At 44.1% G+C, this 243,594-nt stretch overlaps 3 protein-coding genes and 1 long non-coding RNA gene across 9 annotated transcripts; 2 read left to right on the forward strand and 2 right to left on the reverse strand.

Moving 5' to 3' along the window:
• Positions 1-14,567: 14,567 nt before the first annotated feature.
• On the forward strand, positions 14,568-19,267 carry MNX1 (motor neuron and pancreas homeobox 1; the record flags this gene model as incomplete). Its single annotated transcript, XM_082662305.1, has 3 exons — positions 14,568-15,261; positions 18,159-18,319; positions 18,905-19,267. The coding sequence occupies 3 exons, from the start codon at positions 14,568-14,570 to the stop codon at positions 19,265-19,267; spliced, it is 1,218 nt and encodes a 405-aa protein (XP_082518431.1).
• A 17,034-nt stretch (positions 19,268-36,301) lies between these two features.
• On the reverse strand, positions 36,302-52,328 carry NOM1 (nucleolar protein with MIF4G domain 1). Of its 2 annotated transcripts, none has more exons than XM_082662448.1 (11): positions 51,332-52,328; positions 49,689-49,813; positions 48,816-49,011; positions 44,461-44,784; positions 42,737-42,847; positions 41,844-42,011; positions 41,131-41,252; positions 40,204-40,336; positions 39,605-39,736; positions 37,769-37,878; positions 36,302-37,454 (listed from the first exon to the last, which is right to left on the reverse strand). In XM_082662448.1, the coding sequence occupies exons 1-11, from the start codon at positions 52,271-52,273 to the stop codon at positions 37,280-37,282; spliced, it is 2,538 nt and encodes an 845-aa protein (XP_082518574.1). In that variant the 5' UTR covers positions 52,274-52,328; the 3' UTR covers positions 36,302-37,279. The 2 variants fall into 2 exon arrangements, with proteins under 2 accessions (XP_082518574.1, XP_082518573.1); XM_082662447.1 differs by having other exon boundaries at positions 49,689-49,816.
• Positions 52,329-61,272: 8,944 nt separating this feature from the next.
• LOC309827301 lies at positions 61,273-92,733 on the reverse strand. 2 transcript variants are annotated; one of them, XR_014297209.1, is made up of 5 exons: positions 92,482-92,733; positions 89,615-89,770; positions 78,067-78,200; positions 67,466-67,594; positions 61,273-61,818 (listed from the first exon to the last, which is right to left on the reverse strand). It is a non-coding gene; the product is annotated as an uncharacterized lncRNA (long non-coding RNA). The 2 variants fall into 2 exon arrangements; XR_014297208.1 differs by lacking the exon at positions 67,466-67,594 and having other exon boundaries at positions 61,273-61,832.
• Positions 92,734-92,930: 197 nt separating this feature from the next.
• LMBR1 (limb development membrane protein 1) lies at positions 92,931-234,350 on the forward strand. 4 transcript variants are annotated; one of them, XM_082662067.1, is made up of 17 exons: positions 92,938-93,147; positions 117,936-118,008; positions 120,291-120,330; positions 125,887-126,026; positions 143,820-143,923; positions 172,170-172,296; positions 172,769-172,837; positions 173,643-173,707; positions 176,717-176,789; positions 194,462-194,542; positions 195,758-195,834; positions 196,475-196,552; positions 199,561-199,634; positions 199,869-199,959; positions 201,192-201,258; positions 228,607-228,768; positions 231,950-234,350. In XM_082662067.1, the coding sequence occupies exons 1-17, from the start codon at positions 93,082-93,084 to the stop codon at positions 232,033-232,035; spliced, it is 1,473 nt and encodes a 490-aa protein (XP_082518193.1). In that variant the 5' UTR covers positions 92,938-93,081; the 3' UTR covers positions 232,036-234,350. The 4 variants fall into 4 exon arrangements, with proteins under 4 accessions (XP_082518196.1, XP_082518193.1, XP_082518194.1 ...); XM_082662068.1 differs by lacking the exon at positions 228,607-228,768; XM_082662070.1 differs by lacking the exons at positions 117,936-118,008; positions 228,607-228,768 and having other exon boundaries at positions 92,931-93,147.
• Positions 234,351-243,594: the final 9,244 nt, after the last annotated feature.

Below are 243,594 nucleotides of genomic sequence, written 5' to 3' on the forward strand. Positions count from 1 at the left end.
AACCTGGGTGTTGAGACAGGCCTGCTCCGGAGTATCTGCGCTGTTTGTGTGAGGTGTAGGTGCGGGCTGCCGTCGGGCGGACGGGGATCATCACTGTTTGTGCTCCGTGTAATCTGAGTTTGCATAATCTAATTGGGGAAAGGCTTCTAATTGGATTTTACTTGGAGCAATACGTGTTCAAATTGTTACATAGATCCAGCACTGTTTGGTTTCTTGTCAATGATTCACGGTATTTTAATGCCCCCCAGACAAACACTAAAGCTCGCCTCACGTGTCACCTCGCATCCAGCAGCATTCCACAATTACCTCGGCCTGAATCCCCCCCCAACCCCCCCAACCCCCGCTCCTTCCCAGCTGCTGGGCGCCTGTCCACCACTCAGATCTTACTAGCTCTTGCCGGAGTCCATTCCCGGGTCTTGCCCCTCTCGAGGGGCAACAACCTCTCCACAGCTTGTAGGGACCTGCCTCCTGGGAAGCTGCACCGATGGGGCGGGGGGCGGGGGCGGGGGGAGACGGGACAGGAAGCCACCTGCTGGCCCCCGCAGCCACCCCTCCCCTCCTCGAGGTCACTAAGAGACGTGGCCAGAGAAGGCAATTCCAAAGATCTTAAAGATGTCTTTCTTTCCCCTATTGGTTATGATTTTCATTTTGTTGGTCATATTTTTGTGGTTTTGATTTTGGCTTTTAAATTTATTTATTTATTTTGTGGTACGCGGGCCTCTCACTGCTGTGGCCTCTCCCGTTGCAGAGCACAGGCTCCGGACGTGCAGGCTCAGCAGCCATGGCTCACAGGCCCAGCCGCTCCGCGGCATGTGGGATCTTCCCGGACTGGGGCACGAACCCGTGTCCCCTGCATCGGCAGGCGGACTCTCAACCACTGCGCCACCAGGGAAGCCCTGGCTTTTAAATTTTTATCTTTGTCTTTCTGTTTAATATTTACCTACCAGTATTGGGAACCACTTCCTTATTTAATTTTGCTACATTTTAAAAATAACTTTATTTATTTTTAAATTTTTGGCTGCATTGGATCTTCGTTGCTGTGCACAGGCTTTCTCTAGTTGCGGTGAGCGGGGGCTACTCTTGGTTGCAGTGCGCAGGCTTCTCATTGCGGTGGCTTCTCTTGTTGCAGAGCACGGGCTCTAGGCATGCGGGCTTCAGTAGTTGTGGCTCGTGGGCTCTAGAGCGCAGGCTCAGTAGTTGTGGCGCACGGGCTTAGTTGCTCCGTGGCATGTGGGATCTTCCCATACCAGGGCTCAAACCCGTGTCCCCTGCATTGGCAGGTGGGTTCTTAACCACTGCGCCACCAGGGAAGCCCAATTTTGCTGCATTTAATATGTGAAATGGAGAACAGCCTGAAGTTTCTCCAGCTGCAGTCTCTCCCCTTCCTGCCTAACTTCTTCCCAGCACCGAGGCATAGCTTTGTAACCTGCTCATTTGCCTTGGGTGGCCCTGGCACCCGGCTGCTTGTCTCAGCAAGTTGTCACTGGTCTGCATCATTGGTCCTCTCTGTGCTCCGGGCCTGGCGGGGTGTTCCAGTGGGCTGGTGGTTGAAGTCCACCTCTCGAGTGGCTGACAGAGCAATGGTGCTTGGCTTTTCATCAGAAATACGACGCTTTATCCTGCTGAGTGTTCAAATTTTCCCTGTGCACAATGGCAAATTCTCCGCTACAAGGCACTAGGACAGGAGGCAGACATCTGTTGCAAAGACATTCCTACCAAGAGCTGTTACAGGAACAAGGGTAAGCACGGAGAATCTGTGCTTTGGGCCACACAGGTCTAGATTCAAATCCTGGCTCTGCCACTTGCTGGATGCATAATTTGGGGGCAAAGGAACAGAAGTACCCAGGCTCCATCTCCTCCCTGCAAAATGGGCATAACACCACATATGGCAGCTATGCTAGACTGTCCAGCAATTTAAATTACCCCTTCTCCACTGGACTTCCGCCATACTAAAAAACCACAAGCGTTAAAAAAAAATTCCCTTCTGTTTGATGATTTTATGACGCCCACCCATCCTCTGTGAGGATGGATGGCAAAATACATTTTTCATGGATCATGAAATTGAGATCCAAGGAAATTAGCAAATTGCCAAGGAAATAGTTAATAAAAGGAGAAACGAGAGCAGAACTAGTCACGCTTCTGTTGGGTGATGCAGAGAAAAAATAAGGTTCCGACAAGGTTTGCTACGCAGCCTGAGGTCTTTCCTTTGGAATGACCCTAGGAAAGACATTCTGTGATACATCCCATCATACAGGCTGTAGGGCTGCCTCCACCAAGTGCTGGTTCCCCCGAGTGCCCCCACTGTGCATGATTTGACGGTGTTTCAGGTTTTGGTTTTGGCCGCACCGTGCGGCACGTGGGATCTTAGTTCCCCTGCCAGGGATCGAACCCGAGCCCCCTGCATTGGAAGTGCAGAGCCTTAACCACTGGACCACCAGGGAAGTTCCTCGATGGTGTTTCTAATTGTTTCATCTCTGCACGCTTTTTCCTCCCCTAAGAAGCAATTAAGTTCCGTGAGCACAGAAAGGTATTTTAAGTTACTGCTTTATCCTTCAGTATCAAGGTGGTTGTGCAAAGTGGCTTAGTAAGTACTTGCTGACTTGGATCGTGTTAAGTAGCCAGTGTGGACTCCTCCCCCTGGCTGCAGCAGGGAATGTGTCCGGGGAGGGGGCAGGTATTCCAGAGTACAGTTTCAGTGAGTCCTCACGTACTTGTGTGGCAGAAAACTCACTTTGGGAGGTTACCTGTGCTCCCCGGGCCCCTGGCTGGCCTAACTCTGGCCACGCTCTGACCACGTTCAGACTAAGCAGCGGAGATGAAAATCAAGTCCATCCACTTTGCCCCAGGCGTGGCCGTGACCCCAGGGTGGATGAGGGGGCCAGGCAGATGTCTGCAGAGCTTGCCATCTACTGCTGTCTTACGTATGGCCGAGGACTGCTTTTCCCTCTGACTTGTCAGTAGACAGTCCCAGCTAATAACCAGAAAGACAAGGTGAGCCCACTTGCTTTGACCCAACAGAAGGATTCAGGGTGAATAGAAGGAGACGGCCCGCCCTTTACACCCCCTGGGAAAGGCTGATCTGCTGCTGTGGCGGAGATCTTCCAGCCTCATCCAGATCGCAGGGTCCCCCACACACACACATCTCAGCCAGAGCTGCGGAAGGAATGGGCCACCAGCTTCAACCGACCTAAAGTCCTCCTCTCTCCTCAAGAAATGCATTGCAGTAAAGCCCACACCGTGCCCGCTACTGTCTTTCCCTGGGAGCAGGTGTCACGCAGAGGGGTGACTTATGGAAGGAGCATGGCTGCGGGGATCAGAAGACAGGCCCCAGTGCCGCCACACGACCCTGGGCAAGACCCTAACTTCTCTAATCTGGCTTCCCATGGCCCCTAAGGCCCAGACACACGATGTTAAAATTCCCCCCCAAACCCCTCCCCTGCATTCAGTGAGCAGACCTAAAGGTCGGGACCCCTCTGTGCTTGGAGGAGAGGGGCTTGAGGTTTCTGTGGAAGGGGGTCCTCAACAGAGCCTGCGGCAGGAGGCTGCCCTGAGGGGCTGGGACAGTGTCATGGGCCCTCAGTGCACGCGGCATGTGGAATCTTAGCTGCCTAACCAGGGGTCAAGTCTGGGCCCCCAGCAGTGGAAGCACAGAGTCGCAACTGCTGGACCACCAGGGAAGCCCCTCATGTTGCCACTTTTAGGACACAGCCCTTGAGGAGAAACCTGAGGGATCTCTTTACTCTGGGGAAGAATCCCGGGGTGCCTAGGGGAGAACTTCCCAGTCTAGGAAGCTGTGGGGAGGGAAGGATCTGCAAAATAGGTTTGTAACTTCCTTCCCCTTGGAGGGCAGGGAGAAGAGGGGCTGAGGGGCTCCCGAGACTCTGGCTGGAGTCTTGGGAGCCCCTCCCAAGGAGCCTGGAAGGAACTGCCCTGCCCGCCCTCTGAGCCTTAAGACTGGGGAAGGCTTCTAGGAGCGGCCTGGTGAGCGGGAGGTGGCAGGTGGATCTCCGGAGGGCCACAGGCAGGGGTGAGGGCAGGGGAGTGGCAGGGGACAGTGGTGCACACTGGGGTGCAGCCACAGGGAGCTAACCATCGTCCCTTGGACCCCGGTTCTTACTGCCATCCAGGTCCCACCTTGCAGGGACACCATGGGGGCCAAGCCACTGACCCTCGGGGCAAACGCGTGCCCGAAGGAGCCGGGACTGGGGGAGGGGAGGAGCCCCCTCCTTCACCAGCGCCGGAAAGGGTGTGGGCTCTGCCCCCCAGCCCCTCTTCCCCGGTTGGGCGGGTGGGGGGTCCCCCACGTGTTACAGGCATTTGGGACATGGGTCCGGGGAGAGCTGGGGGGCTCGGGGGGCGCGCACAGGCCAGCGGGTCCCAAATCACCGCACAGGGGGAGGGGCGCCGGCACAAATCTTCCCGGGAGGAATTAGTTAATTCGTCAGTTAATTCAGGAAAGGTGGATCCCTCCTCGGCCAAGCTGAACTTTCGGGTTGTCGGATGGTGGTGTGCCCGCCTTCAGCGAGGGCCGTTTGCTCCCCTGAAGAGGCCGAGAGGGACTGGACAGAGAGAAGGGGCCAAGCCAGTTCTGAAAATGATTTTAAAGGCTTTCGAGGCTGCAAGGAGGGAGGCGGCAGTGGAACAGGAGACCGGAGGGATCGCCCCCAGAGCCAGCGGGGCTTCGCTGGGCGCCGCGGCCCCATGGGGGGCAAGGAGGGGCGCGGGGCTCCTCTGAAGGGTCCTCACCGCGGGGCCACCCGGCTGGGAGCAGATTTAAAATCCAGAGAATCTAGGTAAAGGCCCCGGGCTGCGGAGGTGTCTGCGGGAGCCCAGACTCGACCCCGAGCGGTGCCCGCCCACCCGGGGAGCCGCCAGGCGGCCAAGCAGCCCACTCCGGCCAGATGGTCAAGACAGATGAGGGACGAGTAGTTAAAACCCACATTATATAGTTCTGTCTGGTATAAAATCGCATGTGCTGACCCGTATCTTCTAACTGGAAACGGACTCGAGTCACTTAAAATATTGCAACGTCGATAGGACTAATTAATTGGAAATAAGAAACGAAAGAATACAATTAAACGAGAAGAGAATCATTTTCTAATTTAATAGAGGGACATTTATAAAGATCACAAGCTAAAAGGCATCGAAGGATTCTATCGACATTCTATTAAATCAGCCGCCACGCCCCGGGCGGGAGGAGGACCGAGGAGCGCGGCACCCGGGCTGGCTTCGGCGCGGCTGATTGGCGCCGCCGGGAGCCCCACGTTTGCGTCGGACCCGCCGGCCCTCCCCGCGGAATTCACTCCCCTCTGCCCGCGGCTCAGACCCAACCGCTCCCGCTCCGACAGCCCCAGGCCGGGAGAAGCCTGCCTCTCCGCCCGGGAGGCCCGGGTTCGCAGACAGATTACAACAAAATTACTAATTGGAAAATGAAATTGTCAAAAAAGCATCTCCCCACCCCCGCATATACAATATCCTTAAATATTAAGATATTTTATTAGACCCACTTCCTAACAATTTATTGCAATAAAACGGACACCGCAGGTCCCCCTAAATTGTCTTTTCATAATGAATAAATTTAAGCAGGCTAATTAATATATAAACTAGCCCGATTTGTCAAGTTGATTTGTATTTTAGTTAATTGTGAAAGTAATTACCACATGGTCAAATTAACAGCTTTCTGGAAATGACCGAGCCTGAGGTTTTATTTCCTTCCTGGGTGAAGAAAATTCATTTTCCCAAGCTCTTGATGTGATGAATAAAAGTCATAAATCTGGGTGATTGGTGCAGGCAGAGTCTAAATGGTTTCATATTTCATTTTAGGTTTAATAGAAATATTCATGCTCTGTTTTAATGAAATTAAATTGAGGGGGGATGGGGCTGGGAGGTGGCAGTGGCCGGGGGCTTAAAGGGACAGCGCACGTTTTTCTTCCCCCACCTGCGGGCCCGGGGCGCTGAGGTCACCTCCAGTGGGCAGCCCATCTGCCACTCCTTTCTGTGGGAGCCCAAGGCCTGGAGGTCCTCCTTTGCAGCTCACCTGGGGCGCAGGTGGAGGCAGCAACTCGAGAGCCCCGACCCAGGTGCACTCCCTGGCAGCTGGTGCCCTCTCCCGTGCGCTTGCTGAGCTCACTAAGCCAGGCCAGGGTCAGCCCTGGGTGCAGGTGCAATCCCGCCCAAAGAAAGCCTTTCGGCCTGTTTATGCTCAGGCCCGTGCTGACCCGGCGGAATCCGGGGTCCACTCTCTTCTCCCTTCTGTCCCCTGGTAGGAGGGCTGTGTGGCAGCGACCCCTCACTCATGCCCTCTAGCCCTCTACTCTGTGCCGCCTGCGACATTCCCTTCCCCTCCAAGGTGATCCTGCCGGAACCTGGACCACCAGCGCCCAGAAGAGTGAACCTAATGCACCGGGCTGCAGAGGCCTCTCCTCGGCCCTCAGAGGAAAAGGAAGGGAGTCTTCAGAGCCAGCAACTTTGCTACGCTCATTGGCGGTAGGGTGTTCCAAGTTTGGGGGAAGCCCGCGCTGACAGCCGCTCGGGGCGCCTGGGGTGGGGTGGGGTGGGTGTGAGGTCCGTCGGGGTGTCCCTCGGCCTCAGGACAGTCCTGGATCTGCAGCCCCTTAATGGAGCTGATCTGTGACTTGTTGATTTCCCCTGAGCAAATAAGGCTTTGATGCAGTCCCAGCAAGAGTGGTTAGCTGATGAATTGACAAAAACTAATCAGCTTTATTGGGAAACAGGTTAAGGGCACGGGCGTGTCAATAATTCTCAGCCTGACCCCCTCATCCATTAACTGAGGCAGGCTGATTAGAGTAAGAAGACCCTCTCGCATTTTGCACAGAAATTGCTTTCATAAACTCACCATTATTAGCAGTCGATGCGAGCAGCTAATTTAGAGAAGACATCCCAGGCACGTCACATCTATCATCCGGGTTTATGTATCATTATCTCATTTACAGAATGTCGCAGTATAATATGTGTTTTTGGCAACAGGCTTGGCAGCGCCCGGGCTGCGCCGCTCTTTTTAGCAGCACAGCGGAGACCTCCTCGCCTCCTTCCCCACCACCGGGCCCGGAAATGCCCCCATGAGGGCCGGAGCCGGAGGGCGCTTCCCGGGCGGGCAGCGAGAACTGGGGTCCTTCCCACACCCACGTGCGCCCCTCCCAACGCGCACCTCCAGACGCGTGCACCCCGCGCACGCCGCCCCAGCTGCGCCCGGCTCGCTGGCCCGCGGGGCCCTGGCGCGCGGCCCGACCGAAGAATTTGCTCCAGCCTGGGAGCCGCGGGGTGCGAGTTCGCCGTTGTGCCCGGCATCCCTTCCTCGGGGCTCGGGCGGCGGCGCAGGTGGCCCGGGGCGGCCGCTCCCCTGCGCCTGGGGGGCGCGGTCCCGGCATCCCTCTCAGGCCTCGGCCGGCTGGGTCGCAGAGGCCCCGGGCCTGTGCGACAGCCCGCCGGCCCGGAAGGCCCCTCTCCGCCCTCCCGGGCTCCCGGGGCGGCGGGTCTGACCTTTCCCTCCCCCGGCGGCGGCGGCGGCGGCGGCGGCGGCGGCACCGCGGCCCAGATGCGCCTGGCAGACCGGAGTGGGCCACCTGTTCCTCCGGCTAATTATTTTAATGTAGGGGGCCTAGCGTCACCGGGTGCGCGCCTCTTGCAGCGACAGACGGCGGCGGGGCCGAGGACCCAATCCAGCCTTTCAATGGAATTTCCCAGATGGGCCGAGGGGAGGCCAGGCGGGTCACCAGGGGCCCTTTAACGAGTTCATTAGCCAAATTATCTTGCCCGCAGCACAGGGCCCGGGAGACTGGGGGAAGGGAGCTAGCGCGGAGCGGTTCCGCGGGCCTCTCTCCCCCCTGGTCTCGGCGGAGGTGAGGGGGCGAGATGCTGAGTGCAGGGAAGGGGAGAAAAGCCCCAGCCCAGCGGGCATCGGCGAAAGGGAGGCGGACCCTCCTCTGTTGTTTAGCAGCAGACACGCCACCTCCCTGCCACTGTTAGGTTCCACAGGTGGGAGCCCGGCCGGGTCAAAGGCCAAGTGGGAAAAAGTGTTATTAGATGCATCCAATGAAGAGACTATAATGTAATAAGGAACGTGACTGACCGGGCTATGGTGTGAGGCCCGACTGCAGGACTTGAGGCCAGAGCCTGGCCTCTTTGCTGTGGGTTCTGGAGCAAAGTGCCTTGATTTCTCAGAGCCTTAGTTTGCCCGTCTATAAGATGGGGGCATGGGTGTGATTTCCACAGTTACCATGACTAGGAGGGGACTCTTAGAAGGTGCACTGAAACAATACCGTGAGCACTTGGACATCCCGGCAGGAGCGCGGCTCGAAAATCGGCCTCGCCACCCCCTGCCCCACCGCACTTCCAGCTCTTCCCAGGGCCCCAGGTTCCTCGTGGGCGAAACAGCCCCTGTTCACACGGTGCGGCAGGGCAGGGAGTCGCCTTCTGCCCGGCTGACCACATCCCACCCAACCCCACTTAGGAAACCTGGGTGTAGGTGTGATGGGGAGAGAGGCTGCCCTGGGAAAGGCGGAGGAAGCCCAGGGATGGCGTTTCTGGCAAACCAGCCGCCTCCTGTTTGCAAATACAAACACCCCCCCCCAAATCCACCCCAAGTCTGAGATCCGTCCTGGGGCCTTGAGTGTGCACCTGCGGGCAGGGGCTGGGGCCAGGCTGAAAGAGATGAACTTGACCCAGACACCATTTGCCCATCTTGAGGCATATCCCCCAGCTCTGGGAAGTCATGTCAGGTGGAGATCCAGTCTCTCTCTCTCTCTCTCTCTCTGTCTCTCTGTCTCTCTCTGTCTCTGTCTCCCCCCCCCCCCCCCCCGCAACCTCAGCTGCTGCCACCTCAGCAACTACTAAACACACCAATTAGCAACAACTTCCTGCCATTATCCACCATGGATTTGGACATTAGCGCGCTACTACCCAGCCATAATTTCGAGCCAGAGCGCACTAAAAAGTTCACACACTGAAGCATTAAAACGCCCCCAAGCAACGTCTTCCGTGTATTTGTGCTTCTCCCCTGTGCTGTCATCCTCACCCCACCCCCACCCCGCCTGCGGGTCAGCAGCCACCGTTCAGGCTGGAGTGGAGCCAGCCCGCGTAGGTCTGACCTCCTAGCGGCCAGAACTCCTGGCTCGGACTCTGCAACCCTCTCCTCCGGCCGTGGAGGGGGTGTCGAGGGTGGGGAGGTGTGGCCGAGCACCTGGGGCCACAGGGCTGCCCGAACACCTTAGAAGGTGGGTCCTCGATGACCAGACACATTCCCCTGGGAGATGGGAAAGCCGGGCTCTCCCAAAGCAGATAAACATCGTTCTCAGTCTTAAATTATCGAGGCGCAAGACTCACTCACAGAGAACTGTAGGTCCCCGTTAGCGATGGTTTGGAGAGGGGTCCTGTGGGCCTCTGCATTCTGAAAAAGCTGGCTTCGCAGGTGCACGCACTACATACCTTGTTTCCGATAACAGCTTGAAGTACAGGCCACTGTGTGAACCTGCAATTAAATTACTTAATTTAAATCCTCTGGCAAAAATATAGTCTTCTGGGGAAGTCTCTGTTGAGGGCTGTTTTCCCCAATGTGATTAAAGGGACTCCAATGAACTTCCCCCCACCCCACGTTCCCGAATTCTTGGGGAGAAATTTGTTTCCCTTTGTAACCCAGGAAGTTCGAATTTGTGCCGCAGAAAGGCTGGAAACGCCCTCCTTCCCTGGGTCAGAAGGAAACCTGCAGGGGAATGGGGACCGTCTCCTCCCGGGGGCCAAACGCTGAGCGGGGCACCGCCAGGCCTGTCCCTTGCCTTTGGTGTTCCGGGAAGCTGGGAAGCGGCCCAAGGTCCGAGGGTAACGCAGATATTTCTGTATTTGGAGGAAATTTCCAGAAATAGAAGGCCCGTAGCTTGCCGGATTGTTGGAATGTTACGAATTTAAATCCCGCAGCCTTCCCCGACCTCTTAGCAAGCCCTCGGCAATGAGCCCCTGATCTGAGGCTGGGTCAGGTGGAGAGGGCCAGACCCGCGACCCCGGGACGCCCGGAGGTGGGCCCGGTTCCGGTCCAGGCCCCGGGCGACACGAAGCCGGGTGCGCAGGGCGAGGCCGGGCAGCGGGGCCGCGGGATAAAGCGGCAGCCCGTCCTGCGGGTCCCACCTCGGGGTGGAGTGCGCCGTGGGCTCCCACGTTTTCCAGGCCCTTTAAAAGGCCGAGCGCCCCCGGGTCAGGGAGGAGGTCAGCAGATCAAAGGGCGGCGCTAACTACGAGGTTCCTTTGGCCCTCGGGGCTCTGCTGCTGGGGGGCGGGGGACACCTGCGCGGACCCGCCCCTCCCCCGCGCTCGCCTTCCGGTGACCCCAGCCCCCTCCCCCCGCGCCCGCGTCCCCAGGCCCGGCGCGGTCCCCGAGTGTCTCTCCCGCGGTTTCCTTCCTCGCTCTCCCTCCTCGCTACAGAGCTACTTCCCCAGCCGCAGACCCGAGGGTCCCTACACCAGCATCTTCGCAGAGTAATTCGAGTGTCCCGGTTCGAATCCCATCGCCACCGCAAGTTTGGGTCCTGCCCTCAGGCACGTTACCTAGCATACCACGCCTGTTTCCTGAAGGAAACCCCGAGAGGTTAAATTGAAGTTTAGCTGAGTTCATCCGGGGGTGGGGGGAAGGCATGGTTTCAGCAGGACGGGCTAAATCACCCGCACCGGCCCTGGTGTCAGTTCTGGAAACCTCAAGCTCTGGGAGGGTGGGGTGTACGAAGTGGTCACCAGGGAAAGTCCTCTTCCAGCCTGTGTTCCAGGGCCAGCGGTCCAGAGTCGCCTTCATGCTGGGTGCTCCGTTGTGCCTGCCCCACTTCATGAGAAAGGAAGCAATCCCTAAACGATGAAGAAAGATGCTGCCTCCCATCATCTGAATATGTGACTATATAGGGTTTATCCCAACTCCGTATACATAATTCCAGACATGGATGAAAACAGCTCTTTCTTTTGCAAATGTTTGTAAAAACCACCAGTTCTCCTTTCTAAGGAGTGGGAGAAAGGGTAGTGCAGGCAGTGTTCAGTATCTAAAGGAAGGCCCTATGGAAAGAGAAAGGGATGCATTGGCGGGAGGGAAGGGACCGGATGGGAGCCAGCTACATGAAAGGGGCACCAGGCCCTCAATGCTGCTTTGCTTGGGAGCTGGAGAGTTCTCCCCGGTGTCCTGGGGCTGGATGCTGTCCCCGGGCACCTGGAGACTGAGGCTGGGAGCAGCCCTCAGACCAGACCTTTGATCTCTCGCTGCGGCCCTTCCCAAGACCAAGCCCTGCTCCTGTCTGCCCAAAACCTGCTTCAAAGCCAGCTGGGCTGGATCAATACAGATGCTGGAGACAGGAAGAGCCCTGGTGTGCTCAGCTTCACACACCATAAACCACACAAAGACCCCAAGCTTCCGAGACCTCTTCCCCTCTCTCTCCCTCTCTCTTCCCCTCTCTCTCCCTCTCTCTTCCCGTACAACTTCACAGACACCTCCAATATGTCTTCCCTAATTCTTAACATAAACAGGGTATCTGATCATTTTGAAGTCATTCAGCACTGCAGGGTCCATTTTGTCTAACCCCGACTTTTCGAGACAAAGAAAGAGATCCATGAAGATAAAGAAGCTGCTGCCTCTGCAGCCACACTGCACTTAGAGGCGGCCAGGACCTGGACCAGGGCGGGCGGGCTGAGTCCACTTCGGATCCGGCACCTGGGCCCTCAGGTGCTGTGGACTGGGGGGTAATCAGATGACCCTGCCTGAGCTGGGGCCCACCTGTGGACAACGTCCACTCTGTGTGTACAGGAAGTGTTATTCTCAGCTGGCCCAGGCAGAGTAGAAGCATGGGGGAGGGGGAGATTCTGAGGAGTTGGGGAGCATACTTGCTGTAGAACAAAAACATGGTAAAGTGAGTTGCTCTGGGAGTTATAAAAAAAATAATTTTGTTGAGGAAGATGGGGTGACTTATGAAGTCTAGACTGCACACCCCCACCACCAACTAAACTAGCCCCGGCAGGGGTTATTTCAGGTAGGAGAGACAGGCGTCAGGCTCTCCAAGATCCACCTTGGGAAATTTACTTTGCACTCCTTCCCCTGCCCCAACCTCCTACATCATTGCCTTCAGAACCAGCAGACGGAGGAGGGGGAGGGGATGAGGCACGGGAGAGGCAGCCGGCCTCCGGCCTCCGAGCTCACCCCCATCAGAGGAGGGGGCCACGTTTGCTTGCTCTCTCGGAGAGGTAGAGTGGCAACAAAGACACTGTTACCCTTTCTCGAAGGGTGAAGGTCTCCTGTCCCAGAACAGGTGGCTAAGCTCAGGTATCTTTGTAAAACCCTCCTTCTGCAGAGGGAACAGACAGGATGGGGAACAGGGCTGGGGATACCGGGAACACTGAGGGCAGCAGGTGGGAACGGTGAGGCTCCTGCAGTCAGACCTGACCTCATTCCAAACTCTGAGGCTTAACAGTTTGCGGGCATGAGAGTCTCAACCTCTTTGAATCTGCACTCTGTGAAATAGAGATTTCATCTGGTATCATAGGGAGGATTAAGGAAGATAATTCTAGAAAGCTCATGGCACATAGTAGGTGTTCAAGAGATGTGAGTGTACCCCTCTCTCCACTCAGAGACAGAAGGACTGCATTTTTACCACCACAAAGACATAAGAAAGACAAGAGATATGAGAGACAAGACAAACACCATGTAAGTGCTGTTATTTCTATTTACAAGTTAATATTGGATTTTGCAAAGCTATATAACATTTATTCCATTTGCTGTCACTTCTCCACTGCTATCCTCCTAATCTTCCAAGTAGTCCTGTGAGTCCCGGAACTACACTGTTACAATGAAAAAGAAACACTGCTTACCCACAGAATCACTGCAATCCACTCTCACCTGGGTAAAAAAAGCCTTTTGAAGGGAAATGACTTGTTCCCTGTATTTACCTTTAAACATCCCTCTTGTGGCAACCTGACCTGCTAATTTTAAAGTTTACCTGGCCCTGTTTTTTTTTTTTTTTCCCTTGGTCCTCTGCCCCTCCCACAGCCCCCTTCCTGTCCTTTATTCACCTCTCACCTGCACGGGAAGCCAGGCTTCCAGAACCCGAGCTCCTTCTCGAATTCTCACATCTGTCTGGGGAAGATAACTAGGTCTAACGGAGGTATTGACAAAGACCGGTGTTGGTGGCCTCTGGGCTCCTTGACCTGCGCGTCCATTCTTTCTGCTTCAAAAAGCCTTTGGAAGTGCTTTTACTGTAAATATTTGAAGTGTGAGTATGGGGCGGAGGTGAAGTCTGGATTCTCATCCCACTCCCTTGCTCAGACAAGGGAAGCCCTTTCCTCCAATTTTCCAGGAGCTGCAGGCAGCAGAGAGCCTGCATTTTCCAGCCTGGGGCCTGGGGCTAGCAGGATCAGTGACCGGCCTCGGCTGACTCCCGCCCGGCTGGGCTTCCCAGGGCCCAGATGGGTGCAGTCTCCTGCCTGCCCACGGGCCGGTGTCCCTCGGCAGAGGAAGAGCTCTGTAATCGAGGTCCTGCTCCATGGCGGGCGGACGACGTCTCCAAGCCGACCTGGGTCCTGCAGGCCGCTCGCACCAAACTCTCACCTTGACCGGGAGGACTGAAGGCGCGGGCTTGTGGAAGGCAAGCTCGCGCTCGGGTACACGTATGCCTCACTCCCCCACAAACAACACCTGCAACGCACAGAACTTCCCCGGAAAGGTGAGGGGGCTGGCGACAGGGACACAAACCCCTCGGGCGCAGGGCTTGGGGACCAGAACGGTCTTCGCTGAGCTGCCTGCACTGAGCAGAGCGGCTCGACCTGGAAGCAGCGTGGGCTCTCCTTGCAGAAGTGGACACACTCAAGCGCCGGCGAGGAGGAGGGAGAGGACGCACGCTGCTGGCTCTAGGTGACACGAACTCAGACCCGGACAGCGTGTGTCGCGAGCTGGACTCCGGCCGGGGGGCCCACACGGACCCCGGGGGTTGCCAGCCCCCGCCGCCCGCTCAGCGGCCGCAGGAGGGCGAGCAGGCACCCCAGGTTGCGCCTCGGAGTCTTCCAACCCCTGTTTCGGTCCCCGCCCCGCCTTCGCGGTTCGGCACCCTGGGCTGTTTAGGACCCCGCGGCGCAGGGGCGGGGCGGCGGGCGACCGGGACGGTGACAGGTGCGCCACTCGGCCAATGGCGGGGCCTGAGCCCCTCCCCAAGCCCCCGCCGAGCGCGCCAATCGGCGGCCGCGCTGCGCTTCAAGTGCGCGGAGGGACGCGGGTCCCCAGCCCGGCGCCAGCGGCCTCGGCGCGGTCGCCTGCGGGCTGCAGCGCTGAGCCGGGCTCTCGGCCCCGGCGCGCCGAGCACTCGCGTGGGAGTTTGTGCGAGAGCGAGTGAACGCGGCCCGGGGCGGGGCCCGCACGGAGGAGGCGCCCGGACCATGGTCACCCTCGGCTGAGTTTCCGGCGGCGACTTTGATTACTGGCAAATAATCATAACAATACCGAGCCTCGGGGCTGGCCGCCGCCACGGAAAGACTCCGCGGGCCGGCACGCGGCCGCGCCACGCACCTCCCCGCGCTGATCGCCAACCCCTAACGAGCCGATGGAAAAATCCAAAAATTTCCGCATCGACGCGCTGCTGGCCGTGGACCCCCCGCGAGCGGCCTCCGCGCAGACCGCGCCGCTGGCCCTGGTCACGTCGCTCGCGGCCGCCGCAGCTGGCCCCGGGGGCGGCGGCGGCGGCGGGGCGAGCGGCGGCTGCAGCCCCGCGTCCTCGGAGCCGCCCGCGGCGCCCGCCGACCGCCTGCGCGCCGAGAGCCCGTCGCCACCGCGCCTGCTGGCCGCGCACTGCGCGCTGCTGCCCAAACCGGGCTTCCTGGGCGCCGGCGGCGCGGGCGGCGGGGCGGGCGGAGGCGGAGGCGGGCCCGGGGGGCCCCACCACCACGCGCACCCCGGCGCCGCCGCCGCCGCTGCCGCTGCAGCTGCCGCCGCCGCCGCCGCCGCCGCGGGGGGTCTGGCGCTGGGGCTGCACCCGGGGGGCGCGCAGGGCGGCGCGGGCCTCCCGGCGCAGGCGGCGCTCTACGGCCACCCGGTCTACGGCTACTCGGCGGCGGCGGCGGCGGCCGCGCTGGCCGGGCAGCACCCGGCGCTCTCCTACTCGTACCCGCAGGTGCAGGGCGCGCACCCCGCGCACCCCGCCGACCCCATCAAGCTGGGCGCCGGCACCTTTCAGTTGGACCAGTGGCTGCGGGCGTCCACCGCGGGCATGATCCTGCCCAAGATGCCGGACTTTAACTGTGAGTACTGCGCAGCCCCCGAGCCTGCGGAGGGAGGAGGAAACGGGGGAGGGGAGTGCTGGCAGAAGGTTCTCTCGTGCGTCCTCCTCCACCTGGCACCTCCTTCTGCTGGTTCTCTGCTCCGAGCGAGCTGTGGGAGCGCCGCGAGGCCGCCTCGGCTCTGCCCGGGGCCTCGGAGGACTCGCGCGGGCTGCGCGATGTGGGATTGTTAGCGAATGATTAAAATACCCACGCGCGGACCTTGCTTCGCTTCCTCTCTTAATGGGAAGGGGCAGCTGGAGGTGTGAGACTAAAACCTAATGATTAACCGCAGGCTAGAGGAGAAGGAAGTGGTGGGGGAAGGCGAGCCGAGGAGCGCCCTGGAGTCAGGTGTGCCTGGGAATCGGGGGCCACCGAAACCAGGGGTTTATCCTCAGGGAAACGGACGTGACTTCGGTCCCGCATTCTGGGTTCTGGAGAGAACCCCTGTCCCTCCCAGGAGAGGGAGCGCTCCCAGAGTTAGCGAAGGAGAAATGAGTTTCAAGAGGCTCAGGGACGTAAGGCAGGGGCCCCGGGCGACCTCCTGGCCCTTTGCGGGGCTCTGCCCGCCTCTGGAAGGGCGCTGGGTCCGGGGTGCGATGCCCAGGAGGCGGGTGGCCTGACTTGAACAGAGAGATGGCACGCTCCGGAAGGCCGAGAGATGCGCCCTCCTTCAGGGGCTCTAAGCTGCAGGTGCCCGCCTCCGAATTCAGGGCGCCCAGCACAGCGCGCACCCTCCCCAAGACCGCAGCGCGGGAGGGCTGGCCATCTCCAACCCGAGAGCCGCCCAGCTGTGGGCGGCGTGCTCGCCACCCAGGCGGGACACCTGGCCGAGGCCTGGGCCTCTCTCTCTCGGGCTTTCCTGGCGCGCGCGGGCGGGCGGGCGGGCGCGCGCGCGGGAGTGGAGCTCCAGAGATTCTGGATCTCAGGTCCGCTCGCTCCACCCGGGCACCACTCAGAGGAAGATGCTTGAGGCTTAACGATTTCAGCCGCCAAACACCCAAACAAAGAGACCCGATTGTTTCCGTCTGAATGGATTTGTTTAGACTGGGGAGACGCAGGCACGGGAAGGGAAAAAAAGCAAAAAAGAAAACAGAAATAAACACTTGCCAGAATTCAGATTCCTCTGCTAGAAGCTACGGTCGTGACTAAACAGAGAAAAGCCAGGATCCCAGGAGGCTGGAGAAGTCACAGCCGGGTGAGAAAATCCCAGCATGTGAGCTGTCTGCCCGTGGCCACCCCAGGCTGCTCCCAGCTCAGCTCCCAGAAGGCCCTAATGGCCACCCATCCCTTCCGTTGGAGTCACCCCTCCCGACCCCAGGCAAAGAAGAGGGCAAGCTTGCTCTCACTTCTGTGGCTTCAGGCATATCTGAGCTCCTGATCTGGGGTCAGCCAAACCCAAGGCACCCTTCCAGGCCTGGCCTCAGAGCCCAGCAAAGCCCTTCTGATGGAATGCCACCCCACGCATCTTTTATTGTGACCTGCATCTCCCAAAGCCTGGCAGACTTAGTCTCTCACCGATGGGGGGGGGGGGGGGGCAGGCAGCGGTGATCTCCACACAGGCTCTGGGTTCCCTGGCCACCCGGCTGTTTTCCCCGGCCTGCGTGGAGCCCAGGATTGCCCAGAAAACCGACTAAAGCCACATCCCTTTGCCAACACACTTAGTCCATCTCTTATTCCTAATCTCGACCCAGAGTGAGCTAATTAAAACCCAGCCAGCTTTAAGTTCAGAAAAAGAATCTGAACACCGAATCCTGAAGGGCAGTAACAGGTGACCATGCCAGAAGGGGCTCTGAGAGTCCCTCCTCTGGTCGCTGGAAACCTGTTTGGTTTCCTTTAATTGGTGTCTCAGCCATCAGATGGCATTTCCCAAATGGTCCCTTCAGAGCCAGTGTTTTAATTAAAGTTCTAATGTATTGTCAAGTTGGGAATTCGGGGCCTTGTTTAACTAAAGCGGGGGGCGTGGGCCTTCCCATAAAGCAAATTGCCCATCCCATGGGAGCCTGAGCTCGTCCTGCCGGGGGCTGGCCTCTTTTCTTTCCTTTCCTTTCTTTTATTGTCTAACACTTGTCAGGCTCCTGGGAAATCAAGGGAAGTCTCGCTTTGAGGTCATAAAATTCTCTGTGATGTAACCGTGTGAAATTATGTAAATAAAGCCCAGAGACCTCCTTGAACACGTAGAAAGCCGGATCCCCCTGTGCCTAGGCCTTTAATTTGCGTAATGAGAATTGTCCTGAAAGGCTTCCAATCTCCCAAGGCTCTGCCCCTCTGGACCCTGGGCAGGCGTTGTCAATAAAGCATTTTACATGCGGGAGAGCCTCTGATGAATACACATATTTAGGACCAGAATTTGGTCCTTTTCTTCCCTTCCTTCCTTCCTTCCTTCCTTCCTTCTTTCCTTCCTTCCTTCCTTCCTCAGCTTTTCCCCTTTTCTCCTATTCCTTTTGTACCTCAGGAGGTGGCAGTGGGAATCCTGCACCACTTCTTCGCTGGGCAGGAAGAAGTAGGAAGTGATTCCGGTGGCCTGTGTGGATTGGGCCTGAGTTGGGGAAGGTGCCGGGAGGAGTGGGGAGGAGGGGGTCCCTGGGCCTCTGCTACTTGCCTTTCTGTCCACCTGCTTTCTACCAACGCCCACCCAGGTGGAGAGGACGTGCCTGGGTGATAGGCTCTCTTTAATCAGGACACCCGGGCCCCGCCTGGGATGAAAAGACTTGGTCCCTCTAAACCCAAACCGTCTGGGCCCACCTGGCTGAGGGGTCCTGGGCTCCAGGGCTTCCTTGGGGAGGGGCGCTGACACTAAAGAAAGAGCAGCGACCCTGCAGGGCCGGCGAGCAGCGGGCCGTGGACTGACCCGGGCTCACGAGCCTCTCCCACCGCAGCCCAGGCGCAGTCCAGCCTCCTGGGGAAGTGCCGCCGGCCACGCACCGCCTTCACCAGCCAGCAGCTGCTCGAGCTGGAGCATCAGTTCAAGCTGAACAAGTACCTGTCGCGGCCCAAACGCTTCGAGGTGGCCACCTCCCTGATGCTCACCGAGACCCAGGTGCGCCGCCGCGCCGCCCTCTGCGCGGCCTGGCCTCCCAGGGCCACTGCCGCCTCTGCTCTCTTGACCCTCGGCCTTCCTGGGCACCTGGAGCTGTGCCCATTTGACTTTTAGGGTGTGGATTAACATCCCAGCCAGGGTTCCCATCTGCCCCCAGGGTTCCTATACTGGCACCCAGAGGTCTGATACAGCTGGTTCTGTTGGGCCCAGGAATTTGCACCCCCCCATTCTGAAGCAGGTGGTCCCCAGGCCACATGAGAGAGATTTCACTCCAGAAAGAGAGGAGGGAGCATCTTGAGATTTACGGACAGGTACCCCAGCAGCCCTGGCCCTTCGCACACCTCGGTGCTGGGGTGGGAGGTAGAGGTCTTCGTCTGAGCTTCATCAGAGCCCCCAGCCGGTCTTTGGGTTTTGCGGACGCGCAGGGTGGGGAGCGCCGTCCCCCTGGAGCTTCCGAGTCCTCCAATGGGAGCCCCACGCCCGGGCCTGGTGATGGAGGCGCGCGCACGGCGGGTGCGGGTGCAGGAGCCCGGGGACTCGGCGGGGACGGAGGTGGCAGGTTTCTTACGCCGCTTGTGCCCGCAGGTGAAGATCTGGTTCCAGAACCGGCGGATGAAGTGGAAGCGCAGCAAAAAGGCCAAAGAGCAGGCAGCGCAGGAGGCCGAGAAGCAGAAGGGCGGCGCGGGCGCGGGCAAAGGCGGCGGCGCCGGGGACCAAGGCGACGAGGAGCTGCTGGGGCCGCCGGCGCCCGGGGACAAGGGCAGCGGACGCCGCCTGCGGGACTTGAGGGACAGTGACCCCGAGGAGGAGGAGGACGACGACGACGAGGACCATTTCCCCTACAGCAACGGCGCTAGCACGCACGCCGCCTCCTCTGACTGCTCCTCCGGGGCCGACTCGCCTGCCCCGCGGTCCGGCGGGCCCGGCCACCAGCCCCCGCCCCAGTAGAAGCCCCGCGGCCGGCGGGTGGCGGTCCGGCCTGGATGCTGCGACCCCTCCCATGCCCCCCAGGGCCGCCCCCCAGGCCCGCGAGCGGAGGCGGCCCGGCCGTGGCGGCTGCTGCCCTTGTGGGCCCCAGCAGCCGTCTGCTCTTCAAGGGACGGAAAGAGGGAGGCCCAGCAGGTTCAAACTTGATCTCTGGTTCTTTTTCGTTTAATTTGGTTTGCGCTGGGGGGAGGTGTTTCCGAGAAGAACTGAGCGCTCATCGGGGGAGGCTCCCGGTTCCCCTCCTGCCGAGTGGAGAAGGCGGAAACCTACAGTGTTAAACCACCTCCGAGACTTGAAACCTCTGGACACGCCGTTCTTCTGAGTGCTCAGAAAAGAAAAAATGTTTTGTGCTTATGTATCTTGGGGGGAGGGGGAGGGATTTATGCCATGAGCGTCCAAACTGCTGGAAGTCCCAAAACTGTATTGTCTTTATTTTTGTATATTGTATTTATAAATATATATATAAAGAAATGTCTACTTACGCATGCTAAATTATCATTTAGCTTCTCCCATCGCCCACGATGGAATGTAAAATAAATTGGTTTTTTTTACTGGGTGAGAGCGCAAATCTTTTGAGGGGAGTTGGGAAAGCGGGGTTTACTATTTTTGTCGTTGAAATGATGGGCTGTATTCCTCAACTGACAGCAGAAGGTGAAAATCAGAATCGCGGGTGTCCGGACCGCCACCTCTCTGGGCCCCGAGGCCGGTGAGGAACTTGATTCCGGCTGCTGGGGAGTCGCAGGTACGAAGTGTCGGTAAAAATACCGAGGCCAGGTGTCAGCGCGCGTCCGCGTGCCGGCTCACATCTGTCCCGGATGCGAGGATCTCCAAGGAGTAACTTTGGACGCCATGTACTTATTTTCCTCTTTCTCTGAGGATCTTCTTGCATCGCCGGCGCTCCAGAAGCGGAAACACACTATTTGAATGTTTCAGAAAACAAGCTCCAAACCACCAGACTTCACTGGTCTCTGGGGTCCGTGCGGCCCGGGGCGCTGCTCGCGCGCCTTTTCCGCATTGCCTCGCGTAGCGCGGCGCTTCTCCTTCTCGTCGGCCCTGGCGTCTCTCCCGAAAAACCTTCTCGGGCCGGCCAGGACTGGTTTTCCTGGATCTGGGCAAACGTCCGCGAGGACAGCACTGGGCGACTGGAGCGCTCCAGCCGGGCCGCGATGGCTGTGGGTTAATAAGGTTCGGCAGCGCGCGCCATCCATCACCCGGGCCGAGCCGGGCCTTCACCCTGTGCTGCACGCATGCCGGGCTCGCCCTCCGCGCGGCTCCCCTTCCCCCACCGCTGACGCGCGGGCCTCTCCTGGGCCTGGAGGAAATAGGTGAGCCAGGGACACTGCTTCTTCCTCCTTCCCTCGTGGCTTCCTCCTTCCTTCTGTTTTTCACTCTTTCTCACCAGCAACTGGGCCGGGGTGCGCCCCTCCCCCTCCCCTCCCCTCCTCTCCCCCCTCCCCCCTGCTCTCGCCCCCTCGTCTCCCCCTCCTCCCAGCTGATAAATGAGTTCAGATGGGCCTGGAGTTAAATTTGGGTGATTACCGCGCAGGCGAGCGGGGCCACTCCTCGACTTCAGGGCCAGGGTGAGATTAATATCCTCTCTGGCAGCTCATTATCACCCCGGGCTCCTTCCATAAAGTCCAACCTCAGCCAAGCCCGGGGGCGCGGCGCTGCTGGGAGCCTGGGCAGGAGCTGCTGTCGGGCGCGGGCGGCAGGGCGCGGGCCTGGCCGCCTCCGGGTCCAAAGGTGCTTTGGGGGGACGCGGACCTGGTTTGCAACTGGTGGGAGAGCCCCAGAGCCCGAGGAAAGGGGTGGGAAAATTAGAGAGAGGGGATGGGGAGGGGGAGAGGAGAAAGACAGATGCCTTTGGGGGTTGAAAAAAATCTGCAATCCGTGTGTATCTCGTTTTAATTTCTACCACATTGGGGAAGTTCAGCCTGAAGCCATCTCTGCCCCGGCTGGCTCCACATCTGAGGGTTATTCCCCGCCGTCCCCCTGCTCGGCTGGCCCAGCGTCAGCGCCCCTACCTCAACACTGGGCCCCCCGGGGACCGGCGGCGGCCGGGGAGGGGGTGTAGCGTCCGACCTGGAAGCTGGGGCGCCGCCGGCCTCGGCGGAGGGTCCGTCCCTCCACCCCAAGGTGCAGACCCTCCTGAACCCGGGAATCGTTCGCTCCCTCGGCGACAAGGGGCAGAGGCGCACTAAAGGAAGATAGAATGATTGTGACCCCCGCCCCCGTCCTCCAGCAGAGCGAGCCCGGGTTTGGTGCGAGGACTTGGCGGCCGGGAAGGCGGGACCCGCCCGCGGCCCCAGCGTCTCCAGCCAGCGGCTTAAGCGCGACGGAATTTATCTCGCTAATAAATTTAATGATCAATTCGTTCTTGTCACAGTAGCTCTTCCCCAAATCAATTATAGCAAATTTAAATATAATCACCGGCTCATCCTCACCCACTCCGGGCACAGCGAACAATTCATTCCGCATAATGAGCGGCCGCCAGCCCCGCCCCGCCCGCCCACCCGCGGTCCCCGCGCGGCGGGGAGGGAGCTCTGCCGCCTCGAGGACCGGGTTCCCAGGACCCGGAGCCAGGCCCACGCAGCCCAGCCCTGAGGGGGACGAAGCACTGTTTCCAGACCAGCCCAGGCTTGGCCCTCGGGCAGCGGCGCGGGCCTCCGGCGGTGAAGCCCCAGTGCCCGGCGGTCTCCCCGCTCTCCACCCGGCGGGGTGTGCCCTGCCGACCCGGCGGCGCCGGGACACCCAGACCCCAAAGCGAGGGCCGCGCCCAAAGCGGACCCGGCCCTCTGGGAACCCCGCCCGGCCCCCTGCCCACCCCGGGAGCCACCCTCGGCGCGGGTTCTCTTCACCTCAATGGGGGAGTCCTCCGTTCTCAGAAAGGGTACCTCGTCGTGTGCCAGGGTCTCCAGCGTGTGCGAAGAAAATGTGGTTAAAGACCTTCCTGTGAGGAAGAGACCAATCTATCGGCGCCCTCCAGGCCACAGTCCAGGGATCACCTGTCCAGCCCTCGCAGAGCTCTGGCCCAGGGTCCGAGGGCCCTGACCAGACGCCTTAAGGCTTGGCGTCTGAAGAGTGCAGAAACGCCTAGAACGTAGACGAAATGGGCCTGTTCCTTTCGCGGTTGGCCTTCCTGCACTTTGTATCCAGGCGGAAGTCAGCCTGGAAAGATCCGCGGGAAAGACTCTCTATGACAGCAAAAGCAAAAACAGGCAAATGGGATTATGTCAACATTTAACACCCCTGCGCAGCAAAGGGAACAATCAACACGATGAAAGGCTACCTGGGAAGGGAGAAAGTATTTGCAACTCAAACATCTGATAAGGGATTAATATCCGAAATATATAAAGAACTACAATTCAACAACAACAAAAATCCATCCAGTTAAAAACAGGCAAAGGAATTGAATAGACATTTCTCTGGAGAAGACGTACAAATGGTCCACAAGCACATGAAAAGACCCTTAGCATCACTAACCATTAGGCAGATACAAATCACAACCACAATGAGCTAGCACCTCCCACCTATTAGGACAGCTGTTACGAAAACAAAAACAAAATAGAAGATAACAAGTGTGGGGACTGGAAAATAGTGCAGCCACTATGGAAAATAGTATGGAGGGTCCTCAAAACAAACAACAAAAACAATTACCATATGACCCAGCGACCCTACTTCCGGGTGTATATCCAAAAGAACTGAAAAGGAGCTGGAAGAGATATTTGCACAGCCATGCGCACTGCAGCATGCTTCACAATAAGCCAAAATGGGATACATACGTGCAAACAGTGGAATAGTATTCAGCCTTTAAAAAGAAGGAAATTCTGACACCTGCTACAACAGGGCTAAGCCTTGAGGACATAATGATCAGTGAAATAAGCAAGTCACAAAAAGACAAATGCTGCATAATTCTACTTACATGTGGCATCTAAAATAGTCAAATTCTTAGAGGCAGCACATAGAAGGGAGGTTGCCAGGGTCTGGGAGGAGGGGGAAAAGGGGAGATGTTTAATGGGGAGGGAGTTTCAGTTTTGCAAGGTGAAAAAATTCTAGAGAGCTGTTGCCCAACAATATGTATACAGTTAACGCTACTGTACTAGCCACTTAAAATGGCTAAGGTGATTAAAACGAGGACACACCTTCTTACCTTCCTCCCTCCATTCCTCCCTCCCTCCCCCTCCTCCGCTTCTTCCCTCTCCCCTTCCCTCCCCCCTCTCTCCCTCCCTCCTACTGAAAGGGCAGACTTGCTGTAGAACATCCAAATCCCGGGGAAGGCTTAGGAAGGGAGCATCTGGCCCCCAGGCCGCCGCGGGCCTGAGCGGGCGCGGAGTTTGCGGGTCAGACGCTGCCGCCCCTCGCGGTGTGGGGAGCCCGGCCCGCTCCGGGCTGGCTCGACGAGCACCTCCAGGTCTGCGGGTTAACTGACCCCTGCGGCCTCCCCTGCGCTCCCACGCCCCCGCCAGACCCCAGGCCGGGACCGCGCTCCGGGGGTGGCGGGCGCCGCGGGGAGGGGCCTGCGGGGGGGTTCCCGCAGGACGTGGGCGCCCCCCACCCCGTATCAAAGTCCTGCGGTGCCCTGTGTGTCCCTCAATAAAACTAATCCCTTTGGAGGAGTGACTCAACCGAGAACGCTGCAGTGTCCCAGACTACAAGGCAAATATGTTTTTCAGATTTGGTTTTTATGGTCGGATTAAAGTTTATTTTCCATAATAGAGCACCTAATAAAACTCATAAAGCCGGGTCGGGGCTCCAGCTGGTGGCCTCATTTAACACTTTCACTTCGTAAATCACTTTACGACGTGCCAGGTGTGTCCCAAACTGGACGCCAACGAGAACCAGACCCCCGCCGCCGTGCCCAGCACACACAGGCAGGCACACACACACACACACACACACACACACACGCACGCGCACGCAGGCACACATGCACACACGTCCCGCGGCTGGCCTCCGGGTCTGGGCCGGGGTCCGGCCGAGCGGGTCCCGGGCTGGCGGGTCACCCATCCAGGGTTCGCGGCCCGGCCCCCTCCCCTCCCGCACCCCGAGCCGGGGGGTGGGGGTGGGACCCTGGCGAGAAGGCGGGGTCCGGAGGCGGGCGGAGTGGGGTGTGGGGAGGGGTCTCCCGCGCTTCCCCCACCCGCCGGCCCCGCGCCGACCCTGCATTCCGCGGCCGCGCACCTGGCCGCCCCGAGTGTACACAAGGTGCCGGACAATGTGCGGCTCCCCGGGCCATTGTCCGCGGCGCTGGGCGGGACAAAGGTGCCCCCCGGCCAGCGGCCGCGGCGAGGGGCGGCGGCGCGGTTTACCCAGCTGGGGGAGGAACAAAGGGCCGCCGCCTTATCGCGGCCGGCGGGCGGGGCGGGGCGGGGGCGCGGGGTCAGGCCGGGGGCGCGGGGGAGGGCCGCCCGCCAGCCCGAGGGGTCGCCGCGGCCCGTCGCAGCGCCGCTGCCGCCCGGGGGCGTCCCTGCCTCTCGGCCCGGGCCTCGGGAAGGCGCGCCCGGAATGCCCCACGGGGATCCCGGGGGCAGGAGGTGAAGGCGGCTCGGTTCGCGGTGGTTTGTGCTCCGAGATGATCCGGTTCTGTTACAATGCGGGTGGTTTTCGTATGGGGTCACCTTTCCATTTACAGCCTTGCTTCCAAGCATGTTTTCTTCTGTGCTGAAACAGCATCTTGAAAAAGGATGAACAGGAAGAGTTAGAGTCGTCCTGGCTCAGGGGCTTGCGAGGAGAGAATGGCCCGCTTTCCCTTGTCCGTCCTGGGGGACAGGCCAGGTGTCCCTCTGGGGCCGGTCCTTCTAAGGAGACGCGCACACCTAAGGTTCTTAAAACAGAGACACCAACTCTGTGAAGCTTGCCGTTGATTTTTTAAATAGATAAATCTGTAAAGGGAATGTAAGTTGTGTCTGTTTCTTTCCCCCCGTGGGTCTGCAACCAGGCTTATTACCTTTCAGCACCCTGCTCCATCCATCCTGGTGATTATTTATTCCCAGGTGCGTGGGGGGGGTGTCATCAGATTCCCACCCACGTGCCCTTGGATCAGGCGCCTGTGTGACACTGCAGCCCTTTCACCCATGAAAGAGATAATAGCCAACTCAAAATCCATCCACCATGCATTCATTCAGCCAGCTGTTTTAGAATAGCTGCTCTCTGCTGGACACTGTTCTGAGCACCAGGGTGCATGCGTGAATAAAACAGACAAAAATCTCCATCCTCCTGGAGTTACATAGTAGTGGGAAGATGAAGACAAGACTAACAGACACTATATATGTGCCTTACCTAGTGTAAAACGTGCATGAATCCATGAGGTTAGGTGTCAGGTAAAGTAAGAGTGAAGGAGGAAAGAGGTCTACAGCCTGAACACAGTCCTCACTGGACGGCCTGTCATTCTCAGCATCACCTGGGATGCAGGACTTTGACCTTCTGGTGCATGATGGGAATGTGAGAAATCGGGTTGTAGCTGCCTGCCTTTAAAGGGGTTGGAGGATAAGAATTAGAGACCTCTAAGAACTGTAGAGGGGACTTCCCTTGTGGTCCAGGGGTTAAGAATCTGTCTGCCAATGCAGGGGACGTAGGTTCAATCCCCGGCCAGGGAATTAAGATCCCACATGCCACGGGCCAACTAAGCCCGAGAGCCACAACTAGAGAGCCCATGCACCACAACTAGAGAGATGCCCGTGCACCGCAACAAAAGATCCCACGTGTCGCAACTAAGACCCAATGAGGCCAAAAATAAAAATAAATAAATATTTTTTTAAAAACACAAAAACTGTAGAGTCCAAGTGATCAAATATTCACTTCCTGATTCACAGTGTTCCTAAACCTGTTGGTAGAATAAATATTCCAGAAAACAGATGCACGTGTGCATGGTGGAAGTGGGAATTTGGGGACAGAAATAGATTACATGTATGATTTTTTTCTTCCTTCCTTTCTTTCTTTCCACTGAGATATAATTGACAAAGCATTATGTCAGTACCTTATAATACATAATTGTATTAGTTTTAGGTGTACAGTAATTTCTTAATTTTCATAATTCAGGCATTTAAGACCACTCTGGAAAATAAAAGAGAAAACGGAAGCTTTCACATAAAAGGTTCACTGCCAGTGTTAGAGAATCCGACCCCGGGCACAGAAGCTCACGGAGCCATGAGGGCTGGGAGTGGGCCGCGCCGCCTTCCTGCACTTCAGGTGCCCTGTGCACCTGCCTGGGGCTTGGGTGCCTTCCCTTCACGCACAGGGCATCCCGTCTCCACGCACCTGCACAGGCCGTTCTTCCCACCGGACTCACGTCCCCCTCATTTCCTGAGTCCCGTCCCTTCTCCCAGGCCTGTCACCTCCCCCCCAATGTTCTGTGCCCAGAGCAGAGGGCTGTGGAGAAGGGCAGGGACCCCAGAGCGTGGGCTTGCATCCCGCCTCACCTAGTGTGTGCCCGTGTCCCCTTCTGTAGAAGGGGGACCGGGTCAGTCCCGGTCTCCCAGGGAGAGAGGAAGCTTGGGCAGCTGAGCGTGTGCCAGGCCCCACATACAGACTCAGGGAACAGTTCAGCAAACCAACATCCTCGCAGCTCTTGGTCTCCACACCCACAAGGCACAGGGGGCACCCTGGGTCCACGCGCTCCAGTGAGGGTCCTCGAAGTTGAAGTTCCAGGCTAATCTGGGAAAGAGATGTGGTGGGTAGGGGTGTGAGGGTGGGGAGGAAGGCTTTGTAAAGACTCCTTGGGACTCACAGGATCCCAGGAATAAGGGCCAGGGTGAGGGTGCGCGGGTGAGATCCTGGCACTTACGGACTGGGCGGCGTGGGGCAAGTGACTTGACCTCTCTGTGCCCCACGGTCCTCTGTCAAGCGGGGAACGGCAGCCCCTGTTTCGCAGGGCCGCTGTTGAGAAGCACACAGCACAGGAGGGAAGGGCCGAGGGCCGCCCCAGAGGAGGTTCCGCCACGTCAGCCCCTCCCACACAGGGCCCGTGGTGTCCCCACTCTCCACTCGCTGCCCTCCTGGACTTGCCTGCTGGAGGCTCATGGACCCAGGGCCACCCTGCGTCCACACCGGCATGATCACTTCTCTTGGGGACTCCTGCAGAACGGAGAGAGAGACAGAGACAGACACAGAAAAGGAGAGAGAGCGCGAGAGCCATCAGCTTCCCGTGAACCTGCCTCTCTGGCCAGCCTGGAGCCCTGGAGCCCAGCCTCCTTTTGAGCCATGAGGCGTTTGCAAGTGGGGTGCGCCTGGAGCCTTGAAAACGGCCTGTCTGCCTGCTGTGCTGGAGAGGCACGGGCGAGCTGGGTAGATGCGGGCGACACGCAGGTTGACCGCAGCCACGAGAGAGTCCCAGAGTCCCAGCGGAATCGCCAGCCCACAGAAAGATGAGCTGACGGCTGTTGTCGCAGGTCACTGCGTCTGGGGGGCTGCTTACACAGGAAAAGCCAGCTGATCCAGTACGTACTACGCGCGCAGCTCAACCTTCCAAACCACGGCCGCACAAAGAGCTCCGCGAGCTCCCGCCACTACCTGCTACCTGGACCCACAGCTGCCTGATCTAAGTGATACTTACTGAGTAAGGCTGCCGTGCCCGACACAGTACCAGGCTCTGGGCAGAAAGCAGAGAACGGCAGGGCCATGCTCCCCGTGCCATGGGCCTCAGGCTGCAGCCGGTTGGAGGCAAGATGCCCAGGAGGCAAGATGCCCAGGAGGGTACCCAGGAGTGAGCAGCACCCTGGAGATGTCCACAGACCGCCGCCTGTTGGTAACCGTGGGGTCTTAATTCTCACCGCCGTGGGCTGCGCCCGCTGGCCTGTTAGCTGCTTCAGTGCAAGGGCCGTGTAGGCTATTGTATCAGTCAGGACCCGGCCGGCCGCACGCGGCAGGAGAGCCAAAGGAACAGTGGCTTTCACGGACAGAAATTCATTTCATCTCCTGTAAACCCAGGCTGCCAGCGGCTGGTCTGGTGGGCCACGGCCCTTTATCTCGTGGCTTTTCCTCTGTGGTTCAAGGTGGGGCTTGGGCTCCACACCCCGACCAACACGACCAAGGGCAGGTGCGTGTGTGTCCTCCCCAGGGGTTCAGGGTGGCCCCTTTGCTCACATCCCACTGGCGAGAAGTCTCTCTCTCTCTCTTTTGTTAATCTGGCTGAGCTGTGTGGCTTGTGGGATCTCAGTTCCCCGACCAGGGGTGGAACCTGGGCCCTGGCAGTGAGAGTGTTGAGTCCTAGCCACTGGGCCACCAGGGAACTCCCGGGTGAGAAGTCGTAACACGGCCATGCTAAGCTTCGCCGGAGGTTGGAAAGTGAGTCTTTATTTCCATTTGTCCACAGGCCTCGCTAAAAATTGGGGTTCTATTCCGAGGGAGGATGGGGCATGACTGGAGGACAGCTAACTCTGCCCTGGGTATTTGTTTGGTTCTGTGTGTGTGTGTGTGTGTGTGTGTGTGTGTGTGTGTGTGTGTGTGTATGTGTGGCAAAAAAAACACATAATAGTTATCATTTTAACCATTCGTAAGTGTACAGTTCAGTCGCACCAAATGCATACAGTATTGTGTACCAACACCTGTATCTATTCCCCAAATGTCGCATCACCTCTGTCCCCATTAAGCACTAACCCCCTTCCCCCTCCCTTGGGGAACCTCTACTTTCCAGTTCTGTGAATTTGCCTGTTCTAAGTATGTTTTGGTCCTTTTGTGCACTTCCCACTGTATCCAGTATAGAGACGAGCACATCAAAGGGCTCCAGTAAATTAAGCTGGTTTTTCCCACTTCAGCAAAGGTACCGCTCTCCTCCCAGGCGTTTGAACCAAAGGCTCTGGGTCACACTCTGCTTCCTCTCGTCCTCCTGGCCCAGCTCCCCTGCGGCCAAGGCTGCCCGCGGGACACACACGCTCCAGGGACCTGCCCCAGCATGCCACCTTTGCCATCTCTCCCCGACGCCCCAGGCTGCCCGTCCCAGGCGCCAGCATCTCTAGATGTGACTCAAGTACATGCTGCTGACTAGGACACCCCTCCCCCCAGCGGGAGCCTGAGGGCGAGGGAGCCAGCAGAGCAGCGGGAGGAGTCAGAGGCCAAACAGCTCACTTTGAAAAGTAAAACCAGGGCCCCAAAAAATGTAAGTTCTCTACTGTACAGCACGAGGAACTATACTCAGCATTATGTAACAACCTCTAAGGGAAAAGAATCTGAACCTCTGTGTATGTATAACTGAATCGCTGTGCTGTACGCATAAAACTTACACGGTATTGTAAATCTACTCCAATCAAAAAATTTAAAAAAATTTCTCTGCTAAATTTAAAACCAGAAATTCAGAAATCCTTCCGGCTACCTTGACCTATTTCCTTTACCGATTTTCACAGGTAAAGGAAACACCTGAATCATCACACACTGCACTCTTGGTAGCTTTTCAAAATTGCTTGAGAAAACCAGGGGTGCTTGTGACCTTCCTGAGTCCCCGGCGGCGGCTCTGGGATCCTCCTGCCGACGGCCCCTCCTAAGGTGGGCTGGGGGTCTCCTCGGGGCCATGGACGCGCCCCAGTGCCCCCATAGCGTGAGGCCTTCTCTCTCCTATCTTCATAAAACAAAGTAATTCGCTTTTAATGACTGCCGGTGTTTTCTTTCCCAGTTCTGTTTGATCAGATAATGTGTCGGAGGCCGTCCCAGCAGGGTTAAACCACCGTGACCTTCATAATCAGAGAACAGAAATAAACGATGTTTACTCATAAATGTTACCGAGTCTCCGGTGCCCAGATGCCTCCTAATCACAGCGGGGGCGATAATATTTTCCTTTTATCAGGCCTCTCACTCACAGGTAACAAAGTGCTTTATTATCCCACCGTGCAGGTAGGGAGCCCCCGGTCGCACGGTTTCCCAACCCGGGACACGCTCGGGGTCTCCCTGCTGGTGGCCCCATTGGGCCGCCGGAAGAGTCGCTCCCCCGAGGGCCCCCCAGGCCTGGAGATCTGGGTGGCCGGAGGGTGGGCAGGGAGCAGAGACCCCGTGAGTCTCCTCTGGGATCTCGACAGGCCCACTTGGCCTCTGCTGTCAGGGTACAAGCCAGTGGCCCAGGCCCCTCCAGGCTGGGCTGACCTTGCGGGGGAAGTGGCCAGATCACTACTGACTCTCACGCGGGTTGTTTCCGCTGCCACTCGCTTCACAGGAGCCGGGCCAGGAGCTCAAGGGGGAGGCGGCTGGACCCCACTGGTGTCGGGGAGAAAGTGCAGGTCTGCACCAGCCTGAAACCCGGCTTCTTCCAGGCCCGAGTGGCCAAGCCTCCGTGCAGGGAGGACAAGGCCTAGAGGAGAGGTGACTGGACAGTGACACTCCACAAAGCACCTGTCCCCGCCCCGGTCCCCAGTGGCACAGCCAGGCCACCCACGAGTCCAGGGAGTGTGGGCCTCACTCCAGCTGCCCTGTACTGCGCTGCGTGGACAGACCAAGGGCACGTGGGACAAAACAGCAAGCCCAGCCCCAAAGTCCATCTTGTATTTTTGGCTTCTCTGTTTCACGGCTCTGGGGGGATGTTCGTGGTGGGGACGGCAGAGCCACTTTCCCAGGGCAGGCCCAGGGCAGGCCCGGGCCCTGCTGTCGGGCACCAGGCCAGGACGCCACGGCCTCTGCCGCTGATTTATCAGTTAGCCCCAGAGTAGCTAAAGTAGTAAAGCAGACGCTGGCTGCCCTATTAAATCTGATTTAGAAAACAGAGAGGTTTAAAAAATCTCATTGTCCATTTAAGTCAAAACGCATAAGGATGCTAACGACCACTCTGTGGGTCTGGCCGGCTAGCTTGGGACCAGATAGAAAAGTACTTCCTCCACCAGTCAGAAGTCTGAGGGCAAGGATAAAATAAATCTCAAATAATTACGTTGTATTTTCGATGAGTTAAGTAAGTGTGCTTTATGCCGTGGACATGTGAACTTGCTTCTCTGCACACAGTAAGCCCTGGATAAATACTTACTGGGAAATCTGTGTTTGTAATGCATTGTTTTTGCATCTCGTCTGGTAATTCTGCCCTTGGGCAATTCTGTTCAGAGTTGGCTCTTTGTAGGAAATCAGAGCTTTGGCCAAGCCTGGGCAAAATTAAGTAATGACAGTAATAGAAATAATCTTAGCCCTCAGTTTTAAGGTGTGTAGGTGCCGGGCACCCTGGTACAAGCACTGGACTCCTGGAGCTGGGCTGGCCTTCAGTGCCTTGGTTTCACCTTGTACTTTTTTGCAAGCTTTGTTCTACTCTCATTAAGGATAATTTCCCCAGAGACAGTAAAAATGTCCTGGATTACCCATCAGCGTTTAAGAATTATAAAGTAGATACTAATTCAGACCTTCAGAATGATATTCACGGGAAATCGTGGCTTGAGGAAGAAGAAGGCCTTCAGAGACCCCCTATTTGCACTTCAGGGGGAAGTAACCAGAGAGAGAGGTTCTGCTCTCAAACAATTAACAAGCACCTCCTTTGTCCAGACGGGAACCTACCCGGTGACTGACCCGGACACAGTGCCAGGTCCTCTGAAGGACACAAAGCTCATCATAGGTCGTAAAATCGCAGGTCCTAGAGTTAGAAGTGCCCTTACTCCTGCTGAGGTCAGGCTGTCAGCAAAGCTGCTAAGCACGCCTTCTTTGGCCAAGTTATTGATACAAACGTGGGGGAAGGGGGAATGCCGAGCGCAGACAGGGACCCGGAGCTGCTGCTGGGAACCTTCCTGGGCCCGCTGGACAGACGACGGGTCTGCTTCCCGGTACTGCTCACCCGCGCCCATCGCCCACTGACCTCTCGGCAGCTCTGCCCTTGCGGGGACAAACCAGAACAGCTGGCCACTCTGCCTACTCTTCTGAATGGACAGGATTAAGGACCCACGAGAAGAGAAATGAGAGCAGTACGGACTGAAGTAGTTGTTAGTGAACTCATCCTGAGTTTAGAGAAACTACCGCTGTCACTCCAGGCACTCACAGACCTACTCGAACAATTAGAGAGCCTCGATGGCAAATCCATTTTATAGGTAAGAGTACTTCAGAGATGCAGTGACTGCTGTGTGCTGGCAGCAGGCTGGCCTTGAGCTGGGCTGGTGCCAGCAGTGGCCGGGCCCGATGTGCTTGTCCCTTCTACACCTTGTGACTGACCAATGGGCAGGCCAACAAGAGCGTCCCCATCACCTAGTCGAAGCGGGACTGCTCAGGGACCCAGCAACAAAACTGCGCTACGAAACTCTACCCCACACCTGGATTTACAGACGCTCGGCCAGCGCAGCTGGGGCTCCCCTCCACCTGGCAGGGTCTCCTCCCGACAGGCAGGAGAATGGGTCGCCAACCTGGGAGCACGGGCCCCGCCCCAGCCCGAACCCTGCACAGGCTCTGCTGGGAACCAGTCTCGTGCACTTGCCCCAGCCAATGGTAGCGTCTCGCCATCTGCCGTTCAGAGACTCGCCTGTCATGGCTTCAGTCGTTTTGCGATGGGTAGTCTGATCTTCCCTGGGGAAAAGGGAGAGGGGTATAAGAAGACTCATTTAAAAAATTTATGTATTTTTATTTATCTATCTTTGGCTGCGGTGGGTCTTCATGGCTGCGCGCGGGCTTTCTCTAGCTGCGGCAAGGGGGGCTGCTCTTTGTTGCAGAGCGTGCACTTTGTTGCGGCGGCTTCTCTTGCTGCGGAGCACGGGCTCTAGGCGTGCGCGCTTCAGTAGTTGTGTCTCACGGGCTTAGTTGCTCCGGGGCATGTGGAATCTTCCCGGACCAGGGGGAACCCATGCCCCCTGCATTGGCAGGCGGATTCTTAACCACTGAGTCACCAGGGAAGCCTCAAGAAGACCCATTTTTAAAGAAGAATGCCAGTTAATAATGTAGGAGGGATGACAGGACTAGAAAATGACCATTTTGCAAGTAATAATTGATCCTGGCAAGGATCATTAACGCCTGCCTGACCCACTAGGCGAAATATTGGTGGGAACAGGAAACACACGTTTTGCCACATGTTTTTCCTTTGTAAGATGTCCTTAACTTTTGGTGACTAATTTCCCTTAATAATTACAAAGGTAAAAACGTACCTTTGCCATGGGGAGGTCTGCTGGCCTCGACTGTAATTAGCGTGGCCAGTTGTGAGCTTCATACTGTCTGTCCCGAGACGCCAGTGTCAACCGGGCTGTGATTTTCCCAACCATGTTTACGTGGAGCCCACCAGGATTTGTTGTGACAACGGCCAGGACTCTTCAAAGCCCAGTTTCGTGAGAAATTTTAGACGGGGGTGGGTGTTGTATACTAAAAGAGAAATAAAAGGAAATGTAATGTTTGAACCTTGATTGTATTTTGTCTAGGAAAAAAACAGCCATAGAAAATTCAGTTTCGAACAACTGGCAGTATGAAAACGGAATTGTCTGCTGGACTCTGTCACTAAATGCATGTTCATGTTCTCAGGTGCGGTAATGGCATCACCAGTAATGGAGAATGAGGGGTCGGGAGTCAAGTGTCATGATGTCTGTACTTCCAGTCGATGCCATCAAAACGTGTGTGTGCATAAATGGATGTGGATTAGATATAAAAAAGAGAAAAAGCAAATGTGCCAAGTGTTAACAATGGGCAAACCATAAAAATAAAAGCAGAAGAATTTGCCCTCTTTCTTTGGAAACACTTCTGACAAAGTAAAATGAAACAAATAGTCCATTTTAAACGATTTTCTATAGAAAATAATTTTTAAATGCTCTTCATCATTTTTACCTCGGCCTGAAGTGAATCCCGCCCGGGTGTCATATTTCACTGGGCCCTCAAGGGGCGTCCCCTGCCACCACTCTGGTCTGCAGCAGACCCAGGTGGGCGTGAAGCGCAGGAGAGGGAGGAAAGGGACCGCTGGCTGGGTCCCCAGGGCGGGAATAAAGGACACAGACCACGCTGGGGGCGGGAGTGGGGGTCAATCTCCTGCAGACTGGATATTTGAGAGTGGGAAAGTGCCGACGCGATAACCCCCAGAGGCCGTGGCCATGTGTCTTGCTTTGGACGTGCTCAAGGTCAAAACCACTCTGCTCCCGACTGGTGGACACACACAAGGCATTGTTTTCCAAACACACACAACCCTGGGTGTTCTGAAGTCACCTCTGCAGGCTTAGAACATTTTAAACTGGTCCCCATTTTCCCTTTCATCATCTTATCATGCAAACATCATTTTTCATCATTTATTCAGCGCCACTCAAGATAAATGTCATCTTGTGAACTTGACCCCTTTCCCGCCAGCTCTGTCAACGTAGAATATGATGTGATACGAAATGTAAGGGTGAGAAAGAGAGAACTCCCGATTCCCAGGCCAATATTACTTTCCCAAGAAAATCTAAGTTTTACTGACCTTTCGTTACACTCTCTGAACATGTGTGCATGGAGGTGTTCCCTACACACCTGCTCGTGCATCCGAAGTGCTTGGCACTCAGGGAAGACGTGAGGCCCCCGGAGGCTCCCAGCATCTTTGTTCACGTATGGCTGCTGCCTGGAGTTGCCTCCGCTGTTACAGAGCTACTACCCCCAGGATGGGTCTGAATTGCTGGCTGAGGATCCCCAGAGCCCAACTCCCAGGCCTGTTTCCAGGCCCTCCCTCGGTTTCTGCTCTCTGCACGGGGAGCGCCCAGCATCCTGGTCTTGGCTTTCTCCTCATAACTCAAGTCTCCTCGAGGGGTTCCAACTCCCTGCCCTCAGGCCCCCAGCTCCAGTGGTGTGTTCGCACCCTCAACCCCGACCCCGATGTCGACAAGCCACCGGGGGCGTCCCGAACTGCCCCCCACCCGCGCCCCTCCCCCCTTCACTGAAAGGCACCAACTTCCCGTGCGTGTCCATCGGAAACGTCTCCAGTCTCCCTTCGCACGGCTGCTCTCTTAGGCCGGAATCATCACTTCCGCCTGGAAGGTCACGAGGACCACCTACCTGGTCTCTGCCACCAGCCTGCCCACATGCTGACCCACCACCTTCCTTCGTCCAGCAATATTCTTGAAAACACACTTCGATGATCTGACTTCCTTGGCAATAATCCTTCGATGGTTTCCTATGGTTGAGCAGATAAATCCCCAACTCCTCAGCATGGAGAAAGTGGTCCTTCACAACCAGGCTGCAAGTGCCTGTCCTGCTGTCTGTCCTGGGTCCCAGGGCCCCACACGGCCAGGCTCCACACTCTCGACCCCCTGCTGGTGCCCTCGTGTCCTCCAAGTGCCCCCTCAGCCCCTCTTGGAAGAGCACGTCACATCCCAACGTCACGTCCTTTGAAAAGCTCTCCGTCCCTGAGCGCTGGGAACAGCTGGCTGTCCCCATCACTCTTCGACTACAGGACCTGTCCTGTTAAACGTAAATGATGGTTTTGAACCCCTCAAGCTGCCCCAGGTCTCAACTCCACGTGTGGCACCCAGGAGGCCCCCAGCAAACGTTGGCTGCGACCAAGTCCCAACTCTTACTCAGGTCCTCCTAAAGAGAGGCTTTGAGCTGACGTAATTCAGAGACACCACAGCCTGAGCACAAAAAACAGCCACACACACAACTGGAAAAGTTGAAACTGAATTACAGATGGGCTGAGAGTCAAGAGCAAATGTCGGGTGCTGAATCCGCCACACCAAGTAACACCTGAAGGGGACGCACAGCATCCTGCCGTGACATCTCGGCCGGGATGCTGTCTGTGCCCACAGGTCAGCAGCCTTGTGCCCAGAGCTCTCGGTGACTGATGCCACTGCCACCCAGGCCCAGGACGCAGGTTCTGGTCACGGTCAACAAGCAGGGCCTTCCCTCCATCCCTTCCGGCTCTTCCCGCTAACCCAGGGGCACCTCACCAGTGAAGTAAACCAACAGAAGCAGTGTCACTGCTTTACAGTAAGGCCTAATTATTATTATTATTTTTTACAAAAGGGGCAGAAGTGATTTGAATTAGGTTAATTATTTTCATGAAAAGACACTGGAACGTTTTAGACCTCTGAAGAATGTGTTCTGCATTATGAATGCTTTATGAAAATTGTTTATTTTGCAATAACTTAAAACTTAAGGAAAAACTATAAAAATATACTTCATGTGTATAAACTTCACCCAACAATGAACATTTTGCTTCATCTGCTTTCTCTCTGTCCATGAGCACAGGAAGGGAGGGAGAGAGCTGCTATATCTTAGGTGCATCCTGAAAATTCATCCCTCGCAGGCGCTTCTGTCCCGTGCGTGTTTATATCCTGAGAACACCACTCAGCAGGCGGCACCTGCTGTGTCCAGTGTCTGTCTGGTGACTTCAAAGTTGTTCGGGAAGGTGCATCACACCTGGACTCGATGGGTCTAAGTGACAGACACTCGCGGGGAAGGAAGATGTCCTTTCCCACGTCAGAACTTCAGGTGAGGAACCAGGATCGTCCCCCTGCTGTGCTGCACCCACACCTGCAAGGCTTGAGTCAACTGCTGACTCTTCCAGAACACGTGCCTTCCAAGTACTTGAAATAATCAATCAAACCTCAGGAATGTTTAACTGACGGTTTCTGAACTTTTAACCAATACATAAAAGATAAATAAAAACGCCATCCATTTCTTTGTAACTGCACCCTCTAGAGGCTAGGTCTGTTAGAAAATTAGGCACTGGCACACCCCCTGGGCAGCATCATCGCTGCCCGGGGCCCGCCCCTCCCTCCCTCTCCCCTGCCTCCTAGAGATATAAACATAGGTATTTGAAGACAGTTCAAAACACAAATACCGAAATAGAGTTGTTTTTTGGTTTGTTTTTGTTTTTTTTTGCGGTAGGTGGGCCTCTCACCATTGTGGCCTCTCCCATTGTGGAGCACAGGCTCCGGACGCGCAGGCCCAGAGGCCATGGCTCATGGGCCCAGCCGCTCCGCGGCATGTGGGATCTTCCCGGACTGCGGCACGAACCCATGTTCCCTGCATCGGCAGGCAGACTCTCAACCACTGCGCCACCAGGGTAGCCCCAAAATAAGAGTATTTTAAATACGACAGACTGTGCTGCGGTCCCACATCGCAGGCGACTGAGCACCCCTTGGCCCCTGGCCCCGGCTACGGCCTCAGGGACGCCCTCCCCTGCAGGGCCCCGGCGCAGAGCTCGGCTCTCTCCCGCAGTGCGCTGGCCTCCTTGGCGCCCCCGTGGGCCTGCCCGCCCTTCAGCAGGAAGTGGCTGATGAAGAGCTTCAGGCCCTCCCGCAGCAGGCCCAGCGCGGGGCTGTCGGACACCCTGAGGAGGAAGGGACACGCGTCAGTGACCAGCCGGCCCCCGTCTCAGCCCTAGGGACCCCGAAGCAGGGGACATACCTAGTTTCCATCTGGTCAGAATTCTCAAGTAAGAACTTAATATCCTATCTGTCAGAAATCATTTTCTGTTTGCTATTAGGCAAGTCTCATGTTCCCCAAATTAATGTTCAGGATATTATTAAAATTAAAACTGAAAAGCTACATGTAAGTACAACAAACTTGCTTTTATAGAACAACACAGGTGAAAACAATTTCTCTCCTCTTTCCCACGTTTTATCGAGAGAGCTGGGAACAAACCTTCCAAAAATTAAAACAAGGTCTTCAACTTCCGTTTCCATGAGCAGCGTATGTAACACTTTTCGTAAAAAGTGGACTCTGGGTTTGTCCAATTCACTGAATTCAACGACCTAACAGTCCGGATAAAAAATAATAAAGTTACACTGTGGAGCCAACTCTGCAGTGATTTCTGACTATAGTTTGAGTAAAAAACTATCGCTCCCCTTGCCCCTCAACTAAGGCTATTTCCAGTTTTATAAAATGAACAGCTGTCATTTGACGCGGGGCCCTGGGACCGTTGGTGCACTGCTGCAGGGTGTGCACACCACTGGTGAGAGCAACTCGGCAGTGCTGAGTCAGGTCCAGGGGGCTGATGGGTACCTAGTGAATCAGGAATCTCATTCCTGGAGTTGAAACGTAGCTTATCTCCATGCCTTAAAGAAACTATCCCCTAATTAAAACCATACACATACACACACACACACACACACACACACACACACAATTTAGACCCAGAAGAGACTAATTCCTATATATAACAATCATAGTATACTTATACAGTGGAATACTATACAGCAGTAATAAAATCTAAGGACAGAACTGCAGATATCAACATGGATAAATTTCAACCTTATGCCAAATTAAATAACTGTAAAAGGACATCAAAAGCCTGGTTAACCACATGCAGACACCTACAGCCAGAGTGCTGCCTACAGCCAGAGCCCCGTGAGGTACGGAGGGGCCAGGCTGCCTCAAGGAGTCTCCAGGACCTGCTGCATCTGAGGGACACGCCACATGCTGTTCCATTCTGAGCTCAAACTCAAGTGAACCGAAGGCAAGACTCCCCCCAGCAAGGAGAAGGCACTAGCTCTCCGTGTTGTAAGTTCTCCCCAGTTCTGGAATGTGGGACGAGGCTCTGGCCCTCATTTTCAGTACAGTAGCCAAAACCCAAGGGCACATCTCTAAGGAACATGCAGTTAACTCGACCGGCGCTCTGGTGAACAAATACATCAACACAGACAGGAAACCGCAGCCTAGCCTGTCCCAAGGATCAGGAAGCGGAAGGCAAGAGGCCGGGCCCCCAGCTATGCCTGCCCCTCAGCTTCTCCCACAGTCCACACCCTCAGGACCCCCAGACCCCCGAGGTCCTACTGCCCAGGCCACCGTGACCCGCCTCTCATGTCTAGGCTTCGCTGCCCACCCCGGACCACCTCCAGAGCATCTGTGTTTCATCGTCTCTGACGAGTCAACATGGGAATTCAACAGGGGCGAGGATGCCCCTGCTCTGAAAGATGTGCCACAGCCAAGGGAGGAGTGGCAGAAGCACAGCTTCTGTACAGCTCCCACATCCCCACTTCTTCCTGACGGAGCAGCGGCCACCGCGGGACTCATGATGGCCTGTACATGCACCGCAAGTCCCGAGACTGATTCGCGTAAAGGAGCAGACAACCGCGATGGCGCCGTGAGCTACTAGGCAAATTTACACCGCGCGCTCATCTGGCGATTTCCTATGATGGTCTGATAATGAGAGTGTTTTCCAGGTGAGTCAGGATCTAAGGAAACGCATATTCTTAAGGTACCAAACATACATAATTACACCTGGCCCCTGAACTCGGCTTTGGACTGTGCAGTCCACCTACATGAGGACATTTTTCACTAAATACGCACTGCAGGACCACACGCTCCAAAGTTGGTTGAATCATCCCGTGTGGAACCAGGATTCGGAGGCCAACTGTAAAGTTACACTCGGGCTACGACTGTGCAGGGGGTCGGTGCCCCTGCGCACCCCCGGGGCTCAAGGCTCAAGCGTACGCTATCACTTTCAGCGCTTCAAATCAGCTCGCACATTACACACACCTTTAGAATGGAAAGCGGCAGTGACTTGGTCTTCAACAAGTGGGCCACCAGGTGAACCAAATTAGAGAAGTTAGTGGCTGGCAGAGTTTCTAAGTCCCGAAATTTGTCCCATATGCTGAACTGGAATGTCATCTAATATAAAACAAAGAAAAACAACAACAAAAAAAGGTAAAATTCAACAAATTATTAGAATAAATCACTAAAAATATAATCCAAAGGTACTGTATTCAGTTACTTAAAATATCCTAAAAATCAAGACTTTTTAGAAGCAACTACACTCTCCTTTCCTATATACAGTAGTTTGAAATAGCTTCACAGTAATTTCTTTCTATTACAGTATTTTCCCTTAAATCAGCAGAAACATTAGAAAAAGATGGTGCAACATAAACCAGAGGCACTCGCCGATTAAGTGGGTCGTGACCCCTCATTTGTGACAGGGAAAGGTGACATGGGGACACGGCTCAGGTTGTGCGACCCTCTGCACACAGCTCTTGGCCGGGGTGGCCCCTGACTCAGGGCCCGCACCCCAGGTGGGCCGAGTCAGCCAGAGTGGTTGGACAGGAGAGTGGGGCACAGGCAGCCTGCCTCCCAGCTGTCACCTGAAAGCTCCTCGCGTAGTCACAGAACTTGCCCGCCAGGAAGGCGTAGAAAGGGTTGTACGCTCTCTCTTGCAGACAGCAGTCTATGAGGACGTGAACGATTTCTCTCTCCTGCTGATCCTTAAGCCCCAGCCTGTAAGACAGGAAGAGCGAGGGCTAAACCTTCAATTTGCCGAACTTCAACAGCCTGAAGGCAGAAATCTCTCAGAGGAACACATCCTGTCTGGCAGTTTGGTTAAGTGGGCCGAGTAGACAGGGCTGGAGCTCCAGGCCGTGCCCCAGCCTCTGGCCTCAGGGTTTCCAACAACGTGGCAGCATGAGGTGACCCCAGGCTCTACAAAGGCCTGTCACTGGTAACCGACCAACAAGAAACAGGGCCTCAGCTGTGGGTCCTTCTTGTTTTTTTTTTTTTCTAAAACATATGGTCTGGTTTGCACGCAGTAAAATCCATCCTTTTAGTGCACGGTGTTGACTGTGGACAAGGATTCGTAGTCCCACAGCATTTCCCCTGCACTTCCTTCTGAACTTGAAGCAAATAAAGGAAAATTAATTATTAGACTTCTTAGATGTACTTTGTACACAGATGCTTTTCAATCTCATTACAACTAATTATAGAAGTTGTAATATAATTACAACTAAATTAAACAGGAAGTTTAATTTAGACGTAATCAGAAAGACAACTTTAACAGGAAGGTTTCAAGCAACTCATGGCAAACAACAGCCACCGGGAACTGTCGGGTGGTTACCTGATGTTTTCCAATCAAAACAGATCATAAACTGTCCTAATCTGGAGCTACCAGCGGTCAGTTAGCAGGAGCTGGACTGCAGCCCGTGGCGTGGGGCAGCGGGTGGGAAGGGGCAGGGCCCCGGCCTCCACGACGTGGCACCCAACTCAACAACAGAGCAGAGGCTCGCACACAGGCTTACTTCAGGAGCTTCTCGAATGCATCCAGAAAGTCTTCACTAGTCATAACTGTACAAAATATGTTTCTCCTGATGTCGGTGTTCATTCTCTGCTTTCGGGCGAGCTCCAGTATCTTCGAGCTAACCTGAAAAGAGGGACGACCGGGCGTAGATCATACAGACGTTTGAGTGAAAGTTGTTCTTTGGTTTAGCGTAGTTACTAAGTTTCTAAAAAGTAACATGCGTAATTCTGTGGCTTGACCCAAGGCTAACTGTAAGGTGTGCGTAAACACACGTATGTAAACGCGGACCCTTTATTCTTGAGCAACCCCCCCGGCACCCCACAAAGGAAAACCAGCAAGAGGCAAAGCAAGCCCGCGAGGAGAAAACCGCTTGATCTGGGAGGCTTCGCGGGAGCAGTGGGTCTGCCAGTCCAAGTACCAGTGGAATGAAGGAGAGGTGAGAGGTAAGCGCTGCGGCCGGGGGGAGGGGGGCCAGGACGGCGGGGAGGGCGGGGAGGCCAGGAGGCCTGAGTGATCGTCCTGCGTTCCCCTCACTCCACTCAACGTTGAAGTCCCTTTCCTAACATTTTGAGACTTTAAAAGGAAATAACAGAAATGGAATTAAATGATGTCACAAAGCAGTAGCTACTTCTATGAGGTCTTCAAATAAACCCAGGGAAAGCCGCGTGGGGACACAGGTCACATGCTTGGTGGTGGCGAGCACGGGTCACGTACCGTCCCCGTGGGCTGCTTCCGCGGGGTCTTCTGCTGACCGCTGTCGATCATCGGGGCGCCACTCCAGGCGGACCCCACGATCCACCAGCGCCCGGTCCGCTCGGCGTTCAGGACGCTGTCCCAGGAGACGCGGAGCTGAGTCTCTGTCCCTGAGCCAGCGCCTCGCAGCTGGTTGAGAAAACAGCAGCCAGGGGAGGCCGCGGCAGCTCAGAGCCTGGGCAACGGCGACCCTGGCTCCTTCCAGCTCGGGTAACAGCGTTTCTGGTGCGTGAAAGCTGTGACGGGGCACCGACAGCTGGGACAGTTAACCAGCTAGGAATGATGCCGAAGTTCGAGGTAAACCCTCAGAGTGCGCTTGGGCTTTGCGGGTCTATCACCCTAAACACTTGTCTTAGAACAGCTGTCACGGGGTGGGGGTGGGGAGAGAGGCTCAGCCTCAGGCAGGAGGCGCGCCCCAAGGGCCGGCAGTGAGGACTCCACCAGCAGGTGCCTGGGACCTGCCGGAGGAGGCCACTCTGGGTCTGACTGGTGCCCGGGCCGAAGGGCTCGCCCGTGGGCCCCACGCTGAGAAGCTCTGGGGAGCTTAAACAGACGAGCCCCCCACTCCCCAGGCTGGCCTCCCTGGTCCTGGTGGGACCCCGGCCCGGGCCCTGTTCCAAAGTGATCAGAGGTCCTCCCGCAATTCTCCGGCGCGGCCAAGGGCGGAGGGCTCAGCGTGGGGCGCACGCAGCTCACAGGGAGGGTCGCCCCACAGAAACGTGCAGTTGCCTTTCACGTCTGGGAATCCCTGCTAACTGAGCGGGCACCTGACCTGTGGCTCCACCGCCCTCCAGAACTTCACGGGGGTTGGCGCAGACCCGGCAGCGCAGGCGGCCGGGAAGGAGGGTGCCTACCAGGGCTCTCTGCAGCTTCCGCAGCCTCTCCAGGGGCTCGGGGTCGTAGCCCGGGATCTTCCGCACGTCGTTGTTCTTCAGGGCCAGCAGCGTCTCCAGCATGAAGCGAACCTGGAGACAGACGCGAAAAGCCATTATCTCAAATGCCGGAAACCAAGGACGCTTCACCGTGGGGAGAAACACACCGCCTCTGCGCACATGGTCACCGCCGCCAAGGACGGGGCACGGGCGCCTCTGGGAGAGGCTGCACCAACCTCAGCAGCCGCCCAGGCCTCCCCGGCCGAGAACAGAAATCCCTCCCCCGCCCCGCGGGCCGAGAACACGCCCCGGCCGCGCGCCCTTCCACCCCCACCGGCCCCTGGTCTCAGTCGCCCTCCTTCCCCACCGCATCTGCAACCCCTTCCCACTCCTGGCCTTTTTGCTTTCCTAACTTTTAAACTGGAAATGACATTGTACTTAGAGAAGACTTTCAAGGACAGCACAAAGACTTCTCACAGATCCTGAGATTCCCCCCAACGTTCACTTCAGCTGAGACATAACTCACATGCCAAGCGTCCACTGAGCACACTCGGGGCTGTGCAGCCGTCACACGATCAGTTTTAGGATGCTTCTGTCAGCGCTCAAGGACTCCAAACCCACCCAGTCATCCCCCAGCCCAGCTCCTCCAGCTTCAGGCCAGCCCGAGCCAAATGCCTGTGTCTGCCGTGTCTGTTTTAAACGTGACCCCTGAGCATTCAACACAGGGACAGGGTCTTCGCTGGGACCCGCCCCCATGATCTTCCTCTCCCACCTGGAGCCGCACCCCACCCCATTACACAGCAACTCCACCACCACCTCCGCGGCCCCCAGGACACTCAGGGGGCTCGGCCTACACCTCCCTCCTCACAGCTAACCCGAGCCCTCACCTCAGCATTTCAAAAATGGGCCAGTCTTCCTGTCCAGTCTGCGTCTCCTGAACAAACTACTGTCCACCTGCAGGGCCAAGCTGGTACCTGGGGTGACCTCTGACCCCTCCCTCTCTCCCCTTCCCCCCACCAAGTCTGGCCACCGCTATGTCCTAAACCCACGTCCACTGCAACTCTGCTGATCACCGCCCCAACCCCCGAGGTGGCTTCTCTCTTTCCTAGTTGTAGCCAAAGTGACCTCAGCATGAAAACCTGCTCAGAGCCCTTCACGTGCCTCTGGGATAAAATCCCAGTTCCCTGCGAGGTTTACGAGGCCCCGAGGCCGGCCCCTGCCCTGCGCCCCTGATGTCTCCCCACAGGGACGCTTTCCTTTTTCCTCAAATGAGCCCTCGCCCCGCCCAGGGGTTCCCATGACTCTCCCGTGCCCCTCAAGTCTGCAGACCAGCAAACAAGGTAGCCACCATGAGCCCCACTTTCCAGACGGGGAAACCGAGGCCTGGAAGCCTCGGTCCCTTTGCTGCCGAGTGGAAGAGCTAGAAGGCCGAGTGGGCTAACCGCCCCACCCCCCGGCCCCTCGCCTTCCCAGTAAACCTCTTCTGAATGGCTGAATGTTAAATAGATCGATTCTTAAATTCACAAGAGTAAAGACGCAAGGTTTGCTCACACCTTGAAGATGAAGCCACAAAACCAGATGAGGCAGAAGATAACAGGGCTCATTACGAGATGAAATGCAATATTCACCCCAGATACTCATGTTTAAGTTCTGGTCAGTGTGAGCGTTTAGGCAGTTAGGAAGCCGGGCAGGTGACGCACTCATACCCTGGTCTGGTCCCGGAACTTTCCGCCTGCCCCGCTGGCTTTGGCCTGGGCCTCAGTGATCAGTTCCTTAAGCGACAAAGCATCATCTTTTCTCAAGGAAAAGCCCACAGTTTTCAGCATTAACAGGATCAGTTCGATATCTTTTTCTGTGAAAGTTCCAATAAGTTTTCTCAAAATGTCAAAGATGAGGAGAGACTGCACCACGTGGAAGTTATATAAATGGGCGATGATGGTGAACAGGTTGTCACACTCTTTCCCGTCACACCCGCTTTTATAGACGTCAGCAAACTTCCTCACCACAGCCTCCAAAAAGTGCGCACCGACCTGGATGAAGAACAGAAAAAACATTACTGCAAACGTGTAAGAATCAAGTTAGCAAGTCATTCTCAGGGGTCCTTCTTTTAACTTCAACGCATGTTGAAAGAATTAGTACTTTTAAAATGAACACATAAAACGTACATGTGGCAGAATACGAACTCCAGCAGGGCAAAACCTCTAAAAACACAAGTGTGAGTGCCCAGTGCTTTACAGAGGAAAACACCACACCACACATGACGCAGAGCAGGGTGCCCAGCGCACACCTTCCCTCGAAGTGCACCATCTTGTCCTTAAAATCAACGAGGTGCTGTTCCGACCAGCAGCCATTCTGGTCCCTTGGAAAAATGAAATCGTCAAGAATGTTAAGGACACATCTGTGTCTCTAAAAATGCACTACTATCCAACACGGCTCACTTCTCCAGCCTGGTTGGGCCTGGAGGGAGAAGGCGGGAGTGGGTGCCCGGCGGTGGCAGAGCGATGGCGACTCTCCAGCTGAGACACGGGGACACGGATCACCGCAGCCGTGCTGGACCCTTGAAGGCGGACCGGGCCCAAGAGTCACCCAGTGACAGAACTAGAGGGTGTGGCCACTCACTGGACGGGAAAGATCAACCTTCTGCGTAACAGCAGCTGACCGAGCTTCTGACGGGGACGGTTTATCCGTGAGCAGCAGCAGAAGTGCAGGCTGGGCGGAATCACTGTAACCTACGGGCTTCCCCGCCATCCAGCGGTTAGCGCTCCGCGCTTCCACTGCAGGGGCACAGGTTCAAGCCCTGGCCGGGGAACTGAGATCCCACAAGACACGAGGTTGGGAAAAAAAAAAAAAAAAAAAGCCTTATAAAGCCTGAACCGTAGGACACCTGGGCAGGGCTGGTCATAGAAGCAGGAGTGGTAGTTAAAATCCCGGGTGAGGATGAGATCAACCGGACAGTGTCGCAGGAAAACATACACATGTCACTGCCAAAACGCGACAACATAAATGCTAGAGGAGCCCAGAGAAAGGCACCAGATTGGCAGGAGGGAAGAGTGACTTCGCAGAGGCAGCTCTGACAGACTGGATGTGTTCTTTAGTTTCTGAAGACCTGAGAATAAACAACTTTAACCTATTAACTCCCAATTCAAGCCTCTTCTCTAAAGATAAACCTGAAGAATACACTCTCCTATCATGACCACTATATTACATTAAATACAACTTTAAAATAGAAATTAGAATTGTGCGGACATCAAGAAAAATTCAGGTATGAAATATACTCAGGTATGTTTTCAATCACACAAATGGAATTATTTAATCATATCAAAATCTGTCAAAATCACAGATTCCATTTAATGTCTTCAAAATAAGAGTATAGCATTAAAAAATAGGAATAACATTCACATTGCTCAAGTTATTTAAACAAATAAATTAATTCTGACACAGACCTGTGTTAGAATAAATCGGCACAGACCTGAGTTTTGATTTTTCAGCGACTCAGAAGCAACTCAGTAGCTGACACCACGGCTTCGTAACTCACGCTCCTCTTTGCATGGATTCCTGTGAGGATGCTTTTCTCATCACAGGCCTGAGAGAAGTTCAGTGGAACCAGAGTTGGGGCAGCTCAGCCTCCTCTGGCACCAGTTTTAGTGGCTGTCGCTAGCTGAAGTCCCCTCACGACTTGCCCTGGAATGATCACTTCAGCTGTCACTCACGCTGTTAGTGAAGGTTTAAATGAGAAGTGGGACCAAAAATCTCCCATTTTCAAATGCAGGGGATTCCTGATATTGTGTAGGTGGTCAGGGTCTACGGCCTTTTCTGTAACTCAATGAAACGCTGTATGTATTGAAACCGTTTTTTTTTTTTTTGCGGTACGCGGGCCTCTCACTGTTGTGGCCTCTCCCGTTGCGGAGCACAGGCTCCGGACGCGCAGGCTCAGCGGCCATGGCTCACGGGCCCAGCCGCTCCGCGGCATGTGGGATCTTCCCGGACCGGGGCACGAACCCGTGTTCCCTGCATCGGCAGGCGCTGAAACCGTTTTGATTGTCAAGTACTCCGGGATGGTCCAGGAGGACCGGGGGTGCACTAGGACAGCCTATAATGGCACTGAATGAATCGTGGCCATCACAGGGCACTAGGAAGGGATCCAGTGATTCCATTACGCTTTGTAATGAAGAGAAGGGACTCACAGCCCTTAGAAATCAAACAATTATGCAATTCCCTAAACAGCTGGTGCAGATTAGCTGAGGAGAGTTTGCTGTTCAGAGGTCTCGGGGCCCACGCCCCCTCCTCTGTCCTCGCCTCCCTGTGCCCAGGAGGTCCCAGAGTTGCCATCTTTCAAAGTTCTCACTGGGACTTCCCTGGTGGTCCAGTGGTTAAGAACCTGCCTTCCAATGGAGGAGATGTGCGTTCAATCCCTGGTCGGGGAACTAAGATCCTACGTGCCGTGGGGCAAGTAAGCCTGTGCTCCAGAGCTCCTGCGCCACAACTAGAGAGAAGCCCGCGCGCTGCAATGAAGATCCCACGTGCTGTGACTAAGACCCGGCCCAGCCAAATAAATAGATAAATAAAAATAAATTTCAATAAAATTTTGACAGCAAGTTCTTACAATATGACCTCGGCTAGAGGAGAAAAGCGTGGCCCAGAGGTTTCTCTCGGGAGGGTGAGGGAGCCTGCAGTGGGAGGAAGGGTGGAACTCCAACTACGCAGCGGCTCACAAGCACTACTTTAACGAGCACTTCCTCGGGCCAGGCTCCTGCATATGCTCCCAGCCTCCCAGCCTGAAGCCGCCAGACCAAGCCCCCAGGGGAGGGTGGGCAGGCAGGTCACCAGGTGGCTGGGCTCCCCGCCCAGCACTGCCCTCACTGCTGAGCCTCTAGCAGATGGAAGGAGAAGGCCTTCTGGAAAGTCTGTGCTCTTTAAAGTAAGCCCTAGACAGCCCCACCCTGTAAGACCCCAAATGGTTTTCAAGACCATAATTGTGAGCAAGTCCTAGAAAAGCGGGAGGGGTGTGAAGAGTGCGCGGCAGGGGGAGGCAAGGCCCTGGGAACCGTCCACAGCCTGGCCTTCAGGGGCTTTGCTGCGTTTGCAAAGCGGGGCTAAATAAACACCCGCCCCACTCATCCTGCTGGGAGTCCAGAGGACTTACACCAGGGGATCAGACCTGCAGTGACACTTTGCTGCCGAGGCCTGCTCCTGGGAGGAGGGCAATCAGAAGGCAGAGGGGCTCAACACCACCCACTAAAAGACACTGTCCCACATAAAGATCCTAAGGGATCATCGAGTTCTCTGGTAAATATAAAGCTCATCTGGAAAATTACACCTCGTCGGCCTACTCACTCACTCACGCGTCTGTCCACCTCAGTGTAAAGTCCTGTAACCAGACCGATTTCCCTCAACAACCTGTAAGCAGCCACACAGAGGGAGTGGATGCTGACCAGGAAGGTTACGATCTCACTGTGGGAGGTGACAAAAGAGGACCCGGGACGAGGTGGGCCTCCCTGAGGCCAACACAAGGGTCACTGACCAAGGACCAAGAACACGGGGCGGGCCGGATGGCACGGGGATGCTATTTCCTCAGCAGCACCTGCTGGGTACCAGGCACCGCACAGGAGATGCTTTAGACACGGTGTCCACTGAATCCCGACAAAGGCCCCACTTCACAGACACGGGCAGGTCTCTGGCCCACCCAGGGGCACCGAGGCTCCAAGCCCAGGCACTGTCACGTGTCCCCTCGCTTCGTGCCCAGTTTTACCTCACATTCCGGTGGCCTCTCGCTCAACACAAAGCCCTGTGCTCTGAACAGGTGAAACAGTCACTGTTTCCATGGGGAATACAGAGAAGACGTAGGCAAGTCCACGACGTCAGCCCAGAGCGACAGAACTAACAGACAATAAGGCCATGTCAGAAGGGACCAAGCGCAAAAGCAGAAGTTGGCCAACGTCACGTAGCTGCCGAGTGTGGTTTAGGATGATACAATACAGACAAGGTGGCCTTGAGCCGTGTCAGCTGATCACTGACACAAGCAGCACTTGGACAGCTAACGGGTGGAGAGAGGCAGCCCTACCTCGATGCCAACTGTGCAGTGAAGAATGCTGACCAGGAGGATATGCTCCATCACCAGCCTGGCGGGCATGGCCGTGTCCGGGGCGCACGCGCTCAGGAGGATGCCCGTCAGAGTGTCATTCATGTCCTTCCTGCTGTGGCCCATGTACAGCTCCTCCAGCTGGCCACTGATGGAGGCCAGGTTCGGCTCACTCAGCCTGCAGACAGTTGGAAAGACAGAGCGACAGTGCTGTTTCAAATCAAGAATTGTTTTTTTAGGTCAATTAAAAAAAAATTGAAAAAGTTATTAATACTTCCAATAGATCCTCTTTTGTGTATGTATTTGACCCACGAACAATTCTTATCCTGTCCCAATAATCCAGTATATATGTACATAACACAGAATCTTCTAGAATCTTCAATAACATTAACTGCTGTCCTTCCAGCTGAAATGTAGCCACAGTAAGGCACATGCAGGATTCCCTTCAAGACCACAGAGACTATGATGAGGATACTCCACTGATATCCTTACCCCATCTCCCCGGGCAGAGGGAGGGAACCATCGTTAGCACATCCATATGTACTGTTGGAAAAAATCCCAACTTTTCCATTTTCTGCTGGCACAAAAATCTTTTATTTCCTAACATGGAGATAAGGGCTACTGGGTAGGGATGGGAGGATGTATATGCACTGCAGCTGTGCTAACTCTGAACATCAAATGGCATGTTCAGTAAAATTCCAGGATGCACCAAGAAGAGTGTTTTAACTAAAAAGAAATTAAAAAAAAAAAAAAAAAAAGGCAACGCAGGCTTTGGTTTAATTCCCAGAACCATTCCTGTGTTTTCAGGAAAGACACAATCTCTCGAAGTTACACAATACACTGTCTTGAGGTTACCTGTTAATCAGACCTTTGACCTGTTTCTTGAGCCTCTCTAGTTCTTCCTTTTTCTGGGCATCCACTGTCTCCTCTTCTCGCCTCACGTGGGGTGGGATGTACTTTCCACCATTTTCACAAAGACTCTGCTTGAAAGGACAGAAATAAATTACAAAAAAATGTACACTGACTACAGCCCACCTTTCCCCTTGCTACACTCACACTTAGATATTAAATTCCCAAGAACTGGGAGACGCTGTCACTACTGACTACTGCTGCTTCATGAACATCAGCTACCTCCCGAGTGCCCACTCTAGTCCTGGACAAGCACGCCGTGGCCCGGACGATGGACATCATTATTTACATTAACATCAACACTACGTTTCATCACCCTACTTTTCCCTCTGTAACTCTTCAGACTTGGCTGCGCCCCCCGCCCCCCTTGTCTACCCGACAGAGCCCCGTATTCTACACTTCTGCCAGCCTCAGTTCACAGTGGGCACGGCAGCACACAAACACCTAAATTAAGTGTATCACCAGTTTTGGAGAAAAAGTGGTCCAAAGCAATTTCAAACCTGTCAGAACCAGTATCTAAATTTACATGATAAAATCAAAATCAACCCACTGCTCACTATTTCCTAGATTTTCAACTGAGAGGATTACAAGTCATTACCACCGAGCAACACTCCCTGACAAGCCTTTAGGAGACAGACATCTGTAAGGCGTGATCCTTGCTGTCAGGCTTTAAGCTCAGCTGGAGAAAGCACATTTTCATACACAGAAACTTAATCTTAAGACACCCGTTAGTATGTCAGTTACACCGCCACAGGCTGCGGAAGAGACTTGGGAAGAGTCAAACCTTAAAGTGCTAAGAGAGGAACTGGTAGCACTTGGGCACTGCTCAGAGTGCCAGGTGCTAAGGCACCAGGGACAGAAATGAAAGACACTTCACATCCTTCAGGAGGGGAAAAGATTCCCCAAGATGTCTGACCTTCACAGATAAACCCAAAAGTGAGAAATCGCGGAAAGGCCTCGCAGACAGAAGAAGTAACATACTCAGAGGCAGAAGGGTGAAATGGTGAGAAGTGGAGAAGGAAACACAAGCAATGCCATAAGGCCGCCTTCAAGGTGCGTGTGCAGGTGAAGATGTTTCAACAGGCAAGGGGCCAGCGCGTGAGGCCTTGTCTGCTCTGCTCTGGGTTCTAAACCTGGTCGTCAGTGTGAGACTTTATCCAAGGGAGTCTCGGAGATCAGCTCTGTGTTTTAGAAGGATCCACCCCAGGAGCAGCTGGACAGAAAAAAGACTAGGTGTGGGCAGAGGTGACTCAGGGGTGTTGCAGGAGTCCCCAGGGTACACGGAAGGTGGGAACAAAGCTTGGGGGAGGGGAGTCAAAGTCAGGTTTGGAGACTGAGGCAGTAAACCGAGTGAGGATGTGGCCTTAGGACAACGGTGGGAACGGCCGGTAAGTCCCTGGGATAGAAAGGTCTCTAGGGATGTTTTCTCCCTGTCTCTTTATTGTGGAAATTTAAATAACCCGACAGACCCATACTCAGCTCAAACAATTATCAATACATCAACTGTGTCACTTCTGTCCCGTGTTCTGCCCCCCACCCGTTATTTTGAAGGAAATTCCAAAGGGCTCAGATTGTTCACAATCTAATACCTTATCGTTTGCGTCAACATCCTCCGCGGAACTTTCACTCCTGTCTTCATCTTCGGCAAAACGGACTCTCTTCTTCCTCCCTCCCCCCTTCGCCCTCCGGTCCGCTCCTCCGGCTTCCAGCTGTCCCGCCCCCGCCACCTGCGGGTCCTCCCCCTCGCTCTGCGCTCCCGCGTCTGCTGCCCGCTCGCCTTCGTCTTCCGCATCCTGCTGCTCCCGTTCGTCCTCGCTGTCACCTTCGGGGAGTATCTGTCCCGCATGCTCCTCCTCCTCCTCCTCACTGCTGCTTTCATACCAGCCACTACTCTTCCCAGAGTCCAGGGCTCCCAGGATGTAGTCGAGCCCATCGCGGGCAAAGCTCAGAGGCACGGAGCTTCCGTCGCCCTTCTTTCTGCGCTTGTTCAAGCCGAGGCACCGCTCCAGCTTTCGGATCTCTCGGTCCTCCTCCTCGTTGGCCGCCAGAAGTGCCCGTTTCCGGGATGCGGCTGCGGGGGCCTTGGTCCTGCCGAGGGGACCCCTGGCCTGGGCCTGGCCGGCCTTGGCCGGAACCGGGGGAGGTCGCAGCTCCTCGGACGGCCGCGAGGCCCGCCGTGGGGACGGCTGGCCGTCCTCCTCCTGCGTCGCCTCCGCCCGGGGGCCGTTCGCTCCGCCGCCCCCGCCGCCGCCGCCCGGGCCCGGGCCCTGCGCGGGGCCGGCCGTCCTCTGGAGCCGGCGCGCCTTCCTCAGGTGCCGCTTCTCCTTCCTCAGCTCCCTGCGGCTTTTCCTCCCGCCCGGGCGCACGCGTCCCTGAGCCCGGGGCCCCTCGCGGCCGCCGGGCGTCTCGCCCTCCGAGGTCGCCTGCACGAACTCCTCCACTGCTAGCTTTAGCCGCTTCAGGGCCCCCTCCCCGCCGCCCCCAGGTCCGCGGCGCGGCCCGCGCCCGGCGCGGCGCTTCCCACGAGCCATGTGCCCCCGGCAGCCGCTCGGGAACTGGGCCGCAGCTCTCGTAGACGCCGCTACTTTCCAGGACGCGCCGACGCGCGACTTCCGGTCGGGGCCAGACTTCCGGGAGGAGAGCGGCGCGCTGCGCGGGGCGGCGCACCCTGCTGGCGGGAGGGCGGCAGCGCAGGGAGCCGCTCGGCTGCAAACGGTGCCTGCTCTTAAGGCTGTAAACTGTAACTTCCGAATGAGCACAAATACATTCTCGTTTAAAAACGAAAACTTTAGAGATTATGGTAAAGAAGGCTCCTAACGACGTTCCACAGCAGTAACCGCGCTTACGGGGTAGGGGTAGGGGTGGGGGTGGATCCTGGCGGACGAGTGTGCGGGTGGAGCGCGGCTGGAGCCATGGGAGCCACGCGGTGTGTTGCTGCGTGTTGCTCACGGGAAGCTTGGTCCTGAGCTCACTGCTCCTTTCACTCAACCTCAAGCCTCAGGTCCCACCGCGCTCCGCGTAATGACGCACCTATCCCGTATTAGGATTGCTGGGCTTCCCTGGGGTGATGTTCCCTGATTACCGCTCCATGGACAGCCGCCCCCCCAGAGTTCAAGTCCGCTGGAATTTGTGGACGTGACCTCGTGTGGAAATAGGGCCTTTGCAGATGCAAAGTTAGGAGGAGGCCTTGCTGCATTGGGCGAGCCCTACATCCAAAGACAGGTGTTCTTAAAAGGGAAATTGGGCCTCACAGCTCACACACAGGTAGAAGGCCATGCGATGTCCGAGGCAGCGATGGCGGAGATGCTCCTCGAGCCCAGGAACTCCAAGGATTGCGGCCACATCAGAAGCTGGAGGAGGCCTGGAGCAGGTCCTGTCCAGCAGCCCTGGGAGGGATGCACCCCGCCTACACCTTGATTTCCGACTTTCAGCCTCAGGACCGAGTCTCTGTATGTCTGTTTTAAGCTGCCTGGTTTGTGGTGCTTTGTCACTGGGAGATTTGTACTGGGAAACGAGTACAACACATGGGAAGGTGGGAGCTGGGGACCAACAGTACTCAGGGCTTAATGGTGACCAGCAAAGAAATCTTCCTGGAGGGACCAGAGTGACACCTGGATGGAAGTTCAAGCCAGGGCTCCGGGCTCGGTTCAGATCCTCACCTCACTGTTGTGTGACCTGCTCAACCCACTGAGACTCAGCATCCTCGTCTGCACAGTAGGGTGATCAGAGTGCCCATCCCACAGGGCTGTCATAAAATTAATCAGATTTTTTTTTTTAGGTAAGAAGTAGATTTATTTATAGAGAAACACACTCCTCAGAAGGTGAGAAAGGCGCCAGGGTATGGTGTTGTCAGTTTTTATGGGGGTGCGTCATTTCATAGGCTAATGAGTGGGAGGAATATTCGAGCTATTTTAGGAAGAGGCGGGGATTTCCAGGAATTGGGCCACCGCCCACTTTTTGATGCTTACGGTTGGCTTTGGAACTGTCGTGGTGCCTGTGGGTGTGTCATTTAGCTTGCTCCTGTGTTACAGTAAGCGTGTACTGAGGCTCAAGGTCTAGTGGAAGGCGACTTGTCCGCCATCTTGGACCCATTTGGTTCTAATCAGGCTATGTCATTCTTGTGCCCTGCCCCCTCCCCTCCTGCTTCATCCCCGCCCCACCCCCCAACCCCCGCAGAGATTTTACTCCCATATTCTTCTGGGAAGCAGAAGGGCAATGGTCCGTCTTCTGTTACTGCTTCAAGCCTGGGTAGGGGCGTTGACCCTGCCTGTCAGGGAGTAAAAATCTCTGGGTGCCTGATCTAGGGGCCCCAGGGGCAGGACAGCTCCTTGTTTTAAGTCAGTATGGGTTGTATTCCTTGCATAGCCATCATCTTGGTGTGAAACTGTTGTAACTGCTTCCATAGCCTTTCTATGAATCTCCTTGGTGATGAAGCACTTTTTGTAACAGCATCAGAGTACAAAAATATCTATAAATAACAAAAGACTTAAAGGGCATGGCTAAACATCTGATTACAGGGCTTCCCTGGTGGCACAGTGGTCAAGAATCCGCTTGCCAATGCAGGAGACACGGGTTTGAACCCTGGTCAGGGAAGATCCCACATGCCCTGGAGCAACTAAGCCCGTGTGCCACAACTACTGAGGCTGCGCTCTAGAGCCCACAAGCCACAACTACTGAAGCCCACGGGCCACAACTACTGAAGCACTCGCACCTAGAGCCGGTGCTCCACAGCAAGAGAAGCCACCGCAGTGAGAGGCCTGCGCACCACAACAAGGAGTAGCCCCCGCTGGTGGCAACTAGAGAAAGCCTGTGCACAGCAACCAAGACCCAACACAGCCAAAAATTAATTAATTAAAAAAACCCCAAACATCTGATTACAGTGTAATCGATGAAGAAGCATGGTTACAATAAGCAGAATTACGAATGATTACATTTAACTTAACGTACCAAATAATCTTAGTTAAATGTTTCTCTTTAAGATACCTCAGGGGCCCTCTGAAGTACCTCCAAGTTAGCTGGAATTCACAAATGACGTCACTAAAATTTGGTGTGTGGGAAGTTTGTCAGAAAGTTTTAAAACACTTGGTCAAATAAGGTCATAGGTCACTGTGAGACAATAGTTATTCCTTAACCAAAGTTACAAAAGATCTCAAAAGCCAATACAGATCACTTAAAGGCAAAGAAACTCATACTATCTGTTATTAAAAGCAGCATTTCAAGAAAACTTTGGAGGGAGAAACCAAATCGAGTCTTGTCCCAGCCCACTCCCAACAAAATCCACTTACCCAACTAAATTTAATCCAATCTTAAAAACTCCTGATCGTGCACAACTCTTTTCAGTATTTTTTTCTCATTCCTCCTACCTTCTTTTACTGAAAACATACATCTTACTTTCCTTAAACGTTTTCTTTTCCACACTGAGTTACTTTTCTTGTTGACAAATTTGTAACAGATAAAGGTTTTATTTGACCTCCAGTAAACCGAGGTACGACAGAAGTGTTATACTCAACATTGATGACTCTAAAGACATGTCTATGTTAATGAAACCAACAAGCTTAAGCCTCCTCCAATATCAGATGTCAGTTTAGTACTGAATATTTTCCAGATGACATGGACCTAGAATTCATTCTGGCCAGATTATTTTCTGAGTATATATAAGTGCTTAATTTTTTTAAAAAGCCAATTAAGTAGCGCTCCTTTATGAATTCATTTTTGGCAATACCACACACCTACAACACACATATAGATACGTATGAACACACAAACACACACAGAGGCCTCATACTTCCCATTCCACAATTTCAGTCCTGAGCCAGGTACAACATAAAACCCATCAGTTACAAGGGGTTGGATTCAAATCGGGCTTCTGGCAGACGGAACAAATCAAGGTCACCTATCTAGATGGCTAAACCCTTTTTACTAGTGTTTACAGAAAAGACAGTTAGGATTTCTATTTATCCTTGACAAGTCAAGTTCTAAATTACTCTATTAAAATTTGCATTTAAAAAGATGGCAGACCCCCACCCACCCCCATTTGCACTGAGAAAAGAAATTCCGGAGTTTTGTCTCCTAGAATAAAGATAGAGTCGAATAGAGAGAAAGGAGAGAGAGAGAGACCTACGTTATATATGTATATATCTCGAGGTGGGAGAGAGTGGGCAGGCGGGGAGCCAGAAGGAAGCAGGGCTGGGCGTCGGCGGCTTGGACCTTCACCCTGTCCCATGGGGGCTGCTGTGGTGAGGGTCCTGAGGCTGCCACCCACCCGCCCCTCCCACCATGCCCACCCACCCTCCGGTGCAGATGCCCACACCCACACTTGGCCTTTCAGCTCAACGGTCCACCTTGGGCACCTGGCCCAGCCAGCTCTGTGGGAGGGAGCTGGGGTTCCTGGTCCCAAGGGCCTCCCCGGTGACATTCCCTCAGGGCCCCGACGCACTCACCGAGCCCCCTCCCCCCCATCTCCCTCGGACTCTGGGGCGGGGGTCTGGCTGGAGTCCTTCCAGCCCAGCTGCCAGGCGACTTTGTCCCAGCTCCCTCTCCCCAAGCTGTGAGCGTGCGTGTGTTCTTGTTGAGGTTCTGTGTCATACTGCAAATATAAACAAATAAATGAAGACAGTTTAAAAAGATAAAAAAATAAAAAGAGGGCAGAGATAAGGGTTCCTGAGAAGACCAGATAGGACATTTGCATCTCAAAGGTACAGGCAAGTTCTTCCTAGGATGACTTTGTTTTCCCTTCGTTTAATACCTACAAGCCTCTTAAGAGAAACTGGAAAGGAACTTCCGTGGTGGCGCAGTGGTGAAGAATCCTCCTGTCAGTGCGAGGGGACACAGGTTCAAGCCCTGGTCCAGGAAGATCCCTCTGCTCGCTGCCCGTGTGCAGCGACGAAGACCCAACGTGGCCAAAAAAAAAAAAAAAAAAGATAAATAGGGGAGGTTTTGGGAGAGGTAAAATAAAACTAGTGAGATTTAAAAATTAACTTCTTTCTTTTGTTCCACATGGAACTGACAGCACCTCCCTGTTCTCCCTAAGCAGCGCTGCGGGGCTCTCGGTTTCTGGTCTGTCCCTCTTTGTCACCTGCACTGTGGGGCTGTGGTCTCCTCACGTGACTACCTGTGAGGGCCCGTTTGGAGTATTAACCGCTCTTTCGCAGGCTGAGTCGTGAGCCGTGTCTCATTCGCTCTGCATGGAGAGCTCCCCAGACCGCTGTGTCCTCAGTTCCTGGAGTGAAGTGACAGGGAGGAAGGGTCTCCCAGCTGGAGCCCCCAGGCCTGGGGCGAGAAGCAGGAGGGGGGTCCCGGGCACGGCCCCCGCCTTCCTGAGCACCTCCTTCTGGGCCCTGGCCGAGGATGTGGCTGATCCCTTCCGGGAGGGAGAGGGAAGGAGTGAGCAGTGTGGGCTACATGCCCCCCCAGGTCTCCCCAGGCTCTCGTTCCTGGTAAAGCCCTGCATCCCGTGCCTCTCTCTCACTCAGCATCTTCTCTGGTACTAATAGCAGCTACCCTGTTTTAACAGGAGCCAAATGAATTACATTCACTCATTCCTGCCGGGTGCTCTGAAAGAAGGGGTCTGGCCCCCAACAGCTGCGTGGAGGCAGCCAGCTTCCAGAATCCTCTGCACCTGCTCCAACCTGGGACCAAGCTTGCTCAGAAGTTTCTTTGCTCTGAAGCCACGACTTCGAAGACTTCGTGGCGGATTGATGTGGGCAAATCTCGGGGTTCTTTTTCAACCCCAAGATCCTAACGTGAAGGAGGCCTTTGCAGCGGTGCTGGCTGGCTGGCGCTTGGAGAAGCTGTGTCTGTCCGAGCCTGGAGGGGTCGGCAGGCGTGAGGGCACTGGATGGCTGGTACCTTTCCCTGGTCCTGGTGAAAGGGGCTGGCTGGTGGGGAACGGAGGCTTTAGCATCTGGTTGCAAACATGGAACAGTCCATGAATGACACAGGGGTGACGCACGTGCAACAGAGGGCCCACGGCAGGTAGTAGGGCAGAACGCTGGCATGTGTGTGCGTGTGTGTGTGGGTAAGAGGCGTTGGAGAAGTGGGCGAGGCCAGGCCTGGTGTTGATGCTGGGACCAGTGGGGAGCCGGTGTGGTGTTCTGGGTGGACACGTGGGTGGGGGTAAATGGAACGGGGCTGCGTTTTGAAGCAACGGCCCCGCAGCTGGCAGGGCTGACTGAGGTGGATCAGAATTGATGGGTAGACAGAGGCTGCTGCATCAGACACTTGTTCCCCAGCCTGGAAAAACTGCTGGTTGCTGACAGCTCTTTAAAATAATAGCACGGAAGATCTATTAAGAGTAATATGATATACAGTTGGAGTGTAACCTTTCACTCTGTGTCTTAGTCCGTTTGGGCTCCTATAACAGAACACCATGAACTGTGCGGCTGAAACTTCAGACATTCGTTCCCCATGGTTCTGGAGGCTGGAAGTCCAAGAACAGGGTGCCAGCAGATCCAGTGTCTGTGGCGACCCGCTTCCTGGTTCATCAACGGCCGTCTTCTCACTGCGTTCACCCCTGAGGGAGGGGGTGAGGGAGCTCCCTGGGGTCCCATTTATAAAGGCCCTAATCCCATCATCAGCGCTTCACCCCCATGACCTAATCACCTTGCAAAGACCCCCACCTCCTAACACCTTCACTTTGGGGGTTAGGATTAAAAATATGAATTTGGGGGGAAATAAACATTCAGTCCATAACGCTCAGGTTCACAGACTTTGTTTCAATGTGTCAATTTATTGACTGCTTATTTTAAGATATTGTTTTTTTCTGGTACAAACATAATTCATGCTCACCATAAAACCCAGAAATATCGTAGTTAAATGTGTAATGTAGAAAGGGGAAGCCCACCTCAAGCTCTTCCTCCCAGAAATACATTTCCTTCCAGATAGCCAAGGCATACATTAACTTGCATTACGATTATTCTTTACCAAAATAGGACGCATCGCTTTGCATTTTCCCTTTTGCTCTTGATGATACAGCTCAGGTTTTTTTCCCCACGTCAGAAATCTATGGCCCGACAGCAGCGTTGCCTGGAGGGCTGCGGGAAACGCAGCATCATGGGCCCTCCCCAGACCCACTGGGCCAGAATCTGCATGTATCAGCCTTCCAGGATCCCGGCAGCCTCTCCAGCACGTTAACATCTGAGAACCGCCGATTCTGGGTCCCTCAGTCTTTTCAACGGCTTTATGGGCATAATTTATGTAACCAGTGTGCTAATGGTGAATATTTGTTTCCTTTTAAAAACATATATGTGTATTTTGCACTATTAAAAAATGCCACAGCAAACATCCCTGTGTGTGTGTGTGTGTGTGTGTGTGCAGGACCGTGCAAGGGTTTCACAAGGTTATCATCCTAGAAATTGCTTAGGAAAAGTGTATAAACACATTTTTTTGAATTAACAGAGAATGCCAAATTGCCACCCCCAAAGCCGTGCCAACCCGTGCTAAAATTGAGAGTGTGAGCGCCTGTCCCCCACACCTCCCCTTCGGTGACCGGTCCCAGCTGCTCCTCTCTGCCCACCCGATAGGTGAGAGGTCAGCGACCCCCTTCTTCAGCATCCTCTCCACCCAGACTTCCTCCCCAGCAGCCCTCCCGCTGACCCGGATGAAGAACATTCAGTCAGACCCAGGCCTGCTGGCTCCTTCCTCTCCATCCTTACGGCCACTGCCCCAGTGCCGGGGCCCTACCTTGGTCCTCTGCAACCCACTGGCAGCCTGGGCACTCGCTTCAGCCCTTGTGGCCCAGCCCCCGCCCCCTCGTCCCCTCCCTGCCCCCTCCTCCAGGGCTGCTGGGTCTGGCCTCCCTGGAGTCCCACATGCCCTTGGCTGGAACGCCCGTCCTCTTCCGCTGCTCGGGGCACCTTTGCTGGAGCAGTTTCCCTGCTTACTGCTCTTACGTAACCCTCGTCTTAGAGGAATTCTGTGTCTCCTCTGTGTCTGCGTCTTGCAGCTCAGATTCTTCTTCAACTTCCTGCAGCGTGTTTCTATCCCCCAGGGGCTAGTTCACGCAGTAGGCAGTGAACAAATGAGTGAATGAATGAATGAACGAGTAAACGCCTTCAGATCCTACTGGGGCCAAAATGAACTTTCACAGCCGGCACATCCTCCGTCTTTTCCTTTTGCTACGTTAATTATCAGTGGTGCAGGCCAGCCAAGAGGGGCAGGGGCCAGGTAAGCAAGAGCAAGGGGGTCAGACTGGACTGGGAAGAAGGATGCCCCATGGGAGCGGCTCCAGTGAAACTGGGCCTCTGAGCCGAGCTTGTCCTCTGGACAGGAGTGTGTGGTTTATTCCGTTAGCTGCAGGGTAGGCTCACCATGTGACACCACTCACAGATGACTAAGGAGCTGTCCCTGGGTCACAGACCTGCACTGACATCTCTGCCCAGTAAAGGAAAGGGAAAAAAGTCATAGTTATATGTTGAGACTTTCAGTATTTTTAGTTTACAAGCCAACTATTCATCACATTAAGACACTGATCTATAAATAAATTTGAAGGCGGTGATACATCTGGGTCTTTGCAGGCCTGAAGTTAGGCAATGATCTGTAAATATATTTGTCTGTGTCATTGATCCCTTCTTTATTAATGTCGTGGCTTTCACTGTGGTTATCAATTTCATTCCCGATTACCAAAGTCCTTACAAAACCTTTGTTCCCTGGCGTGGCCTGCATCGGTCAGTGCTTATGCATTTGAGTAACATAAAGTTCCATCCACCTCTGGCTGTGGTTCAGATGCGTCGTTAATTTTCATTAGCTCTTCCTGTTCTGTCTATACACTTTCCCCATTTTCATTGGGTTTTTCTATTATCTGGAGATGCTTCTCCTATATGGAGTGCACATTACCTAAATGCTCTTGAACTGAAGGTAGGTACATTTCCGACATAGGGACACTTTACCTTCTCTGCAAAAGTTAAGCCTATTTCGTTAGTTACGTAAGATTTCTCGTTACTTTTTATTACTGTCTCTGTTGTTGTTGATTCTACAGCAGGCTTTATGGTCAGGCAGTCCTGTATCCATGCAGGGCAACCTTAGATGAGGTTTGTTTCCCACGAATATTCTCGCGTGAGGCCATCCAGCTAATGCATTGTGTGAACTGTGACTGACGAGATGGGACCGAGGATGTCTGCTGTTTTTACGTGTGCTTACAAATCTCTTTGTCTTTCTAGATGGCTACCATACTTACCTTGATTATACTATATTTTGCTTATATTAGAGCAAACTAGTAAAACTTGAATGCAAAAAAACCTCCCACACTTACAAAAAAGAAAAAAAAAAGAAAAAAAACACAAAAAAGAAAAAACAAAAACAAAAAACCTCGAATGCGGCTCTTGCAAACTGCAAAAATGCTACTTAGTATCACCACTGGCTACAGGCACGAGCCCTTTCATATCGCTCAGATCACAGACTAAATGCAGACACTGTCTTCTTTAGGAAACCCTGGGAATATAACAACAACCAGGCATATATTGTTTCTTAAGATTTTTTTTTTGATGTGGACAATTTTTAAAGTTTTTATTGAACTTGTTACAATATTGCTTCTGTATTATGTTTTGGTTTTTTGGCCGCCAGGCATGTGGGATCTTAGCTATACGACCAGGGATCGAACCCGCACCCCCTGCATTGGAAGGCAAAGTCTGCACCACCGGACCGCCAGGGAAGTCCCAACCAGGCATGTTTTATTTTTTCTAAATGAAAATAGTTTCCTTTTGACTATGAGAAGTTCAAAGTCACATTTCCAGATAATATCAAAAAGTTTGATAAAGAAGGTTGTAGAAGACACTTTTGTCAGTTCCTCCCCGTGTCCTCCACGCAGCAGGTACCTGGGGCGTCCTGGAGCAAGGGGCTTTCACTCCGGTCCTGCCAGGGGCGTGGAGGTGGGCTGAGGGCTGCAGGGTGGGTAGCCCCCGGGCATAGCCCTCCGGCCACCACGGCTTCTTCCGCGGCCCTGCGGCTCGGAGAGTGCAGCTGCGCACAGCCTCCTCCGGGCGCTCACATCCTGGGCCAGCTCCCCACATCCCCAGCGCACTTCCGGCGTTGGTCCTCAACCAGAGCTCACGCATTAAAATCCTCGTCTCAGGGTCTGCTTCTGGAAGATTCCAACTTAACAGAGTAGTCAAAAGAAACAAAACCTGCTGCTAATAATCAAACAACGATCCAGATGTAACCAAGGGAGGGTATTCTTCCTAATTTTTCTAAACCCGAACTTGGTTTCCTCCTCCCTCGGCCCCAAATTCTTTCTACACACACACACACACACACACACACACACACACACACACACACACACGCGCACTTTGGGAAAAGGAGGGTGGGGATCCTATTCCATTCCTTCTGTTTCCCGAAGCCCTCGTGTGCCCAGGAGAATGGACCACCGTGAGGATGACGACTGCATGAGGACCCCAGGAGACGCGCTCCAGAGTGGAGGATGGATTACTCCCTGGAGGCAGGGGCAGGGGTGGTGGGCAGACAGCACCGCCGTACATTTCAGGTGGCTCCTTCTCCCTCTGTCCCCGGAGCCACCAGAGCTACACCCCAGCTTCCTGTTCGTCCTTCCCTCTGCCTAGTGGGGCCGCCTTCCCCCGTGCTCGTGGCGACACTGCCTCACCCATTTAGTCCCAAGCAAATATGACCTCTGTTTTGAAATTGACCTTGAGTCTCTCCTTCCCTTTCGCCAGATGTCCCCCTCACTCAGAATTCCCCAGCCCTTGCTTGTCTTCCCCAAGGCCGGGGACCTGGGTCACACTTTTCTGTTTTCTCAGAGCCTGGCATAAAGGCCTTCAGAAAACGCCTGTTTCTTGGTTGATGCAAGTGGAGAGGTTTTTACTGTTCACAGCATCAGAGCTGGGAATCCCTGGCCGAGTCGCTTGGATCTCGAGGTTCACGTGGGAAATTGTGGGCTCATTTTGATTATTTCAGTTATCCACACTGCAACACTTTTAGTTCTTCAGGAGAATTTTAAGAGGTCCTTTAAAAAATCATCCAGTGGTCTTGCAGTAAACTCTTGTGCTAGTGATATTTAGCATGTAATGACATTTAATTTTTCCCATGTCAATCACAATAAGCATGGCTCACATTCAGGGCGTGTTTGCTATGAACCAGGCACTAGTCTAAGCTTTCAGAAACATATCAATTCGCTTCGTGTCCCCGAGATCCCAGGAGGCAGCAGGAACCGTGTGCAACAGACACAGAATTGCAGTCGCCCCTCACCTTGCTGGTGCGGGGGTGGCAGAGCTTGAGCGAGCCAGTGCGGAGAGTGCTGGCTGCATCTCCCTGGCAGGCTACCCATGACTCCAGCGAGGCATTTCCAAGTGCTCCCTGAAGGATAAAGAGCTGCACGAATGGTGTCGTACTGTTGAGAAACGGGCCCCTCTAAAAATACTTATCATTTGTATTCACCCAGCAAGACTGCTGCTACGAAGTATCTTTCTTATGTTGCTTCCGTAACATTTAAACGGCATTTGGAAAAAAAAAAAAAAAAAGACAAAGACATAGTAACTACCCAGAAGAAAACCAGTATCTATCACCCGGCAAGCAATTTTATTGGAGGTTGGCCCCGTGGCTTGGGAGATCTGGGACTATGTGTAGACAGACTAATTTTCCTATTAGCATAGAGTCAATCTTTAGCCCCAAACACTGCCTAAACACGAGCTTTTAAATGAGGCGTGTTTGAAATAGCATGGTTGAAAAAGACACAGCAGTAAATCAAAAGACCATCGTAAATCAAGGTCTCACATTACCGAACCTCGTGTCTCCTTTGTGAAATGTGTGATGAATCTTTCAGTTGCCTGGAAAGTGATCCTTCCTGTTGGAGAGATGGAGCGAAGGTCCCCTCACCTTGGCGACGCTTATTAGGCCTGAGTTTGATCCAGCCACCTGCCACCTTCCTGAAGACCACAGAAACCTGCCCATGTTCTGTCATTCAGAGCAGTTTATACAGGTTTTCAAAGAGTGGACATCTATACCAAGATGCATTTGCTTCTTTTGTCTTATTTCTGGCCAGTTGGGAATAGCTGGCTTTTGCCACGAGAAAGGCATTTCTCTGATTGCAAACTTTGTGCCACCACTAGAGTTTTTGTTTCTTTAATAAATTTATTTATTTATTTTTGGCTGCGTTGGGTCTTCGTTGCTTCGTGCAGGCTTCCTCTAGTTGCGGCGAGCAGGGGCTACTCTTTGTTGAGGTGTGTGGGCTTCTCATTGCGGTGGCTTCTCTTGTTGTGTGGCACGGGCTCTAAGTACGTGGCCTTCAGAAGTGTGGCTCATGGGCTCTAGAGCGCAGGCTCAGTAGTTGTGGCACTTGGGCTCAGTTGCTCCGCGGCATGTGGGATCTTCCCGGACCAGGGCTCGAACCCATGTCCCCTGCATCGGCAGGCAGATTCTTAACCACTGCGCCACCAGGAAAGTCCCACCATTAGAGTTTTACAATATCAGGTTCTCACCCTGATAGCCCAAGAATAGGAGTCGCCATCCAGCATCTACTGTGGGGTGGGAAAGGGCACCTATCTGGGGTTGGTGTCGGTCAGGGCTTATTTTCAGGATTTTACCCGGAAAAGGAGGCAAGTCTAACATTTCATTTCTCAGTTAATTTCCCCAAGAAAATAAATAGAAAACAAATTATTTGAGTGTATTGTAATTTAATACTCCCAGCTACTGTAATTTAACACGCCCAGCTAGCGAGCATTCACTTATACTTTATAGAGCAGTTGGTTGAAAATAGTGTAGAACTTTTCACAGCATTTATTGATCTATTTCTGGCATATGAATCCCCAGACAGGAACTGTCTATGGGCGAGATTTTACGACCTCAATATAGATCCAAAGCTTTTAATGCACCTTTTGCCTTTATCATAATGTCACTGAGGAAATCAGAGTGGGGAGGAATGGCCTCCTGACACCAAATTCCGTGTTTAATTATGTTAAGATGGCTCTGTTTGACACAGTCCTTACATCTAAAGATTTCAGAATAGTTCTTAGCTGATCTGGTCACGTGGTCTCTAAAATTAAACCAACAGGAAGTCCTCCTTCGTGCCGATGATGCAGAACTACTGCTGTGTTCCCAGGGCCCTCAGGACACAGCTAAACCTACCCATCAGGTACTGTCAAGAGAAACAGTAAAGTATCGTCACGCCAACACCAAAATAGGCGTTCTTGTCAGCCTACCTCTGGCATCTGATTCGATAATACTAAGCAACCTTATGTAACTGATGAACTTATTTTATTATTTGGTGAATCTGTTGGTATACATTTCCTGAAGCCTCGCTTAGTTCTTTTATTTTTCTTTTATTTTTTATTGAAGTATAGTTGATTGACAAAGTTGTGTTAGTTTCCGGTGCACAGCAGAGTGACTCTGTCATACATACATATTCTTTTTCAGATTCTTTTGCATTATAGTCTATTACAAGGTTTTGAATATAGTTCCCTGTGCTATACAGTAGGACCTTGTTGTTTCTCTATTTTACACATAGTAGTGTGTACCTGTTAATCCCAAGCTCCTAATTTATCCCTCCTCCCCCAGCTCAAACAGATTCTAAAAAAAAATCTACATTTTCTTACTCCCCTCGCCCACCTTTTATGATTTTGATGTCCTATTTTACATCTTCATGTTTATCCTTTTGCTGTTCATTGTGGTTATAATCACTTTCACAAACTTTTTTGACTGTTTTTTTTAAATCTATGTACTGGCTTATTTAAGTGATCTACAATTCTTTTATATATTTGCTTTTCCTATTGTGATTTTCCCTTTCTTATAGATTCTTGCTTCTTTTCTATTTAGAGAAGACATTTCAATATTTCTTTTAGGATAGGTTTAGTATTACTGTATTCTTTTAGTTTTTGCTTGTCTGAGAAATTCTTTCTCTCTGCTTCTATTCTAATAATCTTGCTGGGTAGAGTACCCTCTGTTGCAGGTTTTTCTCCTTCAGGACTTTGAATATAGCTTGCCACTCCCTCCTGGCCTGCAATGTTTCTCTAGAGAAATCAGCTGATAGATAGGTACCCTTATGTGGTTCCCTTGAAATGAACTCTTTGTTTTTCTCTTGCGGCCTTTAGACTCCTCTTTAACTTTTGCCATTTTAATTGTCATATGTCTTGATGCAGGTCTGTTTGGGTTCATCTTGTTTGGGGCCCTCTGTGCTTCCGGTACCTGATGCTTAGTTCTTTTATGATAGTAGAGGATGTCCTTAAAATATCCTTTAACAGAGCCCTAAATGGGACAAGAAATAGGGTTTAACCCTGGCCTTGTCCCTATTGCTCTTATTCTACGCAGAGGAACAGAATGATGGTGCTGTAACTGAGTATTTGTCGGAACTATGGAAAAGTAGTTTGCCTTTGGTGCCTCCATAATCCTATTCCGTGGAGGATACAGCTGTCCTTCATGAGGATAGCGAAATAAGCCAGGGTTTTAGACGTTTAGAATACGACCTCAGCCTTGCTGTGCAAATACCAACACTTGGTATGCTGATATCTAAAGCATAGGAATCTCTTTTCAAAAAATAACCTAGCGTAAGTGTATCACAGTAACCTGATCAATTTTATTTATGGCTTTATTGAGATACAACTGTTACATATAAAAATGCACATATTTGATGTATACACTTTGTTTAGTATGGACATGTGCTTTCACCTGTGATACCATCACCACAGTCAATAAACTTATCCATCACCTGCTAACTTCCTCATGCCCCTACCGTCTTTGTCATAAGAACACTTAACATGAGAGCTACACTCTTTTTTTTTTCTTTTTTGAGAGCTACACTCTTAAAACTAATTTTCAAGAAAAAAAAACCAGAATTGTTAACTGGAGGCACTAAGTTGTACAACAGATCTCTGGAAACTGTTTATCCTGCACAACGGAAACTTTATGCCTATTACCAACTCCACATGTCTCCCCTCCCCCAGCCCCTGGCAACAACCATGCTACCCTCTGCTTCTGTGAGTTTGATTACTTTAGATTCCTCAGATAAGTGGAATCATGCAGGATTTGTCCTTCTGGGACGGGCTTACTTCAGTGAGCGTGATGCCCTCCTGGTTCATCCATGTTGTAGCATAAAACAGAATATAACGTGTATTCTTTTTTAAGGCTGAATAATATTTGATTGTATGTATACATCACATTTTCTTTATCCATTCATCTTTCGATGGACACATAGGTTGTTCCCATATCTTGGCTATTGTAAGTGATGCTGCAACAAACTTAGGAGTGCAGATAGTTTTGAGCAATCTATCACATAAATACTGTCAAAAGCCTAACCTAATTAACTCAACATGGATCATAGACCTAAGTGTAAAAGGCAAACCCCCTAGCAGATAACATAGGAGAAAACCTAGATGATCTTGGGTACGGTGATGCTGTTTTAGATACAACACCAAAGACACGATCCATGAAAGAAATAATTGTTTAGCTGGATTTCATTAAAATTAAAAACTTCTGCTCTGCAAAAGGCAATATCAAGGGAATTAAAAGATAAGCCACATAGTGGAAGAAAATATTTGCAAAAGACACATTTGATAAAGGGTTATTATCCAAAATAGACAAAGAACTCTCAAAATTCAACTCAACTCAAAGAACTCTCGAAACTCAAGAAAACAACCCAACTAAAAAAACTGGCCAAAGACCTTAATAGATACCTCAGCAAAGAAGATATACAGATGGCAAGTAAGCATGTATGAAAGGATGCTCCACATCCTATGTCATCAGGGAAATGCAAATTAAAACAGCAATGAGACACCACTACACACCTCTGAGAATGGCCAAAATCCAGAGCACCGACAACACCAAATGCTGGCGAGGATGTGGGGCAGCCGGAACGCTCACCGCTGGTGGGGACGCACGTGGTGCAGCCACTTTGCAAGGCAGTTGGGCGGTGCCTTTCAAAATGAAACGTACTCTTACCATATAATCCAGCAAGCATGCTCCTTGGTACTTACCCAGAAGAGCTGAAAACATATCTCCACACAAAACCTGCACACAAATACTCAGAGCAGCTTCATTCATAATTGCCAAAAATTGGAGGCAACTCATACGTCCGTCAGTAGGTGAGAGGATAAATAACCTGTGGTGTATCCAGAGAGTGAAATATCATTCGGTGCTAAAGAGAGATGAGCTGTGAAGCCACGACAAGGCATGGAGGAACCATAAGGCACGTCACTAAGTGAAAGCCAGTCTGGAAAGGCGACACACTGCACGATTCTGACTCTATGACAATCTGGAAAGGGCACAACTATGGAGACGGTAAAGAGATCAGTGGTTTTGGAGGGGAGGGGTTGGGAAAAGCTGAATAGGTAGAGCACAGAGGATTTTTAGGGCAGTGAAAATACTCTTTATGATATGATGATGATGGCTATATGTCATTGCACATTTGTCCAAATCCACTGGGTGTACACCACCCAGAGTGAGCCCTGGGATAAACATGGACTTGGGTGATGCTGATGTGTCAATGGAGGTTCACCTTTGGTAAAACAAGTGAACCACTCTGGTGAGTGCTGTCAACAGAGGGGAGGCTGTGCCTGCATGTGGGCAGCGGGTGGCCAGCTGGCCGTATGGGAAATCTCTTTGTCTCTCAGTTTTATTGTCGGCCTAAACTGCTCTTAGAAAAGCAAAGTTATTAAAAAAAAAAACTTAGCCTAGGCAATGGATATTGGAGATGAAGATCTTAAAAGTTAATTTAATTTTTATATCCTTTAAGTTTCATTAACCCGTTTTCAGGAAATTGCGTACTTAGACTAACTTACTCTGTGCTCCCCCTATAGAAAACTCTTCAGAACCATAACTTAGCGTCCTGCCTGTAGATTTTGCAGGGGGCTGATAGAACCCCTGCAGCTCATCTCTGTGCTTTCCAGGGGTTTGCCATGGACTGTGCTGTGGGCCGACCAAGAGACGTGTGCACCAGATGCCCCTTCAGGGCCGGCCTCTGCTGCTGAGAGCCTCCCTGACCACAGGCACGCCCTTCCCTGGGTGGTCCACGTCTAGCGATGGGCTGGGGGAGGGGATTTGGGGGGCTCCTCTGATGGGCCATGGTGGCCCACTCTGCCCTGCAGGCTCCTGGCCTGAGCCACAGCTCCCCAACCCTGCTTCCTCCCCTTTCCTCTGTGCGGATGTCCAACACAAACTCCATCCCAGCTCCTGTTTCTGGAAAACCCAACCTTTGACATGGCCCCTCCTAGTCACCCTCTGTAAAGACACCTAAGGCACAGCATTCTCCTTCTGTGTCCTTTCACTAGGTAGCATCCAGACTTCTGTCACCCAGGGTTTCCCCTCATTAAGCTCCAGGGCTGCTTCCTGGAAGGGGAGGGGGCAAGGGGACGAGTGCCCCTCGGTTTGTCACTTTCCCTCCATTCTCTGATTCACATTCTTGAGTAACTTCCCAGAAGGGGAAGGAGAGAGCACGAAGTAAACTCTGTAAATGTCCTATCTGAAAATGATCGTATTCTACCTCACGCTTGATTGGTGGTTTGGTGGGCTGCAGAATTTTAGGTGAAACAGACTTTTTTCCCTAGGAACTTTGAAGATGTTGCTTCATTATTTTCTAGCATCTAGTGTTGTGTATGGAAAATCAGATGCCAATCTGATTCTTGTCTCTTTGTGTGTTCTGAAGTGATGTATTGAGATGTGGGTCTCTTTTTCATTTATTGTGCTGAGAACTCTCCATTTGAAGACTTTTTTTTTTTTTTTGAGGTATGGGAAAGTCCCATTTGAAGCCCCATTTGAAGACTTTTGATTCTGGTAATTTCTGATAATCTCTCTTTAACAACATTCACCCTCAGATTCTTTACACTCTCTTTCTGGGACTCTTATTGATTAGATGTTGAAATTTTTTGGATTGATGTTCTAAGTCTTTTATTGCTTCCCATATTTTCCATTTGCCTTTTTCCCCAGCTCCGTCTTACAACTTTTCTGTTAATGTTTTCAATTTCAGCATTCTTTTAAAAGTTACTTGTCCTCTATTCTTTCCTTTTTTTTTTTGTTTTTTTTTAAACATATTTATTTACTTATTTATTTATTTTTTTATCATCCTATTCTTGTTTTACGAATGCATTTGTTCCCTAGGATCTCTAAGATACTATTTGGAGTCTTTTTTGAAGTTCTGTTCTGTTTCTTGCAACATCTCAGATCACTCTAGGTTTTTTTTTTTTTTTTTTTTTTTTTTTTTTTTTTTGCGGTACGCGGGCCTCTCACTGTTGTGGCCTCTCCCGTTGCGGAGCACAGGCTCCGGACATGCAGGCTCAGCAGCCATGGCTCATTGGTCCAGCCGCTCTGCGGCATGTGGGATCCTCCCGGACCGGGGCACGAACCCGTGTCTCCTGCATCGGCAGGCGGACTCTCAACCACTGCGCCACCAGGGAAGCCCTACTCTAGGTTTTTAATATACTGTTTTAGTTTATTTGTATTTTGAAAAACATTTTTTGTGTAATTTCAGAAGCATTGTACACTTATGGAATTGGAAAATGAAAACTGAAAAACGCAACAGTTAAAAAAAAAAGTATGTCCCACCACCTAGAGATTAGCACTGCTCGAATCTGAGTACATATCTTTCCAGATACACATATATATGCACATGTATAAACACACATACGTTGGTGTACTTACAAACACACTGTGTATATATATATTTTTAATTGAAGTATAGTTGATTTACAATGTTGTGTTACTTTCTGGTGTACAGCAAAGTGATCCGGATATATATATATATATATTCTTTTTTTTTTTTTGACTGTGCCGAATGGCCTGCAGGATCCCAGTTCCGCGACCAGGTTTTGAACCCAGGGCCAAAGCAGTGAAAGTGCTGAGTCCTAACCACTGGATCGTCAGGGAACTCCCTACATACAATATATCTATTTTTTTCAGATTCTTTTCCATTATAAGTTATTATAAGATACTGAATACAGTTCCCTGTGCTAGGTCGTTGTTGTATATCTGTTTTATATACAGTAGGGTGTATCTGTTAATCCCAAACTCCTAATTTAGCCCTCTCTGCCACCCTTTCCCCTTTGGTAACCGTAAGTTTGTTTTTTATGTCTGTGAGTCTGTTTCTGTTTTATAAATAAATTCATTGTATGATTTTTTTTAGATTCTGCACACAAGTGATATCATGTGATATTTGTCTTTCTCTGACACACTGTGTATATTTTAAATCGATATGGGATCATAGGTGCATATGATTTCTTGGGTCCCTTTTTCTCGTTTCCCTTATTCTTTCTCCTTCGTATTTCTTTTTTTTTTTTTTTTGCGGCACGCGGGCCTCTCACTGCTGCGGCCTCTCCCGTTGCGGAGCACAGGCTCCGGACGCGCAGGCTCAGCGGCCATGGCTCACGGGCCCAGCCGCTCCGCGGCACGTGGGATCCTCCCGGACGGAGGCACGAACCCGCGTCCCCTGCATCGGCAGGCGGACCCCCAACCACTGCGCCACCAGGGAAGCCCTCTCCTTCGTATTTCTGGTTTCCCAGTTATGTCCGGTCGTTCTTTGTTGACCTTCAAGCTACAGCATAGGCAATGGCTCGTGTGTCCTGTGGAGGCTCATCAGAGCCAGGTTTCACTGCAGGGTGAGCAGGATGGGAGACCCCTGAGCTTATGATGTGAAGACTTGCACTGTGAGTCATTTGGAAACCGGGAAGCAGAGTCCACAGACACATGCTTTACTGTCTCATTACACATCTACAAGAGTCTATGATTTCCTTTTCGGTTCTTTCGGTTTGAAAGAGCCGAGATCTGGTGTCATTAGGAAAGCGTGCTGTGTGTTTCCAGGGAGCCTCGGTAGGTTTAGCCTTAGGGTGAGCAGGCCAGGAGCCAGCCGTTCCTCTGGCGACCCCTCAGTGCTAGAATGCTGAGCAACTAAGAGTTTAATCCATGTGGCATCTTCATTTTTTTTCACGTAACCATATATTTAGCACTCGTTCCATTTTGCAACTCGTTCCATTTAGCACTCGTTCCATTTTGCTCATTCTCTTAGAAGCTGCAGAACGTTCCACCGTAAGGTTTTACACGTGGTTGTGCCCCATCCCTCTTGAACAGCTCGCACGTGGGTTCCCTGAGGTCGGCTTCTTGGCTCCCTCTTTCTGCTTGTCGGCCAGCCGACTTCGACTGGCTATTAACTTTGGGCTTATCCCTGAGGTCAGTGTTTCCAATGGTTAACGTCTGCAAGCCCTGTGACATGACCCTGCCAGGAGGAGTCTTTAGCTGGTTTACTGCGAGGCCTTTTGGAGCCATAGGTTAATATATTAATGAAGACTGTGGCTGTTACCCCCCATTAAATAACGGCTGTGAGTGATGGGAAGAAAAACATCCCTAGGCTCTCCTGCCGAGCACGAGATTGATGAGAATGGATCCTCTGCCAGGAGAACTCAAAAATATTATAACCTTTTATTCCTCTGCAGATTGGATGAGTGTGTGTTCATTTCTATGTTGCTACAAAAAACCTCTTACGATGATTCTGAGCTAAAAACATATTAAATCATCGCGTTAATTATATCGAAACAGCACACTGAGATTCTGTCGCTAATCCAGTTTAAACTTGGCATCGCCAGCTCATCCAATATTTTATTTCGATTCAGGGTCATATTAGTCAGTTGGGGATGAGCAGATGTATTTATTAATCTTATTAGTTTATTTTGGTCAAGCAGTAAATTATGATAGAATGATAGTAATGCCTCCGTTCATATACATCTCACAATCACATACAAAGTAGACATTTAAAGACACTGTCTAAATACAATAGAAGTACTGACACTTCCATACTGTTTTTTCCACTTTTCCAGAAGAGTTTAAGTGGCTCAGAACATTCTGGATTCTATTGTTTTTTTCCCGAAAAGCTCCCATTTTAGTGTTTTATTTGTGGCGTTACCTCTAGGTGCAAGTAGAGACAAAAAGAGTCACATATAGCATGACAATGTGCTTTAAAGCAAAAACCAAAAAAACAAACCGCTACTGGTAGAGGGTTGGATGCACGGTGGGCCCTAGAACTTTATCTGTCGCTTGCAGATTTCACCCAGGACGGTCCAGGGAGGCAGCCGGGGGCCCAGGCTCCCTGAGAGCCCGGCTGGTTTTCAACATCTCCAGGACCATCCAGGGAGGCACATGAAACCCAACAGTGTCTTCCTCCAATTCCTTAAGCTCATTCCCTGGTAGCCTCCCCACATGAAGGGCCCACTCCTACAGGACCATCTCTTCCTGGGCAAGGCCTCCCAGGGCCACCTTCGTTAACACGGTAAATTGCTCACAGTTTAGGCTCTTGCCCTGAGAGCTTCACCGGCACAGAAACTCAACTGCAGCAGAAGTCCTAGAGCACGTGGGTGAGAGGGACCCAGGCGGCTGTCAGAGGGCATCTGTAGTGCTGCACTGTTCCTGCGGCTGCCTGATCCCAAGAAGGGGGCAAGGCCAGGCCTATCTCCCGCTCGGGAGGTGAGAGGGGCCGGCGCTCCCTCTTCCTGCCTGTGGCAGCCAGAGTGTGGACGTGAGCCGACGAGAGCCATTGGATGCGACCACCCAGGACGGTGAAACTTTCGAGAATGACTCAAGGCGTCCGTCCTTCTCTGGGTCAAGTTTCTCTCCTCCACACAGGGACACCAGGACCGCGGGTGGCAGTGACTCTCTGTGACTCAGCAGAGGCCAAGATTGCTGAGGGAGAGGCAGGATGTAGAAACAGGTGGCCCAGAGAGACCCCGGTAAAGGCCTGGGGGTGGGGGTCGGGGGCATGTGGGTCCTACAGGGGGGAAATAGCTCACGCTGCAGGGACCCCCTAAACTGTCACGTCAGGGGATACAGGGAAGCCCGGACTTTGGCAGAAGTGGGGTGACCAGAAATGGAGGGGTTGAGACCACGCCAGCCTCACCAGGATCCCCTCCTACGTTGCCTCTTCAAGGAAGAACACCCCTCAATGGCCAATCCGTAATCTGAGGAGGTGAGTAGGGAGGTCACATGCAGAGAGAGCACCCCAGTCCCCAGCTCCCAGGGGAGGGCAGGGGCTTGCCACCTCCCTGCCCCTGCTCCTCCCCAGGGTCTCAGGAGCCACAGGACCCTCATCTTCAGGGCTCCCCTTCTGGTCCCTGTTTTCTGTTAGCATCCCTCATCTCCTTTTCCGTTCTCTCGTTTGTTGCTATGTCTCTGCTTCTTGGTTGCCAGTTTAGCAGGGTGCATTCTCTTTTCAGATGGCAGCAATGCTACCGTTATTGGAATAAAGTGAATAATGGAGGCGATGCTCCACGTAAAGCAGAAAATCACAGACCACTTTCAATGCCAAATAAGACCTTCTGGGTGTGTGTGCTAGAGAACGATGGCTTTTTATGTAATAGTCTTAAAATCGCGACAGCAAACACGGGCAGCCGTCGTGATCCAAGGCTCTGTCTCTGTAATCAGATGAGGAAATTCGTGCATCAGCAGGTTTGACTAATGTTGAACCAGAGGAAGGATAAGCAAGAGGGATTTTTCTGCACTCACCTTTGAATACTCACATTTTAAGTATGGTTCAACTGAGCATCGAGTCTTAGTGATATAGTGGGAATAATGCAAATTTCAACATGTTTTCCCCAAATTTGGTAACAGCTTTTGCCATGTGATTGCTCCAGCTCAGCTTCTTCCGATGAGCACTCAGGGAGTGGCTGTGATGTCGTGGCCCATCTTCCCACCGGAGGTGAAGTGTGGAAACTGTACTTCCATTTAGGTTCCACTTTTAAACACCCTGGTCCTGGGTATTGAACAGTGTCACAATTTTTGTTGCAATCATCAAACATGACTCTGAAAACTCATGAGGAAAAGGAAGCCTGTTGCGTTGACCCCTATTTCTGCTCTTTCTGTCCTTCCTTCTTCCTTCCTGATGCTTCAAGATTCCTTCTTTTGTCATTACCTTAATGTTTGAAGAACTTCCTTTAGCCATGCTTGAAGGGTAGGTCTGTTAGTGACAAATTCTTTTAGTTTTTTTATTTCTGAGAATGTCTTTACTTTCCCTTTATTCCTGAAGGATACTTTCACTGAGGCTATAGAATTTGTGGCTCACAAGTCATTTTTTCAGCACTGGACAAATGTCATGCCTTTTCCTCTGGCCTCTGGGGTTTCCAATGACAAATCTGTTGTCATTCGAATTGGTGTTCATCTATCAGAAATTTGTCTTTCACGATTTTTTTTTCTTTGTCTTTGGTTTCCCGAAGTTTAATTATGATGTGTCTTGGATGGATTTCTTTGGGTTTATCCTGGTTAGGATAAGCTCAGTTTCTTGAATCCGTAGGTTTATGCCTTTTACCAAATTTCACAATTTTTCAGCTATTATTTTGTGGAATCGTCTTTCAGGTCTAGTATTTTTCTCTTCTTCTGGGACTCTGATGTTGTGAGTGTGGGATCTCTTGTTATTGTCCCACAGGTCCCTGAAGCTCTGTGCATTTTTTTTTTCAGTCTATTCTCTCTGTTATTGAGATTGTGTAGATTCTGCTGATCTGTCCTCAAGGTCACTGATCCTAGCCCTTGCCATCCCCGCTCCACTCCTGAGTATGTCCAGTGAGTTTTCTATTTTGGTTGTTGTAATTTTCAGTTCTATAATTTTTTTTAATAATGTCTATTTCTCTGCTGAGGTTTCTACTTTTTTGTTTTCAGAGAATTTGTAATTACTCACTGATGCATTTTTGTTCACAGCTACTTTAAAACCCTGTTTGATGATTCCAACATCTGATCTGGTCTTGGTGTTGATATTGGTTGATCGTCTTTTCCCACTCTGGTTGTGATACTCCTAGTTCTTGGAATGACATGCAATTTTCGATTGTATCCTGGACGTTGCAGCTATTATATCAGGAGACTCAGTGCAATTTGGATCTTTTATTTCAGCAGGTGGTCACCCCATTTAAGTTTAGCATACAGTTCTTGGCCTGCTTCCTTGGGCTGTGGTTCTAATGGCAGTTTTAGTGCTTGGAGTATTCAGTCTGCTTGTTATCTGGTGCTGGTGGGGCTCCCCCTGGTCCCTGCTGGTGCCACCTAAGTGGGTGGGGGCATCTTCCCCAGGCCAGACCACCTGATGCCTTCCAGCAGGGAGAGTTCCCAGCCCCAGAGCCTGGAGTGTTTCCTGGGCCAGATGGTGGGTTCCTCCCCTGGAGCCCCTGGTCGTCCAGTTTTTCTAGGTGAGGGAGGGCCACTTTTGGTCAGTCCTCTGCTGATGCTGCTGGGTCACCTGGTCTTGTCAGTGGGCAGAACTCCTACTGGACCTGGAGGAGGGATGAGCCTACCTGCCCCGCCTTCTTTTCAGGGCTGTGGGTCAGGAGATGCCCGGCCTGTTCCCCTGTGATGCTGGTCGGGGGTTGTGTGATGCCCCCTGCCCTGGTACCCCTCCAGCCTGGGCCCCTAACCGATCCACTTTTCTCTTCCCACCTTTCAGAGTTCTCCTTTGGGTCTTTCTAGACCTAATCTGCTCTTTATCTAAAAGATCATATTTTAATTCTCAATACAGGATTTATCAATCATTACCTGTTACTTAATTGATTAAGTTATTAATTATAATTATCAATTACATTTGTCTCTCTCCTAAATTATAAGCGTAGGACAGCTGAGGGCTGTAAGTACTGTTCTGTATTTATGTGAGTATGTACTTATCAACTTTATTTATGCAAATATTCTCAGTGCCTAGAATAGTGCTGAGCACAGAGAAAGTCAATACTGGTGAACTGAATGGATGAAACTAAAAAGAAAGAGAAGAGGGTGATTGTAGAAGTCTTCTTCACCCCCAAACAAGATATCAGGTCACCCTGCTTAGAACACAAAGGATGGACAACAATTTCCTAGTATAGATCAGGCACGTGCAAACGTGGCCCACAGTGCAAGCTTGATTCTCCTCCTTGGCAAGCATTCATGGATGGAAGAATGTCAGTGTGACTCTGTAAACACCCTGAGGGAAGGGCATGGTACGTATGTCTGGGGAAGCACTGAAGGGGGGTCTGGCTGGGCTGTTGCCATGTTCACACTGCCCGCTACGCTCACACTGACCACTGGCATCATCTCACTGGACCCTCATCACCCATCTCTGCAAAGCAGAAAGAAGCTCTTTGCCATGTCCCTGGGGCCCCCTAGAGAGAACCAGTTCCTGTCTCCGCCCCTCGGCTGTTACCTGTCTCCGCCCCTAGGCTGTTACCGACCAGCAGTGTAGCTGTGAGAGCTGCTAATCTAATCACATCCCACTCTCTTTGTAGGAAGAGGAAAACCATGTTGATACCCACTGCCAGCAAGAGTCCTCCCCTCGTTTGGCAGGTCCTGGAACAATACTGGGTTCCTGCGTTAGTCTGTCGGCCTAACACAAACCTATTTATTTTTGCTAATGAGACAGATGTAGAAGGTTGGGATTTTTACAGTGTTAGGCATTATGCTCTATTAGCCAACCAATCTTATTATTTACAGGGATCAAGGATATTCACCACCACCGCCCCAGTCTACTATTTATTATTGTAATATGTCTGAAAGGAGTTAACCATATTTGAATTTAATTAGAAGAGAACGTCCATGATTTCAGAATAAAGTTTATCCCTGCAAGTTTTGAAAATTAATCGATTTATTCCTACTTGGATTTCTAATGCTTCTGGAGCAATCTTTCACAAAAAGAATAATGGTTTCTTTTCAATGACCTAACTATAAGAAGGTGACTAAAAGTGTCTTTCAAAAATAATCCCTCAGTTAATGTTACACGTCTATTTGCATGCTTTTTCTTGTAATTGTTATTCAAATAACAGACTAAATTCCACTCCCAGACACTGGCCAGGAGCTAAGCCAAGACAGACATCGTTGTGAGAAGCGCTGAGCGGACAGCCTTGGAGGGGAAGTCAGAGCGTCCACCAGCTTCTACATTTGTGTGAATGAAGGCTGATGACTCAGGGGCGTAGATAGGAGAACTGGTCCCTGAGATACATTATAGAATCCCAGCCCCTGAGATCTTCAGGAACACACACACACAAACACACACACACAGCCCCCCCCACCACATGAAGACAGGAGGCTGGGTAAGCGTGAGTTCTCAGCCTTTCATTTTCAAAACCACCAAACAAACAAATCAAAACCCAGACTTTAATGATCAAGTCATAGGACAGAAAGTGAAGAGAAGAGCAACTATCCAGGGAATGCGGACAGTGTGACCGTGTATCATTCAGCCCAAACGCTAACTCCATCCTCAACTCAGACAAAATTATTTTTCTGCATTGCAACCATAGCCCTATAGTCTAAAACAATATAATGTAATAATATGATATGATATATAGTATGAGCAACATAATGCAACACAGCACAGCACAACTGTAATATAACACAGTGTAATATAAGGTAATGTAAAGTAACACAACATAGCATGATATACTATAGCATCTTTAACTGTATCTCTGCTACTTACGTGGGTCCTTTCCAAATCCCTCCTGGACAGACTGAGCCCAGGCAGCTGAGGCACACGGACGCTGAGGCCCCCAGCACACCTGCAGAGAAATCCAAACTCTGAGGTTCCAACTGATGCCTTTCACGAAGACTTTACTTTGGAAAAATCAAAACAACGAAAACAACATTAGACTGGGTAATAGAGCCATACAATTTTGATCATGTGAGTAATAAACATTAGAGGTAGGCCGAAAAAGGTTTACAAAAATATCTTTTCAAATCAGCAGTTTTTGCTGTGCCCACAATAAACATTTATCAAGATAGCCAATGAATATAAAAACACGTACATCTCTTTAGAATACCAAAACGTGTTTTGGGAGCATCTGCGTTCATAAATTGTGGGATGAACGGTTTCTGCATGGTGGCCTGACATAATTCACGCACGTTATTCCCTGCCCTGGGAGCGCTCTTCTGCACTGTGCATTATAGGAGTGTCAGGCTCGATTTACATGAAGGGGGATTTCTGCAGGGAGCATTATTGATGGCAAATGGAAAATTCACCAGAAACTGGAAATCAGAAGTACTCCTGAAAAACCCCCTTTTCACTTGAAAGGGCTATAAATCTAAAAATAATCTTGAATTCGCAAGTAATCCTTTTATGCAATAAGTTGATAGCAAATATATTACCGAAGAGACACATAATTACCTTAAAATCTACCACAGTTAGAAATGAATTGGAACTCTTAAAATATAATTTAATTTTATAATAGTAAAAATTACAACAAATATTTTTACTATTCATTTTTTCCTTTGAGTTTCACCTTTTATTTTTCAAATATATAAAGACAAAGTAGGACTATATATAAACTAACATCCCAGAATGTCCCAGGGAGCTCCAAAATTTCTAAATATATTAAAGGCTGATTTTTATTTATTTATTTATTTAGGCTGCGTTGGGTCTTCATTGCTGCGCATGGGCTTTCTCTAGTTGTGGTGAGTGGGAGCTACTCTTTGTTGTAGTACGCGGGCTTCTCATTGCGGTGGCTTCTCTTGTTGCAGAGCATGGGCTCTAGGCGCGCAGGCTTCAGTAGTTGAAGCCCGTGGGCTCAGTAGTTGTGGCGCCTGGGCTTAGTTGCTCCGCAGCATGTGGGATCTTCCCAGACCAGGGATCGAACCTGTGTACCCTGCATTGGCAGGTGGATTCTTAACCACTGCACCACCAGGGAAGTCCTAAAGGCTAATTCTGATGAACAAGAGAAAGGGAAATTTTATCATCCCTTTCAGTACACGGAACCAGCAGTCCCAGAACTCTTCAGCCTGGCAGACATCATTTCTACGGCATCATCTCCCTTAAACAAGATCTTCTGTGAACAGAAGGGAATGGCCGGGAGCTAGAGTATCTAGACCCAGGGTTTTCTAGCTGCATATTAGAATTTTAATTCGGCTAGCTCAAGGGGCATTTCATATCTCTATCTCCATCTCTATCCCCACCTGCATCTCCTTCTCCTTCTCCATCTCTATCTCCATCTCCATCCCCAACTCCAACCCCATCTGCATCTCCTTCTCCATCTCTGTCCCCATCCGCATCTCCATCCCCATCTCCTTCTCCATCCCCATCTCCATCTGCATCTCCTTCTCATTTCCATCTCCATCCCCATCTGCATCTCCTTCTCCATTTCCATTTCCATCTGCATCTCCATCCCCACCTGCATGTCCTTCTCCATCTCCATCTCTATGTCTCTCTATAACTATATATCTACCTCTACATCCATAACCACCACCACATCTATATTCACATCCATAGCAAAACTGTAACTACATCTCTACCCATATCTGTAGCTACGATTGTTCTACATCTGCATCTGTCCACACTGTAGCTGTATCTCTGTCCCTATCTATAACTCATCCCTTCTCCTGGGATGGCTCCGTAGAGCGAGAGAGAGAGCTTTGGACTTGGAACAGAGATCTGAAGGTTGGAATTGCCTCTGTGGTTTACTAACTGCAAGCCTGGGTATGTTATTTTACCTCATTATATTTCAGTTTCCTCATCTGTTAAAAAGGGATGACAACCCTAGTTTATCTTGTTGGGTTATTGTGAATTTAAATAATGGATAACATGTGCTTTGTGAGCTACAAAATACCCATAAAAGTAAAACATTATTAGTGATAAAATTTTTGGGTCCAGTTTGGGAAGTACTAATAAATTAGGATAGATTCTCATTTTAAGGCCCATTCTGCAGTGAACAACCGTAGTTTATTATGCTTTTCTCACATTGGGGGAATCTATGAGGTGTAAAGGAGGAACCAGGAGCCAGACCGTGGAGCATTCTCCTCTCTCAGCCTGTTTCTTCTTCTGTAACATTGTCAGTTGATTCCACTAAAAGATATTGCCCTAAGGTCCGGGCTAAGTCCATGGTAAAGGAAAAATTCAGTGTAAAGATAAGTAGGATAAATAGCATCACCTTTGGTGCAAAATATGCCAGTCCTGTGATTTGTGATGGGCTCCTATGCTCAACACCTGGGACCCTGGCATGGAGAGAGACTGGTGGCTCTGAGGGCCCAGCGGCAGGAAGAACCAATCAGAGGAGCCCCGTGGGGACCTGGGAGAGTGTGCAGCCACTGGCGCGCTTTCAGGTGTGTTTCACGTGCCACTGCTGCCCCCTAGCCCTGCCCGGCCTCCTCCTCAGAACTCCCCTTCCCGAGCAGGACAAACAGCGAGGGGGGTGGGGCGGGGTGGGGCTCAAGCCTCCAGCCAAGGCACCAGCCTTGGTCGGGGAGAGGGACCCCAACTGCTGCTAACGTTCTGTGACACTCAAGCCCAGGCACACATGGCTCCCATCAGACAAACATCAGGTTAATGAAGTGTTTTCCGAAGCAACGCTTTTCTTGACGCAGAGACAAACAGGCGCCTCTGCGAGCCTGTTCCCGGCTGTGACCTCCGGGTCATCGTCGACAGCAAGCCTTTCCAAAGAAGCTCTGTGAGAACAGTGTCAGGTGCGGGAGAGGGAAATTGCAGGCGTGGGCCCTGCCCTTAGAGAACTGACACTAAGGGAGACAAATACACAAAAAGACAACAATGACAGTGAGAAATTCTACTGCAACGCACGACACAATAAAACACGATGCAACACGAGGGTCTCAGGCTGTTTTTTAATTTTTTTTAATCTTTAAAAAAATTTTTTATTTTTTTAGTTTTTTGGCCACGGCATGCGGGATCTTAGTTCCCTGGCCAGGGATGGAACCCTTGTCCCCTGCATTGGAAGTGTGGAGTCTTAACCACTGGACCGCCGGGGAGGTCCCTTTCAGGCTGTTGTGTGTGTGTGTGTGTCTGTGTGTGTGTGTCTGTGCGTCAATGTTTTACAGTCATAGAAACCCCCCCAGAAGGTAAACACTTTGGAAATTAGCAAGTGCTGCTGACATTGGAGTAATTTTCCTGTCCTCCCAGATCAGTTTCTCACCACCTGACAGGCCCCACCTACAACCGGTGCGCTTTCAGTCTGCTCTCTCAAGTGGACCTTTACGGCCTAATGCTTTGCTAATAAACTCACACCTGAGCACAGAGTGGAGGCATGTCGGGGCGTCCCATTGGCATTTTACACCTTGCTTTTAAAGTTTATGTCCTGGAGATTATGGGGCTGACTTCCTGGATAGAGTGATTTTATGACACTCACTTGAAAATTGGTTTGAAAGTGCTGTAAAAGAGGAACATTAGTAGCAGGATGTTTAGCAATGCCGCTGCCTGGGAGCCCATAAAGGTGACCAAGATATTTCTGCCAAGCTTTACAAGCTACACAGATCAGCCCTTCCAGCTCCTTAAGTAACGGTTGGTAGAGGGACCGCCTGGTGCCGGTGAGGTTACAGCCAACCGCTTGGAGCTGGCTCTTCGAGGAGACATCTACCGTGACAGTGAACCTGGGCTAACTGTGTAGAAAGGTTGCCTCCTCGGGCGTGATCTGCCCTGGGGCAGACAAGCCTGGAGAGACGGAGGGGTCTTAGAGAAACTTCACATATTGCTGGCCCCTGTGTGTGGCTTGCCACCCCAGAGCCAAGAGCTGATAGAAAGATGTCAGTTCACTTAGATACAGACGAAGATATTCCTTGTTTTGGACAGGAAGACTCAAATGTTGTAAAAAATGTCCGTTCTCCCATAACTCAATTCCAACTGAAGACCAAGAGTATTTGGGGGGTTCGGAGGTAATAACAAATGATATCAAAGTTGATCTGGAAAAACAAACATTTGAGAGTAACCAGGAAAGCATAAAGTGGGGACAAGAGGACACTCTCAATGGACTCACCCCTGAACCCAGCCCTTTGCACCTGCACCTGCTCACTTCTGGGTCTGGGCTCTCAGGGGTTAAATCTCAGCGGTGAGGGGAGAGTCTAGCTCCCAGGCTGCTGTTGTCACTTGTCCTCAGGGGGCCTGTTCCAGGGCTCGGAGCCAGCGGCCCCTGGGGGGGCCTGGATGAGGTCTGCGTTCTCCTGGTGAATTCCCTGATGTGCTACAGGCACTGTCTCCCCACCCAGGCTTGGTGGCAAGTGGGGACTCAGGATGCAACCCACCCCCCTTCCAGGTAGCTCTGGCTCTGTCCCCGCCCGGTCCCCCTTAGAACCCTCTGCTGGGAGGGGGCCTGGGCATGAAGTAGCCTTTTCCAAAAGCATCTGGGCTGCTTTGACCTTCTGGAAACTCCCAAGTGGGAGGTGGGTGATCGCCTCCAAGATCTGTACACGTGTGCTAATACATATGTACAAGGATCTATGCACGACATCATTTACATAGGAATACAAAACAAAAAAACCTGTAAACAATCTGAATGTCTATCCACATGCAATTGGTTAAATACATGCAATAAGGACTAGTTAATCAATGGATGACTAAGTGGTGAGAAGAATGGAATAGATCTGTACATGTAAGATAGCCAAGATACACTGTTAAATAAAAACATCAAGTAGCAAAATAGATCTCAACTGTGTAATTAAAAGACACATTTATGAGCAGAAAAATCTGGAGGAATGGCTAGAAACCTTTACCCCACCGGGTGCACCCACAGAACGGGCCTGAGGGCCAGCGGAGAAGGACTACCTTCCCAAGTATGGCTTCCTCATGTTTCCATCTTTTTCCTCTTTAGAAAGTGCAATTTAAAAGCTAGCGTAGAAGGTGCTGAAAGTTCAGCATCCATTTCCCAAAGCTCTCAGTGCCCCCTCCTCGGGCAGTTTATGAACTGGTTGTCCAGTCGGAACATCCCCCAACCAGGCAGCTTCCTTGCCATGACCTGTGCCAAGGCCGGAGCACGACCTGCACAGCCAGAACCTCACGCGGGGGCCTGCTCCTGTCCTTGGTCGGCAGACGTTTACGGGGCTGGAGTTGCTCACGCCATTAGGCTTTCATAACAAGGCGGAGTCTGCGGTGCGCCAGAGGTCGCATCCTGTCCTCTCCTTGGGCCTCTGTGCGCCCGTCTCCCTCCTGGATCGCCTGCCACGTGCGCCCACGTGTTCTTCCTGCTTCACTTCCTGCCATTCAGCCGGGGTCCTGGGTGGGAAACGAGGCTTCCTCTCAGTCAGAGATAAGGTGTTTCTGTGTCTACACTGCCTGGGCGGGGGAAGGAACTTTAAAGATGTCTGTGCAAGTCTCTTATCTTGGAATTCCTGGGGTCCTGCTTTCCTGTGGCTGTCAGATGGTTATTGTGTACAGGGTAGGGGGCCCGAGGGTACACACTAAACTAAGCCAACAGCACACTGGGTGAAGAAGGCCAAATCCTGAATACACAGGAATTATTCATGCCTCTTCTCTCCTTTCTCCTACTAGCAGCCGCTTGATCATCTCTTTATTTATACTTCAAGGAGAGTTAGCCGGGGATGGTGAAATTCACACGATTACCCTAAGATGAAATCTTGTTAAAATGAGAAACTGACACCAAAGGCTGAAGAGGAAGTGGAGGAGGATGCTGCTGTTTTTAGCTGCGGATTTAAATTCCCATGTTTCCCTGTAATTTCCCCCCAGCTAATTACAGGTCCACATCCCTTCGTTTCCTCTGATTCGTCCTCAACTCTCAACTCCTATGGACACTACAGCCACACAATTTCTGGGCAAATTAAAGCTCTTTCATGCATTTAAAGCATCCTTTCAGTCTTTAATCTCCTGTGTAAAACTTACAAGTTTGCTATGCATTTCTTAGAAACTTGTATTTCATAAACATCGATATATAACCCAATGTGTAAATGTCACACAAGCCATGCTTAGATTCTGGCTTTTCAAATACTGGTGTGAGGATGATAGCTAACTTTTACTGTGTCCTTGCACTTTACGGATGTGTCATTTAATTAGAATAACCGTATCAGGCAGGCATCTTTATTTCCATTTACAGATGAGAGAAAAGGCACAGCAGGTAAGTGACCTGTCCATGGTCCTGAAACCTAGACGTGGTGGAGCTGACATTCTAACCCAGGACTCTGAGATTGGAGACCACATTCCTAACCACTCTCCCATCTAATTACCAAACTCTCAGTTCATCTGACGATGTTCACAAGAGGTCAGGCCAAGCATCCAAGGCACTGCGCTGCTGAGCTGGGCCAGGGATCACGGGGCAGCGTGGGTGGTCAGAAGCAGAGGCCTGGTGCCTGGGCTTTGACTGGAGCCTAGTGCTGCTTAGAGGTCACATGTGTTTCCCCCAGCCACTCCTGTACGACCCCACCTTTTCTCTCCCAGTACCTCAAACACTACTCCGCACTCTTCCCTCTGGTGGCTGACCTTGCCGTTTATTTCCCTGAGAGAAGAGTGGCAATTGGAATAGACTTTCACGTGCTCCCTGTACAGAGCTGTGTCCCCCTAACTTCACATGTTGAACTCCTAATCGCCAGTATTTCAGAATGTGACTGCATTTGGAGATGGGTTTTCAAAGAGGTGATTAAGTTAAATGAGGTCGTATGGATGGGCCTTGATCCAATGTGACCAGTGTCCTTATAAGAAGAGGAGATCGGGACACAGACACACATAGAGGGACGGCCGTATGAGGACACGGGGAGAAGACAGCCATCTACGTGTCAAGGAGACAGGCCTCAGGAGCAATGACCCTGTCCACACTTTGATCTCAGACTTCCAGCCTCCAGAATTGTGAGAAGATAAATTTCTGTTGCTTAAGCTGTCCAGTCTGGGGTACTCTGTTACGGTGGCCCCAGGAAATGAACAGACACAGACCAGCACCTCTATCCCCTCCCTGAACCTGGACCCATGCATGCTACCCCTCCTGCACTAGGGAATAATGGCTTTATTCTGCCCCTTTAAAACACCAACAAATATACGAACTGCCAGTGTTTCATCAGCGCGGAGTAATGGACGTTTCTAAACTTTGATTTACTTTCACAGATTTAGAATTGCTTTCTTGAGAAAAATCCTGTTTCCCCTTCAGGAGCCCCCTGGGTCCAGCTCTACAGACACTTGGGATGACCTCCAGCAGGCAAGAGTCTCGCTCAGTTTCCATGAAACGATGCCAACTCTGATCATCTGTTGTTTGACTTCAGCCCATAATAAGGAAAATCTTCATTTTAGGCTCTTTCTAAAATCTTTGCTGGCTCCGCTGGTATGCTGTATCTAATAACCAGCTCTACAAGGGGGAGGGAAAGGGCCCTGACTTGCAGCATTTGCTGATTTCCACGGTCGAAATGCTCCCAGCACGGCCAACCTCGGCTACCAATGTGAGGTCACTGAGCAAGGAGCAGCACGTCGTTGTAAAGGACACGTAAGCAGACTCAAGGAAAGTATAATAAAATAATTAGGACACGATGGATTTTCAGTACTTTTTACCTTTAAAAAATATAGTTTAATTAAGTGTAAGTTTATGTAATTTAGTTTCAAACAGTGTTGTGTTTAACGACTGGCTTTGCAAAATTCCTGAAAATTAACAACTTGCGTTCACAAGCCAGTGCCAGGGGTCTCCGGCACATCACTGGGTGGGCATCACTTACCAAAATTCTAAAGCCCATTTGTTTCTTTAGAGTGTAGATTTTATACTTGGATTATGCTGGGTCATTAGAGAACTTTGTATTTGGACCATATAATTCCTTTTGATTGAACAATACTCGAAGCCCCTTCCTACGTCAAGGGAATCCCCCATTCTATGAAGCAGGGAGTCTACGCCATGAAAGAAGTGGAAAATAGCACTCACTTCCTTTGCAGCTCAGGTGTGTGCTCATGACCCGGGCTCTGCCAATGGGCCACATCCAGGGTCCAGACAGGAGAAGTCTTAGAAGTGACCAGCGTCAGATAAGCCGTGGGTGGGCTGTGTGTCTACACTCAGAAATGGCGCACTGGTGTCTTCAAGGGACCAGCTCTTGACTGGGGCATCTTTCCTTAAAGTTTGGTTCTCTGGTCCTCCTGGAGATTTTGCAGAGTATCTGGTATTCTTTCTCTTCCTTTTTAAAGAATAAACTTTAGGGGCTTCCCTGGTGGCGCAGTGGTTAAGAATCCGCCTGCCAATGCAGGGGACACGGGTTCGTGCCCCGGTCCGGGAAGATCCCACATGCCACGGAGCAACTAAGCCCGTGTGCCACAACTTCTGAGCTCGTGTGCCGCAACTACTGAAGCCCGCACGCCTAGAGCCCGTGAGCTGCAACAAGAGAAGCCTCTGCAATAAGAAGCCCGTGCACTGCAACGAAGAGTAGCCCCTGCTCACCGCAACTAGAGAAAGCCCACGCACAGCAACAAAGACCCAACTCAGCCAAAAATAAATAAATAAATTTATTAAAAAAAAGACTAAACTTTAAATTTTTGATTTACAGAAAAGTTGCAAAGAGAATAAGAGTTCCTGTGTTCCCCGTACCCAGGCCCCCTCGCTGTCTTCCTCTTACTTACGGCACATTTATCACAACCAATGAACCAATGTTGATACATTATTATCCTTAGCCTCCTCTACGGCCCGAGATGATTTTCCTAACATCCCTTGTTTTTGGTGACCTTGACAAGTACTGGTCTGGTATTTTGTAGAACGCTGTTCAATGTGAGTTTGTCTGACATTTTCCTCATGGTTGGACTGAGGGTGTGCGTTTTGGGAAAAAGGCCTCATGGGTGAAGGGCCGTTCTCATCAGCCCACATCAAAGGTGCACGCTGCCAACGTGACTCGCCTCTGATGGCGCTCACACTGACCCCCAGGTTTCTCCACCGCAGTTACTTTACTTTTCCTTCTCTCGTCTGTTCTTTGGGTGCAGGTCACTAAGTCTAGCGACACTCAGGGGCGCGGAGGTAAGCTCCACTTTTTTGTGGGGGAGAATTTACCTAAATTAATATTTGTTTATATCAGTATTGACTCATGAATATTTACTTTATACTTTAATTCTAACCCAATACTTTGCTATTTATTTTGATGTTCGAATTATTTTTGCTTTGGCCATTGGGAACTCTTTCAGGTTGGCGCCTGTGTCCCTCTGTCATACCCCATACCTTCATCGTTTTGGTTTTTGATCACCTTTTTCTTTTTTTGCAGCACCGTGAGACTTGTGGGATGTTAGTTCCCTGACCAGGGATCAAACCCTGGGCCCTGGCAGTGAGAGCACTGAGTCCTAACCACTGGACCGCCAGGGAATTCCCTTGATCACTTTCCTATTTTCTGGCACTACGAGATGCTCCAGGCTCACCTTGTATATTTCTTGCCCCAGCCCTAGAAGCAGCCACCTCCCAAGGAACCTTGGCTCTTCATTAGAGAATGGAATTAGAAACCATATTGTGTCTGCCTGTCTGTCTATCTATCTATCTGTATATCTATCTTTCGTGTCTATCTCTCTGTATCCCCTATTGCTCTCTTCCTCTGGAGAGCACTGACTACTACACCACTCCTGCAGATCCAGGGGCAGAGGGAGCCTGTACTTACTGGTATGCTTGAGCACATACTCAGGCACACAAATGAGGGCAGAATAATTTCGGGGGAAGGGGAGGTGAGTGGTTAGGGCAGAACGTCCAACAGAGGGACCGGGAGTTTTCCTCCGTGTCACCCACGATGAAGCCAGGTTGTGGTTTTATTGCGTGGCGAGGGGCAATAGTTCTGTGGAAAGGACGGGAGTTAGTAAGTCAGGTGGATCTGGGTTTGAATGTGGACTATGTGAACCAGGTGAGGTCACTTACCCTCTCCTCAGTGTCATCAATGGTACAATGGAGCCGACAATACCCACTTCACAGAGTTATTGTGATGGTTAAATTACATAATGCATGAGACCCCTGGAATGTACTGGTTATTCTACAAAAGCTAGTTCCCACCCCCCCCCCCCATTCACACATTAAGTTCTTTATCTAAGAAAGATTTACTGAGCTCCTAATACTTGCCAGGCACTGTGCTTGGTGTTGAAAATAGTGAACCAGACAAATTAGACTGGACAGAAAACAAACCCATACAGAAATAATTTCAGTGGTCCTGTTTTGAGGAAAATGAAACAAGGTGAACTGAGCAAGCACCTGGGTTGGTCTCCAATGCCTCTCCGCGTTGATAACATTCATGCTGCGGTGGAAGTGACAAGGGGGCAGTTGTGACCCAGGGGAGGCGCATTCTGGGCTGAGCGGACAAAAGGGCACAGGCAGTGGGGCCGTGGTAGGAGGCTGAGGAGGTGGGCAGGGCAGGGTCCGGGGTCCCTGCAGGTTTCCATGGCAGGTTAGGGTTTGAGTCTACGAGAGATGGGAAGCTGGGCGGGGGGAGGGAGGGAGAAGTCTGACTTCCGTGCTTATCCCTTGGGCTGGACTGGTGGGGGGCAGACGAGGGGCTGGGAAGAGGGGATGTGGGGAGATGGCTCAGGCCACTTGAGGGTGGTTCTGGCCAGGAGGTAGCAGTAGGGCTGAGAGAAGTGGCTGACCTGAGATGTGCTTTGGTGGGAGAGGCGACAATTCTTGGTGATGGGTGTGCTTTGGGGCGTGAGGGGCGGCGTGCAATTCAGGATGACACTCGGGTTTGGAGCTAAGCAACCAACGCCCGTTCGCTTCTTCCTCTGACCCATGAAAACTCCAGCCGAAACACAGGGTTGTGTGGAAAGTTTCCAAATTAACTTTGAAAACCATAAACAGAGTTTTGAAAGGACCTTAGGCATCAGTAACTGAAGCGAGGCCCAAAAGGCCACACCTGGCAGAGCTGGAACCTGGTTTCCAGAATCCTTGCTTGGTGTTGACTCCACTCTAAGATGCTCCCTTTAGCAAGGGGTCAAGCTGAGGCAGAGAACCCACAGTTTAGGCTACCAGACAGTGGTGCCTCTTAAAACAATTCCTTTATTTAAATAGTGATAGACATAGTTTATGCAACATATACGATGCCTAAACAACAATGCAACAAGGCGCTGTGACCCCTGGCCCCACCCCGCACATGTAAGAAACGAGTGTTATCATTCCTCTTGCAGCCCTCTGAATGCCTCTGCCCAGTCTCTCCTCTGACCTTCCTTCTTAGAGGTTTATCACGGCTCTTCTTTTTAATTCTACCACACGTTTGAATCCCTAAGTAATATCCTGTTTAGTTCTGCATGGCTTTGAACTTTATGTAAGTGGAATCATGCTTGTATGTATCCTTCTGTGACTTTTTTTTTGCTCAGTGCTGTTGCACAGACTCACCCATATTGTTGCTTGCAGCTGTGGCTCGTGGATTTTTCATGCCAGGGTAGAACTCCAGTACGTGAACACATCACAATTTGTTTATGCTTTCCACTGTAGATGGACAGCTGGCTTGTTTCTAGACTTTTGCTTGTTTAACTCTCTTGCTGTGAGTATCTGGATAAAGGAAAAAAAGAAGCCCTTTAATAGAGGCTGGAAGGAATTCAGCTTACATCTGAACATTGCTTGGCTTCGTTTTGTATGGGGCATAAAGACAAGAAAAAAATTGGTCTCTATGTCCTTATGTCTCAAAACTTTGATCTCACTGTAATCAAGAGAATCAAAGCAAGGCCCAGTGGAATGAAGGGAACCATCCTGAATTTTGGCGGGTTCAAAGACACGTCGTGATAGTGAAACTGGAGCACTTAGTAACAAGCAGCGTTCTCATTTGTGGGCACATAAGTCGTAATGTTGCCCACACGGGCAATGCCCATGCAATTATCTACCTTGGTATAGAAATCTGAAGACTTACTGAAGTTTGAAGAAGTTTTTGGGGAATTTCTCAGGGCAACCAATCTATTGACCAATAAACACTCGTAAACTGTCCTTTGGGCAAAGCATTCTAATAGGTATTGCGGGAAATACATGGAGGTTTACATGATGCAGGAAGAGATACTCCAGACCTTAAAGAGCTTGTACTCTGACTGTGGATAGACACACACACATGAAACGCTGAGGTAAAACATAAGGTCGTGTGTGCCAGGTGTCAGGTGGATGGCTGTACGTTCTGTTTTCCTCCTGTAAGCACCCCCAGAGCGGGGACTGAAGCAGTATTCTTTCCATGGTGTGTTCATGGTTTTGAACGAATGAGTGAATGAAGAGACTGGAATTGCCAGGAAAGACTTTTTGGAGAAGGAATGTCTTGGTGTGGACAGTAAAGAGTGGTAGCACGGAATCTGAAGAGGAGGAAAGAGAGTATGGAATGGGGATTAGAGAGAGGAGGAAGCCAGCCTGCAGGAAAGGGTTCTTTAGAGAGAGAAGTGGGAACAGCTGGAAGGGCAGGGCGGGGCCCCAAAGTCAAGGTCTTGAATGCCAGTTCAGGAGTCTGATTTTTTCTACAGGTAATGAGAATACTGCATTACAGTGCTTTCAGCAGAGGGGAAGAACTGTGTTTTGGGGGAATTCACGTTTTAGGGGGATGCAGAAAAGAGGGTGTCAGCTGGGGTGACAGAGATTAACTGGGACACCCCTTACCAGCTTGGGTGGGACGATTTTACACAATGGCAGTTGGAGGGTGCCCAGGGGTCGTGAGAAGGGGCAAGCCCTCACACACAAGCACTTCTCAACAGCTTCGTATTTTCTAATGTCCCTTTGGCCAAAGCAAGTCACACGTCCAGGCCCAGATTCAAGGGTGGAAAATAGGCTCCACTCCTTGCTGGGAGGAGGGGCAAAGCCACAAGGCAAAGGGGTGAGTGTACAGGGAAGAGCTTGTGGGCATTTTTGAGGTCTACTACCCTGGGCTAAGTGTTGTACGTACCAAACACAGGGAAACAACTAAGATCAAAGGTGAGTGAACCTTTACAGACAGCTGCATAAAAGAAAATAAAAAGGTCTAGATGGCTGGAGCGTTGGGTTAGAAAGATCAGAAATGCCATATTTATTGACTTTCTGGAACATGTTTCTAAATGTCACATCTTAAAATCAGATCTCACTACCCTCTGATTTGGAGAGATTACCCCAGAAATTATCCAGGTCACTTCACACAGGCATTTAACCCAGCTCTCAGAAGCTGGGTGTTCAGAAAAACAGATACTTCTTTATCTTTCCCAGGTTCTTTAGGGTTCAGGGACTTCAAAAAAATAGAGATGAACACTGAGTGTAACCAGTTGAAAATTATTCCCGTATTCTTATCAGCCTATGGCAGCAGCAGTACTGGCTCAGAACAAGCCTCATGTTCTCCAAGTCCCCACCGCCATTTTCTGGCATAAGGCATTATAGGCACCGTATGTGGAGGCCTACAAGCTTCTCAGGGGCCATAAAAAAAAAAAGGTGGAGTCGTGAAAAAAGTTTTAATTCAAAATCACAAAAAGACACTTCAAAATCTAAAGTAACATATATCATAAAAATAATCTGAAAGCAATTTGTAGATTTTCTCCCTTCCTAAGAATTCTCAGAGATGCCAAACATCACAGCCAATAGCAATTTAAGTGACTTATATGCCCAAAATCCAAAAGTAAAATGATAAATATTCCTTCAGATTCATTTTTATTGCAAACAACAACAAAAAAGTACTTAATGCAGAATAGGGGTGAATTACAATAAGTCCCGTACATATGAACCTTCAAGTTGCAACTTTCAAAAATATGAACGTGTGTTGGAACGTCCAATCAGGTAAGGTAGTTCACGTGACTGGCGTACATTGTCACGTGCGTGCATCCTCTACAAGTGGCTGTGCTTTTGTGTACTCTACTGTACAGTACTGTATGGAGGACAGTACTACAGTGTCCGGAAGCAAGCCTAACAGCAGCGGTAAAGAGCCAATTGTGTTAGTTGCTACCTAGGCTAACTTCTTGGACTTAACGAACAAATTAGATTTGCTAACGCTCTCCAACGTAACTCATGTGTAGGTAGGGGACTTATGTACTGTATGTGGCACGTTTGGCCGTCCCCAAAGTAACGGACCATGGAGGCTCTCAGGAGGGTCATGTAAACTCCCCAGTACTGGGCCGCCCGCGGATCTGGCAAGGGCCTCACGTTCAGGGCTATCTACATTTTCCAGGTGGGGAAGCACAAGACCAGCGGCGGCCCAACCGCTTATCAGACCCAGAGAAGCCAGGTTTCCGCCCAAAGCGCGTCCAGAAACAACCAGTTTCCGACCTTTTACTTACTTTGGCGGAGTGACAGTTCCCGCGGGAGGCCTTCTGCTGGATGCCGCCGAGGGCTCTGCAGGCGGGGCTCGTGCTGGTGAAGGGCGCTGACTGCTGCGGCCATACAGGATAAACGCCTGCTAACCCGGCGCGCCGGCCCGCCCACCTCCGTTAGTTCACCCTCACCGGCGGGGGGAGTACGCGCCCGGAGACCCGACCCCAACCGCTAGCTCCTCACCGCGCTCCCTGCGGAATTTCGCCTGCGCCCGCCGGCCTCCGCTCCCCGGGGGCGTGGCCCCCAAGCCCCGCCCGGCAGGCTCCGCCCCTCAGCCTCAGGCCCCTCAGCGTCGCGGCGCGCTCCTCTGACGCGCGGCGCCTTCCTCTGACGTCAAGACCCGCCCCCTCCCCGCCCCGGCTCGCGCGGCGCCCGCCCTCAGCAGCCCGAGCGGCTTCTTCTGAGGCGGCGGTTGAGGCAGCGTCCGGTGTCTTGGTCGCGGTCTGTGCAGCGGCAGGCTGCTCCCGTCCCGGCCGGCGGGGCGGCCGTCCAGCCCCTCGGGCCGGCAGGCGATGGTGCGGTGGAGTGCGCGGACGCGGGCGGCGTGGCGGCGGGCATGAAGGAGGATGGAAGGGCAGGACGAGGTGTCGGCGCGGGAGCAGCACTTCCACAGCCAAGTGCGAGAGTCCACGGTGAGCGCCCTCCGCCCGCCCCCTCCCAGCCTGCCGCCCGCCTGTCCCTCCCATCCTCTTCGCTTCCCCCTCGCGGCCCTCGCGGTCTCCCCTGTACCGCTTCCCCGCCCCCGCCCTCGCCCCTCCGCCTCGCGCCGCGCCCCTCCCCCAGGCTCCGCCCCCCGCTCTGCGCCCACCTGCTCTCAGTCCTGGGCGCGGTCCCGTCGAGTCACCTGTCCGGCCCCCGGGAGTGCTTCGGGGCCGCCTGCGCCCTCCTCCCCCAGGGCTCTTCCCGGGCCGGGTTAGCGGCGTCGGCCCTCCAGGCGGTGGACGACAGTCCCGCGGCCCGCGCACCGTTGCCTGGCACGTCCCTGGCCTGGCACGGTAGACAGGTGTGCGGGCGGGTGTCTGGCGGGACCTGGGTGGCCCCGCGCAGGCGCCGGGGTGTGGCCGGGCTCGCTCTCCCAGCCCGACTAGTCACCTCGGCCGGGTTAGCGCCCACCTTTCCGCCTCTCACCCGTCGCCCTCCTCCCTTCTTGGGCTGAGCCCGAAACCTTGCGTTTGGGTGTGAAGGCCGGCGATGGGTGGGATTGAGCGCCTGGGCAGAAGTCCTCTGTGCCCTGGAAGCAGCTTCTGAAGGGAGTCATCCTTTCTTGGTCCCCCCTGTTTCTTCTGTGCTGCTGGCAGGGGTCGGGAAGCAGGCTCGGCCGTAGGAGTCTACGTTGATGTTTTTACCTTTTCCTGGCGCGCTAGAACACGTTGTGGTTGTGTTTGTTTATGTTTTCATAGCAATGTAAAATATATACATGTTGTGCATTTGTGTTTATTCCTCCCCTCTTCTAACTAACTTCTCTCAAATTCAGTCAGTCTCTTGGTTTTTGAGAATTGCCTGGTTTGTGTAGTTCTTGATCTAGAAAATTGAGAATCACTTTGCCAAGTCATATCTTGGAATAAAGAGGTATAAATTCTGAACTGGTGGATTCTGCTACGGCGTATTCGTTTAAAGTTTTAAATTGAAGCTAAAATAAACAGAGAAGTACATCATCATACATGTCCAGCTCGAAGCACTTTAAACACACCTGTGTAATTCTGAACACAGACTGTGAAACACAATTAGTATTAGCATCTCAGAGGCCCATCCCTTTTCCCCGTCCAGTTGCTCTCCTCTCCACCAAGAGTAAGCACTGTCCTGGCTTTAGTAGATTAGCTTAGTTTTGAACTTTTATGTAAGTGGAGCCTTACAGTATGCCCTCTTTTGTGTCCGATTTCCTTCACTCAACAGCGTTTGTGAAATTCCTCTCTGTTGTATGTAGTTGCAGTTCACCCCGAATGCTGTAGTTGTGTGACTATAGCACAATTTATGTTTATTTCACTGTTGGTGGGCACTTCAGTAATTTTCGGGTTGTGGTTACGAGTATTCTTGTACATGTCTTCTGGTGAACATGTGGACGCATTTGTTAGGTCCATACCTAAGGATGGAACCTCTAGGTTATAGGTTGTGGGTTTGTTCATCTTTAGTAGATACTTTTAAACAGTTTGCCAAAGTGGGTTGTACCAATTTACACTCCCACCAGCGCTGTAGGAGAGGCGTGATTTGCTTCCCATCTGTAGGACACTTAGTATTTTCTGGGTTTTTTTTTCTTTTTTTAAAAAATTTTAGCCATTCTGGTAAGTGTCATGTATTTGTTGCACAAAAGACTTTATTTGCATTTTCCTGATGATAATGAATTTCAGCACCTTTTCATATGTGTATTGGCCATTTGGAAATCTTTTGTGAAGAGTCTTCAGGTCTTTTTCCCACTTTTAAACTTATTTATTTATTTTTTAAAACTAAGTAACAGCCTTTCTTTTTTTTTTAATTGCTTATTTTAAAAACAAATTTATTTATTTAATTTATTTATTTTCCTTATTTTTTTTGGCTGCGTCGGGGTCGTAGTTGCCGCACGCGGGGTCTTTCGTTGCGGCGCGCGGGCTTCTCTCTAGTTGTGGCGCACGGGCTCGAGAGCGCATGGGCTCTGTAGTTTGCGCCACGCGAGCTCAGTAGTTGTGGCGCGCGGGCTTAGTTGCTCCGCGGCATGTGGGATCCTAGTTCCCCCACCAGGGATCGAATCCGCGTCTTCTACATTGGAAGGCAGATTCTTTACCACTGGACCGCCGGGGAAGTCCCTTGTTTATCTTTTTAATATTGATTTGCGAGAGTTGTTTTATGTTTTCTGGATATGATACTTTGGTCATGTATATGTATATATATGTGTATACATGTGCATATGTGTGTGTGTGTGTATATATAGTAAATCTTTTTTTCATTCTGGGGATGCTTTTTCACTTGCTTAATGATATCTTCTAATGAGCAGAAATTCTTAATTTTAATATAGTTTACTTTATTAGAATTTTTTTTTATGATTGGTATGTTTTATGTCCTGTTTAAGAAATTTTTGCTTACTCCAAGGTAAGGAAGATGTCCTCTTGTACTTTTCTCTAAATGGTTTATTGATTTACTCCTCTCATTTAAACCTGCAGTTCATCTGGAATTTATTTTTCGTGTACGTTGTAAAGTAGGATTCGTATATATTTTTTTCACATGGGTGTCCAGTTGCTTCAGCACCATTTATGACCTTAGTCACAAATTAGGTATAACTGTGTATTTGTGGGGTTTAATTTTGATTCTATGCTGTTTCATTGGTCTATTTGTTTTTGGCTTTATTTTAAATTAATCAGATGTTCTCTTATTTGGATTGAGAAAGGGACCCACGTTATAGTAGCCAGGAGCTTTATTTTTGTCTCCTACCCTAGAAACAACTCAGTTTTGGCACTGATTCTAGAATTCCTTAGTTCTGCTCCTCCTCACCCCTACTTCTCCTGCACCAGCACCCTTGGGTGGTGGGTATACGCTGCCCTCTGCAGAACCAGTGCAGACAGTGACCAAGCTTAGTGAATTTCCAGTCTTTGGCTTTCCTTCCTCAAAGTATTTATATTTAGAGTGAGTATAAATGCTTGATTTTTCTCTAGGACTTGTTGCCAATTCTTTTATTTATTAACTTTTTTAATTAAACAAATTCAAAAATTTTTTAAATTTTAAATTGTCATCGATTTACAATGTTTTGCTAGTTTCAGGTATACAGCAAAGTGACTCATTTATACATATACATATATCCATTCTTTTTCAGATGCTTTTCCCATATAGGTTATTACAGAATATTGAGTAGAGTTCCCTGTGCTGTACAGTAGGTCTTTGTTGATTATCTATTTTATATATACTTGTGTGTGTTTGTTAATCCCAAACTTCTAATTTATCCCTCCTGCGGCGGCCCCCCCCCTTTGGTAACGGTAAGTTTGTTTTTGAACTCTGTGAGTCTGTTTCTGTTTTGTAAATACGTTCATTTGTATCATTTTTTTTAAAGAGTCCACATATAAGTGATGTCATAAGATATTTGTCTTTTTCTCTGTCTGACTTCACTTAGTGTGATAATCTCTAGGTCCATCCATGTTGCTGCAAATGGCATTATTTCATTCCTTTTTTTATGGCTGAGAAAATATCCCATTGTATATATGTACCACATCTTATTTATCCATTTTTCTGTTGATGGACATCTAAGTTGCTTCCATGTCTTTGCTATTGTAAATAGTGCTGCAATGAATATTAGGGTTCATGTATCATTTTGAACTATGGTTTTCTCTGGATACATGCCCAGAAGTGGGATTGCTGGGTCCTATGGTAGTTATATTTTTAGTTTTTTAAGGAACCTCCATACTGTTCTCCATAGTGGTTGTACCAATTTACATTCCCACCAACAGGGCAAGAGAGTTCCCTTTTCTCCACATCCTCTCCAGCATTTGTCGTTCGTAGACTTTTTGATGATGGCCATTCTGACCAATGTGAGGTGATACCTCATTGTAGTTTTGATATGCATTTCTCTAATAATTAGTGATGTTGAGCATCTTTTCATGTGCTTTTTGGCCACCTGTATGTCTTCTTGGGAGAAATGTCTGTTGAGATCTTCTGTCCTTTTTTTTTTTTTGGCGGTACGCGGGCCTCTCACTGTTGTGGCCTCTCCCTCTCCCGTTGCGGAGCACAGGCTCCGGATGCGCAGGCTCAGCGGCCATGGCTCACGGGCCCAGCCGCTCCGCGGCATGTGGGATCTTCCCAGACTGGGGCACGAACCTGCGTCCCCTGCATCGGCAGGCGGACTCTCAACCACTGCGCCACCAGGGAAGCCCCTTCTGTCCATTTTTTTGATTGGGTTGTTTGTTTTTGTGGTATAGAGCTGCATAAGATGTTTGTATATTTTGGAGATTAATCTGTTGTCGGTTGCTTCATTTGCAAATATTTTCTCCCATTCTGTGGGTTCTCTTTTTGTTTTGTTTATGGTTTCCTTTGCTGTGCATAAGCTTTTAAGTTTAATTAGGTCTCATTTGTTTATTTTTGTTTTTATTTTCGTTACTCTAGGAGGTGGATCCAAAAAGATATGGCTGCAATTTATTATTATTATTTTTAAAAATGTTTATTTATTTGGTTGCGCTGGGTCTTAGTTGCGGCAGGTGGATTCCTTAGTTGCGGCTTGCTGGCTCCTTAGTTGCAGCACGTGGGCTCCTTAGTTGCGGCTCTCCGGCTCCCCAGTTGTGGCATGCGAACTCTTAGTTGTGGCATACATGTGGGATCTAGTTCCCGGACCAGAGATCGAACCCAGGCCCCCTGCATTGGGAGCGTGGAGTCTTATCCACTGCACCACCAGGGAAATCCCAGATAGTGCTGCAATTTATGTCAAAGAGTATTCTGCCTATGTTTTCTTCTAACAGTTTTATAGTATCTGGCCTTACATTTAGGTTTGTGTATGGTGTTAGAGAATATTCTAATTTCATTCTTTTACATGTAGCTGTCCAATTTTCCCAGCACCACTTATTGAAGAGGTTGTTTTTTCTCCACCGTATATTCTTGCCTCCTTTGTCGTAGATTAATTGACGATAGGTGCGTGGGTTTACTCCTGGGCTTTCAGTCCTGTTCCATTGATCTGTATTTCTGTTTTTCTGTGCCAGTACCATACTGTTGTGATTGCTGTAGCTTTGTAGTATAATCTGAAGTTAGGGGGCCTGATTCCTCCAACTCCATTTTTCTTTCTCAGGATTGCTTTGGCTATTTGGGGTCTTTTATGTTTCCATACAAATTAAAATTTTTTTTTGTTCCAGTTCTGTGAAAAATGCCATTGGTAATTTGATAGGGATTGCATTGAATCTATAGATTGCCTTGGGTAGAATAGTCATTTTGACAGTATTGATTCTTCCAATCCAAGGACACGATATGTCTGTCCATCTGTGTCATCTTCGATTTCTTTCATCAACATCTTATAGTTTTCAGAGTACAGGTCTTTTGCCTTCTTAGGTAGGTTTATTCCTAGGTATTTTATTCTTTTTGATGTGATGGTAAATGGGATTGTTTCCCTAATTTCTCTTCTGATCTTTTGTTTTTAGGAATGCAGGACATTTCTGTGTGTTAATTTTGTATCCTGCAACTTTAAATTCAGTGATGAGCTCTAGTAGTTTTCTGGCAGCATCTTTATGATTTTCTATGTGTAGTATCATGTCATCTGCAAACAGTGACAGTTTTACTTGTTTTCCAATTTGGATTCTTGTTATTTCTTTTTCTTTTCTGATTGCCATGGTCTCAGTTCTTTTAATTATTCAACTCTTTTTGGTTTTGCCTAAAAGATAAAATATATGTAACCTTCAATTTACCATTTGAAAGTGTTTATTCCAGTGACGTGAAGTACATTTGCATTGTTGTGCGACCATCACCACTATCCATCTCCAGAACTTTTTCGTCATTCCAAACTGAAACTGTCTCCTTTGGTCAGTAACTCCCCGTTCCTCTCTCCTTCTGGTAACCACCACTCTACTTTCTATCTCTCTGAATTTTATTGGCTTGGCCAAAAAGTTTGTTCGGTTTTTTTTTCTTTTTTTCCGTAAGAAGGCTCTACTAGTTCTTAGTTGTCTTTAACTTCATTCGAAACAACTTTGTTAGGTTGTATTGTGACAGCTGTCATATCAGCGTGCATTTAAAAAAAACATCAAAATTGGTGAATTTTTGTGTAGCCATTTTAATATTGAAGATGGAAGGAAAAAAGCAACATTTTTGTCATATTATGCTTTATTGTTTCAAGAAAGGTAAAAATGCACCTGAAACCCAAAAATAGATTTGTGTAGTGTATGGAGAAGGTGCTGTGACTGATCAAATATGCCAAAATTGGTTTGTGAAGTTTCGTGCTGGAGATTTCTCGCTGGACGATGCTCCACAGTCTGGTAGCCCAGTTGAAGTTGATAGTGATCAAATCGAGACATTAATTGAGAACAATTAACCTTTTACCCCGTGAGAGATAGCCGACGTACTCAAAATATCCAAATCAAGCACTGAAAATCATTTGTACCAGCTGGGTTATGTTGATCGCTTTGATGTTTGGGTTCCACATAAGTTAAGTGAAAAAAACCTTCTTGACTGTACTTCTGCATGCGATTCTCTACTTAAACATAATGAAAACGTTCCATTTTTAAAACAAATTGTGACTGTCAATGAAAAGTGGATACTGTGCAATAATCTGGAACAGAAGAGATGGTGGGGCAAGCAAAATGAACCACCACCAACCACACCAAAGGCTGGTCTTCATCCAAGGAAGGTGATGTTGTGTATATGGTGGGATTGGATGGGAGTCCTCTATTATGAGCTCCTCCTGGAAAACCAAATGATTAATTCCAACAAGTACTGCTCCCAGTTATACCAAGTGAAAGTAGCACTCGACGAAAATCATCCAGAATTAGTCAACAGAAAACACATAATTCCATCAGGATAGCGCAAGACTGCATGTTTCTTTGATGACCAGGCAAAAACTGTTAGCTTGGCTGGGAAGTTCTGATTCATCCTCCATATTCACCAGACATTGCACTTTCGGATTTCCATTTATTTTGGTCTTTACAAAATTCTCTTAATGGAAAAAATTTCAATTCCCTGGAAGACTGTAAAAGGCATCTGGAAAAGTTCTTTGCTCAAAAAGATAAAAAAGTTTTAAGAAGATGGAATTATGAAGTTGCCTGAAAAATGACAGAAGGTAGTGGAACAAAATGGTGAATATGTTGTTCAATAAAGTTCTTGGTGAAAATGAAAAATATGTCTTTTATTTTTACTTAAAAACCAAGGGAGCTTTTTGGTCCAGGTATTTCATGTAAGTAGAGTCATACAATATTTGTCCTTTTGTGTCTGGCTTATTTCACTTAGCATAATGCTGTCAAGTTTCATCCATGTTGAAGCATGTGTCAGAATTTCCTTCCTTTTTAAGGCTGGATAATATTCTGTTGTGTGTATATACCATGTTTTGCTTATCCATTCATCCGTCCGTGGACATTTGGGTTGTTTTCTGGCTACTGTGAATAATGCTGCTATGAACATGTTTGAATATTCAAATGAATGAATGAATGAATATTTGTTCCAGACCTTGCTTTCAATTCTTTTAGGTATAGACCCAGAATTGGAATTGTTGGATCACATGGTAATCCTATGTTTCATTTTTTGAGAAGCTGCCATGTTTTCCACAGTGGCTGGACCATTTTACATTCCCAACAGTCATGTGCCAGGGTTTCAGTTTCTCCATATCTTCACCAACACATGTTGTTTTCTGTTTTTTTAACAATAATAGTTACCCTAGTGGGTGTGCAGTGGTAGCTCATTATGGTTTTGATTTGTGTTTCCCTGATGATTAGTGACATTGAGCATTGTTTCATGTGATTTTGGACATTTGTATATTTTCTTTGAGGAAATGTCTATCTAAGTCCTTTGCCCATTTTTGAATTGGGTTGTTTTGTTGTTGAGTTTTAGGAGTTCTTTATATATTCTGGATGTTAATTCCTTTGTGATTTGAAAATATTTTCTCCCATTCTGTGGGTTGCCTTTTTTTAATCTATTTATAGTGTTCTTTGGTGGACTAAAACTTTGATTTAGTCCAATTTACGTATTTTTTGTCATTGTTGCTTGTGTTTTTGGTGTTATATCCAAGAAATCATTGCTAAATTCAATGTCATGAAGATTTTTCCTTATGTTTTCTTCTAAGAGTTGTGTAGTTTTAACTTACATTTATGAGGTCTTTGATCTGTTTTGAGTTAATTTTTGTATGTGGTACAGTGTTTAACTTTTAAATGCTCATGTAATAATTTTACTTCCTCTTTAATATTATGAATATCTCAGAGTTCTCTTGTCAGTTACTATAATGATTACATTTAGCTCCTACTATCAACTAAATTTAACGATCCATTTCCTTTTGCTGTCTTTTTTACTTTTCCTTTTGTACTTCAGGTGCACAAAATTGGATTATTTTTAATCCTTGGTTCAGACACAAACTTTTCATTTGTTTGTCTGTGACCTGCTTTTGATTAACCTGTTTTTAAACAATATACACACATGAACCATCACTCAGGATTCTAAAGCATTGACTAGCTTATTAATACCCATGAGGAGAGCTGAAACATTGACAGTAATTTATATGTACCTATTTCTTATGCTGCCATAGTTGCACAGCAACATTTGTCTTTCAGTACATCTGTTCTTTGGATACATTTATTTAGATATCTTCAAAGTGGTTATCTTACATTGATGCCACTTTCACCAGTATAGTTAAAATGATCACAGATTAATACACGACTGTACTAAAAAGTCTCCATAATCCCTTCACTAAATTAATAAGAAATAACACTTATCGAGTACTGACCAGGTTATCTTATTTGAAGATAACAACCCAGTGAAGTAGGTACTTCACAGCATCTGTCACAGCGTGCGATAGAGCCACAGTTTGAATCCAGGCAGGCTCATCCCACAGCCTGTACTCTGTTTACAGCCTATAAGGTTTAAACCTCCACCATGACAGGGTTCAGTGGCATCCAACTAGGTCAGTTACATAAAATGGAGAGTTGGCTTACTGTAAGGCTGATGAAAGGACCAAGGAGAGCCTATGAAGCTCGCTGGCTGGGAGCTTTGGGGTCTGACTGCATAATCTAAATTCTTCCTTATCCTAGTTGTGGACAAAACTCCCTCACTGGGCTGTAATGTGTTTGGGGACAATTCTAGGGTTGACTGGGACTATTACAACAGTAGAGGTTTTAGGACCCTGCCATTTTTTTGGCTCCCTTTTGGCTAAATAGGAGTGGGGAAAAATGGGGGTGCCAAGAATCATCCTCCACCTGCTGCTTCCTTAGGTGAGGTTACCTGCCTTTTCCTACCACGGTCTTGCCCTCACCTCCATGGTTTACTCCTTGTGCTAGAGCTTAAAACTTTAGTCCTTTTGTCTTGAGAATAGGGGTTGGGCAGAAGATTGAGCCAATCACCAATGTTGTACATAAATTTGGAATTCAGTTGTCTGGGGATCCATAGTCTTTCCTGACCTTTGTCATTGTTCTTCAGCCAAAGACCGCCAGGAACACACTTGTAGTTGGATAAGTCAGGTTTATTGCATGTTACAGTGAGGGAAAATGCATACCATGGGGAACTGTGAGGCATCTCAGTAAGAGAGTATTAGAAAACAACTTTTTAAAATAGGATTTGGGCTTGTGTTAGGTGGGAAGAGTTAATGGAAGTGAAGTGGGGCTTTGATCTGTATTGGATGCTGTTAGGAAGCAGAGATAATTCTATGACTGGATATCTTAATAGATCTTATCTTGAAGGAGAAAGATTTGAGTGAGGCTAAAACTGTAATTGGTAAAGATGTAAGTCATTCTTACTAGCCAGTGTGGGGAAATGTTTGGTCGTTTCTATGATTTGGACAGTGTCCATGTTTCTCATCTTTGTTGAGGCATGACTACAGAGTGGTCTTATTCTTTATCCATTATGGTCATAGAGTGGCCTTCTCTGATGTCAATGTTCTCTGAAGTTGTTTATTTTCGACGGGAGAATCATCAAGACCTAGCTGTGAGTACCTGGCTGTGAGTTGCTAGCCAGTTTGAAGGTTGCTTCAAGGCCTATTGATAGTAGCAGGCCAGCTCCCAGATGCAGGGGATGCTTTTCCCTTTTTCATTGTGGTCATAAAATCTTAGAGTGGATGGTGTAGTAGATATAAATCCAATAGCCAATATATATGGAGATGATTTTACAGTATTGGTGAACAAAGAAGAATGGGATAGAGGTATAGAGGATTCTTTGTATTTGAGTTTGCTGAACCTGGGTTAAATCAATTTCCCTTGGTAGGCGGTACAGTGGCCCATAACGATGTCCACGTGGTATTCTCTGGAGCCTGTGAATATGTTATCTTAGGTGGCAGAAGTGCTTTGCAGATGTAATTATGTTAAGGGGAAGATTATCCTGGATTATTTGGGTGAGTGCAATTACAAGGGTCCTTATAAGAGGGAGGCAGGAGGGTCAGAGTTTGAGAAGATGTGATGACAACCAGAGGTTGGAGTGATGCACTTTGCGGGTGGAGGAAGGAGCCACAAGTCAAGGAATGTGGGTGGCCTCCAGAGTCTGGGAAAGACAAGGACATGGATTTTCCCTTAGAGTCTCCAGAAGAAACTAGCCCTGCTGATACCTTGCTTTTAGCACAGTGAAACCCGTGTTGGATTTTTGACCTCCAGAACTATGAGGTAGTAAATTTGTGTTAAGTCACTAAGTTTGTGGTAATTGGTTGTAGCAGCTTTGGCCTGTGATGTGCTCCTTGTGGGTATACATCACCTGTTTCTAGTTTTGTACTTGAGGTTAAAGGGGACTGAGGCATTCCTCATTATATACTTGAGATGATTTTTCCTTTTTCCCTATTCTTTTCCTTCTTAAGTGGCAATTGGAAGTATATTTCCTGAGATATGTAGGCATCCAAAGAATGTCATATCCTTTCAGCATGATTTTTAGTGTTAGTCTTCCTTTTGTATCCAAGCCAAAATTATGCAGTAGGATAGAGTATAAATCCTTTGAGAGCCATATGTTTTTGTTTTATTCTCCACAGTGTCTGTAGTAGATATTTGTAGGTGTTCACTCATGATAATGTTAGGGCTTTGAAGATTATATGTAAATATAATATTACAGGTCAATTTCCTGAAAACCTTGGTAGTAAGATAATTCAGGGAACTTATGGCGTTATAGCAAAAAAGAGACATGAGGGAATAAAGTTCAGAATTTCTTTTTGAAATCCCTTATAAATGTTTTAACACTTAAAACAACTCAGAAAGGACACCAAATAAAGATAAAAAATTCTAATTTTACGCTGCTAATATCTGTCATCCTTTGTGCGTTAGAATCTTTCAGGATCCACTTCCCTAGAATATCAGTGGAATTCTTGTAAATGCATTTTGGATTATTTTGAATAGTGTGTATTCCGAGAAGTATTTCTTTATGGCTCTCACTCTGTCCAGATGTTTAGTGTCTTTCTGCTTTTTGACTTGGAGTTTTTAGCTCCTGAGACCCTGCTCCTCGCTGTCATTCCACTGGCACTGAAGAACTGTGTGCTGGAGGTGGGAGAGGCTTTGGGTGACCTTTTCCAGTCACTGGGCATAGAACCCTAGCTCTGCCCTTGAGGACTCCGTGTCAGAGCACTTGTTACCTTTTATGTGCTTGTCTTCCTACTGCCCTCAAAGACTGTGGTGGGGTGCCGTCCGAGGTGTCTTTGTAAAAACCATTCCTCTCTGTCTTCCTACTTGACCTGTTTTTCCATTGCTGACCCATCTCCACCAGGACTTTGGGGATGCCAGAATTTCTTGGCTTTTGAAAAGGTTTGTAGAAACAAATTTGTGTAAACTTGAAATTGCATGAGGGGAACTTAAAGTTGGAGAGGGAATACAATATATTTTTTCCTTTGTGGCTCTTTGCGGCAGGACTCATGATAAAACTCATAGTGCTTTAGCTGTGTGGGCCATAGACTCTCAAGATAGGAATTTTTAAAGTTATTCTGATGTTTAATTAAAAGTTTTTCTACATGTGTATCTTTTTGGGGGCTTGGGTTTCAGGAACATTCCACATATGCCTTAAAGTAGGAGTTTTTGACCTTAAGAAGTCATTTATCTAACATTATTTTAGTTCTTCTCAAATTTACTGTGTATCTTTCATAGAGCACCATAACTAAATAAGGAATTTTACAAAAAGCTGGGCATCTAGGACTGCAAACAGTGTTTGTTTCACCAGCATGGTAATTCATGAGATGGTGATTTTATGGGATTGATGTTGTACATTTTAATATCAGATGTATTATTGAGGCCTATAACTGTTGCTTTCCCTCGTCTAATACTCTTTCAGACCCCCAGTTTTAACCATTAGGCTCTATTGAGAGCCTGTGTTTCTCCCTACTGCACTGCAGTACTGGAAGCGGAACATGGAGGCAGATTTGTTGGCTCTGGATTGGGGCAGAGTAGGCTCCAGTCATATCTCGGCTGCCAACTAGCTGTGTGGTATTGGGGAAGTTGCTTAATCTCTTGGAATCTTACTTTCCTTGTCTACAAAACTGGGAATTACAATACCTACCTCAGTGAGAATTACATGAGACAGTGTTAGGAAGGTGCTTGGCACAGTGCTGAACACCTGATCATATGGAATTTGTTGTTTCTGTGGACTTTGGTTAAGCTTGTTCAAGAATAGATGATTTTTGAACTAGTTTCAGTGTTCTACTAGTTACCAAGAGCGCTTGATGTAGCTTTGTTAACTTAATGTCTAGTTGTTAAAAGAGCAAGGTGATGGGAACTTTTTTCTTCATATTCATATTCTGTACTTGCTCTCCAGGAAGTTCCGTGCAGTGGTTTTCAGATTTGTTCCAGGGCTAGCCTAGTGCAAAATTTTTTGGGGCCCAGTGCAAAATGAAAATATGGGTTCTTTGTTCGAAAAGCAGGAAGAAAATGCAATTAAAGGTACTAAAATATAAAGCATTTTCCTTTATTCAGTGGTTTTTTACCAACTTGTCATATTTTTTTACATGCTATTCAATGTTGTTTTAAGTAAAAAAATTAAATTAGCGTGAATTTTTTTTTGGAAATTTATTTTTTATTTATTTATTTTTGGCTGCGTTGGGTCTTCGTTGCTGCGCTCGGGCTTTCTGTAGTTGCGGCGAGTGGGCTTCTCACTGCGGTGGCTTCTCTCGTTGCGGAGCATGGGCTCTAGGTGCACGGGCTTCAGTAGTTGTGGCTCAAGGGCTCTAGAGCACAGGCTCAGTAATTGTGGCGCATGGGCTTGGGATCCGCAGCGTATGGGATCTTCCAGGACCAGGGGTTGAACCCGTGTGCCCTGCATTGGCAGGCGGATTCTTAACCACTACACCACCAAGGAAGTCCTATTACCATTAATTTGACCATTCATCTTGATATGGTGCAATACAAGTTTTAAATGCAAATGTTAAGAGCATTTGACTCATATGAAATCACTGAAATTGTACAATGTACATTTAGTAGTTCATGCATGTATGTGTATTTTGTTCTTGTCAGAACAATGGGAATGCTGCACAAAACCAACTCAACTGGTTTTTAAAGTTTTATTGAGATATAATTCACATATCATACAGTTCACCCATTTCGGTGATTTTTAGTATATACATGAATCGTGCAGCCATCACCACAATCTTATGATAGAACATTTTTATTATCTTAAAAAGAAATATTATACCCTTTAGCAGTTCATTCCCCATTTACCCCCGAATTCTTCTCCTTCCAGTTCTAGACAGCCACTAATCTACCTTTGCCTGCTCTGGATATTCCATATTAATTGAATCATGCAATATGTGGTTTTTTTTGGTGTCTAGCTTCTTTCAATTAGCATGATGTTTTCAAGGCTCATCATGTTGTAGCATGCATCAATAGTCCATTCTTTTTTATGGTCAAATAATATTCTGTCGTATGGATGTGCCATGTTTTAGTTATTCATTCTTTAGTTGATGGAGCTTCAGGTTGTTTCCACTTTTTGGCTCTTATGAAAAGTGTTGCTGTGAACATTTGTGTACAAGTTTTTGTGTGGACATATCTTTTTATTTCTCTTGGGTGGAATTGCTAGGTCATATGGTCATAACTCTGTGTTTAATATTTTGAGGAACTGATAAAGTATTTTCCAGAATCATGGCACCATTTCACATTTGTACCACCAACATTAGAGTTCCAGTTTCTCCATATTCTCTTCAACACTTGTCATTAATGGTCTTTTTGATTTTTAATTATAGCCATCCTGGTGAGTATTATGTATTATCTCATTGTGCTTTTTTTTTTTTTTTTTTTTTTGCGGTACGCGGGCCTCTCACTGCTGTGGCCTCTCCCGTTGCGGAGCACAGGCTCTGGACGTGCAGGTTCAGCGGCCATGGCTCACGGGCCCAGCCGCTCCGCGACATGTGGGATCTTCCCAGACCGGGGCATGAACCTGTGTCCCCTGCATCAGCAGGCGGACTCTCAACCACTGCGCCACCAGGGAAGCCCTCGTTGTGCTTTTGATTTGTATTTCCCTGATGACTAATGATGTTAGACATCTTTCTGTATCCTTATTGGCCATTTGTATATTTTCTTTGGGGGAATGTGCCTATTCAGATGCTTTATCCATTTTTATTTTATTTTATTTATTTTTAAAAATTTATTTATTTATTTGGCTGTGTTGGGTCTTTGTTGCTGTGCACGGGCTTTCTCTAGTTGCAGTGAGCGGGGGCTACTCTTCGTTGCAGTGCACAGGCTTCTCATTGTGGTGGCCTCTCTTGTTGCGGAGCATGGGCTCTAGGTGTGCGGGCTTCAGTAGCTTGGCACACGGGCTCAGTAGTTGTGGCTCGCAGGCTCTAGAACACAGGCTTAGTAGTTGTGGCACACGGGCTTAGTTGCTCCGTGGCATGTGGGATCTTCCCGGACCAGGGCTCGAACCCATGTCCTCTGAATTGGCAGGTGGATTCTTAACCACTGCACCACTTGGGAAGTCCCTGTCCATTTTTAAATTGAGCTCTTTTTTAAAATTAAAAAAAAATTTTTTTTGACCATTTTTTAAATTTAAGTATAGTTAGTTTATAATGTTGTATTAGTTTCAGGTGTACAGCTAAGTGGTTCAGTTATATCTATCTATCTATCTATCTATCCTTTTTCAGATTCTTTTCCATTACAGGTTATTCAAAGATATTGAATACAATTCCCTATGCTATGCAGTACAAACAAAAGTTAAGGGAAGTTGTTGCTAATAGACCTGCTTGACAAGAAATTTGAACAGAAGTTCTTCCGAGAGATGGACATTATTTAGGTGAGAAACTCAGATTTACATAAAGAAAGGAAGAGTATTAGAGAGGAATCAACTAAGGGTAAATAAAATCTTTTACTCTTGATCCAACAGGTAACAGTTTATTGAAAGTAATAGCGCCAGTGTTTCCAGTGATTAGCTTGTGGATAAGTGAAGTGAATGACAGTAATGTTATAGGGACAGGAGGAAGGAATTGGGAAAACTCTGCTGTAAGGTATCTGCACTACCTATGAAGCTGTATAGTATTGTTTGAAAGTAGATTTAGAGTAGTTGTAAATGTAAATTGTAAACTCTAGGGCAACCGATAAAAAATTTAAAAAGAAGTGTAGTTGATATGCTAAGAGAGGAGAGAACATAGAATTATATAAAATGCTCAGTTAAAACCAGAGATGGCAGAAAAGGACTGAAAGACAAAAATGGAAACAAAGAACAAGGTCAGTGAATAGAAAATAGTTAAAACTATGATAAATATTAAAACAACAGTATCAATGATCACTTTAAATGTGAATGGTCTAAATAAATCAATTAAAAGACAGATGGTCAGAGTGGATTAAAAACCCCAACTATATGTTGTCTATAAGAAATCCAATAAATGTAAAGATACAGATAGATTAAAAGTAAAGGAACACAGAAAGATATACCGTGCTAACACTAATCAAGAGAGAGCTGGAGTATCTGTGTTAATTTCAGACAAGGTGGGCTGCAGAGCAAGGAAGACTGTCAGGGCTAAAAGGAGCAATACATAATGATAAAGGGTCAGCTTTCTAAGAAGGCATAGCAATCCTTAATGTGTATGTACCTAACAACAGAGCATCAAAATACATCAGGCAAAAACTGAACTGCCAAAAGAAATGGATGAATCCACTGATATAGCTGGAGACTGCAACACACCCTCTATTGTTAATTGGCTATATATATATATATATATATATTTGAACTAAATAACACCATCATTCAACTGGATCTAATTGACATTTACAGACTCCTTCATCCAACAACAGCACAGTGTGCATTCTTCTCAAGCTTGCATGGAACATTCACCAAGATGGACCACCTTCTAGGCCATAAAACACTTAAACTTAAAAGGATAGAAATCATACAATGTCTGTTCTCATACCAGAGTTGAGTTAAATTACAGATTAGTAACAGAAATATAGCTGGGAAGCTCCAAAGTAATTGGAGATTAAATAGTACACTTCTAAATAACACATGGGTCAAAGAAAAAGTCTCAAGAGAAATTTAAAAATATTTTTAAATGAACATGAAAACACAGTTTATCAAAATTTGGTGGGATGTAGCAAAAGCAGTGCTTAGGGAGAAATTTGTAGCATTGAATGGATATATTAAAAAAGAAGACAGGTCTAAAATCAATAATCTAAGCTTCTACCTTCGAAAACTAGAAAAAGAAGAGCAAAGTAATTTAAAAGTAAGCAAAGGAGAAGTGATAATAAGAAATGGAGCAAAAAGCAATGAAACTGAAAGCAGGAAATAAATTTTAAAAGTCCGCAAAACCAAAAGCTTGTTCTTTGAGAATATCAGTAAGAATGATAAACCTCTTGCTAGGCTAAGAAAAACAGAGGGAAAACACATTACTAATACCAGAAATGAAGGAGAGGCCATTGCTACTGATTCCATGGGCATTAAAAAGTTACTAAAGGAATATTATGAACAATTCTGTGCCCACAAATTTGAAAACTTAGATGAAATTGAACAAATTCCTTCAAAGATACAATTTATCAAAGCTCACACAAGGAAAAGCAGATAATTTGAGGAGGTCTGTATCTACTAAAGAACTTGAATCAGCAGTTAACCTTCCAAAAACCAGTGCCAGATTGTTCGGCTGGTGAATTCTAACACATATTTAAGGAAGAAGTGATATCAATTATCTGCAGTCTCTTACAGACAATAGAAGAAGAGGGACTACTTCCTAACTTCTTCTATGAGGCTAGTATGACCCTACTACTAAACAGACAAAGACATTGCAATAAAAGAAAACTACAGACTGATATTGCTCATGGGCATAGATGCACAATTCTGCAAGAAAATATTAGCAAATTAATTCCAACAGTGTATAAAAAGAATCATACAAAAATCACTTAATGTAGTCCATCACATCAACAGACTAAAGAAGAAATATCATAAGATCCTATCAGTAGATGCAGAAAAAGCAGTTGGCAAAATTCAGCATCCATTCCTGATAAAAACTCTCAGTAAACTAGAAATAGATGGGAGCTTCCTCAACTTGGTAAAGGACATCCACAGAATATCTATAGCTAACATCATACTTAATGGGGAGAAACTAGAAGCTTTCCCACTAGGATCAGGAACAAGGCATGGATGTCCCCTCTTACCACTCCTTTTCAGCATCACTGGAAGTCCTAGCTGAGGCATTAACAAAAGAAAAGGAGATAATAGGTATATAGATTGGGAATAAAGAAAAAAAACTGGGGAATTTCCTGGTGGTCCAGTGGTTAGGACTTGGTGTTTTCACTGCCGGGACCCGGGTTCAGTCCCTGGTCGGGGAACTAGGATCCTGCAAGCTGCACAGCATGGCCAAAAACAAAAACAAAAAACAAAACTGTTTTTGTTTTCAGGTGACACGCCAGGGAGTCAGTAACAACAAAAACCTGCTGGGACTAATAAGAGATTACAGCAGGGTTTCAAGATACAAATTAATAAACAATAGTCAATTGCTTTCCTGTATATGAGCAATGAAAACTTGGAATTTGAAATTAAAAAAACAGCGCCATTTACATTAACACACCCCCACCCCCAAATGCTTAGGTGTAAATCTAACAAAATATGTTCAAATCTATATGAGGAAAACTACATACTCTGATTAAAAAAATCAGAGATCTAAATTAATGGCAAGATCTTCCATCTTCATGGAAGATCTTCCATCTTTAATATCATTAAGAGGTCAGTACTTAAGTGTTTATTGCGTGGGTAAACTTGATAGGAAATAGTTATAAAGCAGCTTAATTTTCTCCCACTGCTGCTTGCAAGGATGCTTTGTTGCATCTTTGTACCTTACCCCTCATGACAACTTGGGGCTCATCTTATAGCTTTATAGTCACTTTCACATGTTGAAAAATTGAGTCCAGTCTAATCTAAACTTCCACCTTTTATCCAGTTCTAAGTGTCTTCCCTTTGCCCTGATCATACCTGACTGAGGCTAAGGAACCAGCAGTGGGAAGGGTGTGTGATTTACTCAGTTTGTTTTAAAATTATTTATCTAGGCACTCAGCAGGATTCAAGAGATGTACAAGATCATTCCTATTTGTGTTAGTACCTCCGATATACCTAAAGTATATTGTATGTAATACATAGTTTAGGGGACAAGTTTTATTTACCTGAAACATTCAGTAGAAATCATTGCTGTGCTAAATTTGTGAAGTAGGAGTTTGTGGGGATTCAGAAGGAGGGAGGCTAAGTGGGTAGAATGGTTGTGATTGGGATGAAAGAGCCCGAAGGACAAAGGGTGAGTGACAACTGGCTCTGATGCCTGCTCCTCTCAAATAAAGCTGTTCTTCTTTTATGTTTTTCTGGAGTGGGTTTCAGAAGGAATTTAAAGAACTTTTTGCTGGTGACTTGCCTTGTAAAAAATTGCAAGTCATGGAGTCTGAAAAATCTCAAGAACAAGTAATATTGTAGGTGAAATTAATGAACTAGAAATTTGCTGTGTTAGTCTTGAAAGATGGACTATTTACCCCTTGTTAAAGGTCTCAGTGTTATTTTTTTGCAAGGAAATATTCTTTTTCCTTTATTGAAGCACAAGTGGAAAGACACGGGGCAATTTATTGTGATAGTGCTAGTAACTCTTAGAAGAGTGGATATCAGCATGTGTTTTGTATTCAAATTAATTGTGGAAATAGAGCACTGGTAATTTTGTCTTTTCTCTTTTGAAAGGTGGTATGTTGCAATTACAAACAGTAAAACAATGAACATCTTTATATGTGTCTGTGTGTATATATATATATATCCTTGTGTACATATGCAAGTATATCTGAAAGGAATGCTTATAGCTACTAGCAACAAGAATTCAGTGTGTTTTTAATCAAATTTTTATTTTTCTATAAAAAGTCTGGAGGAATGATGTTTTTATACATGCTGCAACATGGATGAACCTTGAAAACATGCTAAGTGAAAGAAGCCAGACACAAAATGTCAGATATTGTATGATTCCTTTATATGAAATATCCAGAATAGGCAAATCCCTAGAAACAGACGTCAGATTAGTGGTTGTGAGGGGCTGGGGCAGTGGGTGGCAGAATGTGGGGCACATAGGGGTATAGAGCATTCAGTATGGTAACATTTATTTATTAGAGCATTCCTAATCCTAATACTTAAGAAATTCACATTTATTATTATGTATTTGGTTTGGGTTTACTTTTTCATTCATGGTGAATTAAATTCTTTCAGCTAAAGTAGTGTTTTATTTTTCCTTGCATATTCAGTTTTAAAAAGCGTCATTTGGGTCTGTGTTTTTGGTGCATAAAGATTATTTCCTCATTGTGGATTATACCATTGTTCACAAAGGGCCCCAATTTGTCTTAGCACTTTTTGTCTTAAATTCAGCCTTGTCTGAGAGGAAAAAAAAAATGTGACAGCCTAACTTTCTTTGTTGTTAGCATCTGCTTGGTATGTCTTTATTTATCCTTTTGCTTTCAAACCGTCCCAAGCCACTTCATTTTAGCTATATCTTAGTCTGTGAGAGTTTTCTTTTGACAGTTTTATTTACAATTATGATTTTAATATGTTTCATCTTTAGTTTATTATCTTATTTTTGTAACTATTTGTGTTTTCTTTTTAAAATTTATTTATTTATTTATTTATTTATGGCTGTGTTGGGTCTTCGTTTCTGTGCGAGGGCTTTCTCTAGTTGTGGCAAGCAGGGGCCACTTCATCGTGGTGCGCGGGCCTCTCACTATCGCGGCCTCTCTTGTTGCGGAGCACAGGCTCCAGACGCGCAGGCTCAGTAATTGTGGCTCATGGGCCCAGTTGCTCCGCGGCATGTGGGATCTTCCCAGACCAGGGCTCGAACCCGTGTCCTGCGTTGGCAGGCAGATTCTCAACCACAGCGCCACCAGGGAAGCCCTATTTGTGTTTTCTTGTGTTTTACTACATAGTCTGGCTCTTAGGGTAATTTGAAATAATTATAATTTTAATTATTTTGTGGTTCACTTGTAACTTTAAAGGATACTCAACATCTCACATTTTTGATTTAGCAATTTTAAAATACAGCCAGGGTTATTGGCTCTGCTGTGGAGTGAGATTATTGGCTCAGTTATAGTTTACTGGTCCTCTCCCAGGATTTTGTTAGAAATGTGTCACTGGTAGCTTTCCTTAGGCCATTTGTACCCATCACTCTTATGATATTTACTCCCCGTGGTCATCTTAAACTAGCTGAAGCCCATCAGCCTTAAGTGAAAAGCTTACACTTATACAGTTTGATTATAAGGTACTAGTTTGAATTTAGGTTTAAATCTTATACCTGGGATTTAAGAATATTTGCTTTTAACAGCATATTTTAGATATATTATAGGTTTTTTCCGACCTCTGGAAGTAGAGTGTCCTAGGAAACCTTTCCTGAGCTGAAATGGCACAAAGTAGAGAAGCAGTTACTTTAGGACCCGTCTTGCTCACAAAATCAATTGAGATGAAGCACAGGTGCTCACCGATACGGTTCACAGCTGTAGCAGCTTGATGCTGAGATGCTGAGTGTGGTTCCGGGGAGGAGCTTGGCGGGCCGCTCTCACTGCTGGGGTGGGCGCTGCCTCTGTAACGCTTGCTGCAAAACACACTGAGCTGAATGAGATTTTCGCTTTTTGCCCTTTTTTGGTAAAAGTGAAAATCCTCTTTGGATTTTGTTTGGTTACCAAAAACAGGTACTGAAGTGGGTCTTTCTAAAAAGTGAAATGGTGTAAAGCAAACTTTAGAAATGCCTGTATTAGGTTACTTGTGACTGGGTAACTTAGCTCCCAAATGCCTGGCCATTCTTGATCAGCATCAGGACTAAAGCCGTGTGGCCCCCAGTGAGGGCTGAAGCACCTGCTTTGGGTCAGCTGGCACAGAGGACATGCACCCTGTGCTTCTGCTTATGGTCTCTGGTAACCTTGTTCTTCCCCTGACCAGGAGAGAAAAGCTCAGTCTTTTCAGAGAACCGTGAGAGCCCATCGTCTCCCTTTTTATCAGCTGTACCTCACCTTTAGTGGTGGCGAGCTGGAATGACTTCCTTCTTTTTTTCGTTAGGAATTTCCTTTTGCCTCCACTGAATGTAGGAGAATAGGAGGCATCATTATGCTTGTTTTCGTTTTACGTATCCCCATGGGTGTGTCTCTCTGATACCGACGTGCTCATGTAGAGAAGGAGCACACCTGCTCCTACCCCCCGTCTTTGGAACTAGAAAGATGGCCTAACTAGTTCTGTGATTTTTGTGTTGTTGTTCCAGTCTGGTTTAGTTGTATGTTTATTTTCATAGTGGGTAGCTCTTATTTCCAAATTAGTAATACTTACACTTGTTTTTATAATTGTTAGCCTTCTACTCTTAGATGGATTGCTTTCCGTTAGTCTTTTCCATCCCATGCCATGCATTTTGGTTCCTTGATTTCCGTTTGTCCGTTAACTTTCATGCCTTCTCAACTACCACTTCTGCACAAACTCCCTGGAACTCCTGAAACTACTCTTCTCCACTTCTAATTACTAATTTAAAAAATCCTAAAACATGCTTTAGTCACAACTTTGTATTCTTCCAGCTTCCTTGGTCAAGTACTTTTATTGCAGCTGCTTCTCTACCAGGAACCTCAGTTGATTGGCATGTCCACTCCTATCCATCACTTGGGTTCACTTTTCTCCCAATCCAGTTAGGTTTCATGGCCCATTATTTCACTCACTCTTGCTAATACCCTAAACCAGTGGTTCTCAAATGGTGGTCTGGGGATTTCTGGGGGTTGGTGGTTCAAACGCTGGGAGCAGATGAGGTTAACTATAAAGAGCTTGTGGAATGAGAATAGATTTCTGGCTCCGCTCAGAAATCATAGAGAAGAATAATGTTTAAAGGCTGGCAGGAAAAGGGAAGCTAGTGATGGAGTCTGGGAGAATAATCAGAGAAGGAGGAAGATTGCTGACGTGCAAGTTGCTGCTTAGAGGGCAAGTGAAATCATGAAAGTGTAATTTGGCTGTTGGGACATCACTGACCACTGCCAGAAGCACTTTGAGTGGGTCAGTGGGCGTGAAGTCAGATAAGTGGTTGGAAGAGTGAGTGAGTGAGTGGTGGTGAAAAGTGGAAGTCCGCAAGTGTAGGTTGTAAAGGGGAGGAGAGAGAATAGGTTATTTGTTAGAATCCTCAAGCCTGTGCTAGTTCTTGGGGACTCAGCCTACATCTGCCTCAGCATCTAAAAATCAAGCTCTTGTGTTGTGTTGTATAGCATCATCAGGCTTCCTGCATTGCTTAGAGTCTTGGCTTGAGCTTGCCTGAAACTTTAAAGGCCGTTTCATTTCCCGTTGCCCCTCACTTCTGTTGTGTTTCTCAAATCCATTTATTCTCCCATTCTCCTGCGTGACTTACATACTTCTCGCCCCACCCTCATGTGTAACTCATTGGATGAACTTGTCTTTCACTGAGAAAATAGAAGCCATCAAAAGATAATGTCTTTGTGCTTCTACCACCATCTACTTACCCACCTGCAGAGGGACTCAAATGTTCTCTCCGTCCCTGCTTCCCCCCCCTCCTCCCTTTTACTTTGGATAAATTTTTGTTTGTGGCCCCTCAACTTGAGCACATTTCTTCAGCGATTCTCCCTTTCTTTCTTGCATCAGAAGTAAGTACTGGGTTATTTCAACAACTGTATAACTTTTCTCATCTTAAAAAAACCCCTCTCAGCAGTCCCTTTTACATTTCCTTTGCTGCCCTTTATCATAAAACTCCTGGTAAGAACTGTCTACTTTCATTTTGCTCCAAGTTTTCTCCTTGCTTAATCCATTTCAGTCAGGTTTTTCCCTCCACCCTTCCAGAAAAACAGCTCTTGTCAAGGTCACCGATGACCTCCATGTTGCTAAATCCAGTTGCCCGTTCTCAGTGCTCATCTTACTTGGCCTTTCAGCAGCATTTGACGCGGTAGATAATTCCCTTTTCCTAGATAAACTTTCTTCACTTGGCTTTCAGTATGTCGGTCTCTTCTTTGCTGCTGCTTCTCAGTCAGCTTTTGCTGATTCCTTCTCTCGAGTTGGCTTCTAAATATTTGAGAGCCCAGAACTCTGTTCTCAGACTTCTCTTCTCTGGCTGTACTCACCACCTACAGTGGAAATCTCATCTAGTCTTATGGCTTTAAGTACCATCTATCTGCTGATGACTCTTCTTTTTTTCCCCCAGCCTGGTTCCTTCCCCTCAGCTGTACACATTTTTATATCCAACTGCCCATTCAACCTCTCCACCTGAGTGAATAATATATGTTTCAAATTCAGCAATGTAAACGCTATTCTTATTTCTACCCCAAAACTACTCCTCTTTTGACCTTCCCTGACTCAGGAAATGGCAACTCTGTCTTTCCAGTTTCTCAAGCCAAGAACCTTATGTTTATTCCTACAAGTCCTGTCAAGTCTGCTTTCAAAACATACCCAGAACTTGATAACTTCTTAACACCTCCACAGCACAGGTCTAAGTGACCTTTCCTCTATATTATTGCAGCGAGTCCTAACTGGTCTCCCTGCTTCCGTCATTTCCTTTTCCTAATTTATTTTCCACACTGTAACTAGAGTGAGCTTTTTGCAGTATGTCAGATCGTATCACTACTCTGCTCAGTGGATATTTACTGCCTTGTCCATGATCATTCTCAGTCATATGGCTGCCAACCCTTCTTCAGAAATCCATGCATAGGGGTGATCCCGAGGCTTTATCATCACCTGGAATGGTTTCATTTGAGAGTCTTCAAAGTATTTCTACCATGGTCCACAGCTCCATGAGGCCTTTATCTAAAGCACACTTGATCTTTGACTATACTGAGATCTCCCATTCCTTCACCCATCCTGTTTTGCCTCCGTCCCCTAGATCTGATAGAAATTAAAAGGAATTTAATATTAAAAAAGTATCTTGTTCAACTGCTGTTCGTTTTGACATGTGGTTTAATTATTGAATAATCGACCCCCACCCCCACCTTGATTTGTGAGGCCTTGTGTATGTACAACCACCTGACATGAATTTTTATATGATAGAATCTGTTTCATTGATCTGTCAGGTTTTGGTGTCAGCACACTCTTTAAATGTTATTGAAGCTTTATATTAATAGTATGTTTTAATATTTAGTAAGGTTAGTAGCCTCTCATTGACTTTATTTTTCAAAATTGTTGGTAATGGTCTGGTTCTTTGTAGTTCCACATGATTTTGAAAACAACTTGGTCAAGTTATGAAAAGCAAAATGTCCACTGGGCTTTTTTTTCTGGAATGGTTTTAAACTGGGCTGACTAGTTTGTATAAGTTAATATTTCATAACACTTTTTGTTAGCTAAAATTTTTACTTTGTAATAGATTAAATTCTTTTTCCCTATGAATGCCAAAGATGTATCTTCTGTTACTTAAAAAGATATGCAAAAATGTAAATGATTTGTTAAATTTGTTTTGTTTCAGATCTGTTTCCTTCTCTTTGCCGTTCTCTACATTGTCTCCTACTTCATCATCACAAGATACAAGAGAAAATCAGGTTAGTAGACACATTGTTATTAAAGCTTTGATTCTAATGCCAAGTGGTCTAGGCATGGTCCATGGCTATATGGTGCCCATCGGCATAGTTAGTATATTCAGTATGCCTGTGATGGAAGCAAGCAGTTGCCTGGTACTAAGAGCCCTAAAAATAACCTCCAGGGAATCTGGCTACTCGCAGGGTCATCTTCTTAGGCCCGAGCCCTTTTTTATCACCATTCTTATGTTCAACTAAGAATAGTCCAGGGCTCTTTACTTTCTGGGAAATTCCAGAGTTTATGAGGATATTTGGTTCCCTGTGACTGGCTCTGAATTTGAACATACCCCTCATCACCCCCACCCAGTTCTTTCTCTGACTATCAGAATATCTTTTCTTTTTCTGAAGCGGTATAGAATTTAGAGTCTCCGTAATACCATTTAGCATTCAATTATATATTATATTATCCTTTTATTATTTCATATGTATCCTTATCTCACCAGAGGGACCACTGTATCTTTTCTTTTTTTTAATGAATGTTGTGCTGATTAATTCACAGATTTTTATGCCAGAGTTTTATAAGTAACTAACCAGTTACTTTACTGACTTCTGTTAAATCTTAGCTATTTTCTAGAAATCACAAGATTTCCACCTGTGATGCTGGGCTAATAGTAGGTGCCATGTGAATAGTTAAGGATTCCATATATTAAAGCTTCCTTATGTTATTTTAAACTTGTCAGAATTTTGAAAGAAATCAGGAAATAGTGTTGCTCTAGTGCACTACTTGGCTCTGTGACTGCACTGAAATACTCCTTGGATTCTATAATCTCTCAGAAGTTTGAAGACCTGGGATCCAAGACAGTATCTTAGCTGTTTTAAAAGATGTTTTGGCACCAGGTTTCATAGATTATGGACACAGAAGGAGGGAGAGATAGAGAATGAATGAATAATGCATTGTTTTAGGGGAAATCAGGGGATGATGAGCAGGAAAATAGGGTATTTATTAGATGCTTTTTAGAGTAATCATGGGAGAGGGTAATGAGGACCCTGGACCTGGTTGGTAGAGGGTCGGCAATAGAATTGAAATGGATATGAAGCTATTAAAACAATCTTCAAGATATGGTGGTTGATTGGATGTGGGTACAACAGTATAAAAGTTAATTGTGACTATGTTATTTTGTGGTCTCTTTGGTCTTAAAACTATTTTGGGCAGTCAGTAATTAAGAATGGAGATTGGTCTAAGAGAATGGCCCAAATATGCCATTGTCACTGAAACAGGTGGGCGCTCAGAATTCCACAGACCTACGCAGAGAGCCTTTGAGGACAACCCCAGTTAGGCACTGAGGAGAAGGAGGGGCCGGGGTGTTGTGTAATATTTTTGTAATTGGATCATAGTTTCCTTAGCTGGTAAGATTACGTGGGAGGACAAAAAAGATGGCCAACAGCCATGAGAGAGGGAGAGGGTAGGGTGAGGAAGCACAGGAGCAAGGGCCATCTTGCTCCTACTTAGAAACGACACAGAACTTGATATATTTCTGTCTGTAACTTGAATGAAATGATGAAGTATCAAGGCAATGGTATCCAAGGTGGTTTAGGATGATCCAAGAAAGTCCTCATTATTACCATTACTAACAATAGACTCCAATTACAGAAAACTGTATGAGTTCTAAAATTCTGAATTTTAATTTTATAGTAAAAATTTTTTTTGGCTATCATCAACCAGAAAATTTCATTCATTAGCAATTTCACTGACATCGTATAACAATAAACTTGATAGTGGTTCTGGGGTTCTACTGAGTTTTATTTCCTTGAGCACTAAATATTTTGGAAAATCTTAATTTACATATGGGAGTTTTGTTAATCAGGATTTTTTTTTTTTTTTTTTGGCGGTACGCGGGCCTCTCACTGTTGTGGCCTCTCCCGTTGCGGAGCACAGGCTCCGGACGCGCAGGCTCAGCGGCCATGGCTCACGGGCCCAGCCGCTCCGCAGCATGTGGGATCCCCGGACCGGGGCACGGACCTGCGTCCCCTGCATCAGCAGGCGGACCCTCAACCACTGCACCACCAGGGAAGCCCCAGGATTTTTTGATCAATCAAAACACTCTGTTCTTTAACGTATTCTATCCTATCTGATTTAATGAGATTTAGATTGTGATCTGTGCTGAAATAAACACAGTGCTTTTTGAAAATAATTTCTATTCAATAATTGCTTCTTCAAGTTTATATTTTTGTTCATGCTTTTATTAAATTAATGAAACATTTTGTTGGAAGATAAAAGAATATTAATACCTTGAACATTTTTGCAGATGAGCAAGAAGATGAAGATGCCATAGTCAACAGGATTTCGTATGTATTTTAATGTTCGATTGTCTTGTTTCTCATTCTAAAGTCATACGTGTTCGAAACTTAATTTTGCCTTTTGGGCAGAAATATGGAAAAAATTCACTTAAAGTATTACAGCATCTTTATCAAATGTTAGTCCTATCCTTGGAAAGCACATATAAGCAAATACATGGATAATTGAGGATTGATTATCTCCGTTAAAATTTGCTTATTTAAGGAGCCAACAGATTTAATCTTCAGAGGATTTAACCAGGAAATGGGCTTAAGATTGGGAAAATTGCTGGGCCAAAGAAAGAAAGAAAGAAACAAAGCTCTTGGCTGTTTGAATGGCCTTGGGACAGGGAGCAGACATCTCTTCTGGTTAATTGAACATTTACCTACTGTGAGCAGGGAGATGGGCCCAGACGGTCCTCTTAGGTTCCTTATAGCTCTGTTTCTGCTTGTGTATGCTGATGATAGAGCCCAGCTAAAGGGCAGACATGAATTCTTTCCCAGTCCTCCAGGTGTGAAGTACTTGTGAGATGTGCACCCCTCTCGGTTTAGTCTGCATTCCACTTTTGGTGGTAAATCTACTTAAATGCGTTTGTAGATCAATAATTTGTAAAAAGACAAGAACACATCCCATTGGATTTTACACTTGCATTGTGTTTTATGAAAATATGGCTGTTTCCTTGTGGTGGTGCCGGGGAGCGGCCTCACCTGCTTTACATGGCAGCTGGCATGGCCTGTCTGAGGGGTTTGGGTTTCTCCCAGCAGGTGGTTTTTGCATCACGGTGATGCGCACAGATGTCCCCTTCCTGAAGGCAGATGTGTGTGCCCTTATAAATTCAGGAAGGGGAAGTGTGGAGGAGAAGATCACCTGGGAGGGCGGCTCTGACCTAGCCTGTCCCCCTAGCTGCCCCACCCACTGGTCTGTTTGTCTCCCACTGCCTTTCTTCCCTTCTGTGGTGGAGTGAGTGAGAACCGGGGAGTCAGGCAGAGCTGGGTTCACATTCTGAACTCAAGATTAACTTGAGTTCAGAAGAGATTGAGAAAGATTCCTTTCCTCCATATGTGAGCTCGAGCTACCATCTGCTTTGTAGCATGTTGTGTGGATTAAATAACATACACACAAAAAAAGTCGGGGGGTGCTCGGTGCGCGACAGGTGTGAGCTCAGGGTTGTTGTACTTCTCCCCCAGCCCTCTTTCCTTGCCCACCCTCCTCCCACTGAAGAGGAAGGAGCAGAATGAGATGCTGTGCTTAAAGGAGGAGAAACAGTGGTCCAGGGTTCTGAGAGTTCAGCCAAGTCCCCAAGGGTAGGTGATGGCCAGCACCATCTGGCCACCTGAGGGAGGGAGGGTTCCCCGCGGCCTACTGCAGCCCCGCGTCAGGCTGAGGAGTCTTTCCCTGGCCTCTCTCACCTCCCTTTAAAGCCACCTTCGCTTTCTCTTTTGCTCCTTAAAGGCCTTCGTTCTGTCCTCTGTTTGTATCCACTCATGCCCCCAAATTCCCTCTCTCTGTTCTTTTCAACCCTAGATTACATTTTCTCTCAGCTGGTTGTTTGATTTGATTTGGATCAAAGCGCCTAACTGGTGAAACTGCTTTTAAGGATGGCTTGTCCAGGCAGGAGGGAGGCTTGGTGCGGAGGTCAGAGCACGAGGGGGTGACCTGGTGTTGACTTCCAGGATTTGAGAGGAGAGAGGAATCCAGGCACGATGTTGTCCCAAGGGGGTGAAGAGGGGCACCCACTGCGTTGGGGAGTGCTCTGTCATGGGGACTCAGAGCCCATGTAGGGTGGGAAGGGTGTCCCTGGTGGATGGCCTGGCCTGGCTGTCAGTGCTCAGGTGGGGAGGGTGTTCACAGGGCAGGGCAGTCCAAAATGGGGCTCACCTGAGCACATGGTGCCTCTAGGCTGAGGGGGTCAGTGAGGCAGGAGGCTGTTAAAGACAGTGGGGACCACTTACAGTTAGTGAGAGCGGGAAAGCAACAGGGAACACTAGGTTGTTGTGGTGCAGTTGGAGGCATCTGTATGGACCCACGTTTTTCAGTATAGTTACTGAACCCAATCTAGATGTGAAGTGTGGATGCATGTATGTGTTTCTAGGTACATGTATACCTAGTGCATACTTACGCCCCCTAGAGCTGCCTGTCCGTGCTCACCTGGGAGCATGACACCCCAAGAGCAAGGAGTATATTTAGCACCTAGATTTTTGTTTCCACTAAAAGGAATCAGTGCTCCTTGGGGGGAAGGCTGATTGCAGGACTGGGGTAGGGAAAGTTCCAGGCTCCTTTCATCCATCTTGTAGTGCCACAGTGCAGGGAAGTACTCAAGAGTGATGGCAGCACATCAGGAAGACAGGGAATCCTTCAGGGGCTTTCACACTTCCTCAGGGACAATCTGAGCGTCACAATCAGGATTGTCATGGATCTAACACAGAACAGAGCAGAGCAATCTTGAGTCCATACAGATAGAAACCAACAGGTGAATAACTTATTTGACAAGGAACAGGATATCTTCCTAGTTCCAAACTTAACTCCCCACAAAGGGAAGAGGAACTTCAGAGTGGAGAGCCTTGGCAGACGGCACCTTGGCCAGTGAGCAGAGACTGCGACCAGTAATGGGGCAGACAGACATCCTAGGCCACCTGGTAGCCTGTAGAGAGGAGCGTGAAGCATGGCGTCTGTGACTTTCCTGCCTTGTGGACATGTCAGACTCCACAGAGCCAAAGCTGGCTCCCTCATCTCCCTTGCCAGCCCGCTCAGCTGCAGCCGTCCCCGTCACAGCTGATGTCACAGCGGATGGCCGCTCCACCACTGCCACTCTCACGAGGTGGTCTTGGTCATCCCTGAGCCCTCTCTCATCCCGCACTGGGCAGCCCTGTTGGCTCTCTCAGAATCTGCTCCCTTTCAGAAGGGGAGATTTCTGAGGTTGCCTTCAATTCCGAGGCGCACTGTTTCATAGTTGTGTAAGCAGTGACGGCTGCCATTTTCTGACTTGACCCAGGATCTTACCTTGAGGACCCCTTGCCAGCATTTAACTCTGTCCCATCAGCCTTTTATGGATAGTTCTCCTCACAGCTACTCAAGGGCAACAGGGAGCCTGGTATTACCTTTTTTTGTATGTCTAGGGCCAATCACAGTACCTAAAGTGCAGTAGATTCTAGAGGGTTTTTAAAAAAAAATTAATTTATTTTTGGCTGTGTTGGGTCTTTGTTGCTGCACGCGGGCTTTCTCTAGTTGCGGAGAGCGGGGGCTACTCTTCATTGCGGTGCATGGGCTTCTCATTGCAGTGGCTTCTCGTTACGGAGCATGGACTCTAGGCGCGTGGGCTTCGGTAGTTGCAGCGCACGGGCTCAGTAGTTGTGGCTCGCAGGCTCTAGAGCACAGGCTCAGTAGCTGTGGTGCACAGGCTTAGTTGATCCATGGCGTGTGGGATCTTCCTGGACCAGGGCTCGAACCTGTGTCCCCCGCATTGGCAGGCGGATTCTTAACCACTGCACCACGAGGGAAGTCCCTAGAAGGTTTTTGACGTAAGATCCAGTATTATATTTACAGTGACCATATATATTTAGGATTGTCTGGGTCACTTTTGATTTCAAAACTTCATCTGTTTGCCCTCATAAGCTTACTCCTTGGTCAGATTACATCTCCCAGCTTTAGACCTGGAAGCCATGGTTAGCCTTCACTGCTGCGTGCGAGTCAGTGTCATGAGCACCAAGAGAGGAGGGACTGACTTTACCGAGAGGAGCGAGAAGGGAGCCACTGAGGAGTGCTTCACGGGGCAGATGACGCAGAGGGGACCCGAGGGAGAGGGCCGACTGTGCCCAGGACACGGAGCCAGAAAACCCATTCATGTTGGGGGTACAAGGAGGTTAGATAAGCCTGCCTGTATGTGGGAATCTGTCGTGGCCAGAGGAGCCTGGAAGGGCAAATTGGGAGAGCTGTGCGGGACCTGGAATGGGGAGATCGTGGATGTGGTCTTAATTTTCATGTTTGAAGAAGGAAGGAATGGTAGCGACAGACTTACGAGGACAGAAACGAAGGTTGCTTGAGGCACTGGTGGGTAAGTGCTGGAGATGGCAGTGGGCCTGGGGCGAGGGTGTGTCTCTGCTTTTCCCAGGAAACGTGTTGTCCCGTTCAGCAAAACCCGTTTGTAAGACTTTTTCTGTGTCTGAACTGAATTGTATTTTTGGTGTGTATCATATGGTCTACATTAAAAAATTTACTAGTGATTTACTGACCACGGGAGGTTTCATGGTTATTTTCAGCTTTTAAGTAGGAAAACGCTTCTGTTGGTTGCCACAAGATGGCATTGGCCTCAAAGTTACTCTATTAGATGTGTATTTTGAGTGTTTAGTATCATTTTTCTTATATCTTCTTACATGTATTTTCACGTTCTTTCTACATTAAATTTAATGGAATGAATATTAAATTAAGGTTTCATCTCTAATGTCAGTGAGGTTTCCTTTTCCTTTGCCATTTTAGTCTTTTAAAATAATCTTTAAAAAATTAGGTATAAAACTTTAGACATTTCAGACGTGTAACTGAGAAAGAGAAAGCACCCTGTAGTCCCACTCTCCTAGGAATTGTTATATATTATGCTAGATTTTTATTTTTTTTTTTGCGGTATGCGGGCCTCTCACTGTTGTGGCCTCTCCTGTTGTGGAGCACAGGCTCTGGATGTGCAGGCCCAGCGGCCATGGCGCACGGGCCCAGCCGCTCCACGGCATGTGGGATCTTCCCAGACCGGCGCACGAACCCGTGTCCCCTGCATCGGCAGGTGAACTCTCAACGACTGCGCCACCAGGGAAGCCCTATGCTAGATTTTTAAATGTACCTCTATTTTCCTGTGTGTAATTATGCACTTTGTGGGGGGGGCGGGGGGAGAGCATGTTTTATATTTATTGTCCATGCTTTTCTTCGTGTTTTTATTTTTAATTTATTTTAGACATCTTTCCATATTAGTACATATTAGAGATATCTCATTTCAAAAAATGACAAAATTGTGTTTTAAATATTGTTTAATGTATAATTCTAATAGTTGCCTACAGTTTACTATATAGTTTATTTAACCTTTACCCATTTTAAGAGATGGTAGACCAATAGGTTTGTAAGTTTCTTCTTCCTGAAATAACCATTTTCACATAAGTCTTTTTTCATTCTGTGTTCACAAGCATTTTTTCAACTGAGCCGGTTTTTGTGTTGCTGTTAGCATATATTGCCATAGTTGTTAATTAAATGTAATTGTGAAATAAATACTTAAATTTAAAATAGGAATGAGACTACAATTTATTCTTCGTAAAATGTGCAAAGTATTCTGTCTCTAGTTTATGTCTGCTTTAGGCCGACTCTTTAGACTTAAGGGTTTTTTCACAGAGTAAGTTTTAGAGTTGGTCTAGTTTAACTTCCAGGACCATACGTATATCACTTGTCTTCCAACTACATATACTCAATGAAATGCATATGTAATTCTTTTTGGATTTAAAAAATTTAAGAGTTTTGATTCTATTCTTTTTTAATTACTCCCATATTCTTTGCGTTTTCCAACCACTGGTGACAATGATGCTCTTCTCTTCCAGGTTGTTTCTGAGCACGTTCACTCTAGCAGTTTCAGCTGGGGCAGTTTTGCTTTTACCCTTCTCAATAATCAGCAATGAAATCCTGCTTTCTTTTCCTCAAAACTACTATATTCAGTGGCTAAATGGCTCCCTGATTCATGGTTAGTATATATTGCTTAATATAATCACAATTAATGTTTTAATTTTCTACTGTACTATATTTAAATTTTTTCCTTTTCTTAGTTTCTTTAATAATTGGCATCTTCCTTCAGTAAACCATTTGAGTCTTTAATAAAATCAGAAAACCAGATTTTACTTACTATTCCTATTCGTAGTTAGTTGTGAAATGCTTTTCTATAAGAAGCAGTTTTTATACTGACTGTGATTTTGATAAATACGGTTTCATTTAAATATTTAGCAAGAGAATTTTAGTTTATCTGGATATGTCAGAAGAACTCAACCTCCATTTAGGATCTAAAAAAAAAACCCACCATAGTTTCTATTTTATTTATTTGCTGTTAGTCATTTCATTTATTTATTTCTTTAGTCATTTCAAAATGCATGATAGAAGGGGGAAAACTCTTTTGTCATGGACAAACTTTAAAATTAATGTGGTTTAAAAAAGTAATGACTTATTTTGGCAACATGGTATATTGCCTTGAAGCAAAACAGACCTGAATTCCAATCTTGGCTCTGTCATTTTCTGGACATTTTTAGTGAGGTAGGACATTTTAATTTTAATTTATAAAATAAATTAAAAAATCGAGTACACATATCTTTTTTATATGTTTCATTGTCTTTTGCCCACTTTTTTCATATTGAATTATGTTATCTCTTTATATGTGAAATACATCAGCTATTTATCAGATTTTTGTAAATATGTTTTTCTAGTTGTTAGTTTACTTTTTAATTTTGTTTTTTTTTGGTTACAGAATTTTTGCATTTTTATGTTGTCCAGTCTTTTTCTTCCTTTGATTTCTCTCTTTTGTGTTTAGGAGATCCTTTCCCTTCCTGAGATGTGACAAATACTCCTTTTTTTTTCTTGTTCTTTTAAAAATGGTTTTGTTTACACTTAACTGTTTAATCCATCTGGAGTTTATACAGATAACTACCTTTTTTCTTACCCATTTGTGTGTGTTTAAAGAAATACATGTTTGCTATAGAAAATTTGGAAAACAAAATTTACAGTGAAGAAAATTACTATTACTCACAATCCTACAACCCAGAGAACTACTGTGGATACTGTGACGTAAACCCTTCAATGTTGTGTGAGTGCACATGTGAACACATAACCAAATAAATAATGAAATGGAACCCTACTGTACTCACTGTCGATTTGTCTTTGCACCCATCATCATATAGTGGGGAGGTTTCCATGCCTGAAGTACTTTTCTGTGCTATTTACAATATTGCCTAGAGCCATTATAATCATGAATTGTTTCCAATCTTTTAGTTTAAAAAGCTACATTGTACATCTTTACAAATAAATGTTTGTCTTTAGGACAAATTTCTGCAGTTTACTTTCCCAGTAAGCATACTTTAAAGGTTTTTGAAAAGATATTTCCCAATTATTCCTCAGAAAAACTGTCTGATTTTTGCTAGCAGTTCCACTTTCATGTAGTGTGTGAGCGTCTGTATTCCCAAAATGTATCTTCACCAATTTTGGGCGTTAGTTAAAAAAACCCTACCAATTCAATAGATGAGAAATTTCCGTTTTTAAATTTACATTTCTTTAATTACTAGTGAGGGTGGACATTTACAAAGCACATTTATAGGTCATTTGTATTTATTTTTTAGTAAATTGCCTCCCTGTATTTCTTTGCCCATTTTTGCGGTGTTTTTAAGTATTAGCTATCTATCAGGTTAATTGCAAACATTTCCTTCCCAATTGTCCTTTAATGCTGCTTATCCTGTTTCTTGACAAGAAGAATTTTAACATATTAGTCTATCACATACTTTACACTGGGCTTGTGGTTTCTTTCAGGCTTCAGAGTCATTGATGCTCTGAAGACCCAATGAATTCAGTAAAACTTAGGACTAATTATTAAGTGAATAAAGAGAAATTACTGCATTTTTGTTGCTTAGCAATTGAAAAACTCAAGCAAATTAAGGTTTTTACTGAAATTGACGCAGAAAGTAAGCCATCTGCTGAAAAGTCGCTATGAAAGGCAGGAAACAACCTGGAAAGTAATGGTGAGTTGAAAATATATTTATCAGGATTTTTCTGGTGAATTATTTTTAGGTGACAGTGCTGTGTGTTATTAACCTATACATAGATAATGTATGATTAACAAATGTTTTTTGCATATGTTGTCTGAAACGTTTGTCGAAGACTATTCCCTCTGGCCCTAGCTTTCTGAAAGGCTCTGGGTTCTGTGGGCATACGTTTTTGAGGGTTGAGCTCCAGGTGTTTTCACTAGCAGTGCAGGCGGTCTCAGGCCAGGCTAACTAGTATTATGAGTGACCTGGCCTTTGTTTCCAGTTTTACTAAAAAGAAATTGTATGATATACTTAATGACCTTCAAATACTCTAAATCAGAGCCATTTCTTTTATTCTGTTTATGGACTGAAAGTGAGAGCTACCAGTATATGACATGCTATCTATTTAATGCTGGCGGCATTAACCTTGGAAGTAAATGTATTTGTTTGTGTTGGTTGTCTTTCTCATTATAATGTTAAGGGGTGTAAGCTCACGCATTGTACCTTGTTTATAAATCAGGGCTTGGAACAGTGCTTCCCACATAGTGGTAGCCCAGTAAACATCTGTTGAGTGAGTAGATAAACTATAAACAATAACTTTAACCTCCAGGGAACCACATCAGCTGAAAGTTGGGGAGCTAGAGGAAGAGCCCTCTTAGTTATATCATTGCTTCTAGATGTATTCTCAGAAATCGGTCTTGGGAAGCCTAAGCCGTCAGCTCTGGACATTGTTCTTGAGGGTTTTATGACCCCTGACTTTGTTTCTGCTTCTAATTTTTTGGTAGATCTGTATCCTTTACTGCAGGTAGTGAATTTCGTAAAGCCTCCTATTTATCTTTCTCTTCTGAATTCATAGTTTTTTTTTAACCTTGTGGATGTCATCCAAGGGTGTGTTTATTTCCTCAGGTTGTCTTGGGGTTGAAGACTTGTCAACCTCAGATATGCTTGCTTCTTTGCTTTTAAAAAATTATAACAATTAATGGGGCCAAACTGTCATAATGGAGACCTAGGAGAGCCCATGGGATATAGTTCTAGTATGAGTTTGAAGGCCTCAGTGGTGACAGTAGCCAGGTCAGCTTTGGAGAGTGTAAGTCTATGTCGCTGAGCCTATGCATAACCTCCATCCCTGCCACCATGGCCACTTTTTTTATGAGCTCATTGGGTGATTACAGGGGTGGCTTGGAAAAGAGGTTGACTGGTATCTGTAGAACTAGGATAAGCTAACTCTATCCACTTTAATATTAAAATCCTCTGCTGAGGTCCCCCTTTAATGAGCAGTCACATGGGATACAAATATCTTCACCTTTTTCTTTTTTCCCATTTTGAGTGGTCTATCTGCATACCTCTTCTCCAAATTTCCTTGTTACTACTTTTCCAATCATGTTCCTTCCAAGTCCCCAGCCATCCAGCCAAGCCATTGGCAAATATGAATATATAATTGCATGTCTGGCCATTTTTCCAAGCAAGGTCCTGTCCACCGGGAGGATTCCCGTTCACCACTGTGCTTTGGAGATGTCCCAAGGAGGGCTGTAGTGCTGCAGCTGTCCACTTGGGGGCGGTGTCTGCATATTGTGCAGAACCGTCTGTGAGTCAGGCCCAGACTTCCCTTCCTCTGCCAGCTGATCCGGAGGAATCCCCACAAGGCCAGGGGAGATAAAGCAGAGCAGCAGGAGTGGGGACCGTGGGCATCTGGGCCACTTCTTTTTTTTTTTAAGTCTTTATTGAATTTGTTACCATGTTGCTTCTGTTTTATATTTTGTTTTTTTGTCCGTGAGGCATGTGGGATCTTAGCTCCCCGACCAGGGATCGGACCCACATCCCTTGCATTGGAAGGTGAAGTTTTAACCACTGGACCGCCAGGGAAGTCCCAGGGCCACTTCTTCATGTGACTTACTTGTGCCTGCGGGCCCGCTTGGGTGTGATCATGTATACACCACCTCCATCTGACTTTGGGATGTTGCTGTGCACGCCCACATTATGGCTTGGTGGGCCGGATAAAGATAACACGATCTCATGATGGGCAGCTCAGGTCGCATGGTAGCTTGGTGGCCCATGGTCAAGCCTCTGCTAAAGCCCAACAGCAAACCAATAGCTGTTTCTCAGAAGGAAGGTAGTTAACTGCAGGGGATGACAGGGCTTTGCTCCGAAATCCTAAGAGCCTTTGCTGTGATTCACCTCTAGGGGCTGCCAAAGGCTCCGAACTGCATACTCTCTGCTGCCGATGCTTCCGGCACCATTGGATCTGCGGGATCATAAGGCCAAGGGCGGAGCAGCTTGCATAGCTGCCTGGAGCTGCAGAGCTGCAAAGCCTTCTCTTGTTCTGGGCCCCACTCAAAACCAGCAGCTTTTTGGGTCACTCAGTAAATGGGCTAGAATAACACAACCAAGTGAGGAATATGTTGCCTCCCAAATTCAAAGAAGCCCACTGAGCATTGTGCCTCTGTTTTGGTTGTAGGAGAGGCCAGATGCAGCAGTCCTTAGAAGGAATATCTTGACATGGCCCACACCACTGGATCCCTAGAAAATTCACTGAAATAGAAGGCTCCTGAATTTTTGTTAGATTTATTTCCCACCCTCTGATATGAAAATGTCTTACCGATTAGAGTGGTGGCTACTTCTCACTCACTCGGTCTCATTAGCATACTGTCATCAGTGTAGTGGAGCGACGTGCAATCTTCTGGAAAGGAATGGTGATCAAGATCCCTGCAAACTAAATTGTGACATAGGTCCAGAGGGGTGGTATATCCCTGAGTTAGGACAGTGAAGGTGTATTGCTTGCCTTGCCAGCTGGAAGCAAAATGCTTCTGGTGGGCCTTATGGACAGGGATGGAGAAAAAAAAGCATTTGTCACATCAGTAGCCGCATACCAGGTACCAGGAGATGTGTTCATTTACCCTAGCAACGAAACCAAGTCTGCTGCGGCAGCTACAATTAGAGTCACCACCTGGTTAAGCTTACGAGAATCCAGTGTCATTCTTCAGGATCCGTCTTTCTTGGGGATGTGGGAATCACTACCCCTCATCTTTCAAGTCCTTGATGGCTGCACTAATCCCTGCATTACCTTCAGGAATGTGGGATTTCTTTTGGGTTACTATTTTCCTAGTTAGAGGCAGTTCTAGTGGCCTCTGTTTGGCCTTTCTTACTATAATAGCCCTTTCTCCACAGGTCAGGGAACCATTGTGGAGATTCTGCCTGCTTTTGAGCGTATCCATTCCAATTGTGCATTCCAGAGCTGGGGAAAGAACCCAGAACAGGTTCAGGGACCCACTGTGAGACGTGTGAGACCTGAGCTGAAACTCTCCTGACCACCTGACCTCCACAAGCCCCTGCTCTGACTGGGGTGATGTTTTGGGTCCCCTGGAGATAGTGTCAGTTCAGAGCCAGATATGTTTTGTGAATTTGTGCTAAAGTCTTTGAGGACTGGGAACATGTCTTAAATTCTCTTAATCTCCCATGAGGCACCTGTCCCAGTTCTTGCACACTGAAAATGTTCAATAACGATTCATTGATTGGATGAGTAATAGTTATTAATTGTATCATTAGGAATACTTTGGTAAAAGTAGACTTACTTTGAAAAGCAATTTAATGGCTTATTCTAAAAATTATCAATATGGAACGATTGTGCCGTTAATGTGTGACTCACATGAGGATTAGATGCTAAAATATGTGTCAATAATGCTTTGATATGTGTAAATATATTCAGTTTGGCTTAAGTACAGTGTTTGGATCTTGGACATGTGTTTGAAATGTTATGTGTTAACTATATTACCTTGGAATGCCACTTCACTTCTCGGGGCTAGAATTAATAAATTACATTAATAAATAATAATATAGTTTATTATAGGATGATACAGAAGGGGCAGATATGGCAAATTAAAATGATGGCTAAAATTTGTATTGTTATTATTATAATTTATTATTATAATTAAAATAGGAAAAGCATAAAAAATTGACAGAAAAAAGAAAGTATCTCTTTGTATTCACTTTCTGTATCTTGACTACTGTTAAAAACATATGGAACTCTTTAGTTCCATAAATTAAAAAATCATGATTCACCTGCTTAATGGGTTTTCCTTTTTGAGTGATGAGAATGTTTTGGAACTAGATAAAGGTAGTGGTTGCACAACGTTGCGAATGCACTAATGCCACGGAATTATTCATTTTAAAATGGTAATTTTATGTATGTGAGTTTAAAATTAATATAAAAAGGAAACCGATACATCTTGGGGTATAATTAAGTTGTAGCCTTAAATAGAATAAGGAAATAATTCTTCAGTTTTTGAGGTATTTTCTCTGAGTGGGGCCCAGTTTTTGCTAAGCTGTCCATACTCACTTGTGACCAGACAGAGACACACACTTAGAACATGATTGCCCGTTTTAAGATTCAGCCTGTTAAAAGATAACCACAGGGAATCGACTTGACTTTGCAAGGTGTGTGTGCTTTACTTTGATGCGTCAACATGAATAGCCAATATGCTGTTTTGGACATGATGAAGGAACAGTACAAAATCCATCTTTGTTTTATACATTTTCAAGTCCCACAGAAGGTCAGAAAATTCAAACTTTTAGACTATAAGCAATTAAACTTAAAAAAATGAAAAATAAGTATTATGTTTACTTACGTATAAATATTAAATCAAAAGTCAGTTCTTATGATATTTTAAGGAACCATTGTTAATTAAATGTTACTAACAATTTCTAGTTAATTGGTCTCAATAGTTCAGTGATTTGTTATAATGTGCATCACTATAGTTACTGCATATTTATTGTTTATAATAGTAAAAATAAAAAACAGTCTACGTAGGAAATTTGCTTAATTAAATTTTGGTAGATCCAAACAGTGGAATGCTCTTTTGACCACTATAGATGATGATGATGATGTAGATGAGTGTTTGTTGATATAGAAAAATGTCGGAAAAAATGTTTTTCTCTGGGTGGTGGGATTATATGATATAAAAAATTTATATTAACGAAGTTTGTTTTGGCGCTTGCCTTGTATAATATTTCTATAGTAGATGTGTACTGCTTTTTTGTTATAAGAAAAAACTTTAAAAATTTAATAGCTTATTGCTAAAATCGTTCTTTTTGGTTTTTTTCCTTTCTAAGTGCATAACCAAAAGCTATTTTAATTCTGAAGTTCTCACAATACTCACTATTCAAAAGCAAACTTGCAGTCTTTCCTTTAAAGCTTATGCTTTCTTCATAGCATTTTAAAAATTATATGTCACTTTTTGACAATTGGATTAGATCCTTAATTCCAGTGAAATATTGGTTTTAACTTAGTTTTGTTATTTTGGAAATTATTGAATATGGCTGAACTTGGATTAATTTTCTTATTTAAGTTCATGAAGTTTTTTGTCTGTGTGGTTAAAAAGTGATAGATTATTTGCTTCCTAGTGTTGTATATTGTATTGAAATACTTTGTGATTCCAGCAGATGGAGCTAGAAGGTAATGCATCCATTGGTGATCTGGCAATTCAGTTGGGTTTGCTTGGGTTTTAGACGAATCATTCTGGGATTATTAAATAACTTTTAAGTTTACATACCTCTTTTGGGGATAGACATTGAATATCTTTCAAAAAGATTGTCATTGAAGCTGATTTAGATAAACTACAAGGTTTCTGAATTTTTAGGGTTCTACTACCATGTCGGAGAGCACATAATTTTAGCTTTCTGAAGTAGAGAAATTTAGCTAACATTTCTTTTTATTTTACAAATTAATAATATATAATATAATAAAAGTGGTGGTAGTATGTATTTATGTGTATTACCTCTAATTTTTAATTTTGGAATGTTTTATCAAAATTGTAGAATATTCTTAAGGGATATTTATGTGTGTATGTCTGATGTATGTTTGCAAAATGCTGGAAACTTACTAAGTTGTACACAGTTTCCAAGAATAAAATGGCAACTTAGGAGTGTACAGTAGCTTTATTATTTTTCTATATATTAAATGTTCTTCTCATAGTAACTTTAACCTTCTTATATGTTGCAAACTTGATAATTAAATTAGCATAAGCTGAGTCTGAAGCTTTCACACATATTCTGGCTAATAAAACTTAATTTTTTGCATTGAATTATTTAGACTGAAAAAAAGCTGGTTATTTACATAGATGATTATACTGTTACGTAGTATGTTAACTCTCAGATTCTTTGTGTTAAGTGAATTTTTCTTGCAAAAGTAAATATGGTGGAGGTTACATCTCTTTTTGCAATTGTGGTTGATAAGACCATCAGCAGTAATGTTGAATCTCCTGGAAAAAGGGAAGTGGGGAAAATCAAAAAAAAATTTAAATTGTATGTATTATATATAAAGTTCAGTATATAAAAGAAGGTATCTAATTTCATTGCAAACTTAAATGAGTCGTTATTCAGAATCTTTGTGATCATCCTGATCATTTTCTTCACTTGTTCAGCAGATTGCTGCTTGATAATATCTGTTGATAAAGATTTCTTTATATAAATTTTCATAACTATCTTCATTTTAAGTAGGTTGGTTAGTCAGAATAGATACGTTTACTGATTTGTGATCTTTTGCCTAAGGCAGACTTTTGTTTTTTAACTTTTTATTTCCAGAGAAGAATTTGAATTTGTATTTTTCACTACATGAAAGGGACACATATGATTAGAAAGATAAATTCTGGAAGTATGTATATTTAGAGCTCAATAACAATAATAAAGCCTGTTTTTTACCATGGATGATAATTGATTGTTTCAAATTTCAAAACCTAAGTAAATTTTTTTCCTCCAATTATAAAATTATAATGAAGCATTCAGGGGGTTGTATTCATGGTTGCAACTATTTAAGAGCAATGTTTGAAGCCCCCTGCCACGCGATAGCGTTAATTTGTGATTTTGCAGAGGCTAGAATATGAATTGTGCTTAGTGCGGCTAGAAAATAAATAAGCTGAGATCTGTGGCCGATGAGGGGCCCAGCTAGCATCTCCACCTCAATTAAGCTTTGCTGTTCTCTGCCTTTTCTTAGGCATTTTGTGGGGAAGTTATATGACATAGTGAGGTGAAGGATTTTGAGTTTCACAAAGGAGTTTAAATTTGTGTCTTTATGTGCTCCTTATAGAAAACTTAGAATATGTAGGCCAGTGGGAAGAAAAAATCATCCGTAATTCCACTACATTCACACTGTTAGTAATTTGGTATATTTCTTTGCAATTTATTTTCTGTGCCTATTTTTTGTCATTGTTCTCATATATTTTTCATGTCATATAAGTATACAGATTGTTGTTATGTAAGTTTTTTTTGGTGTAATTAATGAGAATCATTCTTTAAGGAAAGGGCTGAAACCTAATTTTAGCTGTAACTCATATCACTTTTTTGTCTATCTGGTCTGATTGCCGATGTGCATTGGAGTTTTACAGGGTTTTGGACCATTTGCATGATGTTGAGACAGGGCGGGGAGAGGCACTGACATTAATTTAACATTTTTGTATGTTATTTCTCTTCTGCTGTTCACACGTGATCTATGAGTTATGTTATAGCCCATTTTATACATGAGGAAACAGGACGACAGAGTTGAAGTCCCTTTTTCAGGTCACGTATAGCTGATAGTTGCAAACCCAGGCTGATCAGACATAAAGTGCCCCTCACTTAGACATCTGCTGCCACATCTTCACAGTGTGAATCCCTTGTTGTGCACTAAGTACACAGGATACATTTAATATTTTATTGAAGTTGGATTTGTTAAAACCTTTCTGTATTTGAAAGATGTTTTGGTATCGTAAGGCTTGGGTGTACATGTACACAAAAATATAAACAAATGTAGAAGTGTTAGTTCTGTTTAGTTAGTTAGTTAGTTCTGACAAACTGGTCAGAAGCTCAACTAAGCATTTTGTTTTACACAGATGGGTAGAATTAATGGGCTGTCATATTCTCAGTTTAAAACATTTCCCTTAGTAAAATCTTATGAAACTGATGTTCTCTTTTTGGCAAACAAACAAAAGGCCCTCAGCTTAGGGTCTCATGGGCTGAAATTAAGGTTTTCACAGATTTGTTTTCTTCATTGGAGGCTCTGGGGAAGAATTTGCTTCGAAGTTCATTCAGGTTGTTGGCTGAATTTGGTTCTTTGTGGTTGTAAGACAGGCCCCCATTTCCTTGCTAGCTGTTAGTCAGGTGCCAATCTTTGCCCTATAGGCTGTCTGCCTCTTTTCTCAGGTTTTCCATGTGATGCCCCCTCCAGCAAAGTTGTGTCCAGTTCCTCCCTGTCTTACCCTTCTGCTGCATCTCTGACTCCTCTTAGAGAAAGTTCTCTGCTTTTAAGGGCTCCTTTCGTTAGGTTGTACCCACCTGGCTAATCCAAGATGGTTTCCCCCTCTCTCTTTATTAAGGTCCATAGCCTTAATTATATCTGCAACATCCTTTTTTGCCATGTATGTTGGGTTGAAAAGTGTTTTCCCCAAATTCGTGTCCATTTAGAACCTCAGAACGTAACCTTATTGGGAAATAATATCTTTGCTGATATAATTAGTAAAATAAGGTCATAATGGATTAGGGTGGGCCCTAGTCCAATAACTAGTATCCTTATAAGAAGATAAAACAGAGACATACACAGGGGAGGAATGTGAAGACAAAGGCAGAGATTGGAGTGATGAATCTACAAGCCCAGGAATGCCACATGTTACAGGCAGCCACCTCTAAGGAAGGATTCATCCCTAGAACCTCCAGAAGGAGTATGGTCCTGCTGGCACCTTGATTTTGGACTTCTAGCCTCCACAACTGTGAGAGAATAAATTTCTGTTGTTTGAAGGCACCCAGTTTGCGGTACTTTGTTACAGAAGCCCCAGAAAACTAATATACCTTGTAACATATTCACTAATATACTGTATAACAATTCCAGGGATTAAGGCATGGATATCTTTGGGGGTTCACTCTGCCTACCATGAGACCAGCTGAGTACAAAGCAGGAAAATACAGCCCATAATGAAGAGAACAATCAGTCAAAACTTACAGTTGCCGCAGATTCAGAATCAGTAGACAAGAGCATTGAAACATTTCTTGTAAGTATTTCATATGTTCCAGAAGCTGGAGGAAAGACTGAACATAACTGAACATATTGAGACATAAAAGATGTAAAAAAAGAACCAAATAAACTTCTAGAGATGAAACCTGTAATACCTGACATGAAAATATATTGGATGGGATAAAAGCAAATTAGATATTTTTGCAGAAGAGATTAGTGAACTCTGAGACATAGCAATAGAAAACAGTCTAAAAAAGAAACAAAAAAATGACTGAAAAACTGACCAGGGCATCAATGATATAATTGATGTTCCTAAAAGACAAAGCGTTAAGAAAAATACTTGAAAAACGGATGGCAGAAATATTTCAAGATTAGGTGAAAACTGTAAACCCTCTTATCCAAGAAGCTCAACTAACCCTAGTGACAGGAGACCTGCCAAGATACATCATCAGATTGGTCAAAACCAGTGATACGGCGAAATCTTAAAAGCATTCAGAGAAAAAGACATAAAGTACAGAAGAGCAATGATGCGAATTCCAGCATATTTCTTGTGGGAAAAAAATGCAAGCCAGATGGCAGGGTAGCAACATCTTTAAAGTACCGAAAAAAGAAAGCCCCACCAACCTAGTTCTATATCCAGTGAAAATATTTTTCCAAAACAAAGTCAAAATAAAGACAGTGTCAGATATACAAAAGGTGAAAGTTCATCACCACAGACCTATACTACCAAAAATAAGGGACATCCTTTAGGCAGAGGCAAATTGGTAGAAGATAGAAATCTGGATCTGTGAAACAGAACAAAGATCACTAGAAGTGGCGAATTTGAGGGTAAATATAAAAGAGTATTTCTATATCATATAAATCTTATTAAAAGAGAATTGGCTCTTTAAATAAAAAATAGTAACAGTAAATTGTGAGTTTTATAATGTGCAAATAAAAGCACATGACAACAATAATGCAAGGGCAGGAGGAAAGAAATGGCAATAGACTGTTGTAAGGTTCTTAGGCTGTACATGAAGTGTTGTAGTACCTCTTTTTTTTTTTTTTTTTGCGGTACGCGGGCCTCTCACTGCTGTGGCCTCTCCCGTTGCGGAGCACAGGCTCCAGATGCGCAGGCTCAGCGGCCATGGCTCACGGGCCCAGCCGCTCCGCGACATGTGGGATCTTCCCAGACCGGGGCACGAACCCGTGTCCCCTGCATCGGCAGGCGGACTCTCAACCACTGTGCCACCAGGGAAGCCCAGAAACTCACTTTAAATGTAAACACACACATAGGTTAACAGCAATAGGAGCAAAAAGATTTACTATAATAATTCTAATGAAAAGGAAGATGGTATAGGTATATTATTATCAGAAAAGGGTAAGGAATGTTATCAGGCATAAAGAAGATCATTTCATAATGATGCAGGGGTTCACTCATCAAAAGAACATAGTAATAGACGTTACCTATTATCTACCTAAAAAATACCATTTATTAAATACCTATTAAATACATGAAGCAAAAACTTACAGAAATGAAAGGATTAATAGTCAAAATCACAATTCAGACATATCACTATCCCCTTTTCAGTAATTGATAGAACAAGTAGCCAGGAAAAAATTAAGGATTTTTAACACTTAACTAACTTGGCCTAATTTGTATTTATGGAACACTCAGCCCAACAATAGTGAAATACACATTCTTTTCAAGTACTCTGGGAACATTTACCAAGAAAACCATATTCTGTGCCATGAAACTAGTGTCAGTATTTTAAGTCATATAAGATATGCTCTCTAACAACAGTGAAGTTAAATGGGAAATCAGTGACAGCAGCATATCTAGAAAATCCCTCAAGTGTTTGGTATCTAAATAACATACTTCACAATAACTCTTAGGTCAGAGAAGAAATCAAAAGGGAAATTTGAAAGTACTTTGAACTCAATGAAAATGAAAATAAAACATTCCAAAATTTATAGCACAAAGATACCTATTTTAGAAAAGATAAAAAGATCTTAAATTAATTCCTACATCTTCCACCATAAGAAACTAGAAAAAGGAGAGCAAATGAATCCCAAAGTAAGAGGATGGGAAATAAAAAAAGATGAGAGGAGAAAGGAACAAAATAAAAAACAGAAAATGTAGAGAAAATCAATGAGAGGATCAATAATATTGATAAGACTTTAGCCAGATTGATCAGAAAAAAAAAGATACCAGTTATCAATATCAGGAATGAGAGATGTGATATCACTACAGATTCTACAGCTGTTAAAAGCATATAGTGCATATTATGAACACCTTTATGCCAATAAATTCAGGAACTTAGAGAAATGGAAAAATTCTTTGAAAGGCAAAAACTACTGAAACCCTCTCAGACATTGTGGAAATGTTGCAAACATTCTCACAAAACTCTAGGCTAAGAAGACTTCATTTTCAGTCCTCCCAAATATTTAAGGAAGAAATAATGCCAATTCTACACAGCCTTTTTAAGAAAATTGAAAATGAGGGAATACTTCCTAAGTCTGAGGCCAGCATTACCCTGATACCAAAACCAGACAGACATACATGAAAACTATTGAAGAATATCCCTCATGAATATAGATGCATAAATTTTAAACAAAATTTTAGCAAATCAAATATAACAATAAATAAAAAGGGTAATACATCATGACTTTTGACAAAATCAATGAATTTAATTTACCATATGCACATACTAAAAAAGAAAATTCATATGGTCATCATAATATACACAGAAAAAGCATATGACAAAATTCAATGTCCATTCCTGATAAAATCTCTCAGCAAATTAGGCATGAAAGGGAGTTCCCTCATCCTAATAAAGAGCATCTATGAAAACCCTACAGGTAACATCATACTTAATAGTGAAAAGCTGAATGCTTTTTTCCCTGAGATACCCTCTTACCACTTGTATTCAACATGGTTCTGGGGATTTTTAAAGAATAAAGGACATTGAGATTGGAAAGGAAAAAGTAAAACTCTCTGTTAACAGATTATATGACTATATAGAAATTCTGATGGAATCTATTATAGGAAAGCTATTAGAACTAATAAGTGAATTTTGCAAGGTTGCAAAGATACAAGATCAATATATAAAACTCCATTGCATTTCTGTATGCTAGCAATGGATAACTGGAAATTGATATAAAAACCAGTGCCGTTTATATACAGTAGAATCAAAAATATGAAATGCTTAGGGATGTGCGAGACCTGTATACTGTAAACTAGGAAACGCTGCTGAGGAAAATTAAAGCATACTGTGATAAATGGAGAGAAGTGCCGTGTTCATAGATTAGAAGACAGTCCTGTAGAGATGTTAGTTCTCCCCAAATTGATCTATAGATTCAACACAATCTTAGTCAAAATACCAGGATGAGTTTTTTGTAGAAATTGAAAAGCTGATCTAAGATTTTAGATGGGAATTCAAACGACTTATATTAGCCAAAACAACTTTGAAAGAGAACAAAATTGGAGGACTGACTACCCAACTCAAAGATTATTTTAAGGCCATAGTAATCGATACTGTGCTGTATGCATTAGCAGGAAGATAGAGAAACTCAACAGAATAGAGAGTCCAGGAATATATCCAAACATATTGTAAATTTATTTTTAACAAAGGTGCAAAGGCTATTTGGCGGAAAAGGCTATTTTCAACAAATGGTACTGGAGCAATTGGATAATCGTAGGTAAAAAATGAACTTAAATCCATATCTGGCTCCATATACAGAAAGTAATTTGAAAGAATCGTAGATCTAAATGTAAATCCTAAAATTGTAACACTTGTAAAAAGGAAATGTAGGAGAAAGTCTTTGACACTGGCCTAGACCATAATTTCTTGGGTAAAATAGCTAAAGCATGATCCGTAAAGAAAACATTGATAACTTGGACTTCGTCAACATTAAGAGATTTTGTTCTTTGAAAGATACTGTTAAGAGGATGAGAAAACAATTCACAAAGTAGGAGAAAATATCTGTAAATCATATGCCTGATAAAAGACTTGTATTTAGAGTATATAAAGTATACTCAGTAAGTAAACAGACAACCCAGTGAAACAATGGGCAACAGAGTTGAAGAGACATTTTAGCAAAGAAGGTGTAAATGGATGGCACATAAGTTCATGAGAAGATGTTCACGTCATTATTCGTTGGGGAAGTGCAAATTAAAGCAGTAATGAAATACCACTGTACACCTATTAGAATGGCTGAAACTGAAAAGACTGCCTATACCATTTTTTGTCAAAATGTGGCTGAGATTTGAATTCTGCTGGTAGGAATGTGAAATTATACACCCACTTTGGAAAACATTTTGGCAGTTTCTTAAAATGTTAAACGTACACCTACTATATGACCCAGACATTGCATGCCCACATATTTACCCCAATGACACGAAAGCCTGTGTCCATACGAAGACTCATGTGAGTGTTTGTAACAGCTTTAGTTGTGAGAGCCACAACCCAGATAGCAGTTTGCCTATGGATGGATGCAGTGCAGTAACTGGATTCAATCTGATACAAAGGGATAGACTACTGATACTGCCACAGTGTTGAAAAATCTCAGAAGAATTGTGCTAGGTGACAGAAGCCAGACAAAAACAGGAGTACATACTACACTTACCATTTATAGAAAATTTTAGAAAATACAGTCTTTTATAAAGTGTAGAATCTGGCTGATGGAGAGTGGGGTGGGATAGGGAGTGGCAGGAGACACTGGTTATAGAATGGTGTGAGGAAACTTGGGGGTGATGGATATATTATGTTGGTTATGGTGACATAACTGCCACATTTTATGAAATTGTACAATTTGTAGTTTATATCAATTATATAACTCAACAAATTTTTTAGAAACTAATATTTTTACTTTTTATATATGTCGCGATTTTCTGCAAAGTGAACATGGATTCTCAGAAAGTATGGTACTTTGGTACAGGGGCTAATTAGCACTGTGTGTTGGTAGCCTCTGGAGGTGTTACTGTTATTAAAAACAAAAAGTCATTAAGTGCTTATTTTGTGACAGGCGTGATGATGGTTGTTCAAGTATTATTTCACTGAATTCTCAGCACCACCTACAGACATGATCCTCAGCCTCATTGTATAGATGAAGAACCTGTGGCTTAGAAGTGTTGTCACATGGAAGTGCAGACAGGGCTCGAACCCAGGTCTGTGTGAAAGTCCCGTGTGTGCATTTGGCCACCATCCTGTGTGTTCTTCCTGGTTATTAACACGATACAACAATTGGCTGTAATTATAACCCCTTTGAATGAAGAAAAGGGTTAAGATGTTTAGCATCTTTTTTTTAGAGACTGAAAAGTATTTTAGAACATTTTCTATTTTTATTTATTTATTTATTTTTGCGGTACGCGGGCCTCTCACTGTTGTGGCCTCTCCCGTGGCGGAGCACAGGCTCCGGACGCGCAGGCTCAATGGCCATGGCTCACGGGCCTAGCCGCTCCGCGGCATGTGGGATCCTCCCGGACAGGGGCATGAACCTGTGTCCCTTGCATCAGCAGGCGGACTCTCAACCACGGCGCCACCAGGGAAGCCCTGCATTCATTCTTTTTGTTTGTATTCCATGCTGTTCCAAAAAGGATTTAGGGTAGTTATGAAACATATGTTAATTTGTAACTAAGGCAGTTGAGAACTAGTTCCTTGGTTCCCTGAGAGCTCAGTGTGTAGTCTCCATGTGTCTGGAAAGGAAGCTCTGTGAGGGCAGAGGTTTGTGCTCTGTTGTTACTACATCTCCAGTGCATGGAACAGTGCCTTGTAAATAAGGGTGTTGAAAGAACGTGAGTTGCCTGTTTTCAGAAGCATTGGATCATAATTGTATGTAGTACATTGAATTTGTATTTAGCATAATTTTTATCTTTGATTCTTGATTTTGTAAATTTTAATGAAGATTGTAGCCATCAGTTTTAAAGTTAAGTGTTTTACCTATAAAAAGTGAGATGTTGGTCCAAATATTATCCCAGTGACATACCTAAAGTTCTGTACTTTTAAAAATCTAGTCTTATTATCATCTAAGTTGCTTTTTATTGTGATTTTATCAGTGCAGAATGTGCCAGAAAGGAAAAAGGTGATGTGAGCTTGCTTGCCCCTCTTACATTTTCTTTACCGCTTGCAGTTGCTTACTAAAACTTCTACGATGTAGTGGTTTTTAAAAATCCCAGGAATTAGTGCACCTACTTGCAGGCTCTGCAGCCGTGGCAGGTTTTGTATAAGCAGCCTCTGTCATTTTGGGGGATTGCTATGAAGAGTAAATGAGTTTGTATAATATCTGTAAATCACTTAGAATAGTGCTTGGCACATAAGGGCTCAATAAATGCTAATTATTACTTTTCAGGTTTTTATGAGGCTTAAATTAAACAAGATTATTCATGTAAAATGTTTAGTAGAGTATCTGGCATTCATTAAGTGCTCGATAAATGCTACTGGCTCTAATTTAAATATTCAGGTGCCGATATGTCTGAAGAGGCTGTGTCTTTGGATCTCTGCATATGTCATATGTTTAGTGAATTTATTTTAAAGCATGAGGAAAAATTATTGGTTTCTGTATTGGCTTTTCCCAATAGTTACAAGTTACAAAGTTATAAAAATTTTATAGAAATATGTAATTATTTATCTGATTTCTAAGTTTAGGTCATTTGTTAGGCCTCTCTATTCAAGTTTATGTTTATTTTTACTATTAAAAAGTACAGAGCTTTGACTGATATTACAATTTAGCACAGTAATTGTCTTTGACAAGATTGTCAGTATCTAAACTCATCTTTCTTGTCTTGTTACCCTTCTTGCAGGTTTGTGGAACCTTGCTTCTCTCTTTTCCAACCTTTGTCTATTTGTGTTGATGCCCTTTGCCTTTTTCTTTCTGGAATCAGAAGGTTTTGCTGGCCTGAAAAGGGTAAGTGAATCATGTTTTAGAATTAAATTTCTTAAATGAAGAAATAAATATCATTCACATTGAACTAGAAAAAAGTAGGCTTAAACAACCATTTGACTGGAATGTAAGAAGTTTAATTAATAATAATGTCTTGTTAATATTAATAATGTTTTTACAATAGTGGTAACAATGTTACATATTGAATTATTTTACATGTCTGCAGGGAGGAAGTCATCTTTTGACCTTTGAATGATTTTATACTATGTGCAAAGTTGGTGGAGTGTTCTTTTGTAGAATGAATAAACCTGATACAATAGCTATTATTCCTTTCTTATTCCAGGATCCTGTGACTTACTGATATTAGGTGAATGTGGGAGCGTGAGAAGTGGGCAAAACAGGACAGTCTGCAAGAGCATCTTAAACAGTTAATCCAGACCTTGTCAATGGTAGTAACTCCCTCTGTCCTTGAATAGAGCATTTTAAAGTGAAGGGAACAGCATTTCCATTTATAGCTTGTGGAGCTGTTTGCTATAAAAGTTTGGAATATAATGTGAAGATTTCAGTAGTTAGTACTTTTGGGGTGACTTTTAAACCTGACAAAATAAGTTCTAGTGTTACAGTTTATAGACACATTGTACCTTTCTAATTTTTAGTTATGGTTATTCATATTCATATTGTGATAGATGGTTGGTTTCATATTTAGTGAATGTACTGAGATCAGAATGGATGGTTGGGTATGGCGGTCAAACGTACATTGAGAAAACTGGCTTTTTTTTAGAAGATGTTGGGGGTAGGAGTTAATTTATTTTTGCTGTGTTGGGTCTTCGTTTCTGTGCGAGGGCTTTCTCTAGTTGTGGCAAGCGGGGTCCACTCTTCATCGCGGTACGCGGGCCTCTCACTATCGCGGCCTCTCTTGTTGCGGAGCACAGGCTTCAGACGCGCAGGCTTAGTAGTTGTGGCTCACGGGCCTAGTTGCGCCGCAGCATGTGGGATCCTCCCAGACCAGGGCTCAAACCTGTGTCCCCTGCATTAGCAGGCAGATTCTCAACCACTGTGCCACCAGGGAATCCCCGAGAAAACTGGCTTTTATATATTAGGTTTGTTTTTTATAATGACGTATGTAAATTATTTAAGTCATCCATATAATGGGAAAGACTTGCATAGTTTCAGTTTAAAAAACTCTTTGTTGATAATTTCTTGAAGAATGATAGGAAGTTTTGCTGCTGAAAGGGATTTAGTTCAAACCCTCCTTTTATAAGGAGGAAATGGAGATCCAAAGATAATGTTATTAAATTGTCTAAGAACCACATATGTACCATTGCAAAACTAGGACTAAAACCCAGGGCTTGCTTCTAACCTCCCCAGAGTGTGCACGTTCTTTACCGATCAGCACTGTGGAGAGGCAGTTAAAGCCAGCCAGGTAGGTGACAGGCCAGGCACCGACGAGGAGGGAGGAGAAAGGACCACAGCGCGCGGGCAGAGGAAGGGGCAGGGTAGGGCTTTGCGTGGGGACGCCAGCTAGTAGGAGAACAAGGAGGGTGTGACCTGGGCACCCAGACAGAGCTCAGGAGAGTGAAATGTAAAACATGACATCAGAACGGGGTCGAAAAGGAAGAGCATGGAGAAGAAGCAAGGTCATCAGAGACGCTTGAGAAAGCAATTTCTGTGGAATTTTGGAGACTTTTGATGGATAGTCACACATTTGACAGAGTTTTACTAGGCACTTACTAAGTGGTAATTACTATGCTGTTAAAGGAGCTTGCTGGGTACAGAAGTGAAAAGACAGGTTCTTGCCTTCAAGGGATTAAGAGAGGATGACCTCAGAGACGAAAACAAGTAGCATGTGGTGGATGAACTTTTATACAACGAGTGGCTGTGAGGGGAGGTCTTGATTTGCCTGGAGAACTGGGGAAGCTTCAGGGAGGGGTTAGCCTGCACTTGAGCTGAGACTTGCAGGTGAGCATTCGAGGCTTGAGCAAAGGCCTGGATTCTGCCTGAATTGAGGGAGTGGCTGGCTGATGCTCAGCTGTAGAATGGAGAATGGCGAGAGACCCCTTGTCAGGATCAGATCCCGGAGGCCTGAGTCCTCTGCCACATTGTTTGGGTTTTATGCTGTAGACAACAGGGAGTTGGCAGAGGATTTTTGAAAAGAATTTTTGCAGCTACTGTTTTATTTAAGCATATTTAGAGATAAATACACGTCAGAATTTCAACATATGTCAGTAGGGAAAGGAGTACATGCACCACACAATGCGAGACACTGTTTGGTAGAGATGTCACCATACTGAATCAGTCATGCACCTGGCTCTGTTAAACAGAGCGTTTCAACATATGTCACTAAAGTTGCCATGTTGATGTTTGCTTTAAACATGCACGGTGCTGCCCTCTCCCTAGCTCTGTCTCATGTGTAATCTTATCAGGTACAAAAGCAACTGGTAAAGCTCAGTGTTAAATATATTTTCATGTTTGGTATTAAAGGTGTGCTACCTAGTTTATGCTTTTCATAAAAATCTAGTTATTAGTTAAATAAATTATTTTAAAAAGCAGTGTGCAATATGGACAAACCCCTTTGTCTCCAAATTATTTCCCTCCCTTCCTGTGAACTAACCAACTAGAAAAGGGACTTGGCTGAATCTGTTGGAGCAGAGTTAGCACCATCTCTAGAATTAAAAACAACGGACACAAGAACCCAGTGATTTACTGTTCTCCTGTTCCCCCTTGTAGACTAAGGTCAAAGGGGAGAATCAGCTTGAGGAGGGGTATAAGAAGGTAAGTAAAAATATTTTGCACCTACAGTTGTACAGCAGTTCTTCCCTCTAAACTGTTTACTTCTAGTCTCTTTATACATGATTAGAAGAATGCCTTTTCTAAGCACATCTCTGACTGTGTCAGCCTCCTCAGAATTCCTCAAGGTCACCAGCTACATTTCATGGTCTCAGAGGGGACTGATGTGTTGAGTGATTGTAGGGTGCAGTTGACATGACCAATCCAGTTAATTCCCAAACACGGCGAAGGATTTTTAAAAAATATATTTATTTGGCTGTGCCGGGTCTTAGTTGCGGCATGCGGGATCTAGTTCCCTGACCAGGGATCGAACGCGGGCCCCCTGCCCATTGGGAGTGCAGAGTCTTAACCACTGGACCGCCAGGGAAGTCCCCACAGTGAAGGATTTAAAAAGAGGGGGAGAAGGCAGAGCTCAGGATGGTTACCGTTTCTTAGAATCTGGTAGCTTGGGGATGAATGGGAGTTGCAGAAACCAAATTAAAGTGTTTTGTCTTCAATGCTGTTAAAGGAAGGAGGGAGATGGGGTTGTGGCTTGGAGGAGAAGAGGTAGAATAATTCTCCTATTAGTATGCTGAGGGAGGGGCCAATGGAAGAGAGACTGCAGGTACTAAGGTGAGAAAATTTGTCTTTAGTGTCAGACTGCCTGGGCTGGTTACATCATCTAAACCTCAGGTTTTCTTTCTGTAAAATGGGTATAGTAATGATAGTTACCTTACTGTTTCATTTGGAGGATTAAATGAGAGGTGATTATTCGTGTAAAGCATTTAGCCCAGGATTTAGCTCAGTAAATGTTAGGTATTATTGTCACTGTCCTCGAGCTTCATGCATTTGACTGATAAGTATTCTAGGAAACATCAGTGTTATATGGATAGATCATTACAAAGCAACTAAATAGCGTCAACTCTTAATTATTCATGTATTATTATCTTAGGCGGTCTTAAGATTCCAAATTATTTTTCCCATTTTGAGATGGCATGTACTGAAGCAGAATCAAAACTGCCTAAAGAGAAGGTGCATCTACAGGGAACTATATTCAATATCCTGGGATAAACCATGATGGAAAATAATATGAAAAAGAATATGTATGTATAACTGAGTCACTTTGCTGTACAGCAGAAATGAACACAACATTGTAAATCAAGTATACTTCAATAAAATTAAAAAAAAGAGAAAGAGAAGGTACATGTAGACCCTATTAGAAATGTTTAGAGAGCTTTAAAATCAGGGTAATCATGGCATGTTATTTTACAATATTAAGCTTTTTCAGTTACATAGAATTTGCAAGGGTTATTATTAGCATTGTATATTTAAGTCTAAATGTGTTAGATATATGTTTGAGCCTTGCAGTATTATGCCTTTCCGTTATATAAGATCTTCTGGTATTTACTTGCACAGGTTCTGAACAGTGTTTGGTGAGATCTGTAGCGCTTTCCACAGAGCTATAGGTTGTATCGCAGTCAGGAACTCTGCTGCTCTGATGAAGGGGGTTGGTCGCTGACATCTTTGACACAGCTGGCTGGCAAGCATGTATATATTTGTGTGTATCCCTTTAAAACCCTTTGCTCATTGGTTACATTTGACATATCTACTTCCAAGGCAACATTGAGGAGAGCTTAGAAAACACTTCTAATTGGTAGATTTCAGCACAATAACTTGAGTAAGGACAAACTTGTAATATGGTTAAGTTAAATTTCCTTTTTTTTCCTTTGGCCACTTCCTGGTGTTGTTTTACTATGCTGAAGTCTGGTGGAGCCCCTAAATGGCATATGGTCCCACCAAACTCCCATTGATTCCCCTGGGCAATCGATTTTAAAGCAGCCCCTTGCATATTGTGCCGAGATGCGGAAATTGGCCACTGGCCATGGCGGATGCAGAGCTTGAATTGAAAATCAAATTAAGCAGAATTCTCTACTTAGTTTTTAATTAAACCACTATGTTAATTCAAACAGGACATTTTAGGCCTGGGGGGGTTGACCATGTCCGTTTAAGGGCCTTGAATTGCCTTTCTTCTCTCTCCTTACAATGGCGTATGTTTCTTTCTTATTGGGACCATCTCCTAGCTATTCCCATTCTTTACAGATCTCGAGGGTAGGAGAATGTAAGTGGTCTTGATAAAGCAAGGTTTTTTCTTTCTTTCTTTCTTTTTTTTTTTTTGTTAAGAAGGTACCTTTTATCTTGGAATTCTGTTAGCAGTTAAATTTTTATTTAATCTAGATTATTTATATTATAGGCTGTCACCCGTATATATTGTAGCAAGCATTACATATGTTCATGTGTGTTTGAAGCTGACCCCAAGCTTACACCTTATGTTTCAACTCTGGTGAAGAGGTTGCGTCTGGTGGGTTTGGTTTTTGTTTTGTGGTAGACATGTTTTCTCCACAGTTTTTATCTCGGTTGCTTAGTCATACACCAGAGTATGAGAGTCTTGGGGCTGACAGCGCTTCTGTTCAGTTACACTCAGGTCAGTTGTGTGAGTCTCTCTCCCCACTCTGCCTCAGAGGGACCTCTAGATTATTTGGGGTGATGCCAGAAGGTGTTTTTCGATTGCGTAATGAACCAGTCTAACCTCTGGCTAGGGTTTAAATGGGAGTTAGGAATGTGTTTGTTTCATATTGTGTCTTAACATCTTACTTTGAATTAAAATGTCATAAGGAAAAAAAATGTCATGAGGAAAAAATTCAGCAACTTAATGAAAGTAAATAAAACCCTTCAATGACAGATTATTTCATGAACCAAAGATGTTTCTGGGAGCAACTTTATATTGTGCCTCACGTTAATGCCTATCTTTGGTTTGAAGTCATGGTATAACATTTAACATAAGTGACAGCAACATCCTGACCAATTACCTAAGCCATCCAGACACCCCCAGATGTCCAGAACATAGCACACGGTCTGTAGGATTAAGAGGTTAGCTCCTAGAACTTCAAACGAAGTGCTTGATAATAAAAGCAAAAAGTACAAAATCTGAGGTGACTTCCTTTCTTAATTAATTAGACTGGCCAGGTGGAAGCCAAGAGCTGGGTGCGGTGCTTGGAAGGTCTATAAAGCTGAGCACCGTGACAGCACGGTAGAGGGGAGCAGACATCGCTCTAATGTGTTTCTGTCCTGTGTCACAGTTTGAAATTGTCCTGGTTTATGTCCCTTTTGGCAAACTTACATAAAAGTGACCTTGTACTGTATTTTATGACCAGATGACTTTTTCCCCCCAGTGGCTAATTTGTATCAGGCCTCCATCTTAAAGAGACACAGAAATGAGTAGGAAGTCCAGCTCGGTCTCAGTGAACTTTCATTGCATTCTTTCATTATTTTTGCTCGTTCTTGCCACTGATCATCCATAAATTGTTGGAAATGAGTGATTAAGGAAGTGCTGCTTAGTGTTAGTGGCACATGCGCATATTTGCATGGTTTTTTGTGGGTGAGAGGAAATCACATACAAAAAGGGAAACTCCTGCTGGGAACCTTTCAAGGAAATTTACCTTGGGTCTCGTTTTGATCTTGGTGTTTATTACAGAAAATGGAGTCATATCTCACTAACTATTGTTATGTGTTAATTTGATTTTCCAACACCTTCAAGAAAAAAAAATCCGTAATTTATTAACAGAATTCCTGTACCCTCTTCCAATTGTGAGGACTAATTTTTTCCATAGAAACAATATAGATAAGAATGATGATTTTCAAAACATTTGATTCTAGTAGTGTTGTTACATGCAAGGTTCCTGTTGGAATTGTGACTCTACTGTAAAAGGCGTGGTTATAATAATGTAAACTGAGCAGTTTCAGACATTGAAGCTTGACGTATAGGATGTCAGAGAAAGAGAGAGAAGATTATTATTTTGAAGAAAAGGGTACATTTATTCCATTTAAAAATTATTTGAGTTCATAAGGATTTTGAGTTAAAAATCATTTAGTTAATGAAATGACGTTAATTTTGTCACTCTTCTCAGTACAGCTGCATGTTGGAGGCGACTAAATTATAACTTCAGTAACAGTGTCAGTTATTGGTAAATAGCACATTGCTCAGTTCCTGCATACCTGGTGATGGTATGATACTCTCTCTCCATTTATCAAAAAAGGAGAGATTTATACTGTAAGGCTAGATTGTCTCTTTATTTGTGTAAAGAGTTTTGTATAGTGGCAAAACTATAAGCTCTGGCTTTCAGAAGACCTGGACTTAAATCCTGACTCTTCTTTTACCGACCTGGAAGTCCAGGCACGGTTCTTAGTGTCTCCATCTGGAAAATGGGCTGCAGTTCTTACCTTGTCCTCGGGTTACTCCACCAAATCTGTTTGTAAAGCACCAAGACACAGCAGAATTGGCAGTTATTATTAGGGACTTAAATGTACCAACTGTGAGCAAGTTGATAATGAAATCAGGAAGATTTGTGTGGTATAACTTTATATGTGGTAGCAAAACGATGTAAGAAATTAGAATGGCGTCAACATAGCTTTGTTTATTTACTTTTTGAAATATAAATGGTTTTATTTTGTAACAGTATAGGTTGTAAAAAGAAGGTATTTAATAGGTAGCTGAATTTCAAACTTTATTTTATATGATGATTAAATTACCAACTAATGTCTCATAATTTGTTAAATGAGAAGTTTTGGTAGGGAGGAAATATAAAATCACCAGGTTCAGATTTTAAAGTAATTATACTTTTAATTAAACTGGCTCTAATACTTGAATATTCATAAAACAATTTAATAGGAATAGCCATTGTTATCAATTAGAGTCTCCTTTCTAAAACTTTTTTTGGGGGAGTTGAAAACTACCTACCCTTGGTTAGAATGAACTTTATTTGAAAGTAAAATTAAATGTCAGATTTAATGCTGACTAGAGAGCTTCTTACACAATTATGATACATACCCACGGACCTGTAGGACGAGAGCTCACCCAAGAGGCTAGAATTTGGATTGTTAAAATCTTCTATTTATTTGGCATTTAAACTCATATTTATTTGTCTGTAAAATCATTTATTCAGCATGTCACAGTGTTAACCTTCTGATCTCTATGAAATGTATGCCAATATATAGCTGGAACTTGATATATTACTTTACAACCCATTTATTTGGCCCGTTTGTACCAGAAATAAAAGTTGTGTATTTAGACACATCAAAGGCAATGGGATTATTTTGACATTAGGTAATATTTTAGGTTGCAGTATATTATGTACTTTTCTTTAAACTTAAGTCATTAATAGTTATACTACTTAAAAATTTATTGGTTTGCACACTTTCTGTTAAGGAAAGGAAATTCTCATCTAGAAAGACAAGTTCTTACTGTTCTAGAGTGATTGACTTTTAAATCAATTGAACTGTTAAAAAAATACATAAAATGTATGTTCTTTTAGTTATTAAAAATAAGGTGAGCAGGCAAAAACAAAAAATAAGGACACCCGAACAGTAGAATAAGAATTAAGTATAGTGAAATGGTCAATTTAAAGGAAACGTTTCCTATTATCTTTCTTGGAACACAAAGAAGAAATTTTAAGTTGTTTTATAGCGCTGGATTTAAATACGTTTATACTTTCATATTTTATTTGGGATTACTTGATATTAATGTTTCTCTTTACACATTAATTAATGAGTGTTAAGTTTTATAAGCAGTCTGTTTTTAAACAGACTTGTGAAGGGCTTAAAAAATTTTTTAAATCCTTCTTGAAATATCAGAAAAACTTATCTGATCTCTTAATGATTTTTGCTTCCTTCTTTTTTTTAACATCTTTATTGGAGTATAATTGCTTTACAATGGTGTGTTAGTTTCTGCGTTATAACAAAGTGAATCAGCTATACATATACATATATCCCCATATCTCCTCCCTCTTGCGTCTCCCTCCCACCCTCCCTATCCCACCCCTCTAGGTGCTTCTTAAATGCCTAGAATTAAATGATATTTCTGATTTTTTTAGAAGATATTTAATGAAGTACCTTATGTTGTGATAAGAGCTTATTGCATTATATAACAAATATACTTTATTCTGAACAAGATTTCTCTTCTCTTTCTGTTATTACCTTAGTTCAGGCTTCATCATTTCTTGGATTATTTAAACCACTGTCCATCTGTGTTTTCTGCTTCCAGTTTCATTCCCACACAAAGTAACCTTCACACTGCCTTCTAGCACTGTTTTCTACATAATGCTATTATCTGTAACTCACCTCCATAAAATCTCCAAGGACCAAAACCGAACAGGCACAACAAAACTGAAATGGTAACTGAGTAAGTGATGCCCTAGTTAGGGCAGGGAGGTAGTTACAAGGTGGTACAGGACCATGGATGCATTCAAGCTAGGAGTTGGAACTGAAGCTCCACTGAAAGTCCTCAGCCAAAGGGCAAACTTGTTACACACACACACACACACACACACACACACACACACACACACACACACACACACACACACACACACACACACACACACACAGTGATGGGGAGCGTCTGTCAGCCTTAGCTCTGGGCAGAAGTCTCCCCTGAGAGTTAGTCCACAGGCCTCTACCTCACAGGAGTTGGGGTTCGATATTACTACCTGTATTGTTGGGAGACCCCAAACCAAGAAATTAGCATAAAGTGGTTTTCAGAGTATTATGTATCATTTTATCATTTCAACCTGATGTATAATATCATTTTAACATAACGTATAATTAAATAAATTTTAAGTGGTTTCAATAAACATAATTAATGTTGCTTTTAGAAAGTTGATTTAATGTAATTAAGATTCATCATATGTATAAATTTTTGAGCTGGTCCTATTTATGACATAGGCTATTTAATTGTCTTTAACTTAATTGTGTGAGAAAACTCAGGACTTGACAACAAACATATAAGCAAGCCTAAACAAGACCTGATTACATTTTATCCAAGCTTTTTTCCATTTTAATCTAACACTCTTTCTTAGTAATTTGATACTGGTTTAGTTCTGAAAGTGTTTTTATTCCTTCAGAGCCAAGGATGAATAATGTAGTCTATTCTATTTTAGCTACTTTTTCTGTGAGTTTTTACAAAGATCTAATATTTTAATCTATCTATAGTTAATTTTGTGAGGTGATTAAAAAGAGTGAATATAAGTAAACTTTTCTGTTATTCAGTTATTCTAAAGAAATGTGTACAGTAATATTACTCTTACCTATTGTTTCTTAATATTTAAAAATTCTTATGTATAATTACACATCTTTCTGGACTTTTTACAGCTTGTAGTGCCTGGAATCACTGCTCTTTTCTTACTTTTCTTATTTTCTTTTAATTTTCTTTTTAGTCTATAACTTCCCCTGGACATTTCTCCATAGATTTGATCCCAAGTACTTTCTATCATTTAGGGATTTCTCAACATTGCTACTCTGCTGATGGAACTCTTGTCTTCTACCATAATTAATTCATTCAGTTAATTCCTATTGACCACTTATTGTATTCTAGGTACTGTTGCAGCTGCTAGGGACAGTGCAATTGATTGATTGATTGTTTATGTATTTATTATATATTTTTCCTGTTTTCTGTGGTAAAAAATGTATGTGATTATTAATTTGTCATCTTGAGAGGGTGTACCTGATTCCTCTGTCTCTCCACCTGTTAGCTTTACTGGCCCTTTGTCTGGAATTCAGTTATTTGTTAATTTGGGGGCATTCTTTGTTCTTTTTTCCAGACCTGGGAGGCTTTGTGGTCTCTGCTTGAATTGGCTCTGATTTCGTTGACAAGTGTGGGGCGCAGTCTTTTCTTTTGGCCTCTCCTCTTTCGCTTTGTAGCTGTTTTGGCCTCTCATGGCCTTAAGGTTGTTTAAAGATGATCTTTTCCAATATAGTGTTCAGAAATTCCTTCTCAGGATTCCAAGATGATTTCTACAAATGTACAAGCCCTTCCTAAATGTGTCTGTGTATTCCAGGATCTTTTATTTCCCTGGGTCTTATTTGGCTTTGCATGAAGCATACTCACGAGGTTGATGGTTTTGGCTGATTCTCCTGTGTATCTTGACTTCTATCGGTTTTTCATTAATATTTTAATTATAATTTAAACAAGTTTAGGGAAAGCCAATTAACCCTACATTGTATTTTATATCATTCCAAATTACCTGTCAACATTTGTACTTGGATCATTGTGTAATTATAATTAGTGTATATATATTTTTTATGTCCTTCTTACCTTAATAATTTATTTTGTGTACATAAATTTTCTAGTGCTATGAAAAATTGTCCAAGACTTGGAAATGGGCAAAGAAGATCCTGGGTGTTCTGTCATTGGAGTTCTAGCCATTGTCTAGTGGGTGCTGGGGATTTTCTGGTCCTACCAGGGGTGTGCACCTTTGGCTGATTTTCTGTTGACTTGGCTATATTAACACCTCCTTAGGGTTAGAGTTAACTTGTAGGAAGCTGAGAGCAATGCAGAGTAATTTGTCTGATAGAGACGTAATTGATTTCTTCCTATGCAAAGGATAGCTCCAAACATTTCATTTTATTGTCCCACAGGATGTTATCCCATTTTGCATCTATTAGCAAATTGATTTTAATATTTCTGGTTATCTATGTATATGTGTTCTTCAAATTCTCCTTTGACCAGGTTTTATCAGAAATTAAAATCATGTGCTAAAGGATGTGAAGAACAGAAGGGACCAGGGTGCTCAGAGAGGAGCTGCCATCAGCAAGCAGCAGTGACACTTGCTGTGGGCTAAAGTAGAGCACATGGGTCCTGGCAGTTGAGAGCCGGTAAACTTACAAGGGCCCACCAGGGCGCAAGCTACCGAGACACCTCACCCAGAACTGGAGCCTGCTTCTCTAGATTCACTGTCACCAGAGGCAGGAGATGATTAAAGAAAGAAGCAGGACAAAAACTCTTGTGTATATAAAGATGAGCGGGGACTCAGGAGATGACCAGACGTCTGGGGAAAGTCAGTATCGTGAGAGGGACCAAATTCGATGCACTACTCAGAGTTAATAGACAAAGAAAAGATTTCAGAGAGATTTGAAAATATTTGATCTAGCATTTTAGACTTTTCTTGGCAGAGGGAATTAAGGATATCTCGTCCTCAATATTGCCAGAAATGAAAGTTCTATTGAGTCATTCTGATAAAAATCAAGTCTAGACGGTTTCCAGGATATTTCTAGCAGACGTTAAAGAACAGATAACTACAGTTTCAACAAATTTGTCTGGAGATTTGAAGATGGAACACTCACAGTTGTATTGTATGGAATTAGTGGAATCTTGATGCTGAAAGCAGACAGGATTAATATGAGAAAGGAACATTATATGCCATTCCTTTTCATGAATACTTGTGAATCAGAAAATATTAAGCTGAGTCCAACACAAAAGATCATCATCCAAAAAAATTATTTCAGCTCTCAAGGTTGGTTTAACACTAGAAAATCTATGACTGTAATTCATATTAGCAGAGTAAGTGAGAGAAAAGAATCAAGTGAACACCTCAGAAGAGACACAGAACACATCCATGAAATCAGTAACCATTCATGATTAAAAAGCAAACTAAGAACTAAAGGGAACTTGCTTAACCTGATAATGGATATCTACTCTAAGACTGCAACTGACATTGTTCTTAGCAGTAAAATGTTAGAAGTATTTACTTTAAAATTGGGATGCCATCTTGAGTACTTTTATTTCTAACAATAGACAACACTATAGTAGAGTTCTTTACCAGTACAGTTAGACAAGAAAAGGAAAAATTGAAAGAAACAAACAAAATAGTCATGATTAACAGATGATATTGTCTTTTGAAAGATCCTATAGAATCTAAAGGTAATTCCAATAAGAAAATTTAGCAAGGAAGCTGGATATAGGATTAATATAGGAAAATCAATAAATAACAGCAACAAACAGAAAATCTAATTAAAAATACCTTTTATAATAGCAAGACAACTAAGGTATGTTGAAATAAACCCAGCAAATGATTTTTAAAACCTTATTGAAATAATATATGGAAAGAAAAAATCTTATTGAAAGATGTTAAGAAGACCTAGATAATTGGATAGATATTCTATGTTTATGAATTTCTTTATATGATAAAAATACCAGTTCTCAAATTATTTTTTAGAGTCAGTGCAATTCTAATAAATTTTTTAAGAGGTTATCTTATGGCATGCGACAAGGAGATAGTAAAATTCTTTGGGAGAGCAGAGAGCCAAGAATAGCCAAAGCAATTTTGAAGAACATGGTGATGGAACTTACTCTATCAAATATTAAAAAAGGAACACAGGACTTGAATAGACATTGCTTGGAAGAAGATATGCAAATGACCAGTAAGCACATGAAAAGACCCTAGTGTCACTAGGCATTAGGGAAATGCAAATCAAAACCACAAGAAGATACTTCTCCACACCCATTAGAATGGCTGCTAGAAAATAACAAGTATTGGTGAGGACATTGAGAAATTGGAACTCTTGTACACTGTTGGGCAGAATATAAAATGGTGCGACTACTGTGGAAAACAGTATAGTGGTTGCTCAAAAAATTGAAAATATAATTACCACATGATCCAGATATTCCACTTCTGGGTGTGTACACAAAAGAATTAAAGAAAGGACTCCACAGATATTTATACACCCATTTTCATGACAGGATTATTTTCAATAGCCAAAGGTGGAAACAACCCAAGTATCCATCAGTGGATTAATAGAGAAACAAATTGTGGTATGTGCGTACAGTAGAATATTATTCAGCCTTAACAAGGAAGGAAATTCTCACACGCTACAACATGGGTGAACCTTGAGAGCATTATGCTACGTGAAATGAAGTCAGGTACAGCAAGACAAGTACTGTATGATTCCACTTACATGAGTGTCCCAGTGTAGTCACATTCATAGAGACAGAAAGTCGACGGTGGGTGTACAGGGGCTGGGGTTAGATGGGGAGTTACTGTTTAATGGGGTGCAGAGTTTGAGTTGGAGAATATAAAAAGCTCTAGAGATGGATGGTGGTGACGGTTGCATGACTGTGTGAATGGACTTAATGCCACAGAACTCTACACTTAAAAAATGGTTAAAGTGGTAAATTTTATGTTATATATACTTTACCATCATAAAAAAAAGTAAGTGATGAGCACGGCGGTTCAAATTGGTGGTTACTATTGAGCAGGTTGGTGCAGCAGGTGTGTGGTTGGGAGGGCTACATGGGTGCACAGTAGTTGTGGTGACGTTCCTTTAGGTTGGGTGATCTATCCACAGGTATTTAATAGACATATAAAGCTAAACAGTGTACAGACTGACATACCTCAGAGATACTGTGGGTTTGATTCCAGACCACTGCAGTAGAGGGAATATTGCAATAAAATGAGTTACACGAATTTTTTGGCTTCCCAGTACATATAAAAGTTGTCATTACACTATACTGTAGTCTGTTAAACGTGCAATAGCATTGTGTCTAAAAAACAATGTACATGGGCTTCCCTGGTGGCGCAGTGGTTGAGAGTCCGCCTGCCGATGCAGGGGACACGGGTTCGTGCCCCGGTCTGGGAAGATCCCACATGCCGCGGAGCGGCTGGGCCCGTGAGCCATGGCCACTGAGCCTGCGCGTCCGGAGCCTGTGCTCTGCAACGGGAGAGGCCACAACAGTGAGAGGCCCACATACCGCAAAAACAAAACAAAACAAAACAATGTACATACCTTAATTAAAAAATACCTCTTTGCTAATAGGAGTAAAGACACAGATATAGAGAATGGACTTAAGGACATGGGGACGGAGAAGGGCAAGCTGGGACGAAGTGAGAGAGTGACATGGACATATACGCACTACCAAATGTAAAATAGATAGCTAGTGGGAAGCAGCTGCATAGCATGGGGAGATCAACTCGGTGCTTTGTGACCACCTAGAGGGGTGGGATAGGGAGGGTGGGAGGGAGACGCAAGAGGGAGGGGATATGGGGATATATGTGTATGTATAGCTGATTCACTTTGTTATACAGCAGAAACTAACACACCATTGTAAAGCAATTATACTCCAATAAAGATGTGTAAAAAAAAATACCTCTTTGCTAAAAAAATACTAAGCATCCTCCGAGCCTTCAGTTAGTTGGTATCTTTTTGCTGGGGGAGGGTCTTGTCCTGCCTTGACGTTGGCTTCTGGCTGATCAGGGTGCTGCTGAGGAAGACCGGGGCGGGGTGGGGTGGGGGGGCGGTGGGTGGGTGGGGGGCGTGGCAGGCTCTTAGAATAAGACAACAGTGAAGTGTGCCGCGTCGACTGACTCTTCCTGTCACGAATGATTTCTCTGCAGTGTGCTGTGCTGTTTGGTAGCGTTTTACCAATGGTAGAACTTCTTTCAGAATTGGACTCAGTCCTCGCGGACCCTACTGCTGCCTCATCAACTAAGTTTATGTCATATTCTAAATCATTTGTTGTCATTTCCACAATCTTCACAGCATCTTCACCAGCAGTAGATTTCATCTCAAGAAACCATTTTTTTTTGCTCTCCATAAGAAGCAATGCTTTTCTGTGGAAGTTTATCCTGAGATTACAGCAATTCAGTCACATCTCAGGCTCCACTTCTAATTCTAGTTCTCCTGCTGTTGCTCCTCCACTGAAGTCTTGAACCCCTCAGAGTCATCCATGAAGGTTAGAATCAACTTCTCCCAAACTCCTATGAATGTTGGTATTTTGACCTCTTCCCATGAATCATAAATGTTCTTAATGGCATTTAGAATGGTGAATCCTTTCCAAAGGGTTTTCAAGTGACTTCGCCCAGATCATCAGAGGAATCACTATGGCAGCTATAGCCTTACGAAATGTATTTCTTAAATACGTCTTGAAAGTCAGAATTACTCCTTGATTCATGGGCAGCGGAACGGTTGTCGTGTTGGCAGGTATGAAAACAACATGAATCTCGTTGTACATCTCCATCAGAGCTGTCGGGTGACCAGGTGCATTGTCAGTGAGCAGTAGTTTTTGAAAGGAATCTTTTTTTCCGAGCAGTGGATCTCAGCAGTGGGTGTAAAGTGTCCAGTAAACTGTGTTGTAAACAGATGTGACATCATCCAGGCTTTGTTCCATTTGCAGAGCACAGGCATAGTGGATTTAGCATAATTCTTAGGGCCTAGGAGTTTTGGAATGGTTAATGAGCCCTGGCTTCAACTTCGTCACCAGCTGCATTAGCCCCTATCAAGAGTCAGCCTGTCAGTAGCCAGGACATGGAAGCAACCCAAGTGTCCATGACAGATGAATGGATAAGGATGTGGCACATATATACAATGGAATACTACTCAGCCATAAAAAGAAACGAAACTGAGCTATTTGTAGTGAGGTGGATGGACCTAGAGACTGTCATACAGAGTGAAGTAAGGCAGAAAGAAAAATACCGTATGCTAACACATATATATGGAATCTAAAAAAAAAAAAAAGTTCTCACGAACCCAGGGGCAGGACAGGAATAAAGATGCAGACGTAGAGAATGGACTTGAGGACACGGGGAGGGGGAAGGGTAAGCTGGGACGAAGTGAGAGAGTGGCATGGACATATACACACTACCAAACGTAAAATAGATAGCTAATGGGAAGCAGCCACATAGCACAGGGAGATCAGCTCGGTGCTTTGTGACCACCTAGAGGGGTGGGACTGGGAGGGTGGGAGGGAGACCTAAGAGGGAGGGGATATGGGGATATATGTATATGTATAGTTGATTCACTTTGTTATACAGCAGAAACTAACACACCATTGTAAAGCAATTGTACTCTAATAAAGATATTAAAAAAAAAAAAGAGTCAGCCTGTCCTTCGAAGCTTTGCAGCCACGCATTGACTTCTGTCTACTGTGGAAGTCCTAGTTGACATCTTTCACTAGAAGGCTCTCTTGTCTACATTGAAAATCCGTTGTTTCGTGTAGCCGCTCTCGTTAACGATCTGAGCTGGATCTGCTGGGTAACTTGCTGCGGCTTCTGCGTCAGCACTTGCTGCTTCGCCTTGCACTTTTCTGTTATGGAGACGGCTTCTTTCCTTAAACCTCGTGAGCCAGCCTCTGCTGGCTTCAAGCTTTTCTTCTGCAGCTTCCTCACCTGTCTCAGCTTCACAGACCTGAAGAGAGTCAGGGCCTGGCCTGCATTCGGCTTTGGCTTCAGGCAGTGTCGTGGCTGGTCTGATCGTCTATGCAGACCACTGAAACTTTCTCCTCAACAGCAATAAGGATGTGTTGCTTCCTTACCATTCGTGTGCTCACTGGAGCAGCACCTTAATCTCCTTCAAGAACGTTCCTTTGCCTTCACGACGTGGCTGTTTGGAGCAAGAGGCCTAGCCTTCAGCCCGTCAGCTTTCCACACGCCTTCCTCTCTCAGCTTCAGCATTTCTAGCTTTTGATTTAAACTGAGAGACATGCGACTCTTCCCTCACTTGAACGCTTGGAGGCCATTGTAGAGTTATTAGTTGGCCTGATTTCAACATTGTTGTGTCTCAGGGAACAGGGAGGTCCAAGGAGAGGGAGAGAGATGGGGGAAGGGCTGGTTGGTGGAGCAGACAGAACACACACAACATTTATTGATTGTTGCCATCTTGTATTGGTGTAGTTCATGATGTCCAAAACAATTACAGTAGTAACATCAAAGATCACTGATCACAGATCACCATAACAAATATAATAAAAATGAAAAAGTTTGAAATATTGTGAGAATTACCAAAATGTAACACAGAGACACAAAGTGAGCAAATGCTGCTGAAAAAGTGGCACCGATAGACTTGTTCGACGCAGGTTTGCCACAAACCTTCAATTTGTAAAAAATGCAATTATCTGCAAAGTGCAAATTGTAGAAGTGCAAAGGGAAAGAAAACGAGACATGTCTATACTTTCAGTATTTAAAAATAGAAAGGAAAAAAGGTTATTTCTTGGTGATGGGCTCATATTAACCAAACTGATATGAAAAACCAAAATGCCAATTTGTTGATATTCAATGGAAAACTATAAAATAATCACACATGCATGCACACCTACACACCCAAAGTAGCTGTTACTGAGAGCTGGAGGGGCTGTGGAAATGAGAGAGAGGGGCCCAACGCAGCTTTGGAGGAATTGGTCTGGGTTTAGAGTAGGCAGACAGCCTTAAGCTTTTTGTGTATGTTTCCTATTTTGTTCACTGTCATAAGGATAGCTCTTCTGTGGTATTTTGGAATTCCTAGTGCTTTTTGTGTAAATGTACTGTTTGCCACAAAAGCAATATGACACTATTACCTAAATTATCATGTGGAATTGCTTTTATATTAATATTCTACACTTTAGTATCTTGTACATTTTGCTATAGTCATGTAATAAATAATAACCCTAATGATCTTTCTTTTGTTGTGTCTGTATTGGAACTTGTGCCTGGGTGTTTTATGACAGGACTAGTAAGGTATTGGCTACAATGTTCTGTTATATTAAAGGACTGAGCGTTTGCTCAGCATGAGCTTGCTATTACGGAATTGAAAATTAATATTCTAGTAAAAGAAACTTTTGTGTATTTTGATTTAGTTCCTTTGCTAAAATTATAGGTTGCCTTAAGTATGTATTAAGCATTCTCCCTCCACCTCCTATTTCCACATCAGTTTGTCTTTTATGTCTTATTTCTGTCTTGTGGGGAGGGTAGAAAACACAGGCTCCAGAAGCTGACAGACCTGAATTTAAAGAGAGTTCTGGCAGGCCTGGAACAGGGTGACCATAGATTATTTAACATTTTTGGATGTGAGCTTTCTCATTTATAATAAATTTGCCTTTATTGTGAATATTCAGTGAGCACATATAAAGCAACTACGTAGTAGGAGCTTTGCAAATAGTTCCCATTTCTTTTTTTCCGTCAAGTTTATAACTAAAGAATTATTAGAACAGAATTAGAAATAGAAAAGATCCTTACTGGCTAACCATTAAATTATTTTGATGTGATGAAGTGTACTGAGAAATGTTTTTTTCCCAAATTTAGAATTATGTTTAAACATTTTGAAATAAAGTCCCTGCAGTCTTTTTACAATTCAGTTCTTTCATTTACGTGTTGGAAACTTGCTGTATTAATTCATTTACTTGCAATCTGGAGGATTTTGTTTGTTTAATATCATGAGAAATTTCTGCCCATAAATTAAATATAGTGAACATCTTAGTTCAGTGAACAGCAATGTTAGTATTATTATTTTAACTTATTCTAAAATACTTTCTTTTTGTCAAGTTTTAATAACTTGAGAATCTTATAGTTTTAATTTTTCTACTGTGTATGACTATATTAAATATGTATATATATATAATAAACTGAAGAAAATATTAATATTAAAAAACAATTCACTATAGAGCCTAACAACACTTTCTATAAAGTTATTTTCTTTGACTTGGGACCAAAACTCTTTTTGTCTATACTTTTAATTATTACTTTGGGAGCAAAGGGGGAAATGGTTGGCACTCTCTAGGAATGCTTGTTTGTAGTTTTTTCATGGTTTAAAATAATTAATACCTGCCTTTATTTTCTGTTCTTTATTAGTGATTCTATCGATCTTCCCCAGATGACTGCATGTATGTTTGGTGCAGTCTTGATGTCATGCTGAGCAAACCTTATCTTAATGTTACTAAGAGACCCTTTTTGTTAAATGGAAACAATGGCTTGATATTTATTTTAAATGTTCTGTGAATGTAGAAATTTTTCCCAGGCTTTCCTGATGGGTGGAGACATAGTATATAAAGTGGTGTTTACATACCTTCCAAGAGGTCAAGATGTCCATGCAAAATCTTGTTTAAATGTTCATCACCATAGAAACATATCAGTTTATTGTTAGAGCTTTTGTAAATATATTGTAATTTTCACTTCATTGATGTTCAGTACAGAGCATTTAATGTGTAATTGACCAGCACCAAAATTTGGTGTTTAGCCTTTACTAGCTTATTTAATCTAATTTAAACTTAAAATATTGAGATAGTTGTAATTTCCAAAACAATACTGGTATGAAACTAATGTAATTAATTATATAGCTTACTTTTCTTAAAAACAAGATGATGTTTCCTTGACAGAAAGTACTTTATTTTGGTGATGTTTTTTACTAATACACTGAGTGCTTATTACACTATGATTTTAATAAAAGAGATGGAGTTTCATTAAGGTAACTTAGATTTATGGTTTTTGGGAGGGGTTAAGACAAGTATTCATAAATATATTATGAAGTTTATGAAATCCTAGTACTGTATGGCATAGTATAAGCATTCAGAATTGTGTGAGCAAGTACAACTGTTGATGATAAGTAGTTCTTATAGTTCTGTGATCTCGTATTCAGGAGACTTTTCTTAATTTTTTAGATGAACAATGGTAACCTTCTTCCACTCTGACAATGTTTTGCTACTTTGTTGTTTGCAGGGTATTTCAGTAAGTTATTCTGACATCTGGCACATCTTTTAGCTCAGTGTATGCAAGAATGGAGTTGATAGGGACCTTCCCCTTGGGGCTTCCTAGCTCCTGATTCTGACTCTTAATGGAAAAATGAGCAGTAGGCATATTTTTTTGCTTATATGCTGTCCTGCTGGTGATTAATGGTAGTGATAAAAGCTCTCACAATGCTTTTCATTACTTTGCAGACAGAACCACATACAAAAGTTCAAAAAGCTCACACACTACATACCACAAAGCCTATACTCTTTAGGCTTTGTAATATTTTACTGATCTCAAGAAAGGTAGTGATAATTTGTATATTTTTGGCACTCATATGAGCCAGTCGATGCCAGATTAACAAATGAAGTTTCTGATTATTATAATCCCTTCACCTCTCTTCTCTCTATTCTAAAGTTGTTGAAGGTAAAAAATCTGCCACATTGCATTTAATGAAAAGATTTGTTATATTTTTCTGTTGGTTTTGCTAAAGCTCATAAATATGATATTTAATTGATTTCAAGTTGGGCTGATTTTGTCCCATTTAATCCCCAAAAGGGAATAAAAATAAAAGGAAAACATAATTGTCCTAGCCTCCTAGTGGATTAAGTCAGTATAACAGTTATTTCTAACTACATCAGTTATCTTCAATATTTCATAAACAGGTATAATCATATTCCATAATTTTGATGGCTTGCTCTGTGGCAGCCTTTTCTGTAATTCCTAATTTACTCTTCTTTAAATTTAGATTAATAACTGAAAATGAGCAGATTCCTTTTTATGAGTTGTTATCTTTCAAAAGAAATGATCAATTTGAAATCAATTTTTGAAGAGTTCATATGCTTTGACTGCAGAGGTTTATTTGTTTAAATGTTTCTTATTTGTCTGCTTAAGCATGTGAGTGTACATTTTAGACATTTTTTCTTGATATTATTCACATATTTATAATAGAAAAAACATCCTCTTGGAATGATAATATTGATATCTGTTTCCTTTTAGAAAGACTGTTCACATATACTTTTTAATCACATAAGAGATTTATTTGGGGCTTAGTTTGTAAGTATATGTGGATAAATATGTGGCTATTTAACTTCATTGTCACTTTCAGACTGGTTTATACTTAGGTTGCATTTTAAATGCTATTTATTTTTCTTAATGAGAGAATGTATTTTTACTTTATATAAATAGAATGGAGTAATTCTTAAACTTTGTAATGGATTTCTTCTCTTTGACATAAATGCTACTTGAAACACTAATCTATAGCATGTTAAAAGAGGCTAATCTAGAGCTATAGCATGTTAAAAGAGGCTGTTACTTTCACCAGGCTGTTCAAAGAATTTTATGTCAAGGTTAAATTTAGGAAAATGACCAGAAAGTACTTGAGAGTGCAGAGAGTACTTAGATTTTGTTAGAAACAGACTGTTAGTAGTCTGCTGTGACCTATATGGTAACCATTAGCCACGTGTGGCTATATACATTTAAAATACCTAAAATCAGTAAAATTAAAAACCAGTTCTTCAGTCACAGTAGCTACATTCTAAGTACTCAATAAACACATATGGTTATTAGCTATGTTAATGGATAGCACAGAATAGAGCATTTATATCATCACAGAAATATATGTTGGACAGCACTGTTCTATGCTATTTAATCATAAATAATTTGTTCTTTTTTCATCTATGATTAGTTTGCACACTATCTAAACAGCAGAAAAAAGAGTAAGGCCCAACTTTAAGGATATATACTTACGCAGCACCCCAGTTAGAGGTGCAGTCCCAGTTAGAGAATGGTGCTAATGAGGTTCGATTTTTTTAAAATTTTTAATTAATTTTATTGGAGTACAGTTGCTTTACAATGTTGTGTTAGTTTCTGCTGTACAGCAAAGTGAATCAGCTATACGTATACATATATCCCCTCTTTTTTGGATTTCCTTCCCATTTAGGTCACCACAGAGCACTGAGTAGAGTTCCCTGTGCTATACAGTAGGTTCTCATTAGTTATCTATTTTGTACATAGTATCAATAGTGTATATATGTCATTCCCAATCTCCCAATTCATCCCACCCTCCCCTTGCCCCCTTGGTATCCATATGTTTGTTCTCTATGTCTGTGTCTCTTGCAAATAAGATCATCTACCATTTTTCTGGATACCACATATATGCATTAATATACGATATTTGTTTTTCTCTTTCTGACTTACTTCACTCTGTATGACAGTCTCTAGGTCCATCCACGTCTCTGCAAATGACCAAGTTTTGTTCCTTTTTATGGCTGAGTAATATTCCATTGTATGTATGTACCACATGAGATTTGATCTTCATTGTTTGTTGTTGCATTAATGCATCTGTTTCCCAGGTGCAGGCCCGTACCTCGGTTAGTAAGTTATGACTAAGAGTGGCATGATCAGATTTGCATTTTGAGAATATCACATTTCCATGCGATGTAGGCACCAGGTCAGGGAGAGACAAGAGTGTGGATGTAGGACTAGTAGCTAGGAGGCTGGGGTGTTCACCAGATAGACGTCGTGGCAGTAGGAAGAGAGGTGGATGAACTTGAGTCATAATTACTTAGGAGAATCAAAAGGACTCGGTGTTTGACTGGACCAGGGTCCAGGGTGTGTGTACGTGTTTTGGGGAGGGGGGGGTGCAGCAGGAAAGGAGGTGACAGGGATGTTTCCAGAGTGTCTGGCAAAACAACAAAGTGGATAATGGTGCCATTTATTGAGGTATGTGACACGGAAGGAGGAGCAGGTCTAAGGGATAAAATGATGAATTTGATTTTAGAATTCAGTTTAAGGTAGCTGTGAGATATCTAAGGCAAGGTGGCCATTGGGATGTATGGATCTTGGCCTCAGGGGTAATATTTGGACTAAAGGTACAAACTTGAGAGTCGTTGGCCACGTGAGGAGGCAAGATCATCCAGGGAGGAAGAGAGAGTCTATCTGGTAGACCATCTTCATGAGAATTGACTGAGGAGCCGCTTTGTACAGGTACTCAGGAATTGACAATCCCCGTGGTAAATGTGTTCCATGCTGATGTTTGAGAAGCATTGATACAGCTTGTGAAAAGATGAACATCTAAGACTGTGCCATCGGAGAAAAGGGGTCTGAGATACTTTCCTTTACCGCATGAAAGAAATAGGGATGGAGACAGAGATCAAGGGATAGGGGAAGGGAGCTGAGGGGACGTGCAGACCACCCAGCTGTGTCTTACTAAGGGAGAGGTAAGGTCCCCTGTAGTTAAGAACGTAGGGCCTGAGATTAGGGTCAAGGAGACTGGAACACGTTTACAAACCTTTGAGGGAATTATTAGCCAGAGATCAGTATAAGGATTGCCGGGTAACATTGAAGGCCTGCTTTGGAATATGTAGTAGCAAAAATTTCTCATGATTTTGTAAATTTCTTTAACAATGCTGAGAATTTGGAGTGAACTTCCAGGTGGAATTAAACTGGTCTGGTGGAAGTTAAAGGGGCCAGGAATACTAGAATATTATTGATACTGAATTATCATTAAAATATACTCGTTCGCTATGGGGTTTAGACCAGTGAAAACAAGGCTGATTGGAGGGATTGGGAAGATGAAGGGAGGAGAGATAATCACGATGAGGACATAGAGCTAGGTTAGAGCTAGGTTAGAGCTAGGTTGGAGCTAGGTTGGAGCTAGGTTAGAGCTAGGTTAGAGCTAGGTTAGCGCTAGGTTAGCGCTAGGTTGGAGCTAGGTTGGAGCTAGCTTAGAGCTAGGTTAGAGCTAGGTTGGAGCTAGGTTGGAGCTAGGTTGGAGCTAGGTTAGAGCTAGGTTGGAGCTAGGTTAGCGCTAGGTTAGAGCTAGGTTAGCGCTAGGTTGGAGCTAGGTTGGAGCTAGGTTGGCGCTAGGTTGGCGCTAGGTTGGCGCTAGGTTAGCGCTAGGTTGGAGCTAGGTTGGAGCTAGGTTGGAGCTAGGTTAGAGCTAGGTTAGAGCTAGGTTAGTGCTAGGTTGGAGCTAGGTTGGAGCTAGGTTAGAGCTAGATTAGTGCTAGGTTAGAGCTAGGTTAGCGCTAGGTTAGCGCTAGGTTGGAGCTAGGTTGGAGCTAGGTTAGAGCTAGGTTAGAGCTAGGTTAGCGCTAGGTAGCGCTAGTTAGAGCTAGGTTAGAGCTAGGTTAGAGCTAGGTTAGTGCTAGGTTGGAGCTAGGTTAGAGCTAGTTAGAGCTAGGTTAGTGCTAGGTTAGAGCTAGGTTAGCGCTAGGTTAGAGCTAGGTTGGAGGGCTGAAAGATTGGAGGAGACTAGGAGGCTGTGGGCTGAGGGACAGCTTTACCATGTGACCTCTCAGAATTGGGCCTGAGAGATGATGGGGTCTGGTTAGCTGTGTGGGCGGCCATAGTAGAATGCAGGTCAGGTTCATTATGAGCGTGTATGGTGCTTAGGGTGGCAGGGGATGTGATGAGAAGCTCTTGTGAACTGGGTGCTCGTGTATCAAGAAAGATGGGATTGTTTCTTCTAGGTCTGTACATGGTAGGTGGCAAAGATGGGAAAGAGTGACAAGGTGGCATTCGAAGGTGGTATAAATTTAATTGAGAAAGACAAATGATATGCGAATTCCCGAGCCTTGGAGATTCCAAACACAAAGGCAACAGTTTGAGTTATTACGGTTAATCCTTACTAGGTACCAGACATTGAGCTCAGCATGTTGCACATGTTGACTCATTTGGTTCTGATAACAACCCATGAGGTAAGGGTGTCATTAAGAAACTCATTCTACAAAGGAGGAAACTGAGCCACAGTGTGGTTTAGGCATTTGCCTAGAGTTACACAGTTGGTCAGTGATGGAAACAGGATTTGAGCCCAAGTGGTCTGCTGCTAGAGTTGGGGCTCTTTTTTTTTTTTGTTTTTTGTTTGTTTGCGGTACGCGGGCCTCTCACCATTGTGACCTCTCCCGTTGCAGAGCACAGGCTCCGGACGCACAGGCCCAGCGGCCATGGCTCACGGGCCCAGCCGCTCCGCGGCACGTGGGATCCTCCCGGACCGGGGCACGAACCCGTGTCCCCTGCATCGGCAGGTGGACTCTCAACCACTGCGCCACCAGGGAAGCCCTAGAGTTGGGGCTCTTAACGAGCTTATTATACTGTCTATCTCATACACCGAACTTGGATTTTTTTGTGTGTGTGTGCGGTACACGGGCCTCTCACTGCTGTGGCCTCTCTCGTTGCGGAGCACAGGCTCCGGACGCACAAGCTCAGCGGCCATGGCTCACGGGCCCAGCCGCTCCGTGGCACGTGGGATCTTCCCGGACCAGGGCACGAACCCGTGTCCCCTGCATCGGCAGGTGGACTCTCAGCCACTGTGCCACCAGGGAAGCCCTGAACTTGGATATTTTTTAAAAGTTATTCTTACTGGTGCCAAACTCTTGGATCTTTATTATTGTAAGAAAAAAATTGAAAATTAAAACAACATTAGTTTGTTCTCCTATTTCTTAAAGTCATATACATCCACTCTAAAAAATTCGGAAAATATAGCAAGGCACCAAGTATACAAGAAAAATAATTCCCCGTCACCGTAGCCCTAGACGGGACAGTTCCTTTCAGCTGGCCTTGCAAGGCTTGCTGGACATTGTCACTGTAAGACCCCTTCCTGCTTCCGCTCAGGGAGAGGGAGCTGTAGCCAGACTGGCGGTGGGTTGTCTCACTCCCCTTCACAGCTCAGACCCCAGACACTTGCCAGCTGCCAGGTCATGGGGGCCCTTACTTCTCCTTCCTGCCTACGGCCTGAGTGAGAGGATTCATGGCTCGATCCTGGGGGTCTTCTTGTAGCCCTGAACCCAACCTGTGTGGGCCCTTGTTTGTTCTTACCTAGAAAGCCGTGTGAACTTTCCATTCTTGTTGCCCAAAGCTTTCCAGAACTGCAGAGGTCTGAGATACTATGGTACTTGCAAGCTGACAGGTTAGTTTGCCAGACTCACAGACCCTGGTTGTAGACACAGACTCCTGGGTCAGAGGCTTCATTACCTAGTGTGCAGGCACAGGAGCCTCCTGTTCCTGTCAGTTCCCCAGGACCCCGAGCCCCGTGGGGGTGATGTGGCCTAGGTGGGAGCTGTCCCCACAGTGGGCTCGTGTCATGGCTGAGGAGCCCGCATTATTTGTAATGGGGTGCAAGCAAGCCTGCCTGCCCTGTGCTCTGCGGGGGGACCTTCTCTTTCACACTGTACGGTAAGCAGACCTGCCTCTACTGCAGAGATACCATCTCTGCCTTCCAAGGCTGTTTGCTGTACAGAAGTCTTTGAAAAGACAGTCCAGAGTGAGGACTGCCCCTCCCTCTGCTTGTGAGATGCATAGAAGTGGGAGAGACCCATGGAGCACTGCCTTTCAACACAGACAGATTTGATGAAAAACAAATTTAACTGCTAAGAAATACTTCTTACCAAAATATCAGAGGAAGTGTGTAAATCTTATTGGTGATTGGTTCCCCAAATTTATTATCATTATAACACTTAAACTTATTGTTACATTGTAATTGCTTAATATAATAATTATAACATGTATTATTAAAATGCCCATTTTTTGGACATCAGGTCTCAAACAGTTCCAAGCAGCACTACTGTTTAGCTCATACATCAAAACACTTAAGACACGTGTTACATGTTTTGAGAGCTCTGATGTTCCCATGGGCTGGTCAGAGGCACGCAGGATTCGGGCTCCAGTCAGAGGCAGAAAAAGACAAAGCTGAGGGGGGGTGTAACACATGCACTCCAGAGCCTACTCTTTTTATCTTTTATTTATAGACTTTCCAGATAATATTTAATGTGTGATTAAAAGGTTCTTGCTTAGAAAGAGAGGAAGAGAGAAAAAAATCAGTGCTAAAAGGTAGTGGTCATGTTCTGGTATCCTAATGGTTTGAATGTATGAAGTGTAGATTCAGAGAGTTCTTCAGTAAGTAGGAGTGTATTTTTTAGTAGTGCATTTTGTGACTGTTCCTGTTTCATCTCGCTTGAGTAATAGCTACTGTGAGATCTAATGTGTTAAATAAAATACAGGTCGTCATCACTCTGGTTTACTGGCCTCCCTTGCTGTGAGTGTGTAAGGTGCCCTGACCCTTCCATTTGAAGGCACATTTTAACCTGTCAGGGGCAGTCTGGTAAGGCTGGACTAAGAAGAAAAGACCACTTCAACTCTGAGTCGTCATTTAGGGCTGGGAGCACTTTGGCCATGGCTTTAGGACATTTCCTTTCCTGTTGAATTTGAGGAACTGGGGTGCTGTGATTTAAGTGCAACCTGTGTCTGTAATTCAGAAGTTAGAAAATAATATTTAGGGCAAAACTGAAATAAGTCTATGTTTTAGATTTTTATTTATAGTTCATATCTTCAAACTTTTTAATATGGAAGGAAAGATTACGTGACTTATTGAGAAACATGGATATAATTTTGGTGTGTTAGATGTTGTAAATTAGTGCATCACAGTATAAAATAGCAACATGAATCTTTACATTTAGGTACAGGTTCAATCATGTGATGACTTTCTAAGAATATGAGAAAGTTGTTTTTTGTTTTTGCCTTGTCCCGTAGGTGTTGATTTTAAGTCTGGCCTCTCGTTTGGCCCTGAGGTCAGAATTTGTTTTATATTTGAAACAAAATTGTGCCTGATGATTCTTTATTATATTCCAGCCTCGTGGATTTAATGAAAATTCTATCTAACGTGGAGAAAGGGACGCTATTTAATTGATATAAATACTATCCATTTCAACGGTTTCTAAGGCTGGATTACCACGAGGAGTTCTTCGTCTGGGCACTAGAGGGCTCTGGAGGCTGTGGGGAGCTAAGAACCCCCGTGTTCTCTAGTAGATGGTGCTTTATGCTTTCCCCAAGTTGGGTGTTCTCGGAACTGTTTGGCGGTCACCTTAATTAGCCTTATATTCCCTTGATTAGAATCACAGATAAAAATTTGTTAATCTCCTTTCTTGGTGGAAAGTGTTAGGAAAGTAATTAATTGTTTAAAGTGGCTCTGCAAAATGTTTTTATGAAGAATTGTTTTGGTACTTTCTTCAAAGCTTAATGGTGTTTTACATAATTTTGAAAAGTCAGCTTAAACGTTACAACAGTAAACATTTAGTGTTTTTTGTCCTGCTAATAAATGTAAATTTCCTCCCCTTTCAAAGAATTTTTATGCTTTCATATAGACAGAAACCTAGTTGTTCATGTGATGAAATAAAATATTAAAATTATATCTTTATTATATTTTTCAGGGAATCCGAGCCCGAATTTTAGAAACTCTGGTCATGCTTATTCTTCTGGCCTTGCTTATTCTTGGGATAGTGTGGGTAGCCTTGGCGCTCATTGACAATGACGCTGCGAGTATGGAATCTTTATATGGTACGGATTGACTTGTTTAAACCAGTTTCTCTAGTGGAGACTACAGTTTGGAATATAATTACACATTCACTTTTTAAAACATTTTAATAGTTCTTTGTATAGTTAATCCTTGTTGTTAATTTACAAAATTAAAAAGTCTTTCGACATGTTTAAGGAAAGAAATGAATGTTTGTGTGTTTCTTGTATGTAGAATGAGCAAGCAGCTTTTCAGATTTTTTTTCTTCCTTTGGTTAATTGGTTTCTGTTCTTAAAATTCCATGGAGGCTCATTTTCTCCCTCCAAACAGGTTTTGCAAAAGGGTTATTTCCTGTTCTTCTGTTTTAGATCTTTTTATTGTACAATTTAGAAATTATATGGTTTAGTAGATTCAAATAGGCAATTATGATGTTTACTGTACATTAATTTATAGTCAGTCTATATATCAATGTATGGTATTTTGGATGCACTAAAATATATTTACATTTTTTAATAGATCTCTGGGATTTCTACCTACCTTATTTATATTCCTGTATATCATTGATGGGATGTTTGTTACTTCTCTGTAAGTATTTTTCTGACATAATATTGATAATAAAGTAGAGTTGTTCTGTGTTCTAGAAAATTACAGACACGTTTCCCGATGAGATTCCTTAACAGCTTGGAGATGTTTTTAAAAGTTGGCCCTTAACTTTTTTTGTATGTTCAAGATAAATTTTGATAAACTGAAACCTTGAAATAATAAGATACTTTTGTTTTTCTCTAAAGAAAGCCTCTTCCACAGAGTTGGAAAGAGACAGGGAGGGGGAGAGAGTCAGACATGCACGTGCCTCCCCCCCATCACAACACTAGCTTCTACTTTTGAATGGTTACGGTGGAATTCTGTATGATGAATTGGCAGTCTTTTTTTCACAATTTGTTTTGTTTTACTTAAGGCATCTCAACATGTCTCAGAGATGTTATAAGCAGATAAAAGTAGGTAAAAGGATGTAAGGTTATAGTTGTCACTTTCGGATATTCTTGTCTGATACTTGATTCAGTTAGTACTTGAAATTTAGTCTGTTCTCTGGTTGGTTTTCTTTAATTTCTTTTAAGTGAAAATACTTATTATTATTCAGCTGCTAGAAACTGGCATATCCTACCCCTCCTTTAGTCTCCATGAATCTTTCCTTAAATATAGGAATGCCCGTCATCTGTGCACGAACCCCTAGAGCTTCTCTAACGGTGATATTGAGGAGCCCTGTGACAAAACACTGCGAGAACCTAGATTGGAAACAAGCGTTTTCTTACAACAGCAGTCTTTGAGTTTGCTGTATTTTGGGCTAGCAGTTTCTCTCCTAACTCTGAAGTGAGCTCTCTCTGTTCTGCAGTGTGCACTCCAGTTGGCCTCTCCCGCATGTTCACAGTCATGGGGCAGCTGTTGGTGAAGCCAACAGTGAGTATGATGTTGTAAACCATTTTGTTTGTTAAATAGACATTTTTATATTTGAACATCTTTTAGGTTCTAAACTAGCATTCAGAAACAGAAGAATATTTTTATGTGTTTATAACCCAAATTGTCATTGTTTTTATTTTAATCTTTTTCATCTTTGGAAACCAAATTTGCTTTTGCTCTTAAAATACTAACCATAGGCACTCAGCTAGAAATTCTTCTAGCAAATTTGAAGACAAAATGTATAGATATTTACAGGTATTTTAGGAGCCCGTTATCTTATATCAAATGGTAACTCTTTTGTGTTTCAAAGTTTATATATTCTTTGACTTACAAAGCAGTTATTTTCTGAAAGTTTGTCTGCATATTATATCTTGATTAATTGAATTATACCTTTCCCTTTAATCTCAGAAATGCTGTATATTCATTTAAAAATAATTTTCAGTTGGTAGTAGTTTTGATGATTTGTCCCTAAGTTACTTGGGCCTCTAGCTATTTTGTCAAATATTTAATAAAATGACCATAATTCTTACCTGTAGCTAGGGAATTGTCACATTATTTTCATGGATCCTCATTGCCTACAAGCTCAAGTCTAAACTATTCACATGATACAAGGCCTTTCACAACTGTCCCCCGCTGAATTTGCCTGTAGCTGCCCCTGCCCCCATTGCTTCCCTGGTGACTGATTCTAGCCAGTCTCACAGCTGACTTGCTGTGCCCAGAGCAGCCTGGATTCTTCCACTTCCCAGGCATGTCGAGGGTCTTTCTCCCGCTTCTGCCTCTTACCTGCTTCAGCCACCTGACAGTCTCCTGAAGTCCTGGCTCTGAGACCAGCTGCGTATACTACCTGTCTTTGACCCTTGCCTCACTTCTTCTTTAAGCTAAAATAATCAAGCTCCTTCCTCTGCATTTCTCATATTCCCCTTTATATTTCACTAGTAGTATTTATGAAATTATTATGGTTATATGTTTTTCTTCCCTATCAGTGTAATTCATCAAGGGAAAAAACTGAGAGAATATCATGGTAGACATTCTTTTAGTAAATGCTTGCTTAATTTTGAAAGTTTTTTTAATAAATAATCTTTGTATTTTCAAAAAATAAAAATGGATTTTTTAACCTGCTACATAAATGTACACACACTCAAATACAATACATGTCCTATCAAATCTTGAAATTTACTTCCCTCTTAAAGACGTTTTGTGACATCGCATTCATTTAGTTTCTTCCTAATTCTCTGGATTTTTTTGTTGTTGTTGTTGTTTTGGTCTCTCCATTTCTACTTTCTTCCCCCTAAAATAGGCAAATGTTTAAAGTTCTGTCCTTGGTCTAAAGGTGCTCTGCTCTGTTTTCCTGAGCACCTCTGCCACTTCCACATCACTTCCTAGTGAGAAAAAGAGAGTGAATACAAACTACAGTATATTTTAAGTGCTATAATTGAAGGCCCTGTGGAGCTGAAAACTCAACAGATACAAAATCAAACTACTTATCTCCCCTCCCCAAGCTTATTTTCTCCCAAACTTGTCAATTATTAGTAACATGTTCAAACTTTTTAATGTTTGCCTCTTTTCTTGTTCCTAACATCCAATAATAATGGGTATTTATTCAGTAATTAAGTATATGCTATATGCTTGCACTAAGTACTTTATTTACATGCATAATTTCATTTAATCCTGATGACAAACCCATAAGTTAGGTGATGGTGTTCTTATTTTATGGTTGAATTATCTGCGGTTCAGGGAGATCAGGTAGCTTATACAAGATCACAGATCTGAGAGGATGAGGCAGGATTTGAACGCAGAGGCTCTTTTCAGCGCCTGGGCTCTGGACCACTCCTTGTTCTGCCATAAGCTCCAGAGTCATCGAGCAGCTTTACTGCTAAGTGTACTTTGTACCTCTCCACCTGTATGTTTTGCTTGTCACTTCCTCTGAGCAAAATGCCTTTCCTCCTTTTGGCAAATGAAGCTATTGGGTAAGATGCTACTACCATCAAAACCATTTGCCGAGACTTTTTTCTTCCCAAATAGAAGCTGGGAATCTTTCTTCTTCTCAACTTTTGTTAACATTTTATTTTAGCTTCAGTTATGACATTACTTTCAATTCTATAATTTTTTTTTCTTTTTGATCTTTCGTTTCTCTCCTGGACACTAGAATATAAGCTGTTTGAGGTCAAGGACTAAGTCCGATCCATATTTAGGTCCCCATCAGCCCAGACTGGCTAAGAGCACAGGCTTTGAAGACAGATAACTTTTCTTTGCCAAACCTTTGTTTCTTGGCATATTACAAGATGCAGCGAGAGCGGTCTGTTTTTCATAGGGTTGCTGTAGAATCAAGGGGATGAAGCACACCAGCCCTTACACAGTGCAGATAATATCCCATATAATTGGTTACTGGTTAGTGAGGTTTTTTGGTGGTTGTTTTTACTAGTGTTGTATACTGTGGTAGTGAGTGGTGTGTATGTTAGCACACTATTTTTCTAGGGTTCTGTCTATAGGATGGTTTTCATAATACCAGTGTTTAATATTTGTGGACATTTTTTAGTATATAATGATGATGTAAATGGAAAGTATTGATGGTAGTGATTTAGTTTATAGATTTTTTGTTTTACACATTATGCAGGTTAATGTAGATGAGAAACCAGTGCTGGACTGGGTGATCTATTCCTCTGGCTCTAAAATATTGGCTTGGGCGTAGAGATGTTATTGCATTTAGCTTTTTGGATGTTTAGAATTCATACATTTGTGTGCCATTGAGAGAGTTGCAGAGTTCTTTAATTCTTTAAACTGAAAAAAATCAATTTAAATGTATGTAGATTTTGTGATAATCAGCTTTTGATGTGCTTAGTTATATACTAAGAATTTCTACTTAATTTGCAAGTAGAATAGTTTGAGCATTTTTAATTTAGATTCCTAGTAATTTGAATGGTTATCTAAATTATAGGCCAGATAGCCTAAATATTCTCGTAAGCACTACTTACGTAATGTATTATTCAATAGTTTGATGTTTAAATTTAGATTCTTGAAGACCTGGATGAACAAATTTATATTATTACCCTAGAGGAAGAAGCAATTCAGCGACGACTAAATGGTATGTATTTATTACATATTTAGACCAGAATAAAAAATTATTTAATTCAAAAAAGACAGATAATTGAGGGAAAAAATACAAGCCTCTCAGTACTTTGTGCTGTTGCCTGAGGCCAAGATGTCAGAGAAACACGTGAACTTCCCAGGTGAGGAGAGGGTTACTGAGGAGTAGCGGCACTTTGGTCAGGGTCCCATCTCTCTCTAACTGATAGTAGCTGTAACCAGCAGGGTCAGTTCAGTGCTGGGACACTGGCCACTAAGGTATATCCCTCTTCTACCAGATCCTAATGTATTGGAAGCATTATGACTTGTAGTTGCTTAGGTTCTGCAGATTTGCATGTTGTCTTAGTGACTGTAGTATCCCTACCTCATGTCTCTCCTGTTGAAATCTCTAATGCATGGTAAAACGCAGGGTTTCTCTGACACTAAGGGACCAAATTAGACTCTGTTGTACTTAGGAACTCTGTTGTCATTTGGGGATGCTGTTCATTGTTAGCTGGTAACCATGTAAGCATGTCAAAGATTTTAAAATTTAATTTTTCATTACTGATCATTTGTGGCTTCAAATGATGAACCAATGAAGAAAAGAGTAATGACAGTTTAACAGAGAAATGACATAGTAAAATTTTCTTTATTTTACTCAAATGAATTTCACCCTGCACTCTTTTCTCCTACAAAGTTTTTTTTTAAATGTTGAAAACCTAACCACCAAGATCAGATTATTAATAGCTAACCATAATTCAAGAGTTGGTATAAAATGGAAGGTTACTTTAACTGTGAACTACTGAGAAATGGGAAGGAAAATACCTGTTTTCTTCAGTTACAGATAGTGAATTTAAATCATCAACCCAAAAGTGTTGATAACATTTAGAGCTTTATTCTTAGATCAAAGAATTTCAGATTGTATCTATTCTAGAGAATTCTTGTCAGTAATAATTATATGCTTTGATACTGATAACTTTTAGACTGGAACTACAGGTATCTTTTATTCTTCTAACTCTATTAAAGCTACTTTAACATATAAGCCTATTTAATTTAAGAATTATAACTTTAATCAATACTGTCAGCTTTATCATATTTCATTAAAGTAGTTAATATTATAATGAATTTGTCTTAGTTAGGTAATCATGCCGCTGTGTAATAAAACATGCCTGAATCGTAAAGAATACATGTCCAGCTGCCTCCTGCAGTACGTGGGGCTTCTGTGTCAGCCTAGATGTATACTGGTTCTGCCTTACAGCTCAGGAGGCTAAGAGCTAGGGAGGGTAAAACACACTGCTCTGTGAATTAAAGAATTTGAATTAAGTCTAATCAAAACAAACTTCCACATACAGGCTTTTCTCACTTTGTCCTTCAGCAATGGGGAAAAAAAGTCCCTCCAGAATCTTTCTAGATCCTTGGCTCCTCACATCAAAAGTGGTTCGTTATATCTAAAGAAATTGAAAAGGAGGACTTTCCTGCTGGCACAGTGGCTAAGAATCCGCCTGCCAGTGCAGGGGACACGGGTTCAAGCCCTGGTCCGGGAAGATCCCACATGCCGCGGAGCAACTAAGCCCGTGGGCCACAACTACTGAGCCTGTGCTCTAGAGCCTGCGAGCCACAACTACTGAGCCCGTTCGCCTAGAGCCTGTGCTCCGCAACAAGAGAAGCCACTGCAATGAGACGCCTGAGCACCGCAAAGAGGAGTAGCCCCTGCTCGCTGCAACTAGACAAAGCCTGCGCACAGCAACGAAGACCCAACACGGCCATAGATAATAAATAAATAAATAAATAAATAAATTTATTAAAAAAAAGAAAAGAAATTGGAAAGGAAATACTTGCCAGAAGTTTAAGGTATTATATAATGAGGCAAAGCCAAAATAAACAAAACTCTCCAGCTAGCACAGTAATGTTATAGTTTGTAGAGGATTAAGGATGGTATGATAGCTAATGCTAAGTGTAATTTTATTTTCTGCCGTTTTGGGAAGCCATGCACTACTTCTGACTGCTCTGTTGGTAGGTTGTCATTAAAATCTTTCCAGTGAGACTCTTTGTTGGCATAAATGCTATAGTTTTGCTGTTTGCTGTTGGTTAGCACTATGGACTGTTTCAGGTAGAAAATAATAGGCTTGTAACATAAAGCGTTCTATGGCAAAATGGACATTTTGACTAACATAGACTAAGAATTGTGAGCTTCAGTAAAGTATATTTATCAGTATGTGCAGAGGAAAAAACCAAGATGGAACAAAACTGTATTTTATGATTTGCTATTTTTTAAGAAAATATAGATCATGGGAGGTTAGTAATGGAAATCATGCCATGGATTTTATTTTATTTTAATTTATTTATTTTTGGCCACATTAGGTCTTTGTTGCTGCGCACAGGCTTTCTCTATTTGCAGTGAGTGGGGGCTACTCTTCCTTGCAGTGCGTGCGCTTTGTTGCGGTGGCTTCTCTTGTTGCAGAGCACGGGCTTCAGTAGTTGCAGCACACGGGCTTCAGTAGTTGTGGCATGTGGGCTCTAGAGCACAGGCTCGGTAGTTGTGGCGCACGGGCTTAGCTGCTCCGCGGCATGTGGGATCTTCCCGGACCAGGGCTCGAACCCGTGTCCCCTGCACTGGCAGGCGGATTCTTAACCACTGTGCCACCAGGGAAGCCCCACAGGGATTTTATTTAGTACTGTGTCAAGTGTATTTTGTTGTAACAGTTATTTTATATTTTAAATTATTTTTAAAAAGTGAAGTTTTAACTTTTTTACTCTGGGCTATTAAAAAGAATTGCAGAATAGAGTAAAAGATTTTTAAAAATACAGATTAAGCGGTGATTCACCCCAGAATTTGTGATGGTGTTTGCTAAGGGCACATTGAGTGTGCTTTCTTGGTTTGCGTGGGCTGTGACGCGCATCGCATGAATCTTGAATCTTGGGAACATCTGCATGGTTTGCTCTGATCCCAGCTTTACAGTTATCTGGAAAAAACATGATACTTAATATCCAGAGGTGCTTTACTGGGGGACTAACACCATTTTTTCTGGACGATAAGATGACTTGTTGTGGTTGTTATTATATCCCTGGAGTTGGGTTTTCATGCCTGGTGTTTAAGTTATCAGTGTAGCTTTAGGATGGGCTGCCTGCCTGTGACTTCTCCGTTGCTTCTCGTTGACCCTTGATGGTGCTAGAGGTTTTGTTCTTGTTAATATTATTGCTATTTCATAAAATACAGTGATAAAATAAAGCTAACGGGCATACTGTTATAAAGAAGCCGTCCTGTTGCCAGTCTGCTCCACTCTTTCTCCTCCCTTTTCTGTTTACTGCACGTCTTCTTCTAAGCACCAGACATTGTGCAGGTGAATTTAGAAGCTGAGTCTCAAGATCATGGACTAGTTAACTGAAGAACAGGAAAAGAAATGGTGAGACTCTGTGAAGGTTGTGTCCAGCGCTGAAAGGCTTGGAAAGAAATAGAGGGGAGCTGTATGGGATCCTGGAGCGGGAGGGAGCCCGAGCACCACGCCATCTGGCCAAGCCCCCTTCCCTCACGTCCACCTACCCTGGCAAGAGTAAAGTGACGTCCCCAGAGCTCGTGCGGCTCTGGCAAGACTCCTGTGCCTTCCCACTCTCGGCACTTGGAACCCGCAGGGATAATGGGTGCGTTTTGCTCTTTGCCCCTTTCTGCCAGCTGGCATGAGGAGCCTGGGGTATGCAGTTCTTTGCATCTCAGACTCTGTGTTCCCCATGTCTCTCTTTGGCCCTTTTCTGCCCCAATTTCCCACTGTCCCCTAGCTCGTGAACCTTCTGCTTTAGCACTTGGAGCTGAGCGCTCACTCGGCAGCAGAAGCCTGGATGCTCAGCCTTCGCCCTCTTGCGTGAAGAACCGTGCTTCCTCGGGAGCTCCCTCGGTGGGACTCTGTTTCCCCACAGCCTTGGCTGGCCTCCTCTTGCTCTCTTTCAGACACTTGGAATCTCGCGTCTTTGGACCTTGACCTGATTGACGCCTTCTCCCCTTTTCAGGCACCCCTCCCACCCCAGGCTGTTCCTGCGCCCTCCTGGAGGCTGTTGTTTTATCTCCTCATTCATGATCATTCTCTCTACAACACCTATCATAATTCTTGGTGGTTTCAGTGTCCCAGTACTCTGGGAGCTCCTTGACCTCTCTCTTCCAACGATCTCCCTCAGCTGCTTATTGCCTGGGATTGTAACGCAGGCCTTGTCATGAGCGGGAGCTCAAGTTCTTGCATAATCTCAGAATCAGTCGTCCTCCTCTCCAGCTCTGATTTTTCCAGCTCACTTCCCACAGTTCTTCAGTATTGAGACTTAATGTGTCATTTATTTATCCTAATAACTTTTCATTACCAGCCCCACCCTTTTCCATCATACCCTTGCTTTGTCACAGTTTAAATTCCTGGGCCGTCGTTATAACCGGTCCCTCACGTGCACCCTCAGTCCCCTTTCCCTCTCACTCTGTTGTACTCATGCCTGGCGAGACTGCAGCCTTGCTTCCAGCCAGCTCTGGATGTCCTCTGCACTCACGTCTGTTCACCTCTGACCATGACTGCCTGGCCTTTCTTTATGTGCATGACCATAGGTTCTCCTTGATGACTATTTATATCTTCTCTTTTCTCAGACCGTCTTCACTGTCACTCTCAGGTGATAACTTTGCTTCCTATTTTCTTGAGAAAATAGAAGCAATTATGACACAACTTGCACGAGCGTTTCCCTTTGTGTGGATCCACCTACCTGCAGCTGCCCCTGCTTGTGCTGCCTTTTCTCCTTACACTGTGGCTGCATTGTCCCTGCTTCTGGCTACGGTTGGTCCTCCCCTGTTGCACTGGATTCTGTCCCTTCTCACTGATTCTAGGACAGAACTCTAGCCGTTCTACATTTCTCTTACAGAATCAGTTTTTCACCAAGTGGATCATTTCCATCAGCATAGAGAATTACTGTAATTTTTCTCAACAGAATGAAAGACCAAGTGAAAGAAAGGAAGGAAAGGAAGGAAGTGTCGATGAAAAACTAATCAGTTGATCTAAGAAAGAAATGGAAAATTTTATTCAAACCAAATTGAGAATTATAACTTGGGAACAGTCTCTCAGAAAACTCCAAGAACCGGTCCTCCTCTTAGAGGCGAAAGCGCAGTTGTGTGAGTTTTTGAGACCGAGGGCTGTGCATTAAGTGACGTATTATCAACAGTTTATACAATCCAGACCTACACATACAAAGTGAGTAGTGGGTAGTGGGTCATCGCGGTCCTTTACAGGGTTAAGAAGGAAGGTTATCTCCTAAGGAGTCGTCTTGTTGGTGCCAGGAGAACGTTGCTCTTTATGGTTGAGCAGGTTTTCTGCAGATGGGGCCGTGTGGTCAATGCATAGTGCAGATACATGGTGCACAGTGTGGTGAGAGAGGCGGCCAAAGGGCAGAGAAAACTTCTTGTGTTAAAATTTTCCTTGACTTGCCTTAGAATACAAATTTTTCTTTCCTCAGAAGGAAGGAAAGCAAATCAATCTGTCTTGACCTCCTACCTGCTCCAGCTCACCACCTCATTGCTTTCCCACTTTTAGAGCGGAACTCCCAAGGGTTGTATTCTTGTTGGCTTCATTTCTGTGCTTTGAACGTTTGGCTTTGAACTCACTTCTGCCTCCACGACTCTACCGAAGTGCTGGTGCCAGGTTGGCCCCAAGTTCAGAGTCCTCGTCTTACACTCCCCTCTCCTTGAAATTGTTTTATTCCACTTGGTTTTCAGTTTGCTACACTTTCCTTGTCCTTGCATTTAATGGGCTGCTGCTTCTCAGTCTGCTTTGCTGGGTTTTCTCTGTGTCCATTCCTTCTTCACACGGGACAGCCTCATGCCTCGGTCCTTAAACTTCTCTTTTCTGTTTGCCTGCCCTCCTCTGGTTGTGTCCTTTGGCTGCATGGCTTTATACCACCTGTGTGCTGCTGACCTCCAACTGTGTAGATCCAGCTGCCTAGTAGACACTCCACTGGGCTAATTGGCATCTTGAACATATCTAGTCCAGGATCAGCTAATTCCACCTCTGTCAGAGTGGACCCATCCCTGTAGGTGGCAAATCCATGCGTCCGGGTGCTCAGGCTAATATCTCGGCGTCTCTTTCTCTTAATTCCCATGTGGGTTCCTTCTCAAAGCTGTCAGCTCTCGCTTCAAACCTCTCCAGCATCTGACCGCACCTCACCCCTTGTACTGTCACCGCTCTGGTTTGAGTGGCCAGTCACCTCTTGGTTAGATTCTGTAGTTTCCTGGTGGGCTCCCTGCATCTTTGGCCTTGTGAGTCAAGGAGAGCGCTTGAAAATGTAAGTCAGATCTCACTTGCTGGCTCCGGTCTGTAGCTTCTGCATCCTCTGGCTTCCTCTCCTGCAGTCTCCTTGCTGTTCTTTTCTCATGCGGCCTGCCCCGCCTCTGCCTCCTGCCTTTCAGGTCTTTACCTAATGGTCCCCTTCTCCGGGGGCTTTCCCACGCTGTGAGCGTGAGGCTGTGATTTCGTAGTGCCAGGCCCCTCCACCCTGGCACTTCTTTCCCCCTTCCTGCTTTATCGTTTCTATGGCACTTCCCAGTCGCTGACATACTGCTCACTTTTCATATATTGCCCATCTCTCCACCTGGAACAGGAACGCCACAGGGCAGGGATTTTTGCTTGTTTTCTTCCTGATCCTCTGATACTGCCAGACATGTGGTGGGTTGGTAGTAAATCCTTGTTGCATACGTAAATGGATAGATGAAAAACACACATGGTGGATGGTTGTCATTTTACCATAGATGTGAAGAAGGAAGAAGTAAAATTTGGTGACAGCATAAAAGACAATCACATGGAAGAGTATTTAGGAAAGCCCATAGTAGAGACCTCTGGAGACAAACCAGGATTGAGGGGCTGGAGGACCGTGTGTGCTGGGTGTTAGCGAAGAAGCAGATGTAAGGTGGTCCCCCTATTGTTAACCCAGGAAATGGGAGCAGTCACAATCCATTTCTACTCCAGGAGCCCTGAAGAGTAGCCCAGCAGAAAGTCTCGTTACATAATCGTGGTAGAAAATCTTTTGTAATTCCTTCCCAGGATAAAGTTGTATATTTATCATTAGCCTGTTTAAGTGTTTAAGTTATGCAACGGCATTAATTGAAATAATGAGCTTTTGTGTGTATAGCCTATGGGTGTACTGGGTACCTTTAGAAGCACCATAATGAATAGGAATTATTTTTTGTTGTTTAAGTTCACACCCTGCACAGTTCTTTTAATGTAATTTATTTAAAAATATTATAGCCTTTGAACTTAGTGATTCAATTCGGTTTTGCTAGGTACTGTTTTCATCTTCACGATAAAGAGTTAGTATATCACTTTCGGTGGCGGTTACTTTCCTGCTTCGTTTTGATCTTTTTTTTAAAGCTTTTTCTATTGAAGTTGATATTGATTCTTTATTTTTAAGAGCACAGAAGATGTACTTGTTTCATTTTTGCTGAGTGTCATGTTGCAGTACCTTTGTATTCTGAAAGGTAAAGGATTGAAAAAAACGACATATCTGAATTTTTTGTGGAACTAAGTGACCTGTCAGAAGCATTTTGTCACCATCAGCCCTTGAATCTTGCTGTTCATAACAAAGCTGAGTTTGCCAGGCAGTCTATGCTTGCTTTAGAGTTCTAGCATCCTGTCGGAAGCTTTCCCATTGTCATTGGCAAGACAGTCAGCTATATGATGTCTTTCACAATAGCACCTTTAATGGTATAAGGAGGCTTATGTTGGGTTTTATCTCATGTCCGCTACGTTACTTTCATCTTGACTTTCCTTAGGCATTCTTCTGTAGGCCAGCAATGGTTATTCTGTTGGTTATACCACTGAAGTGAGACTGTCTCAGATTTAGCAGACTCTGGCCCACTTCGAGAACTGTTTGGGCTTGGACGGGCTGAAGGTGATCAAGTATCAGCTTTCATCAAGAACATACATAGCAAAGATTGTAGACACTGAATGACCCTCTTTTGGGCAATACTGTGATAGAAGAAAATATTTAGTAATATCTTGACTTCATGAACTAACAGAAAAGAGTATTAATTCTACTGGTAATACTAATTAAACGGTTTCTAATAAGATATCAAAATTTGGGCCCAAGGGTATGAAACTGTGAGAGACACCTTGTTACAATTTGTTCAGTTTCTTGGGCCATATAATCACTTTTCATGACAATAAAATATGACCCAGATAATGAGATGATGAAGGGATGAAATGAATTGACTGAAGGTACAGTATTAGTAGATGAGGAATACTTTGTAATAACAAACTACAGAATAATTTAAGAGTTAAGTAGCATATATTCTCTGAAATTTAGAGAAAGAGATACTCTGTATAGATGATCCAGATTTGTTAGCAGAAGGTGAATTAATGCATATGAGCTGCTTGTTCAACCACACTTATGTGGAGGATAGTGTTCCCGAGAGTAGCACATATAAAATAATCTTAACATCTTATCTAGCTTAAGATCTACCAATAACTTATAGCTAAAGTAGAAAAAAAAAAAGGCCAAACCATTACTTTAAAATCTTTTTTTTTTTTTTTTTTAGATGTTGGGGGTAGGAGTTTATTAATTAATTAATTTATTTTTGCTGTGTTGGGTCTTCGTTTCTGTGCGAGGGCTTTCTCTAGTTGTGGCAAGCGGGGGCCACTCTTCATCACGGTGCGCGGACCTCTCACTATCGCGGCCTCTCTTGTTGCGGAGCACAAGCTCCAGACGCGCAGGCTCAGTAGTTGTGGCTCACAGGCCTAGTCGCTCCGCGGCATGTGGGATCCTCCCAGACCAGGGCTCGAACCTGTGTCCTCTGCATTAGCAGGCAGATTCTCAACCACTGCGCCACCAGGGAAGCCCCCAAACCATTACTTTAATTGTACATAGCTTCATATAATGTTCCTAAAGCTGATTGTTTAATACTCTCCATCTTGCTTGTGGTCTTTTATAATCAAAGTATTTTGCGGGCACAGTGGTTGAGAGTCCGCCTGCCGATGCAGGGGATGCGGGTTTGTACCCCGGTCCGGGAAGATCCCACATGCCGTGGAGCGGCTGGGCCCGTGAGCCATGGCCGCTGAGCCTGCACATCCGGAGCCTGTGCTGCGCAACGGGAGAGACCACAGCAGTGACAGGCCCGCGTACTGCAAAAAAAAAAAAAAAAGTATTTTGCATTTTCAAAATTGTGTTGAATATCAAAAGTCTCATATTGCTTGGTTCTATAATTAGCCATATTTTTGTGGATGTGTTAGAAGTAAATAGAAACTATTATTTTAACAAATGTTAGCACTGCAAATGGAATAGAAATAGAGTTTCTGAGTATGCGAGTTGTCTGTCTCCTCTGTAGATAGTAGTAGTATTTGTTCATGCCCAGATAGATGCTTTAGAGAGTTCATGGCCAGGCTTCAGTTTTCAAAAGCTTTCTGGGGTCTGTCTAATTATCAGTGGCTTTATGGTGTACAGTAATTGGTGTTTGCTTAGGGGATGGAGACTGTTCATTCTATGAATTATTAGGAGTCTTGGGCTTTAACAACTAACTTGTTTGTCTAAGTGACTAGAAATAATTAAAAGTACTTGAGTGACTTCACATTCTTGGTGATAGAAATAACTTTGGTCAATTTAAAGTACTAAGTATAATGAAAATTTTAAAGAGTTACTTAGATAACAGATTTTCTAATCAGCTTTCTTTTGGCTATATGCTAAATTTAAAAGTTAAATGAAAAAATAATGTGTATACTAGAGGTATCTATTTCCAAGTAGTATTCATTATGGGACTAAGTTTAGGACACTGAATTGTTTATGGTCCTGAATTGTTTAGGGAGATTGTTTTATTGCTTCATATTCTTTGAATTGTTTACATACCCAGTTGGAGATTTATGTTTGTTTTTAAAAATACAACATTATATATTTTATATTAAATAATTAGTGTCTGTCCTTTAACATATGAATGCATGTCAGTTAAGGCTCTCTTACGTATTAAGAAAAGGTGTGGGCTTCCCTGGTGGCGCAGTGGTTAAGAATACACCTGCCCAATGCAGGGGACATGGTTTCGAGCCCTGGTCTGGGAAGATCCCACATGCTGCGGAGCAACTAAGCCCGTGCACCACAACTACTGAGCCTGCGCTCTAGAGCCCGTGCTCTACAACAAGAGAAGCCACCGCAGTGAGAAGCCTGCGCAGTGCAACGAAGAAGTAGCCCCCGCTCACCGCAACTAGAGAAAGCCCGCGTGCAGCAAAGAAGACCCCACGCAGCCAAATATAAATAAATAAATATCTAAAAAAAAAAAAGAAAAGGTGTAAGGACAGCTTAATTATTGAAGAAGTGCTGGACTTTGGGAAATTATGTTATCTTGCAAGCAAAATATTTTCAATACCACACTAGTTTTTCAGTTTAAGAATAAAGCTGGGAAAAGTTGCCTTCAGCTATTAGTTTTCCTGAATCCAAAGAGATGGGTGGGGCAGGATCAAAAATACTCATTTGATCAAAGTTATTGGCTCTGAAGGTATTCTTACCTGTGTAAGAAAGATGAAAGGTGTTGTTTTTATTGCATGCTAGTAACAGTGTAATTTTGAACTAATTGGTGGTGAACTGCCAGTCACCTAGGGGGAATGCAAATAGATACTCTTACAATTTCCTTTGAGGTAGTGAAGTCTTATGTTGAGGCTGGAAGGAAAACAGAATAATACCGTTAAATTGACCTTAAATGAGCTGCTTTGTGGTTTTCTTGGCGAATCCCTTTTTATTTTTCATGACTAGTCCAAACAGGTTTTGTCTACCAATTTGACTTATTGACTAGACAATGCTGACATTGAATATTTTAGATTCATTTTGAAGTAAAGTAATGATAATACAGTTCTTTAGGATATTTTGATCATTTTGTCGCTGCCGCTTAAATTTGTGTAACATTCCAGAATTCTTTGCAGTGTATCATGATTCCTTACAAGAGCCATCATTTCCTTCCAGTCATTTATAATGGAATATTCCGCCCAAACAAGCTTACTTTTCTCACTTAGGTAGTGAGATATACAGTAAAGGATGGTGGTGTCTTTGAAAATTGTGTCATTCCAGATGAATCTAGTCATTTAAAAAAGGCGTGATTTCTTTGAGGACAATAAGAATGTGTTCTTGATTTTAGTATGCAACTCAGTCAGTGTTTATTAACTACGCATTGTGTGCCTAGCATTGTGTCACCAAAAAATAAACACACAGTGTTACAGAAATATCACTTTAGTTATTTTCTTTTGAAAACATTGATTAGTCTAGACATCTGTATTGAGCTTTGTAGACATCACACCCACAAAGTAGGCATTTATGTCTTTTCACTTAATTTTACATTGGCAGCAGGAATACTGTCTACTCTGATTCCCTTTCAAAATTCTGAATATTCATCAGACTATTTTTTCTAACAGTGAACTGGTTACTGGAATAATGCTTTTCTTCACAAGTATAGGGAATGAAATGTAGTTTGGAATTGTATTTGTAATTTATCAGATATAGAAGTTAAATGAGCATTAACTACGGATACATACCGTATAATTTGTAAAGAAATAAAAAGTAAAATATACTTATCTCTAAGACTATTATATTCAAAGATACTTGAAAATCTTATAATGCTATGCCATCTTACTGTAAATCTCTGTTATACAGAAATATCCATTAATTCTGTAACTTAAATGTTTCTCTTTTTGTTTTGGCTGCTAAATTTGTAGTCAAAATTTAGTAGTTTTGGGTCACACTACCTGAATACATCTATACTGTCTTTACCCCTGTTCTTTTATAAACTATATACTGGCAAGTAAAATGATGAAACTCATGAGCTCTGGAAATAGTGTATAACATTTCAGTGCTTGCAAGACCTCAGGTTCTCCAAAAGAGAGAATGTTGGATTTCTCTCTCTTTAGCGATGGACGGAAGTGAGAAAGGAAATGCAGTGGGGAATACTTACCTTTTTTAGAAACCTGGGGTAAGACTGAAGTTTTGTGATTCCACAAGAGGGCTTAGTGCATTTGTACCCTGCTGCCTTGGGTTGTTGGCCTGAATCCTCCCTTCAGTATTTCTCCCTTTGAGAAAGGAGCACTGTTTGTATCTTGAGAGATGCCAGAGCACTGAGTTGTCTTTCTCCTGAGTCAATATTTCTGGTCAGTTCATCCGTACTCCCCAAGAACAAAAATTACTGGGCCCTCCAGATGTTTTGTCACTGTTTGAGCGACTGTGTGCGCTGAGTAGGTGTGAAGGGAAGAATAGCGGCAGATACAGAAAAGTTACCATTCGCTTAGGACTGAGTGACGAAGGCCAAGATGAATAGCGAGAAAGTGTGATTCCAATTGAAGTTAACTAATGGGAGAGACAAATAAGAATTTGTAATTAGCCCCCAAAAGTAAATACCAATTTTCAAAGAGATATAATTAGAGTAGAAAAAGGATTGCCTAGAATGTGGGAAAAACATTAAAAATTCAGTAGACAAAAGATGTGATAGTCCTTGTGGTAGACAGAATAGTGTCGCACGAAGGTACCCAAGTCCTAACCCCAAGAGCCTGTAAACATGACCCCTTACATGGCAAAAGGGACTTTGCAGTGTGATTAAGCAAGGGGGATCTCAAGATTATCCTAGGTGATCTGACAGGCCCGGTGTCATCACAACATTGTTTTTTTTAAAAAAATTAATTTATTAATTTATTTATTTATGACTGTGTTGGGTCTTCATTGCCGCGTGTGGGCTTTCTCTAGTTGCGGAGAGTGGGGGCTACTCTTTGTTGCGGTGCACGGGCTTCTCATTGTGGTGGCTTCTCTTGTTGCGGAGCACAGGCTCTAGGCGCGTGGGCTTCAGTAGTTGTGGCACCAGGCTCAGTAGTTGTGGCACGCAGGCTCCGTAGTTGTGGCTCGCGCGCTCCGTAGTTGTGGCTTGCAGGCTCTAGAGTGCAGGCTCAATAGTTGTGGCGTATGGGCTTAGTTGCTCTGCGGCTCCGCGGGATCTTGCATCAGGGCTCGAACCCGTGTCCCCTTCATTGGCAGGCGGATTCTTAACCACTCTGCCACCAGGGAAGTCCCACAGCATTGTTATAAGTGAAAGATGAGGCAGGAGGGTCAGAGAAGGAAATGTGGCCTTGGAAGCAGAGGGTGGAGTGATGTGAAAAAGGGACCATGAGCCGAGGAGTGCTGGCAGCCTCCAGAAGCTGGAGAAGACAAGCAGATTCTCCCCTGGAGTCCCCAGAAGGAACACAGTCCTGCTGACACCTTGATTTTAGACTTCTGACCTCCAGAACTGTAAGATAATACATTTGTATTGCTGTAAGCCACTAAGTTTGTGGTGATTTGTTACAGTAGCAATAGAAAAATAATACAGTCCTTCTGAAAATTGAATTAATCATCTGGTAGAATCAAGTGGAAGAACTATTTCATGTCACAGGACAAAAGAACAAAGAGAAGGAAATCACTAATGAAATAATAGACATGGACTACAGAGCTAATATACCTAGTCTAAGTAATAGACATCTAGGAGAAGAAAAAAGAACAAGTAGAAAAAAGTAAATGAATAATAGAAGAACTTGTCAGTGAGCTGAGGAAAGACTTGAGTGTACATTAAAAAGGTCACAGAGTCATAGGCAAGATTATTAAGCAGGAAATAAACAGATCCAGAGTTACATGATTCACGAATTCCAAGAATAATGATGATAATAATAAAAAAGATTTACAGGCTTTCACATAGAAAAATTACTTACATAGGAGAGAGAGACCAACATCAAACTTCCCTTTTATAACCTGTTAAGGATTATTAAATAATCTTAGTAGTCTTAGGGGGGCAGGGAAGATTGCAATTAAAAACTCATATATTTCCAAAGATGTCATATATCTATTAGGGCACAAAAAGACATTCATTTATTTATTCATTTTATAGCTGTATATTTAGTAACTAGGTACTATTCTAGTCATTAAGGATATGGTGGCTTCCATATCACTGGAAAACTTTAGTAATAATCTCAAACTAAATATTTTTAAAACAGTCTCAGCACAGTCCAGGACTTAGGAGGGGTGAATGGAAAGCAGTGAGAGAATGGTTTTAAAAAAGTGTTGTGAAAGCTTCACCTTGGTGTGGGGTAAGTTACCTAGTAAGGTTTCCCTGTGGGGTTAGGTTGAAAAAAACATAAGTCTAAGTATGTGTGTTAAGAATGAGAAAGTAACCACTGAAGTGTCAAATTAACATGGGTAAAAGAATAAATAGAAATTCCACTTGCTAGGAAAAGAAGAAATAATGAACAAAATAAAATAAACAGAAATTATGAAATTACGTGAAAGAAGAAAGCACCAGTCTTCATAACAGACGAACTTGGGGATGGCAGGATTCAGTCCCTGGATGTCACTGTTGAGCTGCTGGAAAACCCACTTTGAAGCCCACTCTGTGTGTAAACTTCCAATTACATGAAATTATTTTATTTTTTAAGGTACTTTGAGTTGAGTTTTCTGACTCAGCAGAAAGCCTCCTAATAATACCCCCCCATTTCACAGATGAGAACACTGAGGGTCAGAGAAGCATAAACCTAAAAGAAGGAACACTTGAGAGGAGAAAACCATAAAAAATTTTTGAAATTTAGCAGACTTGAGAGAATTTTAGAAGTAACTAATTTAGCAGACCCAAGAAAGCTGAATCCTAAGCCATCTGTGCTTGATTTATATTCCAGAATCCCCTAAAGTCCCCAGAAGTGGTGCTACCAGCCACCTATGGAAGTGGGGATAAAGTGGAACAAGTTAAGATAAGGAGGATCGGTGAAAAGCCTGCTTATGAAACGATTTGATCCCCACCTCTTTCCCCTCCATCCAGGGTACTGGACCACTGCCTCTTCCCCACCTCAGCAGTAGAGGGAGGGTAATTCTCCAGAGAAAGTGAGACTGTGGCCTGGGCACAGATTGGGGGAGGGGAGGATGGGATGAGTGATTACAGACTAAATGTGTGAGCTCCCATCTCCCATTACCTGGACAGCCAAACTTTAATACCCCAAGAAGGAGGTCAGAGAGTCTTATCTGGGGAATCTGGTCTACCCAGGAGGACAGTCTCACACCCTGCTAGCAGTTGGGTGTCCATGAAAAACCCAGCTGGATTACCCACCAGGAAGTCTTGTCAGGTGCCACCCATGCAATCTTAGAGTTTCAAATGATCATTTTTAGTGCTTTCTTCTTAAATATGAACAGATGACTAAGCCTTATCATACTTAAGAGAAAAACCTCTCATGGGAAAGTAGGGGCCAAAACAAACAAACAAACAATAAAGAACACTAAGGGGAGACGGAATATGCACAGGATAAGAAAAAAGTAAAACCTATCATCAGTATCCTGGGAGAGACTGAGATTGCATCCATGAGAAGGGCCAGGATTCCATTAAAAAATGGAATAGCTAGTGAACAGAAGGGGCCTCTTGAAATTTAGAAATGGTAATGTATCTAAAAGATTGGAAGTTAAAGAAAATAGGTCAACAATGACAACCATAGGGAAGAGTTAAGAACAGTAGAGGACCATTTCAGGAGATCTAACATCCAACTAATAGAATTCCAAGTGGGGAGAGGAGAGAAAACGGGATGGAGGAAATGACAACATCAAGAAAGTTTCTCAGCTCTAAAGGACAAGAACTTGGAGATTGAAAGTGCTCACTCAGTGCCCAACATGGAACATGAGAGTGACTCACCGACCCTGGGATAAAGGCTGACACGTTCTCTCAGGGAGAATGAGAAGCAGTTCACCCTCAGGCCCAGGAGGAAGAAGAGCTTCAGACTTCTCAGAGCTGACACTGGAAGCTGGGGGGCGGTGGAGCAGTGACTTCACGATTCTGAAGGGTAATTAATTTTGAACTAACTAATAAAGAATAATAAACTCGTAAACACTAAATAAAAAGATTCCCCTGCTATTTCTTGATTTTACAGCATTAAGTTAACTATTACCTGACAGCTATGGAAGATGAGGGTTTAAGTCCCTGTAAACCACACGCCTTTTCATTCCTCATTTATAGTTTTTAAATATAAAAAAATAATTTATGTTTAACCAAACTTTCATATTCAGACTTGTATAGTTTCAAAAAAATTGCCTCCCATTCACCTTTTCTTTGTAAGCTTCTGGAGGAAATAAAGACATTTGGGAGGAAGGTTTAGCTTCGAACTAGTAGTAAATGCATAAAAAACTAAGCAAATGTAAAAAAAAGATTAATTCTGGGGGTGGGAAGAAGAATGTTATGGAAGAAAGGAAAGCTAATCATAGTTCATACATGGGTAAGCGGCAGAAGTTATATTGTAATAATGTAGGCATTGAATATTGCTCTAACCCAAATTACCAATACAATGATATATGAAAGGGGGGGGATGAATGTAAAGAAAAGCATTAAAGACACTGAGGGTCATGATGCAATGATAAAAGGTGTGATTCATAAGGAACATGTTACAGTCTTAGAGAAGCCCCCAAATCTTATCAAATACAAACGCATAATGAAAAAATTCTTAAAAACGGAGAAAAAACTATTCAGTCAAAGTACAGTTGTAGTGGGGGATTTAAATTTGTCCATTTCAGAATTTAGCAGATAAAATAGAAAGAGTATGGACATATACAAACCACTAAAGAATCAAGCAGAAAATATGAATAAGGTGTACATGTTAAAGTAACAATGGGAAAATATTTTTTACCCATCATATTGGCAAAAATTCAAGAGTTACAACATCCACTGCTGGGGAAGAGATTGGAAAACACAGATCTTCCTTGACTTACGATGGGTTACGTCCTGGTAAACCCATTATAAGTTGAAAATATCTAACCTACCAAACACAGCTTAGCCTGGCCCACCTTAAGTGGGTGCTCAGAGCACTTATGTTAGCCTACAGTTGGGCAAAATCATCTGACATCAAGCATATTTTATAATAAAGTGTTCATAGAAATGTAAATTATTATAATAACTTATTACAATATATCACAATATTTGGGGGGGAAGTAACTTTTAAATATCTCTTAAAACTCTAAATACTCATATCCTTTGACTCGGCAGTCTGAATTTTGAGACTCTGTCCTACAAAAATAATAGAACCAGAAAGTACTGGATGTTCATAGAAAAATGTTTGTAGTGGCAAAAAATTGAGGAAAACCTGAATATTCATAAACGGAATAATTCTGAATAAAACTGAAGGACATCCATATTCTGGAATTATTATTCAGCTGTTAAGAAGTTGAGACTGTCAGTGTGGACATATCATTAACTAGGAAAGCAAGTGGTGAAATAATGTCTGATTTGACCCATTCTTATAAAATACATAGTAAAAATCATGAGTATGATTTGTATGTATGTTATGAGTATGTACATGAAGGTGAATAAAACCTCACCCAAGCTTTTGACAGTTGTTGCGTTAGGGAGGTGGGATGAAGAGGAGATCTTGATTTTCTTTCACTTTTTATAATAAGCACATGATGCTTTTGTAATTAATGAAAAATTAATAATAGATCAAGTAAGAATTTTACCAGAGTCAGAAATTTTCTAGGAAACATGTAGTGTTTAATCAGCAAGAACTTGGAAGTTTTAAGGAGTAAAGAAATGGATGTACTTTTCTGTGAGTCACAGCAGCCCTTGTTTTCATTATTAGTGATCTGGATTTGCAGTGTGTTTTTTATATTTTCATTAAATGTGAGGGCTGCCTGTTCTGGGGTTCTGTTGTTATGTTTCTGAAATGTTTTTGCTTTTGATAGGACTGTCTTCATCAGTGGAACACAATATAACGGAGTTGGAACAAGAACTTGACAATGTAAAGACTCTTAAGACAAAATTAGGTATTGTACATTTTTTTCCTTGACTTATGTATTGGTCTTGGTTTCTTATTAAAGACTTTACTGTAGTCTGGAATATTTTTTAAAATTGTGAAATCTCTATGTTACAAGCTTTCAGTCTGTCCAAAGCCGTTAATAAAGAATGTCTTTTAGTTTGGAGAGAGGATGAGCACGTATTTGTTCACTTTATGTTGTTGTTGTTTTGTGTGTGTACAAAATGACTTTTCAAAGATGATGATGTTCCAAAATATCACTCCACTATCTTTTCACTTGTATTATTTCTGATAAGTAATCTTCTGTTATTCTTACCTTTTAATGTCTTATTTCTTTGTATTTATCCTTCTTGAGATCTGTGGCACTTCATGAGTGTGTGGCTTAATGTCTTTCATCCACTTGGGAAATTGTTGGCCATCATCTCATCAAATATTGCATCTGCTCATTCTCTTTTATTTCCTCAGACTCCAGTTATACATATGCTAGACCTTTTTACTCTTAAATCTTTTTCTTTATTTTCCCTCCTTTTTTTTTTGGAAAATAAGTAAACTACTTTATTTGCAGAAATCATAATCAGTTATTTAAAAATCCCTTTGGAATCTACAGAAAAAGCTAGAATGACTTCAGTTTCCATTATTATGGTAGCTCTCTGACATCTTCATACACATTTCTTTTTAAAAATTTAAGTTTGATCCATCTTTTCCAGTTGTTCATGACATAAGGATTGGTATGTTACAAAGTAGACCTTTGTCACTAGAAACAGAGATTTGCTTCCAGCCTTTAGGAAACTGGAAGTGTTTGCCTTTAGGATGTGGGATTAGAGGGGATTCTTAACTCATGTTACCTGATATTTCCAGATCTCTATCAGTGTGTAAATCTATCATTATAATAATATGTAAATTTAAAAAAGAAACACAAATATTACTGTATTTTTAGAGTAAGCTGTATATCCACAATATGTTTCATCAATAATTGAAACGTCTTTACGTTGCTAAAATTTGAGCATCACAGGATTGAGCTGTTTAATGTAGCAAACTGATTTTAAAATTCTGATTTTTATAGTGTGTGGAGGAAAATTAAAAATAATTTATGTTTTTAGGAAAAGATAATTTATGTAAGAATAATACATACTGGTTGTATTAGTAGGGAATGAAAATGTGAATCTGGGGAGAAGTTTTGGAAATTACTGAAACTTTTATTATATTTTGTTTTTCCTTCTAATAGAGAGGCGCAAAAAGGCTTCAGCATGGGAAAGAAACTTGGTGTATCCTGCTGTTATGGTTCTCCTTCTTATTGAGACAGTAAGAATTTATTTGCCTAGTTAAATAAAGCAGATTATTTTTTATTTACTTTAGTATTTGTGTATGGCAACTCCCTCAGCTAAATGGTTTCAGGTAAACTGGTTTTCTATCAACAGGATTAAAATCTGTCTACGCTTTTATTTGTAAAAACTCAATAGAGCAAAAAATGAAATTAATGGTAATTTTGAAAAGTCCTCAAGATTATCTATTTCCTCATAGAAGCAGGAAATTCATTCTTTGTTTCAGTTGAAAATTAAGAAGAGACAAGGTGTTGCAGATACCCTGATCAAACTCTGTGATAAGATCTGAAAATTATATTATTAAATTAGTTCTGATAACATTTTAACCATTTTTTAAATATGTGGAGTTGTGGGTTCCAATTGGTAAAATCGGTTAATAAGTGGATCTATATTAATAGCTTTTTTCTTAAGCTTTGAGATCATAGTACTTTGCAGAATTTTTACGAATTTATTCTGGAGTTTTTTATAGTCTCATTACTTCAGGTTTATATGTAGAGTTTTGGTCTTGACTGCTTTTCCTCTATTCTGAAGCATACATTTGGTTGGTTACTTAGATTTTAACGTTATGTGTATTGACAAAATTGAAATTCAGAACTGATGGCTTACTTTTTGTGTTGTAGTCCATTTCGGTCCTCTTGGTGGCTTGTAATATTCTTTGCCTGTTGGTTGATGAAACAGCAATGCCAAAGGGAACAAGGGTAAAGTAAAGTGCTTTAAAATGTCTTTCTTTTGCAAAAGTATTCTGTGTGTATAAACTGAGTGTTTCAAATAAATAAATGAAAACATTCACCTTTCTGCATATATATACTTCAAGTTGTATGAATTTCTTTATGCAGTGAGCTTTCATAAACAGTGTTTCTAAACTATGTTTTTTGTTTCTGATTTCGTATTTTGGATTGTCCGGCTTTTTATCAAGTATCAGAGTTTCCTTTTACACTTTGTATCAGAGTTTATCTTTGTTTTACTGAAATTCGTATTTGTGGTCCTTTAAGAAAATGTATATTTTGTGAAATAGTGAAATATAAAGAGTTTATTACATGGATTCGTTACGTTTGCAAAGGATCCAAATGTGTGGTTTTAGGGACTCATGCCTCAAAGGAGTCATTTTATGAACTTGAGTCAAAATGTTCAGTTACTGGAGGAGAGTCAGATATACATCTTTTCATGAATTAACTTAATTATTTCTCTTGTTTAAAAATTCATGATTTTATTAAGTTCCATCAATTAGTCTATTTAAATATATTCTCCATATGGAAGATAGTTTCCACTAAATATTCATATATGGCATACTTTTTCTAGGTGTCTCTATAAACTTTTGGATACTTAAAGTAGCATTTAAGTTTTGACATTTTATTACACTTTTCGAAGTTAGCACCTTTGCCATCTCCCATAGAGATGACTTCAAAACTCTCCCAGACTTTTCATGCTTTGGGGAAGGGAAAAATTTTTCCTTAACCCTTTCTAGGATCTTCTGGCTGGTCTAAGAATTAGATTTACATGAGACAGATTAACAGGAGAAAACAGAATTTAATTACGTGTATGTGGGAACCCGGTAAGAATAATGAGACCCCAGGACAGGTTGGGCAATTGAGGCTTATATTCCATCTAAGAGAGGGAGAAGCGGGTAGGAGCTTGGGACTTCAGGCGGGAGGAAGGCAATTCACAAGGAGATAGAAAGCATATGTTTGGTAAACAGAGGGGACCCAGAGAGGCCTTTGGTCTCCAGGTCTTGCGGGTTCCGTCTACCACACTCAGCCAATATACTCTTTGTAGCTGTCTCTGGTGATAGTGCTCTGCCTGGACCAGGCCCTTCATCTGAATTCTTTTAGGCAGTTAAGGGGTGAGGTGGGGGTGGTGCTAAAAAGAAAGACTTACGAGTCTTCTGTTTCTTAAAAACAATCAGCCTAAAATGATCCTTATGCCAGAGAGACACCTTTTGGGGTGCAGATTTTGCTTCCCTACATGCCGCTTCTCTCTCTGAACCACACGATACACCTTTTCTCTCATAGAAAAAAGCCAATGTTTATCTTAATTCCTTTCCTTCAGTCAAAGATGAAGATACCCTCTTCTTTCAGAAGCTGATTCTTTCAGCAGTATTCTCAGTTTAGCTCCCTGCCCCCAGCCTCTTCAGGACCTTGTGCCATCTCTCACTGCCATGGCCTCTCCACCACTGCGAGCCTGCCAGCTTGCTTCAGGTCTGTCATTCCACTAACAAAAAACAGCAGTGAGCAGTCTTCCTCCATCCACAGCCTTGTCGTTGTCTTTTGTTTAGACCGAAAGCCATTGATCAAGCAGAAGTCAACTACTGTGTTGACTTCTATCCATTTTTTTTTTTTTTTTTTTTTTTTTTTTTGTGGTACGCAGGCCTCTCACTGTTGTGGCCTCTCCCGTTGCGCAGCACAGGCTCCGGGCGCTCAGGCTCAGTGGCCATGGCTCACGGGCCCAGCCGCTCCGTGGCATGTGGGATCTTCCCGGACCGGGGCACGAACCCGTGTCCCTGCATCGGCAGGCGGACTCTCAACCACTGTGCCACCAGGGAAGCCCTCTATCCATTTTTTAACCCATTTTCTTATACCACATACTAGGTGAGGCCCAAGGCCTGTGGTACATTTTTGTACCATTCCTTTCGTGCATAGTACAGAAGGACTTATATGTGGTATGCTCTTTTTATGATTGTGTAAATAAATCAGATCATCTTAATCTTGCCTGTAGGCCTTCTCTTGAGACAGAGAATATTTCCAAAGTGTTTTCCATCCCAGTTAATAAGCTTTCTGTTAGCATTATTCATTTTTTCTTCAAAAGATTGACAAAAGTTCATAAATTCTTTGTCCATTACCTTATTTATATATGAAATTTCTGTGGTATTGTAACTTCTTCATGCCTATATTAGATTGTGTAAATAATATGTGATATTATTTATTGGTTTATTTTTTTATTAAGCTGACTTTATATTCTTAATTATCCTGGTATATCTGTTAGATGTAATTGAAGCTGATAGCACAGTAGTAGTTTGTATTCAGAGAGTTTCTTTAATTAGTAAGCTTTGAAAACATTGTTCCTACTTCAGTAAGAAATGAGTTTTTGCCTGTCTGGCCTCGTTAATAAATATTACTTTTTCTACTTGTTTTGTTAAGTTCTAGATAAAGATAGGTTTTGAGAATAGGTATGATGTTTAGGAAAAAATTTATAGCATTGCATTTGGAAAATCTGTGTTAATTAAATCCCTGAATTCCCAAGGAAGATTTAGGGAAAGGAAACTTTCAAGAGTAGTAACAGGATATGTGCATTCACTTTCTTTCTTTGCTTACCTTCCTTTTGACATATTTTAATTGTATAGTTTTTATATGTTACCTCAGTGTTCAATTATTTGTTCTATTCTTATTATACTATTATATTTTTAAAAAACTTCTTCCAAGAATATTTAGGATTTAACAATAAGCATAATCATATCATTTTGATAAGTAACTTAAATTACATTTGAGATAAATCAGAAATGTTTTGAGCTTGTTAAAAGTGTTAACATGTGGTTGAATTAGTTGATGAATTCAGTCTCGTCACATTTTATTTTCCTTTGAACCTCTAGATGTTACTCCAGGGTATTAAACATTCCTAATTTCAACTGTCCTATATTTATGAGACAACAATTTTAGGGAAACCAAATATAATAGTGTCATTGAATTCTGAAAAGTGTTTTTTTTTCCCCCAGGGGCCTGGAATAGGAAATGCTTCTCTTTCTGCTTTTGGTTTTGTGGGAGCTGCACTTGAAATCATTTTGATATTGTATCCTTTCTTTAACTGAACTTCTGTCTGTTAACAAGTTTTCTGTCTAGTTTTCTGGGACAGTGGTAATTTACTAAGACACTCTCCTGGAAGAAAAAACAAGTCAGTCTTCCTCAAGCACTCCAAGTGGCATTTTGTTTTGTTTTGGTTTTCCTTTCGGCCTTAAGACATTTTGGAGACAATTGAGAACTTAAGGAAACAATTCTTTGGAGAGTTTTTCCTTGATTCTCACAGCTATCTTATGGTGTCCTCTGTTGTTGGTTTCTATAGCCTCCGATTTTTTGGAAACTTTATTCCCAAGAAGGATGACACAACGATGACAAAGGTAAGGTAAAGTCTTAGGTGACTGTGCCTCCCTTTTGCCTTCCAAGACAGACTGTTTTATTTAGTAATCGCAGTGAATGGTTCATTTGCGGTTCTAGGTATTTGTTTGTAAGTTGCGTAAACACACGCACTGGAAGATTTTCAAAATGCTGAATGAGTGGGAAAAGGATGTGCTCCGTTTAATTTGGATGGCACCCATTCACTTGTAAATGCATAGAGCCGCAGAGCTTGCTAACTAGCTATAGACGGCTCCTGAAAGGACTCTTTTTCCTACAAAGAAAACGTATTGCTAATGAGTAACTTTGGTTGTGCTGACTGTACTTCAGGGAACTTGTTTGAAATCTGAAGAACTTAGTTGCTACAAGTAGTAGAGACAAAGTATTTCAAATTTGAATAATTAAAGCAAGACGGAAGAGTTCTATTCAGAAACATTTTGTAGTCTGAGGCTAATTTGACTTTCTACAATATGTCATTGGCTTTGGAATAACAAAGGCTGTTATCTTATATAGTGACTGCATTTGTAAAATATTCCCACAGGCTGACGATGAAGAATAACAAGAGCTGCTGGCTTCTTTTCTTTTTTATTATATATTCCATATTTTCAGCTTATTCTAAAGGGGAGAAGTTATTTTTATATATCTTTATCTAAAATGCTATGGCTTCTTGAGATACTTAGCATCTAGTTTAAGTAATCATAAGTACTAAGTAATATTTTCAGCATCTCTTACTTAATATGAAAGAATAAGTATAGGATACAGTGAAAATTACTAGAATTTAGGTGTTTTGGATTTCTAGCTTTTTGGTATTAAATCTTATAATAGTTAAACATATTAGAAGTAGATATTATCTATCTTGAGCAGTAGTCTTGGCTTTAAAAGTAGAGTCAGAAGTATTAAAAATATTAATTTTTACTTGTTAGGCAAACCTTTTTGAAATCATCAACCTCAGTCAATAATGTAAACTGCGTTATCTGAGGTGTGAAGTAATTTGTGTTCTATAACTTTATATTTGTGTCAGGTACTGTAAATATCTTCTAGAACTCACAGATAGAACTTTAAATGTTGGTAGAAAAGTTTCTGTTCTCTTTATTTTCTATGTTGAATTGTATCATTCAGAAGTTAGCAAAGAACAGTAGGTAACTGAAATGTCCAGTAACTTGTCAGAATGTGAATGGATTTTACTTATCCGTATACTGTGTAACTGCCCAATATTCTTTCTGATTTCTCATATCAGATCATTGGGAATTGTGTGTCAATCTTGGTCTTGAGCTCCGCACTGCCTGTTATGTCAAGAACACTGGGTAAGTTTAAATGAGAACTTTTCATTTAAAGTCAGTACCTTTTTAAGTATCAAACTTCTTGCTAAAGTTGTAGTTTCTAAACTGTTTTTCAAAGAGATCACTCTTTGAAATATATTATTCCCTCCCACATTATTTTATGCCTTTACTTCTGTAATTCATTTATATACAGAACTGTACCAAAATAAGTACTTTTATCAAATAAAGACCACTTATTGTTTCAAGTACTTAGAAATAGTCCTTGTCCAAACAACAGACTTTATTTTTTTCATTGACTAATTAAGCTTTGGAGTCCTCTAGTGAGGAAACTGTGATTTTTTTTAAAAAAACAATATTTAATGTCTAGAAAATACTAAACTAATTTTTTCCTACGCGAAATGTTTTAAAAAATGTGTAATTTAGTATGTGGTTTAAAAAATTGAGAATATGTAACACTTATTTTAAGCTGCTTTATGTCCAGGGAATAGACTTGAAAGCAGTAAGATCTAGGAGAGCACACACTGATTTAAAGGACATCCTTTAGCTCTTCAGCTTTTTACTGGCTTGTCATTTATATAGTTTTCTTAATTTTTCAATTCACAGAGAATTTTGGTCATCATTTAAAAGTAAAATATTTCCACTTTGTCATTGAAATAGTTGAATAAATCTTCCTTCGTTTGGTGTTCTTTTCTTTTATAAAGCACTGTTGCAGACTGTATTCTCAGTTCTTGGCTAAATATTATTTCAGACAAAAATTTCCACTAGGCAGTTTTGTTCTGTTTTCTAGACTTAGATTTTGACTGGAGTGTTCACAAATGATTAGAAAAATCCCATTATTCAACCTTAGCAACATGCTTATGACAAAGATTGCAAGTAACTTTGAATTGCTTTTGTTTTAGCGCTTATGTGGCCTCCATTATTTATTCAAGGCCCACAGCTGTCGGGGATGCAGGCTGTGCCAGGAAGGGTATAAGCTTTGCGGTCATCTTCATAATGCTTACAGAGAAGTTCATGTTTTAATACAAGTGGAATCTAAATGTAAAGGTAGAAGGGACCGCTGTTGCACAGACTAATACAAAGCTCATTTACTTAGAGGTCTTATTTCTTTTGTGTTTGCATTATAGGACTTGTTATCATTTTGACATCTGCTTATAGTGTGCTAATCTTGAAAATGCCATAAATATACACTTTAGTAACTTGATTTGTAGCTAACTGTGATCGTTTGTATTATGGCAGTCCAACAAATAATTTCTGTGATATTATAGCCAACCTGCCATTTTATCATTTATGAAATTCACTGTGCTCTGTTATTTAAGATTAATTGTTAATAGTAATGTATAGATTTTATGGAAGAAAATTACATGCTGAGTACAGTTTTAATACAAAGAAAACAAATTAATGGCAAAATGTGCTTTTTGAAGATCAACAAATTAAATTCCTGAGTAGTTTGCCATAGAGATAAATAAAAAGAAGAAAAAGAGAGATGGAACAATTAAAATGCAGCTAACAAATGCCTGGACCCAGCTGTCCAAACAGGATTAATGGAGTGCATTAGGGTACAGTGAGTCATGTGGTGCTTTGCAAAATATCAACACGCACTGCACTACATGTTATGCCCAGTGGCACTGAATAGATGAAAAGAAGTAAATACGTTAAACAGATTCATAGAGGCTTTTCACAGTATTAAAAAAGCAAATTTCTAGACTAAAAGAAAAAGCTTTATTTTAGTATTATGGGAAATGCAAACTAGAGAGTTACTTTGTAATGCCTCTATTAACCCTTTAGAATTGAGTCTTTGATTTTAAGAAGATAAAATATAGAGAATTGTCATGAATATTATCCTAGTGTATAACGGGATTTTGATTTACTAGCTGAAAAGCTTATAAGACTAGAATAGAGGATGTATTTAGCAACCAAATTCCAAGCTGTGAAATTTTTCACTCTTTCTCATTGCCTCTCACAAGGAAGTCCTGACCCTTAGGATGCTCTCATTTGCTCCTGTGAATTCAGCCAGTGTTCTCAGTTAAATGAGAAATGAAGGAGCAAGGAAAATTATAATTTATCTGTATAAGTGCAGTTTTTCTCTTATTTTAGTAATTTTTAGTGATGATTATAACTTTAATTGTAAATTGCAAGTGTATTGAATCCTGTATAAAATAATTTGGTGATATTTTTGCTTCAAAAATGAAAATGTTTTTTAAAAAATTTAATTTGCCAACTGCTATTGCTGCATCATTGGTATAAACTATAGCTTTAGACTTGAATACCTGGTGTGATATGACAGATTTATTACTGAATTCCTCTGAAATAGCTTCTTATATTTAAATATGGAAGATTTTATACTAATTAAAAAATTACCACTAAGTAGATTTTACAAGCATATTACTTGCCACAAAGAATTAGGCTGTGAGGAGCATCTTGGCTATGTATTTTTAGCCAAATATAATTAATATCGATTATAGTTTTGTTGTCCATTGGAAACACAAAGAATCTGTGCATTACACTTTTTATTTGAAATCTTTAAGACCTTTTAAAACTGATGCCATGTCAGTGGATATGCTTTCCAAAACATTGCTTTGCTGCCTGTTTAGTGTTCAGTTTTGAAAAATCCAACATTTGGGGGGATATGATGTCCTTATTTTTAGCAATCAATTTACTCTTTGGTATAATAGACTCTCAAGGTGATTAGAGGAGATGGTTCACAAAGTGAAAATGGAACAGGCTCAAACCTAATAAATTATCTATAGAGGCCCAGACATTTCTATAACAAAATATTTTAAAAGCAGCAGTGAATTTTGTGAGAATAGATTTTACGAGATTGCTGACATGTTCTTGGTTATGCTTAATCAAGAAACAACTGAGAGATTGACAGTTTTTGCATTATTCTTTGTTTGAAATCTCCTTTAACAGGAAAAATTTTCTCAGATGCAACCAATAGACTTCGTAATACTTTTACTAATTTCCATTTTGAAGTTATTTTTATAGTTAGTTGTATTTTCATCCTGAAATTCTTTCTGTAAATTATTCAAGGCCCAAAAGCAGGTATTTTTTAATACACTTAAAACAAAAAACACTTAACCTTTCAAATCAGCTTGGATCTATTTTTAGTATTTCCATGTATTTCTCATCTGGGTCCCATATAGTCCATCATCTTGCAGAATTTAAAGTGGATTATTCTCTTTTGTTCCTTGAAGAAGGGACTGTGTTTAAAAACTGGTCCTTTGCGGGAGAGGTTTTTATTTGGGTTTGTAAATACACTAGTAATCTTTACCCTGAGCTTTCCCTCTCCGGTGTGAATCAGAAATAAATGATACTTAGACATGACAAATGTGAAATTGAAGTATAAATCTTAATATATATTCCTAATTATGGCTTTGATGTAAAAATAATTCTAAACCCTGTATTGAAAATTTCTCCACAAAAAAATTGTATATGACTTAATTATATTCTGTTATATTGCAGAGAGTAATAAATGAGTGGTAAAATTAACTTTTGATTGATTACTAATGTTCTTATACCTGACCAGTAAATTTGTTTATCTAGTTAGGATTTTTAATTATAAAGAAAAAGTATTCTGTGTCAGATGTCTGGAAGAAGTCACAGAGTCACTAATGCTCACTCCCTCAACACCCTCGTTCCCAGTGTCCACTTGTCGTGTCCTTCTGTTGCTGTTCTTGTTTCAGAGCACCTAGTCCTTCCTGCCTGAGGAAATGTCGTGTTGGCCACATATTCTAAATAACTTAGCCATCTGTTGGCATACATTCAACTCCCTTAAGTTCTGATTTGTTATAAAATATTTTTCGTATGAAATTAATTCCAGTTAGTATTATTTAGTTGGAGGGAGCCTTAAGATATAATTTTTTTAATGTTAAGAATTAAAATGTTACAATTAAAACTAGAACGTAAACTACAGTGAGGGTCTTATTTACATTAAGAATCAAGACCCCCAACCTGGCTGAGAATAGTTAATAGTACACCTGTACATGGCCAACTCTGAGACTGATTAACAGATTATCTCCTTATTTATAGAAAATTTTATTTTTAAATTAATTTTTAAGTATGTACATGAATAACTTCTAATTATGAGGAATATTAAAGACAGAGGCTCAAATTCCTTGTGACCACCACTTTTATTTTTCTTTATTTATTTTTTTAACATCTTTATTGGAGTACAATTGCTTTACAGTGGTGTGTTAGTTTCTGCTGTATAACAAAGTGAATCAGCTATACGTATACATGTATCCCCATATCCCCTCCCTCTTGCGTCTCCCTCCCACCCTCCCTATCCCACCCGTCCAGGTGGTCACAAAACACTGAGCTGATCTCCCTGTGCTATGTGGCTGCTTCCCCCTAGCTATCTGTTTTACGTTTGGTAGTGTATCTATGTCAATGCCACTCTCTCACTTCGTCCCAGCTTACCCTTCCCACTCCCCGTGTCCTCAAGTCCATTCTCTACGTCTGCATCTTTATTCCTGACCTGCCCCTAGGTTCGTCAGAACCATTTTTTTTTTAGATTCCATATATATGTATTAGTATACGGTATTTGTTTTTCTCTTTCTGACTTCACTATGTACGACAGACTCTAGGTCCATCCACCTCACTACAAATAATTCAGTTTCGTTTCCTTTTATGGCTGAGTAATATTTCATTGTATATATGTGTCACATCTTCTTTATCCCTTCATCTGTCGAAGGACACTTAGGTTGCTTCCATGTCCTGGCTATTGTAAATAGTGCTGCAATGAACACTGTGGTACATGACTGTTTTTGAGTTATGGTTTTCTCAGGGTATATGCCCGGTAGTGGGATTGCTGGGTCATATGGAAGTTCTATTTTTAATTTTTTAAGGAAGCTCCATACTGTTCTCCATAGTGGCTGTACCAATTTACATTCCCACCAGCAGTGCAAGAGGGTTCCCTTTTCTCCACACCCTCTCCAGCATTTACTGTTTATAGATTTTTTGATGATGGCCATTCTGACTGGTGTGTGGTGATACCTCATTGTAGTTTTGATTTGCATTTCTCTAATGATTAGTGATGTTGAGCATCCTTTCATGTGTTTGTTGGCAATCTGTATATCTTTGGAGAAATGTCTAATTAGGCCTGCCCATTTTTGGATTGGGTTGTTTGTTTTTGTGATTGAGCTGCATGAGCTGCTTGTATATTTGGAGATTAATCCTTTGTCAGTCACTTCATTTGCAAATATTCTCTCCCATTCTGAGGGTTGTCTTTTGGTCTTGTTTATGGTTTCCTTTGCTGTGCAAAAGCTTTTAAATTTCATTAGGTCCCATTTGTTTATTTTTGTTTTTATTTCCCTTACTCTAGGAGATGGGTCAAAAAGGATCTTGCTGTGATTTATGTTATAGAGTGTTCTGCTTATGTTTTCCTCTAGGAGTTTTATAGTGTCTGGCCTTACATTTAGGTCTTTAATCCATTTTGAGTTTATTTTTGTGTATGGTGTCAGGGAGTGTTCTGATTGCATTCATTCACATTCATTCACATTGCTGTCCAGTTTTCCCAGCACCACTTATTGAAGAGACTGTCTTTTCTCCATTGTATATTCTTGCCTCCTTTATCAAAGATAAGGTTTATCTCTGGGCTTTCTATCCTGTTCCATTGTTCTATATTTCTGCTTTTGTGCTAGTACCATACTGTCTTGATGACTGTAGCTTTGTAGTATAGTCTGAAGTCAGGGAGCCTGATTCCTTCAGCTACATTTTTCTTTCTCAAGATTGCTTTGGCTATTCGGGATCTTTTGTGTTTCCATACAACTTGTGAAATATTTTGTTCTAGTTCTGTGAAAAATGCCAGTGGTAGTTTGATAGGGATTGCATTGAATCTGTAGATTGCTTTGGGTAGTATAGTTATTTTCACAATGTTGATTCCTCCAATTCAAGAACATGGTATATCTCTCCATCTGTTTGTATCATCTTTAATTTCTTTCTTCAATGTCTTATAGTTTTCTGCATACAGGTCTTTTGCCTCCTTAGGTAGGTTTATTCCTAGGTATTTTATTTTTTTTGTTGCAGTGGTAAATGAGAGTGTTTCCTCAATTTCTCTTTCAGATTTTTCATCATTTGTGTATAGGAGTGCAAGAGATTTCTGTGCATTACTTTTGTATCCTGCTACTTTACCAAATTCATTGATGAGCACTAGTACTTTTCTGGTAGTATCTTTAGGATTCTCTATGTATAGTATCATGTCATCTGCAAACAGTGACAGTGTTACTTCTTGTTTTCCAATTTGGATTCCTTTTATTTCTTTTACTTCTCTGATTGCTGTGGCTAAAACTTTCAAAACTATGTTGAATAATAGTGGTGAGAGTGGGTATCCTTGTCTTGTTCCTGATCTTAGAGGAAATGGTTTCAGTTTTTCACCATTAAGAACGATGTTGGCTGTGGGTTTGTCACATATGGCCTCTATTATGTTGAGGTAAGTTCCCTCTATGCCTACTTCCTGGAAGGTTTTTATCATAAATGGGTGTTGAATTTTGTCGAAAGCTTTTTCTTCATCTATTGAGATGATCAGATGGTTTTTATCCTTCGATTTGTTAATATGGTGTATCACATTGATTGATTTGTGTATATGGAAGAATCCTTGCATTCCTGGGATATACCCCACTTGATCATGGTGTATGATCCGTTTAATGTGCTGTTGGATTCTGTTTGCTAGTATTTTGTTGGGGATTTTTGCATCTATGTTCATCAGTGATATTGGCCTGTAGTTTTCTTTTTTTTGTGACATCTTTGTCTGGTTTTGGTATCAGGGTGATGGTAGGTAGACACGTAGAATGAGTTTGGGATTGTTCTTCCCTCTGCTGTATTTTGGCAGAGTTTGAGAAGGATAGGCATTAGCTCTTTTCTAAATGTTTGGTAGAATTCCCCTGTGAAGCCATCTGGTCCTGGGCTTTTGTTTGTTGGAAGATTTTTTTTTTAAATAAATTATTCATTTACTTATTATTTTGTTTTTGGCTGTCTTCGGTCTTCACTGCTGCACGCGGGCTTTCTCTGGTTGCGGCGAGTGGGAGCTACTCTTTGTTGCGGTGCATGGGCTTCTCACTGCAGTGGCTTCTCTTGTTGCAGAGCATGGGCTCTACGCTCACGGGCTTTGGTAGTTGCAGCACGCAGCCTCAGTAGTTGTGGCTCGTGGGCTCTAGAGCAGAGGCTCAGTAGTTGTGCACGGGCTTGGTTGCTTCACTGCATGTGGGATCTTCCCAGACCAGGGCTCGAACCCATGGCCCCTGCATTGGCAGGTGGATTCTTAATCACTGTGCCACCAGGGAAGTCCAGGGAAGGTTGGTTCAGTGGGTTGTGTAGGCTTACTGGTGGAGGGGACTGGTGCCTGTGTTCTGGTGGATGAGGCTGGATCTTGTCTTTCTGGTCGGCAGTACCGTGTCCGGTGGTGTGTTTTGGGGTGTCTGTGAACTTATTATGATTTTAGGCAGCCTCTCTGCTAATGGGTGGGGTTGTGTTCCTGTCTTGCTAGTTGTTTGGCCTGTGGTGTCCAGCACTCGAGTTTGCCTTCGTTGAGTGGAGCTGGGTCTTAGCGTTGAGACAGAGGTGTTTGGGAGAGCTGTCGCCGATTCATATTACGTGGGGCTGGGAGGTCTCTGGTGGTCCAGTGTCCTGAACTCGGCTCTCCAACCTCAGAGGTTCAGGCCTGACAGCCGGCCGGACAAGCAAGACCCTTTTGGGAAGTCTGAGGTCTTCTGCCAGCATTCAGTAGGTGTTCCGTAGGAGTTGTTCCACATGTAGATGTATTTTTGATGTATTTGTGGGTAGGAAGGTGATCTCCACGTCTTACTCCTCTGCCATCTTGAGGTCCTACTGACCACCACTTTTAATACCAATCCTCTCTTTAGAGTTTCCAGGAACCAATTTGATATGTCACTTTTAAAATCTTTTTCTGTGTGCACACACACACATACTCGCGCGCGTGCGCATGTGTGTACGCACGCACACGGTGCGCTCTGAAGGAAATTTAAAACTCTCACCTGGGTATTACTTTGTTTCTGATGGGCGTTCTTGTTTCTTCTTTGACTCCTAACTTCGGTGAGCCATCCAATAGGAGTTAAAAGAGGAAAAGGTTTTGAACTCATTTCTTTTATCGGAATTCAGTCAGCTGAAAATGAATTTCAACCCAAAATACTTAATTCTCTCTTCCTGCTCAGGTCACCAGTGACTTCCTAGTTGCCCAGTCCTGTAGATTTTGTTTTTATCTTAATTGCTCAGTAGCACTTGCTGTTTGTAACCCTGCTTCACAGATGTCTTCTTTCTTAATATCTGGGCACCACTCCCCTTTTTTCTCCTTCTCCTCTGGCTGTTCTTTAGCTGTCTCTTCTACTGCTCCTCCGCTTCACCCACACACTTGTCCCCAGATGCACACCTCTAACCCACCACCCACCCCTGAGCTAGGAGCAGATAACCCTGCCTTTGTGCTCCACGTGTTGTCCTGCAGCCATCTCACATTGGTCATTTCCACAGTGTGACCCATACATGCGTGTGCGTGTGTGTGTGTGTATGTGTGTATGTGTGTGTGTCCCTCCTTCCTTCCCCCCCTTCTTCCCTCGCTCCCTCCTCTCTCCTTTTCTCCCTTCCTTGTACTTTCATCCTCAGGCACTTTCTGTTCAGTATGCCGAACTAGAAACTGGGGAGTTTGTTAGATGTCTCCACCTTCCTGTACCAATACCCAATGGCCCTCCTCATATTCATCTTGTTAATATTTCTCATATTCACCCCTGCCTTCCCATTTCCCTTATTAAAAAAAAAAGTGCAAAGAATCAGACTTGTTTAGCATCAAAGCAGAGAGCTGAGTATATGATTTTATTTTAATATGTCATTGTGAGGGAATGTTCATGAAGTGGATTCTAAACAGGTGTTCTTTTCTTTAAGGAGGGTAGAGGAAGAAGTGAAACCAAAGCAAAAGAACCAGGGAAGTATTTAATTTTCCAAATGAGGACGTGATATTGAGCGATACTCTGGAAGCCCCATCTCAGGAGATTTTCTCCAGGAAGAGAGTAGGCAGTTACCATCCATTGGAGGTCTTAAACTTTCACTTGTTTTAAAATTAGCACTTCATGTTTGTTCTTGGACGATGATTATAATTACCATTCATTTAATTTTAATTTGTATTAACATTCACATACGCTAGTTCATCTGGACTACTAAGTTAAATTGCTTCACAGTAGGACAAAATGAGTTTGTAGCATGTAAATAGTCATGACTAAAATTGATGTGATATTTGCAAATGCACTTTTCCATTTCCGGGCCCATATTGGTTCACACTGTTCCCGTGGTCTTCTCTCAACCTTTCTCTGCCTGTGCAAGTCTTCCACTCTCTTAGGCCAGGTTGCATCCTCTGTCGCATGTGAAGGTGTACCAGATTCTTGTTTCAGCCTTGTGGTATACGTTACTATGTGGATTGACTTTCTCAAGGGACTTTACATTTCTTAAAGGGCAAGACCAAATTTTATGCGTATTTTTATCTCTCACAGTCCCTAGTTAATAAATATCTGTGATGTCATTGGATGCCACCATGTTGAATGTGGACTGTATTCTCAGAATAGATGAACCAGGATATTCTAGGTGTCCTGCTTCCATCCTGGTTGCCTTTATTTCCATGTTCCAAGCTTTTTTTTTTACCAAGTATGCTAGTTGTATTATTTTAAAAGACCCTTACGATAATAGGCAAAGTATAGAAACAACCCAAGCATCCATTGACAGATGAATGGATAAATAAATTGTGGTTCCTACATACAGTGTCATATCATTCAGCTGTGAAAAGGAATGATGCCTAAGTGAAATAAGCCAGTCACAAAAAGACAAATACTGTATGATTCCACTTATATGAGGCACCTAGAGTCATCTAATTCATAGAAAGAGCAAGTGCAGTGGTGGGTGCCAGTGCCTGGGGGACAGGAAAATGGAGAATTGTTCTTTAATGAGAATAGAGTTTCAGTTTTGCAAGGTGAAAAGAGTTCGGGACGTTAGTTGTACAACAGTGTGAAGGTACTTAACACTTCTGAGCTGCATACTTAAAAATGATTAAGGTGGTAAAGTTTATGTTATGCTCGTTTTACCGGAATTAAACAAAAAAAGAAAAAGGAATGAAGCACTGACACACGCTACAGCGTGGATGAACCTTGAAAACATTGTGCTGAGTGAAATAAGCCAGACCCAAAAGGTCACATAGTGTATGGCTCCACTTGTATGAAGTGTCCAGAAGAGGAAGATTCATAGAGACAGAAAGTAGATTAGTGGTTGCCAGGGACTGGGGGGAGGGGTAGTGAGGAGAAACTGCTAATGGGTAGGGGCTTTCACTTTCAACTGATGGAAATGGTTTGCAGTTAGATAGAGATGGTGCTTACACACAGTGTGAATGCAGTAAATGCACTGCGTTATTTACTTTAAAATAGTTAATTTTATGCAGTGTGAATTTCATCTCAATAAATTATATTTTTAAGAAAAGATCTTTACACAGTAGATAGTAAATATTGATATTCGTTCTCTTCCCTGTTTCCTTGGCATGGTAATCTAATCCCAAGGGCTAAATTTTTTCTTAAATTTTTATTTATTTGTTTATTATTTTAGTATAGTTGGCATACAATATTATATTAGCTTCAGGTGTACAACATAGTGATTTGACATCTATATACATTTTGAATTGATCCCCATGATAAGCCTAGTGACCATCTGTCATGATACAAAGTTATTACAGTGTTATTGACCATATTCCCTATGCTGCATATTATGTCCCTGGTGCTTATTTCTTTTATAACTGGAGGTTTGTGCGTCTTAATCCCCTTTACCTATTTCACCCACCCTACCACTGCCCTCCCCTTAGCAACCACTGTTTGTTCTCTGTATCTGTGAGCCTATTTTCATATTGTTTTGTTTTGTTTTTTAGATTCCACATATAAGTGAGATCATATGGTATTTGTGTTTCTGTGTCGGACTTATTTCACTTAGCATGATACCCTCTAGATCCATCCATGTGTTGCAAATGGCAAGATTTCAGGTTTTTTTTTTATGGCTGACTAATGTTCCATTGTATGTATGTGTGTATATATATATATACGTATATACACATACATATACATATATATATCATATGTTCTTTATCCATTCATCCATAGATGGACACTTAGGTTGCTTCCATATCTTGGCTATTGTAAACAATGCTGCAGTGAACCTTGGGGTGCATGTGTCTTTTTGAATTTGTGTTTTGCTACTCTAGCTTCCCTTTCATTTCCGTTTGCATGGAATATCTTTTTCCATCTCTTTACCTTCAGCCTGTGTGTGCCTTTAGATCTGAAGTAAGTTTCTAGTAAGCAGCATATATTTGGGTCTTGTGTTTTTTCATTCAGCCACCATATGTCTTTTGATTAGAGCATTTAGTTCATTTACATTTAAAATAATTATTGATAGGTATTTATTTATTACCATTTTGTTCATTGTTTTCTGATAATTCTTCTTCTTTTTTTGTTCTCTTCCCTTGTGACTTCATGACTTTATTTAGTGTTATGTTTGTATTCCCTTCTCTTTAGTTTTTGTGTATCTTTCACAGGTTTTATGTTTGTGGATACTATGATGTTCCTATATAACAACCTGCTATGTATATAGCAGTCCATTTTAAGTTGACGGTTGCATAAGTTTGAGTGCATTGTAAAAGCACTACATCCCACCCTCCCTCCCCATCACACTTTATGTTTTTTTTTTTTTTGCGGTACGCGGGCCCCTCACTGCCGTGGCCTCTCCCATTGCGGAGCACAGTCTCCGGAAGCGCAGGCTCAGCGGCCATGGCTCATGGGCCCAGCCGCTCCGCGGCACGTGGGATCTTCCCAGACCGGGGCACGAACCCGTGTCCCCTGCATCGGCAGGCGGACTCTCAACCACTGCGCCACCAGGGAAGCCCCACACTTTATGTTTTTGATGTCATATTTTACATCTTTTTATTTTGTATATCACTTAAATATTTATTTTAGATACAGATGATATTTACCAGTTTTGTCTTTTAACCTTCATACTAGCTTTATAGGTCGTTGAGACACTACCTTTACTATATGTTTGCCTTTACCAGTGAGATTTTTTTTCTTTCATAATTTTCTTGTTTCTAGTTGTGGCCTTTTCTTTTCCCTTTAATGAAGTCCCTTGTTAAGCCAGTTTAGTGGTAATGAACTAACTTTTTTAGCTTTTGCTTGCTTAGGGAATTATTTCTCCTTCAATTCTGAATGATAGTCTTATTGGTTACAGCAGCGGTCCCCAACCTTTTCGGCACCAGGGACCGGTTTTGTGGAAGACAATTTTTCCATGGATGGGGAAGGGGGGGTGGGATGGTTCAGGTGGTAATGCGAGCGATGGGGAGCGGCAGATGAAGCTTTGCTTGCTCACCTGGCGCTCACCTCTTGCTGTGCGGACGAGTTCCTCACAGGCTGAGGACCAGTACTAGTCCACGGCCTGGGGGTTGGGGACCCCTGGGGTGGAGTGTTCTTGGTTGTAAGTTTTTTCCTTTCAGTACTTTCAGTATATCATACCAATCTCTTCTGGCCTGTAAAGTTCCTGCTGAAAAATCAGCTGAACTGTAGGGGTTCCCTTGTATGTAACTAGTTGTTTTTTCTCTTGCTGCTTTTAAGATTCTCTCTTTATCTTAAACTTTTGACATTTTAATAATAATGTGACTTGGTGTGAGTCTCTTTGTGTTCATCTTGTTTGGGATCTCTGGACCTGAATGTCTGTTTCCTTTGCCTGGTTAGGGAAGCTGTCAGGCTGATTTCTTCAAATAGATTTCCTGTCCCTTTCTCTCTCTCCTTTTTCTGGGACCCCTGTAATGCAAATGTTAGCATGCTTGATGTTGTCTCACGGGTCCCTTAAACTACCCTCATTTTTTTTAAGTCCTTTTTTCTTTTGGCTCTTCTGATTGATTTCTGCTACCTAGTCTTCCAGTTTGCTGATCCGTTCTTCTGTATCCTCTCATCTGTTGATTCCCTCTAGTGTATTTTTCATTTCAGTTATTATATTCTTCAATTCTGATTTAAAAATATATATATATATATATATTTTCCTATTTCTTTTTTTAAATTCTCACTGAGTTCATCCTTTCTTCTCCCAAGTTTGGTGAGCATCTTTGTGTCTATTCATTTGAACTCTTTATCTGATAAATTGCATATCTCCATTTCATTTAGTTCATTTTCTGGAGTTTTGTCTTGTTCTTTCATCCGGAAGGTATTGTCTCCTCGTTTTGCCTCTTTGTGTCTGTTTCTGTGTATTAGGCATATCAGCTGCATCTCCTGGTCTTGAAGGAATGGCTGTATGTAGGTGTCTTGTGGGGCCAAGTGGTGAATCCCACCCCCAGTCACCAGAGCCAGGTGCTTCAGGGACATCCCCTTGTGTGGGGTGCATGCACCTCCCTGCTGTGGCTGGGCCATGATTGCTGAGGGGGCACTGGTGGGCGGGGCTGGCCCCCAGGCCAGCTGACTGCAACTGCTACGGGCACACTGGTGCCCCATGGAGCAGGAGCTGCTTTGGAGGGGCGCCAGTGCTGGCTGTGGCCACCTGCCAGGTGGGGTGGGGCAGGAGCCGCTTTGGAGGGGGTGGGCGGGTTGGGCAGGGCTGGTCCTCAGGGGAATTCCAGGATGGGCCGCATGGTGTTAGCTAGGTTCATGGACAGTGATAGAAATGGTGCTTACCAGTACCAGGCCATCCAGGTGGAAGGAGAGTAAAAGAAAGATGGCAGCACTTCTGTCCCTGGAGAAAGTTCCACCAGATCCCTGCTCCTCCACAGCCCCTAAAATTAGTCATGAGTCTCCTTGTATGACCCAGTTGCTTTTCCAGCTGCCTCTGCTGGAACTCAGAGCGAATGCATTGGTGCACGTGCCCTTCCTGAGTGGAGTCTTGGCTTACAGCAGCCCTCTGGCTCTCCTGGAGGTTAGCCTCTGCTGGTTTGCAAAGCCAGACGTTGTGAGGGCTCATCTTCCTGGTGTAGGTCCCCTGGGCGGGGGAGCCTGACATGGCGCCTGGACCCCTTGCTCCTCAGGGGCCACCTGTGCCGTCATGACATCCCTCCTGCTGTGGGTTGCTACACTGGGGGATGTGGGTTCTGACTAGACCAAGTCTCTGCGCATCCATCTCGAAGTGGCCTTTTCTTTATATCCTTAGTTGTTGAAAAATCTGTTCTGATAGTCTTCAGATTGTTCTCAGAGATGGTTGTTCCTTATGTAGCTGTAGTTTTGCTCCTGAGGCCTAAATATTGTTAGGACTATGAGTCAGTCTTTGACTTATTTGTCTCCCTAGTGTTACGCACTTGATAAAGGAAGAGGGATCAGACAACAGGGGCCTTTATTGTGCTGATAGCATCCCAGGCGGGAGTGTCTCCTCCACCCTCCTCTCCACCCAAAGTTTAGTCATGATCTAAGGGTTAGTTCAGCACCTCTTTCTCTTACAGTGAAAATGTGATCCTGTCATTACCCTGCTCCCAGTGCTTTAAAGTCTTTTGCCATTAGAATAATTACCTGTTTCCATAAGGTGGCACAGAAGAACATTTATGCCTAACTCCGCCTGTATGTCCAACTTCATCTCTTGCCACTCCGAGCCTTACATTTGGAACCATCATGAATAAAAGGGGTGCTCTTCATTTGTGTTGGGATGGGAAGCAAATACTGCTGTGTACCCACTATGTCTTTGAATATGTTACTTCGTCTGCCGTGAATAATTTTGTCATCACCTATTCTCTGGCATAACCTAACATGCCATCTAAGAGTCAGCTCACCATTAACTCCACAGGTAAAGTTTTCCTTGAATTTCTCCCCCTTTAAGTTCCCTCCTGTGTACTCCCAAAATACTTTTCTCAGTCCTCCACATATCTGCCATGTCACTTGTCGCATTGTGTTCTAACTGCTCACTTTTCTCTTCGCTCCATAAAACTGTGAGCTCCTTAAGGGAAGTAATGATCAAGTGTATCCAGTGTCTGCACATAGCATTTAGGACATGTGTGCAATGGAGGAACTCGTGTGCTTTTCAATTTTTCACTTCACTTAACTGTACAAAGACTTTTAGTTGTGCCGAAAGTGTTTCATGTCACGAAAATCTTCTTAGGAAGACTCTCAATTCCATGAAGGGAATAAATGTTATACATACTTACTTGTAACTCTTACAGTACCTGTGTAGGGTCAAGAATATGAATAGGAACTCAAAAATACTTTAAAATTTAACTCATACCACAACAGCAAATACAGAAATATAGAATTTCTAATTAAATCTGCTTGACACAGCCATGCACTAATATATTCGTGCATGATATGGGGTATATAGTCTGAAGCCTGATAAATGCATTTTAACAGCTTTATTGAGGTGTAAGTGACATATCATAAACTGTACATATTTAAAGTGTATAATTTGATAAGTTTTGATATAACTTGTGTAACCGTGAACCTGTTACTGAAATCAAGATAGTGGATAAGTCTGTCACCCTCAGATGTTTCCTTTTGGCCCTGTATATTTCCTCCCTCACACCCGTCTCCGTCCCTCTCCCCCACACCCCCGCCCCAGCAATATCCCCAGGCAACCACTGACCTTTTTATAACTATAAATTAGTTCACATTTCCTAGAATTTTTATAAATGAAATCATACACTGTGTACTATTTTTTGGTTTCTTTTACTCAGTGTATTTATTTTAAGATTCATCAGTGTTGTTTCCTGTGTCAGTAGTTCACTCTCTTTATTGTTGAGTAGTATTCCATTGTACGTATATACCACAATTTGTTTTTCCATTCACCCACTGAAGGGCATTTGAGTTGTTTTCAGCTTTTGGCTATTGTAAATAAAGCTGCCATGGACATTCACATCCAAGTCTCTGTATGGACTTAGGCTTTCATTTCTCTTGGGTAGTAACCTGAAATGGAATGCCTGTGTGTATACTTCATTTATAAAGAAATGGCCGAACTGTTCCAAAGTGCTTATACCATTTTACATCTCCATCACAAGTGTCGGAAAACTCTGGTTCTTCATCTTCACCAATACTTGGTTTAGTCAGTCAGTTTAACGTTAGCCCTTCTAATAGGTGTGTAGTGGTATCTTTTTGTGGATTTAACTTGAATTTCCCAGATGACTAACGTGCTCATTTGCCATCTGTAGTTTTTCTTTTGATGAAATATTTATTCAGATCTTTGGCTCATTTTTTAAAAGTGCTTTATCACAATACCTGACTTGCAAATATCTTCCCCATTCAGTGGCTTGTCTTTTTATTCTTTTACCAATATCTTTCAAAGTACAGACATTCTTAATTTGATGAAAACAAATTTACCAAATTTTCTTTTATGGATTGTGCTTTTGGTGTCATACCTAGTTAAATCTTCTCTAACCCAAGATGACAAAGATTATCTCCTATGTTTTCTTCTAGAAATTTTATACTTAGGTCCATGACCTATTTTGAGTTAATTTCTATATATAGTATGAGGTATGAATGAAAGTTTATTTTTTGGCATTTGGTAACCAATTATTCCAGCACCACTGCTTGAACAATCTATTCTTTTCCACCGAATTGCCTTTGAAACTTTGTTGGAAATCTATTGTCCATGTATGTGTGGGTGCAGATCTGTTTCTGAACTCTATTTTGTTCCATCGATGTCTCTGTCTTTACATCAATACTACACCGTGTGGATTTCTGTGGGTTGATCATGAGACTTGATATCAGGTAGTGTAAGTCCTTCAGCTTTGTTCTTTTTTTCAGAGTGGTTTTGGTTATTCTGAGTCCTTTGCATTCCTGTATGACTTTTAAAAATAGCTTGTCATTTTTCACACAAATGTCCACTAGGATTTTGATTTGGATTGTGTTTAATCTGTAGAACAAATTGAAGATGATTAATGTCTTTACAATATTGCGTCTTTTAGTCCTTGAACAGTCTGTACTTATTTAGTTCTTTCATTTGTCTCAGCAGTGTTTGTAGTTTTATGTTCAGGGCTTGCACATTTGATAATGTTGTGAATGGTATTTTTTTAAAAAATTCAGTTTCCAATAGTTCATTGCTAGTATGTAGACATACAGTTGATTTTTGTGTGTTGATCTTTTATTTTGCAACTTTGCTAATAAGTTCACTTATTAGTTCTAGTAATTCTTTTAAATCTATTTTATAGGTTTCATTGAATTTTCTACTTTGATGATTATGATGTCTGTGAATAAAGGCAGTTTTACTTCTTCCTTTCCAATATGGATGCTTTTATTTATTTTCCTTCCGTGTTGTATTATCTAGGGCCTCCAGTACAATGTTGAATAGAAGTGTGGTGGGGGCACATGTTCTTGACTTGTTCCTCACCATAGTGTGAAAGCATTCTGACTTTTACCATTAACTGGTATTAGCTATAGTTTTTGTTTTTTTCTTTGTTTTGGTAGATGCCTTTTACCAGGTTGAAGAAGTTCCCTTCTTTTCCTGCTTAGCTGGAGTTTTTATTACGAATGGATGCTGTATTTTGTTAAATGCTTTTTCTGCATCTATTGACATAATCATTTTCTTTTTTAGTCACTGATGCTCCATTCATGTTTTTGTTGTTTTGCTTTCTGTATTTCATTTTGAGTAGTTTCTGTTGAAAATGTCTTCAGGTTTACTAATCTCTTCTTTTGCAGTGTCTAATCTGTCTTTAATCCCATCTAATGTATTTTTTATACCTTACATTGTAATTTTTCTCTGTAGAAGGTAAATTTGGGTCTGTTTTATATGTTTTATGTCTCTACTTAACAAGTTCATGCTTTCCTCTAGCTTCTGAAATATAAGGAATATAGTTATAATTGTTTTAATGTCCTTCATACTCATTCTGTCATCTGTGTCATTTCTGGATTGGTTGTTTTCCCACAAGCAACGTATTGGTCAGTTCCCGACTGAATACTCAAGATGTCCTGTGCACACCTTTCAGGTTCCCACCCTGTGTAGCTCTCTAGCCACCATGCTGTCCCAAGCTCCACCTGCACCTCTTTAACTCAATGAGGTGGTTGGACTCTGTCCCTGTTCCTTTCCACTCTGAGTCAGAAAGCCCTCTTTAGGCAGGAGCTATGACAAACAAAGAGCCCACCTTGCTTGTTTCTCATCTCAGCATCATTGACCTTCATTGCTAGATGTTCAAGGTCTCGAATACCACGGTTTTGTATATTTGGTCCAGTTTTTTTATTGATTCAGGTGTGAGGGAAAATCTGGTCTCCTTCACTTAGTTTTGGCTGGAATCTGAAGTCAATAAACATATTTCTAATTCATGTAATATAATGAAAATCTATTTGCAGAGTAAGACTGGTCAGATTTAAACTCTTTCCTTTAACATCATCTTCTGTTACCCCCCCAAAAGTGGAACCTCTCATTAGTTTTAGAATTACTTTCTTTGTGAATAAATAAAATAATTGACAGTGAGCCTATTTACATTAGTCCTGAAATTAATGATGTTCAGAATTGATTGTAGATTTTATTATTTCATACTCTTTAAGTCACATTTATTTTTTGACACTGTGTAGGTAAATTTATTTCAAAAGCCTTGTTTAGAGAAGGGAATTTAAAAATCTAGTCAAGATAATAATTTATACTAACTATTATGGGAATCCAGAGGGGGGGAAATGTGTTAATCCCAATGTTTTGTCAAAGAACACTTAATTTATAAATTTGTTTTTTGTAATAAAAGTATGTGCTCTTTTTGGCAGTCTTTCATTAAAGCCATGGATATTCATGTCAGCCATCTGTGTGATATGCCAGCACACATGATTTATTGAGAAAGTTACTTTAATGATCCTTTTAGTGTGTCAAGCTTTATAAATTCTCTCTCAACTTCTTGCTAGCTAAGGAACATGAATCTGCTTGCTAAAAGTCTAAGTTGACTCAGGTGGGCTAACAAACGTAAATTCTCTTGACTCATATTGCAGGTGGAGTAACCAGCTCTTTCTTGAAATGAGGTTTTGTTTTGTACCTTAGTTCTTTTATAGGTACGGATTAAAAAAGATCTTTATTTAAGGAATTATGCATAAAACATTTTCAGTTGAATCCTAGTGCAGGGAGCTGCACTAGGTTTGTTATGAAGAGTATTTTATTGAAAGATAATTCAGATAATGTGGCCTTATGCTTAGCTGCTGTTTAACTAACTGAGCTTCTTACCTGGTATATATTTTACTTATCTTTTAAAGAAATGAACTTCTGAATGGGAATAAGCATTTCAGTATTTGACTAGGAGAGTGAAATGACAGCATTTGGTAATTGAAATTTTCTTATAGTTAGTAGTATTTTAAAATTTGCTGCCTTAGTATCCTTTTATATATTTCCCTAGAAATAGAGATTTTGAAGTATTTTACATTTGTATGTCTTATTAAGTTAAAATTTTAAGTATTGTTACTTTTTCTTGTGTTGGTATTTTTAATTAAAAAGTACATTAGACCAAATGGACTTAATATATATATATATATATATATATATATATATATATATATATATATATATATAGACTGTTCCATCCAAAAGCAGCAGAATACACATTCTTTTCAAGTGCCCAAGGAACATTCTGCACATGCTAGATCACATGCTAGGACTCAAAACAAGTCTTGGTAAATTTATGAAAATTGAAATCATATTAAGTATCTTTTCTAACTGCAATACTGTAAGACTAGAAATCAACTACAATAAAAGAAACTTCCCCAAACACAAACATGTGGGGGCTAAACAATACATTACTAAACAACCAATGGGTCACTGAAGAAATCAAAGAAGAAATTTAAAAATACCTGTAGACAAATGAAAATGAAAGCACAACGATCCAAAATGTATGGGATTTAGCAAAAGCAATTCTAAGAGGGACATTTATAGTTATAAAAGCCTACCTCAGGATACAAGAAAAATTTCCAATAAAGAATCTTACTGTATACCTAAAAGAACTAGAAAAACGAAGACCAAACAAAACTCAAAGTTAGTAGAAGGAAAGAAATTGTAAAAGATCACAGCAGAAATAAATGAAACTAAAAAAAAATAGAAAAGATCAATGAAATTAAGAGCTGGTTCTTTGAAAAGATAAACAAAATTGATAAGCCTTTACCCAGACTGATTAAGAAAAAAAGAGAGGGCCCAAATTAATATCAGAAATTAAAAAGAAGACATTACAACCTATACCACAGAAATACAAAGGATCATAAGAGATTACTAAGAACAACTATATGCCAATAAAATGGACAACCTAGAAGAAATGGACAAATTCCTAGAAATGTACGGTCTCCCAAGACTGAACCAGGAAGAAATAGAAAATATGAACAGACCAATAGCCAGTAATGAAATAGAATCAGTAATAAAAACTCCCAGCAAACAAAAGTCCAGGAGCAGATGGCTTCACAAATGAATTCTACCACACATTTAGAAAAGAGTTAACACCTGTCCTTTGCAAACTATTCCAAACAATTGCAGAGGAAGGCATGCTATCACCCTGATATCAAAACCAGACAAAGCTATCACACAAAAAAATTACAGACCAATAGCACTGAGGAACATGTACAAAAATCCTCAGCAAAATCTTAGCAAACCAAATTCAACAGTACATTAAAAGGATCGTACACAAATAAATAAATAAATAAATAAAGTGATGTTTATTCCAGGGATGCAAGGATGGTTCAATATCTGCAAATCAATCAATGTGATATATCTCATTAAGACACTTGAAGTATAAAAATCATATGATCATCTCAATAGATGCAGAAAAAGCTTTTGACAAAATTCAATATCCGTTTATGATAAAAAATCTGCACAAACTGGGTAGAGGGAACATACCTCAACATAATAAAGGCCATATATGATAAGCCCACAGCTAACATCATACTTAGTGGTGAAAAGCTGAAAGCATTTTCTGTAAGATCAGGAAGAAGACAATGATGCCCAGTCCTGCCACTTTTATTCAACATAGTATTTGAAGTCCTAGCCACAGCAGTCAGACAAGAAAAAGAAATAAAAGGAATCCAGATTAGAAAGGAAGAAGTAAAACTGTCACTGTTTGCTGATGACATGATACTATACTTAGAGAATCCTACAGACACCACCAAAAAACTATTAGACCCCATCAATGAATTCCATAAAGTTGCAGGATGCAAAATTAATATACAGAAATCAGTATACAGAAATCTGTTGCATTTCTATACACTTAACAACAAACTATCAGAAAAAGAAATTAAGAAAATAATCTCATTTACCATTGCACCAAAAAAGAGTAAAATAGCTAGGAATATATCTAAATAAGGGGGCAAAGACCTGTACTCAGAAAACACTGATGAAAGAAATTGAAAGCAACACAACAGATGAAGAGAAATACTGTGTTCATGGATTGGAAGAATTAACATTGTTAAAATGAAGATGAAGAGAAATACTGTGTTCATGGATTGGAAGAATTAACATTGTTAAAATGACCATACTACCCAAAGCAATCTACAGATTCAGTACAATCAAAACACCAATGACATTTTTCACAGAACTAGAACAAATAATTCTAAAATTTGTATGGAACTACAAAAGATACTGAATTGCCAAAACAATTTTGAGAAGGAAGAATGAAGCTGGAGGTATCAATGCTTTCTGATTTTAAACTATGCTACAAAGCTAGTCATCAAAACGGCATGGTACTGGCACAAAAACAGACACATAGATCAATGGAACAGAATAGAGAGCCCAGAAGTTTAACCCATGCAGCTACGTCAATTAATCTATGACAAAGGAGGCAAGAATGTACAGTGGGGGAAAAGACAGCCTCTTCAATAAATGGTGTTGTAAAAACTGGAAAGCTATATGCAAAAGAATCAAACTGGACCACTCTCTCACATCATGTGCAAAAATAAATTCAAAACAGATTATTTAAGTGTAAGACCTGAAATCATAAAAATTCTAGAAGAAAACATAGGCAGTATGCTCTTTGACATCAGCCTTAGCAATATGTTTTTGGGATCTGTCTCCTCAGGCAAGGGAAACAAAAGCAAAATAAACAACTGGGACTACATCAAACTAAAAATCTTTTGCACAATGAAAGAAACTGTCAACAAAATGAAAAGGCTGTCTACTGAATGGGAGAAGATATTTGCAAATGATATATCCGATAAGGAGTTAATATCCAAAATATACAAAGGCTCAATATCAGAAAAACAAACAACTCAATCAAAAAATGGGCAGAAGATCTAAATAGACATTTCTCCAAATAGGAAATACAAGTGGCCAAAAGACACATGAAAAGATGCTCAACATTGCTAATTATTAGAGAAATGCAATTCAAAACTACAACAAGATATTACCTCACACTGGTCAGAATGGCCATCATCAAAAAGTCTACAAATAGGGGCTTCCCAGGTGGCGCAGTGGTTGAGGGTCTGCCTGCTGATGCAGGGGACACGGGTTTGTGTCCCGGTCCGGGAAGATCCCACATGCCACGGAGCGGCTGGGCCCGCGTTGTGAGGCCCGCCTACTGCAAAAAAAAAAAAAAAGTCTACAAATAATAAATGCTGGAGAGGGTATGGAGAAAAAGGAACCCTCCTGCACTGTTGATGGGAGTGTAAACTGGTGCAGCCACTATGGAGAACAGTAGAGAGGTTCCTTAAAAAACTAAAGATAGAGTTACCATTCGATCCTGCAATCCCACTCCTGGGTATTTATCTGAAGAAAATGAAAACACTAATTAGAAAATATGTATGCACCCCTATGTTCATTGCAGCATTATTTATAATAGCTAAGATATGGAAGCAACCAAAGTGCCCATCAATAGATGAATGGGTAAAGATGTGATGTGTGTGTATATCCACACACCACACCACACACACACACACACACACACACACACTGGAATATTACTCAAACATAAAAAAGATTGAAATATAACCATTTATGACAACATGGGTAGACCTAGAGCGTATTACGCTTGGTGAAATAAGTCAGACAGAGAAAGACAAATACTGTATGATTCCACTGATAATATGAAATCTAAGAAACAAAACAAATGAACAAACATAGCAAAACAGAAACAGAGTTATAGATACAGAGAGCAGGTGGTTTCCAGAGGGAGGGCGGTAAGGGGAGGAAAGAAATAGGTGAGGAGATTAGAGTTGCAAAATTCACGGTCTGAAATGTACAGTGTGGGGAATATAGTCAATAACTATGTAACTAGACATCGTGATCATTTGAAATATATAGAAGTATTGAATCACTATGTCGTGTAACAGGAACTTGCATAGTGTTTTAGGTCGATCATACTTCAAAAACAAACTCATAAGAAAAAAGATCAGATTTGTGGTTAGCAGGGACGGGAGGTGGGTGGAAGGGGAACTGGATGAAGGCCGTCAAAAGGTACAGACTTCCAGTTACAAGATAAATGAGTACTAGGGGTGTGATATGCAACATGATACCTAGAGTTAACACTGCTGTGTGCTGTAGAGGCAGGTTGTTAAGGGGTAAATCCTGAGAGTTCTCATCACGTGGGAAAAGTTCTTTTTAACTTTCTAAGTTTTTATCTGTTTGAGGTGATGAATGTTCACTAAACTTATTGTAATAAACATTTCCTTTGTATGTGAGTCCAATCACTATGCTGCACACATTAAACTTACATAGTGAGGTATGTAAATTATATCTCAATAAAACTGGAAGAAAAGAATTAAAATAAAAAGTACATTGTACAGTTTAATTATTGCTGTGACACAATCCTCTCAGACATTTTAGAAAAGTGATTATTTAAGGCTTCTTGTCTAATAGAAGATTTTCAGAAGTGAAGAACTGTGTGGTACCAGAGTAATCTTTTAGTCAGTCGATATTAGTTAGATTTTTAAAACATTAAATTTGAAACAGCAAGGTCTTTAGAGCTCGTCCCTATATAATCTCTAGTATTTTGTCTGCTGCCTCACGCGTACTCTAGCAACAGACTCCTGGATTTCTGTCTGTGAGGCCAACCTGAGGTATCTGGGGACCAGAACATCTAATGAGAGAGATTGCGCTTCGCCTGGTGTTTCTCACTGGGTCTTGACCCTGATTCTCGAGATACCAAGTTGAGTCCACTAAGAAGTTCTAGTGAAAGTATTTTTCTGTTGTTCATAACATACCTTCCATTCTCACTCTGCGAATGCTTTCTGCCCCCGACCTCACTCTCATGCAGTGGTGCTGTCCCAGCACGACACAGGCCAAGTTCTGGGCGGTGCCAATTTGCTATTTAGCATACGACAGTGGTTTCCAAAGTGGAGTTTGTTTCCCGTCCATTCACAAAGTAAGTCATTGGGCTGTGTGAAGAAACTATTAGAACTTGTATTTATTTTTATTGTTATAATTTTTAAAGTTTTTGTTTTGTGTGTAAAATAATGTATATGTCAGTGAGTAGTACATATATATCAATAGTTTATAAATAATTAAAATACACATATAATGGGTATATGTACTCTAATTTTATTTTTGCTTTTGGTGGTGTATGATCAAAACTTTTTGAGACCGGATAAGACTCTTATAGCGCATCTGGGTGAGGGTTTTTATTCTGCTATTTGTCAGTTCCTCCATAAATATGAGCTTCATGATATGCACAATTGTGTGTGTGTGTGCGCATACGCGCACGCCTGCCCCCTCATGTATGTGTGTTTTTCTTGTGAAAAATTCCGTGGCTCTCACCAGATTCTCGGGAGTCTTTGGCCCTAAAGATCAAATATGCTGGGCTTCCCTGGTGGTGCAGTGGTTAAGAATCCACCTGCCAATGCAGGGGACACGGGTTGGAGCCCTGGTCCGGGAAGATCCTGCATGCCGCGGTGCAACTAATCCCACGTACCACAACTACTGGGCCTGTGCTCTAGAGCCCGCGATCCACAACTATGAAGCCTGCGCGCCTAGAGCCCATGCTCCACGACAAGAGAAGCCAGCGCAATGAGAAGCCTGTGGGCACCTCAACAAAGAGTAGCCCCTGCTCGCTGAAACTAGAGAAAGCCCGTGCTCAGCAACGAAGACCCAGTGCAGCCAAAAATAAATAAATAAAATAAATAAATGTTTTCTAAAAAATGCATAAAATCAGATATGCTTACCTGGGATCCCTGGGCCATGAAACCACTGAAGTTCTTTTTGGGAGGACTGTACCTTGTTTACATATAACTGCCTAGTTTAAATTAAGTGGTACTAACTGATTCACTCTGTTATAAAGCAGAAACTAACACACCATTTGTAAAGCAATTGTGTACTCCAGTAAAGATGTAAAAAAAAAATAATTAAGTGGTACTTCATTTGAAAAATAATATATATGGTTAGATACATATTCTTTTTTCTTTTTAATTAATTAATTTTGGCTGCGTTGGATCTTCGTTGCTGCGCATGGGCTTTCTCTAGTTGCGGCGAGCGGGGGCTACTCTGTTGTGGAGCGCGGGCTTCTCACTGCGGTGGATTCTCGTTGCGGAGCACGGGCTCTAGGCGCGCAGGCTTTAGTAGTTGTGGCTCGCGAGCTCTAGAGCGCAGGCTCAGTAGTTGTGGCGCACGGACTTAGTTGCTCCGCGGCATGTGGGATCTTCCCGGACCAGGGCTTGAACCCATGTCCCCAGCACTGGCAGGCATATTCTTAACCACTGTGCCACCAGGGAAGTCCCATATTCTTTTTAATAGATTGAAGTCTTCTTAAGTCTTTAGTCTGATAAACTGCCGCCAGAATGGTTGCCATGATCTCATGGTGTGACCTATGCTGCATACTCTACTAGGGTCTGGGTCCCTTTTACCTTCTTTTAAAAGATATTTTATTGTATGTTTTCACTAACCTTATACTTCTTTAAAATATTATGATAGATTATTGTCTCTCAGATTCAAATACATTGGCCCTGGATAGATGTAGTTACAAAAGAGCGGCTATTTGAAACCGGCTGTTTTTCTGTTGTCTCCATAAGCTGCTTTTGTGGAGTCTGTCTGTATAATAGGTGATGGGACTGCATTGAGTGGGGATGTGAGTTAAGTTTAAAAGTCAGCTGATAAGATGAAATTGAGTTTAGTCAAAGTTATTCTTGAAATTCTTAGATCACCCATAAAATTAAAGGTATATGATTTTGTCTATACAGTCCTTTGTGGTTAAAATTTTATATGGCCCCGAGTAGCTCTTCAGTTTCTTCCTTAAAGAGTGTCAACAATCCCATCATCTCTCAGTTGACTGACCACTTGAATGCTGTTTTACTTATTTATTTATTCATTTACCAGTAGTCAGAAAAACCCTACCATTCACATATTCTTTCCAATAAGTATTGGGCCTAGGACACGAGCTCACTGAATAGAATGACTATTCAGATTTTTTTTCAATAAAAAGACTTGTTTTTTAAATATGTATAGGTGAATTTAAGTAACTTCAATGCATATATGATACAACTGCACTGCATTTGCAACCTATACGACATAATTACACTGTATTTCCAGCGTTGGCCATTTCCCTGCACAAGCCTGTAGCATCCAACTCAGATGAATAATGTGTGTGTGTGTTTTTTCCCTTGGAAAGGAATCACTCTATTTGTTTATTTGTTATGTAATAAGTTTTAAGTATGTGCAAGGCATTGCTCTGGGCATTGGAATTATAAGAATGAAAATGACACAGTCCCTGTTCTTATAGAACTTACATTCTAGTGGCGAAAGTAGGCAATAAATAAACCACAAAGGAGGGCTTCCCTGGTGGCGCAGTGGTTAAGAGTCCGCCTGCCGATGCAGGGGACGCAGGTTGGTGACTCGGTCCGGGAAGATCCCACATGCCGCAGAGCGGCTGGGCCCGTGAGCCACGGCCGCTGAGCCTGCGCGTCCAGAGCCTGTGTTCTGCAACGGGAGAGGCCACAACAGTGAGAGGCCCGCGTACCGCAAAAAAAAAAAAAAAAAAAAAAAAAACCACAAAGGAAAAGAAACATTTCAGGCAGTGTGTGCTGTGAAGAAACATAATCAGGGTGGAGGGTCTTGGCAGGTCCGCTGTCTGGGGAAGGGGAATCAGGTGGCCTCTCGGAGGAGGTGACATGTGAACAGGAGCCTGCATGAAGAGGGGACAAGGGTGGGGGAGGTGAGAGGGTTTGTCAGGTGTCTCTTCCATCACGACCCTGGTTTCCTAGTTCAGGGGAGCAGGCTGCACCCACCCGCCCCACACGAGTGGCACGGTGGGTTTCTTGTGGATGTAGGCGAAACCTCTGAGCAAGTGACTCATGTCAGCGCCATTGCTCATCGCTTCCAAGAGGCTGCGATATGTGGGCAGAGTCGCTTTGGGTTGACTGGGGTTTTCCCACCAGGTAACAGCCGTGCGTTTTACCTAGGATCCCACCAACAGAAATGAGAAAGTCCATGGAATTTGATCCGTCTGATTTGTACTTTATTTTGCTATGTATATATAAATTTATTGTACCTGATTTTATTAAGGGCTATTTTATTTATTTTTAACAGGAATCACTAGATTTGATCTACTTGGAGACTTTGGAAGGTTTAATTGGCTGGGAAATTTCTATATTGTGTTATCCTACAATTTGCTTTTTGCTATTATGACAACATTGTGTCTGGTCAGAAAATTCACCTCTGCTGTACGAGAAGAACTTTTCAAGGCCCTAGGTAATTCTGAGGTTTATGGGTATTTTTGTCTTTTTCTACTTATTAATAATTTTGACATTTCAGCTAATTTTAAGTCTTCATCTATTCATTTTTCCAAATGTGTAAATCCTTAGAGGTCACGTTCCTGACCCACTACTTACTGGTTATGCTCTTGTATAAAATTACTTCATTAAGTCTCATCTTTCTCATCTGTAAAATGGTGATAATATCTTCTTCTTTTAGGACTGTTGTGAATATTAACTGAAATAGTTCCTTTAAGGGCCTAAGCATAATCCTAGCACATGGGAAGAGCTCAGTAAACATTAGCTCTTTGATTATGATGATGAGGGTAGGTGTGATGAGCTGAGGATGATGATGTGCTAAAGACATATTTGGGTATTGATACCTCTTACCATTTTTTAGTTAAAGGTTTTTTTCAGGATTGGATTTTATAGGTATCAGGCTGACCCACAATTATAATTCTCTTCAGTTAGTCGAATAATAATTCAGAATAAAAGTATTAGTGTTCTTGGCATTAATGAGAGAGAGGGCATTCATCATGTATCCTATGAGTCATATGCATTGTGACAGTGTTAAAAACTCATAGGTTTGGCTGAGCTATAGAGGGTCCAAATGTAACCTATGAATGTATTCTTCATGCTTGCTTCAACATTAGTACTAAACATATTTCAGGTTTTGTATTTTAGGAATACCAGGACAATAGAAGCTGTCTTGCTGTATAAGCCCTCTTGGGTTTAGGGTGTGTAATTTTATAAAAGAAGGGAAAGGTACTGATTTATTGTAGAAAGTCCTGACGTTAGCCGTTTACCTGAATTGACATCATTTGAATGCTTATACTCCGTATTCTTTTGTGGCTTTTAGCTGTTGCAAAAGGCAACATAATAATTGATTCGTTAAGATTCTATTTTCAGATACTTTAAACCTTATGAGCAACAATAAAGCTTTGCATACCACCAAGCCTTTCCAACCCTGATGCTTGAAAGGATGACCTTTGGGAAGGAAAAAGGATTTCAGATTATGTATTCATGTCTGTTTTACTGCAAGTCTATCGTGGGAGGGGGTGGCTGATGAGATATTGGCCTGAAAGGGAAAGTTACATCGCATTTCAGCTGAAGCACCAGATAATCTACGGATTTTAATGCCTAGATTCCTTAATGCTGGTCAGATTAAAATCTACAGGTGAAGTCAGAATCAAACAGTCCTCTCAGCCAAAGGTTTAGAGTTAACATTTCATTTTTAAGCCTGTTGTAGCATCAGCAATGTTAGTTAGCCGTGACCTCAGATAAATTCCTATTCACCATTCACGAAGATGAGATGGTTATGAAGAAACTGCAGTAAATTTAGCGTTTGAGTTGGGTATTCTGGATACCATCTTGCTAAGGAAGTCTTTATTAAAACAGTAAAATGTAATTTAACCCAAGGTAAAAGTTGTAAATGTTGTGTTGGCTCTTTGGCCATAAGAGGCAGTGAAATCATCAAGAGTTGTGTAAAACATCTAATAGGTACAGTTTTTTTCTTCCCTAATGTTTTCTGTTACTCTTTGGAATGCTCTAAGGAGGCAATGCCTTATACCTAGAAAATGATCCTCATTAAGTGTATGTCATGTGTGAATGATCTGAGATCTTAAATATGATTTCACTGGGAGTCATAATTTGATTATATAATACAAAATTTAACTATATCCTTTCTTTTTTCTTTTTCTTCTTCTTCTTTTGTGTGTGTGTGGGAGGTGGGGTGGGAGGGATTTTTCTCTCTGCTGCTGTGCGTTGAGAATCATAACATCTATCTCATAGAGTACCTGGCACATGGCAGACACTCAGCATGTAGCTACCATGATGGTGGTGGAGGTGATTGTTTTTGCAGAAGAGAGACATTGTAGTTTGCCTGAATGCATAACTTTTGCTACACCCAGGTTTTAGAAGTAACTCATTGAAATAATCGATCCTAAAGGGGTTCTGTTCCAGGGAGGGCGTTGGTCACTCGGTCGCTGCTCTCTTTGCCCACGTCCTTCTGCAGCCGGCCTGTGTTAACACGCTTTCTCACGTCCAGCAGTTGTAGGTGCCTTCTGTCACTCAGTGGCTTGGCCGTTCCTGAACAAAAAAACAAGAACTGTTTTTTTGTGTGTGTTGGATTGATTTATGTTTCCTTTCCCAGTCATGCGTCATAGACAGGCTCAGTTTTACCTTTTCTTTCATTAAGATATGCAGTGATAGAAATTTAAAAATTTGGAGTGCTATGTTGGCTTGCGAGGGATATAAAATTGCTTACCAGTCAGGCAGACAACCATCTGAAATTTTAGGGGAAAAATCATCTTATCCAGGTATATTTTTACAAATATCTGAGCCTCATAAAAATTGTTTCCTCAAAATCTTTTCCATGGATGTGTTGCTTATGTGCTCTTGACTGTCTTTATGCTTCATTTTGTTAAAGTGCTCAGAGCTTTAATGCCACTTAAACTCTTAAAATTTCTTCTCACTTTTCTGCCTGTCAGGGCACAGTATTGTCCTATGTGTCAGGTATACTATGTAAATAATTACTATGTGATACAGAGGGAAAGTAATGTAACTTAAAAGGTAGTAATAATCTTTTACTCTGTGAAATATCTCTGAGTAGTGAAATCTTCTTTATGGTCAGTTTGTTCTGTTGCCATTTCTTTCTTCTTGGTAGTGTCTTCTGTTGCTTTCCTTTTTACTTGCATGCTTTATGTTTTGGTGTGTCTCTCCCTGCGTTTTCCTGTGAGTGTGTGTGTATGGGTGTCTTTTAAAACAAAAATGGGGTCATCCTCGTTTCAGGTTGTTCCCTGGGAAGGGCACTAGGGTGTGGGGATAAGCTTGCAGGAGGAGGTTTATTAGAAGTTGCTCTTGGGACCAAGGTGGAGGGCGGGGCAGGGGCAGGAGCTGTGCGGAGGGCAGTGGCCGCTGCATCTCACCGGAAGCCTCAGCCGGCCCCGTGGGATGTTGGATGAAGGAAGGACTCCCAGGCTGCCCTGAACTAGGGGAGGCCTGACTGCCTCCTGGGCAGCTGTCTTCAGCTCAGGCCCAGGCGCTGCCGGTGGGGAGAAGGGCCCTTTCATCCTACAGGGAGTGTAGCCAGAGAGGCACAGTTCCCTCAGGAGCACGGCACACTCTGCCCGACCTCTCAACAATGCATTAGTTCTTACATCTTCTTCATTTTCCTGCAGGGCTTCATAAACTTCACTTATCAGATACTTCAAGGGATTCAGAAACCACAAAGCCTTCTGCGAATGGGCATCAGAAAGCACTGTGAGACCCGCAGCAGCGCCCTGCAATCAAGAGCCTGAGCGCCCCAAACCTGTGACATTCCCGTCGGTCAGGGGTGCTTCCTGCTGACTGTGGTCCACGCTTACGGCCTGGGCCTGTCAGTGTCGTTTTCATAATCTAAGAGCTTGGCTGTTGCAGGTCTTCTTCTTTTTACCTTTGGGGCGGCCCTTGTAGTTCCCAGCCAGGTGCAGCCTCCTCAGGGCGGCGCGTCTTCTGGGGCCATGTTTGCTTGCATCAGTTATGCGCCCATATGAGAGTGTTAGAAAAGGCCAACTTTGGGGCTTTCTAAGGATTCACTTAAATCTTGTTATATATTCCATTCAAAACGAATTCCATTCATGCCCTACATGAAAGGGCATCCTTGGTACTTAGATGTGAAATTTCTGCAAAAAATGAAAGTTTATAGATGATATTGCAGTGGGTACATTGGAACTGTAAATGGTTGCAAATTATATTTTTCACTTCCTTAAAGAAAAAACAAAAGCATAGTTCTGATTTATGTTACAGAATGATATTGATTGGACTTTGAGTCAAGGGAAAAATACAAAATTCTTTTAAAACTTGAGCCTTGGTAGGATGCCACAGGAATACCTCCTACTGTCCAGTGGAATAAGCTATGGTAGGAAGTATTATGTAATCATACTTCTCTGACAGTTTATGTGTATATAATTCAATATTACCTCTCATAACATAGTTGCCAGTGTTGAATACACTTGTAACTTAGATTTTGCCTTATAGGCTATATGTACACTCAGTTTTTTTTAAACATTTTTTTCAGAAATCCCTTAATTCCCTGTGTCCATTATGAACTATAAATGCTCTGTGGTAGACACCCCTTCTGTCGCCGCAGTCTTCAGGCTTTGATCACTTCTGTACATGCCAATTTAAACATCAGACTTACGAATGTTACCATTTAACACCCAAAACACACAGCATCAGCATTCATGATGTAAGAAAAGTTTTGCCGTGTATCATGGTCTGATGATCATTCAGTTATTAAATTGTAAATAATTCTTGGGATGGGTTCTTGACTTAAGTCCACTGAATAAAAGCTATAACATTATACTCCGTGTTACCATCCACTAGGATCGAGTACCAGAAATTGTGCATGCAAAAATAGCAGATGGGTCCACTTGCACACAGTTCATATCATGCAGCCTCTATAACCACATATGTTCATATGCGCTGTGTGTTTGGCAACAGGTTGTGTTCAGACACACGTAAAAGAACAGTTTTCTCAAATTGTTGAATTTAAAGGGTTTTTTTGGAGAAATTTATGAAAAACAGGCTATATATATTTTGACATCAAAAATTTCCACTTAGATCCAATATAATAAGAGAAAGTAACCCAAAGCTCCATTGTGTATACTTCTCCTTTATTTATACCTCTGCATTTCCTTCTGAGCTTCTCTTCCTGTTAAAATGCAGCTTAGTTTTAAAATAAAAGAACATTTTGTGATTCTAAACAACACTCAGTAAATACCACCAGTCTAGTATGGGTGAATTTCTCAGCATAAGATCCACATACTGAGAAAATGAATAAAAATTGGCTGCTTTCTAATTTTACTGGTAATTATACCTATTTAAGTGTTAATTGCAAGTTTTGATTTTTACTGAAACTTGCTTGCTTTGAGCAGACCAGGTCAAGGGGAGAAGAGAAAAGAATTCCTTTAAATAAAAGAATATCACTTTTAACTTACACTAATTTCAGGGCAGACATCCAGAGGAAGAGCTTCTGGGTATTTGTAAGATGTCTGAAAATTTTTGAGTAAAATATTAAACTTTTCAATGTCTATATCAACTCTTTGTTCATTTGAAAGTTTCTTTCCATCAGAGGACTTAAGCCAGGTTTGGATTAGTAAGGAGTGAAATGTATTATAAATTCCTGAAGCTCTTAGTGGATGCTTCTTCACTGCTGTGTGGAGCAGAGGGACGGTTTTGAACCTTGGGTGCCAGATGCCTTCTGTGGAAGCAAATATAGGTTGTCACATCCTCGGTCTGCACGTAATGACAACCACCTGAGGCTCTAGCAACACCTGGTGCATTCCTGGTCACAAGCGCAGTCTTCCTCTTGAGTGAGACACTTACTCTAAATGCAGGCGCTTCTCCTGCATGCACGCTGGAGGCTGGCATGTGCACCTGTGGCAGAAGTGGCTGCGGCGCACTGAGGTAAGGACAGACAGGCACCCGTGAGCTTCCTGTTACTGCAGTTGTGCGTGCAGTGGAGGGCGAGCACGAGGCCTCAGGTCTGAGGTCCCGGTGCCGGCGGTCGGACGGGCCTGAAACTGCCTTCCTTCTAAGTGGGTGGGGTACATCACTGACTGCATTAAATCAAATGCTCCTTTTATTTTTTCTCACCACTAGGATCTGTTTTAAAAGGGCATTAGGCACTGCAATCACAAAGTTTCTTGAGGAGACTGAGCCAATTCTTATCATTCATTGGTTCTACAGTATGTAAATAAATTATTTTGAAGTTATAAATTTTACAGATTATAATGTTTGTAATGATTTTTACTGATTTTCCAAGATATTTCTTAGATTTAAAATTTGTTTAGCTTTATATACATTCTGTGTAAAAATAGACCTGCTGTAAATATGAGACTTTATGTGAAAATTACACACACACACACACACAGGTGGCACCTTCAGTGCCACGCTGAGGGGTTGACAGTGGATGAGAATGAAAGCTTCCTGGTGGTTCTCAGTCTCGGGTGCGTCAAAGGTGCATATATACCTGACCTTCGGGGCACCGGCTTCTGCCTGGTTTTCTGGAGCAGTCAGCCTCCCTGTGGCCTCTGTAACCGCCTTATTTGCCAGCAACACAGGCTTACATCGCGTGAAAGCCCTAGGTGGCTTTCTATGTTGTTAGCAGTATTTAGTATATAAAGGCAGAGTTCTTAAAATAATTTTTTTTTAAGTATGAGGATACATGCAGTACTGACTTTTTAAACTTTTAAAAAATTGGTATGATGTTACTTTAAAAATAATGTTTGGATGCACTGGCAAATTATTTTTGTTTACAGAGTGTTTTGTTTACAGGTTATCAGTCTTGTTTCTGTGAGATACTTTTAGTGTGACTTTTTAAATGTCTCAGAAATTAAAGTTTTACTAAATGATTTCATATTTTGGTTTACAAGTACTCAAATGTGTTTTTTATTTTTAATCTTAAATACCATCATGGCTAAAACTTAAGGGTGTATGTAGGTTATTTTCATTTCAGTTTTATAAAGGGCAATAACTATTCTTATGGAATGTTGAACTGAGGGAGGAGTGGATATTTTCTCTCCTTTTTGTTGGGGAGTTTTTGATCAATTTCTTGCAACCTAAAATGTAGCATCAGTAATTGAAATCATGTATGTTATTTCTTTGACTTATTTAGGTTTGATTTCTCTAATTTCTTCCATTGAAGGACTGAGCCATATACCTGATTGTGGTGTGAGCAGCTTAATCCAGAGTGCTTGGAAGGCAAAGGCCTTTAGCATGTGGTTCATTCACTGACAAACAGAAGCCTCTACGGCAGTGGCTTTCAGACTTCTGACCAGAGTAAGAATTCCAGTCTACATTGTAACTCACACACACATACATACTGCTATACACAAACAAAAATTTAACAAAACAGTGCCTACTTTTACTGTGTGTGATGCATGCTGGCTTCTTCTATTCTGTTTTGTTGGTTTTTAAAAAAAAATACTTGACACAAACCACCAAGTCATTTCCTGGCTGAAAGAATACAAAGCATTTTTTTGGCTTTTGAATATTGTTCAGGTAAAATTCATTATTGCAGATACCACTGAAACAAAAGGATTGCATATGCAAATTACTTGTTCCACTGAAAAGAATGTAATTAAAATCAGTAGAAATCGCTCAGACTCTAAAAAGTGGATTATAAAATTTCAAAACTAAGTGATTGATCCGTATGTCTTAAAGGAGTAGTGCTGGGAGCTAGTTTTCAAGATAAGTTATTTAACTTCCAATTCTTTGCAGTTCAATTAGGAAACATTTTTTCAAATGTAATCAAACAAGAAATTCACACAAAACCCAGTCATCCTGGATATGACTTTGGTGCTGTGCTCTTCTAAAGGTGTGAAGAAGTCAGGTTCTCACAAGCATGGATTACAGAAAGCAGGGCAGCAGCAGCTGCTGTGCATGTCTTCTGAGGACCGGAGAGAAACAAGGATCTTCAGTGTCTCAGTGTGAGGACGCTGAGATTCAAATGTGGGCTGTGAATCTGAGGAAGAAAGTTTTTTCAGTTTCTAAGAATACTATGTGAAGGATGTAATGTCTTTCCCTTTGAAAAGCTATTATTAAAAGAATGTACTGCTCACAAACAGTGACCCTGAGGATCGAGGATTTGGGACCCTTCTGGAGCCTTCCCTTCACAGCCCTCTGGAAATCTTCTACAGTTTTTCTCTGTGGGCTTAACAGTGGGCTTGAGGACGGGGTGACAGAGGTATTATTGCTGATGCTAGCACCTGTCCCTCCCCGGCCTGTGCCTGTTCAGAGAGTTTCTCATCACCTCCACTCTCTCTCATCCTCTCTCGACTTCAGTCTCAGCAGTGATTCACTTCTTTTCTCTTTTTAGTCCTCACTGTGGCATCTCATCAGACCTCGAGGTCAAGGAGGCGAAGGGGGCGTGGGGGGAGGGAGGAGGCGGTGTGGTGTTCTTGCTGTCAGCAGCCCGGAGACCTGGGAAATGGGGAAATACACGCCTCCATTCTACAGAGAAGGGGCCCAAACACACGAAGGGTGAGGTTTGCTGAGGTCACACAACTAGGGAGTTGAAGAGCTGTCTGTGAACGCAGGTCGGTATCACTGAGTCTCACCTCTTCCTGGTTTGGGGGTTTTGATTTCTTAGTGACTCCAGTCGGGTGGTTCAGAATTTTCCAACGCCAGGATATTGAGTCAAGTGTTTGAACATTGTCTGTCTTTCTGCTTGTCTTAGTGCTGGTGGGGAGTTGCAGAAGTGTGGCATAGTCCCAGGGTCCATATTTCTAGGCCTTAGAAACTCAAGCAGACTTGATTCTTTCTCAGTTATGCAGCTAAACATTTAGTAATGCAGATAACATAAGCAGATATCTAAGATGTGGTTCTAAAATGAGACCAATTTTATGTATATAGCTTGCAAAAGGGACTTAACTGCTTTAAATTGGTAATAACAGCAATAATAATAATAGCAGTAGCCACTTAAATAGTGCTTTCCTGTGCCAGGTATTGTTCTAAGCATTTTATATGTGTGTGTATATGCATGTTTATTTAAATATGTAACTTATTTAATCCTCCTGACAATCCTGTGAAGTGGGTACTGTTAATATTCCCACTTTGCAGATGAGGAAGCTAAAGCACAGAGAGGTTAAGTAACCTGCCCGGGGACCCACAGAACAAAGGATTCGAATCCCGTGCCAGCTGGCTCCTGAGTCCTTACGCTTAACCACTTTATAAACATTGCTTCTCAGATAGACTTTACTTACCACTTACGGCCGATGGAAAGAAGGCACCTGTTTTCACACAGGAGGCCCTGAGCCTAGTTGACAGAGCCCTGTCTAAGATCAGAGCCTCTGAGACCAAACAAAGGGACTTGTTTAAAATTGTTACCTCTCTTCGTGGTGCTTGGTGAGGACCCTGAACCAGGTAGAGAGCGCGTGTGAGACACTTGGGCTTTAAGAATGCGGCTTGATTGCCTTGGAAGGAAGAAAATGGTTCGGGAAAAGTTTTTTAAAGATGATGGCTCTGCTCCACGTGTCACAGGTCGCAGCCCTGCAGGTTTCCCGCAGTCCAGCGAGCTCTGCATTTGGGAGGGGTTTAGGCAGAGCCGCTGTGAGCCACTGGTGCTCAGCGAGCACAAGCCTGGAACTGGCGGCCTTGAGCCCCAGTGTGGGCGGACCAGAGCTTCGGTTTCCTCATGATTTCTGCATTCCTTTCCTCAACAGGTAAAAGGGGCAGGACCTGCGGTTGTGAAAAAGCGTGAGGAAACAGTAGCCATAGTTATCTACCAATCTGAAAGGGGGGAATCACACCTGTGTACCATGTAGTGGAAAACGCCAGGTGGCTTCTGTATCTATGTATGTGTATCTGTGTATGTGTATCTGTGTATCAGTGTATGTGTATCTGTGCGTGTGTATCAGTGCATGTGTATCTGTGCGTGTGTATCAGTGCATGTGTATCTGTGTATCAGTGCGTGTGTATCAGTGTATGTGTATCTGTATGTGTATCTGTGCATGTGTATCAGTGCATGTGTATCTGTGCATGTGTATCTGCATGTGTATCTGTGCATGTGTATCTGTGTGTGTATCTGTGCATGTGTATCAGTGTATGTGTGTCTGTGCATGTGTATCAGTGTATGTGTATTGGTGCACGTGTATCAATGCATGTGTATCTGTGCATGTGTATCTGTGTGTGTATGTGTATCTGTGCATGTGTATCTGTGCATGTGTATCAGTGCATGTGTATCTGTGCATGTGTATCAGTGCATGTGTATCAGTGCATGTGTATCTGTGCATATGTATCTGTGTATGTGTATCTATGTATGTGTTACATGTGCACCAGGCTGTGGCCGACATGCCACAGCCACTGACACAGGGCCTGAAATGTTAGGTACTTGATAAGTATTAGCTGTAATTTTAAATAATTTATTTAAATGTTCTCTTATAGTTGCTTGACACTTTTAAGATAATGTCACAATTAGTTGTAGCAGATCCTATAAAGGAGTAAATAAGATTTTAAAATTTTTGCTAGTGGGGGCTGTATAGGAACAACTGAGACCAGCTCCGTAAAGGCCATTCAGCATTTATCTGGTCCATATGGGGCTTTTCTAAGTGAGTCCTCACTTATCCTTGTGGAAATTTTTCATCTACTGGAGTTGCCTAAAATCATCATTTCTTAAATTATGATGAGGATTTTGGAATCGTACAGGCTATGTTAAAAACTTGTAACAAACAAGAAAGCATTTTTGAGTCTCCACATCCTCATGTTTATTTGGATAAGCTTGAAAGTCTAGATGTATCAAACATTAAATTAATTACAGTTTCCTTATGAGGCTTTGTCTTTGAAATAGAAGCCAAGTCTGCCTACAAAAGGCAGTGAGGAATTCCCTGGTGGTCCAGTGGTTAGGACACAGTGCTTTCCCTGCCGAGGCCTGGTGGGTTCAATCCCTGGTCGGGGATCTGAGGTCCCACAAGCCTCGCAGCTCAGCCAGAAAAGGTGGGGGGTTGTGCAATGATATTGGACCGTTACGGTGTTTCTGCTGATTTGCCTGATAGAAGTCAAGTTCCAGCGTTTAAATTGTCACTGTAATTCCATGTGGTTGCTCTGTGACGAACCACATGCCACCACAGGATTGTCGTACGTATATGGAAACCCCTTTGTTCATGAGCTTTTTTTCCTACCAATAGGTGTAGGTTTACGTCATTCCATTGAATGGCTATATAGTATTCCTCTTGATGTGTATGGACCATATATATATATTTTTTTCGGTACGCGGGCCTGTCACTGTGTGGCCTCTCCCGTTGCGGAGCACAGGCTCCGGACACGCAGGCTCAGTGGCCGTGGCTCACGGGCCTAGCTGCTCCGTGGCACGTGGGATCTTCCCAGACCAGGGCACGAACCCGTGTTCCCTGCATCGGCAGGCAGACTCTCAACCACTGCGCCACCAGGGAAGCCCCATGGACCATATTTTAATCAACTCCTTAGGGATGGGTGTCTAGATTATTTCCAATTTCTAACTACTGTAAATACTAACAAATAGCTTTCTACATGTATCTTAGCACACTGTTTTATTATCTCCTTAGAAGTTTATAATGAAAAACTCCTTTCTCGTACTCTCCCTGTTTCACTTGTAGCCACCAAATGTGTGGGGTTTTTTTCTACACCAAGTATTTCTCCAATTCTCTGTGGATAACTACATGGGTGTCCTACAATTCAATTCAATTCTGACACTATCTTCATGAAATTAGTGCACACCCACATGTTAGGGACTCAGTCCCAATAAGACTGGCTGCCTACCCGCCCCGTCCCCCCACTTCAGATGCTGATCCCAAGCCCAGGCTGTCCCTGTGCTTCTGAACAACCCGCTTTACATCAGAGGGTCCCAAGACCCTCTCCTCCAGTTCAGTAGTTTGCTAGAGCAGGTCACAGAATGCTGGAAAACAGTTGACTTGCTAGATTACCTGTTTCCCATAAAGGATACAAGTCAGGAACAGCCGGATGGAAGAGATGCACAGGCCAGATTCGGGGAAGGGGCACTGAGCTTCCCCACCCTGTCGGGGTGCCCCACTATCCTAGAGCCTCCATGCGTTCACCGACCCGGAAGCTCTCGGAGTCCCTTCAGTTAGCGGTTTTCGTGTGTATGGAGGCTTCACTATATAGGTGTGATGGATTAAATGATTGGCCACTAGCGATGAGCTCACCCTCCAGCCCCTTTCCACTCCCCAGAGGTCAGGAGGGTGGGTCTGACCCCTAATTAGTTGGTTGGTTCCCCTGGCCATCCTTGGGGAGTTTCCAGAAGTCACCTCATTCAGTGTGGAGAAAAGGGAACCCTCCTACACAGTGGTGGGAATTGGTGCAGCCACTATGGGAAACAGTGTGGAGGTTCCTTAAAAAATCTAAAGATAGAGTTACCGTATGATCCTGTAATCCCACTCCTGGGCATGTATCTGGAGAAAACTCTAATTAGAAAATTTACATGCACCCCAATGTTCATAGCAGCACTAGTTACAATAGCCAAGACATGGAAACAACCTAAATGTCCATTGACAGATGAATGCATAAAGAACATGTACACAACGGAATGTTACTCAGCCATAAAAAAGAATGAAATAATGCAGTAAGTCAGACAGAGAAAGGCAAGTATCATATGATACCACTTATATGTGGAATCTAAAAAGTGGTACAAATGAACTTATTTATAAAACAAATTCAGACATAGAAAACAAACTTATGGGTACCAAAGAGGAAGAGTGGGGAGACAAATTGGGAGTATGGGATTAACAGATACACACTACCATATATAAAATAAATAAACAGCAAGGATCTACTGTACAGCACAGAGAAGTATATTCAATATCTTGTAGCAAACTATAATGGAAAAGAATCAGAAAAAAAGAATATAGATAAATACATATATGTATAACCGAATGACTGTACACCTGAAACTAACACAATATTGTAAATGAACTCTACTTCAATTAGAAAAAAAAAGTCACCTCATTCACGGAAGCCCAGGTGTGGTTGAAAGGGGCTTGTTACGAATATAAAAAGATACCCTTATCCTCTTATCACTTAGGAAATTCCAAGGGGCTTCAGAGCTCTGTTCCAGAAATGGAGGAGGACCACATGTGGATTTTTTATTATAAGTCACAATGTCACATAGTTCCTAGACATGAAAGTGGATCAAAGAGAATGCACACTTCCAAGAGAAAGACCACATCAACATGCTCTCAGCAGCAGCCTGTGTGTGTCTAGCTGACACTGGATTTTGCCAGTCTTTTACATTAGTGGCAACTTGATGGGCAAATACTGTTTTTCTCACACTTTTAATAACTAGTGGGGGAAACTTTAAGAAGAATTTTAGCAACTATTTGTATTTCTGCTTTTATGAGTTACTAAATATTCTTAGCCCACTTTTGGTATTTCTTATTGTTTTATAAAACCTTTCCATTACAGCAGTAAATATTTGTCTTTCTGTTGTGTTGTAAATATTTTTCCAAGTTATTTGTTTTTTTAACTTGTTCACATTGTTTTCTGCTACATGGAAATCTAAAATTTTGAAGTAGTCAAAATTGACAATTTCCCATAAGTTTTTTGATATCGTACTTAGGACTTCCCTACTCCAAGAGTCCCTACTCCAAGGGAAAAAAATTTACCCGTTTTTGTCTCTAACTCCTTTAATTAAGATGTAGCTCACATATCACGTGTTGGGCTGCATCCTACAGGCCTGCAAGCCCTGTAATTGCCCAGTCGCGAGACCAAAGAAAGAGCCTGGTGGTGGCAACAGAGACATCAGTGGTTTATTGGACCCAGGATCTTACCTCTGAAGCAAAGTCCTGCAGCGGCACCTCTGGCTGTGGGGCGGGGCAGGGGTGATGGTTACGGGGGATGGACGTCAGGTTGGCTGGTTACCAGGGAGACTATCCTAGTGGAAGATCCACTATCCTAGTGGATGGGAAGATTAGGACGGTCAGTAGCTAGGGCCAGGGACAAGCGTGTAGGCAGTTACTGATCAGGTTCTGTGATGAAGAGGGTAGATCAGCCAGGTGAGTAGGGTATAGGTGAGGCCAGGACTGGTCCAGCAGGGGATGTCCAGAGAGCAAGAGTGCAGCCATCCTGGGGGGCTTGACCATGCACCATAAAATTCATTCTCAGTATACAGTTCACTGGTGCTAGTGTTCAAAACACAAAATTCAACCAAGTAATTGAGGATCTACTTGGCCTTATTAGGTGGCTTATGATAGGGCAGCATCCCATCTAGCAACTAGAAGGAGCTCCCAGGGGTTGTACAAAGCAGAAGGTTTTTACAGGGAGGAGGGTGGGACAAGGGAGCTATTAGCCAAAGAAAAGGAAGGAATATTTTTAGTTCAAGACATCATTTGGGGGGAAGGGAACAGCAAGGGTTTCATCATGCAGATTGCCTCTTCTTCTTCTGGGGGTGGAGAGGGCCCATGTGGCAGACTACCTCCTTGGTGAAGACTAGAAGATTCCAGACTGGTTGATCAAGATTACGTTTCTGGTGAAGGCTGAAACTGCAGTTAGGTCAGGTATCATGGGCTTTAGCACAAGTGACACAAGTGACCATTTTGGGCCTGTGGTTTTTCTCTTTTAACATTAAGTATATTCACAAACATCACCACCATCTAATTCCAGAGCATTTTCATCACCTCAAACGTAACTACTTTTAAGCCTTTGTTTTTTGGTAATAAGGCATTCCTTTATCTGGAGTTTATTTTGATGAAAGGAATGAGATAGTGGCTGTGCAGACCGTCACTGGCACACAACTGTTCTCCTTCATGCTAAGCAACACAAGTCCAGTTTTCTGTAAGGTGGCAGTGCACCCAGCCCCCCACGGCAGGTAGCTGTGGCCACATGGCTCAGGGGTGATTAGGGAGATTGCTGTGTAGGGCCCCCGGAAAGGTGACTCCAAGAAGTGAGTCCACCAGGAGAAGCACCGTGGATGTGACAGGGAATTATGACTGGGACTCTGAGCCACTTCCCACCATGAACTTACTTCCCTGGGAGATGGGCAGTCACAAGAGCTTGGGTGCCCGTGGGGTGCACAGCTGCCCTGCCTGCCCTCCTGGGGCTCCCTAGGAGATGGCAACTCGTCTTGCACTCAGGCCCCCGCAGTCAGGTCCGCCGTGAGCACCTGAATGCAGTTCCAGCTGATCGTTGATCAGCTGTATTGTTTCCCCAGATGACGAGTCAGTTGTGGCAATACAGTAAATATGTGTGATTTCAGTGCCTTTTCTATAAACCAGTTGTCCATAAAACCAAGCTTATTTCTAAATTCTATAACCTGAAACTAATTAGTATATCTCATAAACTGTTTTGAAGATTA

This window comes from Grampus griseus, assembly GCF_964374135.1.
Source record: "Grampus griseus genome assembly, chromosome: 9".
Lineage (NCBI taxonomy): Eukaryota > Metazoa > Chordata > Mammalia > Artiodactyla > Delphinidae > Grampus > Grampus griseus.

Coding starts and splice junctions, on each gene's coding strand:
- NOM1 (XM_082662447.1), bottom strand. CDS start 52,273: ATGGCTCGTGGGAAGCGCCGCGCCGGGCGCGGGCCGCGCCGCGGACCT. Junction 49,012..49,688: donor GTCAAAGGTCTGATTAACAG/GTAACCTCAAGA, acceptor AACTGTCTGCAG/GCTGAGTGAGCCGAACCTGG. Junction 37,879..39,604: donor TGCCGCTTTCCATTCTAAAG/GTGTGTGTAATG, acceptor CCGGACTGTTAG/GTCGTTGAATTCAGTGAATT.
- LMBR1 (XM_082662067.1), top strand. CDS start 93,082: ATGGAAGGGCAGGACGAGGTGTCGGCGCGGGAGCAGCACTTCCACAGC. Junction 120,331..125,886: donor GCCATAGTCAACAGGATTTC/GTATGTATTTTA, acceptor CTTCTCTTCCAG/GTTGTTTCTGAGCACGTTCA. Junction 172,297..172,768: donor GAGTATGGAATCTTTATATG/GTACGGATTGAC, acceptor ATTTTTTAATAG/ATCTCTGGGATTTCTACCTA.